The 288,358-nt window shown below is 36.5% G+C and overlaps 2 protein-coding genes across 8 annotated transcripts in view; one reads left to right on the plus strand and one right to left on the minus strand.

Annotated features, from left to right (window-relative positions):
* Positions 1 to 21,109: 21,109 nt before the first annotated feature.
* Positions 21,110 to 150,805, minus strand: LOC109104275 (1,4-alpha-glucan-branching enzyme-like). The gene is made up of 16 exons (XM_042770918.1): positions 150,422 to 150,805; positions 131,514 to 131,683; positions 129,885 to 130,000; positions 120,127 to 120,252; positions 118,925 to 119,060; positions 114,003 to 114,093; positions 107,863 to 108,072; positions 94,036 to 94,151; positions 93,373 to 93,500; positions 91,360 to 91,458; positions 80,464 to 80,574; positions 79,477 to 79,648; positions 66,478 to 66,662; positions 56,702 to 56,832; positions 43,478 to 43,595; positions 21,110 to 22,549 (listed from the first exon to the last, which is right to left on the minus strand). Exons 1-16 carry the CDS (start codon positions 150,517 to 150,519, stop codon positions 22,487 to 22,489), a joined length of 2,070 nt encoding a protein of 689 aa, XP_042626852.1. The 5' UTR covers positions 150,520 to 150,805; the 3' UTR covers positions 21,110 to 22,486.
* Positions 150,806 to 224,732: 73,927 nt separating this feature from the next.
* LOC109099162 (cell adhesion molecule 2-like) overlaps positions 224,733 to 288,358 on the plus strand; it is a 219,000-nt gene continuing 155,374 nt past the window's right edge. Inside the window, exon 1 of one of the 7 annotated variants that reach the window (XM_042770925.1) lies at positions 224,733 to 225,127. In XM_042770925.1, coding sequence (XP_042626859.1) covers positions 225,067 to 225,127 — 61 coding nt within the window. In that variant the 5' untranslated portion in view covers positions 224,733 to 225,066. The remainder of the gene's footprint in view (positions 225,128 to 288,358) is intronic. The other 6 variants (XM_042770924.1, XM_042770920.1, XM_042770919.1 and 3 more) reach the window with 6 other exon arrangements.

Genomic DNA, 288,358 nt, shown 5'->3' on the forward strand with positions numbered 1-288,358 from the left:
ACTATTTCACTTACACTTAATATTTACATAAAGAAATGTCAGAGTAATAATGATGTTTTGAATGTGTAGGTTTTATAAATTTAAACCGTTTTAGACAGTCTTGTTTAAAGGACTTGAAATCCATTAAATTCAATACTGCTAATATTCAAATGCAGTTTCTGAAATATTGATCAAAAACGCGTAACACTGGTTTTTGCTGTAGTTCTTGTACAAAATTACAGCAAAAACCAAAAAAAAGAGTTTTTAAATTAAGAATGTCTCAATTTTTTAATTAATAAAAAGCTGCTAAATGTTGTGATAACATTTATTAAAATTATTTTGTAAATCTCTTTTTATTGTAACTCCCATTGAATTTGCACTTTCCCGGCACTGAGACTGATAGCCTAATTAGCACTGCTTCTCCATAGGTTAATGCGCTAGACTTTGGGATTGGGTTCCCGCGGGACGCAAATCTCCGGTTAGGGTAAAACCCCCGCTACCGCAAGATTTGCCTATTTAAATACCCCGCATATTAATAACGGCTAACTGATGTGCGAAAATTATATGCCATATACGGGAGCAGGACACACATTGCAGGAACGCGGGAGGTAGGCTACAATGGGGCTAAAGGCACACCTTAAGAAAAACTGTGCTATTCACTGCGCCTAAAATATGTTATATTTCAAAATAATACATACAAAATAATAAATACAAAAATATGTTTGTATTGACTATTAACGGAGCAACTGATTTTGTGTGAAAATAAACAATTCAAGTTATTTGTTTTGTTTAAAAATCCTATAAATGTATGAGGTGGCAAGAGGGGCCTTTTACCCAGACGGGGTAAAAGGCCCACAGAGGACCATAGATACAATACCTTAAGCTAAAATATATATTTTGTTTGTTTGTTTTTTTTTTTTTTATAATGTTTAAGTTAATACTTGTTCAAAGCATTCACTTTAGCAGAGTTTGCACTATTTTCTGCACATTTTGAAAAATATAAATTATTTTTGTTCAGTCTGCATATAGGCGTTTTGTGGCATATCGCCGAAAATAACTTAAATTACACTTTCAGTTTTTGATCGTACAGGTAAGAGCAATACATCAATAGAATCTGTAAAAGGGTCTACTTTTATTTGTATACACACATAATAAGAAAACTTTGGGCATTTATAAAATAAAGAAAACAAACAGAGTGCGCTGTCTGCAGCCTTTGTCTGCGTGATCTTCATTCAGAAATACGTTATTAAAATGAACTGAAACTTAACAAATACTCTACAAAGAGATATTTCTATAGAAATCTTGATATGTCTACTTTTAAACTAAGCAAGTTTTATCGACAACAAATATTAAGTAATAAAGTAATCCATATGAAACCAACGCGATGTCCAGTCTTTTACGTCTCCCTTCACTAACTCTATGCAAGCACGCCCAATACTGATGCGCGGGTCGGGGTTTTTTTCCAACCCGCGGGTCCCGCTTTTATGAAATTATTTGGCCCGCCCCAACCCATCCCCGCAAATAAAGTAAAATTTCCTTACCCGCCCCCAACCCGACCCGCAGGTTATGAGGCAGCCTATTATGATTCAGCTATCAAACTGCTCAGCTATTTCACTTCAGCACCGCATTTCTCACACACACGCGCGAGGATTAGCGCATGTAGCCGGTGAAGTCTCTATCCACAAAAAGACGTCGTACATCGTCTGCAGATATAAGGTTTTTCATTGCACTTTAACAAGTAATCTGAACGGCCTATATATGTGTAATATTTTAAACGAGCCCTCACTAACTGAGTTTAATGCCACAGTTAGAATGCCGTGTTAGAATGGATCTCATTCTTGTTTCTGTGGCGGTGCGTCGAGCTCGTCATGAGGCACGCGGTCCGGAGCGTTGTATGACTGATGCAATCAGTTTCAATTCAACACTACCTTCAAATATATGAACTTACCTGTTTTGAATAGCCTACTTTATATTTAACGTGTTTGTTTATGTCCAATATAAGTGTTAAACTGTTGGACTGCAAATGAAATCTACTATTGATTTTCACCGTTGACTGACTTTGCAGAACATTTAGACTGATAACTTCCGTTCGCAGATGCGGCAAATTTGTCACAGGACGCGCGATATGACAGTTGCGTCCGACTTCATATGAACTAGCCGTTTTAAATACAGTATTTTTATATTTAACGTTAGTTTATCAGTATGTTTGAAAGTATATATATATATATATATATATGTATATATATATATATATATATATATATATATATATATTTATTTATTTATTTTTTTGATTATTGTTGATTCCGTCTCTCTCTCGGGCACCTGCGCGGTTTAAAACAGTTTAAAATAGTTATGCTATGACAAGAACAAAGAGTCTCTCTCTTGCTCCACCCGTGCACGATAATATCGTTTATCGTCGATCTGATCTGATTTGAAAAATTACCATATCGCCCAACACTACAATATGTTTTTTGTTGTTATTGTTTTGTTTTTAATGACCCGCCCCAACACGCCCCACAAATAAAGTTACAATTTCTTTACCCGCCCCAACCCGACCCGCGGGTAACCCGCGCATCACTACGCCCAAGCGCTATAGATATATAAACATCCATGTGAAGCGCGCGGCGCTTAAACATTATTAATATCATGTTTTTAAATATGATGGTTTCATTCTAAACATGGTGATTATCTCCAAGAAGGACACCCAACATAATATGGTATTTAGCATCTGAATCTAACCATATCATGTCAACAAATGGAAAAGTCAGCAGTCTATTAATTATCATGTTAATCACGCTACAGCGGGGGGCGCTTTTTACCCCAAAATACCATACATTTACATATTCTTTCATTTAAAAAGCGTTGCTTTAATTATCATAATCAAAAATCATAAAGAAGACCTTTGTCTCAAAACTATTCTCATTTAATCAACAACATTTAAAATATATATATATATATATATAGGCCTATATATATATTAGATCAAGCAATCACAGAATCAACTTTGCGCTGCTGCGCGCGATCGTGTCAGATATCAAACAGATAACCCCCCGTGTTTTGTTCTGTTTTTGACAGAAGCACATATCGGACAATTTTAAAAATATCAGCGTAAACAAAACTGATTTCAAATTTAATTTAAGCACTTTCAAGGACCTATGTTAGTTTTCAAGTACTTTCCAGGCCTTGAATCCATATGTCTGAAATTCAAGTACTTTCAAGTACTTTCAAGAAGCGTAGCTTCTTATACATATTTAAAGAGAATAAGAAACACATGTAATAAATATACTGTACACAAATAAACAGATGATCGTGTGCTTCCAGTTTACAGTGACAGGACACCTTATTTCATCAGCTCCTAACAGGGAGATGAAAAGATTCTGATATTTGGGTCATTCTAGGTCTAATTTCTATGCTAAATAGGCTATGTATTTTATACTCAACATTTTAATGGTCATAAAAACAATGTATTTTTTTTTTAAAGGTGAAATATGACATTAACATGTTCTTGACCTGCATTACATTTATTCTACTGTTAATACATCATGGCTAAAACAGAAAACTACTTCACAATATTTCATTTATGTTTGACTACACAAAGGAAAGACATCAGAAGATAGCCTAATTTAGTTTGAAATACCCATATTGAGTCTCCCACAAGGCCACCGAGAAACCCTTAAAGCACATAAAATAAATTAGTTCCATTGCATCATTTAGTGAGAAAAACCAATAACGGTTTTCATGGGAAACTCAAAAAAAAAAAAAAAATACAGCAAGGCATCAAATCCACAGAGGCTGCTAAACCTGAAGTTTCAGATCTCTTTCTTACCAACTCAAAATATCAAAGCGAGGAAATCCTCAAAAAACAGATAAAGTCCGGCGATTCTTTTCCCTGAGCTCTGGCTTCGCTTCAGCACCTCCTCCAGGTAGCAAACACAATGAGGATTTGTAAAGTAAATCCTTTGATGATGCCTTTTCTCTCTCAGCTCGTAATAAATACAAGCAAGGGGAGGGGATCAAACCTGTGTCTGCCTGCAGCACGAGTCAAATGCCTTTGTGCAACGAACTCATTCAAAGCTCAGGCCACAAATAGCACACGGTGAGGTCATGTGAAGACCAGCAGCTGCCGTGTTCACAGACATCCTACAGTCACTCCATCAGATTCTGGTTTCTGCCTTCCCCTCACAAAGCACCTCAGACGCTTAGGGCTAGATAACATAAAAGTTGTTCTAAATGATATTTCATATATATGCCTTGAAATAACACTGTGCAAATTGTCGTTTCAAACGCACATGACTTTTCTCTACAGCATACAAAAAGATGATGTTTAGAAGAATGTTCATGCTGCTCTCTGCCACACAATAGCAGTTCATAATGGCCATGCCTTCAAGTTCCAATAAGTAATTGCCTTTGCTTGTAAAAGCATTGAAATATACTTATTTCTCCCACTTCAATTATTTCCATCGCCATTTTGTGTTCACTTACAACGTTTCTCAGTAGAAGAATTTCACAATTCCGTCCACATTTTCAGCATCTCACAGGTGTTCCATAAAAGCAATCACTTAAAAAAGTGACTTTCAAAATATGTCAATTATATATATTTTGAAACCTAGAACATAAGGAAATTTGAGAAAAACATTTTGAGCAAAAAGCAGAGAAAAATCTATTTTTAATCAAATACTACATCTGGATCATATTCAGTAGGATGATCAAAGCAAACATGCAGTAGATCGCTTCCTTTAACACCCCCAAAGCTCCACAGTCCTTTACCACTTCCTGGATCGCAATTTCACTCTATAACATTAGGCAGTTTTAATTTCTATGCTGTTTATTGTTGAATTTCGCATTGTTTTTCATTTGTATATGCATCGAGATCGCTCATTTCTGCGTCTTCCTCACATGTGTTTTTGATCATCACATTCTAGACTCATTCAGGAGATGCATAATACTGCCCCAGAGCATATAATAACAGTTACAGGAACACTTAAAATTCTGTGTTTGGCGGATAAACGTTGGCTCATGAAACCCGGAAAATTCTGTGTTTGCTGGGGATAGAGTTAATGGTATGCAAGTTGCTCAAAATACCTTCTTTCGTGTTCAACTGATGAAAGCAAGTCATATGGTTTTGGAACAACATGACTAGTGGTCGTTTTGTCTTATTTTGAACTCAAGTCATCTTGAGGCCCCTTTGAAAGTTTGCTGAGGCCTGGTTGAGAACCACTGGTCTAAACTAAGCAAAACAACTACTTACTAGGAAGCTCTTCTGAACACATTCTCAGTGGATGCCTGTCGACGTTAACATTTATGTTCTGGGGGCTGTTTACAATGGAACAAAGCATGCGTATTATACAGCCTAGCTCTGCTGTGTGGCAACACGTGATTGCGCAAGGAATACTGGAACATCTGCCACTCACAGCCTTGAAGACTAATAAGCACATCCATATCTAATTTAACTTCCATAGCAACACACGCACGGAAACTCGTGCTTCCGTTACCTGTTAATCCAGTCAGTGGGCTGGGAGAGGGCCTTGCCCCATTTTCCACCAATCACAGAGCACCGGCAGAAACCTGAGGCATCTGAACACATCAGCCGGTCACATTGTGTTCACTCAAACACACACCTCTTCCGTCAGGTCATGATGGCCAGGTCAACTTACTCTGACTTTTTGTTGAGACAAATGTCAACATCTGATTAGATCAAAGTTGCACTGAGGAATTTTGAGGCACGTGGATGTACATCTACACAACTACTAAACAATGGTTGTGAGAAACAAATTTACAGTGTGTAAAAACAGAAAATAACAAATGGGCAAGATTTTTATACTACAGTTCAAGAGTTTGGGGTCTGCAAGTTTTTATTTTTCTGTTTGTTTGTTTTTAATTTTCATTTTCTTTTAAAGTTTCTCATGCTTGCCAAGGCTGTATTTATTTGATCAAAAATACAGTGTTTGTCCGTTTATTAATTTTTTAACACCATGTTAGCATCAGGGCTATTTATATGGCAAACACAAGGTCACCATCATAATCCATAAAATTACTATTTTGAAAAATATTTTACTCCCAAACATTTGAATGGTAGTGTATATTTTAATAGCTCTCAAACTGCAGGAGCCTGAAAAAAAAAATATATTCATTCAAAAAGTAGCAAAATTTGTTATTTGATTCTTTTTCCATGTATTGGTGGAATTATTTATCTATCTTTAAAAAAAAGGTCAAAATACTAATTCAGTGATTTCTAGCAACATCTCTTAAAAAAATATATAGAAATGGCAAAGTATAAAAATATTTTGGTCAAAATCTAGGTACTTTTGGTTGTTTGTTACACGTTGGTGTTGCACTTATGTGAAAATTAAAAAATATATAATAAAATATATATATATATATATATATATATATATAATATATATATATATATATATATATATATATATATATATAATTCTTGTTTATAAACATTATTTTAACTAGATTTCATGTATTTTTATACATTTTGAACCAAAATGAACTTTCAGAGCCTATATACACATACATGCAGGCAAAGAATCACCTGACCTGAAACAAAAAAAGCTTGACGCACACCTAACTAGGGCTGGTCCGAAGACCATTTTTTGAGCTTCGAAGCTTCGGTAGTAATCAACACCGAATATTCGAAGCTTTGGAGGGAGGGGGCTGAACATATTCTTCTCTCTAATACCGTCTAACACCAAATTATTATCAGGCTGGGCTATTGTACATTTTCTTTTTTTTTTTCTTTTTTTATGACTGCCGTATTCACAAGTATTTCCCAAGGAAATTAAGTTCACGTTTTTATCATGTGTAAAATTACCGAATAACATGCCGGATAAAAGCAGTTAATTTTTTTCTTTTTTCTTACACCAACAATATACTATAGGCGTACTACTAACAGAACTCGGGTGATTTTTCAGACTTGATGTGCTGTTTCGGTAGGCCAGTTTGAAATTGCATATTTGGCAATTTAAAGTGCTCCCACACAGCTGAGGTCTTGGCATTTGTCTTCTCTTCCAGATGAAATGAATCATGACGTTCACTCATGGGCGATTCATATTCAAGGGCGAATGAGAACCGTTTCGCAGGAGATGCCCGTTGTTCAAAATAAAAAAAGAAGAATATTCGAATCTCAAAATTTAAAGTTAATGCCAACCCACCGAACGAATATTTGAATAAACAAATATTCTGGTCCAGCCCTACACCTAACCATTGATTATCTCACTTACACCATAATCACTTGCCAGCATTGAGAAATAATGTTTGCAGCACAATATTGAACTGGACGGACAAAAATCAGACATTAATTTTCATTAGTTACTTAATCTAGAAGTCATTAGAATGAGAATTCTGAAGGAAAATAAAGTACAGGTGATTAACTGTCCAAAAAAACAAACAAACAAAAAAAACATTTTAACTCGACGTGCCCTTGAAAAGCAAACAGTCCACCGCCCTTCACAGAAACAATTAGAATTATTTCAGCTCTACATAATCCACACAGGCATTTAAAGGCATTGTGTGGATTTCTGCAGAATTTGTTCATAAACTAATACAAAGGATTTCTGCAGAATTTGTTCATGCCCTAATATTAAAAAGCTTCATTTTACAGCTCAATACAGCTTGTACCATCCTAAAACATAATATTCAACCACTGTGTGATAAACTAGGGCACAGTCACCCTGACCATTATATCTGCAGTTGTTCATAGCTGTTTTAAGATAAAACTGTCAAACAACTATTTTCTCTAAATCAGTTCAAATGGAGTTTTTAACCCATTTAAACTCTGATTCGTTGCATCATCGCTCAAAAATGTTTACATCACCTCTTTCATTTTGCCTTTGTTTTACTATACATTATATTGGTGCTGAATATACAATAATGATTCAATATAATTCTTGTTTAGAAACGTGCATTATTTTAACTAGAGCGTTACTCTATTTTTATATCTTGAATCTAATTTAGATTTTGAATCAAACACAGGCATAAAAACCAAAAGGATTTAACCTTCTGACGATTTAATGTATAACGATTCCTTAGTAAAATAAAATTCAGGGAAATTGGAAATGTAAAATAGGCCTAACGTTAATTGCATAAGCTATATTTCACAAAGAGCCTGATGCATGATAACCAATGTAAATAAAACAAAGAACTAGGCTTACAATCTTTCTGTTAAAGATAGAAGGATACTTGTAAACAGACCCAGTATCTTTGTACTCCGAATGGAATAACTTTAAACAGTAAATCATTATTAAACGTTATATAATGCACACCACAGAAAAGCTGTTCTAGATTTAAATATGATGCTTAAAACTGTAAATAAAGTTGTTGTTGTTTTTAGTGTACACTAAACGATGTCATAATAAGCATTAAAAAATGTAACATTTGCTATTGTTATTAAAGGCAGTGCTAACGTCACGCTGTCGTTTGCATGGGAAATTGGCATAATGTTGTTCTATACGGTATGGTAAATTATATTCTTACGTAACTGTATACCTGGACATCTTTACGTGAATATGAGTAACGTTAACGTTATAACATGTGAATACTGGCTGTGGTGGGATCAGATCATCTCTATGGTTCGCTACTGAGTGAACTAATCCATCTTCGTTTTCATTTTTATGTATGAAACAAAACGTAAACAAACGTTTAACTCTACCACGGCTCGTTTTCTTCGCATCTGCACGATTCAAATGAATGGACAATTCCTTCTTCTGGACGGCAAATGTTGTTTAAAGACGACGAATTTACAGATACACGAAGCAGCAGATATATGAAGTAGCAAACAAATTTCCCGCATTTTTTAACGTCGTAACAAAGCGAAGTCACGCGATACGCCCAAACTGACTGTATGCCGCGTGGAGTTACTGAATCGATTCGTTCAGACGGTTCACTTCAATGAACTATATAAATCAACAAACAAATATATAAAAAAAAATACATTATAAACAACAATATATCTGCTTATTAAATGTACTTTTACCAAGCAAACATAAATAAAAAAATATATAAATAAATATATATATACTTATTAAATGTACTTTTACTTAGGTAATATAAAATTTTAAAATAGTTGATGATTAACGATATATCTGCTTATTAAATGTACTTTTACTTAGGTAGCATCGGATTTATTATTATTATCTGGGTTTGTTTCTTTAAAATTTTAGTTTCAAACAGTTTATAATGTCGAGGTTTCGAGAAAGGGTTCACGCGAATCGGTTCTTCTGAATCAAAAAGAATCACTTCAAAATAATGCTTTGTTCGCGAATATGAAAGCCTTGAACTAGATTCGGTGAAAACACCAAAAACTGCACCAACCAGTTTAATGCCTAGTTCTAAATGCCTAAAGTTGTCTTTGTGGTCTTGCGTTTCTTGGATTATGTTTGAGGTTTGTTTGGCCATTCAATTGCATTGCTTGCATTCGGCTACAGAATAATGAATTACAGCGCGCGCGACTGTACAAGGACATGCGCGCTGCCCGCACACGCGCTAACTATTCCTAATTCCTCCCTAATTCTGGAACAAACCTTTAATAATCACAACAGATGTGCTCAAACAACGCGAATCGATTCCCACAACAATAATACGGCAGGCAGATAAACTTCTAAATGAATTCACACGACATCTCGTCATCCTTCAAAGGGAAGCGTTGCATCAGCCCTTAAACGGAGAGGAGCCTACACCATGTGCATCGCAGACATGAGACTGGGCAGGAAGAAGGCCAGCAAAAAAATCGTTCGAAGTGTCAAAAAGTTAACGTAGAAGAGGATTAATGCACAATATTAAATTGTTCAAACGCACGTGCCTCATTCTTACCTGGTAAGGATCCCCAAATTAATTTCTCCAACACGCGACCTCAGAACTGACACCTTCGAGCACGACGAAATATACAGAAAGAAAAAAACGCTGTACAGCTGGAACTTCACCTTCTATTCATACCAGTAACGTTACTACTTTACAATAAAATACTACGCCTTAAACCGAGAAGGGTGTTCTTAAAGAAGGGTGTTCTTAAACCTCGAGGAGATCCCGCCCATGAGGTATCGTTCATTGGCGGACATCCTTCCGTGTGCCACTGCCAACACCCAAACGCGAGAGCACGGACCCGTGTCAACGTTCCTGATTTGCATAGTACGTTTATTGATATTAAATCGAGAGCTACCTTTTCTTGTCCTTCTGTTCACGTCGTTTCTGCTCGTGCAAGTTAAACTGTTAACAACCCTTTGATAATGCAATTCTCTAAGCCCTCTCTAAATGATCACCATGATCCAAACTTTGCTGGAAAAACCTGTTTTACACAATCTACCTCATGCTTTCTGTCGTCTGTTTGATAGTTCATGTTCTGAGGTTCTGAACTAAATTTGATTATCCATGCATCGTTTTTAAATCATGTTAAAATGTGTCAAATATGATAGGTTACATGAGGCTTCTGAGGAATGTCTATTATTCTCTCAATCATGATTGTATTGCATTGCATTATATAAAAACTACAGAGCATTGATCAAAACTAAGCATTCAAATATCATCTTTCGAATACATATTATTGGGGGATACAGAGTGACATCTGATATTTATATGCATTTTATGCATAGTCTGCTATACTGTTTTCTTACTGATTCACATCTCAAGCTAACAGAATTTCATCTTTGACCAAATAAATATCAGCAACTGCACCAAATTGGATATTTTGCTCGTTTAGGCCTCTGATTAAAATCAAGGTTTTTTTTCCTCTCAAATGTAAGCTCCATATTTTTTCGAATCATACTTAATGAGCCATAAAAGCCTGATACATAAAATATAATACTCAACAAAAGCACATGCAAAAAACAAACAAACAAACAAACAAAAAAACCCCACACATGTTAAGTGTAGTTATAAAACAAGTTATGAAAGCTTGTGTTGTACAGATGCACTATATGAAGAAACCCATACAGTATAGAAACACATACTGTACAGTACTGGCGAGCAAGAGAAACAATGTTTACAGATTTATCAAAATACACTTTGTACAATTTTAAAGTTAATATTTGAAAAATTCTGTCATCATTTTACTTATGTTCATGTTGTCCTAAACCTGTAGCTTTTTCTTCATTGGAACATAAAGGAAATACTTTTTTTGGAATATCTTGAAAAACAACCCTTCTTTTCCACAACTGCATCTGACTTCTAGCAAGCAACTGGTTGTATAATTAAAATCTTGGCTGAATTTATTTATTATTTATTTATTTCTGCCGGTCAAAAAGATTTTCCCACTCAGATTTCTCAAAGGGTGTGGCTGTGTTAAAATTTTGTTAATGTGACCGAACCTTTAGATGCATGTGTATTTTTTATTGTAAGCATCTTTGTGAAGGACATAAATGCTTTAAAACTGTTTTAGTGCAAATGCAGTAGTTTTCAGAATAAAGGCATGAAGTAAACTAGCATCAAAATATCCCTATTCACAGAGAATATGTTGAGTAAAGCAAGTCAGTTAGAGCTGTATATATATTTTTCCACGGCTGCAATCATCTTGCTGCTCCCTTATTCTAGCAAATTTGTTCAAAGAAACCTTTGATAGTTTGATTTACACAGAGTCTGATGATGGAAAAAGGTTCCTCAAAACATGCACCTTATCCAAACTCAAAAACATCTGTAGGCTGACTCACCAATAACACAGGGTTCCTTTGTTGTAAGCAACTAAGGACTTTTCCAGAAGTCTGTTCTGAGAGAGATTCTAAACAACTTTCGAAAAAAACAGAACATCTTAAAACAGAACTGAGCTACACATAGTGAAATAACACTTTTGTGGTGGGGACTTTTTCTTCCAGCTACATTGATATGTGGCAAAAGTGACTGTCTTTATAAGTGAATCACTTCAAACTTTCACAAAACTAATTCATTAACACTGGACCTGTCCCGAAGACCACTTACAGTCTTCACTATTTGTCTCCTATAGCCTGAGGGTGAGTAAATGCTCATTTTTGGGTGAACAATTTCTTAAATTAAAAGCATCACAGTTACTAAATTGTGTCATCTGTTTCATGCGGACTGAACAGACCTTTAAGTTTATCTGTAAATAAAGCTCTGTTAAAAAGATACTTGCATATTTACAACACTATGTTTTAGTTGTGTTAACCTCATCAGGTTAATGAAATATTAAGCACACACTTGCTGTCTTCACGCCCACGCTTTGCCCAAATACAGGTTAGTGAAAGTAATGTGACGTGTAAGCCAAGTATGGTAACCCCTTTAGAATGTGTGCTCTGCATTTAACCAATCCAAGTGCAGTGTATTTAACACACACCCGGAGCTGTGGGCAGCCATATTTGCTGTGGTGCCTGGGGAGCAACTGAGGGTTATAGGTGCCTTGCACAAGGGCACCTCAGTCGTGGATACTGAAGGTGAAAGAGAGTGCTGTAAGTAAACAAGTGGTTAAGTGCAAAAAGTGCAAATGTGTGTATTGGGGCAGGTCCGCTGATTCATTCAAGCACACACTTTAGCTCTGTTTTGAATGTGCAGCTCCTGAATAGAATTTCAAACATCAAAAGTTGTGCAATAGTATACCAGTTTCAGGTCAGAAAACTTTTTGGCATCAAGTGTCATATTAAAAGTGTCAATAATCATTTTAATTTAATTTAAATGGAATTTTCTTGCCATCTGATACTCAGTGCATTGATCACACCTTTTGATAAGACACTGGATGGATATTACATATCAGTTTAGGTATCTAATAGCCTTCACTAAAGTACTCTTTTTGGTAACATTTTATTTTAAGAATCAAAAATTAGGCAGCTATTAAAAACTAATAACCGCTCTTGTAATTGACTAGTTAGGGACTGTACAATACAATTTTAGGGTATTGATAAGGCCTTTATTAGTGACTTTCTTATGTTTAGTCCTTTTACTTGTATTTTTGTCCCAACAAAATCCCAAACACTAAATTCCTTAGGTAAGGTTATTTTTTTTAAGGGACGCACAATATTGGATTTTATAGTTTTCAACGCATTTTCAATTCAGTCATACCGATACATGCATTTTTCTGTCACATATTTATAAATTTATTTCACATTGTTGCATCTATCACAAGATAACCACCAAATATGGAATCTTGAGACTCAGACCTTTCCGACGGTATGCATTTTTTCAGGATTATAAAACGTTTTGATTATAAAATATTGCAATACATTCTGTATGACACTTGACACCACCCACCAAGGGGGAGGAGACCGCTAAAAGATTTGAAAGTAACATTTCCATGGTAACACAATGTCTGATTTCAAAATGGTTTTTAGAGGATGAATTTTTAGGATAAGTTTTTAAACTTTCAAATGATTTATAATTTATGATCATTCCTAAAATATGTGATAGGGAAAAGAAAAACAAACAAACAAACAAACAAACAAAAAAGCGGCAAGCATCCCGCCAACGTGATGGTGACAGTTAAGCCATTATCATCTGATTCTGATAATGTTCCGATAATGTCGTACATCCCTAGTAATTTTGTCTTTTAATGCATTAATATGTGTCAAATATTTTTGTGACACGGTAACATATTCCTTAGGGATATAAATAGGAATATATCCTAAATGGATATATTCCTTAAGTTAAAAATAATTTGTTGAAATAACTGTATGCATTTTCTGATCATGTGAAGGCTTGCTTTGAAATTCCTATTCTGTATTTATTTTGCATTCATAAGTTGCACATTTACACAGTCTACTGAATCTACAAAGGATGTTTTTAAAACTGGACCAAAACAATGAAAAATTGTAGACATGAATTGATTAAAAATCACCACAAGAGGTCAGAATAATTATCCATAGCTCGTTCACACACACACACACACACACACACACACACACACACACACACACACACACACACACACACACACTAAGTATGTGATATTACATAGGCCTGCACTGCTTTGTCATTCAATAAGTGTTTATCTATACGTTCAATAAGTGCATTTTGCACATAGAGTGTTTTATTGTCTTATTGCTATTCTGATTAAAAGTGTCTTCACATCCTGATAGCAAATAGTAATTAAAGTTGTCTAAAACTGTGGAAGGCCCAGGATTATAAAATGTTCGTCCAATCACTGCATTCGGTCCGAAAGCCGAATGTCCTATCTGCCTGTCAACCTATGTATTTGCAGACCTCCTCACAGCCAGTAGCGAGAGTTTGGGGCGTGGCTGCTGTAACAGGCTGAGCCAGTCAGAGGGTGTTTAACTTCCCCAAGTAGGGATAACTGCAGGCTGGAGCAATGGGCGTGGCGAAAGCTACGGGTGTGGAGAAAGTTCTTCATGATTGGTCAACAAAGCTGTCAGTCAGGGTGTGGGGGTAGGGTTAGGGCTAGGTTACATTTACATTTACAATTAGTCATTTAGCAGATGCTTTTATCCAAAGCGACTTACAAATGAGGACAATGGAAGCAATCAAAATCAACAAAAGAGCAATGATATTCAAGTGCTATAACAAGTCTCAGTTAGCTTAACGTAGTACACATAGCAAGGGCTTTTAAATAATAAAACAAATTGTATAATAAATGAAAAGAAAACAGATAGAATACAAAAAGATTAGAAAGCTAGTTAGATTTTGCTTTTGTTAATTGTATAATAAATGAAAAGAAAACAGATAGAATACAAAAAGATTAGAAAGCTAGTTAGATATATATATTTATTACACAGCTCTGTGGAATACTTGATTCTGACTGGTCAGTCGCGACATTCAGAGGTATGTTATCCCTGGATAACAAGCTGTAAAAGCTAATAACACAGGCTCATCCGGGTAACAGCAGTCGGCACTGTACTCTTGCTTGAATTATTTTTGTTCTTGGTGGAAGTTTTGTGTTTTTTTAGCTAATATAATATTAAAACTCAATTCAAAATGGTGTACAATTGTTTAATTAATGAATTAATTAATTAATGTCATCCTGGTATTGCAGACTCGCTCTCGTTTCATACAAACCCAGCTGCTGCCATTTTGCTACGACTGTTTTGTACACTGTAATGGATTATAAGAGAACTAACAAACTGGTAAGGTTTTAAAACATTCGTCTTAATTATTTTATTGCCTTAATTATTTTGTGGTGAAATGTTGTGTAATACATGGTTTGACTGCACCGTTTCCCTTAAATGTCCGTTTAGTTTGAATTCGCAAGTGCTGTCTTCACGGAAGCTTTGCGTTCAAATATTTAAACTCAAATCAATATTTCGCGTCTAATTATTTACTTATGTGGCAAGTAGCCGTGTAATAAGCGGGAAAATGTACATCCAGCCGGTTGTTCTGGCAGAATAAACCCCGACAGGGTGATCAGGACCCCAACGCGAAGCGGAGGAACAACGGAGGAACACTAAAGAACAACCGGCTGGATGTACATTATCCCTTACATATATATATAGAGCCAGTGGTGGTTTTGTAGGCAAACATCTGCCTTGAATGCCTTGAATTTTATGCAAGCAGCTAGCCAGTGCAAATTTATAAACAGAGGTGTGACGTGCATTCTTTTTGGATCATTAAAAATTAATCTTGCTGCCGTGTTCTGGATTAATTGTAAAGGTATGATAGAACTGGTTGGAAGACCTGCCAAGAGAGCATTGCAATAGTCCAGCCTGGACAGAACAAGAGCTTGAACAAAGAGTTGTGCAGCATGTTCCGAAAGAAAGGGCCTGATCTTCTTGATGTTGAATAAAGCAAATCTGCAGGACCGGACAGTTTTAGCAATGTGGTCTGAGAAAGCCAGCTGATCATCAATCATAACTCCAAGGTTTCTGACTGTTTTTGAAGGAGTTATGGTAGATGTGCCTAACTGGATGGTGAAATTGTGCTGAAACGATGGGTTTGCTGGAACCACAAGCGGTTCTGTCTTGGCAAGGTTGAGTTGAAGGTGATGGTCCTTCATCCAGCAAGAAATGTCTATTAGACAAGCTGAGATGCGAGCAGCTACCGTTGGATCATCAGGATCGAATGAGAGGTAGAGTTGAGTGTCATCAGCATAGAAGTGGTATGAAAAGCCATGTTTCTGAATGACAGAACCTAATGATGCCATGTAGACAGAAGAGAAGTGGTCCAGGAAGTGGGTTAGGGGTAGTTACTAGTTTCTGTTGTACTGATTCACCTTTCGGCATGCCTCCTTTCAGCACACCCATTGCTCCAGGCTGCAGCTACCGCTCAGCAAGTGTGGAAAAAGAAATTCAGATTTCGTTACAGAAGTGCAAGCAAAATTAGAAAAAAAGACTTTCCAAAAGACACAGAGACAGACAACAGGGTAAAACAAGGGTAATCATTGGCAGTTTTGTACAAGATGGAGGGATTTGTTTGAATGTTTGGGCTTCAATTGATACAACGAACTTGTGGAGTTTCTTCTCCACAGGTAAGATAAGCGTCAGGTATTTCTAATATTAAAAAAAATATAAATAAAGCAATCAAAATTTACCTTTTCATACACAAAAACAAAATAACAAAACTATAATTTAAAATTTCTGTTTCATGCTCTATATCACTTGATACTACACTATATGGCTGGGGTTCTCAACTCTGGCCCTTAAGTACCGTTTATCCACTGAGGCTGCGTGGCGGTGCTGGAGCCGGTGCTTGGCCAAAAGTGACATTCTTTCAGAACCCGTTTATGTTTCCACTGGCAGGAAGCAGAATCATCTATGTCAGGGGTCACCAAACTCGGTCCTGGAGGGTCCTGGAGAGTTCAGCTCCAACCCTAATCAAACACACCTGAACCAGCTAATCAAGGTCTTACAAGGTACACTTGAAACATCCAGGCAGGTGTGTTGAGGCAAGTTGGTGGGCTCTCCAGGAACTAATCTGCCGACCACTACTGAAGTTTGGTGACCCCGGCTCTACGGCATTGCTTGTCATATATTGCGGAAGGAGAGCACTGGTCTCATGTGCCGACCACTGCTGAATTGACATATTTAATTGTTGTTATTAATGTTGTTAATTTACCTGAACTCGGAGGGTTTTTAAAAAAGGGTGTCAGTAGTGGAAGCTCTGCCTACTGACATCATAGGCTCCCTTGTTTGAGACCAGCAAGGTTTCAGGACCGGTTCAGAACCAGGATCTGAGCACCGGCCCAGAAATTTTTTGCAGTGGAAAGCACAGCCCGGTTAAAAGCGGTAGAGGTCCACTTTCCTGCATAGTTTGTCCGTTAATGTGTCGGTTAGAAATGAGTCTTGCTCTGATGTCCCGCTGGTGTACACTAAAAATCTTGACAATAGCATGATGCTGATGACGCAACTTCATGCTCATTGGTTTAAACCATGATGTTGCATTCTCTTCTAAAATTATTGTTTTTTTTATATCATATATAATGTTATTATGTGTTTAAATTATGTTTTGTATGTTCCCAAACACTATGTAGTGACCTCTGTGTGGGATCGATTGTTGTCATATTTCGAAATATATATAAATCATGTGTCTTTATCACACAAATAATGGATAGGAACACATTGTTAGGAGAAATTAAGTAAATTAAGTGTGTGTTCACTGCTGTGTGTGTGCACTTTGGATGGGTTAAATGCAGAGCACGAATTCCGAGTATGGGTCACCATACTTGGCTGTATGTCACGTCACTTTAACTTACATTCAATTTCTTAGCAATAAAGTACATAAGCATGAATCACGCAATATCTGCCTTTGATCTCGTAGTGTCTGATCTGCCACGAGAAGTCAGAACTGTCAGTCTTGACTGCACTTACTTCCCTCCCTGCAGCTGTCTACTCTCGGCTACTTTCAAGGCGAGGCACAACTCAAATGAGCCTGTTGCCACAGGGTTTATAAAATGAAGCACCTAGCCATGCAGTCAGCATATACAAACATCTGTGAAAAAAAAATAAAATAAATAAAAATAAAAAACAATATAATAGTTCATTCTGAACTCAGGCCTTGTCCACACTAATACATTTTCATTTAAAAATGCTTCTTTTTTTCCCTCAGCGTTTTGGCATTCTGTCCACACTGAGATGACACACAAAAATATGTGACATATATTGCACTGATATATATTAATGATGTCTGAAAATTGAATACTTCCTGCCAGGAAAACAGTATGACAACTTTATTATGTCTGTTCCATCTGTATCACCTTACTGAACTTTTATCTGTTTTTACGCATGTGCTATTATTTAGTGTTTTCTGACATTTCAGTGTGGATGTGGCACTTTTGGAAATGCTTGGAAAAAGTTTTTTTTAAACCAAAAACGCCATTTTCAAATGTATCTAAATTAACGTAGATGTAGCCTCAGTGAATTCAAGCATGGTACTGTGATAGGATCCCACCTTTGCAGTCCTTCCTTGAAATTTCATCCCTATAGATATTCCACAGTCAACTGTAAGTGCTAATGTTGGAAAGTGGAAGTGTTTAGGAACAGTAGCAACTCAGTAATGAAGCACAATAGCACGTAAAGTCACAGAGCGGGGTCACTGAGTACCGAGGTCGCCAATGCTATGCTAGTTCCATAGCTTCCAGTGGATATAATATTAACATATATATGATGAGGTTTTTTTCCATCTAAATAATATATGCGAGAATATTTATTACAAAGATTTCTGGACCTACTTTATATTAAGTGTTTTAACTAGCTGTTGAAGACACCCCAAGATTTCAAAGAAGACTTCTAAAATATAATCTAATAACAGTAGACACAGTGCGCCGAGATACTCCTTCCACTAGATGGAAGCATTAATCCACAAACTCTGAGTATAACACCAGTGAACAGTGACAGAACTGTGCATTATTCCCTGTTACCTTCAAGAACATGAGGACAAACCACAGCCAGTGTCCCTCATGGAACCCTTGGAACATCTGAACAACACTTGATCCCTTTGCATCCAATGGGGAACAGGAGCTCTGACAAAACCCAAGTGAAAGTTCATTATACTGCCATTTGCTGACTCATCAGTGAGATAATGCAAGTTTATCCGACCCATGAGGTTAACGCAAGATAGATGCAGCGCACATTCTTCAGTACTACATTAAAGGGAAAACATCTATCACAAAAGTGTCAGTGAATGAGGATGTTTTACATGGTGCATCAGTAACTTGAGACGGAGGAGCAGCTGAAAGAGAGCAAAAAAAGGAGGAAGAATAATAAGCATAAAAAGAAGCCATTGTCCACATATCCACGACCTTGCGGGGGAGTCTGATGTCACGGCTTCCTTCAGTTGCTCTTGATTTCCACACAGTCACAGAGGTGATTAATGACGAACAGCAGACTTGATTAGCTAAAAAGACGGGCGAAACAAAGCGCCCCCCGTTTAGATTAACACAGTCAATTCAAGAACTCTAATGAAAAAGCCATTGGTCAGGATGAAAGGTACGATTAAGCACAACGTCCTCCTTCAAATTCACAATGGTCCTTGTGGAAGAGGCAGATATTTATGCGAAGTGGCCCTCTCAAAGCTTTTAGCATTTCAGCAAATGATTCTAAGCCCTTTTGGTGTTACATAAAGGTAAATGAGGTGTTCAGAACTTGTGTTGGACTGATGGGTTATGTTTAACAAAATATAAAACTGACCATATGGTTGAGCAGTTAATAAAAAAGGCATTTTGCAACAGAAAGTGATCAAACAGCTTTACTGCTGGTATTATTCACTGATTACAATGGAAACCCATTCGCGCCTCTAAGTTATAAAAAAAGTTATTAACTGTATACATCAGTTTGTTTCTTGTAGTTGACTTTATATTTCTCAGTAAGACTTTGATTTAAAATGTTACTTTGTTTCTGACATTTGCATTTTTTTTTTATTTCACATTATGACTTTGTTTCTCATAACTGAGACTTTTTTTTTATCTCAGTGTGACTTTATATCTTAATGCAACTTTATATTTTAAAATTGTGACTCTAATTTTCAAAATTTTATATATGACACAATTGAGACTTTGTTTCTCATAGTTGATTTTTTTTATCTCATGTTGTGGCTCTATATCTCTAAATGTGACTATATTTCATAATTTAGACTTCATATATATATATATATATATATATATATATATATATATATATATATATAATATATATATATATATATATATATATATACTGTATATAGTGTGACTTTACATAGTGACTTTATTTCTTAGAATTGCAGAAATATCAAATTTTTCATATTTGCTATATTATATCTTTGCAACATCGTTTCTTGCAATTGAGAACTTTTGTCACTCAACGTGACTATGTATTCCACAACTGTGACTTGTTTCTCATAATAGCAGTTTTAGATTTCATAATTAAGACTTTTTAATCTCACAGTGTGGCTTTATATCTCTTAGTGTGACTATATATTTCAGAATTTACATTTTATATATAGTGTAACTTTACATTTCTCAATTGTGAATGTTTCTCATATTTGTGACTTCATATCGCTCAACTGCAACTTTTTCTCACAATTCCTTTTCACTCGAGGCAGAAACAGGTTTCTATAGATTACCACAAGAAATATTATTCAAAATAAACCTGCACTGGTGAGTTACATAACACTTTAAGAGAGTAAGCTATCAAGGGCCTTGAGTAAGTATATCAATGTGTGAGGATGTGGTTTGTTGTCTGTTTTCGAGCACTTTTAAGACTTGATCTATTAATCTCAGTGATAAAGATGTCACTGTCACCGACAAAGCCTTTTCAAACATCTCTATATACAATCACTGAATTAAGCCTGACAAGCTCTCAGTGCAAATATGCCTGAGATCAATGGCTGTGAAAGCACACACATCCGGACTAACAGGAAAATATCCACCCTAGAAGCACTACAAGTTGCATACATCTCATAATCAAAGGGATAGTTCTGGTTCTGGCTTTTTCAACTGCGATGAGATACACTTCATCATATCACTGCATGGCACCTGTGGAGTATTATGTTTGTTCAGCTCAGTGTCACAGGAAAAGGTGTGGTGATTTTAGATGAATTCATAAGATGTGAATTGTACGAAAACTTATGATTTTTAGTATGAATATATATATAACTGTCACTAGGGTGTAAGCAGATTGTATGAATTCATACGGATTAGCCACCAATTTTTCAAAAAGTCAAATAGTTGCAAATTTCCATGAGATTGTGTTGGTTTGTTCGATATCAACACTGTTAAATCAGGGACTGTATCTTCCGGTGAAAGCAAAGAACAAGCAAAGTCTTGCTTTCAGAAGCAGTTTATTTCATTTTAGTATGGGTTCTACACACAAATGGCACAGTGTTTAACTTTGCACACAAATATTTGTTGACCATCACAAGGACCTTCCAAACTTATAATTCTGACTGTTTTAAAGGTTTTTGTTTCAGTAAAATAAAACCTTCTCATTAGCTGCGATATTTTCAGAATAACAAAAATAAGCAGCGATAATGAACCTTCATTCAAGATGGTTTCTGGAAAGCCGTTTCTCAGTATGACAGATTAAGCTACCAAATACTGTATTTCTATGTGAGCATCAAATTCATTGAGGGCAAATTAATATTTATTTGAACCACAAAACAAGAAGACAGGAGAAAATGAGCAACAAGTGTGTCCAATGATGTCTTGAGGAGGTAATAATAATAATGTTGATATATATTTTCACACACAGTCTTTGGATCTCAATCAGGGCTACAAAAATATGTTATTGTTGAAGAGAAAGAAGAAAATATATTATAAAAGATGTTTCAAAAGTAAAATGCTGGACAGTGAAATAGCACAACTGTCTTTAACTGAAAATTAATATTTAGTATTAGCACAAGCTATATTATCTCAGCTTTAATATTATTAATGAATCAAAATAATTTCTTATTTAGTCAAATTAAAATTCATCAAAACCTGGTTTTGATTGAAATTTTGAAAGGCACTGAAAACCAGCCTGTCAGGAAAAAATATATAATTTAGATTTTATGACTTTACACAGAGTTCATGCATTAAAAATACATAATTCAACTTTGTTGACGAGCTCAGCAGTGAACTGACATGTAATCAATACATCGTTCTCAAATGATTTTTCCTTGGACAAATTAATACATGGTGCACATATTTATACAGAAGTTAAATCACTGACACAGAACGTCAAAAAATGCTTGGGTCAATTTAAATATAAGAAAGATCAAACTTACGTAAAGTAATTATATTTACTTTTCACAATTACAGTATCATAAATACAGTGCTGAATAGTATTGCTTATAATACTAACCATAGTCAAAGTGATTATTTACCTCAAAATTATTCACTGTTAAATAGCAATTTCAGTAGTAATTAAGATGTATTCTTCATCAGGCAAAATAAAATCTGGCAATGATCTAACCATTTCAAACAAGTTGGGCAGTGGGATATTGGGAAACTAATTCTTGATATTCAATAATGTGTGAACAATGACTTGTAGAGAAATGGGGTAGAAGGTATTCATAACATCTTGTACTCAATTCATTTTGGTGGCGGTTCACGGGAAAATGTGGGCTTTCTAAAGGATGATGGCAAACACGCTGTGAATGGAGGTATGTTGAGTCACAAGTGTGCTGGGTTTCCATCTCGCGGTGAATCGCTGATTGTGTTTCAGTAGCAGTAATCGATTTCCTCGTTGACCAGAACAATAGCGGTTCTGCAGGGAATGTAAACCTGAGAGAGTGGAACAGCCAAAGACAGAATGAGATCAAAGGGACTCAGCATTTGTTTGAGGCAGTGTAGCACATTGTGAAACAATGCATAACATAAAAAAGTGTAAATGTCTAAAGTACTGTGGAATGGGAAAAAAGTTTAATGCGAAAGTTAGACCACAGTTATTTTCACATTCATGGATTTACAGAGATGTGAAGAGTGGCTGTAAATTAGGAAAAAACAAAAGGCTAAATTTTTTATAAATGTACCTGGAGATCCAATGTGCAATTTCTGTGATTGAATTCATTGTCATTAATTCAATAAAAATAAACAATATATCAATAAAAAATAAAGCAGAAAGAACAAAATGGGAAAGATAAAACACTATTCCATGTAAACTTAAAGGGATAGCTCACCTAAAAATGAAAATTATGTCATTAATTCCTCACCTTCATGTTGTTTCAAACCTGTAAGACCTTCATCTTCAGAACACAAATTAAGATATTTTTGATGAAATCCGAGAGCTTTCTGACCCTGCATAGACAGCAATGCAACTACCATGTTCAAGGCCCAGAAAGGTAGCAAGGACATCATAAAAATAGTCCATGTGACCATCAGTGGTTCAGCCATAATGAAGTTGAAGCTACGAGAATACGTGTTCAAAGAAAAAAAAAAAGATGACTTTATTCATCGATTTCTTCTCTTCCGTGTCAGTCTTTGAAGCGCGTTCATGTCAGTACCACAATGCATATGTGTGAAGCTGCTGATGCAGGAGCCGGCGTTCTGATGTAGAACTTATGGCGCTTTTCCACTGCATGGTACGGCACGGTACGGCTTGGTAGGGTTCACTTTTGGGGGTTTTTCCACTGGGTACTGTACATGGTACTTTTTTGAATACCACCTCGGTTGAGGTTCCAAGTGAACCGTACCCTTACCAAAACATGACGTGTAAATTCTGCTGATCATGGATTGGCTGGAGAGAATCATCACTACCTGTGTCACTGACCTTGTGACACAAAGACAAAAGAACCGCTAGATTTAAATCAGCACAGCCAGCGAAGGATTGAACGCAACTGTTTTGAACGAGCACACCTTTTTTTTTAAACCCCAAAAAGTGTCTGTTACCTTGTCTGTTGAGGAAGTACAGACGTTCCTCTCGCTGATAGCAGAGGAGTGAATCCAGCGAGAGCTTGATGGGGCGACACAGAATTAAAAGTTTTTCAGGAGTAGCGGCAGCAGTAGAGGCGGCACAACTATAACGACGTGAAAAATCCCGCCCACTCTAAAGCAATAATAAACGCAAACCGAGCCGAGGTGAGCTGTGCCGTACTGAGTCGTACCACGCAGTGAAAAAGCGTCATTAGTTAATTGTCTGCAAATTCGATAAAGAGTTCGAATAAGTAAGGCTGGGCAAAAAATTGCAAGTCTTCCACTCTGATGAAATGTTCAGACATGTTTACGAAGACTGTTTCATGTACAGCATGCATCTTCCTCTGCTCATAAACAAGGTGCAGCACATCGGGTTCTACTACAGAACGCCGGCTCCTGAGTCAGCAGCACCACAACCATGCATTGTAGTAATCTCCTGAAAGTACGGATGAGAAGAAATTGTTGCAAAAAGTCATTATTTTTGTTTTCTTTGCACTCAAAAAGTCATGTTTTGGTAACGGTACGGTTAACTTGGAACCTCAACCAAGGTGGTACTCAAGTGGAAAACCCCCCAAAAGTGAACCGTACCAAGCCGTACCATGCAGTGGAAAAGCGCCATAAGAGAGATGAACGTTCTACATCATAATGCCGGCTCCTGCGTCAGCAGATTCACACATATGCGTTGTTGTGCTGTCGTGAACGCGCGTCAAAGACTGACACCGAAGAGAAGAAATTGTTGCAAAAAGTCAATATTTTTAAACATCTTGACACAGTCATAATGGTCTCCAGTGGTCCTCTCTATGACATTGTTTCCTTTTTTTTTAATCCCCTGCATGTTTTTGCATACTGGCTGCACATAACTTCGATTTAGAGAACATACATTTCAAAAATTATTAATATTATTTGAAATATTTGAATAACAACAACAATTGCTTATCTGCCTGTCTTAAAAAAATAACAACAATACTTGTTTATTCTTTTCAAAAATGTCAATCATTATAAAATCAGGTTGTATCACATAGACACTTTTGACTTTATGCCTCACAAAATATCCAATTACACACGTTCATCATAGAATTGCCACTATTTGCATAAATTGCATTGTAAATGTATTCTCAAATAATGAGATCCTGATAAAAATACAAAATTTGTAAGAAAACATTATCAGAAAAAAATAAGAAAATGAATAAATAAAATAAATACACACAAATTTTTAAAGTATACTATTAGTATATTCTTGTAAAAGATATTCCATTAATCTTTGTTTCATTTACAACTTTGAAAACCTTTATTTTATTTTATATTCTCAACATTGTTATTGGGCCCAACACATGATCTAACCTTTCCAACCCCATACATTCTATTTCACAGAACCATGTTTCTCCTGCAGCAAACCTCTACAGGAATGGAGGATATGTATGTTCACACTGCAGCTGTGGATCCCTGCCCCATGTCTGCTGCTCCTCTGTAAGGAAGCTTCCCTCAGGATTCACATCTCTATATCTCCTCCCTCGCCCAATGAGAATACCTCAGAACGTGTTTGTTCACTATGAATTCCTGCGCCGGTGCAGCGGCACAGAGGCCCAGCGACTCACTGCCGCAACACTGACAACCGACATCGGTGACTAATTAAAGAGACTCGGCGGGGAGAGCGGAGAGCCAGAGCCAGAGTTAATCACCTCACCTGCCTAGACAAAAACTACCGTTGTGCTGTGTATCAACATTTACTTTCCAGAGCTGTGTAAAACAATGTGCGTTTACATGCAAGTTCTAAAGCCGACTATGCTTATCAAGCCGAAAATGCACGTGGTCATGCAAACGCAGTAACCCCGTTTTCTTTTATCGGAGTAAGCTCATAAACGGCGTAAGCATAAACCGGTCGACACAGGTAGTTTTTTACCTCTTACCCCGATTTTGCACGGCATGTAAATGCAATAACCCGCTTTCTTTTGGCTTATTGAAATGCGCATGTGTGATACGTGACAGAAACGCATCATAGTGCAGATTTTAGCACATCTAGACAGAGCAAAATTTTCGCAGAAAAGAAAGAAGGAAACATCACAAAAGCAGACTCTTTCATGACTCCGAAAATAATAAAAGTGTTCTCATCCTGTGCAGCAGAAGTACAAGTGTTTCAGTCAAAACACTGCTATATAACTGCATGAGAGGATAATATTTCATGCTGACATGTTGCAAGCTATATTTAACATCACAACTGACAAACATACGGAATAATCGGAGTCAGATACGCAAATGATTATATTTTGACGTCACTAAAGTGAAATAACCTGATTTATTAATAAAGTCAAGTTTTAATAAGCTGATATTTGTGAGTTATCAGCTTACTGGTGTGCGTGTAAATGTGCTAAATGATGAAAAATAGCAGATTAACAAAGAACAGCAGAGGTCTCTGATGTCATTATTATGGCATGCCACACACATGCTGATTATTGCAACCAGTGCAATATGAAGCTCATTAATAAAATATGATCATTTCAAATTAGATTCTGGCTTTAAAATAGAAATGTGTTTGATTAAACGTGCAGTCGAGATTATGCAATGAGGATCAAAGATTTGGACTCAAACTTAATTGAGATACAATTGATATTAATTGCACTTGGATTAAAACTAGGATGCATACTGCTGGGTCAGTGACATGATGCATAAGTATTCATTTATTCAACAATACATTAAAATGCAATTCATACAGCATTTGAATATTCTGTTTCATGACTCATTTTGATATTTTTTTTTTTTGAAGGCATAAACAGAAAAATGTTAAGGTGATGCAATGGATATTATAATGAAGTGGAAAAAAGTCTAATTATTTAAATGATTAAGTATTATAAATTATATTTATTATTTAAATTATGTAGAAGTATTTTAGGCAACACTTTGCCACTTGTTAACATTAGTTAACTACATTAGTTAAACTAAAAATGAAAATTACTTCTAAAGTTGTATCTATTAATGTTATATAATGGACCTGAATTAACATGAACTAACAATGAACAGTTGTATTTTTATTAACTAATGTTACAAAGATTAAATACTTTAACAAACATATTACTCATTATTTAATGCATTAAATATAGTTAACAAATGGAACCTTATTGCAAAGTGTTACCAAACCGATTGCTACACCATTGACCTGCAGCCCTGTGAAACTCCTCTTTGAGGGGGTTTCTGCCAAGGAAACAACACAAAAAATCGCATAGAGAGCGTGAGAGCGAGGCACACTTTCCTTACAGAAATGGGCTTGACTTTCTCGGGTTTGACATACCTTCCATTCTGAAACGGAAAACCCAGAGTTTCCATCATTTCAGGGTTAACATACTCTAAACATACTTTCTGAAACGTGCCTCTAAACGTGCTAAAACGGCACTACACTGTATTTAAATTGTCTTTTTTTTTTCAGCACTAAAGTGTCTCCTTTCTATGCAAATTAGGCTCATTATAGATGTGCTTTATTTGTAAAATTCAGTCCATTTGCCTGATGCAATTAACAATGTACAACTGCTTTCCATGAAAAGCAGAGTTAAAGGAAATTTTGATGGGGAAATCGGTGCAAAGCGTAGGCGTTTTTCTTGAATCATTTCTTTAGGACACCCTTACCAAAAAGTAGTATACTTCAAGTTTATTTTCTTAAGTATACTTAAGTAAAGTTCAAGTATATTTTTAAGTATACTTTATGTAGCAAGTATACAAATATCAGTGTTCTAGTAGTATACTTGCAAGTGTAATATTTCAATACTCCTTGGGACTAAATTGGCCCACTTTCTAGTATATAAAAGTATACTTTTAAGAATACTTTAAGTATAACAGTAGCAAACTTTGAGTACACAACTAGTTTACCTCTATGTTTGTAGTTTGTACTGCAGTTATACTAAAAGTGAACTTATAGTTATACTGATTTATACTGGTTTATTAATTAAATACTTTGTACACTTTGAAGTATAGTCTCAGTAAACTGCTAATTTAGTAGTTTTATACTGCACATATACTCATAAGTTTTCTTTAAGTGAACTTTACATCATACTTTAAATATACTACTATTTACCTTTTTAGGTATTCATTTGTATATAGTTTGTTATATGAATATCTGAACATCCAAAACATCCAAAGAAAGAACAGGGTATCTGCTTGTAAACAAAAACATTTTATTCTAGCTTCATGCATTCTTTTTTTCAAACACTTTAATGTTGGTAAGTTTCATAAAAAATAAAGAAATAACATTTTAAACAAAAAACTGAAAAAAGACTATGAATTGGATTCAGAATGATAATCAAAAGATAGATGGAGTCGATCAACACCCAAAAGCTTGACTGTAATTATTACCTCTTCATCAGTCAACATTTTATTTCATAGCGTTTTGATGCCGTTTCATTACAGATGATCATGTTAGATTACATGTGTTCGTATCTGTTGTTTCTTTTTCTTCTTCACTTGTGTTTTTTTTTGGACAGAAGATGTGTACTAGCGCCCCCTACCATATAACAATTAAAACACGGATTCTAGGAGCACAAGTATAGCTCAAGTATAGCTCAAATATATTTAGACTTTTTGTAAGTCAAGTATACTTAAATGTGATTGTATATCTCTGAGGAGTACATAAAGCCCATTTCTGAGAAGTACATAAAAAGTAAAGTAAAAGCATACTTTCCTATTTTTTTAGTTTAAAAGTAATATACTAATAGCACACTTGAATAAACTTCTTTTTCGTAAGGGCACTGTGGTTGCGAAACACTGAATCGTTCTTATAATGTGATGAACTACATTTGTGGTTACTTTGTGAGGCTCTGATGCCTCAAATTGATATTTTGTTACATAATGTGATGACATTTCAGTGTCAAAACACAATTCAGCACCACTTTATTCCAAACGGACTTTAAAATATTCAAAAACCACTTTTTGAAAATGACAACATTTCAAGGCTTGTTGTAAGAGCTGTGGAAAGGCTGGCAGTAGCCATATAGCAGGTGTTTGAAGGCCTTGATGGTACATGTGGTTTATAGTTCTTATTGTGCCGAGCCGCTTTCTGCTTCAAGGGCAGCAAATCATTAGAACTTCTCTTTGTGATCAGCATGAAAGAGAATTTGGAAAGTGAACGAAAGGTAGGGGGCCACTAAACAAACTGAAGATGTACGAGAAATAAGTCTTAAAGAGGAATTCTGCCTTGAACAGTATCTTGTGGAATGGTGAATTGTTTCCCCACAGTGGGTTTGTGAGGTCCGGAGTTTCAAGGAAGAATCAGAAGAGCTTTTGGGCAAGACACTCCACAGCAGGTTGACGGATCAGTGCACATCATGCGCAAAACAAGCTCGGTTCACAAGCCTCAGGGAGATGTCGCAGCCTTATGATGACCTACTGAAGACGGGCATACTGTGTAGCCTTAAAACAAGAACACTCCAAAACAATCCACTGCCTCTTTCTCCCCCTAAAATCCATGTTCACAGGTCTCTGGTGAATACACTCACCGACTAAACTCTCTCACACACCTGTCTCTTATCTCGTCCCTGCTTTTCAAGTGATTCTTGACTGAAGCAGAGCAAGAAACTTCAGCTGGATACTGATTTATGGAGCGTGGACACAGAGATTGAGGGCAAAAACTAAAAATGATACACTTACACATCTAGCAGAATGTAATTAAATCCATCAATTTGAGAAGAAAAAGGCAACTAGTAAGCGAATGTTTGGAAGGTAATGAAATGTGTCTTTTTTAAATGACTGTGAAAAGAATTTAGTGTGAGATGCTGGTAAAAGATTGACATGCAGGTGATGCTGAACTCTTAATGAATGTTCATCAAAGTATGAATAGTGGAAACAAAAAAAATATATGTGAAGATGAATCGCCTTCGGTAATGAACGTGATATTGCGTAGCTTGTCAGTGATCTACGGCTCTGTATATTAAATGCCACTCCATCTGAAAGCAGGTGATGGCGATTTAGCGGTAAACAGGGAACTGGCTTTACTGACGAAATGCGCGTGACAATCGCATGCGGTATATCGCCCAGCCCTACTTTCATGAAACATAAGAAGAGACATTTATAGCTGAATGTCCAAACTGCTCAATTTCATACAAGGAAAATGAATCATAACTGTCATTTTCAAGGCACGATTTCCAAAGAAAAATGACTTAAATTCAGTGTATATTAACACACAAGTTATATGGACTATTTTATGATGTTTTATGCTGCGTTTTTTTCTTTTTTGGAGACAGCCACTTTCATTGTGTAGAAAAGAGCAGCTTGGAGATTCTACTAAACTTCTTTTGTTCTCTTTGAAAAAAACATGATTTGGAATAACATGATATAGTAAATGCTAGTCAACAATCCTAGAAATAGGACCCTGAGCTATATTTGGGGACCTGGACCATCATTCACATTTTCTTCAGAAAATGTAAAATGTAGTTCACTTTTAAAATCTAATTTCAAAATAATTCTGTCTGGAGATTGTGGGAGTTTTCTTCAAAGACAAACTCTAAGTGCTAAAAACTTTTTAGGGTTGATTAAAAAGAATAAATAACACAAAACTGCAATTTATACAATCTATTACATGCTTAGAGATGTGTTGAACAACTAGAAAGTTCACTTCCAGACATTATTCGCATTCTAATTTACTGAATTTCATGTTTCTGAAGGGGGAGAGCTAAGCAGTCTAGTTAGCTCCGGAAAAACCTCAAAAGGGGCGATTCGCAGGAATTTTGTAATTAGTGTCTCATGAATATCATTGGAATTCAAACAATCCATTTCATATGCAAAACTTTAGGAAACAGACATAAAAGAGCAGACAAAGTTCGCACCAAATTGATGCTGGGGGCAAGAAATTAATATTTGTTCATCACTGCAAAGTGAAAGGGTAGTATTTTCACTCGCTCTTCGCCTCTGCAGTCAGACTCCGTATGCCTGATTCTGCCGAATGCGCCACGTGTCAGCATGTGCAACGCCTTCAGACAGCAAATGAGAGTTTATTGCTGATGGACCCATTAAAGAGAAGAAACAGGAAAGAGGGAGGAAAAGTTTACGTGCACCCGCGCTGACTTTGAAGCTGCGGCCCTTAAATAAATCATGGAGAAAAATTGCACAGAAAGGGACCTTACTGTGGCACCTGCCAACGATCACAATGATTAATTTCTATCTTATGCAGGTGTGTCTCTGAGCTGCGGAAAAGACAAATATCAGAGCGAAATCATCGCCAAATACCACTCTGTTGTCTGTGCAAGACTTGTTTTATTCCCTGCTGGGAATGCTACTGGTCGCACACTTGTTAAAATAAACTTTGCGTTTGGCAGAATGTGGGTGGGAAGCGATATATTGCTTTCTGCATTAATAAAGTGCTGCAAAGAAAGAAAAAAGAGAATGTGTAATTTTGGGGGTTTAATTGATGAAGGCTGTCTTAATACAGCTGGGGCTTCCAGAGGAGATAAAAGAGGAATTTTTGCACAGGGAGCAAAAGTCTTTTGCAGAACCCAATGTACTTTAGATGAGGGTGAAAGTACAGTTAAAAATATAAGCCAGGGATGTGCTGCAAACTACATACTTTAAAAATGAACAACTCTGAGCAATACCAATCAGATGCCCTGTGTCATTAGGATCCACAAGACCCAAAGGTTCGTGCACTTAAAGGGATAGTTCACCCAAAAATGAAAATTATGTCATTAATGACTCACCCTCATGTCGTTCCAAACCCGTGAGACCTCCGTTCATCTTCGGAACACAGTATAAGATATTTTAGATTTAGTCCGAGAGCTTTCTGTTCCTCCATTGAGAATGTATGTACGGTATACTGTCCACGTCCAGAAAGGTAATAAATACATCTTCAAAGTAGTTCATGTGACATCAGAGGGTCCGTTAGAATTTTTTGAAGCATCGAAAATACTTTTTGGTCCAAAAATATCAAAAACTACGACTTTATTCAGCATTGACTTCACTACCGCGTCCACAACAATCCAGTAACAACACAACAGTTTAGTGATATCCGGTTCGCGAACGAATCACTCGATGTAACCGGATCTTCTTGAACCAGTTCACCAAATCGAACTGAATCGTTTGAAACGGTTTTCGCGTCAACAATAAGCATTAATCCACAAATGACTTAAGCTGTTAACTTTTTTAACATGGCTGACACTCCCTCTGAGTTCAAATAAACCAATATCCCGGAGTAATACATTTACTCAAACAGTACACTGACTGAACTGCTGTGAAGAGAGAATTGAAGATGAACACCGAGCCGAGCCAAATAACGAACGAAACATTGACTCGTTCTCGAGTCAAGAACCGGTTGCATCGGTTTTCGGATCACCGGTAGTGATGGGAAGTTTCTGTTCTTTTCCGCGAACCGGTTCTTTCGGACAGTTTGATTCAATAAACCGGTTGCCGAAAACGGTTCACCAGTTCTTTTGCGCTCGACGTAATGACTTCATTGGCGATGATTGCCCTTGATTCAAGCCTTCGGTTTACCCTGCGCTCATAACATTAGCACAGAATCAGTTCAGAATCAATCATCCAAAAGAACCAGTTCAGTTCAGACGCGCTGTGTGTCAGTCTGCTTCACGCATGCGCAGTATCATCAGCTCCTCGGTTCTCGAACCGGACGCGTCCGACAGAAACGGTTCTTGACTCGAGAACGAGTCAATGTTTCGTTCGTTATTTGGCTCGGCTCGGTGTTCATCTTCAATTCTCTCTTCACAGCAGTTCAGTCAGTGTACTGTTTGAGTAAATGAATTACTCCGCGATATTGGTTTATTTGAACTCAGAGGGAGTGTCAGCCATGTTAAAAAAGCTAACAGCTTAAGTCATTTGTGGATTAATGCTTATTGTAGACGCGAACAGTTTCAAACGATTCAGTTTGTTTTGGTGAACTGGTTCAAGAAGATCCGGTTACATCGAGTGATTCGTTCGCGAACCGGATATCACTAAACTGCAGTGTTGTGAACGCGCTCATAACAGACCCGGAAAGAGAAGACAAGGCTGAATAAAGTCGTAGTTTTTGATATTTTTGGACCAAAATGTATTTACTATGCTTCAAAAAATTCTAACGGACCCTCTGATGTCACATGAACTACTTTGAAGTTGTTTTTATTAACTTTTCTGGACGTGGACAGTATACCGTACATACATTCTCAATGGAGGAACAGAAAGCTCTCGGACTAAATCTAAAATATCTTATACTGTGTTCCGAAGATGAACGGAGGTCTCACGGGTTTGGAACGACATGAGGGTGAGTCATTAATGACATAATTTTCATTTTTGGGTGAACTATCCCTTTAAGACGCAGTGGTGTGCTTGGAAATAGCTATGGCATGCAACTGAATGGAACTGAACACATTTTTTTTTTTTTAAGTATATATTATTGAAGGTGGTAAATTTGTCCAAACACTGGTTTGATAACTGTAGCAGCTGCACATTTTTATTTTCAGTTTCATTTGAATTTTTAGTTTAAGTTTTAGTAATTTTGTTATAGGCATTTGTCTTTTTTTATATTTCGATTTAGCTTTAATTTATTTTTATTTAAGTTTTTGTAAATTCAGTACTTCAAGTCAAACTAAATTTCAGTTAGTTGCAGGACAACATTTCTATTTTCATCCAAGTATATTCAGTTTATGTATGCATTTCATCTATTATTTTATTTTATAATTTTATTTTATTTTATAATTAAATTTATTTTAAATAGTAATTTTGGTAAAAATAACAACACTGGTAAGCATTTTTAAAATGTGGAAAATAAACAAACAAAGTAACTAACTAACTCTAGTCTCTAGTAACTAACTCTAACTATAGTCAACCTTACTAAATTATTTGGTTGTTAGATGTCCTAAATTTAACCAAAGGAAGCATGTACAGTATATCGAATATGTAAGTAGTTAGCAGTAATGCATTCATATTCATATGCAATGAGAAGACTAAATCTCAATCCAGTACTTTAACACAACTACATTTTCTGCATGAAGCAAGCAGCACTAATAAGTAAATCTCCAGCACTTACTGTATCCTTAACACTCTATAAAAAAGTTAAATCATCACAAAGTCAGTTTTTCTGAATTATGTATTTAGCTTAGAGTTTCGATCCTCTTTTCTGTCAAAGGCCTGGAGATCTCTTCCGCCCCAAGTCTTCCAGAGTAAGTGTAATAGTATGAAAATAATCAGTTCATAAATAATGCAGCTTTAATAGATGCCTGTTACAGTATCAGAGCACCTGCTACTATATCAGATAAAACATTACGACTGCTAGCATAAGTAATTTAAGAAGCAATCACTGGTTAGATCTATTTAATGACCCCACCCTTTCACTCAATGAGTCAGTGTTTTAAAATTGAATAAGAATTTGAGCGGCACTGAATAAGACATGCTGTTTTCGAATGTGTACAGTGTTTAAACATTTTTAGTAGATCAAGACAATTAATTATGAGCCTAGATTCAGTGAACTCCGTTATTAAAACATTAGAGTAAATGATTCAATGAATCACAACCAGTGTTATTTTAGTGTCCTTGAAATTACATTATAGTTTTTATAAAAATTAATTAGGTTTTATTTTTATCTTTTTCATTTTCAAGTTAGGAGTTATTATAATTATTTATATATACATTTTTTTTTAAGTTTTAGTAAAGTTTTGTGATTTTGTCTGTTTTTATTTTTTATGTTTCTGTAGATAACTAATTTTATTTCAGTTTTAATTGTAGGTATTTTAATATATCAAGTTAAACTAAATGAAAATGAAAAATGTTGCCTTGGCAACTAGCTTATAATATATTATAATTATAATATTTAAGCTTATATATATATACAGGTCCTTCTCAAAAAAATTAGCATATTGTGATAAAAGTTCATTATTTTCCATAATGTAATGATAAAAATTAAACTTTCATATATTTTAGATTCATTGCACACCAACTGAAATATTTCAGGTCTTTTATTGTTTTAATACTGATGATTTTGCATACAGCTCATGAAAAACCCAAAATTCCTATCTAAAAAAATTAGCATATTTCATTCGACCAAATAAAAGAAAAGTGTTTTAATACAAAAAAAGTCAACCTTCAAATAATTATGTTCAGTTATGCACTCAATACTTGGTCGGGAATCCTTTTGCAGAAATGACTGCTTCAATGCGGCGTGGCATGGAGGCAATCAGCCTGTGGCACTGCTGAGGTGTTATGGAGGCCCAGGATGCTTCGATAGCGGCCTTAAGCTCATCCAGAGTGTTGGGTCTTGCATCTCTCAACTTTCTCTTCACAATATCCCACAGATTCTCTATGGGGTTCAGGTCAGGAGAGTTGGCAGGCCAATTGAGCACAGTAATACCATGGTCAGTAAACCCATTTACCAGTGGTTTTGGCGCTGTGAGCAGGTGCCAGGTCGTGCTGAAAAATCAAATCTTCATCTCCATAAAGCTTTTCAGCAGATGGAAGCATGAAGTGCTTCAAAATCTCCTGATAGCTAGCTGCATTGACCCTTGCCCTTGATAAAACACAGTGGACCAACACCAGCAGCTGACATGGCACCCCAGACCATCACTGACTGTGGGTACTTGACACTGGACTTCAGGCATTTTGGCATTTCCTTCTCCCCCAGTCTTCCTCCAGACTCTGGCACCTTGATTTCCCTAATGACATGCAAAATTTGCTTTCATCCGAAAAAAAAACAGTACTTTGGACCACTGAGCAACAGTCCAGTGCTGCTTCTCTGTAGCCCAGGTCAGGCGCTTCTGCCGCTGTTTCTGGTTCAAAAGCACAACACCTGTGCACGGTGGCTCTGGATGTTTCTACTCACAGACTCAGTCCACTGCTTCCGCAGGTCCCCCAAGGTCTGGAATCGGTCCTTCTCCACAATCTTCCTCAGGGTCCGGTCACCTCTTCTCGTTGTGCAGCGTTTTTTGCCACACTTTTTTCCTTTCCCACAGACTTCCCACTGAGGTGCCTTGATACAGCACTCTGGGAACAGCCTATTCGTTCAGAAATTTCTTTCTGTGTCTTACCCTCTCGCTTGAGGGTGTCAATGATGGCCTTCTGGACAGCAGTCAGGTCGGCAGTCTTACCCATGATTGCGGTTTTGAGTAATGAACCAGGCTGGGAGTTTTTAAAAGCCTCAGGAATCTTTTGCAGGTGTTTAGAGTTAATTAGTTGATTCAGATGATAAGGTTAATAGCTCGTTTAGAGAACCTTTTCATGATATGCTAATTTTTTGAGATAGGAATTTGGGTTTTTCATGAGCTGTATGCCAAAATCATCAGTATTAAAAACAATAAAAGACCTGAAATATTTCAGTTGGTGTGCAATGAATCTAAAATATATGAAAGTTAAATTTTTATCATTACATTATGGAAAATAATGAACTTTTATCACAATATGCTAATTTTTTGAGAAAGACCTGTATTATTTGGATAATTTGGTCCCAAGCTGTCACACAACTTAAACAAACCTAAGCAAACAAACAACAGTTCTGCACATCTTTATTTCATGCACCTTTTACCTACAAACTCGAGATCCACACACTCTGGTTAACAATCACTAATTTATGTTGACAACAGGACAAGTCAGGAAAATGGAAAGTTTGCTTTTGAATTTTTATGGATCTTATTAAATTGTCAGCAGCCCCTCAGGTAAGGATATGAGGGGGATGACAAAGAAATTCTAGAAAAATGGGGGAGTGCTCAGAAAGCGAGGGAGGAATGAAGACTTGCATCACGAGCTGCGGCCTGAAACGGGGATTTAAAATTTCAAGCTATGCATTTAATTTCAATAAGGCCTCTGGAAAGAGAATACAAAATATGAAAATTGGAAACCCAAGAGATAGAAGAACTGATGGAGACACGTGACTCGCTAGATTAACTGAATTATGACTACTATAGATAGTGTTGCACTTGTAATATTTATTACTGCTCTGATAAAGAGCCTAATACTTAAAAGGAGCCTAAAGAGCAGAAACAATATATAGGGACTTCATGATTTAAAATGTGTGCATGCATTATTCTAGTAATGCTTTAAAAGGCTTAAAATGTTGTACATTGCTCCTTGAGCTTCAATGAAAACTCTTTAATTTTTCAAACACAGAAGGTGTTTTGTCTCCAGAAAAAGATCAACAGATGAGGACATCAGCTTGTGAGTGTTTTGTTTCTTTTCTCATTTGATTTTAGCGCTGCTGTGGTTGCTAGGAAACATTTTTTTGCTTACTGTGTTTACCGTGGTAAACCCGTGCTGGAGTCGCGCTTGTTCTTATGTGTAGTCTATAGCGTGTTTTTGCAGTTTCATTTTGCTAAGTAGTAATGCGTGGCTTACTGAATTCAATAATGAGGTATCAGGTAAGTATATAATTGGATAGTTTACCGTAGCTGCCCTCGTGGGAAGACCAATGAGTAAAGACCAGCGACTACCACGCAACTACACCAAGCATGGGCGGTGCTAGGAAGGGGCAAGCAGGTGCTTCAGTACCCCCAAGAAAGACCAAAGCACCCCCATAGCACCCCCACACATTTTTTCCTGAAAGCAAAACTTAATATATTATATTTAATAAATAAGTTTAACTAAGTTTAAACAAAAAATTAAATATAAACATTTGACTCATGACACACGCATAACAATGCAGTGCAATAATGTGACGTGATTTGTAGCTATTGTCGCACTGTTCCTAATGTCATAGCATTTTAAAAATGGAGCCGTTTCTTGTGCCAAGTAATTAGGCCTCGCCACCGCCGCAGTATAATGGATTATTTGAATTGGTTCGTTTAATAGTTGACATTTCAAGCTTTCTATAGATTTATTTCTTATGTCTGTGAGGCAAGTAACCTATTCCTGTAATGCGTCAGTTCACGGAGACCGGGGCAGCAGAAAGCGCATCCTGTTTATTTTCTCTATTTTACAACAGCATAACATTTTAGTATTATTGTGAGTGTACTGTGTACACAAATAAAAGTGAAATAAAAGCAAATGATGTAGCCTATTAGTCTTATCTGTATGACCAAAAATAACAGAGTATTTTAAGCTCTTTCTGCACGAAAAAAAATGCAAGATATTGCGCACATAACCACACTACAAAATCACACTATAACATCCAAACTCAGCTTAAACACTCCGTTTAAACAAAATACGTGAAATACTTGTTCACTGAATGTCTAGGGTTATGCAAACAATCTTTGGGAACTGACTGATCTATGTAATTTTATACAATGAAAAATTGTAATTAAAGGGGTCATATGATGAGATTTAAATTTTTCCTTTCTCTTTGGAGTGTTACAAGCTCTTGGTGCATAAAGAAGATCTGCAAAGTTGCAAAGACTAAAGTCTCAAATCCAAAGAGATATTCTTTATAAAAGTTTAGACTTGTCCACGCCTTCCTAAAATGGCTTGTTCTAACACGCCCCCACATCTCTATGTCACTATGTAGGAAGATTTGCATAACGCCACCCAGATGTTCACGCATAGAAAGAAGGCGTACCTTTTAATTCTCGTTGTAGTATTGTTGTTGCCGCCGCTGTCATGTCATATAGATGCTTCGTGTTTCACTGTGAAAGCAAAACTACTTTGTTTGGCCTTCCAAAAGAGCACGATATCCGCTTCGTCATGCCTGGAGCTGATCTGTGCTGGTTGCTGAGAAAATACATCAACTTTGCACTGTGGATCTCCGGATCGACTTTCACCATGGACAAAGCGGAGTCCAGGCCGGGGTCGTCACATGTGGTTGCCGCAAGCCCAATGGACGCTCCTTCGTAGAATCCACCAGCCACCCCGTTCTCAAGCCCACCCGCCTTTGCTCACTCAAGCTGGCTTCCGCTCACTCTAAGCTGTGGCTCACTCTAGGCCTCCGGCCTCCGCTCACTTAAGGCCGCGGTGTGTGACGCTGTTTCATTGAGAAAGCGAAACTACTTTGTTTGGCCTTCCAAAAGAGGACACAACTAGAAATCATGTTTATATCATGTTTATAATGGGTTTTATGTTTATGTCTCATCGCTCCGGCCAGACAGGGCATCACAATATGTTAAGAGGTGTAACATTTCCATCACACGCTTGAGGTATTAGGCCAATCAAAACGGACTGGATAGCTGGCCAATCACATCACACTTCGTTTTTCAGACTGATGAGCCTTGTAAAAATCTATGTGTTTCAGAAGGCGGGGCATAGATGAGAAACAATAATGTACAGTATGTGGAAAATAATGTGTTTTTTAACCTTAAACTGCATAAAAACATTTCATTACAACAAATACACAAAATAATGTTCGTTTTAGCATCATCATATGATCCCTTTAAATTGTAATTAGTCAAATAATCATGTAATAAAATTTTAAAAATCGAGTGGGCAAGTTTTTATTTTATTATTCATATAACAAATAAATAACCTATTTTGTTGTACCTACTAGGCTATTATTAGTAATTGCCCAGCTCCCCTGTCATCAAAGATCTAGCGCTTCTTCAGCACCTGCGTTCAAAATTCTCTGGTGCCGCCCCTTGACACCGTGCAAGAACAAGGCATTTGAATATTGCTTTTTTCCACTTTCTTTACTTTTGTACAGCCTGTTCTCATCTCCTTGATTAATCAATTGTACTCAATATGTGCTTTCAAATCTCTACTATTACTACTAAAACTGGTAAATCGTGCTCTGTAAGTTGGAGGCAGTGCAGTCCTAACAATCTGATTACTGTCCATGTCCTCTACTACTTTACTCTCTATTCCAATTGGTCTTTGGAACTGCCAGTCTCCTGTAAGCAAAGCAGACTTTATTTCATTTATTGCTATTCATGTCTAAACCTCATGGCCCTAACTGAGACCTTGATCAAACCCGAGGACACTGCCACTCCTGCAGCCCTCTCCACTAATTTCACTTTCCCACACACCTCGCCCGATTGGGAGGGGTGGAGGCACTGGTCTGCTTATCTCGAATGAATGGAAATTTGATCATTTACCATCTCTAACTAGCATTAGTTCATTTGAATCAAACGCAATTACTATTACCCACCCAGTTAAAATCAACTTTGTAGTTGTTTATCGTCCCCCAGGTCAACTAGGACATTTCTTGGAGGAGTTGGATGTTACTCTCAATCTTCCCTGAGGACAGTATTCCTCTGGTACTACTCTGTGACTTTAACATCCACCTAGAAAACCCCAGGCTACTGACTTCAACACTCTGCTTGCCTCATTCGACCTCAAGCGAGTGTCTACTACAGCTACTCACAATGCAGGTAACCAATTGGACCTTATCTACACACGCTATTGTGATACTGACAGCACTTCAGTTACTCTGTTGCACACCTCAGACCATTTCCACATCACTTTTACTTTTAACCTCAAACTGACTCCTGACACAACACACACTCCTCTGCAGGTCACATTTCGGGTAACCTATGCTCACTCTCTCCCTCTCACCTATCCTCTATGGTTTCATCCTCACTTCTTCCACCCTCTCAGTTTTCAGCACCGGACATTAACACTGCTACTGACAATCTTTGCTCCACTCTATGATCTTGCTTAGACAACTTTCACCCCTTTCATCCAGACCAGCACGCACCTGCCCCCTGGCTACCCGACGTTCTCCGTGAACATCGCTCTAGGCTCAGGGCTGCAAAGAGGAAGTGGCACAAAAAAAAAAAAAAAAAAAAAAACTACTGACCTTAGTTTGTACCAATGACTGCTCACTTCTGTCTCTGCAAATGTCTCCACCGCAAAAACGACATACTACCACAACAAAATTAACAACTGTTCTGACTCTCCCACACTTTTTAAAATTTTCTCTTCTCAGTCCTCCATCAACTCTTACAGCTGACAAATTTGCAATATTTTTCATAAATAAAACAACAATCATCAGCACACAATTCTCCTAACCACAAACTGACAAACATCTCATAACTACAAATACACACTCTCTCTCATTCTTCTCTTCACTTTTGGAGGCAGACATTTCCAAACTTATCCTTTCCAATCATCCTACTACCAGTTCACTTGATCCTATCCCCACTCGCCTCCTTCAGGCCATTACTTCTTCAGTTATACCTGCGATCACTCACATTATCAACACCTCTCTTCACGGTGGTACTTTTCCCACAGCATTTAAGCAGGATCGGATAACCCCACTGCTTAAGAAACTCCCTCTAAATCCAGCACTTTTAGAAAACTACAGACTGGTATCACTTCTTCCATTCATTGCTAAGACACTTGAGCGAGTTGTGTTCAACCAACTGTCAATGTTTCTCACACAGAACAACCTCCTGGACAACAGCCAATCTGGCTTCAAAATTGGCCATTCAACTAGACTGCCCAGCTCTCAGTTACTGAAGCCCTGAGACTGGCAAGAGCAGCTTCCAAATCCTCAGTACTAACCTTGGTGGATCTGTCTGCTGCTTTTAACATGTTTAACCACCAGATCCCTCCTGTCCACCCTCATGAAAATGGGCATCTCAGGAATCGCACTTCAGTGGTTCAAGTCTTACCTCTCAGGTAGGTCCTTCAGGCTGTCTTAGAGAGGTAAGGTTTCTAAGCCACAACTTCTTGCTACTGGGATTCCCCAGGGCTCAGTGCTTGGACCACTATTTTTCTCCATCAACATGTCATCATTAGGATCTGTGATTCAGAAACATGGCTTTTCCTATCACTGCTATACTGATGACACTCAGCTCTACTTCTCATTCCAACCAGATGATCTGATGGTAGCTGTTTGCATTGCAGCCTGTCTAAAAGACATTTCTGGCTGGATGAATGACCATCACCTTCAACTCAGCCTTGCTAAGACAGAACTGCTCTTGGTCTCAGCCAACCCAGCATTTCATCACTACTTCTCTATACAGCTATGTTTGTCAACCATAACTCCTTCCAGGACACCCAGAAACCTTGGAGTTGTGATTGATGATCAGCTAAGCTTTACAGACCAGAACGGCCTGGTCCTGCAGATTTGCCTAATACAGCATTAGGAAGATTAGAGCCTTCCTATCAAATATGAGTTATCAAATATGCAATACAACTGCTTGTCCAAGCTCTTGGTCTCTCCAGACTGGACTATTGTATCGGTCTCTTGGCAGGCCTTCCGGCATGTAATATCAAGCCTCTGCAACTGATCCAGAATGCAGTAGCGAGAGTGGTCTTCAAGGAGCTAAAGAAAGCCCACGTCACACCTCTCTTCATCAGTTTGCACTGGCTGCCAATAGCTGCTTGCATCAAATTCAGGGTACTGATGTTTGCCTACAAGTCAACCACTAGCTCTGCACCAATATACCTAAACTGGCTAGTTCAGACATATGTGCCCTCCAGAAGCTTGCATTCTGCAAGAAAATGGCGCCTCGTGGTGCCATCCCAAAGAGGTACAAAATCACATTCTCAGGTTTTCCTGGACTGTTCCTAGCTAGTGGAACGAATGGCCCATTTCAATTCAAGCTGCCGAGTCTTTAGCCATTTAAAAAAAACAAAAAAAAAAACATCTAAAGACATCTTTTTTTGTCAGCACCTGACAATTAATACTAGCACTTACCCATACTTACCCATTCTATTCTATTTTATTCTATTCTATTCTATTCTATTCCATTCATTTTTTTTTATCTTTTTTTATTTATCTATTTATATATATATATATAGTATATATATATATATATATATATATATATATATATATATATATAAAACTGAGAATTGTCACGGCAGCTCTATACTGTTGCCCTCTTGTTCATCTGATTGCTTCTATTGTTCTCCTCATTTGAAAGTCGCTTTGGATAAAAGTGTCTACTAAATGATTAAATGTAAATGTAAATGTATGCTAATGCAGCAAAATAAAACAATAAAAAAAGAAGAAAAAAAAATCTCAAGATGCATTGTGGTACAAAGCTTTTCAGGTTTAGAAATAATATTTAAAGGAATAATTGACCCAAAAATGTAAATTTGCTGAAATGTATGCACCCTTAGACCATCCAAGATGTAGATGAGTTTGCTTCTTTATCGCAACATATTTGGAAAAAATTACAGATTCTCTGTAGTGAATGAGTGCCGTCAGAATGAGAGTCTGAACAATTTTTATGTGTTTTGGCTTATTTTAATATAAATAATAATAAATAAAAGTCATCTTGAGGCTCTCTTAGAACTTAGTGGGCCGCAGGCCTCAGGTTAAGAACAGCTGATGTAAAGGTCTATTATGTCATTTAAATTAATCAAATAACTGTTTTAAGAAGAAGAAAAATAAACTGTACGTGTTTTAATTACAGACATGCCTTTATTCAAACTCCAACAACACTGGAGTGGTATTCATTTATTTTATCTAATAATCAATAGTGAAGACTATGCCAACTCTTTAAGTAGGGTTGTTTAATTAATTTCATTTCAGTGAATGTTTACTTGAATACCTGATACGGTACTGCTGTTAGATAACTGAACACCACTGTTTACTTCATTTGCATCTTTGTTTTTGTTGTTTTAATTTGATCAAGTTCTTGTAATGTGATTCTTTAATCTTTATTTGATTACTGAACGTCTACTTGAGTAATTAAATGAGAATTTGTTTACTCGTTTTTAATTACTTGGGCAATGTTTACTAAATGAGAAATGGTTAAAGGCTACATTCCATTATTTTAATTTAATTTGTATATTTGTATTAATATAATTAAAGGGTGGGTTTAATACCATAACAGTATTTGCTGTGGTATTAAAATTGATATTGAGACATTTTACTGGAATTGTTTTTAATGTGCACTTGTAGCACTCTGTGCTCCATTTAACAAATATCTTCACATATTTTCCACCATAATCAGCAAAGACAAAGAAAAACAGACTGTTGGCATATGTACGTTGAATGTTACTATATGTTTATGGTAACAAAAAGTATAGTTTGCTTACCAACATAGAGTTGGGCAGATTTTTGAATTCCATTGGCTCAGTGAAGAACTCTGTGTTGTGGTCCAGTCTGCCATGGCCTCCATATTGGATTCCATCGGAGTCCAGTTTGATCTTATATCTGGAGCAGAGTGTGGTTAAGGAACCCAAAAAGATACTGGAGACAAAACTAATCAGAAGGAGAAGATAAATCATTCATATTACGGTAAACTGTACTCTTTTCTTTGTTTATATGATTTTGATGGACAAAGTATCAATTGAGGGATCAAATAAACACATGGATCCATCTATCCACCAAAATACTTAGATATGATGGTCTTAAAGATATAATTCAGCCAAAAATGAACCTTCTGTTATTACTTAAATCTTCATGGTGTCCACTAGATGTGGACTGGTAGTCCACTTTCTAGAGACGTTCTTCAGCTCGTCAGAATGCAGAGCTGCACAGCAAGTCAACACCACTGATTGCTTTGAGCTCCTTCAAGACAATGACACACATTTGCTTCATATAAACACGCACACCAAAACCGATGAGCCACCACATCAACAATTCCAGGCAGAATTATTTATCCATTTCAAAATATTAATAATGTATTCCATCAAAAAATGTTTCAAACAACACCAAATGTGCACCCACACAATTTCACTAAGTCTGTGCTACACTGACTAAATTAAATATTAAAAAAGTAATTGCCTAGACTCATGACCGGAATAAGAAATATCTTTGACAGAGAGCATAAAAGAATAATGAAGACACATTTACCGAAAACTGGAAATCTTATTTCATGCTTTTATGTTTTAAGTTTTAAGTTACACCCCAACAAAAATGGGGACAGATGCCTTGAAAATTCAAAGTGCTGAACATCCGGACTGCCTCATAGATTTCCATTATAAGTGCATTAATTTTGAAGTTATTGCATGTCACATGTCACAGATGCTGTTGATAGAGCTAAAGTTGAACTGAACAATTATTTAAAGACAACATAAAACAATTGCACTTCCCATAAAGTGACATTTTTTTTAAGTGAAACAACATTAAATGGAAAATAATATAGGATAAAACTGGTTAATATTACTTCCCTTTACCAATGTGTAAAAGGCTACACCATCACAGAAGAAAGGCATAAAGGCAGAGAAAGTTATTGAGGAAAAAAAAAAAAAACCTTATGTTTTACATTACATTTTCATTATGTATCACATGGGTTTCACACATTTACACCTAAAATATTATGTAAAATGTTTTATTTTTCTTTGGATGATAGCAAGAAAAATACATTATTTTAATAATAATAATAATTATTATTATAATAATTGTATTTTCTAAATATAAAATATGGACAAAATAACAATACTACTAATAATAAACAAAATAAAATCTAAACATCTAGCAAACCTAAAAAAATCTAATAATAAAAAATCTAACTAAAAATGATTTTGATGGTTATGAGGTTGATCATTATTTTTATTAGTATTATTATTATTGTCAATATTTGAGTGTTAGTAAATTTCTTTTATACTTTTGGTACTGTATTGAATCGCAACAAAATCAGGATCCTGAAGAAAAAACAGTTCAGAACCACTGCTACCTATTGAACCATGGTTTACAAATCTACAGAAAGCAAAATACTAAACATTTTAGTTATGTGACATGCAAAAAAGAGCTGTGACTTTTGTCATTAAATTGCCATGTAAATATACAGTTTTCACCCTCAAAGTATAAGTAAACAACTGTATTACTGTGGCACAGCGAATGAAAAAATCCCCAGTCTCTCCACTCCTGCTCCCCCTCTCTCTCTCTCTGCGTGTGTGTGTTAACCTTGGCCTCTCAGGGGTTTAAACAGTTGTGAGTTGTAACAAACGTGCAGACAGACGTCTAATTGGCTGCTTGAATAATCACCTCCTATCCCCATGGGCTAGCCGTGGGTTTTCGTTTTATCCTCAAATGCTCTCTTACTCTGCCCTGGAGCTGAAGCACACTTGGCTTTTTCTGCCAGCATGCCAGCTTTGATAGCAATGATTAAAAAGAAGTGTTGCTTGGCGTATTGTTCCTGCTGAGGAGTACGACAGATGCCCCCCCTCCCGACCCTACTCCCCCATAGTCATATTTGCATTGAATTCTCTCACTGATAGAACAAACTTCCTTTGTTATGGATATTTCGGAGATGTTATTGGGAAGAGAGTGAGAAAAACAAAATGATCTGATGCCCTCTTTTTTCTCAGAGAGAATGAATGGGGGCTTTATATAAGTTACTTACTGTCAGGATTTATATAAGAAGTAAAGCATTCAAGTTCTCCTAAAATGCAAAACACACCAAACATTTATTAGCACAACCAATTTTGCTAATTTACAATTCAAACATGCTAACAATAAATACAGGTTACATATCTTACACATTGGAAATGTGCCTCTAGCTACAGTACATTTCTGCAAAACTCCAAAAATGTAAGTATACATACAATTCACTGCAGTTTCAAGTTGAAATCAAAGGGGTCATAGGACATTGCTAAAATGCACATTATTTTGTGTATTTGGTGTAATGCAATGTGTTTATGCGGTATAAGGTTAAAAAAACACATTATTTTCCATATAATGTACATTATTCTTTCTCCTCTATGACCCGCCTTTCTGAAACGGATCGAATTTTACAAAGCTCATCATTCTGAAAAAGCGAGGTGTGCTCTGACTGGCCAGCTATCCAGTGTATTGTGATTGGCTGAATGCCTCAAGCATGTGACAGAAATGTTACGCCCCTTAACATACTGCGATGCCGTCTCCAAGCAGCACGAGACTCAGTCCAGCTGCTCTGCTTGTGCACATCTCATCATCGGTTCTCTTTTAGCATTTCAGTCAATGTACTGTTAGGAGTAACTGAATAACTCGGGATATTGGTTTATTTCGCGTCAGAGGGAGTGTCAGGCACGTTTATAAAATGAATAACTTAAGTAATTTGTGGATTAGTGCGTACTGGAGATGTGAACCGCTTCAAACGATTCAGTTCGATTTGGTGAACTCGTTCGACCCGTTCACTAAGAAGATCCAGTTAAATAGAATTATTCGTTCGCGATCCGGACATCACTAGACGAGACAAAACCAATAAAATCCATTACAAACGAGGCATTCGTTGTATCCAGTAAATACTGATTATAATGACTTATACTGTCTTTTTATGCGTTGCATTGTGTATCACACTGCATGAACATAAAACCACGTCTACATTTGTGATCGGAGAAACAACAAACAACAAGTGCTACCCTACACTGCTCAAAACTAATTTCAATATGAAAACGTACTTACAGGCTGTATCCTTGTAAAGTTGGAACTGCCCAACTTTATAGAAAAGGCTTTGTGCCACAGACGCATTGTAGGCTAATGGTTCAGGAAACAGTCCTCATCCTCCATAAAATGCGCTGCACACATGTGAATATTTGGGTTGAACTGTTCTGGAACAGTGTTGTAAATACAGCTTAACCACTGATTCTAATTGTGTCCTCTTTTGGAAGGCCAAACAAAGTAGTTTCGCTTTCACAACGAAACACAGCGACTCCACAACATGGCGGCGGCGGCAACAGCAAGAATAAAAGTTACGCCTTCTTTCTTTGCATAACCATTTGGGTGGCTTTATGCAAATCTTCCCACATCGTGACGTAGACACGTGGGGGCGTGTTAGAACAAGCCGTTTTAGGGGGGTGTTGTTGACTCTTAACTTCTATAAATAATATCTCTTTGGATTTGAGACTTTAGTCTTTGCAACTTTACAGATCTTCTGTATGCACCAAGAGCTTGTAACACTCCAAAGAGAAAGGAAAAATGGAAATCACATCATATGACCCCTTTAACATCAGTGGCAGTAAAATGGCAACAACATTTGTTCATTTTCACAGATTATGATTACAGGGGCAGATTATCATTAAAGACTTATTCCATGTACAATATCGTTATGATCTCACAACACTTTTACCATAGTGCATGATTTGTAAACTTAAACATTTTGACATTTGCATCACTTTAACCAGATCCATATGTGTGGGTTATCTGAAGTAAATTTGCTTGGTAGCTCACCCAGTACAGCACTGCACTCGTGATAACAAGCTCTCAGGAATGAGTTTCGTGAAACGTGTTATAACAGAGAAGCTCAAAGACTTGCAGAAGCAAGATAAAATCACGTGTTTTCATCTCATGTTTGTTTTTGCTCACACTGTCAGGTTAGGGTTTGGCGCCACTCATGGGACATTTAATTTCTGAACTGCCGCGTAACGTACAACAACTACCGTAATAAAACTTTGCCAAATTCACGTCTATTTTGGATATAACTGAATGCACTTTTAGGGCCACTCACTGGAAATTTTACTTTAAAAGTGTGACGAAACGTGCAATAATCATAGTATCATTTTGTAGAAGTGTCACCACAGGCATGTTTTCCTAATGAGCTTTAGTTGGATTTTTAACATGTAGGCTGGAACACTGAATGAAATAAAACAACTGAACATTTTTTCTTTTTACTTCTATGACTGAAATATAGTTATATTTTGTAAAGAGATAATCATTAGCTTTACATTCTAACATGATGATTTAGCATTTGTCTTCATCTATGGTATAAAATAACACAAATAAGAACATATAACAAATCTATCAGTGTTTTAATGATTTTTTTGTGTGCAGAGCACAAACTAGAGACTCTAAACCCTAATGGTGACCCAAACAAACACTACTGTTAGCAAGAATGTTAAATATTCACTTCAAACCCTAAGATTTGGCTTATTGATTAAAACTGTAGCTAATGTTAAATCTAAATTAAACGTTGCAAAAAAAAAAAAAAAAAAAAAAAAAATCATGAAAAAAAAGTAATATTTAAAACTAGTCTTCACTTCTTCAGTTCAAATGCAAAGTGCAGCATCAAGTTGCAGATCAAGCGCTGTTACGCACTGTTCAAACAGCTTCAACTTTGACCCTGTTTGCATGCTGTCATTTCGAAGAACAGCCACTGATTAGTGGACAATTTTCATGATGTATCATTATCATTAGCAGAAAAGCTGACAGATGGAAGGTTTCAAAGGCATACTGTGACAATCTCCCTGCTGAAATGAACCACTTAAACCAGCCTACTCTCTAAAAAATAAAGGTTATAAAAGAGGGTTTTCACAGGGATGCCTTAGAAGAACCATTTTGGGTTCCCGAAGAGCCTTTCAGTGAGCAATTCTTAAAATAACCATTTTATTCTTAGTTTGAAAAACATTTTAAGAATCTAAAGAACCTTTTGTAATGGAAATGTTCCATGGATGTTAAATGTTTTTCATGGAACCATCGATGGTTAATGGTTTAAGAGTCAGACTTGTAACCCAAAGGTTGCGGAAATCGAGTCTCGGTACCCGCAGGGATTGTAGGTGGGGGAGTGAATGAAGCAACTCTTTCTTCCACCCTCGATACCACAACTGAGTTGAGACCCTTGAGCAAGGCACTGAACCCTCAACTGCTTTCCAGGCGCCGCAGCAAAAATGGCTGCCCACTGCTCCAGGTGTGTGTTCCCTACTCACCGCTGCGTGTGTGCCCTCAGATGGGTTAAATGCAGAGCATTTACATCATTTTATTTTTTTAAGAGTATAGGGCCTCCTAGCCAGGTCTAGATAGGTGACATAGTCACCACTGAAAAGCTACTACTAAATATATTGTAGAAACTTAATTTTCTGTATAGCTGCTTTGCAATAATTTGTATCATGAAAAGTGCTATACAAATAAACTTGAATTGAAATGGTTTGATGGTTTTTGAGGGGTTTGTGGCATTTCAGGACAGCTTGGCCAGGCAGGAAGTCTTTAGGCTGATCTTTTAAGACTGCTTACCACTGGAAATGTATTTCCGAGCTGTTCTGAAACCAATAACGCTATTATCGATGCCAACAATTGATGTTGTGGCTCTAGAGGAATAGCACCAGAAGCAAGATGCAAGCAAGAAGTGCTGCGTTGCAGAATATCAGTTCCGCCCCATGTGGATTCACACAGACGGCAGACGGGGAGACGGAGAGAGAAAGAGCATAAATAAGGCTCAGGGATCCTTTATAAAGAGGAAGTCTACCTTAAGCATTCATGCATTGATCAGTACTACCCATTCCCATTAGACAAGCATGACTGTCACCCAGGACCAAAGCATCCGTGACAGGCAGCACAGAAAACAGCACGCACAAACATGCTGGAAGAATACTAAAAGTATGTGTGTGTGTGTGTGTGTGTAGATGAGCTCGAAAACGAATACACAAGACCCAGAATGGCTAATTCAATGTTCCCTGGCAAGCGTGCCAGTGTAACAGCAGTGGCTCTCCAGCTGAAATTGGCAGTTGGAGGCTTTTAGCAATTATGTTTTTGTTAGCGCTTACAGATGCTTGTCTCGGAGGCCAGGCAGCACCGGCGGTGAAGCACTGTAATCAACCAAGCCTTGCTGAACAAAGAGGAGGGCCTGAGATCAAAGTCAATTTGCTCACAGGAGGAAAAATAGCAGATGATAGGGTGGCAGGTCTAAGGACTGTTGGACTCTGAAGCGCTGATGACCTGAAGAAAACGTGTGCATGATCATGATTGGGAAGAGAATATCACACCTCTCTCGTGTTAGCGGCAGCAGTAATGGCAGCCTGTCCTTTGAGGGGCAAACGGGTCTTGTCACTGGGAAGCATTCTGCGACCAAATTTCGAAATGTCATTGCAATTTGAATAATCTGAGCTGTATTTTGTATCCTTTTCTTGTATCAAACATAGGACAAATTCTATTGGCATGTTGAAAATAGGGCTGAAATAGGGCCTGAACCTTTTCTGAGGGGCTTTCATAACTTCATAAAATTCTGAGCATCAAGAGGTTTTAAGAACTGTTTTGCAACCCGGCTGCAGAAACATGGGACTTTATATATGGTTTAAAATATGTGATTTGTGTGATTTTGTACATTTATACCAATACACATTAAACATTAAATTAAACAGAAAAAGAAAAAGGGTTGCAAATGTAGCACAAATGAAGCTGTCACTCAGGTGAGGTTAGTTTGGCAAGTGTTGAGATAAATTGGTAAATTACTGATAAATTGATCTTTTCCCCCCCTACAATATCTTGGGTACAGGGTTGAAATGTTAAGTTTGACAAATGCAGTCAGTACTACAATATGTGTAAAACCTGAGAAAATCCCTTAAATAAAGTTTAATTAGTTAAAAAAAAAAAATATAATAATTTAATAATTAAGAATAATTCTGTGATATATCAATGCAATCAACCTCAACAGCAGTCTAGAAAATCAATAACTTTACATAGTTTAACAATAGTTAAAACATTAGGTATAATGATCTAACAATGAACAATAATTGTTATATCAACAATAACTTTTATTAGGTTTGTTAATGATAATTTCTAAATATCCACTGTTACCAGTGCCATGGGCGGATGGGGTGTGATCTAAAATGTGTTTATTTCCTGGATGTCAGATTTTCAAATATGTTGGTCTATGCGATTTTGTTTTATGTAACATAATTCAAAACTAAGTAGCTTGTAGTAGGGGCATTCACTTAGAACACTTTTTGTTTTTTTTATTCCAGTGCAGTGCTTTTCCATTATTTTTAAATGTAAACGTGCTATGGACGTCTTTGAATGCTGCGCTCTTGTCTCAGTTCTTTATAGCAGCTTCTCGAGCATGATACATTATTCTAAAACACGGTGCTCAAGTTCAAAGAAGTTCAGCTTTTGAAAACACGTCTCTAGACCTTCCTTTTTTTTTATTCCACTGACCAGTGTCTAGCGTTTTTAACAACCAAAACACTATCTGTGTGAACCCAGTGTTCTAATAGTTGTAGTAGTAGTGGGCAGGTTTGTTTCCGGTCTGACAAATATGTGAATGGGCCGTGAATTTTTTAGTTGGGACACTTTGTGCCCTGTCAATGCTCCCTTTTGTAACTTCAGCCGCCCCATCATCAGTGTTGCACTGGCACCTGCTCTGACTGTAACTATTACACACTCTACCATTTCAAAGGTTTGGGTTCAGTAAGATTTTTATTATTATTATTTTTTTTTTAATAAACACTTTTGTACATTATGTCACAATCTCTAGCATTCCAGACTCTTGCCACTTTACCCTGAACTCTATTTCCCATAATCCTTTGGCCGGATTCATCAGCAATCACCAATTGCAGTCACCTGTCTCTCATCACCTCATCAGTCACACACAAGAACGGCACACACACTCCTCACGTCACATCATGATTGTAAGCCTGTAATGTTTTCCCAGTTTCTGTGTTTGTTTCCTTGCCTTAGTGTTTTTTGATCTTGGACTGTTTCCGTGTTTTGTTTGTTTGCTGCCTGCCCTGACCTTGTGCCTGCTTGTTGGATTACTCTCTTGGATTATTCTTGGATGTTACTGTTTGCTGGTGATTTACCCTGCCTGTTTGTCCATGCACTTTTAAAAAAACTAGCATCTGGATCCACAACTCCAGTGTCATGACTCCTACAAAACACATTATAGGAATAGTTCACCCAACAATGAAAATTCTGTCATTAAATGCACCATGTCATTTCAAAACTGTATAAGTGTTTCTTCTGAACACAAAATAAGATATTTTGAAGAAAGTTTGCAACCAAACAGTTGATGATGAATATCTTCTTTTGTGTTCAGCAGAAGAAGAAAAAAAAAACCTCATACAGGTTTGGAACAACATGAGCATGAGTAAATAATAATAAGTGATGATTTTTGAACACTCCCTTTAAATTAATATTTGTATTTAGCAAGAATGCATTGATTTTAATGACAGTGAAGACTTTTGTAATATTGGCATTTTATAAATAAATGCTATTCAGTTGAACTTTCTATTCATCAAATAATCCTGAATAAATGTATCACAGTTTCTACAAAAAATATTACATGGCAAAACTGTTTTCAACATTGATAATAATAAGAAATGTGTCTTGAGCAGCAAATCAGCATATTAAAATGATTTCTAAAGGACCATGTCACAGTGAAAACTGAAGTTATGATGCTGAAAATCAGTTTTGTCATCGCAAAAAAAACAAACAAAAAAACAAAAAAAAAAAAAATAATAATAATAAATAAATAAAAGAAAATATTAAAATAGAAAACAGTTACTTTAAATTGTAATAATAATAGTAACTGTAATTTACTAACCCCAAACTTCTAAATGGTAGCCTGTACAGTATATAAATAATAAATAAATGAATAGAGCAAATCTTAAATTTTTAATGGTTCTGGTTTCCACCTTCTACAATGATTTCAATGAGATCAGGAGAGAAACACTGGTCAATGTAAATAGGCAGGTAGTATGATTTGCTCTTCAAGAAACTAGATCTAATCAACCATAATATGCATGCATAACAAACTGACCCTCCTTACAACACTTTCATTCCAACAGCAAAAACCATTCTCATTAGATCACTCGTGTTCGGCTTCATACATATCAATATGCATTTTCCTCCTTTCCATCCTTTATCACATTCATTACTTTATTATTTGTATAAAGTCATCAAGCATCTTTGAGTTGTAAAGCGTGCTGCAGTTTTGCCCAAGGACAAGCCTGTTCCAGATTCAGTGAGGATGCTGATACGGTTGAATTATTAAGAATGGCGTTCAGGTAAATGCCCCTGACAGATAATAGGAGAATGATGACCTGACACAATCTCAGACGCCTGTTGGCACGCAGCGTATCAAAGACACATCAGGCCCGACAGGGTGTGCTTTCATGATGATACCCAACTGGGATTTACAATCCTCCATCCTTCTGAATGGAGAGAAGCACCTGAAGAATGCTCCCATAGAGAGCAGAGAACCAAAGATTGAGAAGAAGAAGAAGAAGGAGGGAAAAAAAATGCTTCAAAGGTTTGAGCTCCTGTCAAACGCTGATGTCTACAGAATTTTTATGGCTGATGTTTGTGGTGGAGTGCTTAACTCAAGGGAAACTTTGTCTTCTGTTTTTGAAAAAAGAGAAGTCTGAGGAACAAAACTGCTGCTCGTCCTGCTGAAAGGACATGGGAGGGACTTTTTAAGGTGTTGAAGTGCTTTGTCTCTCTCTAGAATCCAAATTCATGACCACGTCCTCCTCCCTGAAGCTTTTTGGTTTTTACCTTTATAATAAAGATTAAGTTTGTAACTCCACTTGTATACAACAATATGGCTTTTGCAGCTGTCAACTGATGAGGCAGGAGCTCATGCCAAAGTGTATTTTAATGTGTAAACAGAAAGAGAGAAAAAAATGGCCCATTTCACACATGGTATTGAATTTAAGCATAAACAGGCTCCAAAATGTTTTGTGCTCCAATGTTTCAGGGACACATTTGGCCTCATCTGAGCTGTAAACACAAACACATGTGTTCCAGACCAAAAAAATCAAAAATCACAAAAATAATAATAATAATAATAAAAATAATAATAAAATAGATAGATAGATTATTCCATTCGAAATAGGAAATGAAATGATCAAAACATAAACTGATCCAATATAGTGGTGTATAATGGGATACTGGCGGCCTAAATTAAAAATGTAAACTTAAATAAATGAACAGAACTAGATACAAAAATCAGAGGGGCAATCACAAGAAGACCCATCTGAGATGCAGGACAGTCATATGGAATTATGGGTAAGGACCAGGGTATTTTTCAATGTCACATTACTACTCAGCACTATCAAGTGTAAAACAGTCCACTGAAGCCCCCTAGTCACTCTGAACACAACAAAAACACACAAGCCCCTTTGACACACACATCTAAAGATACTGTGTATTGTCCACCCTCATGAAGATGGGCATCTAAGGAACCGCACTCCAATGGTTCAAGTCTTACCTCCCAGGTAGGTCTTTCAGGATGTCTTGGAGGGGTGAGGTTTCTAAGTCACGACTTCTTGCTACTGGGGTTCCTCAAGGCTCAGTGCTTGGACCTCTTCTCTTCTCCATCTACATGTCACCATTAGGATCTGTCATTCAGAAGCATGTCTTTTCTTATTACTGCTATGCTAATGACACTCAACTCTACTTCATATTCCAACCAGATGATCCGACAGTAGCTGGTCGCATTGCAGCCTGTCTGATAGACATTTCTAGCTAGATGAAGGACCATCACTTTCAACTCAACCTTGCTAAGACAGAACTGCTAGTGGTCTCAGCCAAACCAGCACTTCATCACAACTTATCTATACAGCTGGGTTCGTCAACCATAACTGCTTCCAGGACAGCCAGGAACCTTGGAGTTGTGATCGATGATCAGTTAAGCTTCACAGACCATAATGCTACAAAGGCCTGGTCCTGCAGGTTTGCCTTATACAACATTAGGAAGATTAGTCCATTCCTATCAGAGTGAGCTGCACAACTCCTTGTCCAAGCTCTTGTTCTCTCCAGACTGGACTATTGTAATGCTCTCTTGGTGGGCCTTCCCACATCTACTATCAAGCCTCTGCAACTGATCCAGAATGCAGCAGCTAGAGTGGTCTTTAATGAGTTGAAAAAAAAAAACTCATGTAACACATCTACTCATCAGGTTACACTGGCTTCCGGTAGCTACTCGCATCAAATTCAAGGTACTGATGTTTGCTTACAAGACAACAGCCGGTGCTGCACCAATATACCTAAACACACTAGTTAAAACTTATGTGCCCTCCAGAAGCTTATGTTCTGCAAGTGAACGATGCCTTGTGGTGCCATCCCAAAGAGGTGCAAAATCACTATCACGATCCTTTTCCTGGACAGTGCCCAGCTGGTGGAATGAGTCTTTGGCCTTTTTTAAAAAACATCTAAAGACATATATTTTTCTCACCAGCACCTGATGAACTAATACTAGCATTTACCTAATCTATTCCATTCTATTTAAAAAAAGAAAAAAAAACCTAGCTATGTGTGCTGTACTAGACTAACTGGGACTTGTCACAGCACTTGCATTCTGTTGCTCTCCCGTTTCTTCTGATTGCTTCTATTGTTCTCCTAATTTGTAAGTCGCTTTGGATAAAAGCATCTGCTAAATGATTAAATGTAAATGTTATTATGACTTTACCTGACTCTAAAACCGTCTAACAGACGACGGTGAGAAAACACTGAAATATGGGTGTGTATACACATAGATATGTGTGTGAGAGATGGTAGGGGTTTAATGAAAAAGCACTCTGGACTCGTTGGGTCAGACTTGTTTACCTCTTCTGACACAGAGTGGCACTTTCATCTGTCCTCTGCTCTAATTGGACGCTCTGCTTCGACTCATCTTTCGAACACGGTTACCTTACCGACACACAAACACGCAGGCACATACACTGTAACTCCAGGCAAATTCGCCCACGTGTTTACCTCTCACGCTCATAATGACAGCTATTTCTGTGGCTACACAGCTGTTTGCATCTGAAAGCTGGGTTCTCCTTCACTTCCCTGCTGAAAACATTCCCTGTAGCTTTCCACCGACATGGATGCGGCTAAACCTGTTGTACACAATCAAACTCTTCAATGAATATTCTGTCATCATTTACTCACCCTCATGCAGTTGCAACCTTAAATTTCAGCCGTTTGTTACACAAAAGCTATCATATGACTTCAGAAGACATTTTTTACGGACTACAATGGGGTTTTTGAGACCAGTATAATTTTCAAAATTGAATTCCACTGAACTTCATATATTTGGAACGACACGAGGGTGAGTTATAGACTATATTGGTATTAGCTGCAATATGTGTATTGCTGGCCCAAATCTGCTTATTTTTGTAACAGTAAAATGCCCAATAAAAAAATATTATACAATAACCAAATATTTTGCTTTGCCTTCTTTGCATGCAATCACAAAGATCATGTGATCATGTGAATTTTATACTTTTGATCAACAAGTGAATCACTCAGTCAGAAATAAAGGTATTTACAACTAGTGTTTTGTTATTTGTTATAAATTCTATTATAGTATTTAATTCGTATTTTTATTTTTATTTTTTATATTTACAGTTTAAATGTTTTATTTTAGTATACATTTTAGAAATTTGGTTAAGTACTTTGTCAATTTTATGATTTTTTCTTATATTTCTACTTAACTTTGATATTTATTTTTATTTCAGTTTTCATTTTAGTAATTTTAGAACTTTATAATTTTTTTTAAACCTATTTCAGCTTAATTTCAATGATCACAAACATGTTTTAATGGTTTTAGATTTTGTAGTAGTTAAAAGCAACATTGATTTTCTCTGAGATAGATATCAAATACTGAAATCAGACGGAGTGTCTACAGAGGTGAAGGATACTTCCCCGGCGGCCCCACTGCCACTCTGTAGCTGCTGTAGCTGTTGGTTGGGTGGAAGTTGAAGATGAAGATGACGTTAGCTCTCTCGAAGACGATCACCTTGTCTCCCTGGTGTTTGACGCTGATGTTAGCCTATAGAGAGACAGAGATCAAAGATTGAGCCCAGTGGGACTGCATGAGATTTGTGTGCTTTTAATGACACATGTTCTGTATCTCAGCCTCTGCATGTTTGATCTTTAGAAGAATGTTGCGGTTCCCATCTGTACAGATATTGTTGAAAATCCCACAATTTTTTAAACCCTGTGCATGAACTCATTCCTAATCATCCCAACGTTATTCAACCACTTTTAAATGAAACCACTGGACTAAATGAAAAATACAATACAAATAAAATGAGGATCAATGAATAATAATAAAATGTACTCCACAAAAAAATATTTTGATAAATATAAAATGCAATAAAAATTTTAATAAATAAATAATGCTTTTTAGCTAATTAGAGCAAAATAAATACTTATGAGAAAAAAGAGAGAAATAATTAATACATTCTTAAAAGTAATGGTAAAAAGAACACATTCTTATGTGTAAAATAAATAGAAATAAATAAACAACCTTAAGGTATTTTTCCATTGGGATCTACTATTTTAAACAATATTTATTTAATTTCTAAATAAATAATATTTATTTATAAACAAAAGGCTTAAAGGAAGTCTCTCCCTGCAATGAAGTTTTATAGTATGCAAGAAATCCCACATGGCTAAATAAGAATAAATTAAATAAAATATAAAAGACAATTAAGGAAGAGACAACAGCAACTGAGAAATAACAAATAAAATGTATTCTAATTTATTTATCAATTTAGTACATACTGAAAACAAAAATAAATAATTACACTTATAAAAATATTTATGATTTATGTACATGTATATCTTATACATAATCTTAAATAATTAAATAAATAACTGTATATCTCATATATAATCTTAAACATAAATAAAAACATTATTCTTATCTAACACATTTATTATGTGAAAATAAAAGGAAATAATAAATTATCTTTCCTTTGTGATAGATTATTATTTTTTTTTTTATAAATTATTATTATTTTTTTGTTTTTGTTTTTTGTCTAAATTTTAGATGCAGTATATTGGAGAATTGACAGCCCAGATCAGCTTATTTTCGGAACCGTCAAATTTCAAATAAAATAAATATCGAGAAGCAAGAAGAATATTTTCAAAGGATCCATCCCCTGAAGATCTTTCTCTCTACAAAACACAGACCCTTCAAACTACTCAAACTCCAAAGTTTTGAAGTGCGGGACTTTTTTTTTTTTTTTTTTACCCAACTGAAATCCAGAGATGACACTCTTGGGGCAAAACTGGAGCTGACTGTCAGCAGCAGAGGACTGCCAATGATTTAGCTGGTTTCCAGCAGAAAGACGAGTCTGTAACGTGCCTTTACCAGAGATTATCAATGTCACTCTGCCCCACTATTTTTAGTGGTCCAGACCCTCCGCCAATTTGGGAACTGAATATGAAAGACAGATAAGAAGCGCTCGTATTGAACAGAGAAGACATCCAGATGAAGGAGCCAGAATTCAGCATTCTTTTCTGTAGCTTTCATATTTAGCATGGTCAGAAATTAACTTTACTTTTCCATAGTTTTTCTATGTAAACACATACTAGAATTGTCTTAAGGGCATGCTATATATAAAAAATAAAAATAATAATAATTAAAAATGTTATGTTACTAGCTATGATGGAAACAGACCTCAGTATTCAAGCACCCTTCAAATGTCTGTCTTTATCTATGCCAGTATCTTCATTTGCTTTTAAAATGTGCAGTAAGCAACAACTACAACTGTGCTTTAATCCAGCGTCATATTTTTATCCCCTCATTAATCAAAACACTCATAAGTACTGGTCAGTCCTAAAAACAACCCTTTCATTTTTCATAACAGTTTAATCAGTGTGGGTTTAAGCACATAAATCTAGCCCAAAATATTTTTCTAGCATTTTTCTTCACTGCACATGCAAATATTTTTAAGAAAGCAAATTCACTTTTAGTCTTTTGTAAAGTACAAGGATCGAAGGAAGGAATGCATCTGATTCCAGTAGCTGTTCATCTTTATGTGTAACCGTAACATGAGTCTTGCAGTTTGGAGGAATTTACTGTAAATAGTGTAGATCTGAGGGGTTACATTTTCATCGGCATGACTGGCACAAAAGCAGATCCTCTGAAGCGAAGTGAGGTGGTGAGGCAATGCTCTTCACTGTCATGATATACTGGCGCCAAACTGCTGCACGGGAGATAATGTGTGTTATGGAGTGCTGGAACCAAATCCATTAGTGCATACACAAACAACTTTAGTGTTTTAATAGAGTTTCCCATCATGCCTGGTTTCATTTCATACCTAAAAGTATGCTTAGGAATGAGGTGATCTCAATGGAGGGACATGAGTGTCTGAAAAAAGCTAATGAATCACAGGTTTGGAAGTTTGCAGATTCTGTGAAAATGTTTGGGAAAGGTCTATATATGTTTTATACATTTTAACAATCCATTATCAACTATTATCCTTGCTAAGGATCTGGAAAAAACACAAACAGCAGTGAGGAAAGAAAGAAACTTTGTTGCCATATATTCACTATATTTAAGTAATTAATCATCTGTTTAGACTCTCATTCAGACGGCACCCATTCACTGCAGAGGATCCATTGGTGAGCAAGTGATGCAATGCTACATTTCTCCAAATCTGTACTTATGAAGAAACAAACTCATCTCCATCTTGGAATGGCCTGCGGGTAAGTCAATTTTCAGCAAATTTTCATTTTGGGTGAACTATTCCTTGAAATGAATACTTTATGGGAAGCATCCTTATCTTTAAGTCTAGTAAACTGGGTCAATGCTGAATTCACATCGACTCTAAAGTGCAAAAACTGATTTTCTGAAAATCTGTGAAACTAGAGCATTTGATCTGCTCGTGTCTAGACATATTGTATATGACCTGCTGTGTGCAGTAGTGGACAGACTGTAAATAATATATAACTGGCCCTCAGCGCAGAAAGCACAGAAAGACAGGAAGAGAGAAAAAGGGAAACAGACATGGGAGCAGCGATGAGTTACTGAACTGCGGTCCTGTTTGCAGCACAGCGGGTGCTCTGTAAGATTGTAGCAACACGTAAACAGCGCTCAGCTAAAATCACAGCTTTAGTTTTTAGAAGCCTGCTGAGAAACTGTTTCAAATTAGCGGGCGGCCCATGCAACTGGCTTTTCAAGTGAAGTCCCTTGCAGGGCTGGAGGATATATTGAAAAGTGATGATATAGTCGATGTGATTTTTTCTTCTTCTTGAAACCCTCCCAAACAACATGTGGTGATGTAGGTGCTGTTTGACCTTTTTTAAGGCTTTCTGATCCCAAGATTCAACTAATTTCTCGTTGGAGAGACTTTATCCACTCAGACTCTCCTCCTCACCGTGCATTAGGACGATATAGACACACGTCCTCTTCCAGGAAGATTTGTAACATCTTTAGTTGATTGGAAATTATTCATTATTGCCCTGATGGTGGAAATGGGAATTGTCAATGCTCTAACTCTTTTCTTAAAGCCACTTTGTAATTTGAGAAGCTTAACAATCTGTTGCTGCACATCAGAACTGTATTTTCATTGTGATGGATGATTAAGGGAATTTGGCCTTTGTTTTCTCTCATATGTATATTCCTGTGAAACAAGAAGCAATGGCTGGATAATTTCATGTTCATAATCACCATGACGTGCTAAAAATTGTAAATATGAATGGGATATTTTGCTCATAAGAATTTCTAAGGGTACCAATAATTATGGCCATTGTGTATTGGAGAAAATTATTTATTTCACAATGTGAATATTTTACTAATAAATATTGTGATATTGATGTATATGAATAAAAATGAATGCATATTCTCCTTTGCGTACATTTAGTGAAAAAAAAATATTTCGAAGAAAACAATTATTTTGAATATAATTTGCTGTAATAATTCCCATTGCAAAAGAAAAGTAATTTGGGCCAATTAAAATAAAGAAAGAGAGATAAACTGAACATTGTTAAAAGACGCGATAAGAGCTTAGCTCAAATATTATTATAGTTATTGTTTCTATAGTCTAAATGATATTTTAGTAAACATTATTTTAGTAAATCAAGTTGAAGCGCATGAAAATAAACGGAAATAAAATATATACTGCAAAAAGGAGCAGCATAGCTCGGTGGGGACTGCAAAGCTGAATTTAAGACACAGAGGAGGGAATCAAGAATTCAGTTCACGCACACAAGCGCTCTTCTCGCCGGAGCGGTACTTTGTTAGCACTCTGTCAGAGCTGTGGAGAGAGAGTTTGGTGTCTGAGTGGGTGCCAAGGTTTTTACTGTCGACTACCCTGGGAAAAGACAAGGATGATACACAGCAATTACAAATGTTCAGACGCCCAAAACGTGCTCAAAGCTCAGCTCATCTTTTCTAAAGGCCTCTCATTAGGCGTCGGAGCTCGTTTGCTCTCCCAAACTAAAGGAAATACAGGTTACAGGTGAACATTTCTAAACAGAACTGAGATCATGTTATCAATATGATGAACAGCATTAAAATCTGAACAAACTTCTCTCTCTCTCTCTCTCTCTCTCTAGTATTATAAAGGGGTATTATAGTTAACTAAAATTATAAAAAAACGATTAAATAGAAATATTCTTACACAAATCTATATATAATTCTACACATATCCAGTGTTTCTCAAAGCATGTGGAGGTATTATAACAGGTTCAGTTCCTTAAATTTCATTTGCATCCTCACATTCAGATCTGCTACATACACGTAAGAACCAATGAGGTTTGTGTGCAATTTCTTCTCTTTCCTTCTCGTGTGGTCTTGAGGCCCAAGATGTTCTCAGATGTCATTAAAGCACCAGATCTGGGTGGAATGGGGATTTTTATTGAACTACAGACTTAAACATCTTATGACTTCAGAAGATTTTAAAAAATGTAACTATGCCCAAGTTTTATACCAATTACTGCTATGATACTTTTATGTGACTTGACAGTTATAAGCATCCTCTCATCCCTCTTTCTTGTGTGCGACTGATGAAACCAAAATTATATGGTTTTCATGAGGGTGAGAACATAGTGACTATTTCCTATTAATTCAGCACATAGTTTAGCATAGCTTTTTATTAATGAGTTTATTTTTTGGATATTTTAAAAGATATCATTTAAATGTTTTATGTATTTATGCACAATAGAAAGTCAAATCTGATTTGAGCTTCAAAAAACAGACATTTCTTGCTTATTCTTTTAAACATGATCTCAGTTCTCATCTATAAAACAATGTGGCAAGGTCAAAGTGAGACGCAGATAAGGTAAGGCAGGTGTAAAATGGGCTGCGGATCACAGGAGGAAGTGAATCATCTTCAGTGAATCATTTACACTGTCTGCCATCTAATCCCTGACAATTCCCTTCATTTGCATGATTGCATGCCTTGCTGCCGATCAGACTGACACAAGCACACCTTAAAAAAACAGACGATGGAACCTTAAGGGGAAGGACACCAGTGCTATCGTTAACTAAAACTAAGACTATTAGACATAATTTTGTTAATTAAATAATTAGGGATGTCCCGATCAGTTTTTTGGTGCCTCTGATCCGATCCGAGCCACTGAATATTGAGTATCTGCCGATACTGAGTCCCGACACAATACTTGTGTATTCCTTGTGTTTGGTGCACAATTCAAGTATATCAAAGTTATTAAAATCAATGCAATTTATACAGAGTTCTGCAGAGAGTAAACGTTGTTTACAGACATTGGTAGATGTAAATGTTACAATGGTAGACATTGTAAACAGACTGTGTGGTTACAATTATGAATACAGGACTATTGATATAAACTTTTTATTTTATATATATATAATAAGCAAAATAATTGTAACATAAGGGGAAAAAAGTGGACATATGGTTAGAAAGCATGAAGCATGCGGTGTCAGTTTTTTAGTCTATTAGTCAAATCCAAAGCAAGACCAACATGGCTTTAGGGTTGAGATTATATTGCCACCTGTTGGCTTGGCATGCTCTTGACAGTGCTTCATAGCATTCTTCTGTGTTTTCATGTGGGCAGTGATCATTTTAAAAACGGAAGAAGGAAAAACTCTGTTTATAAAAATACTTGTGTACATTTGGACATGGCCTCAGTTTTCCTTGGAAACAGAAAAAAGGGAAAAGATTCTCCTACCAGTTCGATGATGATTTGAATGAATCAGTCTCAGCAGATGCAAAAAGTTTGGTTTGTTTCTCCATTACACAATTTGAACTTTGTTTGAGAATTATTTTCCACAGAGTTTCTCCAACAGAAACACAAAGACAGAAATAGCAAAGGAAATAACCCAGCCTTGCAAACACAAGTGCTTTAAGGCATTTAAGCACATATTTAAAAAGACATTACATATTAGCCTGTAAACATCCAAATCAATAACTAAACAAAACATTTTTTGCAAATCCAGGTAATTTACCATAGAAAAATAATAATATTTAATGTTTATGACTGTTATAGCGCCACCTATCATCGGATTTCCATAAAACCTTGCATGCTTGTTTATAATCATCTGTTGCATATGCTCACCTAATTTCATGAAGTTATGAGCTTTCGCTCAGTATTTATAGGCTTTTTAGTATGAACCTGTTATAGCCTTTCAAAGGGAAAAGTTCAACATTTTCCCTTATAGTGCCACCAAGTGGCCAAGCTCCACGATTTTTTTTTTCATGTGACCTCAGACTGAGCTCTTACATAAGTGTTCTGACTTTGGCGAAGATTTGTTGAAATCTGTTGACAAGTTATAGCCATTTTTGTAAAAGTGTCCCTGCCCCTTTTGCACATATTGGCATACGCCACAGGATTCTCAGGTTTCTTCTCCTTCAGCGACGACTCTACGCTCTACGCTGATCCTGGAGCCTGCTTGGCATTGACACACCTTCACAACTGGATTGAGACATCTCTGGTCGGCTGATCCGCTCTCTTCGCGCCTCAGCATCACAGCAGTTCCGATCCTGTTCCCCTGCAGCCATCCGGCGATTCTGAAAGAGCTTATTTCTAGCAGGTAAGCCCTAACAAAGCTAAATTCTAGTTACAATGTTGCAAATATCGCACTGCGAGTGTGGCTCATGCAGGGAATCTTGCACAATGCAGAAGGGCAGTGAGTGTGTCACCTCCCTGGGCAGCCCCCACGCAGAGACTGCTTGCTCACTGAGAGCATGAGTCTCGCTCTTCTCCACTCGTGGACCACCTTCATTGAAGGCATTGAGAGCATTATGAGAGCATTAAGTCTCGCTATGAGCGCATTAAGTCTAGCAAAGCATTTTTTGAAAGCAGTTTCAGGGAGAGCAAATTTCCTTTTCTGAGTGTGGGGTCCCCATACAGCGACCAGCCACTCAATTTAATCCAACCCCTTGTCACACGGGCTGAGGTCTGGTAGGCTATCCCCTTAGTGCCAGACTGAGTTTTGGAGATATTAAAACGAGGTTATTCACTGCTATTCACTCGAATGCCCCGTGATTCAGCTGCGTGGTTCCCACCTTAGTTTATAGCAAAGACACACACGTCCTGCGCTCAGAGGTGATGAACTTGCTGATGATATGATCCTTAGAAATGGTTTCCCCAGCTCAGAGTGAGTCAGGCTGTGGATGGTGGCCTCTGGCCCATTCTTGATCTCAGACACCTGAATCACGCCATCATGAAAAGGTCATTCAGGATGACTATGCTGAAACAGATCCTTGCACAAATTCGCTCACGAGACTGGTTCTTATTCTGGACCTGAAGGATGCATACCTTCACATCCAGATCAGCCTAGAGTGCCTGGGACTCAGGGTCAATTTTGGCAAGAGCACGTTCCTGAAAGCGGTGCATATACCGGGCAAATTGAATCAAGGAGCGGACATGTTATCAAGGAGCAATTTCCCCTCAGAGGAGTGGACACTCCATCATCAGACGGTTCAGAGGATCTGGGAAATCTTCAGAAGACAACTCTCACTGCCGAATTTATTACTCAAAGACCAAGAACGCATTGCCCCATGACTGGCCCAAACTCCTTCTAATGCATTTCCCCCGATCACCCTGATCCCACAGGTAATCAGGCGAATCAGGGAACAAAAACACAAGGTTTTCCTGGTGGCCCCTCTCTGGATAAACCTGTTGTGACTATCAGAGCTGACTCAGCTGTTGGCAGCCCCACCATGTTGAGACGGGATCTCCTCTCTCAAGTGAACAGGACAATATGGCCCTAAATGGCCCTCTTTTTGAGCTGCTACTGTATTCCAACATTTGGTGACTGTCGCTGAAGACTGCTCTGCTTCTGGCTCTAGCATTGCAGGCCAGGATCCTCTCTCTCTGCTTGAAGAGAGTTACTAGCATCTCTTGCACATTCCACAACAGTGTCCACATCCCCCTCCCCCTACACACACAAAATATTACAAAACCTAAAACCCCCCCCCGCCAAAGACAGAAAACAGAACTGACAGAGAGCCCTTTACCATAGCGCTCAAGCTCTCTGGCATTAGTTCACCTGTCAGCTCTCAACCCCTGGGTGCCGAAGATGCAGGAGTACTCTGGACCAATTAACCAGGCCGGGTGTGAACTCAAGAAGCTCAGCCCATCTTAGCCTTGGGTTGCTGTTATCTTCTCTATGGGCATTGTTTGCTTATGGAAGTTATGATACTTATAGTCGTTCCTCTACCATAGCACGGCGTGATTGTACTGTGTTCCCATAGCGTCTTAGCAGTCGCAGTTCAAGTGAAGTATTGACAGGGAACGTACTCGGTTACTAACAACCTCAGTTCCCTGAGATACGGGAAAGAGTACTGCGTTGCTAGCCGTGCTATGTAGCTGCACGTCTCAGTCATCACTTCAGTCGAAGTAACCTGAGAATCCTGCAGCGAATGCCCACTTATATAGCCAGATGCCCCGCCCATAGTATATAAATAAATGAAATAACTGCAGGACACAGGAATGGTTTCGAAACTACAGCCATGTCATGACCACTTGAAATCGCATTGAATTCATCCATCAAAAGGACTTCAAAAGGACAATTTGTAATTTAAATCTAAAATAACAACCATTTTGCACAGAAGACTTTAAAAAAAAATTAATACAATTCAAGCTTCACATTTCTGTTAAATCCCCTGGAATGCCTTTTCCAACAAGTGCATTACTGTAAAAAAGTTTTGGTTTGCTTTTTTCTGAGCTAAGAAATTATCCCGACAAAAGAGTTTGTTGTATTTACCCAGAACATTCTTTAAGACAAGCTGCCACTGCCTTCTATTTTTCACTCCTTCACGGCTGACGGCAGTAAATCAGTCCATTCATAACTTCATGCTTCTGCAGAAGCTGGGATCACATCTACAAGCTGGATTACTTGCCTCAGCTAATAATTCATATTTGAATCTTCCATTTAGTGGAGTGGACATTTTTTAAAAAGCAACTGAGTAATGAGATTGCAGGGCTGGTTAGGGACTGATAGTTATTTCAGTGAAACTGCAGATATTTTGGTGATGGGAAAAAAAAATGCTATTATGCTGCACATAAACGGAGTTAGTTAGAATGAGAAAGAGTCGGTGGATTGAGAACATGGAAGATAAAAAAGAAAGCCAAACTGTGGTGATACGCACAGAGTTTGACTGATAAAGGAAGAACAAAAAGCAATATTTAATGGAACTGAGAAGAAAGACAAGGTACAGTAGGAGAGGGAAAATGTACGGGGTGATTTTTCTCTCACCGGGGGAGCAGCCAGCCAGCCGTATTTGTCCTCCGTGCGGTTCATGTCTCGGTCAAAAGCGTACAGCTGCCAATAACGCAGGCGATCCGTGTCCACGAGGTTGAACTGCCGGCGGGCGTAATGATAACTCTCATTGTTTCCGACACGGGGAAAATCCAGCCATTCTGGATGGCCGAACTCATTGCCTGCAATTAAACACAATAGAGAAGTTTCTTAGACTGAAGAAAAATGCTTCAAAAGCTTGTTAGTGTTAACTCAGTTGGTTTGAATGTCTGATAGAAGAACAGTATTTTGACTTTCTTTGTGGCCACAGCCACTTTGGACATACGCCAATGCGTCAAAAATAATATTTTTATTTTGAATAAATGCTGTTTTTTTTTTACTTTATATTAATCAAAAATTCCTGAGAAAGAATGTTTTGAAAAATATCAAGCAGCATGACCATTTTCAACATTGATAATAATAAGAAATTGTGCTGCTTAACATTTTTGAAAAAAAAAAATTTCTCAGGATTCTATGGATTTTCAGGATTTCTGCAGGATCATGTGACACTCAAGACTAAAGTAATGATGCTGGAAATTCAGCTTTGCATTGCGAGAATACATTACATTTTAAAGGATACGTACATTTTAAAATCTATTAAAATAGAATACAGTTCTTTTACATTGTAATAATATTCACACAATATTAGTATTTTTGCTGTATTTTTAAAAATAAATGTTAAAATGTTTCGGTGAGAAAAAGAGACTTGCGCACACACAAACACATTTTTTATGGGGACATTCCACAGACGTAATGGTTTTTATACTGTCCAAACTGTATTTTCTATCGCCTAACCCTAACCTTAACCATCACACAAAATTACTGGCATTTTTAGATTGTCAAAAAACTTCATTCTGTATGATTTTTAAGCTTGTTTCCTCATGGGGACCAACAAATTTCCCCAGAAGGGCAACGATTTTGGATATTGCCATCTTTGTGATGACATTGTGTCGCCAAATGTAGCATATGCCTGAACCACACACACACACACACACACACACACTCATAACAGTATTATGTACAAGTAGTGACTTTCCAATCCAGAAACAAAAACAACTCCAAAAGCTCTTGTTAGTTTGATGGTGTTAAGATTGCAATGTCCTTTTCATCCTGAAATCAGCATTCAAAATTTAATTGAAGATTCAGATGTTTCAAAAGGTCACCTCTGAATCGGAGTTTTAAAATCCTCTCTGAACGATGACTGTGAGGAAAGAAGAATCCAGTAACCTGACCTCACCCTGAACGAACCTTTCCCTCTAAAAGCACCTCCTGCAGCGAATGTTCACTTCAAACCCGCTGCAATTATCAAACCAATCAAACCAAGACTAGAGAAGTGCACAGCTTCAAGATCTATTCCCAGAGCTTGCTTTTTTTTTCTTTTCGTTTATTTTCTTACAAACAAATGAATGCTAAATGAATCCACAGACCCTTTATTTATAACATTTCTGAAAGAACAGAGAGAAACACCACAAACACACAAGCATAATGAACCAGGAGACGAAAAGATAGGACTGAATAATGCATTATGAAACACAAAATGACCTTGTTTGAGGGTTAAGTAACAGGAATAGAAAGGATTGCCTTTTGATGTACTATTTTTTTATGTCTCTCAAAACACTGTACAAATATGAGAAATTGTCAAGATTTTCCACCAGCTTCAAGTAAAGGCCTCTGTTATATCTTACATAACTATCTCTACTGTCCAAAATGAACTTTTAGTCAACTGTCAACGACAAGAAATAAATCTGTTATATAACATATAATATATTAAAAATATATTATTTAATAATACATAATTTTATATTTTGATTACATTTTTGTTTATATATTTTAACCCATATTCTTCACTCCTTGGTGAAACCACGTTGTCATAAAAAAATGTTAAGATTTTACTCCTTTTATTTTTCTAATTGGTGGTTTAATGCTAGGAATATTCAATTTATTTCACTTATAAATGCTATAAACAATGTATATACATATATTTAATATTTGTTATAAACAATAAAAACACAAATTGTAGCAAAAATTAGAAATGTAAAAAAAAAAAACATTAAACAATTTATAAAAAAGATTAAGATTACTATCTGAAAAAAAAAAAACAATTTATAATAAAATAAAAATTGCTAAAGGCAATTTACAAAAAAAACCACAACAACTAAACATTTAACAAATTATGTATGTATACAGTATAAATGAAAAAATAAAATACTTTTAAGCATATTTGTTAATTAATTTTTAATACTAAATATTTAATATATTTTTATATTTTTATATATAATAAAAATTATACAGCAAAACTGAACCTGGGGGAAGCAAAAAATAACCTAAACCAAGGTGTGTGTGATCAGAGCTGAATTAACAATACAAACACAACTGATTACTGTATCCTGCTACAGTGCACACAAATATTTAGTCATATCAGATTTTTACTGGCCTTTACTGCTATATAAGGCAGTATATGGTGCTATATAAAATAAACATTAATATTATTATTTATTATTTCTGCAAAAAAAGTCTTTGACAGGATCACAACGGCTGGGTTTCAGTGTTTTCCAGCAGTCTGAGGGCACGATGAGCTCAGCCACGGAGCAGATGGCAGTGCAGATCACAGAGAGGACTGGAGACGACAGCGAAGGAATACATTTGCAAGCTGAGTGTGAGCAGTGGAATAAAAGGCAAAGAGAGCGTTGTGACGGTCTTGTCAAGCGGAGTGATGAGATAATGAATCCGTCATCAGCTGACAAGACAACATCATAAAACAACAGTTGGGTAATTGAATTCCGAGGAGGCACTTTGACAAGCAAGAGAACAGAGGCACAACAATGCTGATGAGGTAAGTTGTTTATTCAGAGCAAGAATGAAGGAGACAAGAAGATGGAAATAAAAATGGATGCCTGGCTGAGGTGGAACAGACGAGGAATGACAGGGCTTTCTAATGAAATAAATTACGTAGCTGTAAAAGAAGTGTCAAAGCATAAGCAAACAGGGAGGAAGAACATGTACTGTGACGATGAGGATGGCCTGAGGTCAGTATTAGAGATGTTCAGGCATCAGACGGAACGTCTCCAGACCACACACACAGTTTGTTCACTAATTGAATTATGTATATGTTCACAAAACTTTAAACCAAACTCTTAAGCCAATACGCATGTGTCACAGTCCAGTTTAAAAATATGAGCCGTTGCTCATCTCTAAAGACTTTGGACAGTTCATAGGAGGAACCCCACCAAATATCCCAGAGCTGAAGAGGTTCTGCACTGAGGAATAGGCTAACATTCCTTCAAATCGTTAGGCAGGACTGATCAGCAGTTACAAGAAATGTTTAACTGAAGTTATTGCTGCAAAATGGGGTCAGATCTGATACTGAAAGCAAAGATATGGATACTTTTGCCACTCACAGATATGGATCACTGGATCATTTTTAATAAATGTCATATTATATATTTTTTTGTCTCATTTGTTTGATTAGGTTCTCTTTCTCAACTTTTAGAAGAAAATCTGTTTTGGGGCATATTTATACAGAAATATAGAAAATTTTAATGGCTTCAAACTTTCAAGCAGCACTGTATATTTAAATATTTCAAGTGCTAGAATATTAATATTCTAAACATAACATATAACATAACGTAACATAACGCAACGTAATACATTTGACAATTTTAGGGTTGTAAAAACGTTGCCAAGACCAGCAGCAGCAGCATTATTTTATTATTAATTATATACTATTATAGTATTTATTATAAGTTCAGAATGAGCTTTATTTTTTATATTCTGTTTTAATTTTAATTTTACTTCAGTATTTTTATGTGATTTTGTCATTTTTATTAGTTTTTAAGAGTAGTTATATTCATCTTTATTTTTATTGCAGTTTTAGTAATTTTGGTGCTTAAATTTAAGTTGTACTAAACTAATTAAGTTCATTGCCATGGCGCAATTTTGTTTAAGATGAAGTTTTATAAGCTTAAGTTTGAATATAATATACATATTGTATTCAAACTTCGTTTCAATTACCAAAAGTAAAAAAAAAAAAAAAAAAGCTTCCTCATTGTCTAACCGTGTGTAGAGTAGTGCTACTGATGATCACAAATGTTGTCTAATCCCAGGATACAGCCATGACTCAAAATCTGAAAATATGGAAATTGGAAAATAACCAGGGAATTAGAACAATAACAGTCACAGCAGGTAAAATATTCTCCCAGTTTCCCCAAAGAAACACATGATGACGGCAGTCTGCAAACTTCCACAAACTCAACTTCATCTGAAGAATTCAGTCTGTTTGCTGCATGGCTTTACCGGAGGATTTGGATGAGTTTTTCTCATGGATGTAAAACTGGAGTTTATTCAGTACATACATTGACTCCTATCAGCACAACAGGAATCATACAGCAGATGTGTAGAGGTGTTCTCCACACACTTCATTATGAAGCCAGATGTTCCTTCTCTTAACGATGGCTAAATCTCACTAAAACTGTCAAGAATATGTCCAGATCATATTTCATCAACAATTCTAAATAATGTATTATTTTAAATGCCATTAAGCTTTTTGGTGTTGTCACATATGACAGTTAAGCACATTTAAACCCTCTTCCCAACTGTCAGCAGCCTGCTAAAATGCAAATGAGAGAGAGAGAGAGAGAGAGAGAGAGAGAGAGAGAGAGAGAGAGAGAGAGAGAGAGAGAGAGAGAGAGAGAGAGAGAGAGAAATCATTACTGTTATAAAAGGGGGAAAACACACACACTGACATTTAAATAAAAATTTCAACATGATTTTAAGTAAACTAAATAATTTTTAAAAATGTACAAAATTATACAAATTGTTTTTTTTCTGTTGTTGTACAGAATGATTTTCTTTACTGTACTGAATTAATAAGGAAACTTTTTTCTTGTATTACAGTTAATTAATGTTTATATATTACAGTAATGACAATTTTGGCAGAAAATGTGCTTAAAATAATATCACTATATATATATATATATATATATATATATATATATATATATATATATATATATATATATATATACACTAGTAGAATATTAATACTCTCTATATAATATATTTATAATAATATATAATCTAAAAGTATATAGAATACATGTATAAAAAAAAGGAAAAAAGAAAAAAAGAAATCTATATAGGCTTTAAAATTTCTAAATTACTATTATTATTTTTTTATTATTATTTTCTTATTTTGCTCCAAACTTATTTTCCATGTCAGAGTAAAAAAAGCACATGCATTAAATTGTGACTTTATTTATCAAACTTTATTTAGACTTCAAATCTCACAATGTAGACTAACCTTGGGGTTTGATTAAATTTATAATATCATTTTATATTATTATTATAAAAAATAACTGTTATCTATTTGAATATATTTTAAAATGTAATGTATTCCTGTGATGATGCTCAATGCTGAATTTTCAGCATCACTACATCACTTCTTACTATTTATATTTTACAGGATTCTTGATGATTACAAATTTCAAAAGAACAGCATGGTTTGAAATATAAACAGTTTGCATGTCTTTACTGTCAATTCTGATCAATTTAATGCACGCTTGCTGAATAAAAGTATTAATTTCTTTAAAAAAATAATAAAATAAACAAGTAAACAAAGTCATGACTTGCTCATTTCCTGTAAGCAACCTGTTATACACTTTTGCAGCCTTACAGTAAGAAAAACAAATCTTGAGCCATATAGACACGACGGTGGAATATGAAACCACCATTAGCTCATTTAAAGGTGGTCAGACTTGAACAGCGGCCCTTCAAAGCCTCTGATATCTTGCAACAGCAAAGCCGTGGGAGCCGCGGAGCTGTATTGTGGCACAGACCTCACGCTGGCAGCTGAGATTCCCAATTGACGCACACAGAGAAATTCAATGCCAGGGAAAAGAGTGTGTAATACAGTTAGAAGTGAAGCAGAAGGTGTAGTCAAAGCTTAGTGTTTGCTTCGTCATGGTGAAGTGCTTCAAAGTCAGCATTTGATTAAAAGTTGGATATAGAGCTAAAAAAAACAAAAAAAAAACACCCTATGGTGCAAAGTTATGCAGCCGTTCAATTCAGAGCTGATTTAATAGAAACAGATGGAAAAGTGTGTGTATAACTATACTAAATTCAGCCACAGTAAATCAAATTATGAACATAAGTCTATCTTACAAGTTCAAAGTGACACCTTATGTTTGTGAGCTTGCTTGGTGTTATAAGCTCTTACAATTAGTTCAAATAATGTATATATGTGACACCCTTATGTTTAACCTAAATGTTTGTTTACAAATCACTTTAATATAGTAATGCACCAACTGATGGTTTATCACATAGGTTACATATGATAATAAATTCAAATAAATCAATATCGAATTGAATCTAATAGAGACCAAAATAGTATCAAATCACAAGCTTGTAAATTGAAATCAAATCGTGAAACTTGTCTCAATACTATCCAGCCTACATCTGTGGACATGATACTTTCACATTATCTAGGCAAAATACTGCTTTTCATGTGTTTTTATCGACTGGTATTGCTAACAATAGAGCGTGTCCATCTTAGCTTTCCGACTTCAACATCCAGCTTTCAAGGTAAATGGAATCCAAAATAAAAGATCATGTTTATCAAAATGAATATAGATTAAAACAGAGAAAATAACATTGACAACTGAAGCTTTTTCCATTGGAGAAGCGCTAATTAAGCGTCACTAATTTAGTCAGTGATTTCAGTCATCCAAAACAGTTTTATGTATTTCCGGTTTCCAAAGTTTCATCATCACTAATTACTAAGCACTTCATATTCACGTTTACTTGGGGTTGCATTTAAGCACAGAATACAAAGTTATAACTTAAGAATCATTTTAGTGAACCTGACATCTTATTACGAAGAGGAGACAAAATCTTCCTTTTCAAATGAAAACAGTCTTTCAGGTCTTTTCAACTAGCCATAGTCGAGAGCTGCCCTTGAAACAAGGTTGTCTGGAGAACGCGAGCTGCCATTAGCATACGCAAACACTGAGCTAGATGAGATGATCCTTTTAAAATGTGATTCAGGATCAATCCTGATGACCTATAGCTGAATCTCATACAACCCTGTTTTTAGAGAGCAATCAGTTTAGTAGTTTATCCTCCCCTTCATCTTACACAAACACAACACACATTTAGAGCTGAAAGCAAGTCCACTCTTAACGTTAAATAAACCTATAATGAAAATGCATTTACTTGGGCCTTTATCATGACAAATATCAAAACAGACCAACAGTTATTTGTTTAGGAAATGACTTCAGACTTCATGACTACCTCAATTACGCTCATTTACTCTATCCCACACTCAGTTTTTCAGGTTTGAACACTCTTTGCTTGTCTCTTTTATTTATTCTCATCTGTTCCAGCTTGGTCTTGGAGAAGTTATGTGTTAAGATGTGTTCACATTAGCAAGCTTTTAGGTAAATTTTCATAAAATTTCAGTTTATTCAGCATATGTCAGTACAATAATGACAAAAAATTACATAAAAATTAAACCAAAATTATCTGGAATTTTGTCGATAATGATAATTAGACAATATTTTGCTGGGCGTGTTATTGTGCTGGTACTTTGGCAGGTTTAGGACTGCATGACATCTGAATCCCAAAGCTTTTGAATTGATTTTTATGGTTTTTGGGCATTGCTAACATACCTTTATAAGGCCAATTCTTACATGTAATCAGTAAATTAAATCTGAATAGTGATACACTATAGGGCTATTACCAATCAAATGAAATCAGAATCAACTAAATTTGTCTTTACAGAAGCAGCATCTGAAGCTGCATTTACTGTTTAATGCAGGACATAAATGCATTTAACCTGCAGTTACAAATCTATAAATAATGTTTGGATGTTTTAAAAACAAATTAAAATCTCCAGTAGGTGGCGCCAAGTCAATGCATGAGTGAGTCTTTGAGTCATTCATTCACCCGATTTGTTCAAACAGTGGAGTCATTTAGTAACGCCGGGTATACATTGTGCGATTTCAGCAACGTTTTTATTAAATACCAACTTTCACTGTACGAGTTAATTGCATGCGTTGTCAAAGTCAAAGCTCAGGATTTATGTGCTCACACTATACAGTCTGTCAAGATGCAACTTGTATGCTCACACTCTGCATGCGAAATAAACACGTGGGGCCCCCGAACCCGGGACTGTGTAGCCTCCATCGCTTCCGTCCAAACCAAAGACCATGTTGCCATTTAACTGATTCACATTTAACGAAAAAAAACACAAAGAAAAAAATAGTTGGTTCGTAGTTCTGCTTCAACCGTGCGAATACTAAACCGTGCTATACCCTAACGAATGGCCACCACAATTTCTGACATATCAGAAATCCATCCAACTATCCGATTGCCGCTCTGGAGAGGCTAATCGCTTCTCGTTACTCTCTGTACACTGCACGAAAAAAGCCGAAATAGGGGCTGACTCATTGAAAGAGTCGCACGAGTCAGAATTCGGCTCAAAATCAGTAATTGCACAGCGTATGCCCAGCCTAAGGAAACATCATTGTGTGTTGGTCAGAGATGCAAAACAGGTCTGTTGTGAATTTGTTTGGAACAATTTTTGGTGGTGAGCAAAAACAAGAACTGTTATGTCTAAAATGTAAGTCACTTAATATTAACTTCTTGTTTGTTTAACTTTTGTATAAAATCGTGCTGATATTTGAATAAAATAATGGCACTCTTCCTATACTGTATGTTGAATTTCTGGGGAATTCTAAATGTATTTTAATAAACTAAATCACACAATGGAAGTGTGAATTCTAAATGCACACGCATAGTAGTCTAACCTACATTACACAGTGCATGTGTGCACTCTGTTTTTGTTTGGACTTATAAAAAACTAGATAAAACAAAATCACAAAACACCAAAACAAAAAAAGAAATATAAAAACATCCTAAATACACAAAAATATATATATATATATATATATATATATATATATATATATATATATATATATATATATATATTAGGGCTGTCAAATGATTAATCACGATTAATCACATCCAAAATAAAAGTTTTGTTTACATAATATATGTGTGTATACTGTGTATATTTATTATGTATATATAAATACACACACATGCATGTATATATTTAAGAAGAATATGTTATGTTTATATATTAAATATATTTATATATAATATAAAATATAAGAATATAAATATATAAATGTATATACATGTAAATATTTTCTAAATATATAATTTATGTGTGTGTATTTATATATACATAATAAATATACCCTGTACACATACATATATTATGTAAACAAAACTTTTATTTTGGATGTGATTAATCGTGATTAATCATTTGACAGCCCTAATATATATATATATATATATATATATATATATATATATATATATATATATATATATATATATATATATATATATATACACTCACCTAAAGGATTATCAGGAACACCATACTAATACTGTGTTTGACCCCCTTTCGCCTTCAGGCAGGTGCTGAAAGCATGTGGCATTGATTCAACAAGGTGCTGGAAGCATTCTTTAGAAATATTGGCCCATATTGATAGGATAGCATCTTGCAGTTGATGGAGATTTGTGGGATGCACATCCAGGGCACGAAGCTCCCGTTCCACCACATCCCAAAGATGCTCTATTGGGTTTGAGATCTGGTGACTGTGGGGGCCATTTGAGTACAGTGAACTCATTGTCATGTTCAAGAAACCAATTTGAAATGATTCGAGCTTTGTGACATGGTGCATTATCCTGCTGGAAGTGGCCATCAGAGGATGGGTACATGGTGGTCATAAAGGGATGGACATGGTCAGAACCAATGCCCAGGTAGGCCGTGGCATTTAAACGATGCCCAATTGGCACTAAGGGGCCTAAAGTTTGCCAAGAAAACATCCCCCACACCATTACACCACCACCACCAGCCTGCACAGTGGTAACAAGGCATGATGGATCCATGTTCTCATTCTGTTTACGCCAAATTCTGACTCTACCATCTGAATGTCTCAACAGAAATCGAGACTCATCAGACCAGGCAACATTTTTCCAGTCTTCAAATGTCCAATTTTGGTTAGCTCTTGCAAATTGTAGCCTCATTTTCCTATTTGTAGTGGAGATGAGTGGTACCCGGTGTGGTCTTCTGCTGTTGTAGCCCATCCGCCTCAAGGTTGTGCATGTTGTGGCTTCACAAATGCTTTGCTGCATACCTCGGTTGTAACGAGTGGTTATTTCAGTCAAAGTTGCTCTTCTATCAGCTTGAATCAGTCGGCCCATTCTCCTCTGACCTCTAGCATCAACAAGGCATTTTCGCCCACAGGACTGCGGCATACTGGATGTTTTTCCCTTTTCACACCATTCTTTGTAAACCCTAGAAATGGTTGTGCGTGAAAATCCCAGTAACTGAGCAGATTGTGAAATACTCAGACCGGCCCGTCTGGCACCAACAACCATGCCACGCTCAAACTTGCTTAAATCACCTTTCTTTCCCATTCTGACATTCAGTTTGGAGTTCAGGAGACTATGTTAATTAAGCTATTCATTCTCAACTAATAGATTCTGAAATTTATCCATAACTTTATCTTAATTTAGCCAAATTCTGCAGCAGTTGTGACTGATCAAAAGCACGGTTTGAATACAGTCAGTCGTCGCTCTGTGCTTCTGAAGGTGATCCAGAAGTTTTTCTCCGTCTCTGAAAGTCAAGCATACATTCATCTCACTCTCCACCTGCTGATTTAATGATGAAACCACTGAGCCGTTTCATTGCCGCCTCGCGAGTGTGTTATAATGTCGAGTCTCTGCCTCACAGCACTCATCTTCTTTCTGCATTGCAAACATGGCCGTCATCTCTTTGTGGCCTTTTAGTTTGCAAGCATCTTTCTGCCACTAGAGAATAAACAGATGGGCTTAGTCGAGTTGAGTGTAACTCAAATTGATTTGCTAGCTCAAACAATTTGTTCTTGCTTTGCACCGGCTAAATGACTTCACAGCCATTGATCCATTGACATGACACGTCGTCATGTATTTACCATTTTTTTGTCTTCTCGCTTTGCCTTGCTGGTTACCTTCATTTTATAAAGAGCATGAAAAGGCAAATTTAACAGATTTTTTTTTTTTTCTGTAACTTAAAAAAAAAAAAAAAAAATCTATGATTAATTTGGACCTTTTGAATAAGCAATAAGAGACAAAAACCTAAAATTCCCATTCTATGATTAATTTGGACCTTTTAATTATATTTAATTATTCTGAGAGACGTTTTATGTCATTTATTTCAGGAATAAACAAGTGAGAAACTTGGAAATAAAAATAAAATAATTTTGTCATGTTTTCTGACATCTGACTAAAAATAAATAACATAAAAATAAAATATTTTTTTTCATGTTTTTGACATCAAATATTACAAATATAACAAACAAACAAATGAGTAAATAAATAAAATAACAAATATAATAAAAAAAAAAAAAAAAAAAAAAAAGAGGCTTAACCGACTGAATTTTGGCATCTGTCAGTAAGATCTCTTAGAGAACTGAACCAAGTATGCTTTCTTGTGAGCAGACATACCTGCTGTCTCTTTACATTTCACATTCTTCTAGCCTTTGCCTTTCAGAGGCTTAACCGACTGAAAATATATATACTCAGCTGTGTCACAGCACCATTAGAAGAGTAATCTCAGTCAACAGAGAAAGGCTTTTTACAGATATACTGCAAGTGAAGAGTAGAAAGTGTCTACATCAGGCAGTCCACATCTGTAGCCGTCATTACTGTTAGTGCTATTGGCAGAACAAGAGAAGCAGTAAACAATAACAGCAATCCTGTGTGCATCATGGATGAGTCTGCCCATGTGCTCACAAACACAAGGTAATCTGCTGGGCTTGGGTCGTGTGTGTGTAATGAATATAGCCTTGGCTGGGGAAAAGACTGTCTCTTTTAAACTGAACCGATGAGTTCATTTATGTAAGGTGGTAGTACAGCATCAGCACCTGGTCAGCAGGTGGGGCTAGTACACTGTTTGGGCTGATTATTGACCAAGCTGACGGTCAACAACTTTCAGTAATAATAAGCACTTCATAAATATTACAAACACCTTTAAATGCTTAAATAGTTAACATTACCTGATACCCCATTCAGCCTGAGCTACATCAAGCACCTTGCAATGCTTATATAGTGCAATGTACCATGTAAACATTATGAAGGTTTCAGAATTAAAGGCTTGTGTTTACAAGAAAGAAAACACAAAAGAACACAATAAATAAATAAATAAATAAATAAATAAATAAATAAATAAATAAATAAATAAGTAAATAAAATAAGTAAGTAAGTAAGTAAGTAAGTAAGTAAATAAAATAAAATAAAATAAAATAAAATAAAATAAAATAAATTATGAAATAAAAACATTTAAAGGCTTAAAATAAAATAAAATAAAAACAAAAAAATAAAATAAAAATAAAATAAATAAATAAAATAAAATTAAAATAAAATAAAATAAAATAATTAAAATAAATAAAATAAAATAAAATAAAATAAAATAAAATAAAAAAAAATAAAAAAAAAAAAAAAAAAACACAAGCTGCAAAAATGGCAGGGCTAGGTCTAGCAAGTTGGGAACAAAATATATTTTGTAGTTATTCTTAACTATGAAAAACAATAACATTTCAGTTATTATTATATCAAATTATGTTGTACTATTTTAATTATTGGATAAAATCAAGAAAGTCAAGACTGATGTGGGACAGTTTACATGGTAGTTTTATGGTAGATAATAGCTTATCTAACATATCTAATACTTTTAACAACAAAAAACCTTGGAACCTTGACTAATAATATCAAAATACATTTTTGGTTGTTTTCTTATGACTACTTTTTTCTTTATCGGTACATTGTTGCAAAGATAACATACCAACATCCTGCACGTCCAAATGTGGACTACATTTTTTGTGTGTGAATGCAAAGACTCACCCATGAAGTTTAAGTAACCCTCTCCTCCCAGGCTGTGGGTAAGCAGTCGGATCATCTTATGGAGCTGGATGCCTCGATCAATAACAGAGTTCATGGGAATCAAAGCGCTCATGCTGGTGTACATCTCCTTGTCCATCAGCCAGAAGGCCAGAGTTTTGTCTCCCACCAGGGCCTGACAGAACAGGCAGATCAATAATACAAGCGTGAACACCACATTAGGTGAAATGTTTGCTGCTTGATGAATAGATTTTGATTGGTTACATTTGTTATTGGGCAAAAACGGGGAACAAATACCATTTGTCCGGTACTACACAAAAACATCATGGGACAATAAGTACAAGACTGAATACTGGCCTAATTTTAATGATGCAAAACTGCACGTAAACTACTGAAGGTGTAACTGTAAAGTAAACAGTAAAAAGTTGATTCACAAAGAATAAGCAATAGTATTCAGTATTCACTATTATAAACTTTCCTATAAAAAAAAATAACTACAAAAGCACCACAGCTTAATATGTTGCAACCGCTAAGCCAAGGTCCCGACGTTCATTAATATTTTAAAACATCCTATGCAGTTTCACATAGGATCTGCGATTCTGATGGAAACTTTATTGCAATGCTAAACAGGTGGTCTATTGATGAAGTGTCAAAGTAAAGTTTTACTAGTTTTAGCACGTTTCAACTCAGACTCACTCAAGTGTCTCATATTGAGTAGCACAAATCATTATTCCCAGACCTTGGAAACACTACACAGAGGAAAAAAAAAACAAAGAGAAGAAAGAAAGACAGGAAAAACAACAACAAAAACACTGCTCTAGCCGTGGTGTTAGAATGTGTACAAACAGGATGGATGTGTTAATTTCTCATTTCCCCCTCGTCCCTAGAGGACCACAACCTGATGTGACACCAGTTTCCATTCCCAATGACATATTGATTACTTTTCCTTCACTCCACACTGGAGGAATGGAGGTTTCTGGACAGCAGTACCTGGTCGTGGCTTTCAGCGTAAGCGATGCATTTCTCGCCGTATCGCCTGTTGGTCATCGTGTGAACAATGTTTCCCATGTCCCAGTCTTCGTCCTTGAACTCCTTAAGGATCTGAGAATGGAAGAGAATGAGTAAATATATAAAAGGGAACGAGGAGAAACAATTCTCACAGTACTTCATGAACAAGTCTTCCATTCTTTCTTGTTTTTTTGTCATTTGTTCGCTATTTTGACATAAACATCCACTGGTGTGTGTCTGGTTAGTTCTAGCCGAAAGCCAGATTTCATTTTCTTTCTACAAGCTTGGGCGCCAGTTTTACAGTATATGAATCCATCATACTGCAATACTGTACTCTACAGTGAGATTTTGAAAGAGATTAGGGCTGTAATGAAAGCTCTTGTTTATTTTATTTTAGTACTATTGATTTTTCCCCATCTCAGTTTTTTGAGGATGCACTGCCTCCCTCGCCATTTCACAGAAAATGTCCCTAACTAACTAAAAGCAGCAGCGCTGCTAACTACACTTTTCAGTTGCCTGACACCAGCTCAGTTGCTTTCAAAACATTTTATTATTTTTTTTTCAGTTACTACTTTATGCAATGTGTAGCGTAAACAAAACACTACTCTGAGACTAAGGATAGACATGAAAGTTAAGTCACTGAAAATCTTTTCTCATAGCTCTCAAAGCTCATTCTCTATGCAAGTTCAAAATGCACAAGTTTCGTGTTCAATTATATTCAAATTACATCCTACTAAATATTTGAGTGTTTAAACATTTAACTTATTATGTGAATAATGTTTATTTGAGTTATGAATTATGTTTGTATGAGTTGTTAGCACACTTTATTTTTAAAACAGTTCCTGAATATTATAAAATAAATTAGCAAAAAAGTAAATATTATCAAATTTCTTAAGTACAATTCATAAATATGTATATCAAGAATGCTTACACATGATTAAATATTAAACATTTTAATAAATGGATTTCCTGAATATTATTTACATATTTCAATAAACTAACTCAGTATAAATGATTAAATAATGAAAATATTTAATGATATATTTGCAGAATATAAATATTATACATTTTCCTACACTTATTTTTGTTTTCAATATTATTTAATCTAGAAATGTACACATTTCATCTACAAATTCTTAATAAAGTATTACCTGAAATAAACATATAAATATTAAACAAAAAATTCTAAATTTCTTAAAATGAATTTCTTGAATCTTATTTACACATTCCAACTGACCAATTCTTTATATTAAATCATTTAAACAGACAATAAATTTGCAAAACATATAAATGTTACACATTTACTTGCATTTCTCGGATATTATTTAAATATTCCAATATTTCAATTATTTATGAAAGTACTAAATCACTTCAACAAATTATACATTTGAAAAAAAAATATATATTAATACACATTTTTCATAAATGCATTTCTTGAATATTATTTACATAGTTCAATATACATATTTTCAATAACGTTCTAAATAATAAATTAAACACATCTGCTAAAAAGTCAATAATTTTTTTTTTTTTCAAAAAATTTCCTGAATATAATTTACATATTTCAATATACTAATTCTTAACAAAGAATTAAAAAAAAAATGTGTGTAAATATAGTTGTTATAAATTTATAAGTATTATAATAATACATGTATATTATTAAAATATATATATCAAATGTAAAAATTTGTGTTTCATTATGTACCATATTTCAATATTACCATTAACAGTTGAAGCTAAATAAGTTTAATAACTGAAATAGGTTAAATTGTTAGTGATGATCTATCAAACACTACTTGTGTATACACAAAATAATGCTTTTAAAACACAAGACAAAATTAAATCAATTCAAGCATATGTCACAAAACTACTACAAAATAATGATCATCAAACAAAAAGTACAAAAACTAGTACTTATTAAGTACCTAGGCATGAGCTTACAAACAGCTGGTGCAGCCTTACCAAGAAGAATCGTATGGACTATGTTTACTATGGAATGTCATGAGGGTGAATTAAATAACGAATCTTATAATATAATTACTGTCCATTCCAATAAACATGTCACCATGTGATAAACATTCAATCAACTCACTGCTGCTGCTGCGCACACCATCTTTCTTGCATATACCATCACATGGTGAGATAACAGGAAAGCTGTATGCTAATGTAAAGAATGCTGTGAGGAAGTCTGTGTCACGTCTCTGGCACAGAATGACTGGAAAGAGTCAACCGTCCTTAGTTAAGAGTCAACATCCTCCGCTCCAAAACCTGAGACTTCTCTCACCACAATTCATCATCCAACTCTCACTCAAATGCCTTCTAACTCTACTTCTCACCCTTAGCCCTGTGACGGTACGCACATCTCATCCTCTTTCAGTGAGAAGATTTCAGAACAGAGATGTTCAGCTTGTGGGAAGACAGAAAACTCAGGGACAGTGTGTCCAACACGAATCTGAAGACCTGTCATGAATGCAGCTCAGTTTATTTCCCCAAAATGAGATGGGATTCAAACATCCACCTTCTGGAGTGCAAAAACAAATGTCTACCGTTATATAAAAAAGAAGAAGTGGACTTAATTGTACTGAATGTGCACTTGTAGTGTAATTCATATATTTCATATATATTGCTGATAATATAATACTAATGAATTAAAAGGAATAATTAACCCTCAGGCGATCCAAAATGTATATTTCTTCATCAGAGGAGATTTGGAGAAATGTAGCATTAAATCACTTTTTCACCAAAGGATCCTCTGCAGTGAATGGGTGCCGTCAGAATGAGAGTCCAAACAGCGGATAAAAACATCACAATAATCCACAAGTAATCCACAGTCCATCAATTAATGTCTTGTGAAGTGAAAATCTGCATGTTTGTAAGAAATAAATCCATCAAGACATTTTTAACTTCAAACTATTCCTAAAATGCGAGTCCTCTATCCATAATATTGTTTTCTCCAGTGGAAAAAGTCCTCTTGTCTGAATCAGGAGAGAAATAAACACAAATCAAGCACCGTTTGCAAGTGAAACACTCCTAAACAAAAGTGGATTTTGATGTGAGAGGACAACAGAGGGTGGAATTTTTCACTGGAGGAAGCGCTATTATGGATTATGGACTGATATTTTGGCCAGAAGTGATTGTTTAACATTGGAATGGCTTAATGATGGATTTGTTTCTTACAAACATGCAGTTTTTCACTTCAAGACATTAATTGATGGACTGGAGTGGTGTGGATAATTTGTGGATTATTGTGATGTTTTTATCAGCTGTTTGTACTCTCATTCTGACGGCACCCATTCACTTCAGCGGTTCCATTGGTGAGCAAGGGATGCTGTATACATTTCTCTAAATCTGTTCGATGAATAAACAAACTAACCTACTGAACATCACAGGATGGGTCAAAAATGGACATCTTTTAGCTAATTGCATTTAATATACATTTAAAATATAATACATATTTAATTTCAATTGTGTCAACACTTAAAAACTGTGTTCAGTTTGCACGTAAGTAGACTGCTGTTCAAAAGTTTGGGATCAGTAAGATTTTAAATGTTTATATATATATAATATATATATATTATATATATAATAAGGCTGTATTTATTTGATCAAAAATACAGAAAAAAAAGTTAGAAATCTTTTCCAACAATAGTAATAGTTTTTGCTGTAACTTTTTTTATTAACATTTTAACACACCCTTACTAAATAAAATTATTAATTCCTTTCAAAAAATTAAGAGAAAAAAATGCATTGAACCCAAGCTTTTGAGCAGTAGTGTGTATTGTAAAATATTTGTGTTTTGAATAAATTCTGTTCTTTTTAACTTTTTATTCATCAAAGAATCCTGAAAAAATGGATCACATGTTCCAAAAACTGTTTGCAAAGACTGATAATAAATCAGCATATTAGAATGATTTTTGAAGGATCATGTGACACTGAAGACTGGAGTAATGATGCTGAAAATTCAACTTTCATCACATTAATAAATTACATTTTAAAGTATATTAAATTAGATTTTTTTTATTTAAAATTTCAATAATATTTCAAATATTCTCGGTATTTTTGATCAAATGGACTAATATTTAATAATAAATTCATCATCAAATGAAATAAATGCAGCCTTAATTTTTCATATTTTTTCATTATTACTTCTGTAATAAGTAATACTACTGAAGGGTACTTCATTTTTTCACAAGAGGAACAATGCCAAACAATAAAAGTTCAAGACAAAAATCTGGACCTGACAGAGAAAACTCCTTTACAGTAAAAACACACTGTTGTCTGTAGTTTTACTAACAAAAAACATCTCAAGTTACACATCAGCAACTTTCCAGCGGCAAACAAGGAGTGAGGAAAGACGTTTTTGAATTCCATACATCACTCATGGTGATCTGTTCGTGTTGTGTGTCTTCACCACACACACACACACAAACACCCACCCCTCGGGCCCCCTATGCAGCACACTGACTGACAGCAGTGAGGGAAGCCCATGAGAATGACAGGCAGCCATGTGCTGAGTGAGATTGCGCCTGACAGGTGACTGACACGAAGGAAAACCTTTATATTAGCCCACAGCCAAACAATCAATGGAGAGACAAAAAAGGCAGGGGTGTTGTAACCGTCACTACTGCTGCAATGAAGAGTGTGCTGAAACGAGAACTGAAAGCCATCTCTTCATTTACCGCTCAGGGTTTGTTCTGAGGGGAAATGTCTGTTAGGGAAACCTCTGAATCACACATTCAAAACATCTTATATTTAAACAAGCCTGTTGTAGGCTGGTGTATAACTGCTTTTATGTCAATTTCAGGTTAAAGAACAAGAATAATGGCCAAACAGAACAACACAATGGGACAAACAACAACGTATAAGAAGCACAATATAAGAATTTTACTTAAATAGTAAGGCTGACAAGAGATCAAAATTATTCATTAGGATTAATCACATGATTTATGTATGTTTGTTAAAGTTTGTTTGTTAATGAATTTGTAAATACTTTAATCTCACGAGGACCACAATGTTGTTGTTGTTTATTGTTGTTTAGCGGAATCCAAATCTTCAATACTTATCTTGCTTGATCTGTCCGCTGCTTTTGACACGGTTAACCACCAGATCCTCCTGTCAACCCTACTGACAAAGGGCATCTCAGGAACCGCACTCCAGTGGTTTGAGTCTTACCAATCAGATAGGTCCTTCAAAGTATCTTGAAGAGGTGAGGTGTCCAAGTCGCAACATCTAACTACTGGGGTGCCTCAGGGCTCAGTTCTTGGACCACTTCTCTTCTCTGTCTACACGACATCATTAGGTTCTGTCATTCAGAAACATGGCTTTTCATACCACTGCTATGCTGATGACACTCAACTCTACCTCTCAATCCATCCTGATGATCCGACGGTAACTGCTCGCATCTCAGCTTGTCTAACAGACATTTCTTGCTGGATGAAGGACCATCACCTTCAACTCAACCTTGCCAAGACAGAACCGCTTGTGGTTCCAGCAAACCCATCGTTCCATCACAATTTCACCATCCAGTTAGGCACATCAACCATAACTCCTTCAAAAACAGTCAGAAACCTTGGAGTTATGATTGATGATAAGCTGACTTTCTCAGACCACTTTGCTAAAACTGTCCGGTCCTGCAGATTTGCTTTAAGAAGAAGATCAGGCCCTTTCTTTCAGAACATGCATCACAACTCCTTGTTCAAGCTCTTGTTCTGTCCAGGCTGGACTAATTGCAATGCTCTCTTGGCAGGTCTTCCAGCCAATTCTATCAAACCTTTACAAATAATCCAGAACACGGCAGCAAGATTAATTTTTAATGAGCCGAAAAGAATGCACGTCACACCTCTGTTTATCAATTTGCACTGGCTACCAATAGCTGCTCGCATAAAATTCAAGGCATTGATGTTTGCACTCACTATTCTAATTCTATTCTTAAAAAAAAAAAAAAAAAAAAAAAAAATCTAACTAGCTTTCTAATCTGTTTTCTTTTCATTTATTATACAGTTAACAAAAGCAAAAGAAGACCTTTAACACTAGCTCGCTCTATTCTTTTTCTATTCTATCTTTTTTCTTTTTATTTATTATATTATCTAAAAGCCCTTGCTACGTGTACTGCATTAAGCTAACTGAGACTTGTTATAGCACTTGCATATCATTGCTGTTTTGTTGATTTTGATTGCTTCCATTGTCCTCATTTGTAAGTCGCTTTGGATAAAACCGTCTGTTAAATGACTAAATGTAAATGTTTATTTGGATTGCACTTCAAACTTGTGAATAAGATTAAAACAAAAAAAATCTGTGTGATTATTCTAGTATGTTCTTGATTTGGGTCACAAATATAAAATGTGAGTATAGTGAGTCTTATTCCCCCTATAATTACACCCACAACTCCCTCGTACGAAATTATTACATTTTCTGTACTTTTTATTGCCAGTGTCAGTAACAAAATAAATAAATAAAATCGTGAAATTCTCGTGATGTGTTTTAATATACATACTGAATTTTTTGGCAATTTATCACATCCTATTTTTTTTTTAGTGCCATGACATTCACATTTAGGGCTTTACATAAACCCAAAATACAGATTTGTAATCGACCAATATGGGTTTTTCACATGTTAATTCCAACACTATTACATATTCTCCTTCCAATGGTGAATATGTGACTAAATGGGGACACAAAGGTGTCAGATGGAAGGAATATACCTTATTATGAATCTTCTGGTTCAGGAGGCATGGTTAATTTTGTTATTTTTTGATATTTCAATACTTTGAATGCAATTAATAGCAGTCCTAAAAATACAGTCTGCTTTAGACCCTTAAGTCAATGGAGTGCCATTAACCAAATGAGAGAGGACGAGTCCCAAAATGGAGCATGCTGGGAAATGCAACCCCTAATGAGTGTGAGGTGCAGAGGGCCAGATGGGAAATGCTGCTTCTCTGTTTATCTCCTGGCATTACATACCACACAGCTTCCCCTCAATTATCATCTGACAGTTTAATTTCTGTCTGATTCTAGATTCTATCAGTCTCTCCTCTGAGTGAGAACTCTCTCATGACCCCGTCTTATTGAAACAGAGAGAAAGAAATGATTTGATGTAATGCACAACTGCAAAGCAACATAAAACCCAGTGACTGGTGTGAACATATGAGTCACGGCATTGTGAGGGATGCAAATCTGGGTTACATCTGCATAAAGGCATCGCAATGACTTCTGTGATGGGTTTTCAAATCCACAAAGAATGCCATTAAAGGGATAGTTCACCCAAAAATGCACTGGTCGCTCTTTTCCACAATATTACAGCGGAGCTTCGGTTTCTTTTAAAAAGCTTGAAAGCTCCAGTCATGTTCTTATTTAAGAAGTATTTAAGAAAAATAACAATAACTTTTTATTTTGCATAACAATTGTAAAATTACAATATTATTTATTGCTGTCTAAATTTCTTCTAAGTGCATTATACGTATATTCATGCTTCACTGTGAAACATGCAGTTCATATATTTATTTAATCACAACCTTTGTAATTTGATAATTGCAAGCTGTATCACAATTTGGTTTTATTTGAATAATCGTGCAGCCTATCAGATTCAGTACAAGTTAAACTTAATCAACAGCATTTGTGGCATAATGTTGATTAGCACAAAATTGAATTACCACTTCTACAACCTTTTTATTTTTTTTCTTAAAAAAAGAGCTTACAATGGAAAATAATGTGGCAAAATTGTAAGCATTAATACATTCTCTGTTTTAATAGTACAACCACAAGACATAAACAACTAATTTTAACATGATTTTAGTACGACAAATTTACGTTCTAACCTTTTCTGTATCAAGTTATACACAAACTCTCGCCATGACAACACAATGTCTTAAAACCTAAAAGCTCTAAAACAGATGATTTTAAACCACTTTACTGCTCAAATAATACAGTACAGTTAATGCAAGTCCTTTTTTTTTTAAATTTAGAAGCTTGACATTTTTGCTTAGAAATCCTCCAAAAATTGGCTCCATTCATTTCCAAGGTCCTCACGTTATTCTTGATTTCGGTCTTTTTGTCTAAGTGTGTTTCATGGAATGACCCAAGGGTGTGTAAATATTGATGAATAATTTAGAATTTGAATTTTTGGGTGAACTCTCTCTTTAATGGACTATTATATTAATGCAAATCACTTTAAACGGAGAGCTCCACAGACAGAGGTGACTTCAGACCAATCCAAAGTTAATTTGTATGTTAAGCTGGGAAACAGGGCATAGGTTCGGTCTCTTGCTGATCTCAGCAGCATGTGAGGCATTCTTCACTAGCTCTAATTGTTTCCATTATACTTCAATTTGTTGGACTCGGACAGAAGGGCACTGGCTAAATTAGGGGGCTTTTGTTATACTATCCACTGGAAGCGACAGCGTTTTGGAGTGCTAATCAGATACAATCAGGCAAACTTGTGCTGCAAGCCTTATCTGCTTCTCTTATTAGGACATCTTAATTTCTCAGAGGCTCTCGGATGTAGTCAGGTTGCCATTGCGGCCTCAGAGGTTGGATTAATCAGACAGGTTGGGTGACGTTAAAAGCAGGGCTGGAATACGTGTGGCTATGAGAGAGTTTCTGCAGGCAGCACCGCCCCACTGGAATACCAACTATCAGCTCCTTCTCCTTTAAGGTGATAACTATCAGAAACATAACTACAGTATTATTATTATGATTATTTATTCATGCATTTTTATTGCGGCACAGTATGGACCATGCCTTTGTGAGATTTAGTGTGTCTAAAATATTTGCTGTTGTTTTTGACCTCTGAGCAGGGGAGCATCTCAAACTTTCTTATCAAATATATATTGGCTCACATACATAGATATGAGTCGCACACTCTTCTGCGCACATCTCTATGCACTCTTTTTCTTTCTTCACATCTCTATGCGAGAGCCCTCGATGTCTTTTTCTTTAGCTTCACCCATAAATACTCTGGGCAACTATAAAAAGCAAATAAAAAAAAAAAAGCAGCATGTCATAGCCACTGGGGCTGAAGAGACACCTTTGCAGAGAGTGCAGCACTGAATCAGCCCGCTGGAGCGGAGCCGCAGAGGGTCATATGGGGCAAAGAGAAGCACGCGGCCCAAGGCTGCTGGTCTGGTAAAAAGCCCTGTGTTCTGGTTTGCCTTGTTTAGCAATGCACAGCGATTCTCCATGGAGGCTGTGCGCTCAGCACCAACAGTCACCCCTGCAGTGTACAGGGCACACACTTCTTTTTTGCTTTTATTGTACAAGACTGGCAAGGTAGACAGGAAAGCGGATGGGAAAGTTACAAAATACATGAGAAAAAAAGATCCTTGTAAGAACCACAAGTAAAAAAAAAAAAAAAAAAAATCCTTAAATGATCTTACATGGATCAAAGTAATTCATAACTTAAAGCGTTAGTTCACCCAAAAATGAAAATTATGTCATTAATGACTCACCCTCATGTCATTCCAAACCCGTAAGACCCCCGTTCATCTTCGGAACACAGTCTAAGATATTTTAGATGTAGTCCGAGAGCTTTCTGACCCTCCACTGAAAATGTATGTTCGGTATACTGTCCACGTCCAGAAAGGTAATAAAAACATCATCAAAGTAGTCCATGTGACATCAAAAGTTCCGTTAGAATTTATTGAAGTATCGAAAATACATTTTGGTCCAAAAATAACAAAAATGCATACATTTTCAATGGATGGTCAGAAAGCTCTCGGACTAAATCTAAAATATCTTAAACTGTGTTCTGAAGATGAACGGAGGTCTTACGGGTCTGGAACGACATGAGGGTGAGTCATTAATGACATAATTTTCATTTTTGGCTGAACTAACCCTTTAATGTGATCTTTAGATGCATCTAATAAAAAACTACACATTTTCTGAATCATGTATAGCACTGTTTTGATTTCAAATGCATTAACTGTTACTGTTTCACAAAAAAAAAAAAAAAAAAAAAAACTTTTTTTCGGGGGTCAGGAAGATTAATTTTTAATTTTTATTTGTTTAAATAAATACCCTTATTAAGTAAGGACACATTAAATTGATCAAAAGTGACAGTCAAGACATTTATTACTACAAAAAAGGTTTGTATTTAAAACAAAGGCTGTTCTTTTTAAAGAATCCTGGGGGGGGTAGTTCTGATAGTTCAGTCAGATAGATGTGCTCTGCCTTGTGATGCTACCAAGAAAAGAATCTCCATATATATATATATATATATATATATATATATATATATATATATATATATATATATATATATATATATATATATATATATATATATATATATATATATAATGAGAAGACTTTCATTAATATGCATACCCACAGAAACAGTGCAGAACAAAGGAATGCTTTAGATGAACACAGAAGAAACCCTAATTAAGAAAAATGATTGAAGAATCGCCCATAATTATACTTTTAATTATGCACACTCACAAAAAAAAAAAAAAGACAGAAAAACATTAGAGAAAGTATAGAACGCGTCCTAGACACTATTAATACATATCTGCCTAGAAAAATTGAGATGCGCCCTATTTATCTGATCTGCTGGTTGTCAGTCTAAATTTTGGAACAGGTTCTGGATACTCTATCTTCAAATCTCATTCCCCCGAGAAAAAGACAGAAACACGTTTCGCTTCGGAATTACAAGCAGGACAAGTGCATGATGAATGAGACACTTGATATGGCTTGAGCATGATGTGGCTTAAACAAACTGGCACCATCCAGAGGGAATGTATTGAAATGCGAGTAAAGTGCAGTAAGTTACACTTACAGTAGTTTGGTCCGTGATAAAAGGCTGCATGTTGAATATAATTGAGCTAACGGGACATTCACTTTCATTCATATACATTCATCACTTGATGTTAGAAAAACACTCACTTGAATCCATTTGTCTGGAATGGCCATGGCCAGGCGATAGTCGAAACCCAGACCTCCTTCTGGGACTGGACAGCAAAGGTTGGGCATACCGGACACTTCTTAAAAAAGAATGAATTTCTTAAAAACACAACAATATAGAGAGGTTAGATTTACTGTTAAAGGAATAGTTCACCAAAAAAATAAAATGTGCAATATATATGAGTGTGTGTGTTTAATATAATGAAATTTAAAACTGATATTCCTATCATTTCGATCATTTATTTATATATAAGGAGTGACACTTAAAAAAAAAAAAAAAAAGAAAAAAAAAGAAAAACATTTAATACATTAAAAAGATGTGTAATGTAACGAAAATCAAAATGTAATGATGACTTCAGTCATATCTGGACTAATAAGAGTTAATTTGTTTATATTCACAGAGTGGGTCGCCTCAAGAGGGCCTACATGTTGGGATCACATGACCAGCCAAATGTGTTATTGCTGACAAAATCCAAAAACTCATCAATTTTTGCCACTAATTTTGTTGACTAGATTAACAATGGTCTCCAGCGATTCTAGTCTTTTCTGCTGGGTATCACATAATATGCAGCGCTGTGCGAAATTGAATTAACCGCAGAATACAAAAAGTAGCTGTGATCCTAGTTTCTGTTATATTTGTAGTCTGTTTTATGCTATTTAATTGTTTCCTGCAATGTAAGCAAACTTTAGCAATTCACAGTCCAGCTCTATCAATGGAGCTCATAAAAGAGAATTAGATGATATCTCTGGTGGGCGCTGTCCACTAATTACAAAACACTGAACAAAGTAAGTAAAAAGTAAGTGGTCTCATTAATCATGGCTTTAGACAGAGCCACTAAGTGCTAATTTAATGCACTGTGTCCCGTTGACTCTGAAGGTTAATTCTGTCTTTGTGGAGACGGGATACAGTGTCGCTGTTGACAAGATTAAGGTTATAGAGCCATGACTAAAGGTATTATGGTCATTTCGGATGGTCCTGCTGCATATTCTGAAGAGAGTAGCCAGTACAGAAAAAGAGACACCTTTTTACTTTAGGAAAAGTTCACCCAAAAATGTACACTCCACAATTTAAACTGTTATTTACTGATAATCTTCAGATCTCATTTGTGTTTTTGCATATTTAAATTTGCACGTCACACTAGCATTGTTGACACTTAATATTCCAAAACTGAATATTCGCATACATTATTTCTGGTAGTTAACAGCCACTTTTTATTATCAAATAAATTTCCTATAGTCCTGCACATTTTTTTTTTTTTTTTTTTTTTTTTTTATTATTATTGAATATTAAAACCGTCAATTATGTCAGATTATGGAAGTAAAATGGGGGGAGGATGGGAATTTTCGCAAAGCCAAAATTCACAATGGTTTTAAATTGTAATTAATTTATATTTGCATAAGTTGTTGCCTCTAATTTAAGCTTTTAATACTGTATAAAAATACAATTAAATAATTTATACATGGACTACTCCTTTTTTTTTTTAAGACAATAATTTTATTTAGCAAGGATGCAACTAAACAAAAGTGAAAGTAAAAAATGTATCATGTTACAAAACTTCATTTATTTCAAATAAATGCTGCTCTTTTTTACTTCAAATTCAGATGTGATTCAGATTCTATTCAGATGTAAATGTATCAAAGTTTCCACAAAAATATTAAGCAGTTTTCAACTGATGATAATAATAATGGTTTCTTGACATAATATAATATAATATAATATAATATAATATAATATAATATAATATAATATAATATAATATAATATAATATAATATAATATAATAATGAAAATCTTACGGGGAGTATGTGGGAAACCTGTTTGAAAACAGTCATACTGTTGCAGTATAAGCCATGGCTGTTGGGAACTATGACAATAATGTTGTATTACCGTCATCTCAAAGCCCCAGAAAAAGAACAGGAGCAATTCAGTTCAAGAACTGCTGAGCTCACATTTCATAAATATGTGCTGTTGTCAGAAAACGACATGCGGCTTACCTCTGCAATAGTGATGCAGTCTTCATAGAGGGTGTGCAAAATATGGTTTGCCAACATGAGGTAGACAAGAGCATCCTCGTCTACCTGGAGACCAAAGTATTCAGCATAATCCCCAGAAAATCCTGATCCTGGGAATCAGGGAACATGAAGATAAAATCAGATTCCACAACTGATGGTTACATTTTAATAATAATTAATTAGCAATTACGCAACTCATTTTAAAAAGAGCTATGAAGAAACCAACTCGCAACAACCCCTTTTTTTGTGTGTGAATCTAAAGTCATGTTTGGTTAAAATGATGTAGCATTTAGTCAAAGCGATCTTTGAAAACCTACTGAAAATCATTAGGAGCATCACTGTCACAAAATTAAAAAGAAAAGCGAAAAACGCCAGGATAACATTTGCCACACTACTTGTGTAATTAATTTCTTGCTTGAAAGAACTTGTATCACATGCTTTCCCTGCTTAATTCTGTTCATTTATGAGAGTTTACATTACATGCTTGCAAGTCTACTGAAACTGCCCTTGAAACGGCTGCTCTTCCAATACGCTTTTCTACCTGTTCTACAATAAGGGCCTGTGTCATTTAAAAGGGAAGAAGGTTCTTAATGTCCAGCAATTATAAGTAAAGAACATTACATGCTTAATTTTCCATGGACATACCGATCCCGTGATGATGGTAGAGCATGGATGTCACTCCATCAAACCTAAATCCATCAAATCTGTACTCCTCCAACCACCAGCGCAGGTTCGACAGGAGAAATCGCAACACCTCCCAGCTACACACACACACACACACACACACAAACATGAACAGTTATTATTCTCTTCTGACAGGATTATACTGTATTTATAATCACATTGCTCATCTCATCATTACACAGGGAAACACCATTGAGAAAATTTTTCATAATCTAGAAAGCCGATAAATCTGCTTACAGTATATAACTTATATCAGATTATTAGTTATTCACATATTTTAATCATATATTTTAATATGAACTTGTGTGATCTGTTAACCATGTTTGCTTATGACTCCTGAATAAACATTATTTTAAAGCAGGGTTCTTCAGCAGGGGTCCGCCAATTATTATTGTTTGATGTAATGTAAATACGCATTAAACCAAAGTACAATATTATATTAACCTCAGTAAAAAGCTTAAAACTCAGCTAAATGTTTCACTGTACCTCCTGCAATGCATTTAGTCAAATTTAAATATCACATAGTTTATGACTCTAAACATCAATAAGGGTTATTTGAAAGGCTTTGCAATGCAGCACCATAAAGTACTGCATATAAATATATTAATATGCAAATTATTGCATGTTATTATAAGCCAGGCTTAAAATGCTATAATCAGATTTATGCAACATGTTCTGCTCCATCTCTCTGCTCACCAAGGGGTCCCCCAGTTTTAAATGGTTACTCCTGAAATATCACAAACTTTTATAATAAGACCAGCATTCAATTTAGCATAATGAAAGGAGCAGTTTCAGCTAGACAGTGCGGTTTTGTACCAAACTTTCAGGAAGACTTGAGTTGTGGTTCAGGTTCTTAGGCACCAGGCAATATAATTAATCTAGCTGACATCATCACATTCTGGGATGTGTTGCTTCCCAGACGGCGAGAACTCGGCACTGCCTGGAAGTGCAGTAGTATTGCGTTCACAGAGTTAGGATTTCACATGATACAGCGTGAAAGATACCTGAAGCAGCACACATACTATTTTAGCTCTAGAATGTGACTCTGGGAAACATTTTCCTTCTCTTTGTTTCCCCTAGGAATGAGGTTCTCAAATTTGGAGGCGCTGACAGAATATTAAAATATTATGTGAAAGGTGAACTCAGTGTTACGATCCACAAAATGCAGAAACGTACCATTAAGTGAGTGACTATAATTGCTGAAACTGTCTGTTTGCACTCTTGTTTGCAGACTCATTTGGCAGGAATAGTTTCTTTCAAAAAGTTCAAAAAAAGTTTTTTGATGGAAGTTTTTGAGGAACCCCTTCAGCTCATAAAACCTTAATTCATAAGCTAAGTAGAATTTGCATAATTGTAATACATATATATATATTTCGCAACTGAAGTTTTTATTATTCATTTTTATGTACATTTCTGCTATTTTTTTTTTATAATGGCCAATTTGGCTATTCATTTACACATTCATTTTTTTTTTTTTTTTTTTTTTTTTTATAATGGCCATTTTTAACATCCTTAAAAACCCAAACCTTTGAAAACAGGTTTCAAGTACCAGTTTTTGAAAAGGATGTGTAAACTACAGAAACATAAATGTCATGGGCATGTGCATTACGTGTTCAGTGTAAAGGAAAGCGCATAGTGTTTCTTTACAAAGTGACATCGCCAGCTACTGGCCTGGCATGCATAATACAGCTTTTTAAGTTGTCCTCGCGGATCTGTGTGAATGGGGATTGTTTTGATAGCACTGTCGTCTATGCATGTAACTTTTCAAAAATGTTTTTAGCACATTGTTGTCAAGTAAACGTACCCTCATTCAAGATGGTCACCCAGATTTGTCACGTTTTCCAATATAAAGCTGCTTGGTTTGAAAGTGATTCATTCATTGGTACACTACTGACAAATTATGTCCACATTTTTGCTGAAAATTTACTAATATGACCACACCTATGTTATGTTTTAAGAACAGACAGTAGATAAGTGATGCCAGTGGTGGTATGTAGTGTCCCAAGAATTCAGGGAACTCCTGCCTTTAATGGTATTTTAATCTATGCAAATGTTTTGAAACCCCCTCGTATATTTTTGACAAGCTGTACCTGCAAGTGCGACTCCCTCCATCCATGTTTGAAACCAAAAAAAATAATACCAATGCGCTCTATCTCCTCATCAGGCAACCCAATCAGCTTCCTGTGGCATGTGGCTATGAGCATAAATTAACTGTCAGGATGAGAAATTGGAATCAACTCATCCCTAAAGTATGTCTGTATCCTGGCGTTTGGATGATATGTGTAGGCACTTGTGACCAGCCCCCTCCAGCTGAGCATCCTCAACAACTTGGAGTAATGGCCACGTTGCCATAGTAACTTTATTAAAATGCAAGCACAGGGGTCCTCTTGCATTGTGCGAAGCACACATGGAACAATTTAAAGCACCTCAACCATGTGAAGCCAAATTAAAGTGCGCGAAAGAACACCATCATCTCGCCTGAGAGTTTTATAAATGCCAAGCGTTCGATTCACACTACGGCATCCTTGATGTTATTGTCAGAAGAAGGACAATATGACACTTACGATGCAGCCGGTTCTGGCCAGTGGCCCCAACGGAGATGGGCTTGCGCTAACCCTACATCCTAAACTCTCTTTAACCTCGATTCTTCTCTTCTTAACTTCTACAACAATGATAAGAGGCCCAGGTAGCAGAAATTAAGAAAATATGGAAATGAACCATCTTTTGACACTCACACTGGAACTTGAAGCTATTCAGAATAACGTATGAACCTCCTCACACAAGCAAGTCTGCAGAACTGTGAAGATGTCTGATAACATTAGCACGGTATAAGGAGCTACAGCCTTCATTTGGAGTCATTCTGTGCTTCGGCTTAATACATTCAGCACCGTGCTGATCTAGGCAGCAACATTCATGTATGCTAAATCAAATATATGGATACAAGTCCCTGTCAGTCAGGTGCAAATCCCCCAGAGGTTCTTCCAGGACTGAGCAGTTTGCAATTGGTTCTGCATGAGGAGTGAATCAGCGCCAGGGTAGATTGTAGTTTTCCAAGCCATGGGGGAAAATACTTATGTAGATATCCATGGTGCAGTTTCATAAAGTTGCAAATGGTGAGTTTACAACTCTGGGTTTGCCCTCTCAATACTAGGGAGCTGTTGTAATCTGATAAGTGTGCGGCATGGGTGGTCACGCAGAGCTGAGGGTGATAAATAGATTATACTGTGATCAACACACGATGCAGAGGCCAAACACACAATGTGTTATCGTGGGACTGAGGTAAAGCCATGACAAAGCCACACCTGCACATTAAAGCCATAGGAATGACTGCTATTCCTTGTGGGTAAGTCTTGTCAGGAAGGTTATCCAACAGGGAGTGCAGTGGGCAAAAAGCTTCTGTCAGGTGAGATGTGAAGGTAAAGCAAGGCTACTCAGCTTTGGAAAGCTCAGGGGCCACAGGTTCCCTTTAGCCTCAGGGCCCGCACTTAATTTAAGTATTTATTTTATATTAAAGAAGCAATCAGATTGTGTGGTTAGCACATGGTATGATCAAAATGTAATAATTAGTAACACTTTTATTAATCTTGGTTAATAATTTCTATGTATAATATTACATTTGAACATTTTAAAGGGGTCATATTATGCGATTTCAAGTTTTCCTTCCTCTTTGGAGTGTTACAAGCTGTTCGTGCATAGATAAGATCCCTAAAGTTGCAAAGACTAAAGTCTCAAACCCAAAGAGATATTCTTTATAAAATGCTGTGTTTCGGTGTGAAAGTGAAACTACTTTGTTTGGCCTTCCAAAAGAGGACACAACTAGAAATCAGTGGTTAAGTTGTATTTAGAACACTGTTCCAGAACAGTTCAACCCAAATATTCAGATGTGTGCAGCACATTTTACGGAGGACTGTTTCCTGAACGTGGGAGAGTAGCCAACAAAGCCGTCTGTGAACAAAGGGTGTTTCTATAAAGTGGGGCAGTTCCAACTTTGCAAGTAGAGTTTGGCGCTTCTGACTCACAGCCTGTAAGTACGTTTTCATATTAAAATGATTTGCCACTGACGATTCAAACACGAGTTTTGGGCAGTGTAGAGTAGTGCTTGTTGTTTGTCATTTCTCCAATCATGCAACGCAACATGTAAAAAGACAGTATAAGTCATCATAATCAGTAATTATGTCCCCACTGGATGCAACAAATGCCTCGTTTGTAATGGGTTTTATTGTTTTTGTCTCGTCTCGGGAGACGGCGTCACAGTATGATAAGGGGCGTAACATTTCCATCACACGTTTGAGGTATTCGGCCAATCATAACGCACTGGATAGCTGGCCAATCAGCATACACCTCGCTTTTCATGAACGATGAGCTTTTTTCAAATTAATGTGTTTCAGAAAGGTGGGGCATAGAGGAGAAACAATAATGTACATTACGTGGGAAAACAATGTGTTTTTTGAATCTTAAACCGCATAAACACACAACACATTTGCATTACACCAAATACACAAAATAATGTTCTTTTTAAGAACGTCATATGAACCCTTTAAGTTGTATAATTGAATATTACTTACCGTAATGTTTCACGAATGAGCATGAATTAACAGGAAACTATTGTACATAAATTTATATTAACGTAGATTAACCCTGTAAAACCTGAAATGTAATAGTCTACGTTTTTTAAAAAAGTGTTTTGTCTGTTGAACATTTAGACAAAATCATTAAAATAATAATAAAATATGCATAGTAGTATAGTAAATATGAGAAAAAATATATAATTATATTGAAGTAAATAATTAGTAATTGAATAAAAAAAAATTATATGTATATGGGTATTTAGATGGGGAACTGTTATTTATGTGCATATCATAATAAAATTTGATGATTTCATTAAATTATTTGGCGATAAACGTATTAAGGTGAACAAATCACAACGCTAAGTTAAAATGATAACAAAATCAATACCTCAAATACTTGCTGTTTTATGTTTGATGCATTTTCATCATGATTGTTCTACAGATAATGAATGAAATATTAATCAAGTATAAGCTGCTTAAATGTAGTACATTTTGAAAAAGCAATGACAATAAAAAAGCAATGGCACTAAAAAAAAAAGTTGCGTAAATTAGCAAAACTTTCTTAGCAAAAAATGTGCATTGTGATTTGGAGGTGAATATTTCAGGAATTATTATTATTAAAAGTCTATTATTATTACATTAATAATTATTAAAAGTCCTTCAACTTTATGAAAAGCATGGATAATCCACTAGGGGGCAGAAGACATGTAATAGAGCACATACTATGTACACTTTCTTGGGAAAGTATGTCTCATGTTGATGACATCACTGATGCCATACAACACCATGTATTAAATACGATACATACAACTAACATGGTGAGAACACCACACTGTAAACTGCAGTTGCCACATCATTGACATCACACAGGACACAAAAAGCTACTTGAGACCAGCATGTTGAGTAACACTAGCCGCGTTTCCACTGTAGGGCCAAAAGCGGGCGTGCTAGTGCGTGCCAGAGCCAGTCGCATTTCCACTGTCACTACCGGTGCTTGATCGTGCCTCGGTGGTGCTTCCTCGGGGCCAACGGCCTGGGTTTTTTGGCCCGACGAAAACCTTGGGCCAAAGCGGGCCAGCTGGGGCTAGAGGAGTGATTATGAACAAAGGCGGAGTTTCTCCACGCCTGGAGAGCATCAGCGCCGCGGATCATTTCAGAAAGCTAACAGCTATAACACCAGCATTAAAAACTTTTTAAAATAAGTTGAGCTCAAAACTCACTTTCAGTCAGCAGTGAGTGTTTGAAATAACTTGATCCGATGTGGATTATAATCACCATACAAGGTCAGAAATATTTATAAGCGATGCAAAACAATATGCACGCTAGGCAGTAATGTCACCATAGTAAACATGGTAAATACGACCACTTGAAGAAATCACACGTCAGCTTCTTATCACAATCGTGTATTTATTTAGTAACATATTTTATCTGTCATAAGTCTCATCTCAAATTTAGAGTTTTCTGATAACTTTTTTTTTGTTGGTGAAATGATAGGGATGCGTGACGTTGTTCCTGAGAGGCATGTAAAGGGCGGGTTTTAGTAAAGCGCAGCAGAGCTTCTGGCCTAACGGTGGAAAGGCAGCACAATTTTGGCCTCGGTGCTACAGGCCCGAGGCTATTAACCACGCCTGGCCCGTTTAAAGCAATGGCTCGCACTGGCCCGACAGTGGAAAAGTGGCTACTGAGGTTAAGGAGTGACTTACCGACAACACTATGGCTACAAATTGCCAAACGGGCCAGTTTTCGCCTTAACCAGATTACACACGACTTCAAGGGTGTCTGGAAGGACGGTAAAATGCTGTTTTATTTGATTATGAGTCTCCCTTTATGATTTCCCCACATCGCTACCATTTACCATGAGTGCTCAATGACAACATATACAATGAATATCAATGACATGGCTTGCATTGGTAGTCAAGCCCTTTAACGCAAGAAAAAAAAAGCCATGTGACATTTCCTCAGAGCCAAATAGCTGATAATCTGTCTCAACACCACATTCATCCTTGGAGAAAGAATGACAGGAAAAAGACAAGTGTGATGATAAACATAAAATGACCTTGCTACACAGTTTGCCAAATCTGTCATAAGCACTAGTTCCCAGACAGTTACGAATTAACATTACAAGAATACTCTAAAACCGAGGATAATCTCTCAACGGGGATACGCTGACCTTATTTGCATTTCTTCTACCTGATATTGCTACCCAGTCTCAGGATGTAAGGAAGATCGCAGGTAGAGGAAACGTATAAATCCCTGTATCCTCAACATTACAGTCAACCTGCATGAGAACAAATAAATTTACAACCTTGACAGGTCATTTCACACAAGGCGCAGCGGTGAAACGATGACATCTGACAGTCTGAGAGATGGCGAACAGCCGGGCCTTGTGGGAAACGACGGTTGAGGCACCTCATTTCACGCATCTCACATGCTGTGCCTGTCCTATTGGTAAAACGGCTTCTTCACTCATTCAATAAGAGACAAGCAGAGCAGATTAATGTTTATTGGGGAAGAGATGGATAACACCTGGATAAAGTGATGTGACAAGTGCCACCGTCGCATCATTTTTTGTTGCTCTGGAATTCGTCCAGAACTGTCAGAATTAGCATTCTCCATCAACATCCAGCTGTGCCTCTGGTGAATTCAGGCATTTGTCTCAATAGAAAGTTTATTAAGTCTCATTGAGAGGTGACGGGAGAACATGCAATGCAAGGAATGAATATCCAAGGAGGGGGAACCGCTTTATGGGCACGGGACCTTATCCACCATTGTCATTGGAAATCTTTCACAAAGGCAGAGTATAATTTGACGTTATTTGCACAGCATACCAAGTGTGCCCCACAAAGTCATTAAACCTGTGCATTCCTCTTAGTCAGGATTAAAATAAAAAAGAGCAATAAGCCTTGGTGAATGTAATGCGCGATCGAAATGTGGCTAGCCTCGGGTCGGGCTCCGTTTGATGTGCAGAGGGATTCCGGTGATGACTGATGAAAAATGGATGCAAATGAGCCAATACAGCAGGAGACTGAAAGAAGGGATGGATAAGCGTGGAAAGAGCCTTCTGAAGTCACACATCTGAGACCTCTCGAGCGCCAGAGAGAGGGCACACAGCGGCGATGGCCGAGAGGAAGTGCGCCTGCCCTTCAGGAGACGGGTGGAGAGGAGCGTTGTGGCGGCACAGAGGATTAATTTCCTCGCCTTCACAAGGTGTCCTTGCTGCTCTTTGAAACAGCCTATTAGAGGATCCACAGGAAGCCATGAAGTGCGGCCCAGCGGATGTCTCTGGGCTAGTTAGATCTCCACTACAAGGGCTAAGACCTCAAACACTGGCTGTTCGCATTTCCCAGTAGATGCCACAGAAACACGGTGCATAACAGCTAAACAGAGTATGCACCAGATGTTTCCATAAAATCGCCTTGTGTTCATGACTTCTGCATGTCAAAACAGTGACTTCCACACGTTGAAGACAACTAAACAGGGAAAGTGGATACAATTGAATCTGTCAGTCGTCATGCATTTCAATAGACTGTTTTGATAGACCAAGAAACATAAATGAAAATTACAATGAAGGGACGGCGTTCAGCAGTAGGGGATAGCTTGCTTCTATGTGAAACTGATGGAAGCAACTTAGTTTGGGGTCAACTGTGAAGGACTATTCCCAACCTGACACACTGCCCCACTTTTCAAGGAGGCATTTTGACTGGGACAAGTTAAGTTTGTCGTCAAGATTGTCTTAAAGTTGTGTAAATTGTTATGTGAAGTCATGTGAAAGTTAGGTTGTGATGGACTAAGAAACTGAAATCACAATGCAGGGATTTTGTCTATGCAACCAACAGTGATCAGCAGTAGTGGCTTGCTTGCTTGTATATGTGAAACTGATGGAAGAAACTTAGTTTGCGGTTGATTGGCAAGGACTATTTTCCATCTGACACACCGTCCCACTTCTCAAGGGAGATTTTTGTCTGGAACTTGGAGGCTGCAGATCAAGATCACCGTCAAACATCTCAAATTTATTCAACTTGTTTTCTTCCAACCAACCATTTGTTCTCGATAGTTCCTGCACCAAGAAAGTCCTTTATTTCCATTTCATTTTGAATCAAGGGACCACACTGATTGTTTGATTCTGCTAAAAAGAGTCCCTTCCTTTCAAGAAACACCACATGTACCTTCCACTGATGTCAATGGCGCATCTGTTGTGACATTCGCCAATGCCTGTTTCAAAGTTGCTTGTTTAAACAATGCTGTGCAATTGCAGTTGCTACCAGGAACGGCCCTTAGACAATTCTTCTTCTCAAAAGCAGGAATTAATAGAGAGCCCGACACTGAGATGCATCCAAACAAACGGCAATGAGAAAAACAGAAAAATGAACCGGTGATGACACGGGGGCGTTCCTTCGGGCTTTTACAAATGACTCTTCAGATGGCTGCGGGCTGTGGCATATGTCTGCGGCCCATCTAATGAGTCCCTCTGAAAACGGCACAAGCTCAATAAGTAATGAAACTGCAGCTTGGCTCTTATTACCGAATCTCTGCGCCGTCTGACATTAACACTGGATAATGTATTGGCGGCAGCAGCTTTTGGCATGCGCTTATTAAATGTGGGTTCAAAAAGGCATTGATAGACTCCACGGAGGCGGCCGGTCTGTCTCTTAATGTGTGATGAGATGAGCTTACAGCCGTGGAAGGAGAAGAAGAGAAACTTAATTATCACGCGCTGCAAGAGCTCCAATCAATAGGTTCAGGTTTACCGTAAGGGCCATTAGGGTCAGAGCCAGCTAGCGGCTATAGTGTCGTACGCTTTTGTAGAGCTTACCACTGGATGACAGTAATGATTTGGAGAACAGAGCGTCGGGTGGCATCCGTGCAGCCGCATACATTTTGCGTGTGAATGGAAGCCAGAACTGTTCAGAGCAAAGGATTGTAAACACGTCTCTCATACTGTGACACACAAGGGCACTTTGAGCTACTACAAATTTAAAACCCATTTACATCAATTGTTGTTCTTTAGTTCATTTACACACATGATGTTTTGCAGTTAGAGATTCTCATTTTGATATGCTGAGTCTTTCATTATTGAAGCTCTCATGGGGCATGTCTGAGACGTGTTAAGCTTAAATGAGAACACACACTCTTAGATGTAGACTGTCATACATGGGCTTTGTTCATTTTGTTTTAAATGTATGTGTACTTGATCAGGGATTTGCATGTTTCTGAGCTTGAAAAAAACCCCAAAAAGGATTATGTCGTTACTTTCTAGGGAATTAACTTTATGTGCTTAACAGAATTTCTGTGCTGATGCCAAAAACAAGCTCACAGCTGTTACTGATTGATCATCATAGCAGACTGTGATAAAAGACGATGCAAATGCCATGGGCATTAAATAAAGACTTATAGGCTACATAAAAGTTTATTCATTTTTATTGTTATTAGTAGAATTTGGTCTGCTTATAAATCTATTTATTTCTTTGTATTTATAAAGACTTCAACACTATTCAAGTGGGATTACTTTTTATATAAGCTTGATAATTCTTATTGATTTCATTTTCTTTTGTGCACTTAAATTTGATGCTTTTTTGGTGATATTTTCATCAGAACACTGGCAAAAATGGCTCCACAATAAAATCTAGGCAGTGCAATGAGAAATTTATTTGACGAAGGTTAAAATGAATGAAGCGTTGAATTAAATGGACCACTTTATTATTGCTGAACCCCTTTTTCCTGTCCAATATGTTTTTTTAACTGCCCCATTCCTACAATGTTGGCCTCTCTGAATAGCCTCCATCACAAAATAAAAGCAAAAAACTGAAACAATTTTCAGAAACTTAGTTGTTTCACACTAACTTTCTTTTAGTGATTAATGAGCAAACACACTCTGCTTTTTAACTGTCATCTTAAAAAGACAAGTTTTTTTTTATTATTATTTTCTTTTTATTTTCAATCTTTTTTTTTTTTAATCAGCTCCGTAAATGGAGGCTTTGTCTTCCAATTATTCACTTTGTCAACTGTAAACAGTATTCACACATAATATGCTTGATGTCAAAATTGTGAGATTTGTTTAAAAAAGCCTAGTTAAGTGTCAACTGTTTTGACAGCAAACCAACATTCTTTTTTTTTTGTACAATTTGTAAAGTTGATTTTTTGAGAACAAAAACCCCTGAAGTTCTTTTCCATCAGAAAGAAAACGTGCTCTTAATGAAACCTGTCAGAAACAAACCCAAAATGAACTTTCCACTCATCCATATGTCAAGTGCATCTCTTGAGATCAATTTCACCTTCGTAAGAACTTTTGCTTTTTGATAAATAAGTGAAAATTTCATTGTTAAGTGATCTAGATGATGATTCTGTATGCACATGGAAATAAATATGAGGTCACACTGCACCATAAAACCATAAAAAGTATGTGATATTTGTATATCAAAAAGAAAATCACTCATAACTTACAAATCAAACAAGTTCGACATACAAAGGCCTGCATGATTCAGAATGAGGTAAAACAATTCCCAAAACATATTTACAGCTCCGCAATCTAATTAGACGAATCATTTCATTATTTTCATGAAACAAACAGTTGCTTCCTTTCTACTCTATATTTCTGCTACACTACTTACTGTCTAATATATTCCAAAAGATAACTCTTAAAATAGCAGATATGTGCACATATGGGTTTAATTGTATATTAATGCAAGAAATTATGTTACTTGGTAACAGAAGGCTTCAGTTAGGTTATAGAACCATATAACGAGGCAGAATAATTGCTTATTGTGATTATTAACAAGTCAAACAAGTCAAAATGATTCAAAACAGTTCACAAACAAGAATACTGTGAGAAAAATATCTGATCAGTTTTTAAATGGGCCATATTTCTTATTCTAAGCACATCATTTGAAATAGAAGCATGGAACAATTATTGCATTTTGAAAGTGATTATTTGAATTTTGGATAGCATATTTAACAGGCAAGACTAGAGAGACAAAGGTAGTGAGCAATGAGGAAGGACATATTGATGGGGAATTCACACTGCGCTCTGGCAGAGAGGCTTCATATACAACATTGAAGTAATTGCTGTCAGCCCAAGACGGTGCAATGGGAATTCTGCCAGAGGCAAATAGAGTACAGTAGGTGTTCCAATTTAAAGACTTGCCCAGTATGGGTTCGAGAGAGGAAAAAAAAAGAGGAAATTAACATATGAGCTGGCATGTGCTTTTGATGAAAACCTAATGGCTATAGAAATACAGTGCAGTTTTAGCTATAATGCTGAAAAAACTGACCAGGTCAAATATAAGATCCAGCTACTTGCCTTAAATAGAATCAACAATAATGAAACAACTGACATGCTCTTGGTATTTAAAGAGACAGTTCACCCTAAAATGTAAAGTTATCAATTACTTACTTTTATGTCATTCCAAACCATTTTAAGAAGCATAAGATCTCCTTTTGTGTTCGATGGAAGAAAGTCAAACGAGTTTGGAGAGACATGAGGGTGAGTAAATACTGGCAGAACTGTTCCTTCAACTTGGCCTAATGTGAGTTCCACGTTTCTAAGCCTCTTAGGGCTTTTGCATTGTCTCTTTGTTTTCAGAGATGAATGAGTCTAAATAAGCAAATACTGCAATGATTATTCATAAACATAAAGCATATTTAAACGCTTTAAGAATTTTACATGAATATTCCATTGCGTGAGATAAGGACATTAATGCGTGATTATGGGCAACAAAAGTGCTGATGAGGTGAACTAATTATGGAAGCATAATTCCATGCCACATTATTAATTACAGAGATATGACCTCCGAGCAAAACTCAAGAATACACACAGAGATACTCAGCATAGTTCCAGAACAGTAAACTTCAGTGGTTAAAATTAGACATAACCAAAAAAAAAAAAGAACCTTTTAAGGATATGCAAAATATTCAAAATAACTAGGCATGTTAGTTTAATGTCTTAATTTAGAACTTATTATATCTGTAATTTTGATATATATATATATAAAAAAAAGTGCTTTAAAAATCATAACCGGAGCGGACAGGATGCAGGAATCCCAAGAACGATTTTTGAAGTTGGACTTCTTTTTACATGACAAATCGTCTGGCACTCAAGGCATAAAATGCTAAAGAAAACAGTGAGATTCAATGACAAATTATTTCTTCCTCAATGTGTTCAAATACTGGCAATTAAAGGGACAGTTCACCCAAAAATGGAAAAAATAATTCTGTCATACTCAAGTTGTTCCAAACAGTTGATGGTAGCTATTGACTGCCATAGTATGGAAAAATTACAGTGAATTTCAATGGCTACTGTTAAATGTTTGGTTACCAACATTCTACAAAATATATTTTTTTTGCTCAACAGAAGAAAGAAACTCAAACAGGTTTGGAACAAGTGGAGTGACAGAAATGTCATTTTTGGGTGAACTATCCCTTTAAACACTTATTCAGTGATTTATACAATAATACTTCATTAAACTGCCTTAGTTTCTTGGCCTTTCTAAGAAAATATTCAGATATTAATTTGCTAAATGAGTTAATCTGCATAATGTAATTAAACATTTGAATTCATTGTCAGCCTTTGAAATAACTAAAGATCCAAATTCTACAGAAGCCACAGGTCTGTTGCAAACAAATACTAAAAACTGGGCTTTTTTCATTTTGAACAAATTATACAAATATATATATATATTGAATTTGTTCCGCATTGTCCACCAACTATTATCTATTTTTCATTAAGCTTGTCACTCTTCAGATACTATTAATTTTTGAAGTGTTTATAACAAAGCATTGACCACCAAGTATTATCTGTTTTATTCTCAGTGCAGCATTGCATGCTTTAGAATTGACGTATTTATTTCATTTATTTATTTGTTTGCTTGCTTGTACAGAAACATTATTTACAACAATTGCATTTACAATACTTGTTAAGTATTAGTAAAGCTAAATTTCAACTGTAGTTTCTAAGGAAGATCTTCAGCCCAGGAGAACAACTTGGCAAAAAACAAGGTATCTTCGAAGGCAGCATAATTACTCAAACAGCCTTCCCCTCGAAAGCGCATCTATGCTGCTTCTGTAGGCAGCTCACTAAGTTTTGGAAAGGAGCCTGGATTTTAGAAGAGTGCTTGTGCTATGTTACACAACACTGTGTTACAAAAGGTGTTGTATGATGAGAGAGCCGTGTAACTTATGTGAAGCGTAGGGTGTCTGAAATGTGAAAAAGAATCTTGAGTCTCACCTAGAGTAGTTGAAGAGTTTGCTGTCCCAGAGGCTGTGTTCTCCACGGGGCCCGCTGTGGAAGAAACAGGAGTCAGAGCCGTCAAATTGGTTCAGCCCGTCCTCTGTGTTCTTGGATGCGTGGCTGTGCACCGCATCGAGCAGGACGATGATGCCCAGAGAGTGAGCCACGTCAATCAGCTCCTTGAGTTCCTCTGGGGTGCCGAAACGACTGGAGAGAAGAACAGATGAAGGCAAGATATCAGAGCAGTCTGGGCAGAGGTTGTCTGTCAAGCTGCATGCTCTTCGTCTTGGGTTAAGTTTGAAACCAGCAGTAGTCTGTCTGTTAAGACCAATTCTTTCAAAAGTATAGAGATATCTTTCTGGGAGATTTGCAAAACACAGGATGCACTGGTAAGTTTAAGAGCAATTCTTTCAAAAGTATAGAGATATCTTTCTGAGTTTATCCCAAAACCTAAGATGCACTGGTAGGACTTCAGAGAACAGTATATCTGCTTGCTGCAAGATGTGTTAAAAAAAACATAAGTGTGAAACATTGCTGGAGCTGGCTTTACAGTTAAAGCTATAATGATGGCTGATGATTGCAAATTGGGACTAACAATTTGTCTGTTGTGTTCGTGTCACTTACAGTATAAGCTAAATACACAAACAACTTAAGAAGCCATTTGTTAGATTAAGAATATAAAATAGATAATAAAAGAGGCATCTATTTTTTGGGCCATTGCCTTGTGGGCTGCGCTCCAACATTATGGTGCAACAGTGCCCCGGGCAACCCAAGTATGAATCCTGGCTCATTTCCAATCTCACTTCCATCTCTCCTATACAATTGTTTAATGTCTTTCTTGTTCTATTTGAATAAAGACAAAAAGGCAAATAAATTAATTAATCAATTAATCAATTAATCAATTAATCAATTAAAAATAATAATAATTTTAAAATATAAGCCTATACGATTTATTTTATAGAACAAAAAACTAAAAAACATAAATAATAATATTTAAAAATATGTAAATTAATTTAAAACATTTATATTTATAAGCTTTGGTCTTTAGCCCACTCAATATAATACTATTATAATAACTCAATATAATAAAATTCTAATATAATATAATATATAATATAATATAATATATAACATATAAATATAATATAATATATAATATAATATAATATATAATATAATATAATATAATATAATATAATATAATATAAATCACAGTCCCAATGAAAACCTATTGAGAAGTTTTTCATTAACAAATAAAAAAGTAGCTAAATTAAAATTCATTTTCATGATTACAAACTGAATAAAATGAATTAATTAATAAGCAAATAATTTATTACATACACAGAGAAATAATTTTAGTTTTTTTTCCAAATACCTGTGATGATTTTAGATTAATTTAAACATGCCCTGAGAAATACAATGCTGTTAACACACAAATAAAAACAACTAAAATAAAAAAAAACTACGAAAAAAAAATGTTATAAAAAGTTAGAGTAAAAACTAACAAAAACGAATAAACTGAAAGGACAAACAGAAAATAAAATGGAAATCAAGAAGAACAGGTATGATTTTTATTTGTATTTTTTCCCAAACAAGATCTGTGCAATCTTCCATTACTCTGCCGAACAGATACACCTAATGACTAATCCAAAAAAACACATGAACACCAACCCAAAACAGAAAAATTATGTATGTTTGCATGTGTTTAGCTCCGAAAAATAGTTCACCTCTTCTGGATCACCTACTTCTGAATACCATCCCAAATGGGATAAATAAAAATCAATCTCATAAAAAACAAACAATCATGGCAACAAATAAAAATCAATCCCAATTGTGTGTAAAAAACAAACAAGTATGGCAGTAAATAAAAATCAATCTCAGATCGTTTACACCTTCATGGGCACTGAGCAGAGGTCAGAGCCTCCATACTGCTCCTTGTGGTACAAAGGGCAAGAGCAGCGCATTTCCATCATTATTTCCTCACGTATCTCCTCTGTGTAATTGCAGCACGAAGCTTCATCTGTCCTCTAGCTATCATCATATCGCTTTCCCCCAGCAAACGTGATGCAGGGTGATGACACCAATACCCCTCCCCTCGGCCTCCGCCCCCTTCCCAGCATCCAGACCTTGCACTTTTTAAACGGCTCAGGGAGATCAATCATGGGTGAAATTACTCTGTATACATTATACTCGCACTATAGACTGTCTTCAGCACTAGCCGGTAAGGGCGAGCGACGGAATAAAGCACGTAAATAAAGAATTCCTGCCTGTCTTCCTTTATCTGAGGTCCCTACCTCTCCACAGGATTAACTGCAAATGTGTTTACAGGGAGATTATCGGCCCCATCAGAGGAGCCTCTCTGTGATTTGGGACCACAGATGTGGGACAGAGTCTTCATGGTGTGTGTGCATTTTCACTGAGGGGTGTTACCTTTACCTCATTTTGAACGTTAAGAAAATAAAAATGAGTGAATTGTGTCATGTTATAGGCCTCAGGACAGCATCCTTTTCATTGAGGGTCAACAAGTGTGCCCCAGAGTTGATTTTCAGGGTCATTTTTAACTTTAGCTCACAGAGTTCCTGCCTAGTGTTCCAGATTAGTCACTTATTAAGTTACTTGATGGCTAGTAAAGCTGTCTTCAGGGTGATTCACAAAGAATGTGTTTTTGTGTTAAAAAATGTGAGATGCAGGGGAGATGAATAGAAAAAAAAGGGTTGTTAAGTGATTCAAATTAATTATATGATGTGCTGATTAATTAAATTAATTAATCATAAATTAATCGCACATTAATTTGGGCTGAGATATCACCCTCCAAAAGATCATTTAAAGTTGTTATTGTGTTAGGTAGGCAGGGTGAGCGATTTCTGAGAGGCTAGCAATAGCAAGGTAGCTCTGAAAGCGTAAGATCTCACCCTCCCTGCAAATCACTCTCCAAAGCCACGCCTCCTCCAAAACACATAAACGCGCACAGCAGACCAGAGGCTAACCAGAAACATGATGAGAGATGGAGTTGGTGGAGGGTTGAATGCAATGCTGTAAGATTACCTCAAATCTCATTCACCAGGGAAAAAACATTACAATACAAAATGCATAATATTACAATAATTATGTCTTCAATTCTCGCTCCGTCTGCAATAGCGTTATGGAACACGTTATCATGACTGTCCGAAAAGGGTGAGCAGAGGTATGCACATACACTGACTGACAGGCAGGTTGGAGAGCCTATCGTAGCCCTCAGACCAAGGGATATGACTGGACAAACATTGTATGGTCCTACGCCTTCCACAGACAATATAAATACATTTAGACCACTTACTGTAACTTTAATGATTGTTATCAGGATGTGAAGATACTTTCAATCAGCATAACAAACAATGTTTTTGAACCAAATCACCTAGACTTTAAATGAGAAATGTTAAGTGAGATTGTTTTAAAATTTTGAATAATGATATATGACATTAAAGGTGCCATGTGTAAAAATTGAGGTAAAAATATCCAAAAAATGACCTACACGCATCAAAAGAATGAGAAGAAATAAGGGCGATGATGTCATTAAAAAAATGTCAAGTTATAGTGCTGCAGAGATATCAACCTTAATAAGCATTAGCATTACTAGCCACGGCCCGACAGGTGTCGTAATACCAGTTTCGGCCATGGGAGGCGGTATGCGGGCAACATAACCACCAGCCAACCTGCAATACACGAATAACTCGCACGGCTTGTGGGCGTACTTGAACCTGATGTCAATCGTGTGGAAAGTACAGCCCACTACTTCATTTCAGTTCAGGGAAGAGAGCGAAAGGATGGCTGAAGCCCTTGGCAAGAGACACCTACCACCACCACCCGCTACAGGGAAACAACCACGCTCGGAATCACAAATCAAATCCGATAAGAAAAGGAGCCGAACCAAAGTAAACATCGGCACTGCTTTCCATCGCTGGAGACAACTGATGGACTTGAAAGAAATGAGGTTCGAACTTGCAACATTTCTTTTGGATTGGTAAGTAAGATGCTGTTAGTATTTCGCTAGAAGTTTGTTTTATATGTTTGCGTATTTTTTTCGGGAAGTTATAACATAGCAATGCATCGAAGGCTGTTCGATAAACGTGCTAATGTTAGCGATGGCTAACCGTAGCTGCGTTTGATAATTAGCTAGCTATAACTTACCCACAGATCCGATCCGGTTTTCACCTGTTATCTACCAAAGCCCGTCTCTACCAAGCTGATGCTAAAATGTAACATTACCTAAGAAGCTTGAAATGTCTTTGATGATAATGAACCCGAGAGAGAGAGAGAGAGAGAGAGAGAGAGAGAGAGAGAGAGAGAGAGAGAGCGCCCCGGCAGCGCGCGCACTCACTCACTATATTCAGAGCGGTCAAGTTTTTGCTAATGAAAATCAAACTTGATATATGCTGCTAAATTAGCATCAGGCGGGCAGCATGTCCGCGGGCAGTCTCCGTGTCCTCTTTGTTTCGTGGTTTTTCTGTGCGTGAGAAAATTGATGTGTGGCGTGAAAGCATGTGAAAAGAGTCAATTGCGTGTGTCTCACGGTGAATGCTTGAGAGTTGGCAGCTCTGGTTACGTTGGTTGGCGCTAGCTTGGTCAACATCAGCTGTCTGATGTTGACCAATGATGTTGACAGAATGCTGTCTGACAAATTAATTTAATTGAAATAATGTGTATATACAACTCAAAATGTAATATGAACAAAACGAATATGAACATATTCACTGGTAAAGGTGAAGGGGAGTAGCTTGAAGATGTCATGTTTCAAAATCACTTGACATCACCCAACGTTCCTCTGGAGGCAAAACGTCCTCTTAGGCTTCGGCTATGGCTCTAGGGTTGTGGTGAAGGTAGGGGCGGAGCATAGAGACTATGCTGTTTCTCATTTGTTACTCTAGAGTAGACCAATTCACTTTATTGAGACATACTGCCCCCATCTGGTATGGAATGTGGAGTATGACTTGATTTTTTTTGCCAAAAATCAAAAATTGAAACTAAAAAAAAAAAAAATTGATACTCTAAATTTGAAACTAAAACCACCAGTAGGTGGCGGCAAGTCATTGAATGAGCATGTCATTCATTCAACTGATTGATTCAAATGGCTGATTTATTCAGAAACAAATTTGTCTATGAAAGGGCCATGAATCATTTGCTCACTTGCTTTGCTCCAAAAAATGTGTTGCTCACAAAGTTATAACAGTTCTGGTGTGGTTGTGTTTTGTATTTACAAACAATTTTTGCTGCTTAAATTGAACGAAAACAGACAATATTGACAATAGTGTGGCTAAAATGTAACACTATTAACTTCTTGATTATTGAACTGTTGTATAAAATCAATAACACATTTGCAATCATGCAGATATTCTAGATGACAGAACTGTTTTAATGTATTATTTTTTCCATAATTAATCACAAAAAATGAATGTGTTGAATCGACAGCCCTAACAAAATGCAAGGTATCCTGTTTATTTTGCAATGTGGAATTAACTATTTTCTTTGAATGTGTGAGACTTCATTAGCCACTGTAGGATAAAAATGTTCATATAAAACTGTATGCGCTACAAACCAGTTTGCTTATTATTAAAACACTATATTAACATAAATTTACAATATCAAGCAGCATAATGGACTGTTTTTGTACAGCTAACTGGATGTGAATACACCAGAAGCAAGTCAAAAAAAAAAAAAAAAAAGTATAGAGATGTTTTGTTTTGTTTTATAAGTTTTTAAGTATGGTCAAACACAGTCAAACACAGCAGAATGCAAAAACAAGTTCTGTGTGAACTGCCTCTAGACAGTAGACAAAATTCAAGATTTTCATCCGTCACATACAAAGTTATATACAGAATACCACCTGGGGAGAAATGTCTGCTCCACAGACAGTGCATATATTTTATTAGGGAAATGCATATACATAGATATAATAATGAAAGACAAAAGTAAACCTGAAGCAATGCAAACACTGTCTACAACAGAACTGAAACACAATAAATATTCAAATGTACAAGGAATGTGCAAAAATGGAGCAAAAATGGCTGCAAGGCAGTTCACTAGGTTTGCAACCTGGTTAGTCAGAAAACAATGTTAACATGAAATGGACTGGAAAATTTTCCAGCCTCAGATGTATTTACCTTGATGCTGCGAAGAAACTCGTGACCTGGTAACCGAAGCTAGCGTAGTAGGCATGCTCCATGATCGCCATCAGCTGAATACAGTTATAACCTGTGTGTATGACAGTTAAGAGAGCAGTGCTTATTAGCAGATCTTGGCCAAAAACAAATATTCTGTCATCATTTACTCAAGCCACTCCAAACCCATAGAACTTACTTTCTTTAGTGGAAAATGTGATATTTTGAAGAATGTTTATGCAGATATTTTCAAGAAAAGCAACAGGTTATAGAGTTGAACTGAAGAATCAAATAAATCAGTTTTTTTTTTTTTTTTTTTTTTTTTTTTTTTTTTTTTGCGCTGTTCTTGTTTGTAGGGTTGCACAATTTGGCCAAACGTTTTGTGATATTATTATTATTTTATTATAATAATTATTATTATTTATTATTTTATGTTATTGTTGTTACTTTTATTAATAATACATACAATATTATTAAAAATAATCAAATCTAGTATTTAATAAAAGTAATAAGAATGATTTAAATTTGCAGTAAAATTTAGAGTACCATTTCTATATAATTAATAATAATAGTATGATTAATAATTGTAAATTAATAAAATAATTTGAAGTAAAATATAAAAATATGAAATAATACTACTGTAACATTTCACTGTAAAATGTGAAAATGTGTTATTTAATAATAATAATTATATATGATAATGATAATTATGATTATTATTCTAACTTTAGAGTAAAAATTAAATTACATTACAAATTGTTATTTTAATTAATTTTCAAATTAATTCATTAAAATAGCCAGCACATAAAATAACAGCATTTTTATTTATGGATGAATTATACTTTTGAAGCTTCAAATCTAATCTTTTAAGATGCCAAATGTATTTTTAGCTACAGCAAACTTTCAGTTGTAGTTATACAACCTTCCTGCAAAATAAACATGTTTGAGCGAAAAAGTACAGATTCTGCTGCTCTGCTGATTTTGTGTCGTCCCCACGGCAGTGTGTACCAAATACCCACGCAGAGAACTACAGCTTCACATAATTTCAAAACATCTGTTTTCATTAACAAGAGGACATTATACAACAGTCAAAAAAAATAATAAATTGTGAAGGCCACAAAACCTCGGCATGAAAACACTACTCAGGTTTGTCCCAAGGAATACCACGGTACACAGACAACCATCAAACCCAACCACACATCTTCCTTCTTCCCCCTTCAGCTATGACCATTAAGTGTCCACTACAGAAGCTGGTCTTTTATGTGAACACAAAGTGGCCACCCAGACTCCCTGTCTGAATGACTCATAGGGTCATAAACAAGTCTTAACTGTCCTAACCAGCATTTCGGTTGCCCATGAAGACTGTAGCACAGACACGACTTTGAATCTGAATAGGAAGGACCCAAGGGGGAGATCCAGGCTTATCTCACACACATTTTTTTTTTTTGAGCAGATTGGTTTATTTATTTATCTATCTATATCTAGCTATCTTCCTCGCCCTGCTTCAGAGAAAGTTTGGGAATTTTTGATGAGGTGTGACAGCGCCAGGGACTCGTCTCACCGAATACGCGTGAGCGCACACACACACGCAGCGCACTTTTCAATGCTTTATAGATGCTAGAACCACAACTGTCTAGGGAAATGCAAACCGGTTACCACGAAACAATGAGAACTCAAGGGAGAGACAGACACACTGCAACAACATATCAGTTTGGTGCATGGACATATGCATGAATTATTCTCTCATAATATTTGTTACTGCGAATGGCTTCGCAGGACTTTATGTGGGAAGATGGTCATTTTCAATCTAAACATGCAGGCACAAATATTTCTGTTTTGCCTACAAGCAATAAAAAAATAAATAATATTTTTTCGAGAAAAACTTTAGCGGTGCTACTTACAGGCACAATGTTGGAGTTGGTGTGAATGTTTTCCCATGTTTCCAAAATGCTAAAATAACCCATCACAAGAATATTTCAATATAATTAATGTGCCTAAATGTAGATAGGGCCCTCAGGGGCCTCTGTGGCCCAATACGAGGTATGTGTACATTGTCCAAAAGAGCCCATTCCATGATTCTATGATTGTCTACTTTTAAAAGTGATGTTCTAAAGTTAAAATTTTGATTTAAGAAGGCCATCCCCAATTCATCCTGAAAAAATAATTAAGTTAAAATAAACAAATAGATAGATTGGTGTAGGTGTGCGGTGAGAAGTGATGAACATGGAAGCACAGAGGAGAAAGCAAAACAAAACAGAATTAAATTTTGTTTGATTTGTCGCAGGTTTTCAATATAAGCCAAGAGGAGACAGGTTTTCCTTTACTAAACAAAGGAAACTTTGCTTCCTTTGCTGCTGTAAACAAATCTTGGGCCTTTATTAACCCCCTGGAGCCATGTGGAGCACATTTATGCTGGATGGACGCACTTTATTAGACTTCTATTGGACTACTGAACAGCCATTTACTGCCATTTATAAAGTTTGAAAATGCCAGGATATGTTTAATATGACTCTGATTGTGTTTGTCTGAAAGAAGAACGTGATATACATCTAGGATGGCTTGAGGGTGAGTAAATCAAGGGGTAATTTTCATTTTTGGATGAACTATCCCTTTAACAATAAACCAAACAAAAAATAAATAAATAAATAAATAAATAAATAAATAAATAAATAAATAAATAAATAAATAAAAACCAAACAAAACAAAAAACAAACAAAAAGTGATCTTTTCCAGTTCTAAAAGTGAAATTCTAGTTCATGAGAAATTTTGATTTAATAAGCCCACAATCTACTCATGCTGAAATGAAGAAAAGTACCATCTAATTCAAACACCAAAAAGCACACTCCTTTTATAAGCACATCAACAGATTCAGACTCTCTGACTGAGATAAATGTCTGGAACTTCTGTTGTAAAAAAAAAATCTGCACCGCAGGCATCTCTTGACAAATTTTCCTGTCAACATTAAATGTTTCAAAACAGAGTCCAGGATCCAGAAAGCAAAAGATAATGGTTGTTATTAAAGGGATCGTTTACCCAAAAAACGATTATAATTACAATTAATTATACATAATTACATGCAAGTAACCCTAAGCCAAACCCTAACCATAGTAAGTACGTTTAGTTAATTAATATTACTCAGTACTTAAATGTATAATTACACTGTAACAAGGACACCTTAAAATAAAGTGTAACCATATTATGTTATCAAATGCTGGTTGCTCTTTTCCATGCATTTAGAAGAACATCCTGAAATCAAGTCATTATTCACTGATGTTTGTCTCTTTCAGTGAGATGTTAAATGCTGTGACTCAAGAACTCGAGAACCAGATCAGTCAGGTTTAGAGTGGTTTTGTCAACTCCAACTCGGTCACTCCAAGTCTCATCTTCTGTGCCAGTTAAACACTTGAAAATACCCCCTGCATCTCCAAAACACATCGGTACACTCAAACACACCTCTCTCCAGCCCTCATCCACGACAGCACTAATGAACATTTCAAACATACAGCTAAAGCCTGTAAACTGGGTGTTGACCTGCAGAAAAGGACCTGCAATGTCCCCAGAACATCGGCGCCAGGGCCAGTGGCTCAATGCGGCAGGTCCGTCAGGTTAAGCACCACTAAAGCTCAGATACTTTGTGATGAAGGAGGAACGTTGGCATAACCTCTCTCTGGGCTAAAAAATAATGCTTGTGTCCTTACAAAAAAGTACTGTGATGGTACCAGCATACAGTGATGAAATACCATGGTACTCTGATATATACTTTTGTACAAAATGCTTTAGATATCCATTCAGCATGATACCTTATTAGTCATGCAAGGTATTTTAAAGAATATCATGGTATTGTCATGGTATACCTCCAAAAAACATGGTAATAATCTACTACCATAGTACTTAAGTACTTCTCTGAGATGCATCAAAAAGAATAAAGTGCTTCACAGACCTGGTACTGATGAAGCCCGTTGTTTTTTGTTAGCAGAGAAAAATGAAAGTGTCTCTCTAAAAGCAAAACATTATGTAGTAATTATCTTCCCTGTCTGAAATGTCTTTTCATATGAAAAGTTTAGCTAACACAATGATTTGAAGGAAGAAAGAGTATTAAAACAAGTGCAAAATTCTAAGTAAAAAAAATAAAATAAAAAATCATTGTTTAAACATTCTGTCTCAAAAGGTCAGAGAAAAATATAAACGTTGAATTTCACATGTTACAAGAAATGTTTAAAGCATTCATAAAAGAACTGTCAAAGATGAAAACACACACACACACACACACACAGACACACACACAATAAATAAAAAAAAACACAAACAAAAAAAAACACACACACACACACACACACACACACACACACACACACACACACACAATAAATAAAAGAAAACAGAACCAACATAAAGCCAAGGCAAACAAAATGAGAAAAAAATAACAATAAAAAAAACATCCATGAATGGATGAAGTAATTTTATTTGAATAAAATGTTGCTGACAAAGACAATAATTACTGTAAGGCAATACAAAAAAATCATAACACAAAGAAATAATAAAATAAAATAAAATAAAATAAAATAAAATAAAATAAAATCCATGTGTGGATAAAGAAATTTGATTCAATGAAATGTAACTAATACACTAATTAATCTAAGGCAACAAATCAAAACAAACATTAAAAACCAATGCAAACAAAACAAAACAAAACCCAAAATCAAACAAAACAATAAAATAAGGCTATATATATATATCTATATATATAAGCAATATATATATATATATATATATATTAATATATATATATAGATAGATAGATATAGATATAGATATATATATAGATTATATATAACTACTCATGATAAAGTCACTTTGAACCAAAGTCTATTAGGCATAAACCCTCATTATCTCAACAGTTTTGTGTTAACGACGCAGTCACTTACCAAGATCTTTGATTCTAGGCAGCACGTTGTGTGTAAAGTTGCTGTAAGATGCCACTTTGCCCTCCGGAGATGCAATGCCAACATGGGACTCGTATATCCGCAAGCTCCTGGGCTTCTGTGGACGAGGGTGCTTGTGCTGGCGCAGAAAGAGCAGGGAAATATCTCTGGAATAATTCTTCATCCAAATTTAACATCACAGTACATACAACTGAAGATAAGATGGAGCCGCTGAACAGAGCTGACAGTAGCTAATTTGGGGAATCTCACCAAATCATGACTGGAGAACATTAATGGGCATATATAATTCATAGTCTGAGGAGATGATGTTCACAGTCTTGACTTGACATTAAAGTAAAATTACTCTAAGTAGAAAGCAATGAAATGGCTCATGTTGTATTTATAAAGCAGTTACATCCTTCTGTTTCCAGAAACAGTTTGCTTCGCTTGGTACAGTACGCACACATGCCCTAACTAGAGTACTGTTTTATGAAAGAAGATTTCCGCCATGGGATAAACAACTTTTTCCTCGCAATTTCCCATTATGCAGAATTCTGCATGTGCATGTGGTCAGGTGTCAAAAAAAATAAAAAATAAATCAGAATTGTGAGATGTAAATTTAGAAAAGGTTAGAATTTTGGGATGCATACTCAGAATTCTGAGAAAAAAATCCACCTAAATTGCAAAATATTAGAATTCTGCTAAAAAAAAACATTAGACTTCCAGGATGTAAACTTAGAATACCAAGAAAATTTTCCAAATTGCAAGATTTAAACTTAAAATTCTGATAAAAAAAAAGTTAGAATTGTAAGATGAAAATTCAAAATTACAAGAAAAATGCCAGATTTGTGAGATGTAAAGTTACAATTCAAATAAAAAAAAGTTATAATTCTGTGATGTAAACTCAGAATTACAAAAAAAAAAAAAAAAAAAAATTGTGTGATGTGTAAACAAAATTCTGAGAAAAAAGACTTGAACTTGCAATTCTTTGGAGAAAAAAAGTGAGATAAAAAGTTACAATTACCTTTTTTATATTTTATAATAAACTTCCAAATTATTCTCACATACCTGGTCATTAAAATTAAAAATGCATTACATGACACAGTTATACTTAAATACAAGGGTTGAAAATTGAGGACCCATTACGGTTCACTAAAAAATAAAAGGTTGTAGCACACCAGTGCTGGGGGGAAATAATCACTTACAATGTAAGGTTGAGGAGGGTCCCAATGTACCCAATCATAGATGACGGACTTCTCATGCCTGGTCACATACTTTGCCCAAGGTGAGATTCGGTACAGCCGCTCACCTGCTCTGGTGTGAACAACCACCTGGGAAGAGAGACAAATGAGGGATGTTACGGCAAGGGCACAGAGAGAGGGTCGGGACGTGGGCACAAGCAAAGGGCACTGGGTAATGCAGGCAAGAGAAAATGTGTTTACAGCTGCCAGAGAGCAGGGATAAAGGGCCAATCTCATGCAGAAAGGTCACACTGTACAAGCAAAGAGGACGTTTAAGCTCAGTCTGACCGCTGGAGGTGAAAGAGGTTTTATACTGAAAAAAAAAATATGACTTTTGAATTTATTGCATCGGGTTTCTAGAAAAACTATTTGTGGCAACAGGCAGCTTCTGAATGGTTTATGAGTGCATTTTTTAAAAGAGAAAACTGCCTGGTTATCAATTTTATAACCATTTTGATGTAAGCACCAAGTGTGGCAATAAACGTGCAGCGATTCCGGGAAAAAAATGTGTTTACGTATATGTTTAGCTTGGTACTTGCTTTACAGGCATATGCATCCAAACCTATATGACTTTCCAGAAAACACAAAATGAGACGTTTAGCAGAATGTCTAGGCTGCTCTTTTCCATATAATGAAAGTGAATGGGGACAAGGGCTGTTAAGATCCAAAAATGACAAAAAGCACCATACAAATATCATAATATATTTTTGAGATGCTTTTTGAGCTGTGGTCAATGTATGTTTTAATACATGGAAATGAGAAGCTTAGACATTCAGTTAAATAAATGTACTTCTGTTTCACAGAAGAAAAACAGTGACATGGGTTTATACATATATAAATAATGACAGATGTTTTTTATTTGCTTGTTTGTTTGTTTAGTTACTTAAGTGATTTGTAACTATGTCCAAAAAATTGGATTAAGCTACACAATGTGAGATATATACCTGCAACAACCAGAAAAAAATGGAGTCACAATTGAGAAATCAGGATTCTGATTAAAAATAAATAAAATCCCAATTTTGAGATAGACTTTATGAGATAAACTTGCATTTGTGAGATAACGTGATTCTGAGAAAAGAGGGTCAGAATTATGAGAGGTAAACTTGCAATTTTGAGAAAAGAAAATTCTGAGGAATGTACAGGTATGTTTTAATGTATAGAAATAAGCAGCTTGGACACTATAAATAAATAAATAAATAAAAATAGTGATACTGGTTTGGAATGACATGAGAATGAGTGAATAATGACAGAATTTGTATTTTTTGATGATGTGATTTGTAACCATGTCAAGAAAAGTTTATTACGGCACACTGTTTTTTCCTCATGAAGAAGATGATTTCTAGAGCGGTCTAAAATAAAGCTATTAGCCAGAACAAAAGCATTGATCAGAAACGGAAAGGGTCATTTAATCCTTTGTGTACTATCGGCATTGTTATTTATAGCTGAAGCAAAACTATACACTCGCAGATATTAAAAACTCATCATGTGTCTCTAATTAGACTACAGAAGCTATGCTTTCTAAAGGGCATTTGAAGGCAATGTGTGAATTTAATGTTAGAGTGTGTTTTTTTCATTGATCTGTACAGCAACAGGATCTATAGATGCCAGAACTGAAAAACTATTGTAATTTCCAACATAACATAACAACACAACCCAACACATAACATAACAATTTCACAACTCTAAAAATTGTAGTAATACTAGATAGCCCTGAGAAAGTTTAATTCCATTATTCTACATATTATACACTCACCACCCACTTTATTAGGTACACCTATTCAATTGCTTGGTAACATAAATTGCTAATCATCCAATCACATGGCAGCAACTCTATGCATTTAGGCATCTAGAAGTGGTGAAGACGACTTGCTGAAGTTCAAACCGATCATCAGAATGGTGAAGAAAAGGGGATTAAAATGTCTTTGAACGTGGAATGGTTGTTGGTGTCAGACGAACTGGTATGAGTATTTTAAAAACTGCTGATCTACTGGGATTTTCACACACAACCTTCTCTAGGGTTTACAGAGAATGGTCCGAAAAAGAGAAAATATCCAGTGAGCGGCAGTTGTGTGGACGAAAATGCCTTGTTGATGTCAGAGGAAAGTGGGCAGACTGGTTAGAGATAATAGAAAGGCAACAGTAACTAAAATATCCACTCGTATGCAGAATACTATCTCTGAACACACAACACGTCGAACCCTGAAGCAGATGGGCTACAGCAGCAGAAGACCACACCGGGTCCCGCTCCTGTCAGCTAAGAACAGGAAACGGAGGCTACAATTCGCACAGGCTCACCAAAATTGGACAATAGATGATTGGAAAAAAAATGATGCCTGGTCTGATGAGTCTTGATTTCTGTTGCGAAATTCAGATGGTAGGGTCAGAATTTGGTGTAAAGAACATGAAAGCATGGATCCATCCTGCCTTGTCTCAATGGTTCAGGCGGGTGGTGGTGGTGTAATGTTGTGGGGGATTTTTTCTTGGCACACTTTGGGCCCCTTAGTACCAATTGAGCATCATTTAAACACCACAGCCTACCTGAGTATTGTTGACCATGTCCATCCCTTTATGACTAGAGTGTACCCATCTTCTGATGACTACTTCCAGCAAGATAATGCACCATGCCACAAAGCTCAAATCATCTCAGAGTGGTTTCTTCAACATGACAATGAGTTCACTTTACTCAAATGGCCTCCACAGTCACCAGATCTCAATCCAATAGAGCAGCTTTAGGAGTTGGTGGAACCGGAGATTTGCATCATGGATGTGCAGCCAACAAATCTGCAGCAACTGCGTGATGCTATCATGCCATTATGGACCAAAATCTCTGAGGAATGTTTCCAACACCTTGTTGAATCTATGCTACAAAGAATTAAGGCAGTTCTGAAGGTGTACCTAATAAAGTGGCCAGTGAGTGTATATACCCTGTAGAGAGAATAAAATTTAGCATTAAAACAATTTTAAGAGTTATCCAATCTGATTATACTAAACTAAACTAAACTAAAATATTGGTAATATTACATGACCCTAATGCTATAATTTTTAATTCCATTATTCTTCATATATATCAAAATATTTAATATTAATATTAGCACAACTTTTAGAATTATTTTATTGACAATTCAATGTAATACAACATACGATCTCATAACTCTAAAAACTGTGATAATACTAGATGGCCCTGAGAAATTTAAATTTTATTATTCTACAGTCGTGGCCAAAAGTTTTGGCAGTGACATAAATTTTGTGTTTTGCAAAGTTTGCTGCTTAAGCTGTTGTGGTGTTCATTCACATTGCTTTTATTATTTTGTGTATATTTCACTAGATTATTGTGTAGAGTGATCAGATGCATTTTATTTTAAATAATTGCTAAAAGCTTCATAGGCCAAAAAAATGAACTTTTCACCAAAAAATTAAAAAATAAAAAATTCACTGTTTTTTGATCCTGACACAGAATGGCCAGCTAACATTAACTGACTAATCATATCAGCAGCACATGTGAAAGTGTGAATGTGTACTAGTCAGGTCAAATCACTATCATAATAATTAGACTGTAAGAGCAGACTGATTGCTATAAAAGGAGGGAAGAAGCGCTTCCAATCATTGTGTTCTTGTAAGCAATGGTTACCTCCAAAGAAACACGTGCAGCCATCATTGCTTTGAATCAAAATGGCCTCACATGAAAGGAAATTGCTACAAAGAAGAGAGGTTCGACTGCAGTGAAGAAGTCTTCAGGACTTCCCAGAGTGTCCAGCAAGTGTCAGGATGTCTCCTCCTGAAGAGTCAGCTAAAGAATTGTGTCGAACTTGCTCAGGAATGGCAGCAGGTTGGTGTGAAGCATCTACACGCACAGTGAGCCCAAGACTTTTGGACAACGGCCTGGTGTCAAGAAGGGCAGCAAAGAAGCCAATTCTCTTCAAGAAAAACGTCAAGGTCAGACTGAAATTCTGCAGGAAATAGAAGGATTGGACCGCAGAAGACTGGTACAAAGTTATTTTCTCTGATGAAGCTCCCTTCCGACTGTTTGGGACATCTGGAAAATCGATTGTTTTGGGAAGAAAAGGTGAATGCTACCATGAGTGTGAGGTTGCTTTTCAACCAAGGGAGTATAATTCTGCCCAAAAACACTGCCATGAATAAAGAATGGTATCAAAACATCCTGCAAGTGTGACTTCTTCCATGATCCATGAGCAATTTGGTGATGATCCGTGCATTTTCCAGCATGATGGAGCTCCATGTCACAAAGCAAGAGTGATACAGAAGTGGCTTGAAGATCATTACATTGAAATATTGGATCCGTGGCCAGGCAACTCCCTGGATCTCAATCCCATAGAGAACCTGTGGTCTGTCCTCATAAAGCAAGTGGACAAGCAGAAGCCCACAAATTGTGATCAACTCTGAGAACTAATAAGGCAAGAATGGATCGCCATCAGTCAGGATTTGGCCCAGAATCTAATATCCAGCATGACAGAGCGAACGGTTATGAAGAACAAGGGTCAACACTGTAAATATTGACTCATCATATTTTATTTATTTATTTTTGCCAATAAAAGCCTTTAAAACTTATGATATGCTTATCGTTGTTTTTCAGTATACCATAGAAACACAGAAAAAAATATATATAATACCGAAGCAACAAACTTTGCAAAACACAAAATTTATGTCACTGCCAAAACTTTTGGCCATGACTGTATACACATACAAATAAATGTTTATGAGGACATCAATGTGTATAATGATATAGGTATCACAATGTGAACACTGTTTACGAAGACACTTCCTGTGTCATTGGAAACCAAATGGTTTAAAAAGAAAAAAAAAAAACATACTAAATGGTATGATTATTCAAAAATAATAAAAAAACAGCATTTTCTCCACTACAACATACAACAAAAAATCACACCTCCACGCTGCCGCGCACAGTCACAAGATTGTCAGTATAGGAGAGCGGATCGATAACGGAGCGTCTCTCACCGTGTGAATGCACCCGCGGGAGCGCTCCATCCCGAGTCTCCTTATCTCTCTCTTCCAAAAACCAAAAAGCAAATGGATCATTTGATGGTCCCCTCCGTAAGCTGCCAGCGAGAGGTAATGACAGAGCCATTGGCACCTGCCGGTGACCTACAGAGCAGCGTCCCAGTGGGACTCAATCATTAGCAGCTTTTCACCTGAGGACATGCGGGAGCGCCAAACCACCACACCACGGGTTTGCCAGTTTATATAATTACCCAGAAAAGAGTGCGAGAATGAACAGATGCTGAGCCTGACCGACCGATGGAGAGAAAACAGCAGAAAATATCAGACACATGGTGTCAATGAAAGCATGGTGAAGTGGAGGATAAATGGATGATGACAAAATTCTTACTGAGTTCATTTAATGTCTGTGACTTTGCTGTACTGTCATTTTAGGGTCATGTCGCAGCTTTATTGAAAACATTTACTGGCAATGAATATTTCTTACCTCCCCATGCTTTTAATGCTTTTAATGCGTTAATTTAAATTTTAATTTAATTTAATTTAATTTAATTTAATTTAATTTAATTTAATTCATAAAAAAATAACAATACAAATGAAATATAACATAATCCAAACCAATTTAATTTAATTTAATTTTACACCTCCATTTAATGACTAACTAAAGTTAGTTTTGCTAACATGTAAAATTATATATTATGGATATTTTCTCTTACCCATATTATATTACCTTACTTATATTACCACAAATGTCTTGAATTTAGTCAACAGGCACATAAAACACCTTTTGTAACTACACAAGGTCTCTCCATGATGATATGAGTCCACTTCCTGCATAATTAAACTCTGGCCGGACCACTTTTCATTGGGAACATAATCCAGTCGACACTCAAATCATCCGAGTCCAGTCTGAGGGCCTGAACTGGGACAGGGCCAGAGTCTGCATCTGGTTCTTATCCTCCAGATCCTGACCCAGGAAGACAGCAGGAACAAAGCAACCAGAATAGCAGCCTGTGCCCAGTGAGTGGCATCTACCTGCCATCAATCAAGCCTCTGCCAGCGTGTCACACCACATACTGGACAGCATTGAGCGGAAGAGACTGGACTAAATACAGAGATACAGTACCAGCTTTGTAAGCAGTTAGATTAGAAATTAATCTCAGCAACTGGGTCAATGACATGATGCTATTTTTTGGTCAATTAATTTAAACAAAAAATAATAATAATAATAAGATCAGACATTCACTGACTTTTATAAATATATTTTTTACATTTCAATTTAATTTAATCAAGTAAAATAAATATGATGGGTAACGTACCACAGGGTAAGATTAAATTAATTTACATTTAACCAGTTTAATATGGAGAGGCAAAGAAATGTAGACCTTGTTTATGTGTTTTTCTCTTACACTGTACATGACGTGAGAACAGTTAGCATAGACTCATTAACTTTAACGTTAGCTAGTTTTAGCCAGAGACACCTTGCTGAAGCACCTTGCTTGAGCAGATGAAAATTGTAACTTAATGAGAGTATAACAACCAGAAAATGAACGTTTTCGTCTTTATTGGGTTTGGGGTTGAATGCTTAGGGACTTTTTGCTCTGTCTTGTTTGGGTTTAGGAAATGGAATAAAATAAATTCCATTGCCCATCCTCTCAGGATACCTGGAATCAGTGTTATATAGTGGTGGAACGGTTCTCGATAAAAACAACTGAACCGTGCGGTTCTCCACCCACGGTTCGGCAAGCACTTGCACAGCGCCCCAAAAGATCGACTTCAACTACAACTCAAAACTAAAAAGAATATTGAGTTCGTTTTCAAGTCATGCTTGAAAGGACAAATTCACACAAAAAATATTTCAAAATGCCTGTCTTGGTGAGTATCCTAGCAAACATAGCTGGTTGAATGTACAGTATCAGTGTACTGGATCCGTGTCTTAAAGTAACAGCAGTTTCTTAATGTTAATCAATGTTGACTGAATAGTTTTGTAACTTTAATAAGGATTCATCTTGAATTTATACAGTCAAATGTGTAATGTTTTTTTACATTTGATTACTTTATTCAACTTTTGTACCTAAAAACTGTTAGGCCTACCTAAAAAACCTGAAAAGCACTGTTTATTTTATTTGTATCTTTGCTCGGTTGTATTTATTTGTTCTGTTGCTTTTAATTAGATTATTTGTTCTTATTTTCTTTACTTTATTTGACAATATATTCCTTTTTTTCTCTAAACATAACACATACCAAACCATACCGAAACTGTGACTCTGAAACCATAATACAAACCGAACCATGAGTAACTTGAACCGTTCCACCCCTAGTGTTATAAGTACCCCAGGCACATTGTTTTGCCATTTTTGTAGCATAAACACCATCAAACCAATGAAAGCTTCGGATCTTCCAATGTTTCTCTATGGCGCTGAAACCTAAAGATGTCCGAGTTCTGATCCCTGCTATTGGCTCATCTGAGTTTGATGGGAGGGGCTTACCGACAGGTCAATTAAACAAATTAAATTCTTGAAATATCAGATAATTTGACATTTTTATAAGGAAAAACTAGTTTAGGCTGTAAAATGTTGTGGTGCAGCTTAATGATATATTTGAATGAATAATTCACAATGTTTCCAAAAAAAAAAAAAGAAAAATTTGATAAAATAAATCAAAGTTAGCTTGAAAATTATATTTAAAATCATTTTTGAAAATTATTATGATGTACACTCAATTGTATTCAAAGGTGTAAGGAACATTTTTTTTTTCTTGATGGTTACACCATATGACATGTTTACAGTCATTAAATGTAAACTGTTCTTGAAAACTGTTTAAATGTATTTTATTTTTTTTTTTTTCAAAATCATATGAAAACCACAAAGAGTTAATTTTAAACCATATTTTTAAAGATATTTTTGATAACCAAACAGTAGGAAGTCAATGGCTACCGTCAGTGAGGCGCTGTCACGCAACAAATTTTGTACCACGAAGCCGTGTAACTTTGTATTTGTTTCTTTAACTGTATTTTATTTTGATAATGAACAGGCTTCAATATAGCAAAATTATGTTGTGTGTGCGCGTAAGGCGTCGGTGCGATGGTCATACCAACGCTGGTTGGTTATACAGAAACAAGACATTATTCAAAGCTGTCAAGCTTTTGCAAATAATTAAAACTGTAAAGCTTTTGCAAAATAAAGAAAAATACACTCTGCTGTTTCGTTTTCCTTTCTGAAAACTTTGAAACGTGTCACAATGAACCGTAATTTAACGCTTTTTTTTTTTCTTGTTTCGTTAATCTGTCAATATGATTTAAGTGAAATATATTTAGTGTATATGCCTTTATTCCTTTTTTATGTAAGCCTAGTTTTTCTGTTTTTTTTTTTCCATTCACAGAAGCATTGCAGGTGCGTGTGATCTGTTGAATTCATCTTACACTATCCTCAGATAAACTCTAAGGGCTGTGCATTGCTATTGTGACTTACCAATGATGAGTTCACAGCTGAGTGGACCTTTCACTCGTTGGCGACAGCGCCACATTTGCATAGGCCGTACTACTGGAATTCATGATTGGTTGACAGCAAATTTCAAATATTAAACGGAACGATAAAATAACATTATTATTTTCGATAATTTTCGATTCTGTTCGGAATTATAAAATTTGATTTTGTTTCTGTTCCTGTCAAAATTTAATTTGTTTCCGGTTTTCGTTTTTGTTCCTTGAACCGGTTCAGAGCCCTGCTGGCAACTAAAACTTATAAGATCCAAAATGTGTTTGTTATTTATGTTTACCAGCATGCCAGCTTCTGTGGCTATTTTCATGGCGAGAAAAATGTATTATATCAGGTTTTTACTATTTATTTTTGCTAAAAACTCTAAAACTGTATTTGGCTTAACCATGCTAAAAATCTCTTCAAAAGAGTTTCCAAAATGCCTATAAAGGCATCACAAAATGAATCAACATTAATTGGTTTAATGCAAGTCTTGAGAAGAAATGCAATATGATGAACAGATTTAATTTGGTTACCTAGACTTTCAGTGGAGGGACAGAAACTCATTACACATTTCTGTGTCTCAAAGTTTAACCACATTCTTATAATTTGGAACGACAACATTCATTCTTTGATGAACTACCCCTTTATCAAGAGCTAACAATGAAAAATAAATCTAAAGTATTAATGCATCTTAATATTACAGTAATTTTAACATTTACTAATACGTTATTGTATTAAGTTATTAAGTTGTATCCGTTTTCTTCATTTTGGACAGTTTTGTATGTAATTGACTCGTTGCCAGTGTGGCCTATAGTTGAGGGAAAATTAGCTGAGCAAGTTATTACATTTTGATGCAAGATTACTTTTAACATGCACGGATGAATCGTTCACAATTATATCAAGAATGTGTGTTAAAGTAAATAAAGTCCATTCAGCTTGTTGACTTTAATTGAATGTACAATCTCGAACTAAGTGAAGAGTCCAACTGATCCCGCAGGACTGCGCTTCAATTTGTTTAAAATTAATGCTCTGTGTTTTAAACCTCATGGGTGTGAAACTCCAAACTGGAGCTGTGTTATTAAAAACATGCTGCTGAAGACCATCAAATGGCTTGAAAGTCACAGCTGTTGCTGTATCTTTAACATTGACACGCCATCCATAAAATGGCTGAATATTAAAGCCATCTTGACAGCACATAAAGGCTTCATAATACCTCAGTGCCTCATTCAGGCTAAAGAAGTAAACAAACCAGCTAATGCGTCTGCTCACCTTCAGCTTGGAGTTATGAGTGACAGCAGGTGTCTTGTCCTCTTTTGGGGGTATGTGCAGCTCCCATTTCCCAAACTCCTTTTTAGTGTAGGGATGGGAAAAATTATCCCAGCCATCTATTCAAAGAAAGGAACTGCAGTTAAAAACTTTCCCCATTTGATACTTAATGTCATTGACACTAGGGCTGCACGATTATGACAAAAATCACAATTATTCTTTTGAAATTGTAATTGCGATTATTAATTACGATTAAATGAATGATGTTCATACCTTTGTTTGAATCAACAGCATGGCATATTTTTATATGAAAATAAACAAGCTGAAAACACTAACTGATAAACTTGTATTGCTTTTCTACAGTAATAAGCATCAAATGCCAACTATACATTGGATTAGCTTCTTCTTTAAATAAAAAGGTAAAAATATGCATGGTATTATAATGTTATACTAAAACTAAAATGAAAACAATGGAAAAAAAAAAACATCTTAAGCACGCAGAATAACATAAGTGGGCTTTGAACGATTAATTGCTGCTTTGAACGATTGCGTAATTGTGGCATCCGTAATTGTAATTGTGATTAGAAATTCGATTAATTGTGCAGCCCTAATTGACACATTTTCTGAAGAAAAAGTGAGTGGTTCTTGTCTGCACAAAACTTGCAAGGATGGTGCAATGTGTTTGGTAAGATCACATTGTATGCCAATTTGGTATTTCAAGTTTAATATATTAACATTATATAATTTTCTATGTTAATATACATGTACCAGTATGTTGGTGAATTTTTGACCACAGCTGCCAGTTTTGTACTGCAAATTCATCAGGAGTTGAACACTTCAACAATCTGCATGATCTGAATTATAATCTATGTTTTTCGCACACTTTATGCTGAATTTTAATAATTAGTGTTAGGAGTTTGTTCAAATACTGAGAAACAGTAATAGTGATGCTTATCTATCTGTTGCCAAATTTGCATTCACTTTGATAAAATTACTAACAACCATTTGTTTATTCAAATGCAATGCAAGTTCTACCATGCGATCAAAGACTACAGAATTTGGCCTGCAGTCTGTAAAGTCTGGCTCATTACTTCAAGAAAAAAACTTGCACTTCCTAATGACTAGAAAAGACAAGTAAATGCCTTCAAATCTTGCATTCATGCACATTCTTGATGAGAAGTCAGGGAGTGAGTGAGTGAGTGAGTGAGTGAGTGAGTGAGTGAGTGAGTGAGTGAGTGAGTGAGTGAGTGAGTGAGTGCATTTGGTCTTGTAGGCAATTCAGATAGCCTTGAAGGCATCCTTATTTTTATTTTTTTTTTTGTCTTAACCTAAACACACACACACAGAGGTCTGTCAAAGTGAACAAACAAAATGTAAACTAAAAATTGACATAAGAAATAGATGAATAGACAGATTAACTCTTGTATGATTTATGAATTCTGCAAAGGAACAATACAGTATCAACAAGACAAGACATTTAGCTGAACTTTAGATTCTTAACTTAAGTTTTGGCTGAAGTTAACTTAATATTGTATTTTTGCTTAACGCCTAATCGCTGCAGTACTACCCGATAGGAAGACGGCAAGCGCCTAGGGCTTTAGGGGAAAAGCCTTAGAATGAGAAAAGACATACTGAAGTCTCCAGTTAGGAACAGAGCCTCGGCGGCCGGGGCCCACTCCTTAAAGACAAGGCTGTTGTCTGGCATCCGCTGTACTCCGTAACTCTTATAGCTGCGTGTGAACTGATCAAAGCCTCCTTCGGCCTCCTCGAGGAGTGTGAGCTGCTTCTTAAACAGCCCATACTCAAAAACAAAGCAAAGGAAAACTTCTTAGCAACCATGGACAGAATAGATGCTGTATCTCACACATTAAAGCAAGTTCCACAGCTGAAAATCCTACAAAAACATGAATATGCGTAATGTCTCTGAGCATCAGCCATAATAAATATATAATATCATAAAGATGCTATGGGCAAAATACAAAACAAGTATATCCCAATACACAAGAAAACAAACAAAGAGAAATCTGAATGGCTGTTAACCAATTTATTTGACATTCAAAAGCCTCATCTGAATTATTTAATAAGTTAATATTTTATACTATTATAAATGCCTCCTATTGAGCAACCCTTGGCAGAACAACCACATTTACCCTCAGGATCGTCTTTGAAATCTCAAAGTTGAGTTCGCATTTGAAAACAGCCACCCACTCATGTATATTGATGGAGGTTGACATTAACCTGGCATCATCGACACATTGCACATTATATCATCTGGAGACATTAAACATCTAGTTATTTTGTCCTGTTCTTTGACTTCACTTCTGTTTTCAATATCATCCACCTTCTAAAACAGTAATATGGGCACTGAGCCAGCCAAGTGCTGCCGGCAGCGCGCTTTTCTACAATGGAGATGAAGTTTACCTCCCACCTTCTGGCCTTCAACAAAGGTGTGCCACAAGGCTCTGTACTCCCCCTACTTCATTTTTTCTTGTTCACAAAACTGGCTGAGTGATGGTATAGCAATATATACAATATGATAGTCAAAATGTGTCAGCCAATTTTACTATTTATAGCCAAAACTATTTATACTATGGTACATATTTGAGACGGTTTTTGGTTTTTAGCTCAGGTGGGGTTTTTGTTTTGCGCTTATGCTAAACGTAATAGTTTATAATAAATATTTTGGTTTGCATCTGCAAAGTAATGATATAATAATCAATAATATTTACATAAAATAAACTTCATTTGTAATTTAATTGCATTTAATTGAGCTTGCTGAAAAATAGACATTACCACTATTTAATGTATAATCCACATTTTCTTCAATTTAAATCAAAAACAACAATTTTGTACATATATACTGTATACACACTGCTGTTCAAAAGTGTGGAGTCAGTAGGTTCTATTTTCTTTCATTCTTTTTTCTTTCTTTAAAAGAAATTAAACTCTTATTTAGCAAGGATGCATTAAATTGGTCAAAAGTGTCAGTAAAGTCATTTATAATGTTACAAAATTTCCACAGAAATATTAAAACGCACAACTGTTTTCAATAATGATAATAAGTAGTGTTTAGTGACCACCAAAACAGCATATTATTAACATTTCTGAAAGCTCACGTGACACTAAAGACTGAATTAATGTAAGAAATACATTTCAAAGCAAATTTAAAAAAATTTTAATTGCAATAATCTTTCACAATATAACTGTTTTTTTACTGTATTTTTGATCAAATAAATTCAGTCTTGGTGAATTGGTGATGTTTCTTTATTATGTATTGACCACAAACTTTGGACCATATTGCATAAATGGATAATGTGATATGAATTACTCATGCTGTGATATAAGATTTCAGTCATATACAACTCTACAGCACAGTTCCTGAAAATAAAATACAATATCAGATAGAAATGGATAAAGCAATCATCTGATGTGCTAACAATAAGCTATGAAAAACACCTTTTAGATCACACTATACTCCCCCCACACACACACACCAAAAACCCCCCCCCTACAAAAACCCAAAAAAAATCCACAAAACAATTCTAATTCAAAGGCAACTATACCTAAAATGGCACTTTAACACTTTTATAGCACTTTTATGGCACTTTTATATCTCAGAATTCTAAGTTTAATTTGACAATTCAGAGAAAAAATAAATAAAAATAAATTCAGAGAAAAAAAAAAAGTCTGAATTGAGAGATAAAGGGCCATATTTTAACGATCTAAGCCAATAGGCGGCCAGCGGGCCGGAGAGAAAAATGTTTGGCCCTCGCTATTTCAAATAACGTGGCATGAAAATTCAAATGCATCATCAGAAAGCGACTTTAACTTACACTGTGTCAACACCGGACGCGAGCGGCGCAGCGCAACGCAACAAATTACAATAGAACTTATTATAATCAGTGATGCTATCTACACTGGATGCGACACAGCAACAAAATCCCTGACAGAAAACTGCTGACTCTTTCTATTTATGACGTGCTGACACAAAGTTCAAATGATTTGCAATGAGTGTAGATATACGATGTGACAGCAAAAACTGGGGGGGGGGATGGGAAATCTGAATATTTATCATGTGACCATCTTTTGCTCATTTAAACAAAATGCCAACAATGCACCTAAACATACCTTGTTTCAGACCGGCAGGATGGGCACAAATGCATTTGCTGTTTAAACAACATGGCGCAGGATGTGAAAATGATAACAGTGTCAGGCCAGATCTAGCAAAATACACTTGTGCTTGGTGCCGCATTGTGCCGGGTGTATAATAGGGCCCAAAAAGTCTCAATTAGGTTTATTATTATTTATTTGTTTTAATCGCATGGCGAAAACAACCTTCTATAATTGTCACAATTAAAAAAAAAAAAAAAAAGGAAGCCGTCAAAGTTTTTTTTTTTTTATTAAAATTTTTTCCTTCTTCTTCTGTGGTGAAAAGTACTTACATACTTACCTACTTTTTTCTTTCTTTTGGAGATTCACCTGTCCAGTCTATATTTTGCACATAGAATCTCTTGTCTGGTGTGCGTGTTTGTATAAAATTCTTTTTTTTTTTTTTTGGTCCTGTTCCATATATGTATTGTGCATTTAGGTCCTGTACTTACAATGTAATTATACTGTAATGTTACGTTACTGTTATGTGTTATATAGAAAAGCTCTACTAAAACCATTTAAACCCACCCTCAGGTGTCATTAAAGATGCCATTCTATTATATGCTATTCTGTAGAAGGTTTCTGCAAATGGCAGTGACATTTAACATCGCAAAAGCAAACGTCTGGCTTAATAAACATCATTTACGGTACTTCAGAGCTAACAAAGAAACAAGCTCTTGAGTTTTATTTGTTTATTTCTGAACAACCAATACTTCTGTTCTAAATCTCTACATTAACAGTGACTTAACATCTGCTTTTGAAACGCAAGTGCACACAACACACTAGAGAACACCTTATGGCTAATTCTCATTCTTCAAAACAATCAATAGCATTTAAGATCCCCTTTGCCACCTGCTGCTTATCAGATTCCCTGGTTGGATGCCGTCGCTACAAGAATTAAATGCCGACTCTAAACAGCTAAGCTCTCAGCGGTCTATCAAATGCCTACAGCATTCACACAGAGGCCAATTTTCTGCGATAAAGCAACTGGAACTCATTCGTTTTCAATAAGAGTTGGTGGTTTCCGGCAGCATGAGCAATAATGTTGCGATGAAGCTGAGCTCAGCTTTCTTCAAATGACCGGCAAATACCAACAAATCTAAAAATGGCAAGTAGAATCCAACAATATAGAGACTTATAAGCCAGAATGCCCCTTAAGTTCCACTGCTTGAGATGTTTGATGGGATGAAGAGGAGGCCAAAGCTCTTGGATGGTGCCCAAAAATGAAAAGGGCAAGCTGTTCCATTCTGACTAGCCAAAATATGTCAGCATTCTCAATGTGAACTTTAAGTCTGAAGAGCTGACAGGCCTGCCATGGTCAAGCAGAACCCTTGGGGCTTGTCCATTTAGGTTCCAGACACCTTCAAAACAAATGTCCCATAACGTGTTCTGATTTTCTGAACTCTTTTGAATAAATTTTGATGCTGTTTAAACGTGCTCTGGGTGGCTGTATGGACCCCAGGCTCGCTCGCGGTTGATTTTACCCTAAGGGATGCGGTAAACACATAGAGTGGTGTTTGCTTGAGGCAGATTGTTAGTGGGAGCCATTTCATAAGAGATGTGGTCGAGTGCTTTTTTGACATTTTAAAAATGTGACGATACTATCATTTCTCCCTAGCATTTTGAGCACTGTTGAGCGGATTCTTAAACACCTCTGATTAGCCATTGTGTTCATGTCCTCAACAGATATGTCTGCAATTGGCTACAATGATCATTGCTACAAATACTTGTTGTAAATACACATGTAAATTCAAATGTAATTTAGTGTGTTATCACAGTAAAAATTTGGTAACACTTTATTTTAAGGGGTACTTGTTACAGTGTAATTATGCATTTAAAGGAAAATGCCACCATTCTTCCAAATTCCACTATGTTCTTCCCTCAACTTAGAAGAGTTGATACGTACTTCTTCCGTCTCAGTATGTGCACTCAATCGCTGTAGCGTGCGGCGCCACTATGCTAGCGTTTAGCTTAGCACCATTCATTCCTTAGGATCCAAACAGGGATGAATTTAGAAGCCACCAAACACTTCCATGTTTTCCCTATTTAAAGATGGTTACATGAGTAGTTATCAGTGGTGTAATGTGATGAAGTAATAAAATGTGGCGATTGTCTAAGCGGATAAAAAAATGATAACTATAATGTATGGTGGAAGGTCGTAAGGTCGAAGTGCTCTTCCTCCATACATTATAGTTATCATTTTTTATCCGCTCAGAAAATCGCCACATTTTATTTTGTGTGCAGTTTTACTGTATTGGACAGATTTGTGAACAATATTTGAGAGGAATAGGCCATTTGTCTACATAGAAAAAGTCTTAGATCTTTGAGTTCAGCTCATGAAAAATGGAGGCAAAAACAAAAGTGTTGCGTTTATAATTTTGTTCAGTATATGATCCGAGAACGTTCCCAGAAAGTTCTCTGAAGGTTCCCAGAACGTTCTCCTAACATCTTTACTCTGATACCGCTGCTGTACGTCAATAATCATCCAGCTCTCCTACGTCTGGTAGAGTAAGCGGCATGGAAGACAATAATCAGTACTAAACCATGTCTTGTTTTAAACTATTGTTTAATCATTAAGGATAATCAGAGCACATTTAACCATCATAAGGAGCTTTAAATGAGATTGAATTACCCGTTATTTATTATGCGTTTTTAACTACCATGTACCATATAATAACCCAGATTTTACACTTCTTAAGCACCAAATAACAATGACTTCAACAAAATATCTGCTTATAAAGGATGACTTCATGCGTCACCGCTTCCGTATCCAAGCGCTCTATCAGATACCATGAGAAAACAACAAAAGGTGTTAATATACACTCACAATGAGATATAATACTACAAAAAAAATTATAATCCTAACCTTTAACTCCATACCGAAATCCCAGATAGCCGACAATGAAAATATAAATATAAATAAATAAATATAACAATTATATGTGTTTGGGACACTGTGAGCATGAAGACTGTAGTGTACACCATAAGTTTGAAAACGTTTAGCTTAAATGTTTAATATGAATAAACAGTGCTCATAAACGGCTGATTTGGTAGTATTCTCAAGTGAAGCCAGTTGAGGCTTGGAGCCGGAAAAAAATAACCTACAGGGAACGTTCCTAGAATGTTCTTATTTGGTTCCCAAAAAAATAACCAAATGGGATCCCAATGGGAATGTTAGGGGAACGTTCTGTGTTTGTTGGGATAAAAGTATTAATTTCTTAAAAAACGTATTGACCTCAAACTTTTGAACAGTAGTGTATATGTGGATGCTAAGCACTCATCAAGAGGGTAACAGGGGGCTTTTTTTTTTTCGCATATAAACAGACTAAATGACTGAAACCAAAAAAATTTACACAGTCCTTTCAAAATCACTGACCTACAGATTATCCATAATAACAGTTACATTGCTCACAGAAGGCAATTTGAAATCTAACAGTAAGTGTCTCAAAATGTTCTGTGTAAGTTTGTGGATTAGTTACATAAGGCAAAGCTTTGATAACTGGAAGGCTGAAAGGGAGGAATTTACAGACACAATGGACCACGAGAGGGTTTCACTGTGCTGTCAGTCTAGTGGTTACTGTTAGTACACTATAGCAGAGCATGCTGTCAGCATGCTAAAGGCCTTTCTCAAAACTCTGTTTATCCCTGTAGATCTCCACAACCATTGGAAATCACACAATGAACAAAAGTAGAACAAAATGAATCTCAAACTAAATTTATACGAAATGTTGTATTAGAACAAAATAATTGCAGATTAGTCAAATCTTAAGAAAAATTCAAAAGCAACATCTTGCATCCTTCAAAGAAATGAATGTGTGCTTTAACCACAGCCAAACAGCAGCACAGTGGAATAAAATCTGATTGATTCACCATGAAGTGACAAGAAATGATGCATGATGATTCATCATTTGATAAATTCATGGTCATGTGAAATCACAATGAGGCAGTTTAACCTCTGGCATCTGGTTTTAAAGTTTTAAGCCTTTCAACATTTATCCATTGGACCAGTTTAACAAGCATAGAAATATTATGATATGAATACAAATGTGCTCATATTCGGTCAGTGTCAAGCACACATTTTTTTTGGAGAGAGAAGACCCATTTTTCTTTTCCAACATTAAAAGAAATTAACATAAATCAATGCACAGACGGACAGCACCGAAACAGTGTCATATTTAAAAAGGTTACTGGCCTGCTAATCCATCCTCCGTCCTTGACTGCTCTCGTTATGAATGAGAATGAATGATTTTACACTAAAATGCAGCACAGACCATGTTAAAAGTGAGCAGGAGATGAAAGTGGGAAAAGAATACATGCAAATGTATACTTAAATATTACAATAACTTTACAGTAAGCATTACAACATTTAAATCATACTGCACATTACATTTTGGACCCCAAAGCAATTTCTATTGGCTGAAAGAACTTTTCTTTTAAATCAATTTGATGTCTGATTAACAATCTTATCATGATTGATTAATGTCATCATAACAATATGACAATGTTTTTTTTTTTTAAATGATACATATGTTAAACACCTTAATATACTGTATAATATACTGTATAGAATGGTGAAATTACACTTGGATTAGCCTACTATCTTTGCTAGTCAAATACTATGCTATGTTAGCATATCACAAATAATTTAGCCTTCACTCTCAGAAAAAATAAAAAAGGTACAAAAGCTGTCACTGGCACGGTTTCAGTTGGTCCTAAATATCTAGTACATTTTGAAATAATTTTAGATTTGGTTGTGAATAATTTCTTTTCACAGATTTTACTCACAAATTTGTGTGTACATAAAGATATGAGACTCATTGTGATACTTTCGTAAGCAGGTATTACACATTGTAGCATACTGATCATTAGCATAGACTTGCTGCATGTCTCATAAAACGTTCAAAAAGGTCAATGCCTGGAAGAAAGTGAAGAGCAGACATACGGATACTTTAGAAAAAATTGTGATAACGCCAATGAGAACTCACTCCGGTCTGGATTTCTGTGCGCACACACCTGAAGCGTCCACATAGAAAGCACATCTTAAACAGTGTACGAGTACTGAATAGAGGTCTGTTACGTGTCTTATCATGCTTGAACAGACAAATATACACTAATTATGTCAAAATGTCACTTTTGTCTGAGTATTCATGTAAACACAGGTGTTTAGGTCTTGAGTAAATTATCGGATGTAGTCGGTTTATTGAATCTGTGCATTAGGTCTTAAAGTGACAGCAGCTTAATATACCTGCTACTGCCTATATAAAGTTAATCAAACAACGAAAGAAAAAGAGGAAATCACTCACTAATAATTGCACAAATTATTAGTATTTATACCAACATGGGAACTTTACGTATAAATTTGTTCTTAAAAGGTCATGATGTGATTTCTACATATTCACTTGCGCCTAAATTTTATTTTTTTTTTTTCATAAAATTAAAATTTTAGTATAAATCATGATTTGTTTGTGAAAACTCTTACACAGATTTCACAGACAAATTAGTTTGCACTCAAATTTAAGTTTAAGTAGAATTGGTGGTAACACTTTATTTTAAGATGTTATTGTTACACGTTACATGTACTTACAATTATAATAACAATTAATTGTGGATAATTACATGCAAGTAACCCTAAGCCAAACCCTAATCATAACCCTAGCCATACAGTAAGTACATGTAGTTAATTAACATTACCCAGTACTTAAATGTATAATAACACTCTTACAAGGACACCTTAAAATAAAGTGTAACCAAACAGGTTTCTGGAGGGCTATTGAATCTTGTACGACACCGACCTGAGCTGAGCCAATGAGAACAAACGCCTTACACTGCCCCTAAAAAGTGTTTTTCCCTGAATCAGTAACCCTATTAAAGACATCTACAGCATAACAGATTCCAGGACTCCAAAAGGCAAACACTAAAGCAAACACCTGATAGCTATTTGCAAGGAAATTTATCTGAATCCTCCCAGTCCATGCCGACTGTCAAACTTCAGCTGCTCTGTGATTATGAGAGTCACTGACATTATAAGAAATCAGTGTTTGAGGAGTGGAGGGGGGGTTTGGCCTACTGTCGCACCATAAGGCAGTGATATTCTTCGCATGTCCGCAGGCTTGTGTCCCAGATGATTAGAGTCTAGAGGAGACATCAGAAACTGCATCTCAATCAGAGAGTCAAGGTGACTTCATAGAAAGCTGATTTCCAACATGGTCATTACCGAAACCTGAACATCAGTGAAATCAGAACTTCAGCAAACCTGCTTATTAGTAATAATGAGTGCAAATTACTAGACTATAGATGTCCTTTCTAAAGCTGAATGTCTGCTGTTTAATTTTTTTTCTTCTGTTCTTTAAGTTTGTTGTTTGCCGCATTGTACAGCACAAGTCTAGTGAGGTTAAAGCCGAGGCAGACTGACAGCGCTGACTGGACAATCAATTGTGTCACATTTTAATATCTAAAACTGAAATGGTACTACACAAGCCTAAACAAGCCCTTGAAGTGACATGAAGGTTTTTCCTGGCACAGAAAACAAAAGTTTGGAGACAGTTGGCCGGACAGAACAGAGTTTGTTGAGATGGCCGTAGCAGGGCAGCCACGTTTTAGGGCTGCGACCCAAAATATCTGACACTGTCAGAAGTTCGTCAGAGGCTACGAGGCTACAATGGCAATTATTTGGCAGTCAGTGAGCATGTCATGCTAAGAAATCAAAGTGTGCCTTACAATGAAAGAAATCTGTTATGATTCCCGAAATTTGTCTTAGATGACAAAATCATGTTTAGAACTTTTGTGCCTGACTTTAGAAAATTCATAGCGGACATCATCCGCTCTAAATAAATATGCAGACATGGAGTGAATAATGCAAAGATCTGTTCAGTTTAAAAGAAAACTAGTGCCGGAATAGCTTTTACTATAAAAATAAATAAATAAATAAATAATAATAATAAAAAAAATAGTTAGATAATTTTGTTGGAATTTCATTGAAATCATACCTACGAGTTTCTGATTTGCTAAAAATTGCAAGTCCGACTTAAGCATCAAAGGGTCATATATACAATAGAACCAAAATGGCAGCAAACTTAGTTAAAGATAGTAGGGCACCTTGACACATATGTCTAAGTATGATTGGCTCTGTCTCTCTCTCCTCTCCACCTGTAGCTGGTGTGTGGTGAGCGCACTGGCGCCGTTGTCCTGTGGCTGCCGTCGCATCATCCAAGTGGATGCTGCACACTGGTGGTGGAAAACTATAAACCCAAAAACCAACACGGCTGACAGTAACAGGTTTGATCATTTCGAAGTAATTTGCTAATTGAAAGCTAACATTCAATTTAAAAAAACACATTCATTCATTCATTCATAAGTATATTTTATTATTAGTCAAGGACACCTCGACCCAAATTTACAAAGCATTCTTCTGAAGCTATTCTCATCTTTTGTATTTCCTTAAAATACTTCTTAAGAATGCACTTAGCCTATTTATTTATTTATTTATTTTTTTACTTACTTTTTTAGTGAGCAGGCAGAATACAGTTTTTTTTATTATTATTATTATTAAATTCTGCAAATTGACATTTTAAGCTGTTATTTTAAGAAAATATAATTTCAGAAAAAAAAAATATTCTTTAGAAAATGTTTGACAAGGATCTGTCAAGAAATGCACATCTTATTGAACTGATGGTGACCGTATAACCGACTTCATATTGCTTCCAAATGCAATTTTTAACTACCATATTCCTATTCATTTTGGTAGCATGTGAAGGCAGCATTAGTGAAAACAGGCAGAGACAATGGTAGAATTTGCAAGAATAGCCTTACAAAGAGCCAAGAAGCTATTTTGGAAAACAAAATATGACACGTGATGCTTACTTTGTCTGGAGTCTGGACGTTTGCGCACAAAGCATTGGTATTGATCCCTCTTTCAGAAGCAATCTTTGCACAACTCCAGCCCTGAACTGACTCTCGTTTGCGAGGCAGTCCAGAGTAAAATAATTAGCACAAACATATAGGACTTTTCTGGTTTTTTTTTTTGTTTTTTTCTGGGACATTTCCTTCAAAAATTCAATTTAACCTCAGTGGTCTATGGAGACTCCTATGTTCATTGGTGCATCCCAACACACGACACTTGTAATGCATCTTTGGCACTGACATTGTATATCTCCAGCAGCTACAGAGAGAAAACAGTAATGGCGGACTGCTGCTACTCACTCAGGGCTTTGTCTATGCTAATAAGGCAGAGAACTTCACAAATGTGCGGGACTTTCCGTATGGCTTCATAAAAGAGAGAAATCTGGAACCACTGGTTTGGAGAGACTGTTTATGGTATTTTTATTGGGATTATAAAAATAAAAAAATGAGTGGGTGGATTTTTACCATTATAGGCTGGTTGTTTTAACACACTGCGGCCACACAACTGTGTTCAAACACTTCATAAAAGTAATTTGTGCATTCTATGGCACCTTTAAAACTGCAGTGTACTGTACCAAAGACAGTCTGAAAAATGTGGTTTGAAACCACACATTTCCTACCATCACAAACATGTAACCAATGAATCCCGTCAACTGGATGGAGCTTTTCATCTTTAGCAAAGCAGTTTCTACCTAAGATTGTTGATTTTATAAGGTAGCTCTCTGAGATGGTGAACAGGAACATGGTTTATGTAACATTAGCAACACATTATTAGCTGTTTGATAAAGTAAAGTCTAGCTAATAAAAATTAATGTCCATTATATCTCTGCGTTTGTAGAGAGTGATACATAAAATGCATTTCCATTATTAAACATGGACTTGTAGACCCTGTATCATTCACTCTTCCTCTTCTTCTTTGGAATCAGCTTCTGGTTCAAACATATATGGCTGAATTAATCCAATATTGCCACTTGTCTTAGAGGATCGTTTACGAGCTGGTGACTGAGTGGAGGCGGGGACAAATTAGCATATTCATTTGCATATTTTCTCAGTCCAAAATACAATCAATAGCGTTTTTAAAAGTAATAAAGTGACTTTTTTCTATCTAGTAATGATCCTCAGATAAAACGTACCCACCACATTTTCTACACCGCTATAGTTCCAAACGGCACTTCCACATGTCTCATTGACTACAGGTAAAAACGCATGCTCCAAATTTCAATTTTGTGCTACCCAATTATTATAATCACTGTTATTCTGGTTATTATTAAAGTAATAAATGTATATATATATATACTTTAATAAATAGTCAATTTTAGCAGACAACTTGCTTCATATATTTGGTTCAACAACAGAGGATAAACATTATCATTCGACTCAAATGAACACATGCACATATTTATTAAACAGCCAACAATTACTTTTAAATACTAACACTCAGTGTATAGAAAGAAAGCTTCTTAGTATGTTTACTTATAATCCAATTAAGTTATATGATATGCTGATTAGTTAATAAAAGAGATGAAATTATCGTAAATTACTGTTTCTTTAAAGCATTTGTTTAGAAAGTGAACTGTATCGACATAAGCCCCATGTTGCAGCAATCACTTCTGGATTAAGTGCCTTGTTCAAGGGCATAACCCACGATTAGGCCAATATCCCACAGTTCCTAGATTTGGATTCAAACCAAATTCATTCTGGTTAACCACCTTGGAGCTGTGACACATTGTGCCAACATCATGCAGAATGGAAGCTGTGTGACCCATTGACCTTCCCACTTTCCCTTCCGTTTGTTCTTTTAGTTATAAGAGCTTGTTCTTGCAAAAGTACAGTTGGCTGAGTAACTGTCAGAGAAAGACTGCTGGGAAATATCAATCCCAGATGGAGACAAAATCAGACTGCATTTCATGCTATTTCAGAATCAGCTGAGAGAATGCAATGAGACACAGTCTAGAGAACAGAATGCTGCGTTTTCCCAGCAGTCTTTATGAAACTGTGTCAAAAGAAAGTTTGAGGTTACATGGAAGTATTTTTAGAGAAATTATGAAACGGCTGACAAAATATACAAGAGAAGATCACAGGAATATCTCAACTCTAAGTCTAACCAGATCTGCTACCATTTTAAAACTGACTGAATGTCATATACCGCCCATAAACAAACAGAAAATAATAATCAGAAATTGTATTTTGCATAAAGAAAATGAACATTATTTTATTGATAAAATAACACACTACTGTTCAAAAGTTTGGGGTGTCTTATGCTCACCAAAGCTGCATGAATTGGTTTAAAAAATAATAATAATTGGATTATTGTTAAATATTAGATATGTGTGCCTGTGCTCTAACATCACCATTCTCTACACTCACACTCCAAGCTGGACAAACTCACTGATATTATTATTATTATTTTGGGCACAACAACGGGGTAATAAGGTTGCTATTTATATTTAGGGACATTTGAGACCTTACTGTGGGCCTGTCCCAAATGCCACCCTAAGCCTTTGTGGTCGACCGTTGAGTTCACACTTTGGTGTTGTTGCATAGACTGCTGGGTAGCCACACACACAAAATGCTTTTTCTCTCAGAAATATAAAATGTAAAAATCAAAAAGCCACATAAAAGGGTCCAAGACAAAAATCTGGCCTACACAAGACAAATGAAGCATTGCAAAAAAAAAAAAAAAAATCTCTCACTTCAAGGCATAAAAGGAGGTTGTTGTTCTAATTTGTGCACCAACAGATCACAATCTGTTGATCAGAGCAACACATATCATACAAGTGATCAGAGCAACACATACTGTATCAATCCCAGTTTGAAGTTTCCCGAGTCTGTTTAGTCATCTGAATTCCTGACACTTCATTCTCTCTGCTGATGCACAGCGTGATTCAGAGCTGCACACAAGACCTTGTTGATTTTGACGCTTGCACTCTTAAGAAACACTCCTGTTGCTCAGGGGACTCTGATGCTGGGATTGATCAAGAGGCGAGCAGCTATTGCGCTGGCACCTGCCTTTGTACAATTATTAATGGGGAGGAAAGAGGCGTTCAGGGGCCAGACATGCGTGTGAGGCTCACCCCGGGCTCCCTGGAGTCCACAAAAGCCACGAATGGGCCGTGACACACAGATATGTGTTCAGCGTGACCCACTCACCCCATAAACACACCGAAAAACCACTTATTTAACAAAAACACCAGACTACTGAGTGAAGCAAAATATGTTCTTAGAGTAAGAGCCATGTACGCAAGTAACAAAGTGTCTGAGAATGGAATATTACTAAGAAAGGAAAGCATGATACGCTTGCTCTGTTCACACTGATTATAAGTGATTATCAGTGCAATGACTGTCTGAACATATTATAAATGCATTATATTACACTTATATATTATCATTCAAAGTACATATTACACAAAGAGTATGCACTATTGTAAATCACAGTAAAATTAATATTCTAAAAAATAAAATCTAATTGAAAAATATTACTACTATAATAATATAAATGGTACTGAAATGACTGCTGTTTTTATGTCACAGTTGACTATCGTATTATTCAACTTATAATCACTTTTTGTTACTTTTTTGGCTTTTTACTTTGATCACCATTTGACTTTTTGTCAGAAATGCTTTAAAATAATTTTGTCAATTTCAGCTTTTCAACTCATAATTTTGAATTTTTATCTCATAACTTAAACGTATGTCATAATTCTGAAACTAATTAAGGGGAACAAAAGGACTATGTCATAATTCTGAAACTAATTAAGGGGAACAAAAGGTTGTCTTTATAATATTTATTTAGAAATTGCTTCCCTGAATTGCGTTCAGATTGAAAGCTTAGAACAGTCTGTCAGCCTGCTGTGAGCTTGAGAAGTCAAGGTGGTACATTAAAATCAAGCTCGCCATCTATTTTTTCTCATTCAAAATTCATTTTCACCCAGAAATACGTCACAATACTGAAGTCAAATCAATCACAACCTGAGGTTTTTGCTGACTTGAGATAGTGTAGACATGTAGGTAGCGTATCGCAAGTGAAACCATCAAGTGTGTAACTTTTGTGTTGTTTCTGGACAAAATCTCTGTGTTTGAAAAAAACAATAAAACAAAGTTCATCTTACTTCCAAAACACTCCTCTCCACCTAATGTCCGTTCAACTCCCACAAGAGAATGCACTGCTTACATACAGCAGGTCAGGAGGCCTAGTGCACTTTCATCATTTAGTAACTCTCAGATGTTGGAGCTGTAGCATAACAATTGTGGTGCACATGAGGGTGATGCAAGATCGAGTCTGGCTTGCAACATTTAAAAAAACTATTAAACTTTTTTAATAAAAAAATCTGTTTCAGATGTTTCTCCTAAGAAAACTAGAAGAAAAAAAAACAGAAACATATTCATATTTAAAATTACAATTAATTATCTTTTTATGTAAATGACATTTTTTGTAAAAACTTTTCATGTCCTAATTTTTACAATAATTATCATAACAAACAAAAAAAACAAAAAAAGTCAAAAGAACTCAAAAAACTCAAATAAGAATTCAAATTAAGAAAAAAAAGTCAAATTTTTTGACATAATTATGATTTTTATCTCACAATTTTGACTGTCCATTTCAAATTTTTGAAAAATGTTCTTAAATTTTAACTATGTATTCATTTCGATTTTGTACCATATAATTTTTACTTTATTTAATAATTATAACTTTTCATCATATCAATTATCCTGTTTGTCTGATAAATTTGACTTTTTCATGCTCTGAGTTTGACTATCTAATTTTTCGACTTTATCTAATAATTATGACTTTTCATCTTACAATTTTGACATATTATTCTTGTCCTATTTTACTCATAATCTCGTAATTTAGATTTTTACATCCTAATTTTGACTTTATCTCATTATGTCATTTTAATGTCCTAATATCAACTTTTTCTAGCAACTGACTTTTTATCTCATATTATCTTTTTAAATTTAGCTCATAATTATGAATTTTCATCTCATTATTATACCACTTTCATGTCTAACTTTCGAAATGTTTACATTTCGTCTTAATTTTGACATATCTCGTAATTTAGATTTGTATCATACTTGTCAACACTTTTTATATCACAATTTTAATGGTTTGCATCATAATTGATTAACCACAGCATGATTTTTTTTCTTATGTGAAAAAAAAAAAAAATCAGAAATTGTCTTGTAAGCAAAAGGCTTAAAATAAATTCTCAATTTGCTCTCTATAATTATCACTGCAATCGAGGAGAAACAATTGAGTTATTAAAGAGATCTCATTTGCAATTTCCAGATCCTATGGGCTCTCTCACCCAGAGCAAATGAAAGTAGCCCAGAAATCTGAAATGTTATTAACCTTGATTTTTTGAGTTTTACGGAACATGCTAAGAAGAGTATAGTCTTCCTTAATAATCAGAGTTTCTTCCATCCCGTGTGGTTTTACTCGGTCAGTCCGTGACACACATTTCACACAACATTATTCCACTTTCCAAACCAGTTCCACAGAGAGGGGAAAAAATAGAAACCATGTACCATGTTTTCAGATACCTCGATGGCTACCCCTCAAGACTTTGGTGTTAATTAAACCGATAATGAAGAACTCCATTTCACTTGTCAGTGGTCTCTGTGGCACTAATGAATGGAGAATGTCGAGTCATAAATATGCAGACTGTGTCACGCACACTTAATGCATGCAATAGTGCAATTAGTCATTGTTATCATTATAATCAAATGTAAAGACGGTGCCACAGGACCCTGAATATCATGCAATAAAGTGACGAGTGGTGAGTGAACGACTGCTCTGCTGACAGTGCCACTCACTGGATTGCAATTAAGTGGCATCTAATTGGTACAGAGCACTTGAAGTCTCCAGGCATAAGCAATCAGAGCTGAAGTACCAATTGTGCGTCACTGTTTATATACTCAAATATAGCTCTGTTAAACTGTAACTATAATTATGAGTGACATTATAATTAGATATTCAAGGTGGTCACCCCAAGTCATCAATCACTTTCCTGTAGGTCTTTATGTATTAATAAGTGTGGCCTTATAATATTTCTCTCACCATTTATTTTAAGCATGCTTGTATGGCTATGAATGTAATAGTAATGTACTGCAGTGCATACTAAGCAGTACGGAGTACTGCTGAAGTAAAAATAAATAACTAAAGTTATGTGAAACTTATGCAATTAAAAACAGTATGTTAGATTATTGTGTTGTCACATGGTTTTATTAAAGTGCCAATGTCTGGAACACTGACCTGGTCTGTGTAACAATAGATGACAATATTAAATGCTATCAGTTGCCATTTGAATTCTTCCCACCATCCACATACATAGGATTGTAAGATATCCAAAAAAAGAAAGATACACAGAGCTCAACAGTTGCGAGCATTTCACTCGCATTTGCATTCTAAAATATATGTATATAGGAGCATGTATGCTAACAAAAAAAAGTCCTAATCTAATCTAAGAGGTCTTAAATTTGGGCATGGAAAAAATGGAATCGTGATTCAGCCGTGATTATTAAACTGCAAAAGTATGTGTTTTCATTAAATAAATAAGCACTACACATTCCAGTTATAATGCAGCGTTCTACAAACTCACGGTTTTAGAGCAGATAGCAATCAATTAATATCACACATTTATACTCATAGATATCTTATGACCTGCTGCTCATCTGTTCATATATATATATATATATATATATATATATATATATATGACAATGTGAAAGCCAGTGTTCAGTGTTGTGCCCAATTGTTACTTCCCTAGTATTGGTAGGAGGAGGTGTGGGGGAGGGGTTGGGCTTAGGCACTCAGGTAGTGACCTGAAGGGGGGGTGGGGGGTGGGGTTAGGTGGTGTAATCATTTGGCAAGGGGTCAAAGTTGGGTACAACACCAGCAATAATAAAGTATAGGCATTTTAAAATAAGAGTCCCAGTGAATTGAGTTTATTATTAAAGGGGTCCTATTATGCTCTTTTACAAAGTCTTGATTTTGTTTTGGGGTGTACTAGAACAGACTTTCATACTAGGTTGTTTGAAAAACACATTATTTTGCACATATTTTACATTATTACAACACCTCTCTCCCCAGTCTGGCATGAACGGCTGGAATAGTTCCTGTATCAAATGAAGGCCCTCCTTTTGAATTATGAAATGCACTGTGATTGGTTAGCTGGGCCAGTTTGTGTTGTGATTGGCAGCACTCGGCGCCTGGTCGGGAAATGTCATGCTCCTTACCATAGCTGCCTGCTGCAAGCAAAAATTGAAACAAAACCAAATAAACAAAACAACAATTTAAACCCAGATGATTGTAATCACTCAAACACACTAAGCTCGTCTGCCTTGGGAAAGCTAGCATGTCTCCAAAATAGTGATAACACTCGTTGCCTTCTCTAGTGCAGCTCAACCAGGTCTCGTCCCATTTGTCAATATTTGTGATATCACAAATCCCGGAAAATATGCATTATAGTCCAAACAAGTTGTTCGTTGTAGTTTCTGTTAATCACTATATATAAGTGATTTCTGTTAAATAAAATATCTTCTTTTTGAATTGGACTTTGAGCTTTGTGACATTGCAGATCTTTTTTATGCTCAAACAGCAACTTTACAGACTAAGTTGAAAAAGTTAAAAAGCATAATAGCACCTCTTTAAACATATGTAGATATACTTATATGTATGTGTGTGTGTATATATATATATATATATATGTATGTGTGTGTGTGTGTGTAAATACAGAATGTTAAAAAATAAAATGCATTTTAGGAATTACTTTAAATGTAAATAAAAACAACTCTTATGCAATTTTATCACAACACAGATTGCATCAAAAAAGTTTTTTTTTCTTTTTTTTTATTTGTTCCATCAACAAATGTCATCTTTTTTTATTATTTAGCAGAATATTCATAACAAATTCTTTACATTTAATTTTATTAGTATTTTAAAACATATATTTTGCTTAGGTTCGTTTAAAAGATTGCAAGTTAATGACAAAATATTGTGATATTTATCCGAGAAAAACAAACAAACAAACAAACAAACAAACAAAAAAAACAGTTATGTGCTCATGTAGCTGTTATGTGACAAGTACAAGGGGAGGAGGAGGTCAAAAGGAGGACTTCAAAATGTTGCCTTGAGGGCATATAGTGTTGTTGTTACTCTACGAAGCACGACAAAACGCCAAATAACTGCTGTCCTCCACTGTCTTAAAGCTGCGTTTTCTTTTATTTGTGCTGAAGTTGACCGTGTTGATTTCAGAGAAGTGTTGTGTCATCGCCATCAAGCTCCCACAGAAACCATCAGATGTCCATATTTACATATTGATCAGGACACACGCAGCACTAACAAACAGAGGCGGGCGGAGAGCATCCAGCAATGGGCACTGCAGTAAAACAACAAAACACCTCCGAAGTGCGTGTGTCATTGTGCGTTTGGGAAGGGCACAGGACCATTACGCAGCCACAAGATGCAAATAACGCTTAAAAGCACGTTTTACCTCCTCTGGACGTCGTTTTCAAAGGGTTTGAGGTAAGGATCCATTTGTAGAAGGGAGTTCATGTGAGGAACGGAAACGTTATACTCCGATTCTGCCATCTTCGCGTCAGACCAGAGCAATCGAGCATCGACTCCCTCGATCACTGCGTGAGAATGCTGCTTTCACCGGGGAGCAGTGAGCAGGTTTGTGTTGGGTGTCATTTGACACGCAGGGTCATGTTTTTTTTCGCCCTGCACAGAACAACAGGATGTGTCTTCATGAGCTCACTTCTCATGTTAGTTCATGGCAGCGTGATGCTTTAAGATGACAGCGCAAGCTTTCGGATGAGGGGTGGAGGATTTGGGGAAAGGTGGAGAGTCGAATCATTGAACGTTTTGCCCTTGACAAAGTTCAACCCTCTTCATTTTTGATAAGGACAGCCCCTCTACTCTCTGTCAACGTCACAAATGTCAAATATAAAGCAATCGAATATAAATAATTTTACATTATAGATATAAAAATAAAAAGTTATGAATAGTGTACATGGATATCCAAGCAGTGTCATGTACTAAGACCTGCTATGCTCCATTTAAAGCTATTTGAAATATAGTTTTAATAAAATCAACATTGTTAGTAGTAATGTTATGTTACATTATATTACATTACATTGTATTATTGTATCATATGATATTGTTATCTCTCTCTCTCTCTCTCTCTCTCTCTCTCTCTCTCTCTCTCTATAGTGTTATATATGTATAGAGTAGTGCATAAGGCCTTTATGAAGTAATGAAGTTGTGTGTGTGTGTGTATGTGTATATATATATATATATATATATATACATATATAATCACAAAAACATAAAAATACAAATATATCTATATAAACATAAGAAAATACAGATATACAGATAGATAGATATATTATAATTTTTATTATTATTTTTTAAGTATTATACATTATAGCAATATATTAGTATTCATAATATAATATTTTGAAATTATTGTATTATATATTATTATTATACAACATTTTATAATTATGTATCCGGATATATAGATTAGATTAGATTAGATTAGATTAGATTAATTTGATTGACCAATTAATAATAATAATAAATATATATATATATATATATATATATATATATATATATATATATATATATATATATATAAAAATTTCTTTGCCACAGTCACTGACATTATTTTGACAGTTCTACAGCCACAAATGTGCATATTTGCATTTGGTTCACATATCGTTCTTTGAACCTGATTGTGCTCATAAACACTTAGATCACATGGATCAGATCAGAGGTTTCTGGAAAGCACATAAATGAATATGTGTATCACTGTGTAAGCATTTAAAAAGAGAGAGAGAAAGAAAAACAGAAATAAGAATTACAGAATAGCTGAAATGTTTGTTCACAATGAACAAGAAAAAACTGACTTCAGTTTACTCAAGCCATCTTGTTTCATATCCTGTATTTAGTCTTAGTTTGGTCTTTGTTTACTTACTGTTGAGAAATAAGTGTTAAGAGGAAGGATGCATGGAAGTGAATCACATCTCTTTTTGCAGCTGATGTCATATCTGCAGATATTTGATAACGCTTTTCAAAGCATGGACCCTCAGCAGTCCTCTTTTAACTCTAGCTGCATCACATTTGATTTTAAAACATACCAGTATGATCAATTGTAGGATTATAAGTAAAGTTTGATGTGGAGTTAAAACATTATTGGACTAGCGGCGTGACTAACATCACAGCAGATTTATCTTCTTTTCATTTGGATTAAATCATGTATCTTATGTTTAACCATAACTCCTTCCAGGACAGCCAGAAACCTAGGAGTTGTGATGGATCATCAGTTAAGCTTCACAGACCCTATTTCTACAACGACCCGGTCCTGCAGATTTGCCCTATACAACATTAGGAAGATAAGACCATTCCTATCAGAGCAAGCTGCACAACTTCTTGTCCAAGCTCTTGTTCTCTCCAGACTGGACTATTGTAATGCTCTCCTGGTGGGCCTTCCTGCATGTACTATCAAGCCTCTACAACTGATCCAGAATGCAGCAGCGAGGGTTGTCTTCAATGAGCCAAAAAAAGCTCACGTTACTCCTCTCCTCATCAGTTTACACTGGCTACCAGTAGCTGCTCGCATCAAATTCAAGGTACTGATGCTTGCCTACAAGACGACCACTGGCACGGCACTGATATACCTAAACTCACTAGTTCAAACTTATGCACCCTCCAGAAGTTTGCGTTCTGCAAGTGAACGGCGCCGTGGTGCCATCCCAAAGAGGTTCAAAATCACTCTCATGGACTTTTTCCTGGACTGCGCCCGGCTGGTGGAATGACCTCCCAATCTCAATTTGATCATCCGAGTCTTTACTCATTTTCAAAAACATCTAAAGACTCATCTTTTTCGCCAGCACTTGACCAACTAATACTAGCACTTACCTTTTCTTTTCTTGTCTATACTATTCTTGGGAAGGAAAAAAAAAAAAACCTTGCTATTAGTTCTGTGCTAGACTAACTGAGACTTGTCATGGCACTTGTATACTGTTGTTGTTCTCTCGTTGGTCTGATTGCTTCTATTGTTCTCATTTGTAAGTCGCTTTGGATAAAAGCGTCTGCTAATTGATTCAATGTAAATGTAAATGTTTAATTGTATTACATAATTAAATATGCACAACTTTGTCTTTGAAACACATTATCCGGGCCCCTTGTGTTGTGCTAAAAAATTCAAAATTTAGTGTTCCTGGGCAAAGATGACCGGCCTTGTAAAATGCTTATAAATCTAAAATATTATATTACCTTTTTGTCAACTTGTTTTCTTTGGGTTAGCAGAGGATTTGTATTTCTTTTTGGAGCCGATTGGCTGTAGGCCTCATTGATCTGAGCTTATGCACTTCAGTTTTTGAGTAAAAAAAAAAAAAGAACATTATTGGTGGATCATTTTGGTGATATTCACTTAAAAACTAAGGTGCATAAGCTGAGGCTCATATCAATGAGGCCTATGATGAGTTCCAAAAAAAAAAACAATCAGTTGCAAAGAGAAATACAAAATCTGTGCAAACTGAAAGAAAACAACTTGATGATAAAATATTGAATCCAGTATATGGTAATGGTAATAATGTAGCATAATTAAGACATTTTTGTTGGCCAGTCATTTTTGATCAAGAACACCACAAGCGTAACAAAGTGAGAAAGATATGTGATAACATTAAATTAAAGGGATACTTCTTGCAAAAATAATAATTCTGTCATTATTTACTCACCCTAAAGTTGTTCCAAACTCTTACGAATTTCTTTCTTCTGCATAACACAAGTAAAGATATTCTGTAGAATGTTTCTGTTAGTTTCTGGTCCCCACTGACTTCCATAGTATTTTTTTATTTTATTTTATTTTTCCATTCTATGGGTATCAATGTGGATCTGCAGCTGTTTGATTACCAACATTCTTCAAAATATCTTATTTTATTATTGACAGAGGAAAGAAACTCATACAGGTTTTGAACACCTTAAAGGGATACCCCACCCCAAAATGAAAATTTTGTCATTAATCACTTACCCCCATGTCTTCCAAACCCGTAAAAGCTTTGTTCGTCTTCAGAACACAGTTTAAGATATTTTGGATGAAAACAGGGAGGCTTGTGACTGTCCCATAGACTGCCAAGTGAAATACTGATGTGGGGAGAAACACAGAGGAGATGACTTGTTGAAAGAAGTCATTATTTTTGTTTTGTTCTTGTACAAAAAGTATTCTCGTCACTTCATAACGTTATGGTTGAACCACAGACGACAATGCTTTTCATACTTTTCTGGACCTTGACAGTGTAACTTACTTGGCAGTCTATGGGACAGTCACAAGCCTCCTGGTTTTCATCCAAAATCTTAAATTGTGCTCTGAAGACGAACAAAGCTTTTACGGGTTTGGAAGACATGGGGGTAAGTGATTAATGACAAAATTTTCATTTTGGGGTGGAGTATCCCTTTAAGGCTGAGTAAATGATGATAGAAATTTCATTTCACTGAAATGACATTCAAAATGCAGTTTATTCTGTATATCCATAATGAAAATGTCATATATTCTAATAATACTTCAATATTATTGCCATCAGAGGTCATTAAACTCTATAAGAGTGTATGCACGTAGATAACACAATTATAATATTCATGAAATGGAAAATGAAAGTCAAGGTTGATATTATGAAAAAACAATATGGTTCTGTGAGTCAATGAGTCAGAATTGATGAGAAGAAAGACTCTTTGAGCATGTTCACTGAAGGTTTAGATGAAAGTCAAGGCTGCAGAATCTGTTAGAAATTTAGGCTGGATGCCAAAAAAAAAAAAAAACAACAACAAAAAAAAGGTTAATGTTTTGATTAATGAGAATTAGTTTACTATTTACCAATTACTCAAGTCTGAGCCGGAGGTGAACCCAGAAGAATGTGCGCATTTCATAAACACTGTGATTCATCAGATGTTTAACTACCTGCTCATAATCTTTGAGGAAACTGGCACCGTAGGAATATTAAAAATGCACTAAGTAATTTTCACAATGAATATCATTACTATCATGTCTGTAATTCCATTAATTTAGAGATATCATCCCCCTTTAGCTTATATCAGAATTTGATTGACACAGCGGACCTGAACGAAAGTAACCTCATAATCTTTCTGTGCACCTCGGTAATTAATGTGTTTATGCATTAAGATCTCTGATTTAATTCAACTCAATTGGTTGAACTTTCTGAAACTCTTCCTGACATTAATTTGTATTGACATGCAGAAATGAAAAGATAATGTGAGAATTCTTTGGTTCTCTGGAGGAAGCTTTTTGCTTCCGGTGCATTAGAAACACAGCCAGCGAAAAGATATAAATTTGTAGTTGATGATGAGAGGAGGGGTGGGACTGTCTGTGTAAATACTGTCTTATTGCTCAGGGCCAGTGGGAAGAGCAGTCAGCTTTCCATCATCTACATTCTAGCAGAGTGCAGGAGTGAGAGTCTTGAGAAAAAAAGAGGAGCTAGTAACAGGCAAGTTGCTTGTCCATGCAAAACCAGGCGTCGCAATGCTACGGTGTTGTGGGGTTGCCAGATTTTTTTTTCCTAATGTATTGTTCACCAAGCGAAAACTGTAAAAACAGACATGCTTGTTTTATCATGACCACTAATAACAATGTCCCCATGTTGAACTCAGGGCTTTGACTGGGAAAAATACTTTCAGGTTTTTTTTTTTTTCATCACTCCATTCCATTTCTGGGCTCCAGTCCAGTTTTTGTTTGATCAGTTCCATAATTTTAGCAAGGGTAATCACATCAAAACACCTTTAAAGTTTCTCAAATTAAGCCTTATGATTCTTTCACCTGGAGTGACACTGTTTTAAAGCATCACATGCGCCTTCTTTTGACACGCACACATCTCTGTTCAAGCGAAATCACATAATAATATGGAACCAAATGCCCACGTTTCTAATATACGTACTGTACTTTATATGCAAGGGCAATTTGTTTAGTTAAAAATTGCATACACACACAGGTTTCATGTCCAAAGCTAGAATCATACACTATGTTTGTCAATATATTCGTATATACTGTACAGCATATTTCATTAACAACAACAAAAATTCACATGGTAAAGTAAGTAGGTTTGTTCCAGGCCTGAAATGCCCTCAAAACTGAATGAGTATGTTTGAGGAGACCATAGTGGTGCACTGTTCTCAAAAACGGTTTTCGGTGAAAAGGCTTTGACCTCTGCATGAAGTCTGTCTGATTGCCACGTGAACCTGTAGTGACCATGTTTTTCCCTTCACAGAGTTCATGGACAGGCCTCGGTAGAGCCCTCTGTCGGTTGTTTCTGGAACTAATCTTCCAAAATTAGATCCCCATCACCTTCAAAAGACTTTCATCTGCATTTCAACCTGCATTTAAATTTAGTTCAGTATTTTGTTTGTATCTAGAATTTTAAAAGCTAGTCCACAAAATGAAGCTCATTAAGGTTAACCTAAGTCTAATTTTTTTGTTAAAGTATGAATCCTAGCTTACAATGCAAAGATAACTACAACATTTGTAGGTTCATTACCTTAAAAAAAAAAGTATAAACAGTGTATATGTGAGGCTATCAAAAGGTTTCTCTGTTTGTTTAAACATCCAACCTGCCTGACACAGCAACAACGTCTCAGCCAATGGCGTGAGTTTGGGGCGGGGCTATGTGTTTGTCTGACCAATGGCTGATGGGCAGAGTGTTTGCTAAACATGTATGAAAACAATTCTTCTCAGTGCTGCTAGCAACTCAGAAACTTTAAAAGACACCCTTTTTCAATATTAAAAACATTAAAGCCTATAAATCCACTTCGTGGTTGAACACACTTGAGGCCTGACCGCATTCAGGTCCAGTGTCACAGTCAAGACTCCTTCAGGAGTCTGGTCCTCTGTCCTTGAAATGTAGCCCGTGTACCCTCGCTGCATGACAATCATGACACCTTATAAGCTATGCAGAGCCATGGAGTCAGGGCCAGTGGTTGGAAAGTCACTGTGTCGATTTATGCCAGCATTTGGTGGCTGACTGAGTCTGACGCCTCCTGGTTCTCAGAGAGGGAGGAAAGACACCAGACAGCTGCTGACAATACCACCAGAGATACCACTGCATGCCATGTTACCCATGAGTCCCTAAAGCGTGAAACTCTGGCTGGACGATAAGGATGGACTGCTTGATTCTTGCTGACATGGGGCTAAAGCGAGTCACTCAAGCTCAGTATGGCCTGTCGGTTCCTTTTGGCCGATGAGATGAAGATGAATCGTTAGTTAACTTGAGTGGTCAGGAGGAGCATCTGAAAGAAATGCTGGACTGCTTAGAACTTGTCATGGATCAACAACTCCATCATATAATCACGTACTGCCATCGTAGAAGGTGCTAGATCACATTTACGAAGTACTGTTCATGCACCAACAAATCTGGTGACTGCCAAGAAGGACGTCCAGTAGGATACCTTTTGTTGGAACAACATTCAATCAAACAAACAGTTTCAACCCAATACCTTATTGTTCCGGGACCAAAAAGGGTGTAAATGCAGGAATTTCCTCCTTGATGACATCATGTTAAAGGAATAGTTCACCCAACATAATAGTTCTGTCTTGATTTAGTTATTCCAAACTTATGACTTTCTTCTGTGAAACACAAATGAAGATCTTTAATATACAATAAAAGTCAATGGAGTCAACACTTTCATGTTGCGCAAAAGAAAGTAGGTCATATAAGTTTGGGATGGCATGAGGGTGAGTACATGATGACAGAATCACTGCTACATGACTTGGAAAATGGCTGTGGCAAAAAAGCTTGGAAAACTTCAGCCTCCACTGGACATGGTTCAGTTTGACTGTCCATGAACTGGAATACAAAATGCGGAAGAAAGATATGGAGTTTTCACAAAAGACCAGGAACTCGACAGACTTACTGACAAACAAACCGGGATATTTTGGTGCAGATAACATGGAAAATTGAGAAAGAGTACATATTGTTTGTTTACATACTACCAACATTATAACAATACAAAGCTGGTTGAAAAAAATTGAATTGAAAAAAGTGGCCCTAGATATGATGGCCTAGTAAATGATGATGACCAATTTTAAATTTTTAGGTAAAATATCCCTTACCATTGTGGTCTGTTCATCACAGCTTTCTTTAAAGCTTTCATGTGGATTCAGAAATGAAAAATTGCACAAGTTGTATGGACCTTTTTTTTAATATAATACTCTATTCACCTTCACAATTCTAGTTCTCACTAAATTACATTTTACTGAGAAAAAAACAAACAAAAACCTATAGTAGTTGTTGGTCTTCAAAAATTCACTTTTGTGCTTCACAGTAGAAAGCAAGTCCTCCTGGCTTGGCACAACATGAGGGTGAGTAAATGATGACAAAATTTTTTGGTGGACTATCGCTTTAGGCAGAATATTCATTCGCTTCTTCAACAGCCCAACAACTTTGAAGACCAAATAGATACTTGGATAGTAGGTGGACCATTACATATTTGCGAACATCCTGAGGCACAAATACACTTATGACTCAACTAACTGGAGGTGTTTTTTAGATGATTACAGCAGCTTCTCTTTGGACGGGCGAGTACATTGAGTCACTCTCCTGAATCGGTAGAATTCAGTGTTCTTTTTGGACCAACAGCCTCCTGTTTGTTGTTTGCCATATCCCAGCCATCAATCACCATCCCCACGCATATGGGAGTGGGCTTATTGCTGAACGTGGCTGAATGAAGCTGAGGCTGCTCTGTATTTTCACTGACGGGAAGAATAGATAAAACACATGGTGCGGTGCATGGCTCTTAATTGTACATGTATATGCAATACGTCCTGACAACCTATTATTTCCTTTTTCTTTTTTTTTCAAAATATAAATTACTTTTTATTTAAAAACACACAAAATATAAATTAAATACATAAAAATACAAATTCAGTCATTCATCAACAAATCTTTATTAGGGCTGTCAGTCATTTACAACTTAAAAACAAAATTAATGATAAACCAATTAATTCTTTGCATATTTGGTAAGAAATGGAAGCCCGTTTTCAACTCAGAGCACAGTTAGAAAGTTAATTATGAGATTGAGTTTAAATAATAAGTTTAAAATAGGGATTCAATTCACAATGTGAGGAAAAAGTCACTTTATGAGATAAAAACACTATTATGAGAAATCAAGACATTTTGAGAAGTCATATTTGTGAGATAAAATTTGACTGTCACACTACTGTGCCGAGGACGAGATTGCAAAACTAAAGATTGGCATCGTGAAACAATCGTAGTGATTTCTGTGATCATGGCTCCTAATTGGTGGTCCTATGTCTTACAGTGAGAGACGTTCAAAGATGGCCATTGTCACAGTCTTGCGACCAAAGATAGCCTATGAAAATTTTCTGGCAGTCTCAGAAATTCAGCATGATCATCGCACAGTGTGTTTGCAGTTACGATCCACGTTTACTGACCAACCAGTAGAAACACAACATGGCATTAAAACTACCGCTACCACTTTTTTTCAGCACACATAAAAACTACAACTGTCAAAGTGGGATTCATTATGCTCTTTTTGTTTACCACTAGCGCATCCTAATGATGTTTTATTCTTCTATAGAAATGTGTGTCGTAGCCTATGAGTCAATAGGTGTCATCATCGTAGAGTCTACATGCATGCCATACCCAAGTTTATTAGATCCATGTCGCACAGTGTGACCAGCAATGAGCTCATAGGATCGCTAAAATCGTGCAGTGTGTAGAAGGCTTAACAGGAACTGTGACAGTCACACTGTGAGTTAAAAAAAGTCATAGTTGTGAGATTGAAAGCCAGGGCCCTTATTCACAGAACATCTAAAGGTTAAAAGTCTTAAAAATTTAGCCAATTAAGAAAAAAACCTTAAAAATAATGGGGGTGTCCGTCCTAAATTTAGGACTCCTAAATTTTTGTTCTAAGAGTATTTCACAAAGTGTTTTAGCGCTAAAATTAGCTCCTAAATCTGTGAAACGTTAGGAGTAGTGAAGAGGACTCCTAAGTCACAAAGACCAAATCTGAACTATCCTAAAATGGCTGTTGTCAGCAATCTACCTCGGAATATAAACATTTTAGATAATGAGCTTTTAAAAAGTATCGGCTTTGGTTGGAGGTTATCCCAACTCCAAATCCCAACTATTAAATCCTTTAATAAAATCCTGAATATATAGCTGTTCTCACGTCCAGTTTGGTTTTCTTTTATGTTTGCATGTCTTACTATCAGCCATGATTGTTTTACTCTGCTATTTAAAAGGCTGTTTATATGCATATTAGCTAAATTTTATTAGTCACTTAGTCGCAGAAAAAAAAAAAAATCCACAGGAAAGTGGCGAAATCACACAGTTTGTGATGGACAAATCGTTAATGGCTGGTTTATGGTAATATAGTAGATTGGACAGGACATCTATATGATCACCTAACGTTCATCGACCTCAAATATGGCTTATCATTTGAGATATGTATGTAGTAGCAACTTTACATGGCAGCTCAATCTAATGTTAGCCTAGAAAAAAGTGCACAGTTCACGTGTTTGTGCGGAATGTGGAAGATGAACAGTAGCGCGCTTGGGCTACTGCACGACAGATGGAGGCGCCGGTGCGATCATTTGCTCTTAAAATACTTTGTCATTTTTGGTCATACAGATAAGAGTAATGCATCTTTCGTATTAGTAAAGATTCTACATTTACTTGTGTGCACTCAGAATAACAACGAAAAAACTTCGCTCTTATAAAAAATAAAAAAAAAAAACATGATCCTCCTTCCATCACATAATAATAATTAACAATACATAACAACCATAAATAAAACCTTTATTTGAATATGGCAACATAATATTGTACTCTAAAATATTTCTATGATAAATCTCTGACAGAGATCAGCCAATCACTGTGTGCATAGTTAATAAGTATGCTGACATCTTCCATAGCAACGAGGTCAACCCCGCCCTTACTCTTAGCTTAAGACTTCTGCCTAATCCTTAGTAAAAGTTTGTCTCAGCAGCTTTGTGAATAGGTTTTAAGAAAAAACTCTTAGCTAAAAACTTTAACTGCTATTTAGGAGAACTCCTAGTGGTAAGATAAAATGTTTTGTGAATACGGGCCCAGGTTTGTGAAAAATAGTCACAAAATATATTTTATATATTATTCACAACATATTTCTCATACTTGTGTCCTCACAATTAAGTTGAAAGTCAGAGTTGTGAGAAATGGTCACAATTTTAACTCACAAATAGAAAAAGATCTCAATTGTGAGATAAAGTAATTTATATTTTAAAAATATAATTTCCAGTTTATTCTCATAATTGTGACCTTGCAGGTGTGAGACTGAAAGTCAGAGTTGTGAGAAATAGTCAAAATGTTATGTTGCAAATAGAAAAATCATAATTGTGACAAGTTATAATTATGAGAAATAGTCATTTAATTTTACAATATGACTGTGACTTTATTCTCATAACTGTTACCTTAAAATTGTTATAAAGTCAAGAGTTATGAGAAATAGTCTCATTTTAAGTTGTAAAAAGAAAAATCTCAATTGTGCGAGATACAGTCAAAAAACAGTCAACAGCAAAACAGTCATTTATTTCACAATATAATTGTGAGTTTATTTTCAGAATTATGAGATCAGTTGTGACAAAGTCACAGTTGTGAGGCTGAATGTCAGCTGCACGTAAAAATCTAAATTTTAAGTCCTAAATTGAAAAAGACCTCAATTATGAGACTGTAAAGCCAAAATAACAAGAAATAAAGTCATTTATCCCTCACAATATAATTGTGACTTTAATTGACTTTAACTGACCTCACAATTGTGAATTATTTCTTGTTATACAGGCGAACTGCCTGTAGTTAGTTGACTGCAGTAACAACTGATTGCACATTTTTTTTTTTTTTTTTTGCATTATAATAAGCACACTCAATTTAAACAGACAGGCCCAATCTTTGTCTTCACGTCTGCTTGAACAAAGGAGTTTTCTGTTCCACCTCACAGATTTAGCAATATGATTGTGAGACTCCCTATGACTCAGTACAAACCATACCCACCAATGCACACTCAAGCATGTATTTAAATTTCAGTTATCTGACTCAAGACACTGAAAATATTCATGGTATCACTGTGAAGGAGGCTGCACACTTATTTCAAGCTGCGTTTGTGTGGCTAAATCTATTGTCGAAGCATTATAACAGCACACGGATCATTTACCAGATCCCCACACATGCACACTTCCTCTTCTGTACCGTTTGGTTGAGAGAAGGGCTCTTACTGCTCATCCTAAGTCTGCTCACACTTCCAGAGCCCTGCCCACAAATCCCATCACATCCACATAATCAAAGGCATTTTTCTATAGCCTATAGGGACATGCTCTCTGCAGGAGCAAGGTGATGACGTTGAGGCCAGTGTTCTGCTGCAGATAGAATATTTATCATGAGGATCACTACGTGTTATTTGGAGCAGCTGGAATACCTCTGGGTGTTGTTTTGGATTATAGAGCCCTTAATTTTCACAGTTTGTGGAGAAATATATATTATTGGAATAATTCAAAGTTTTAAAAAATGACAATTCTGATTTATGTGCCCAATTTCAGTGAATCTTTATGTAATAGGTTCGGGGAAAATTCACAAGTGAAGAACTTAAAAGAAGAATTTCTATGCATGAGCGTTGATTTGAATTGAATCTACGAATGACAGCATGAGGAATCTTCTGAATTGTGATTCAAAGAAATACAGCAAAAATAATGCATTCTGGGAAATTATGTGATCTTCCACCCTGTCAAGTCAAGATGGGCAGAGGATCACCAATTCCCCCAATGCTGCGGCGAAAAATAGTGGAGCAATATCAGAAAGGAGTTTCTCAGAGAAAAATTGCAAAGACTTTGAAGTTATCGTCAGCTACAGTGCATAATATCATCCAAAGATTCAGATAATCTGGAACAATCTCTGTGCGTAAGGGTCAAGGCCGGAAAACCATTTTTGATGCCCATGATCTCCGGGCCCTTAGACGGCACTGCATCACATACAGGAATGCTACTGTAAATGGAAATCACAACATGGGCTCAGGAATACTTCCAGAAAACATTGTTGGTGAACACAATCCCGTGCCGCCGTTGCCGGCTAAAACTCTATAGGTCAAAAAGGAAGCCATATCTAAACATGATCCAGAAGCGCAGGCATTTTCTCCGGGCCAAGGCTCATTTAAAATGGACTGTGGCAAAGTGGAAAACTGTTCTGTGGTTAGACAAATCAAAATTTGAAGCTCTTTTTGGGAAAACTGGGACGCCATGTCATCTTGACTAAAGAGGACAAGGACAACCCAAGTTGTTATCAGCGATCAGTTCAGAAGCCTGCATCTCTGATGGTATGGGGTTGCATGAGTGCGTGTGGCATGGACAGCTTACACATCTGGAAAGGCACCATCAACGCTGAAAGGTATATCCAAGTTCTAGAACAACATATGCTCCCATCCAGACGTCGTCTCTTTCAGGGAAGACCTTGCATTTTCCAACATGACCACATACTGCATCAATTACAACATCATGGCTGCGTAGAAGAAGGATCCGGGTACTGAAATGGCCAGCCTGCAGTCCAGATCTTTCACCCAAGACAAGAATGGGACAACATTCCCATTCCCAAACTTGAGCAACTTGTCTCCTCAGTCTCCACACGTTTGCAGACTTTTATAAAAAGAAGAGGGGATGCCACACAGTGTTAAACATGGCCTTGTCCCAACTTTTTTGAGATGTGTTGATGCCATAAATTTAAAATCAACTTATTTTTCCCTTAAAATGATAATTTTTCTCAGTTTAAACATTTGATATGTCATCTATGTTGTATTCTGAATAAAATATTGAAATTTGAAACTTCCACATCATTGCCTTCTGTTTTTATTCACAATTTGTACAGTGTCCCAACTTTTTTGGAATCAGGTTTGTATCTATCATTAACAACTTTTAAAACTTTTGATAACACTTTTCGGTAATGTCTCATTTGTTAACATTAGTTAACTATTTAACCAACATTAACTAACACTAAGCAATGTATTTTTTACATTTATCTTTGTTAATGTTAACAAACAATTAAAATGTATTAGTAAATGTTTAAATTAACCTTAATCAAGATTAATAAATGCTTTATAAGTATTGTTGTTATGCTGACGATACTCAGCTCTATATTTCTTCGTGGCCTGGCAAAACATACCAATTTGAAAAACTAACGGAATGCATAGTCAATATAAAAAACAGTTTGACGAGTAATTTCTTGCTGCTAAATTCAGAAAAAAAACAGAGGTGTTAATTATCAGACCTAAAACCTCTGCATGTAATGACCTAGAACAATGTGTAAGACTCGATGGCTGCTCTGTCAGTTCTTAATCATCAGTTAGAAACCTAGGTGTGCTATTTGATAGCAATCTTTTCTTTGAAAGTCATGTTTCTAGCATTTGTAAAACTGCTTTTTTCCATCCTAAAAATGTATCTAAATTAAGACCTATGCTCTCAATGTGAAATGCAGAAACGTTAATTCATGCGTTCATGACATCAAGATTATATTATTGTAATGCTTTATTGGGTGGTTGTTCTGCATGCTTAATAAACAAACTCCAGCTAGTCCAAAATGCAGCAGCTAGGGTTCTTACTACCAGGAAGTATGATCATATTAGCCTGGTTCTGTTAACACTGCATTGGCTCCCTATTAAACATTGTATAGATTTTAAAATCTTGTTCATTACTTATAAAGCCCTGAGTGCTTTAGCACCTCAGTATCTGAACAAGCTTCTATTGCATTATTGTCCTCCACATCCGCTGCATTCTCAAAACTCTGGCAATTTGATAATGCCCAGAATATCAAAATCAACTGTGGGTGGCAGATCCTTTTCCTATTTAGCACCAAAACTCTGGAATAACCTACCTAACATTGTTCAGGAGGCAGACACACTCTGTCAGTTTAAATCTAGATTAAAGACCCATCTCTTTAACCTGGCTTACACAGAACACACTAATTTTTAGGCTGCATTTATTAGGACAACCGGAAGTGGGAATACTTCCCATAACACCCGATGTACTTGTTACATCATTAGAAGAATGGCATCTATGCTAATATTAGTTTATTTCTTATTCCGAGGTCACTGTACCCACCACATCCAGTCTGTATCCAGATCAGATGGTCACTGCAGTCACCCGGATCCAGTATGTATCCAGACCAGATGGTGGATCAGCACCTTGAGAGGACCTCTACGGCCATGAATGTCAGCGGAGACCAGGACAACTAGATGAGCCCCAGAGACAGATCCCCAGTGAAGACTTTGTCTCCTAGGCGGCCACCTGGACAAGACCACAGGAACCAGTTGACTCCTCTGCACAATGTGACTTTGCTGCAGCCTGGAATTGAACTGCTGGTTTCGTCTGGTCAGAGGAGAACTGGCCCCTGACTGAACCTGGTTTCTCACAAGGTTTTTCCTCCATTCTGTCACCGATGGAGTTTTGGTTCCTTGCAGCTGTCGCCTCTGGCTTGCTTAGTTGGGGACACTTCATTTCCAGCGATATTGTCAACTTGATTGCACAGATACTATTTAATCTGAACTAAGCTGGACGATGACATCACTAAATTCAATGATGTACTGCCTTTAACTGAAAATTAAGTGTTTACTATTGCCATTTTAGCATTATTGATACACTATTTTCCTATTTAATACTGTAAAATTGCTTTAACACAATCTGTATTGTTAAAAGCACTATATAAATAAAGCTGACTAATGTAATTAACTAATAAAAAATTAAACCTTATTGTAAAATGTTAGCAACCCTTCAAATAAAGCTTTGTCAAGCCAATTAGTTAAAAATTACAGATAGAATATACATAAAATTACAAATACATAATTATGAATTATAAATAGAACTGATTTGAATTTTAGTTAATTTTCCTTACAAACATTCTTCCAAACATTCAAAATTGGGTTCTGTTAGGTTTTAAGTCATTTGTGCAAACATATAATAGACTAACTAACTAGGGTGTGTTTTCTATATGACAAGCAACTTGCTAATTAACTACTACAGAGAAATCTAACCAACTAGTCACGAAAGTTTCCCAAAACTATAGTAACATGGTGCCACCACTCAGTTTCAGTAAACACCATAATGTTGAACTATGTTGTTAACGACAGAACTTTCAACCATAGTTGGCTAATGATGCTTTTCACTGATGATATTATGAACCAACAATGGCCTAAACTGAATTTACATGTAATTTTTATAAAGCAATTTTAAGCTTTGTCAGTTTTAGGTTATACAAGAAAGTATTTTCTTTTAGAGTCCAGATTTCTCTGCATTTCTCTGCCTGTTGTAGCAAATACATTTCCTATATTCTGTCACACCAGAGGCAGATGTTTTTTATTAAGACATCTGTCACACAAGCAATTACATTTAAACGTGTAAGCCCGCCTTTCTCATTAAAATTACAGCTTAACAGAGATCACCTGATTCATCTGGCACATAGGAGCGTTGTAAAGCCAAGATAATGGAAAAACTAAATGTCTGGCATGTTTCACCAAACACTGGATTGGGCCACAGTGCATGAGCACAATTGGATACGGAAGTGTCACCTGATAAACTACATCCACTGGGGACAAAATTAGAAGTCAGGGATCGACTTTCATGAAACAAGTCTGGCCGACCATAATTCCCCCAAAAGCGGGAATGGCACTTTGCCTTGATGTGAGGAGGTTAACGTTAAACAATAAAAGGGGCTGAGAAGAATGGGAATGAAGCTAATGAGAGGTGATAAAATTCATTCCAGACCTCAATTTCAAGGATGGAGGAGCAAGTGGTCTGGGAGAGTACTGTGAGACTCCCACGAGGAGTTGAGGCCCTAATGAAAGATATTAGCCTTTGAGGAAAAGAGTGATATCCCTGGATCTCACAAAGGTGAGAAGCAATCTCGAAATTTTCTAGCAACGAAAAGAATAGTTCACCCCAAAAATGAAAGTGTGGCCATCATTCCTTTTCCCAAATCTGCATGACTCTTTTTTTTTTATCTATGGAAGGAAACATTCAGAAAAAAATTAACTAAAATCACGCTTATGATGACTATGTCTGTCGAGCTCCAAAAGGACCAAATACAGCAAAATACATTGCTATATTCCAGGTTTTTGTCTAAAGAAGTTGAGCTTGTCTAAATTTTGTGTGATGAACAGACCAAAATCAAAATTGCTTTTTCGCTAAAAAATATCTGCAGCAGGTTCTCATGTTTCCTAACTAAACTTCATTAATGTCAAAGTCATAATTAAGAGATATACTAGAGAGCAAGGCTTCATCACAAAAATCTTCCATGCAGTAGGTTTGAAGATCAACATACAAAACTCAAATTTTATCCTTATATCATAACCATTTGTTCCATGTGTCTTAATTCATTGTGGTTTTCACTGAAAATATCTGAGAAATGTGACTCTCAAATCAAATATAGTGCAGTTTGGATGTCAAAGTCAATTAAATCCAAAAAACAACTCATTAACCGTAACTAAACTTTATTAACGTCAAAAACAAAGTCATATTTGTTTTGAGAGTTATACCAGAGAGCAAGGCTTTCAGTGAAAATTGCACATCATTGTGGTTCTCACTGAAAATATCTGAGAAATGTTGCTCTCAAATCAAAAAGAAAAAAGTTTAAATTAAATGTTTAGAATAAACTCATTAAATTACGAGTAAAGTTGATGTGTTTCGAGAAAAAAAATTAAATAAAATACAGAGAAGAAACAAACTACCATAATCCCAACCTAACATTTTCAATAATCGCCTTTATTCCTTTTACCAGACACATAACACACCAAATAAGTGTAAAACAATTGCCGGACTCGCTTTTCTTCCTTTTTTCCGTCACATATCACTTCAAATAAGGGGAAATCAATTACCTAACGAGTGTTTAATAATGATGTATTAATTGGGTAGGTTATTTGTAAGTCGCTTTGGATAAAAGCGTCTGCTAAATGATTAAATGTAAATGTAAATGTAAATGTAGGCTTTAGGGAGGGCTTTGTTCTAATAAGGCAGCATCTATTTAATAATTTTAATAGATGAAATCATTTAAACTTTGTTATTATTGTATCCTGTTAATGTACAAGAATACTGAGGTGCAAATAGTATCTGTCACTATTTATAAGTATAAATAGCATCTAATTACTATTTACACTTATTGCAAAGATCTTAATTTAAACATACTGTAGCATAAATAAAATCGCTATTTTCACTTAGTGTAAATAGCACATCGCTAAATATGCTGCTGCTGTCACTTAGTATAAATAGAATAGTTCACCATTTTATCTTATTGTAAATAGCATCCAATGTGATATGTGATGAAAAAGGAAGAGGAGCGAGTTCGGCAGAAGGCGAATTCGAACTCTGGTCACCCGCATCAGCTTCATCCAAGAGCTTTGCTCATGACACAAGTGTTTGTTCTCAGCATTTTATTTCTACTTTATTCTTGTAATTTATTGAGTTTATTCTCAACATTCTATTTTGATTTTTTACTCTAAATCAAAAAACATTACTTTACAAAAAAAATTTAATGACTTAATTCAAAAAATTTAAATTCAAATTTTTTTGTTTAGAGGTTTTTTCTCGAAATTTAACATTTTTTTTTCTCAACATCCCTAATCCTCTTCTGTAAATTTAAGGAGTTTAATATCGCATTATAATTACTTTAATCTCGAGATGTTTTTTTTTATTATTATTATTATTATTATTGCTTGGCCCTAATCCTCTTCCGCGACAGGAGGTAAGTGCACAAGACTGTCCAGATCTTAAAAACGCCAAAGCGCAGTGCCCTTAACTCACACAAAATCCACACTATCTCGAATACCGCTCCAGAGCAGTATTCAAGGCTTAGTGTATCCCATCATGCATCACGTTGTGGAAATAAATCGAGAGACTTTTTGCCAAGATCGCGAGAGGTCATGGAAAACTTTCCAATGTAAGTTAAATATTAATAATAATTAGATATTACATATAATTTGGTAGTAAAACAAAGTGCAACACGTTTTATTGGTGCGAAGGTGAGTAGCCTATATTTATTTTGTACATCATTTGCAACTGCTTTTTATCACTTGATTAGAAGCACCCGAAATTAAAGTGTTTCCCATCAGGTAATGTAAAGTCCACATAGACTAATCTATTTACGTATATGAATATAATGTGTATTTCATAATGATTTTATAACATAATATAACATAACTGTGAAATAAACATATCTGCTTGAAATGAATGGGGCTATCAAATGTGTGTAAATCAAATATTTGCTCATAATAGGCAGGAGGGCCAATATTATTAGTCTAAAACTGTAAAGTGGCTGAGTGTAACAGGGCAGAGGAATGTTAATTTACAAGATTCAAACCGCTTCCTGAACCAGTCTGGCCAAGCGAGGCTTCAGACGTCATCAGTGCTCTAAGGTGATACAAGCCTCGATACGCGCTTCACTGAAGGCTGCTGGGATTTCTCGACACACGCTCCGAAGCCTTGGCACAGAACATAACATCACTAGTATTGTGCTCCATGCCCTCATGTCTCTGCTGGTTTGCTGCATGTCTTTGCTGGTTTGCATGCCTTCTGAGCCTTGTTTGTGATTTTAGTTTGTATAGCTTTACTGGGCTTACTAAGCCTATCTGTGTTATATTTTTTGTTGGTCTGGCCAGATTAGTTTTGTATTTATTCTCTTTGACTTTTCTAGTTTATATTTTTTACTCTAGTCAGGTTTAGCTTTTGTTCTAGATTCCCGAAACTTATTTGGGGGTTCTGGATTTGGCTTTTTGTTTGTAATTCCAAATTCATATTTATTTTGTCTTTTCTTGTTGGTCTTTTGTTGTCTTGTGTTTGTCTTTGTCCTGCATCCTGTTCCTCACTGGCCACTGTTCTAAGGAGTGGGCAGTCAGACTAGTGCAGCTTCAGTTGCAGCTCTTACGGTACGTTTCCACTGCAGCATCGAATCTGCGCTCAGTGCCGATGGCAACACTACAACACCACTGCTTTGGGTCGTGTCAAATTTAGGGAAGATCAGGCCTCTGAAAACAATGTTTATACCCTGTTTGCATTTCAGCTTCTTTTACCGGAAGTTCGCAATCTTAAAACTTTATTGGCGCCATCTAGGTACAACCTAAAACTCAAAATGATGAACCGCAGCCTATAGAGACAGCCCTAGATAAAACACACAAGAATAAAACAAACATAAATAAAAGGCATCACAATCATAAATGAAATAAATAAACATAGGCACCTACATGGTTTCGCAGTAGGGGAAAATTGTATTACAATAGGTTTGTGTAAACTTAAAGCATATAAATATACATTTATAAAATAAATAAAACACACACAATGACCATTTAATACAGTTTGGCTCACCCATCCATAGCATATAATGAAAGCATGCAAAGTGCATTTACTTTTGCATATAACTTTTTCAAAGACAAGTTATTTTAGCTCAGTAAACCACCAGTTCAGCAAACACCCGGAAACATCTTGCTCTGCCTACTTTTCACAGTGATTGGTTGTCGCATGGCGTTTTTTGCTCTATTTGCATAAAGTCGAGAAATGCCCAACATTTTTGATGCTCTCGGCTGTTCTCAACACTTTCTCTGTGCCGCTTTCAATCTCAGCTTCCATAGGAATTAATTGGAAATGCTCGCTCTGATGCGCTTGCTATGTGCCAGTGGATGCACCGTTACTATCAAGCCTCTGGTTCTTCAATCTTCAACCTGATCCCTGATCCCCTGTTTTCTCTTTCTCTTGCTGCTCCACCACCTCCTCTCCACTACAGCCTAACCTTGCCTGGGCCTGATCTCAGCTGTTGTCTTGTTCTCCTGTTGTTTGCCCTGTCCTACTGTTTTGATTATCATGTCAATCCCTTGGTCATTCTGCATCTGGGTCCTACTTCCGTAACAAAACCCTGACAACAATGGACAAATCAATTGGATAAAGACTGTTAACTAAGTCTAGTTTACTAAAATCAAAAAGTGCACTTTTGTGTTCCATAGAAACAGCAAAAGCATATAACATATTGTTTGGAAAGACATGAGGGTGAGTCAAAAAAAAATGATTAAATATTGATTTCTGGAGGCATTGAGCAAACCTGCAGCATGCATTTACAGACAATACAATATGTGGCTGACCATATGAAACCATCAATTTTAATTTTGAATTATGAAGGCCGTCTTTTTATCAGTGCAGCTAAGAATGTAAAGTGAGTAGAGTTTTGTCAAGTCACCTTTGTTTATATAGTGCTTTATGCAATACAGACTGTTAAAGCAGCTTTACAGAGTTAAACAGGTAAAACGTGTGCTGATAATGCAAGAGGACAATAGAAAACAGAAAATAGAAAAGTGGCGAGGAACCAAAACTCCATGTGAGTATGAGCATACGTAAGATTCACAAAAAGGTAATCAGACCCTAAACTCATACGTGAGTTTGAGCAGAAGACATGTCTGGTTTTCGTGGTCTTATGCTGATTGCTGATGAGGTCTTCACAGGGGATCTGTCTCTAGACGGTCACAGTTTTGTATGCAGAGCTGTACTTTTTTTTTTGCACAAAATTGATGCTATAGGCGTGACTCTCATTATTGACACAAGAATTTCAATAAAGTCTGCATGAAAAGGGGCCTAGTTAAATACAACGTAGTTTATCTCAACGGCAGGAAAACTTGTGAATGGCAGCAGAAGCTTCCACGTCAGGTTTTGCGTAGTGTTCCTGCAGGAACAGTATTTGACCCCTATGAATGAAATTACCTGTATTATGAAAGCATGTACTGAGGGCAATTTAAACAGAAGTGGATTTGTGGGAGTCCACACTTTGCAGCAAACCTGGCGGCTTTCTGGCATTTGGACTGACCCCTATGATGAAATTACCTGTATTATGAAAGCATGTACTGATTGCACGCCACTATTAGAGGCATTTGGACAAACCTGTGACATTTTATCATTGTTTTGAGGCTACATTTTCACTTCGCCACTATTAGAATGTGTGGTCGAGGCAGCTAGCGCAAGGCTACGGGGATGAGGTAGGATTTTCACAAAACACAATTACAAATTTGAGCTTGCTAAAGCTACGGCAGCAAAATGGAATTGTTAACACTTGACCTGATGATGAAGTGGCAAAATTGGTTTCTAGGGAAGGACTTTAGCTTGGAGTAAAAACTGAAAGAGAGAGCACAGGAACACTGTCGAGGCTTTTATGTGAGTCAGCATGGGGAAATCAAATGCCGGCGATGTAATTTTACATGTGACAGGAAGGAAATCATTCAAGTTAATGTTATATTTCCTCTGTGAGACCTTTTTTTTTTTTTTTTTAACCAGTTTTCATCATTTCTTGCCCCTTCTGAAGTTTCCATCATACAAGATGTTTTCAGAAGTGAGGTGTCAATTATTTAAAAAGCTCACTGTGTTGCTCTTCATTGGCAGCTGAAGCTAGTAGAGAAGCTTTCGTGGACCGTGCACCTGTAACTGTTTAAAACACATTTGCAATTCACAACAAAATGTTAACGGCCCAACAAAGCATGAACAAAATTTCCATTAGAATCATTAAACAATTTCACTGCAAGTGGCATCAAGGTGTCTAATGAAGTCTTCAATTAGTGCTAAAATAGCTTGAGCACGTTAAAAAGGACCTTGTCCAATTGAGCTCCAAAAAGTCTCATAATCATGGAATATTTCAATTAAAGCCCACTTCATTAGCTATCCATCACCCAATCAACCATTACTAATTAGGAACATTCCAAACATTTGGGCACCCATTTCCTCTCTATGTCCTGCAGTTTTAATATAATACCTCCATTAAGCCGATTTGCATACTCAAATAGCTAAATACTCAAGCAAATCACTTTCAATTGAACATCTATTTGTTTTTTGTTTTTTTATATATATATTTTATTTTTTTAAATCAGTTAGACCAGGGATGTAATAATTATTTAATTTTCTGTGTTAAAAAGAGCCTCTTATTTCAAAATTGGTTGAGTGTCTTTTTTGATGGTCAGGTAAATGCTGTACGTGGGTTAAATATTTATTTGATTAAAAATACAGTAAAATAGTAACATTGTGAAATGTTATAATTTAAAACAACTATTTTATTATTATTATTAGTAGTAGTATTTTTAAACTTTCTGACCCCAAACTTGGCAGCAGGGCCTAAAAGTAACATTTTGCCACGTTTGCCAATGGCTGGTGACTTATTAATATTATTTAATCAAATTATAAAAATAAACCAACAAAGAAATGTTTATCAAATGATTGAACTATAACGAGTTTCATAAAAATAATAATTTTAATTTATATAATAATAATAATAATAACACTTGTTTGCAAACAACTGCAAAATTACAATACTAATATTTATGTTAGTTTTTTCTTCGCTTTCAAATGTTAAATCATAGAGCTTATTTTGGCAGAAAACCACAGGCAAAGTTCACTTTTGAAATACTTTTCTTTTGTTGACAAATAATTTATAAATGAGATCGGCACAAAGTGACGTGACGCAACAAAATCCAATAGAACCCATGTAAGAAAAGATGTACTCCAAGTATTTTGTACAAAAGACAAATGGGTTTTGTTGCATCCTGTGTGGACAGCTTAGCTGTGACAGTGGTTGCATCGCATGTAGACACAGTGTCAAACTCATAGCACATGCAGAGATGGAGTTCATACGCTGCGACATTTACTGGGATTACGGGGTTTGACTGACACATGAATGCAGCACGGACCAACGTCATCTAAACAAACCAAAAACAGGATGTGATGTCACAAGATGCAACCCTAAAAAGGAGAGTTTTGACTAATAAATCAGCTGGTAAAAAAAAAAAAAAAAAAATCACCATATGTACATACAATGAGCTCATTTACACACAGCAGTTTTGGACGTCCAGTAAGTTCGCAAAATATATGGGATAAAAGCTGTCCAGTCAGTTTTTTATGGTGGCACATTGCTGCCACATACATTATTATTTTTTTCACTCAATTATGTCATAAAAACAAAATGTTATGTCATTTAAACAACATATGTTCTCATAAATATGTCCTAAAAACGATGTCATAGATATTTAACAACATTATGTGAGCGAGGTTGGTGGTTGTACTGGAAACAAACCAAGACTAAATGTGTTTTCCTTTTTTGGTCTGTACTAAAAGAACAGAAAATACAAGTTTTAAACTCCCCAAAACTATTTAAATAAAGACAATATTTCTGTGTAAAAAAGCTAAACGAAAGCAACCTTGTTTAAGCATTTCATCAGGGTTTCTTCAGAGAAACTCTCTCATGAAGACAATAGTCGTTTTGGTGTTTGCAAACATGGCAAGTGCACATGATGACACTTATCACGGCCTGTTGTAACCTCTCAGAGAGGTGAATACAAAACCCTGAAGTGCTCAGAATAAACTCACAGTGCCGGCCCTCCTTGTTTATTCTAGTCGCATCGTGCTGACAAGCCAATTAATAAAACTGGCATTATTGTTTTTGAAGATAGGGTGAAGGCAGGTCATTACCCAGTTTTGGACAATGCTGTCTATGTCTCTCTCTTTTTCTTTTTTCCCACTGTTTTGGCCCTTTGTGTAGACTTGTTTTTTAGAATATTAGCACAGATGGTGAAGAGCCAGTGTTCTCCCTCTGGACTTCTATGCTTTATAATCGACATGATTATATTAGGTCTGTTATATCTGGGAAGATGCATTTGAGTCAGTAGGTGTGCTATGCGGTGCTTCGTGGTGGGGTTTTTTAATTATTGCAGACAAGAGCAAACACGCAAAAAGAATTCATTTTCAAAAATTTAATTTCGGCCTGATTAAAAGATAGCGGATGGTGTTGATGTTGTATCATCCGAGCAGGTACAGAATGCACTGAGTCTATCAGATGATTACATCTGCTGATGAAGAGCACATTAATTTCAAATCAGCTAACTCCAAAACAAACAAGATTCACTAATGCTTTGAAAGAATAAAAGACACAAATAGAATGGTGATTCATTTAGTCACATTATATTTTTGAAATGAATATACTGAATGTAATGAATTTCATTTTAATGTATTCACATTAAATACATACATTAAAATAGCAATTTAATACATACAATGACCAGAATTGTTTACACCTCTTGAAGACATAATAGACTATATATATATATATACAGGTCCTTCTCAAAAAATTAGCATATATATATCTATATATATGTGTATATATATATATATATATACAGGTCCTTCTCAAAAAATTAGCATATTGTGAAAAAGTTAATTATTTTCCATAATGTAATGATAAAAAATTAAACTTTCATATATTTTAGATTCATTGCAAACCAACTGAAATATTTCAGTTCTTTTATTGTTTTATTGTTTTAATACTGATGATTTTGGCATACAGCTCATGAAAAACCAAAAATTCCTATCTCAAAAAATGAGCATATCATGAAAAGGTTCTCTAAACGAGCTATTAACCTATCATCTGAATCAACTAATTAACTCTAAACACCTGCAAAAGATTCCTGAGGCTTTTAAAAACTCCCAGCCTGGTTCATTACTCAAAACCGCAATCATGGGTAAGACTGCCGACCTGACTGCTGTCCAAAAGCCCATCATTGACACCCTCAAGCGAGAGGGTAAGACACAGAAAGAAATTTCTGAACGAATAGGCTGTTCCCAGAGTGCTGTATCAAGCCACCTCAGTGGGAAGTCTGTGGGAAGGAAAAAGTGTGTGGCAAAAAACGCTGCACAACGAGAAGAGGTGACCGGACCCTGAGGAAGATTGTGGAGAAGGACCGATTCCAGACCTTGGGGGACCTGCGGAAGCAGTGGACTGAGTCTGGAGTAGAAACATCCAGAGCCACCGTGCACAGGCGTGTGCTTTTGAACCAGAAACAGCGGCAGAAGCGCCTGACCTGGGCTACAGAGAAGCAGCAGCACTGGACTGTTGCTCAGTGGTCCAAAGTACTTTTTTCGGATGAAAGCAAATTTTGCATGTCATTCGGAAATCAAGGTGCCAGAGTCTGGAGGAAGACTGGGGAGAAGGAAATGCCAAAATGCCTGAAGTCCAGTGTCAAGTACCAACAGTCAGTGATGGTCTGAGGTGCCATGTCAGCTGCTGGTGTTGGTCCACTGTGTTTTATCAAGGGCAGGGTCAATGCAGCTAGCTATCAGGAGATTTTGGAGCACTTCATGCTTCCATCTGATGAAAAGCTTTATGGAGATGAAGATTTCGTTTTTCAGCACGACCTGGCACCTGCTCACAGTGCCAAAACCACTGGTAAATGGTTTACTGACAATGGTATTACTGTGCTCAATTGGACTGCCAACTTTCCTGACCTGAACCCCATAGAGAATCTGTGGGATATTGTGAAGAGAAAGTTGAGAGACGCAAGACCCAACACTCTGGATGAGCTTAAGGCCGCTATCGAAGCATCCTGGGCCTCCATAACACCTCAGCAGTGCCACAGGCTGATTGCCTCCATGCCACGCCGCAATTGAAGCAGTCATTTCTGCAAAAGGATTCCCCACCAAGTATTGAGTGCATAACTGAACATAATTCTTTGAAGGTTGACTTTTTTTGTATTAAAAACACTTTTCTTTTATTGGTCGGATGAAATATGCTAATTTTTTGAGATAGGAATTTTGGGTTTTCATGAGCTGTATGCCAAAATCATCAGTATTAAAACAATAAAAGACCTGAAATATTTCAGTTGGTGTGCAATGAATCTAAAATATATGAAAGTTTAATTTTTATCATTACATTATGGAAAATAATGAACTTTTTCACAATATGCTAATTTTTTGAGAAGGACCTGTATATATATATTTGATATTTTTGAATCATAAAATCTAACATTTTAGGGTGATAAAACTGTCCTGCCCTAACCTGTTGGTGGAAAATAAATAAATAAATAATAATAATAATAATTGAGGGGGGGGGTACTAAATTGTTTTGCATAATTTGTATTATTTGTTAGGAAAAAATGGAATATAAAAAATGTCTGTCTCTCTCTCTATATATATATATGTATGTATGTGTTTGTGTGTGTGTGTGTGTTTGTGTTTTTTTTTATTTACTTGATGGTTACACCACATTACATTTTTAGATTCAGTTCATTTAAAGGTTTGTTGATGGTATAAACATTTTCAATAGAACATTTTACATGATTTTAAAAAGATTTGTCATTTTCTGTATCTTAGACACTAAATGTGCAAAGGTGAAGTCTTTAAAATTCTATGACACAAAATAGATTAGCAAATAAATAAATAATAAAAAAAAATTGACTGTTTACAAACAGGTTTCCCAAAAACTCCCCCTATTTGTCATTGGTCGACCAAACAGATTTTGGCAGTGTTAATTGAACTAGGCTTAAAGCTGTTAACTAGAAAGTTGCTGGTTCATTCCCAGCAAAGAGCAAGCCATGACTTATCACCAATGTGCCCTTGAGCAAGACACATAACTCCAGGTAAATGTAAGTCCATAGGGCCTTTCGCACCGATCTAAATGTACAGTGCTTAAGTACTGGCATGATTCTGCGTAAACTATTTCCCAGTGTGTGTACTAGGAATTGAGGAATAAACAGGAGCAACAGGAGTATGGAGGATGCTGTGATTGGAGCTGTGCTTTTGTTGTGTCTCGTGGGTTTCACAATAATGGACATGGAATGTTGATGTATATGTAAAGCGATTGAAAGAACGGAAAGGAGGACTAAGATACAACAATTGGCAGTGCTACATTTGCTATAAGTGACTGCACTTCAGCGTCCGTTAATCTATCGCTGTTCTCCATACTTGCGAAATAAGTTGACACAATGTTTACAGTATGTTTACACGCCTTTTTAAATCATGGCAGGTGAGGGCGTTTTCGTACACATTTGGCCAATCAGTGTATACTTACATCACGGGTAGTACCAGTTGTGCTGGTAAGACCCTGCTTCGGAGTAGGAGCTAATTTGGTTCTCGAAAAAGACAGTCCAGTACTAAAATCGTACCCAGTTCCGGTGGTGCAAAAATGCCAAAAAGTGGGTAGTTCCACAATTAGTTCTGGTACTATGAAAAGGTTCCTGCGGTGCAAAAGGCCCTCATGGTACAGCTCCATGCTGCCATTGCATGAACATCAAAGAAACATACTCCGACTCTATAACAGAAGTCAAATCAAGTCACCTTTATTTGTATATCTCTTTATACAATACTGATTGTGTTAAAGCAGCATTACAGTGTCAAACAGGAAAACACTTTGTCAAAAATGCAAGAGGAAAATAACATTAGTCATATAGTCAATAGTCATTTTCCCATCTTAAGTTCAGTTCATTGAAGTAATTTGTCAAATACCACCTTCAAATTTCAACACTGCATGTTTATATATTAAAAGTCTGGTCCTATAAAAGGCTTGAGGAGAACAAAGCCATCAAAAATGACCTTCTGACATTTTATCTGCTGGTATCAATCACCCAGCTGACACAAAGAAAACACCTAGGTTTTTGACAATAGACATGAATCACTGGCTTCTGGGGCATTTACTGAATGTCATGGCTTAGCATGTGTTATGCTAGGCTAAAGGTCCTGAGCTCAACAACAAAACCTTCCAATAGAGCTGTTAACATCAGTTTCTCTTCTATCTGCTCAAAACAGGTAAAAGTCAGCATGAAACAGCATTCAAAACCCATATAATATCCGTAATGCTGGCATCCCACTAGCTGGTTTTCATTCATAAGCTTCATTTACATATGGAGAATCAGAAGGGGTCACATTTAAACATATTTATTATGGCATTTGTTAACCATGATGTAAATTATCATCATTTACTTGCCCCCATGTCAGTCTAAATTATTTTCTTGCCCCTATGTCAGTCTAAATAATTTTCTCTTCTGTGAAACACATAGGAAGAAATTTTGAAGAATGTTTAAGCTGTTCCATTGTTCAAACAATAAAAGCCAATGGGGTCCAAAGTTTCAAGCTTCAGAAGACTAAGACTAATAGTGTGTTTTGAGCAATATTTGATAAATTTTGACTTCATGTTGACTTTACTCTCATTTAATGGGGTGGGGTGAATGAGAATAAAAATTCATTTCTTTTCTCAAATCATCATTCTGAAACCAATGAGTCATATTTTTGCCCTGTTTTAATACAGATGCTATACCATCAAGGGTTTGGGTTTAGCTTTGCAAAGATGTTTTGAATCACAAATTTCCCCTAATAAATCATTTGGGTCCGAGGGAGAAAATTAATGGGATTTCTGGGGGAACAACGCATCAGTCCTCCCCCTGACCTTGTGTTACCTCTGTGAGCAAATACTTAAAATAACTCTCAGGCAGACAGTACTTCTATCACGTGGGAGACTTTAAAACATGCTTATTCACCTTTTTTGACCTTGGACAAATGAGAAAGTAGAAAATGGGCCGAAAATCACTGGGTTCAAGCTCATTTTTCTGGATCTGGACTAAAGCATATATCGGAAAGGGTGCAGGGTTGTCTTTGTAATGATTAATGTGAGGTGGTAAAGTTATCCCTACTGCTAATTAAGTTGCGGATGCATTAATTGGGAAATTGTCACAGTTTACTCCACTGAATGACCAAGTTACTTGGGGAGCTACTTTGAAACTAAAGTTTGCTATTAGGATACAAGCTTATTAAATAAATTACTTAAACTAAAGTCAAACAAGCCTTTTGTACAAGAAGTTACATTAAAAAAAAAAAAACTTTGAATTTTGAAACCTAAATACAATCACCACAGCAGAAAGCTAAACAGTGAGGAAAAAGTTAAGGGCACTCGGTTCGTAGTTCCGTTTTAGCTGTGCGATACCCTCATGATGGGCGACCAAAATTTCTGACATGTCAAAGATCCCCCCCCCCCTCTAAATTTCCCAAATTTCACTAATGTCACCGCGCATTTACTGTTTGTTGTGTTTGGATCTATCCATGATATTACTGAACTGTTAAGTTAATCATGAACTCTTTTTGACAGGTGACTGCATTATTCAATTGACAAACAGTTGCTGGTAGCCATTTGTAACATGGGAGGCGTGACAATGGAGTTGAGGATCCAAGTGCAGGCTTTATTACAAGAGTGGTCAAAACAGACAGGGTCAGTCAGCTGCAAACAGGTATAATCCATGGCAGACAAAAGAGTAATCCAATAAACAAGTAAAAGGTCAGGGCAGGCAGCAAACAATTAGAAAACAAGAAACAGTCCAGGGTCAAAGGCAAGGCAAGGCAACAAAGAACACAGAAACAAGGATAACACAGGAACTATGGCTAAACAATATTGAGCCATGTAAAAGAGAGAAACCAGGCTTTAAATAGGGTGAAACAGATGAGGTAACAAGACACAGGTGAATGCAATCAGTGATGATAAGTCCAGGCAAAGGATTATAGGGAATGAAATCTGGGGTAAAATGGCAAGAGTCTGTAATGAAGTATTCTCTAGCGATGCTCACAGGCACTCCAGCTAGAGATCGCGGCACCATTTTCTTCCACAGTATTTTTTTTTCTTTCTTTTTTTTTCATACTGCAGAAGTCAAAAGCAACTGTTTGAATGTTTGTCACCAACATTCTTTAAAATATGTTCTTTGTTCAACAGAAAGAAACAGAAGAAAGAAATTCACATTGGCTTGGAACAACTTGAGAGTGAGTAAATGATGATCCCTTAAACTACTGTTATCCTACTAAAACATAAAGTAGCATGATTAGTTGCTAATTGTAATTAGTTTTTCCTTGAAACTGCACAGTGATTGCCACAGATCTAGATAACTAGCTTCTAGCCAGTGTTGGTGAGTAACTGTTTTATGTAACTACAGTATGTTACGTAATTTAATTACAAAATTAATGTAACTGTAATCCGTTAGGAAGTGTAATTAGAGTTATGCATGAAAATGTTAACAATTACAAAGGGGGTTACATCTGAATATTTTCTGTAAAAGCTAGGATATGTTAAATACTATTAATTTGTTGCTATGCCTGTTTTTGATGTGCATAATGCCTAGATTTGCATTCAGAAGACTGGGGAAAAGCTCAGCCAACTGAATTTGACAGCCTTTGCAAATTCATTTTTAAAGGATTTAAAGGGGAGTGTTGCAGTAACACGTGTAAAAACATGTCAGAGCATCAGACCTATTGGGTCTAAAAACAGAGCTGTGTCCAAGCCCTTGGCATTTGTCCAGCTGCAGTCAGTGCTGGACAGCAGATGTAAGGGAGCTGGCGGCGGGCCACTGCTCTTGTGTGGAACGGCTCTTGAGAACAGGCAGTTTTGTTGTGTCCGAACAGGACATGTCGAGACGTTTGCCTTACAGCAAAGGTGTAAGCGCCTCAGGATGAGTTCATCACTACAGCTGTTCTGCTAGCACACTGTGCCAAGGTGTGAGGGGAAAAAAAAAAACCTGTGAGAATGCAATTCACTGTGAAACAGATAGGATATTATCTGAAAAAGTTAGTCTTTTTGTTACATTTGTGTATCACACTAAAACTTTATGAATGTAGATATACATTTTATGAAAGCAGACAGCAAATTAATTAGTGAATGCCATGTTGTTGTGCATTGCTAAGCAGTTGCTAAGGTGTTCTGGGTAGTTGTTAGCCTGCTGCTAAGCTGTTGCTAGGATATTCTCAGTTGTTGTTAGGTCCTTGCTTGCCCAAGTCTCTTCTTCATGTAAAATTTAACAAGGTTTTTTTTTTTTTTTTTTTTTTTTAAGATTGGGGCTGGACAATTTTTCATAACATAACTGAAATCTTCATATCCCTTCAAGTGCCAAAGCAGCCAAGTTATAGCGGAAAAAAATAAAACCAACATTTTCAAAAAGAGAGCAAATTTCCTTTTCCATTTCTCATGAGTATTCTGCCCCCATGCAGCCAGTCATTCGAGTTAAAGGGATAGTTCACCCAAAAATTACAATTTGATGTTTATCTGCTTATCCTACTTAGGTGACTTTGTTTCTTCAGTAGAACACAAACAGAGGTTTTAAACTCAAACCCAGACAGTCTGTCAGTCATATAATGGAAGTGAATGGGAATCATGACTTTGAAAGTAAAAAAAAAAATATACACAAACAAAACCAAATAAAACTCTATGGCTCATACAGTGATGTGTAAAGACACAAAACAATCGGCCTGTGCAAGAAACTGAACAGTATTTATATAGTTTTTTACCTCTAATTCATCGCAATGTTTGAACGGTCCTGAACGCGTCCTGAGTGAGTGTTCTACTGAAGAAACAAAGTCACCTACATCTTGGATGGCCTGGGGGTAAGCAGATAAAAAACAATATTCCATTCAAAACACCATAACGCAAGACCACAACCAAAAAAACGAAATAACTTTAACCCATTAAATTTGACATATCATGAAAATCTGACTTCTCCAGGTTAGAGCTATAATCAGGTCCCCGGTGCATCTACCAACCAAGGAAATGTGAAAAACTTTAACCCAGTAACTTTGTGAAAAACTTTAACCCAGTAACCTTTTTTCTGCAAGCGTCTGAGAAAACAAGCGTGTCTGATTTTGCTCTCTTGGTGACGTGGCAAAGGGGTCTCATTATAATATTACCGCCCCTTAATCTGTAAGTTTACACCGGTTTACACCTATGGCGGTGTCATTTTGATTTCGCAAGCAACAGCGGTGTACCAGTTCTAATGCCATTGGGAAAGTTTAAGCAAAACATGCTAACTATTCTGCCTTTGGCTGCACAGACGAGCACAGAACAATATTTAGAGTCCCAGCCTCAGAGAAGACAAGAGAGCAGTGGATTTATTGACTTATTTACTGTATATTGCTGCTGCCACACAAACAAATAAATATACGATTTATTTCCCAACTGTTTACCTTTACAGACATAACCGACTGTTTTTGTAACTCGTGTGTGTTTTAAAAATAAACTTGTGTGTGAATGAGAACTTAGTTTAGTACTCACATGCTTCACATTTGGATGTGTGTACTCAAAAAACCGTATATCAAACTTAAAAACTCATATTTTAAAAAACATCATTATATCATCATAAAAAACATAATAAAAAAAAAAAAAAAAGATTTTTATAGCAGGTCCGAGCTTAATTGACACAACTCTATTCTGGAAAAGAGGGTGGGGAGCAGCAGCTCATTTGCATTTAAAGAAACAGGCACAAAAAACAGCATATTTATGCTTCCACTCAAAATAGGCATTTTCAAAATGTTATAATAAATGTTCTGTGGAGTATTTTGAGCTGAAACTTCAGACACATTCTGGGGACACCAGATACTTATATTATGCCCCTTTTAACAATTTGCAATATGTCTCCTTTAAGTTGTCTATTTTCTCATCACTTCCCACCCACCCCTATTTCTCCCCTACTGTCTCATATTACCAACAGGACCAGGAAGACGCTTGGGGGGGGGGGGATGTGATGAGATGATCGGTCACAGCTGCAGCTCATCAGGCGGTGGCTACATAGGCCACGCAAGCCCTGCCACCTGGGAGACACTTCTCCATGAGACTGAGCATTAACTTGCCCTCTCGTTTCTCCCACAGACAGCAGAATGTGACCGACCAGCCCCACAGAAGCACAACATGGACCCACTGCACTGGGAAGAAGGAAGAGAGCACTCACGGCACCGGAGCACCCACCTGGACCTTTCCCTTTTTCACTCCCTTTTTATAAATAAATCCACCCATCGGGGCATTAATTGAGCAATCCTTGTCTAATTAATCAAAACCACAAGACTATATATACTATATATATATATGTATTTATGTATAGCTAAATTGATATACCAAAAAGTGCAGTATTCAACTGTATTTCTGTCACAAATCCAGTCTATGAACTTCCGTTTACTTAGCACCAGAGGTCTCCGGCTCACTACATGGACTCTCACACTACACAGACTGTTACACTATACCCTGGACTACATCTCCCATCATCCATTGCACTGATTGCATACAGGTGTCACCTATCTCCTGCTCACCTGTAAGCGATTAAACCCACTATATAACACACACTCAGATCCTGCTCAAGTTGCTGAGTATTGTCTGCGTTTAGGATTATATAGCCAGATCACCCTGCCATTCTGGCGGGCTTTGTCGCCATAGGCTCTGCCATTGTTTTGGTTTTTTTTTTTTTTTTTTTATACACTGCACGAACCAATGGCTGTGCAGTTTCACTGCGTGATTGAAAAAGTCTTCAGTTCAGGAGAAAAAAGGCCTTTTCCCTTAGCGTCTTTAGCAGACGCAGTACTTGTTCCCGTATCTCAGGGAACCACAGTTATATTAGTAACAGAGTATGTTATGATTTATTGATTAAAATTATTAATTAAAAAATTTCCTTCACAACCACTTAATAGTTTTTATTGTCATTATTGCAATTTTCATTTTTGTGCACAACTAATAAAACAGGGAACAGATTGTCACAATAATGGCCAACAGTAAAGTTTATGGTGGCTGCTTCTGTGAGCTCAACACCTGAATTCTGTGCTTTTGTTCACTCCAAATAACCAGATTCCACTGAAGAACTTGTTTACCAGCAGTATTTTGAAGTTTTAAAACTAAATCTTTAGTTGGACCAAAGGAAAACTGTGTTGCATTCTGTACGTCACTGATAAGAACGAGACACACACACACACACACACACACTTTGGAAGTGCAATATCCATTATGTTCACAAATACAACGACTCCTACAACTTTTGTGCACCTTTATTTTCTAAATTTACCCCTGTTTCTCTCAGCAAGGAGAAGGGAGAGGTTTCCAGTTGTATTTACAAATAAATAAATAGAAAATAAACAAGTTTATTTTATTAATAAACTAATAAGTTAATAAACTAATTATTATTTGTTATAATTATCATCACATACAGTAATATTGTTAAAAAATGTAAAAAAAAAATTCTAATCGCATCTTGTATTTTACTTTTAATGAACTATTAAATATGAGCAAGAGTCAAAGTTGGCTGCTTTAGTGATCACAGCTTATAACTAAAATGCTGACTGAATGAGTACCATTACACTGGCTGCAGTTCAGCCTTCATCTAGGCTTTTTTGTGAACTCAAACGAAGCTTTTAAGATGGGAATCCTGGAACAAACAACGCTTGACTTTGAGAATAACAGCCAGTGCTGAGAGCTGATTCAGCTGTTTGCGTAGATCAAGCCCAAGGTGATTTTGAAAAAGTAGCTTCAAAAGAAGCAGTAGGCACCGGAGATGCTCGCATACATACTAATATGTAAGTAAATATCTTCTACCAGCAACAGAGCCAGCACTTTCGTAGAGATACGGTGAAATTATCATGCAGACTTAAAAATCCTTTAGTCTATACAACTCCTGATGCAATTTGCACCATTTAAAGATTAATATTCCATAAAATTACCCTCCGCCTTCAAAGCATCATTAGGCTGAATGGCTGTTTCTGTGTCATTATTATTTATTCAAATGATTTTATTTCACTTTGATGAGAGCAAACCTCATAACTGCATGTACCTCACACCACCATGTTTCCCTGATAATAATTTCTATAAATAATACATTTAATCCTGAATAATGCAAGAATCAAAGAGAGTATATCTACCTCCAAAAAAGCAGATATTTTATAAAGTACATTTTGTTCCATGCCATTAAAATCAGATTTGCGCTTGATGTTTCAAAGCCGAGCTAAAACACTGATGGTGTCTAACAAATTGTATGTATTTTCCAGGGATAAGCTCATCTAGAAAATTATGTCATCATTAACTTATTCATCATTAACTTGTATTATATAAAAAAAAAGTTCCAATGACTTTTTTGTAGAATCTTCTGTATGTCAGTATGCTGCCATTTTTAAATCTGGTCACCATTTACATTTACTGTATAGAAAGGAGCAACCTGAACATTAACATAAATCTAAAATTTTAATAAAAAAAAAAAAATAACAATTAACATTTACTAACATTACAACAATAAAATGATAAAATGATGGTAGAATTTTAAAATTTTTACTCAAATGTCCTTAAATTTATATTTGAGAGATATGACAAATATCATAGCAATAAGCTGTCTGTTATTACATGAACAATTTAAATGGAAATTAAATCAACACTAATGGTGTCTTACAAATTTAATGTATTTTCAAGGGATAGTTCACCTAAATATGAAAATTGTGTCTCTTTTACTTATTCCTATGTTGTTCCAATTGCTCTCTTTCTTCTGTAGAATGCAAAGGGAGATGTTTAGCAGAATGTAGAAATTCTTTGCAGTATGTGCAAATCTTTGAAAATATTTATTTTTCTTTGTTTTTCTAACACTTTTCATCACAAAACCACAAATGTTGGTCTCTTTTCTGCAGTCTTTTTTGCGGGTCTAAATCTTTGCTTGTGGGTTGAAAATTTTGCTCGCGAGTTGCTGTATGTACATTTTTGACTCTACTAAAGCATAAAAATACCATAATATGTTTGCAAATATTTAAGGAACATGCTAATTTAACATACTTGTTTATCTGAAAAACTGCTACAGTCAGTTATTCTCCTTTGAAAATGTGCGTTCCGGGCCGGAATGTCTGTCTTTGTTTTGGTTTGTGAAACCCGCCCACTGGCAGTTTACACAATTGCATTTTGGCACCCTGGGTTGCCAGTTGGTGGAAAACACAGCATATTTTATTTCATTCATCGTCAAGTGCGCTCGTTCCTGTTGGTGTCGTCAATCTGGCAACCTGTGTGTGCGTCAAGTCTGAGGAGGAGGGGCCAGGTGAAAAAAAAATATATATATATATTTTGAATTTGGACTGCAATACCTAGTTCAACCACTCAGTGTCAATCCTACATACAGCACCTTTAAGCTGTATCTCAGTGGGTGGTGTCTACCCACCAGGATGAAAGGCCTTTTTCTATTGGTCACTCTCGATTGAAGGGACTGGTTGACCATGCCTACTACGCTTTCCCGCCACTGCCACGGCCAGTCTGACAGAAGACAGAAGTAAGCGAGGTTGTAGCAATGGCGATCCACAGGTCGTTTACTGGCTAAGATAACAAATTTAACATCTTAAACTCAGGGAGAAGTGAACTTAGTTATTCTCTCTTCTTATGCTCTCCCATCTAAATATGTAGCGTTAGCTAAGCCTGTCTGTAGTTGGTGATATCGGCATCTCCAGCAGCTAGGGACTGCCATTTTAAAAAGTACATTTTAACAAAATAAATAACATTATATACCACAGCACAGGACTGTCATTTGTAAGCATTTATCATAAGTTTTGTTAATAAAGTTCTGACAGCGCAGTAAAGTTGGGTTTAGGTTTAATATTCGCTGCATATTCGCCTAGATTGCTTTAGGGACCATCTACAAATTTACCTCAGTACAAAACAATGTCCAATAATTCATTCAAATTAATGTTTACAGGGATATAGTAAATGCCTGGTGGGCAAATTTATTTAGCCAATATCTCACCTTAGACAATACTTCCAATATCTCCCTTACTTACAGTACACAAATATTTTCATGAAAAAGTTATGGCAGTTGACAAATATGGCAAATATTAAGGCTGCCTATTAAAATAAAGAAATTTTTAATAGAAATTATATCAACACTGATTTCTTCCAAATGTGATGTATTTAACAGGAAAAGTTCACATAAATATGAAAATGATCCCATCATTCACCCCCATGCCTTCCTTTCTTCTGTAGAACACAAAACGAAAAGTTTAGCAGAATGTCCAAGCTGCTCTTTTCCATACAATGAATGTAAAGAACGCCATAGTAAAGAACTCCATAATGAACTCCATATGACATCAGTTTTCTGAAACTTTGTTAGAGAAAAAGGTGACATTTAAGTCATTATTCACAGATAATCTTCTCCTCTGCCACAGCTCTCGAAATCGACAGTAACATGAAAAATTTGAAAGCCAGTATTACTGATTTGGAACAACATGTGGGAGAGTAAATGATGACAGAATAAAAATTTTTGGCTCAACTGTCCCTTTAAATGCATGTTTGATAGATATGGAGGCATCAAGCGGTCTGTTATTATATGGAAAATTCAAATGGAAATGAAATCAACAATAACAAGCTTTCAAAGCCAGAGACCTTGAATAGCATCGTTTTGATGTAAACCGCATATTGTGATGTTGTTTGAGTCACTGGCACAATCACAAGAGCATGCCATTTCATGACAGAAAATGCCAGAGTTCTCTTCAGCTTTATTCAGGAAGATTTATTTCAGTGTGGAGCCGCTTCAGTCAGTTCAGGGATGTGACTGTCATATACTAACAAAGGAACACCTGGAGGTGATCCACAAGCAAACTCAGCCAGTCAAGAAAAGATCAGTCGACTATTACGAGGGCATCGATGATTTCTGGTCTGTTCTTCACACAAGGTTCTCATTTAAAGTATCGAACATTAATCATATAGGGGCCAATGGAGTGGTGCTAATTGTTTGTCCAGTCTATTAATTTATTCAAAAATACATTAAAATTTATACATGCAATGAATATACTTCCTCCATCATATGAGTGTTTTTAATTGCTCATTTAATTTAATTCTTTTAATTAAAAGATTACCTAAAATAATTACAAATACAAAAAAAACAATCATATTAACAATATATCATAATATTTCAAAATAATTCAAATTTATTAACATTATATAAACATTATATATATATATATGTATACTTGCATATGTGTTTAAACTAGATTCCACTTTCCTTTTAAATGGTTTGTCCTTTTCTTTATGATACGTTCTTATATGTCATTGACCCTTGGACTAGTTGATACCTTTATAATACTATAACTTAGCTCCTGTCTACTTTTCAAAATCATTTTTGTTAACTGAAGTGAAGTTGAAATCACATAAAACAATTGATGAAAACTTAGAAAACATTGCTTTGGCAACTAACTGAAATAAATAGGTTCAAGAACTAAAATGACTAAACCTTAAATAAAAACAAATTAAAGATTTAATATTAAGTAAAAAACTAAATCAAATAAAAAAGCATTTAAAATGACTAACACCTAAATTGACCTAAAATTAAACATAAAACCAAAATAATTTAAAATAAAAGCTAATTCAAAATAGTAAAAAAATACTATAATAGTACAAAAATAATACTAAAAAATACTGGATAGTAAAAGTGAAGCTTGCCCACTATTTACAGTCATGCATTAATTAACTCCTTAAAGCTACTGTACGTTAGACACTGACCTTGTGAGAATCAGGTGAACGCACATTAGCACTAGTGTATTTGAGACACTTAGCAGGACATCCTCTAATCGTGCCTCTCAGAGTGAAAGCCAAAAATAGGGATTACCTCTGATGTTACAATGGGTTGCATCCTCTCAGCTGCAGTCTGTGAGAGAACGGAGGATCAAGGAAGCAGGATCTGGCAACCACCAAAGATTGGCAGCATGGAACAGATGGTCTGGAGGAGAGGAATGATGTGGACATGCGAGGAAGAAATGCAGCCTTGAACAGATAAGAGACGAGGCTACTGATGAGACCACTGCTGTATAATCAGCAATGGAGTGATCCACCTTCAGCCCACACTCAAAGACAATATACTCTTTAAGCTCCCAGAATGGCTTTTACAGCTAAACAAGAACCTTTTTTTTCTTTTCTTTTCTAACATCATTTACTGACCCTTGTCATTGCAAACCAAATGACTTTCTTTCTTTGGAACAACACAAAAGAAGATACTGCGAATAATGTAATAGCCGCTCTTTTCCATGCAATTACAATGGGGACCGGAATTGTCAAGCCTAAGTAAGCATTATAAAAGCATAATAAAATTGGTCCATGCAATTTATAAAGTGCTATATATCAATTGGCTTTTATAGCCAATGGAGAATCTTTTTTTTTAAACTTTTTTTCTATCATCATTTCTATCATCATCATCTATCATCGTTGTTGCTTCACCACAAAAAAATGTTACTTGCTGCTCTTTTCCATGCAATTACAAAGAATGGGGATTGGAGTTTTCAGGCTTGAAATAGGATGCAAAAGCACAGTGAAAGCATCATAATAGCGGTCCATACAACTTATGAAGATCTGTATGTCTTCTGTATTCATATTATAGTTTGGCTTTTACAGTCAAAGTAGAACCTTTTTGTTTTTTTTCTGTCAATTTACTCATGCATGTTGTTGCGCAAAACATCAAAATCACCATAATTCTGAACAAACCAAAAGGAGGAATTCTGAATAATGTACTAGCCGCTCTTTTCCATGCAATTACAATGAAAGAGGATTAGAGCTTTCAAGCTTGAAAAAACTGCAAAAGCACCATAAAAGCATAATAAAAGTGATCTATACAACTCCATGTCTTCTGTATTTCCTATCATGATATACTCACCCTTGTTGTTGCCAGCCATATGACTTTCTTTCTTCTGCAGAACACAAAAGGAGAAAATGTGAATAATGTACTTGCTGCTCTTTTCCATGCAATTACAATGAACAAGGATTTGAGTTTTCATGCTTGGAATTGAAGCAAAAGCACCATGAAAGTATCATAAAAGTGGTCCATACCATTTTTTTTTTTTTTTTTATGATGACCTTTTCAATTTATTTTATTTATTTATTTATTTTATTTTTTTGAAGAACCATCTACTATTGTTGATTCAAAAACATGGCTCTTGGTAATTTATTGTTGAATGTAAAGTGCTGCAAATAACCGTTAAATAACTTATTTATAAGTGTAATACAAACCCGATTCCAAAAAAGTTGGGACACTGTACAAATTGTGAGTAAAAAAGGAATGGAATAATTTACAAATCTCATAAACTTATATTTTATTCACAATAGAATATAGATAACATCAAATGCTGAAAGTGAGACATTTTGAAATGTCACGTCAAATATTGGCTCATTTTGGATTTCATGAGAGATACACATTCCAAAAAAGTTGGAACAGGTAGCAATAAGAGGCCAGAAAAGTTAAATGTACATATAAGGAACAGCTGGAGGACCAATTTGCAACTTATTAGGTCAATTGGCAACATGATTGGGTATAAAAAGAGCCTCTCAGAGTGGCAGTGTCTCTTAGAAGTCAAGATGGGCAGAGGATCACCAATTCCCCCAATGCTGCGGCGAAAAATAGTGGAGCAATATCAGAAAGAGTTTCTCAGAACTTATGCAAGTTATCATCATCTACAGTGCATAATATCATCCAAAGATTCAGAGAATTTGGAACAATCTCTGTGCGTAATGGTCAAGGCTGGAAAACCATACTGGATGCCCGTGATCTTCGGGCCCTTAGATGTCACTGCATCACATACAGGAATGCTACTGTAATGGAAATCACAACATGGGTTCAGGAATACTTCCAGAAAACATTGTCGGTGAACACAATCCACCGTGCCATTCGCCATTGCCAGCTAAAACAATATAGGTCAAAAAAGAAGCCATATCTAAACATGATCCAGAAGCGCATGCGTTTTTGCCAAGGCTCATTTTAAATGGACTGTGGCAAAGTGGAAAACTGTTCTGTGGTCAGACAAATCAAAATTTGAAGTTCTTTTTGGAAAACTGGGACGCCATGTCATCCACACTAAAGAGGACAAGGACAAACCAAGTTATTATCAGCGCTCAGTTCAGAAGCCTGCATCTCTGATGGTATGGGGTTGCATGAGTGTGTGTGGCATGGGCAGCTTACACATCTGGATTAATGCTGAAAGGTATATCCAAGTTCTAGAACAACATATGATCCCATCCAGATGTTGTCTCTTTCAGGGAAGACCTTGCATTTTCCAAAATTACAATGCCAGACCACATACTGCATCAATTACAACATCATGGTTGCGTAGAAGAAGGATCCGGGTACTGAAATGGCCAGCCTGCAGTCCAGATCTTTCACCCATAGAAAACATTTGGTGCATCATAAAGAGGAAGATGCGACAAAGAAGACCTAAGACAGTTGAGCAAACTAGAAGCCTGTATTATACACGAATGGGACAACACTCCTATTCCTAAACTTGAGCAACTTGTCTCATCAGTCCCCAGACGTTTGCATATAAAAAGAAGAGGGGATGCCACACAGTGTTAAACATGGCCTTGTCCCAACTTTTTTGAGATGTGTTGATGCCATGAAATTTAAAATCAACTTGTTTTTTCCTTAAAATGATACATTTTACATTAAACATTTGATATGTCATCTATGTTGTATTTTGAATAAAATATTGAAATTTGAAACTTCCACATCATTGCCTTCTGTTTTTATTTACAATTATTGTCCCAACTTTTTTGGAATCGGGTTTGTATATGTTTACTACCTGAAGGACAATTCATTTTTCATGCCACTGCAGGAAAACAAATGCATTTAAGGTGATGTTGTACTTTATGGAATAGAACAAGATCTACTTTGAGAAGTTTTCCAGCCTGTCAGGTTTTTCCTGCATAATCATCAAGGTCAAGGTCAGAATGCTCTACATTTATGACAGATTGTTCTTAGACTTCATAAGAAGCTTGGAATTCTTGTCAAATCCTCGCAGGTATCTGCTAGAGACAGAGATAGGTTTCACTTACATTGACACTACAGAGGCTGGAATCAAGGTATTTTGTTTACTTCATAGGCACAGATGGGGAAGATAAGAAGAATCCAACCAATGCAATACTTCAATACAAAGAAAGACGTTTTAGTCATTCTTTAGAAACATTCATTAGCTTATTAGATTCCAAAGTTTATTAGATTTTTGCCCACCGTCCTTTAAACTTTTCATACAGTTCATTTGCTGGCTCTGAATGATTCCGGTTTCATTAACTATCATTTTAGTTCTTATGAAGAATAAATATTTGAGAAAAATAAATGAAATTCTACTTCTCATTATGATACAATCAATTCGTCTATCCACACCAGATGTGGCCAGGCTACAAGTCAAAACAAAATCTATGAAAAATCTGAGTGTGGGCACGTGCTCTAATTGTCTAATTCATAAATAATAAGCCATTTTTACATGCTTAAAAATACATAATGAGTTCCTCATACAATCTTTGTCATGGAATATACTTGTTGGTTCACACTGAGTTCACATAATCCATTGTCGCTTTCAGGTTACAAAGGTCACGCAAGATGATTTTCAAACACACATTTGACCCGTTAACATTAAATAAAGCACATAATCAGTACCTGAGATCATCATTATAGTGTGTATGTTGTTGTTCCAGCCAGCTGGTTAAACTCAGAATAACGTGTTGCAGAGTCTGGTTAGGCCATGGCTTTATATTCAAAAATTCACTGAAAAGAATCTACTCAACAAATCCATAAACTAAAGATATTGCTCTACACATAATAAAAAATAAGAGAAACATATTAAGAATGGTTTTGCTGTCTGTTTCATAATGTACAAGCGAAATAAGCGAAAACAGTCCAAAACAGTTCTAAATAAATCTCTTGGTTTATTTCTATGTGAGAGGACAACAGAGGAGGAACTTTTTCATTGGAGGAAGCATTTTTATGGATTATGGACTTCATTTGTTTGCAGATGACACTTGGTTTGATATTTTATTTCTAATGCAAAGGCATTCATACAAATGTACAGCTACATTTTGGTGCTATAGAGCTCACTTTGAAAAATCCATGCATTGCAAGGTTTTGTCTGAGATCTTCTTCCAAACATTCTTGTTTTTTTTGTTATTTCTGTTATGCTTTGCAGGGGTGTTGTTGAAGGTGATTGTTGAAGGCGAGTGTGGCCTGTGTGACGTATAATGGTGGGAAGCATTTTTGGTGGCACATTTCGCTCACTCATGTGTGAGGGTTCCTCTGCAGAAAACAGTCCAGATGGTAACACGACTAATCACCAAACAAAACAGGTTGCATCATTTCCCAATTAATGCTGTCAGTTTAGCAACAGCAGTGTGTGGAGTGAATAACACCTCAGAATGTGTCCACAGGGCACTGAGGGTGAGATTTGAAATGAAAAGACATTGAAATGAAATATTCTACAAATAAATTACTGAATAATAACAACAGGACAAAGGAAAATGTATCACTGCTGCACACCTAATGAACGAATGGAAGAGTGGGATAAGCTGGGCCACTTTTTGCTGAGGTTTTCCTTGAGGCAAAGATAAATAAGATATCAGCTGAGGTAAAACTAATATGTCTAATTATATTTCAGGACACATTCTGTCAGCTGAAATTGTGTGCTGTCAAGTTTCTATGTCATAAAGTCATTAAAACATACACACACATATATATATATATACACACAAACACAATATATATATATGTACACAGTACCGTCGCAAGGGCTGTGCCAAGTGTGTGACCGCACAGGGCCTTGCGCCTCTAGAGGGCCTCGCTCCTGGCCTGCATTTTTATTACTGTTTTTCCACCCATTTTGTCCTTTGAAAGACTAAAATAGTCATAGCTGATAGACAGTATAAGACTCTGTGTATAAGAATCAGTAAAGCTGTTTGTTGTTAGGATGACAAAAAGTTTTAAAAGTTAAACTTTTAGGCTGGTCTAGAGCCCTGCATTTTACCCCGACTTTTTTACTCCCCTCTGGCCGGGCTTCAGGCCAATTTTCACGTCATACTGTAGTTCAGACGCCGGCTCGGCCTCGGGCCTGGTTTAGGCTTCTACTTATTTTTATATTTTAGACATCCATCAATTAGTGATGAAAAAATTGCCGCGCTGGTGGAAACAACACAAGACCGTGCTAGTGCTACTGTCAAGAGTGGCTCTATGGTGTTTAGTGTCCCGCAGCAGTGGGGGCTAAAGAGATCTGCATTCAAATGCACGCAATAGGCTTAAGCTAGCCTCAAAGCATTGGCAAAAGTAATTATCATAAATGTGTCATAAATGTGTAATAATAGGAAGGAGATATTTGAATTATTTACTAATAAATAGTGTTTTGAGTCGGTGTCGCAAGGATGAAGTTGCCGATCCTGACTCGCCTCCTCATTAAACACGCCTTTGGAGAGAAGTGCGTCTTTACGGATTATGATTATAATGAAAGATTTTTTGTTTTTGATTTGTTTTTGACGGGTCAGAGGCGTGCGGATCCATTTGTAGCTTTAATAAAATAAGATCAGAATCAAACAGACAGCGTCAGGGACAACAGAGATAATCCAGTAGAGTAAACGAAGGCAGAGCATGGGTCGAGGCTGGCAGCAGACAGGGCACAGAATAAACAATCCAACAAACTAATCACAAGGGCAGGTGGCAGAGAATCAGAATCAGTAGAACAGTCCAGGATAATACACGAGAGGTAGTCAGCAGGGTAGAACGCTTAGAAATGTTAGCCGGGGCAAAACAAGACATCGCAATGACTAAGAGTTTGGTTACTGCTTAAATAGCAAGTTGATAGCAAACACCTGTGCCAGCAATCAGTCCCAAGCATGAGGTAGATGGGAAATGGAGTCCGAGGAAAGTTAGTACTCAGGAGAGGGTGCCCTCCGGTGGTGATCGGAGCGAGTCACAGAAGCCTGATTTGTGACAGAGCCCCCTCCCGGTGAGTGGCTCCTGAAGCGAGGGAGAACACAACGCCGCGGCCTTCCACAAGGATGAGGGGCTGGTTTGTTGGGATGAGCTCTATGGAATTCTGCAGTAAGCAAGGGATCCAGAATATCCAGAATATCCTGAGCATTAACCCAAGACCTTTCCTCAGGGCCATAGCCCTCCCAGTCGATAAGATACTGAAGTAACCTGCCCCGGCGTTGAGAATCCAGGACCTCCCCAACCTGGTAAACCTCCTCGCCCTCCATGATGATGGGAGGGGTGCTCTCGTTCACGGCCTCCTCCTGGTCCCTCTATCCTCTCAGACCGCCGGCGGCCTTGAGCAAGGAAACATGAAAGGTGGGTGAGATACGATAATTTGAGGAAAGAGCCAAACGGTAAGATACAGGTGTGATTTGTCTCAGAATCTTGAAAGGACCCACGTACCTGGGACTCAATTTCCTGCATGGGAGCTGAAGGCGGACATCTCTTGTAGAAAGCCAAACCTATTGTCCCGGGGTCTAGGCGGGGCCTGGTCATCGGTGGCAGTTGGCTTGATGTTTGACTCTGCGGATGGCATGTAGAATGTGTACATGAGCAGAATTCCAGGTCTCCTCGCTTCGTTGCTGCCAGTCGTTAATGGCAGGGAGTTCTGAGGGTCCTCCGGACCATGGAAATAGGGGTGGTTAAGGCTTTAGGCCAGGACCTCTCTTGCGGAGAGAATTCTGGGCATACTCTGACCACAGGAGATAGCTACTCCAGTCGTTTTGATTTTGATGGCAATATGAACTTAGGAAGCAAGTGAGCTCTTGGTTTAATCTTTCTACCTTGTCATTCGACTGGGGGTGGTATCCGGAGGTGAGACTGACGTTAATGTTTAGGTGTTGGCAGAAGGTGGACCACACTCGAGAAGTGAACTGAGGGCCACGGTCTGAGCCAATGTCCTCAGGGAGTCCATAGAAATGGAAGACCTGTTCCAGGAGAGCTTCGGCAGTCTCAAAGGCTGTGGGGAGCTTGTTTAAGTGTATCAAACCTGCTGGGCACTGGTGGGAAGATTTTGAGACGTTACATGTGGAGCACTAATGAACCAAATTAATAGAGATAATCCAGTAGAGTAAACGAAGACAGAGCGTGGGTCAGGGCTGGCAGCAGACAGGGCACAGAATAAACAATCCATCAAACTAATCACAAGGGCAGGTGGCAGAGAATCAGAATCAGTAGAACAGTCCAGGATAATACACGAGAGGTAGTCAGCAGGGTAGACCGCTTAGAAATGTTAGCCATGGCAAAACAAGACTTTGCAACGACTGAGACTTTGGTGACTGCTTAAATAGGGAGTTGATAGCAAACAACTGTGCCAGCAATCAGTCTCAAGCATGGGGTAGAATGGAAATGGAGTCAGCGGAAAGTTAGTATTCAGGAGAGGGTGCCCTCCGGTGGTGATGGGAGAGAGCCAAAGAAGCCTGATTTGTGACAGTTTTATTTCGTTAAGTAGTCATTTAAAGCTTTTTATAGGTATATTTATAATTTCTGTGTGCCATGTATTCGCTGAGTTTCGGTTCATTTTTGTGAAGCACTCCTGTTCAAGACATCAAAAGTGCATCATGTTTGTTTTATTTATTTTAACGTTTTGTTGATTTTTTTGAGAGCACACAAATAAAAGTAGACCCTTTACAGTTACGAGTGATGCATTGCTCTTACCTTTATGATTAAAAACGACGGCACATAAAAATATGCAAGTGATTATACTGGCAACTCCATGTCCTGCAAAGCGGCTTTAGCTTCCACTCTATGCACAGACTATTGGATATAGCACACATTTATCTAGTTAACATTTAAACATGCTTGAACTGTTTTATATGCATAACAATTTATTATGCATGATTACATGCAATTACATGCATAATTACATACATGTGTCTCTCTATGTGTCTGTATATATTTACCCACTATATATACCCACTGACACATCTTACCCCACACTGATTATAACATGGCTTATTTTTGAGTGAGGAGTGTTTACTGTCTTTCTAAAGAATACAAAACATCTTTTTTAGACATAATTAGGGCTCCCTAATTGTGGCAAATATTAACTATAACTTATAAATAATCAAAATAAAATAAACATTTTAAACAATGTATTTCCTTGAACTTTAAATATAATTCAGCTAAAAAAAGAAATGTTAGATAAATGAGCTAAATAAAATGAACTGAATGACAGGGAAGCTGAATACAGCACAATAATTTATCCCAAAATTACATAATTTTTGTCTTTTATTTTGTTTTAATCGTTTTATCTTGATAATTTTGTTTTCATAATCATTGGAAGGCAAGATTGTAATTGAAAATAAAATTAAATTTAATCATTTAGCCCAGGGTTATTATAATTAACTAAAACTAAAAACATGAAAGCAGTTAACTTAATTAAAAATAAATAAACAAACAAAATAAAATAGTTATTTTATTCCAAGCTGACACTTTGTATTTTGTTTAACTTGTGCTAAAATAACAAAACTTAAAACTGAACTAAAATGTAGAAAAAAACAATATAGAAATTTTAAAATAATTAAACAAATTAAAATTTTAAATATAAATCGAAAAAAACAAAAAATAAAACATTAAAAATAGGAATAAACTATTATTGTATTGCAATGATTCTAAATCACTGGCCCATGCCTGAAAAAAAAAAAAAAAAAAAAAGGGAGAAGAAAAAAAAGCATATTATATCTTGGAAGTCAACTCAATAATTTGTTTGTAACAAAGGAACTGTCTAAAGCAAACTGATCATCTGAGACCTTTATTCACACAGCAAATAATTAGACATAAGGTCTTGCCACCAGCGTCTTATCTTAATGTCTAACTTGCTATATAATAGCATGACAGCAAAATATTGATAAAGAGAAATGCAAATACAGAAATTACAAGCTTTGGAAATATTGCGGAGTATGGTGCACACATTTTCATTTAAATAAAGTGCAAAGAGATCACAGGAAGTTTTTGAAATGCAAAAGGGAATGATATCAAGCAACAACAACAGCTGCAGCGGAGATCCGAGCTGTCATTGGTCCAAATGCACATATTCAGCTATGCTAATGAATCATCCATTGTCATTGGATTAAAATAAACACGAACGCACGGACTGAGCCAAAGAATGGGGCGGAAGGCCATGGTCTTGTCATTTGTCTTGTCCTGTTTTTGAAATAAATGTTTTCTGGCTGCTAAGAGGATAGGAGCAGAGAGAGAAGGGGTAAAATCCATCGTGGGTAATTAAATCTGAAAATTGGTCCATTTTCCATGCAGTGGTCTGTGAGAATGCCAGCTGCCATGGGCCATTGTTAATGTACACCGGCAAACGCAAAGCAATCAGCACGACGTATCTGCGGTGGCAGTAGCTCCTTCCACATCCCGCTTCCCGGGCTCAGTGGGGACGACAGACTGACTGTCGGGCAATCTGGAAGATTCTGTCTCGGATAATGCAGGTGTGGAGATCAGAACACAGACAGACAACACAGACAGGCAATTAGTAGAGGATCTGTTTTGAATTCTGCGGAAACCTGCTGGGTTCAGGATGGGTCCCCAGCTCTTTCATGCATTTTGTGCGCATGTCAGGAGAAGCTACTTCCAAACTGTAAAAAATAAAATAAAATAGAAATAAGGTAACTGGCTGCAAAGCATTTTTGAGTTTATTCAACTTCAGTGGATGAACTACCAGCCAAACTTTAAATAAATGGTTTGGCACAACTCATGCATTCCTGAAGTCGAGAAAACTCAAAATAATAAAGCAACTGTTTGCAAAGCTTTTTTTTTTAAACTGTTTCAACCCCCCCCCCTCCCAAATTAAATTTATAACTCAAAATCTTACATCCAGATTCTCAGCCATTCATCCATTCATTCAATCCAAATTCATGGAGTAGCAAACTATACTGTAAATGGAACACAACACAGACAAGATTTTGTCATCATTACCGAAAGTATTTATTGGCATTCTGTAAAATAGCACATTCAAAAGGATCACAATTTGGTCTGCTTCTCAGGTTAGGAGATACTCGACATTTAAGCTACAGTCCAAAAGTTTGGAAAAGTAGTTTAACAAGTTACTAACAAAACGTCTCTAGGTTACGTATGTTACCCTAGTTCCTTGAGGGAACGAGACGCTGCGTCGAAATGCTTTGGGGAATGCGCTTAGCGCGAGCGACTCTGAATATCGTGTGTAATCTGTCTCATGGAAGAGTGTGACGTCACGGGCGGGGTGACGTAAGCGACCAGGAAGCTATAAAGGCACATGCTGCGCAGCTGGCATCAGTATGGCTCCGAGACGCAGCGTCTCGTTCCCTCGAGGAACTAGGGTTACATATGTAACCTAGAGACGTTCCACTTCAGGAACTCGAGCTGCGTCGAAACGCTTTGGGGAACGAGTACCAACGCTGCCAGACTACCAAACCCCTGCCTAGTGTGTATCCGAAGAGCACAGCTTAGGACGAGAGGACAGAAGGCCTTGGAGGCCGCCATACCCCATGTGGAGTGAGCTTTGGCTCCCAACAGCGGGGGAGGACCAGAGGACTCATAGGATACATTGATAGCCTCGACTATCCAACGACTAAGAGTCTGCTTAGATGCAGGAAAGCCCCTTTTGGGGGGACCGTGGCACACCAGCAGTTGGTCCATCTTTCTCCACAGGGCAGCTCTGTGGACGTATGTGTCCAGCGCTCGAGCTGGATACATAAAATTAGTTTCTTCTGGTCTGACTCCCGGAAGGGAGGAGGGCAGAAGGCCTGCAGTACTATCGGTTGTGGTGTATCAGTAGGGGGTGTCTTCCCACTGATTGTCCACCGAGAGGGACATGGTAGGCCGCAATGACCGCCATGTAAACCTTTAAGGTGGAGTGGGTCAACCCTGCAGAGAACCTGGCTTGTAGAAACTCCAGAACTGTACCAACTGGGCAGTTAGCTGGGTCAAGCTGGCATGCTCTGCACCATGAGGTGAAGAGTTTTCACACTCAGGGCGTACAGTTTCCTCTTTGAGGGAGCTCTGGATTGGAGGAGGGTCTCAACAACCTCGGTTGAGAGACTGGATGCTATGAGCTGTACCCCTCAGGGGCCACACCCACACTTTCCACAACTCTGGGCGAGGGAGAATTATCATGCCCTGCGCCTGTGAGAGTAGGTCTGTCCTGATCGGTATCTCCCGTAGAGAGCCATCGAGGAGCGAGACCAGATCTGAGAACCATACTCGGCCCGGCCAGAATGGGGCTACTAATAACAGCCGAACCCCATCCCAGCATACTCTCGCCAGAACTCAGAAGCAGAGCGATAGGGGAAAGGCGTACAGACGAAGCCTCGGCCAGGTCTGTACCATAGCGTCCAGTCCAAGAGGAGCTGGATGAACTAGAGAGAACCAGAGGGGACATTGCGATTTCTCTTGAGTCGCAAAGAGATCCAAAAACTCTCCATATCTGCTTCACCACCTCAGGGTGAAGGCCCCATTCCCCGGGCCTCGGCCCCTGTCTTGACAGTATGTCTGCTCCAACATTCAACCTCCCAGGAAAATATACTGCTCTGAGCTAGAGGAGTTTATCCTGGGACAACAGAAGGACCTGGTGTGCCAGCTTGTACAAGGGGCACAAACGCAGACCTCCCTGCTGGTTGATATAAGAGACCACCGCTGTGTTGTCGGTGCGCACCAACACATGGTGACCACTCAGGTCTGGGATGAATATTTTAATGTTTGATACACAGCTAGCATCTCTAGACAACTGATATGCCATGTCGGATGGCGACCGCTCCACAGACTGATTCAAGAACCAAGGTTTCTTCCACATGTCTAAGGCACGGAGGCAGCGCCACGTGACCTTGATAGTTCGAAGTGTCGGGGAGAATCCCTTGGTCTTGAGCCACCACTGTAGGGGTCTCATGTATAGCAGGCCAAGAGGTATCACGTTGGACGCAGCTGCCATCAGACCCAACAATCTCTGAAATTGAGTGACTGGTTTGACAATGAGTGACTGGCCTTCTTTGACTCTCTCGACTGAGATGAGGATCGACTCGATACGAGCAGGGGACAATCGTGCCTGCATCGCGGTCGAATCCCATACTACGCCTAGATAGGTGGTTCTCTGAACCTGGAGAAAGTACACTCTTCTTGGCGTTCAGTCTCAAACCCAGCTCCCCCATGTGGGCGAGAACGACATCTCGATGTCGAACCGCCATCTGCTCTGATTGAGCTAAAATCAACCAATCGTTGATATAATTTAGTATGGGGATGCCCCGCAAGTCGCAGTGGAGCCATTTGAGCAGCATCCACGCACTTCGTAAACGTGCTGGGTGAGAGTACAAGGCTGGACGGAAGTACTCAATATTGGTACACTTCGCCCCCGATACCAAACCTCAGAAACTTCCTGTGTTGTGGAAGGATGGAGACATGGAAGTATGCGTCTATGAGATCTGTCGTAACAAACCAGTCCTCAGACCTGATTTGTGGTACAACATGCTTTAGAATAAGCAGTTTGAACTTCAGTCTCATAACTGAGCGATTTAACTGACGTAGATCTATGATCGGACGCAACACCCTCATCCTTCCTTGGAACTTGTGAAATACCGGCTGTAAAACCCCGGATTCCCTGTCTTGAGGAGAGACCACCTCAATGGCCTCCTTCTCTAATAGGGTATTCACTTTTTGTTCCGTAACCAGAGCCTGCTCGGGTCCGACCAATGTCGGAATAACCCTGTTGAATTTCGTTGGTAAGAGCCGAACTGAATGCAATAGCCTTATTGCCATATGCAGGACCCATTGAGATACATTTGGCAGTCATTCAAATGCTGCTAAATGATCTACTAAGGGAATCAGTCTCTCGAGACGGACCTCTGGTGTAACTGAGGCAGCTAAATCGGCGCCTGAAGTAGAACACCATTCCCAGCAGCCGATCTAACTATTTTAGAAACCCCCGAAGGGGTTGCGAGCCTCTCAGCACCGCTATACTCGCGGGTGGAAGAAACTGAGAGCAGAGCTCGCTGGAAACCGCTGCGCCCTGGAGCTCTGGCAGGGTTGGCAGATCGACTTCCCGAGGGCACTGAGGAGAGACGGGCACCATGTAATGCGTGTAAACACCACTCCACCCCAGTAGGGGCCGCCCTCTGCAGTCGTGACCGATGTGTCAGGACTTCTTAGCCGAGGACCTCCCAGCCTGAAGCACGGCCCTCAGATCCGGCTTAGGCTGGGAAACCCTGGCCCAGAGTGTTGCTTCAGCCACCGTTCCCGACGCGGGGGAGCGCAGGCGGCAACACTCTGATTCTGCGCCTCCCTACATGAGGAGACGGTACACCGAGAGGGCTGCTCCCGCCCAGCAGCCCCTCCAGTATATATATCTTCTCAAAGTGAGATAAATGTCATTATATTCCTCAGAATTTAATGCAATCACACAATCAGACAAGTATACACGGTCTGGATTGTGATACAATTCATATCGAAAGTGATATATCGGACTTCCCATAGTTAGGTAAACACTGAATTTAATTCCTCAGAATTAAATGCAGCTAAACAACCAGACAAGTATACATGGTCTGGCGTGGTAAGATTCAGATCAAGAATAAAATATATATATATATATATAACTTCTCTCAGTCAGATAAATGCCTCATTTAATTCCTCAATATTAAATGGAGCCAAACAAGCAGACAAGTAAACACGGTCTGGCTTGTGATACAATTCATATCTAACTTCTCATAGTCAGATAAATACTGCATTTAATTCCTCAGAATTAAATGCAGCTTACCAATCAGACTAGTAAACACGGTCTGGTTTGGTAAGATTCACATCAAAACTGAAAATGATGTCATACACGCGTTGCCTCGGCAGCGCACGAGCCACTTAGTCACACAAACAATATTAATGTCCTCGGAGATAAATAGCTGCAGCTGCGAGTTCACGGTCAGAGGAGGAAGGAACCGCAGCGCGGGCTTCCGAGCCTCGAGAACGAACTTTAGATCTAGGAAACATGGGTGAGATAGGAAAAGCCATCTCCAGCCCGTCCCCAGATATGTCAGAAGCACAGTCAGCCCCCTTATTTTTCCTGCGAGCTAACTGCGCGAGCTGCGCTCCTCATTAATGCTGCTCGTTATAATTTTAGGCATAATATGCTTGTGAAACTGATCTGATTGTGTGCAACTGATGCAGCTGATGTGTAACCTGCGAGCTCATCGATGCCCTCCATGTCAATCTCCTCTGAGAAAGAAAGGCGGGCCGTTACTCGGGGGGAAGGACCGCAGCTCGGGCTTCCGAACCCAGAGATCAGGCAGATCTGGCGGGTGAGGTAGGAGAAAGGGAAGCGCCCATCTCCATTCCCTCCAGCAGATCTATCTGCGAACCCAGCGAATGCAGGCACCGCTCCGCCTCGGCGGAAGCGGGACCAACACCGCGAGGAACGCTGGCGAAGACTCCCTCTCGAGGAAAGCCCTCCGGGATCGAAGCGTCCGCACTGGCCGTACACAGTGCGGGCAGTCGGCTCCCTCAAGAGCTGAATCAGCATGCTTCGATCCCAGGCAGACCGCGCACAGACTGTGTGTATCCCCACTCATGATGTAGCGAGGGCAGGGAGGAACACACAATCTGAAACGCTGATCTGGATTCGCCTTTTCAGATGTCTCATCTTAGCTTTGCTCTTTGACTATTGCTTACTCTTTGAGGAGCTAATAGTGACAAACAACAATAAATAAGACTGACAAGACAGAATGACATGCACACACAGAGCGCTTGCTGAAAGACGCGAAGCTGATGCCAGCTGCGCGGCATGTGCCTTTATAGCTTCCTGGTCGCTTACGTCACCCCGCCCGTGACGTCACACTCTTCCATGAGACAGATTACACACGATATTCAGAGTCGCTCACGCTAAGCGCGTACACCAACTACCAATCTACGCACCACCATCCAATTAAAAATAACCACACTACACTTCATTTACACTACTTCACCTAAAAATGAACATTGCTAAAAATGTACTTAAAATTGACTTACCTTCCAAGATATAGATGCTTTTTTTTTTTTCTACTTTGGATTTGAACAAATTTAGCATTCCATCTCTTGCTCAAATGGATCCTCTGCAGTGAATGGGTGCCATCAGAATGAGAGTCCAAACAGCTGATAAAAACATCACAATAATCCACACGACTCCATTTTAAAAGCTGCATTTTTGCTTAAAAACTTTAAGACAGTTGCTTCCAAAAATATGAGTCCTCTATCAATAATATTGCTTTCTCCAGATGTCAGCATCACCTTCGTTCATTTGATTAAAACCCAATAGGATTTTTCCATTGGTTTTGGATTATTGCAGTTCTATGAACAACAAAAGTTTATGATTATAACATGATTAATCATGATTATCTTCGCACGTGAACACAACTTTATTAGAATTATGAATCATGAATTATGAAGTCTAAAAACAATTGCCAGAAGTAAAAAGTTAAACATAGCCTGTAAATGAACTACAAGAACCACGGTCGCATTATTTCAGTGTTGCCATCAAGCTTCAATCAAATGGATTTGCCTGAGCACTGTCCAGCCCCATCTGACAAACACACTACTCCATAAAGCACCCCCTTCAGCTCGCCTGATTACGTTTGTCAGGATGGTACGACTTTCCACCACAAAAGAACTGCTGAGATTACTTGTGCTCTTGTATGCAGGTCTTTCTCTCTCTGTCTGAACTGCAGTGATTGTCTGACTGATTTGATTCATGAAGCCTGACTCTAAAAACAATCTTTCATATGCAGTAGCAAAGACTCCTTTAAAGTTATTGGTAAAAGGATCTACCTGAAATATAAAATTTGTTTATTTATTAAAAAAACAAACAAACAAACAAAAAAAAAAAAACGATACATTGCATTTAAAACATAAAAAAAATATATATTAGTTTTTGGTTGGCTGTAATGCACACTGTGGAGGGAATTCACTAAAAATGAATTACGGCCCCTACAGATTCACTAAAGGAATTATGCAAATCAAGTAGCAAAAACACACCCACAAAATTGGTACTGAAGTTGATTTGCACGACACGGTTCACTATTTGTGGGGGATGCAGAACATTTTCTATATCTGGCATACTTTAATTTTGACATATTTTATGGTCATCGCCTGCTTTCAGTTGGCAATAATAGTGCAGTATTAAAGTCACGATGCAGCAGAAATAGCGACAGAACATTTCTTCTGTGTTGTTATTATGTACAATGAAAAAAATGTAGAGAGGGGACTTGATTCTATATATGAGATTGCAGTTGATTGTAAGAAAGGGGAGATGTTTAAAGGACCATTCACACTTAGAAGTATAACTATAACGATAAGTATATCAGCATCTGCCGCTTTAAATATTCACACTCTTTAAACTGATTCTGATTGGCTGTCAATGATTCTAGATGATCTAGAAAAAAAGATCTGAAAGTGATTCAAACTATATCGTTCCTCCATGTTTCTGTTGTTATAGTTGTGGTGTGGACTATCTATTTACAATGATTATTTAAACTTAATTCTTATATTATCGTCTTTGGTGCAAACGGACGTAAAGTGGACAAAATAACTGGAGATGTCTGGTATTTTGATTAAGAATTATGACGGTGAAAATTATGCAAAAAAAAAAAAATAATAATAATAAAATATATATATATATATATATATATATATATATATATATATATATATATATATATATATATATATATATATATATATATAATAGGTAGAATTTTCACTGAACTGCAGCAGGCAAAAACCACAAAGTTTAGCGAACTTCATGAAAAAATAAAAAAAATATATACCAAGCCTAATTTTCTATAGGTTTGCGCTAAAAAACAACAATGACTTAATTTATATACAGTGCAGAAAAACTTCAATGGATCTAGCATCAATGGTTAGTGAATAAGATGGAGGTTTTGCATTGAAATACTGCACAATTGATTAGTGAACTAACCCCTGAGAATCACTCAGGAAGTGTTGCAGTGTCACAACATCAAGTCTCATCGACTTCTGCGGAAGTTAATTAATCTCAAAGGTAATATGACTGAAAGCCTCATTTAAAAGCATCCTCTGTCTACCTCTATTCAGCAGTAAGATGCCTGTAAAAACATCCAGTGTAATGTATCTGTCTCTAATCATCATTACTATCGCAACTACTTCTGGAGAAAGACAGGAATAATAATTTGTACTCTTTATGTGGTATTTTAATGATTTTTTTTATTTTATTTTTATTTTATTTATTTATTTATTTTTGGTGTTTATCTCTTACTTTTACTGTTTCTTTGAATATTGATGAGACATTATACAAGTATCATCAAGATGCACTTTGATAAACACAATCACAATCACAGGAAGAAAAAAATATATATAATTATGTGCATTGTAGATTGAACTATGGGACTGTATGTCATGTTAAGTGTCTGGTGAAAGTTTTTTTTTAGGGCCGCTCAAGATGCTCTTAAACCTTATAAAGTTTCCTCTGATTGGTTAACTGTGTGTTTGCTTCATTGTCTTAGTGAAGAGTGCAAAAACAATGGCCAATAAATGGATGGAGGCTGTTAGGTCTGAGAATTCTGTGTTCACTGCAGTACAAAGGGTTAAATTAATTTCACCAAAAGATTGTGATCAAGCAAACATGCGTTGTAGTGACAGTGGTTCCAATGCAACAGTCAAAGCTCTTTATACACACTCTCCTAGCTTTCCAGCAGAATACATACACTCCATATAAGAAAAATATGTTTTTTCAAAAAACCAATTTGCAGTCGCTTGACTCTCGGGGTTACAATGACATGTGCACTGCGGGCATATTTGCTAGAGCGTTTCATGGATTCAATTAGCTCATCAGTGAGGCACAAGAACCGTTTCTCTCCAGGCAACTATTTTGATTGAATATTTATAGATTTGCAATGCAATGAGATCCGTAGAATGCTGACATACATTTCCTCTGAATGCAACATGAAACTTAGTATGAGATACAGCTATGGTGACTGTTCAATAAAGTGAGGCTAAACCCATCTTTCTTCCTGGTTTAACTCTGAGAGAGCTTGTTCAAATGGGTACAATGTAAAATGCCTTTTAAGGTAACCTAGAAACTGCTTTGCATGATAATATTGAAATTAAATAAAACATTCATACCCAGTCTGCAACCCATCTGCAATGTAATGCATTTGGTGATGTTCCAGGTCCCTTCAGTCTGACCATGGGTTTGTACTGTTGTTTAAGAGCATACAACTTGTTCAGCTGACAAGCCATCTTTCCAGAAGACTTTCAACAGACAAAAACTCCATAAATTTTGCAAATTAAATGTCATATAGAAGTTTTACAACACATGCTATTGTATAGATTGTAAGTCTATTTTGAACATGCTGTTAACTCTGACTAAAGAAATTGTTCACCCAAAAATGAAAATTTGCTGAACATTTACTCACTCTCAGGCCATCCAAGATGTATAAGAGTTTATTTCTTCATCTTCCTCTGCAGGGAATGGGTGCCATCAGAATTTATATCCAATTCCATAATCCATTTAAATTTATTGATTTGGCAGACACTTTTATCCAAAGCGAGGAATACAGTTGAGGAATACAACAAGCGATTTATCAGAAGATGGCAATAAACATGAGAAGTGCCCGTTAACAATGTTCCCTTTCAGTTGGTCACTCTTGGGGTCACTTCGGTGACCGACCAATTGGGATCTCGCTTGGATAGAACAATCTACTTTGAGTGTAACTAAACAAGCCAATGCACAATGGCATGCAATTATTGCATCCAGCTGACGCTGCTCACAACGTGAGCATAAAAAGGCAGCAGGTGCAATGCACACCAGCTTTTCGCTTCGGAGCTGAGCGATCACATTGTTTTGCTCCTGACTACTCTACTAAGAGAAGAAGACTGAACGAGTTCAGCGCTCTTTAAGAGCTCTTTTTGTTGGCAGTACGGCACTTCAGCGGTGGTGGTTTCCCGTGTTGAGTGGGTTGCACACATCAGGCTGGACAATGTGGCTCTTGCTATAGACAACGTATCACCCTGGCATTTCTGGATGCGGTCATTATCTGGCTCTGTCATGATCGCTGCCTCACCTGCCTGGGCATTTAGCACGCTGAGGTGGTGTTTGTGGATGAGTCATGTTCTCATTGCGGGAAGATGATTATCTGTCGTGGGCCAAGCTCCGTTTCCTCGAAGGTACGGAGCTCCGTTGCCTCTGCCTTGATCTAGTTCTCGTCATGGCGGCAGTCAGATGGCAAACCCTCCAGGGAACCAACCCTCGGTGTACCATCGCTCCTCTTGCATTCCTCAACCAGTTAAGCCGCTAAAGGAATGTGACAGTGGTGCAGGTAGGGGGTATACATGTGATGCAGTTTGTGTCCCAATACCACCGTCCACCTCATAGGGGGTATACAGGGATCCCCCAAGTGGAGCGGTCAGTCTAAGGGCCGCGATGCTTATTTGAACTGTGGAGAAGTCCACTATGGTGGTCCAGGAGTGCCAAAACTGGCTGTGTCTGGTTGACATGAGGGACGCAAAGTTTAGTTCCTTAATGCCCCTGTGTCCCAGACCGGACACTGTGGCGAAAAAAGTCACGGAGGGGGCTCTTGTTCCCCTTAGAGATCAGGGTGTTAGCATCCTCGATGGCATCTCGATGACTGGCTTATATTAGCACAGTCTCAAGGTCAGTTGTGCGAGGACAGGGACCTGGTGCTTCAGCACCTCAGCCTGTTTAGTCTTTGGGTCAACTGGGAAAAGAGCAAACTCTCCCCGATGCAGAGGATCTCTTTTCTCAGTATGGAGTTGGATTCGGTCGAACAGATGGCACGTCTCACAGAGGAATGTGCACAGTCTGTGCTGACCTTCTTGTTCATTCAAGGGCAGGACTTCAGTCCCACTGAAGCTATTTCAGAGGCTCCTGGGGCATATGGCAGCTGTAGCAGCACTTACACTGCTATGGCTATTGCATATGAAATTGCTTCAGCACTGGCTTCATGGCCGAGTCCCGAGGTGGGCTTGTTGCAGTGCGGCAACTTCACCCCGTGGTCAGATCTAACATTCCTCCGGGCATTCCCCCTAGAACAGGTCTCCAGGCATGCCGAGGTTTCCCGAGGCATGCCTGATGTCTCCACCACCGGCTGGGGGGCTACGTACAAAGGGCACGGTTTGGATGGGCCCCTATCTGCACTGGCACATCAATTGGTAAGTAAAAGTTGTAAACAGTGCACCTTGCCTTGAACCGTCTCAAAGAGCGCTTACAAGGCAAGCACATGCTGGTCTGAACAGACAACACAGCTCACTGGCGGATTCAGATGAGGAAGGATCTACTGACTCAGAGATGGGGCACCATGTGGCACCTCCGTCCAGACCTCTGGAAACTTCATGTCTGGTCCCTGGATGGGACGCACACTAAAACGCGAACACCATCACTTCGGTTAGAGCAGAAAAGGTTCCCACTACACCCTTCAGGGATCAGGTGGTGATCCTGCAAGCGCTGCCCCCGGAGGAGGCAGACCCAGCCCTAGCTTTGCTCTGTCCCGTCCGGGCCTTGACATGCTACGTAGACCAGACACAAAGCTTTAGGAACTCAGACCAGCTCTTTGTCTGTTACAGAGGCCAGCAGAAGAGGAAGGCCAACTCTAAGCAGAGGACGGCCCACTGGATTGTGGATGCCTTTGCCTTGGCTTATCAGGCACAGGGTAGGCCCTGCCCACGCAGTTTGCGAGCTCACTCTACTAGAAGTGCTCCTGTAGCTCAAGTGGTAGAGCATTGCGTTAACAAGCGCAAGGTTGGGGGTTCGATTCCCCAGGAACACATGATAGGTAAAAATTGATAGCCTGAATGCACTGTAAGTCGCTTTGGATAAAAGCGTCTGCTAAATGCATAAATTTTAATTTTAATTTTAATTTTAATTTTAATTTAAGTGTTGCATCCTCCTGGGCGCTGGCTTTTGGTGCTGGCTCGTGGCGCTGACAGATATTTGTAGAGCTGTGGGCTGGGCAACTCCCAACACATTTGCTAGATTCTATAGCAAACCGGTGTGGAGCCGGTATCCTCCTGTGTTCTCACTTCAAACGGGTAGCCTGGTTAGTTTCGGCTTGCTAAAGCTACTCCAGCTGCTGTACCACTGCTGAGTGGCCAGGTCACTGGCTCGGCTCCTCAGCAAAAACCTGGTATGCATTGCACCTGCTGCCTTTTTATGCTCACGCAGGGATCAGCGTCAGCTGGATACAATAATTGCATGCCAATGTTCACTGAATGATTTAGTTACACTTGAAGTTAATTGTTCTCTCGAAGTGAGATCCCAGTTTGTTGGTCACCGATGTGAAATCTCCGTTCCCTCCTTCAGGGAATGAGGGTTACGTACGTAACCGAGACATAAGTTACATATGTTCAAAATTGAAAAAGCTAGGACAGGAGGATAATAAGAGAACAGAAAAAGTGAAGGAATTACATTTATTATTATTTTGTTATTATTATTATTATGAGGAGGAAGGAGCCAGTTATCCATGAGTAATCCAAAAGTATCTACAAGTAATCCACAAGTAATAAAGATGATACCAGTTCATCAATTAATGTCTTGTGAAGTGAAAAGTTGATTGTTTGTAATAAACAAATACATCATTAAGGCATACTGTACATCATAGTTATTTTAAACGATCTCTTTAATTTCCTCTATCCATACTGTAGTATTGCTTTCTCCAGTGAAAAAAAAATAATCTCATTTGAATCAGAATGAAAATATGCACAAAAGTACTGTTTGCAAGTGAAAACAGTCCAAAACAGTTCTAAACAAATATGTTGGTGGATTTTGATGTGAGAGAACAAAAAGGGATGGACTTTTTCACTGGAGGAAATAATAAATGATTTAAAGTTAAAAATGCTTTAACCATAGGCATTTATTTAAAGTTAAAAATGCTTTAATGATGGATTTGTTTCTTAAAATCATGCATCATTTAACTTCACAAGACATTAATTGATGGACTGGAGTTGTGTGGATTAGTTATGAATTATTGGGATTTTTTTTATCAGCTGTTTGGACTCTCATTGGCGACACTCATTCACTGCACAGGATCCATTAGAGAGCAAGTGATGTAATGCTAAATTTCTCTAAATCAGGTCTGATGAAGAAACTAACTCATCTACATCTTGGATGGCCTGTAGTTAAATTTTCAGCAAATTTTCATTTTTATGTGGACTGCTCCTTTAAGGTGTATTGTCTCTCATATGGTGAAAAATACCCAGATGATCTACTACTGAGATTCTGGAGTACACATGGACGATTTATGATGGACACTTTACTATCCCATAAAGCCACGGGACAGAGACAGATCGCATGATAACATGGCAACATGGTGGATGTAGTATGTCCAGATTACATTCATTCCAAACACAAACATACTATATAGAACATACTTTTTTATGGTCACAAAGTAAGTTTCAAACCAAATGTAGCTCTTACAAGAAAATATAATTCTGGGCAAGTTTTGATGAAGGGAAGAATTAACATTATGCCATCTTTATTTTATAAATAGATATACATTGTAACTAGGGCTGTCAATCGATTAAAATTTTTAATTTAGATTAATCGCACACTTTTTCTGTGATTAACTGCGATTAATCACACACTTAATAAAATTAAGCATAGACCATTTATCTTGTTCCAGATGTTTATTTTGTATCATTTGCTATATCCAGCAAAGTAAACCAAAAGTTTAAAGGTGATTCTCAAAATTTGTATTTTCTGCAAGCTTTTTTCAATATAAATTTAGATGTCTTTCCAAAAAAGGACACTTACAAACTCCAAAGGACACCAAAGGAGCCCATATAAGCGCATATGCAAGAGAGAGAAATAAAAAAAAAAAAAATCAGAATTTTATAGTATGTATACAGTGCAACAGCAAAGAGCCTTTTTACATTTTAGAAAAGCCAAGTTGCGATACCGAACAGGACCACATGGAGATGCCAAAAAACAAACAAACAAACAAACAAACAAACAAACAAACACAAAAAACTAAACCAAATGCCTACTGACTGCATATATTTACTACTCTAGACAAATCCATTCATTATCATGAATGTGTGTGAAAACAATTTGAATGTACAGAAATGTCTGTGCTGTGCATAAATACAATGTGCGATCAGTGTGTCAAGAGCACTCATACACACATTATTATAACGGACTCACGCATGCTTACTGTACGACTCCTGTACGCCACTGCAATCACCTTTACCTTGACTGCAGTCTTCATCCATCAAAACTGTACTAGCGAGACTGGTTATCCAGTCGAGAAACCGTAGTTTGCATCTCATCTGACCATACAGTTGTGGGATGTGTTGACAATCTGTTCAGTCTGTACATCACACAGCGCATGAGACGTGTGAGTACTCGCGCTCTTCAGAGACAATCACAGAATATGACAGAGCTCTGCAATCTCTGATGTAATCAGCCTGGTTTCCTTTATATTAGTGCTGTTTTGGATGGATTGTTTGAATGCATTCACTTCCTGGATCATTGGACTGAAAACTTTCCCGCAGTTTAGCAGCTTAAAATGATCTGATCACAAGCAGAGAAGCAAAATTGGGTTAAAGGGTTAGAATAGAAATAGCGCTTCAGTAATTCTGTGTTAACTGCGTTAAATTATTTTTACGTGTTAAGGATTGTAAAAATAATCGCATGAATTAACTCGTTAATGATGACAGCCCTAATTGTAATGTTAGGAGGCATAACAACACAGTAGTGGATCCAAGTGCAGGCTTTATTTAAAAGAGTGGTCAAACAGGCAGGGTCACACGTCATCAAACAGGTATAATCCAGGCAGCAAACAATCAAAAATGAAGTAAACACAAAAAACACAAGAAAAAGGGAATGCTACAGGCTAACAATACTGAGCCATGAATAAGTGAAGGGAACTAGGAAACACAAAAGACATAGGAAAAAGGGAATGCTACAGGCTAACAATACTGAGCCATGAATAAGTGAAACACCAGGCTTTTAATAGGATGAGGCTGATGGCGATAACAAGACAGAGGTGAATGCAATCAGTACTGAGTCCAGGCAAAGGATTATGGGAAATGGAGTCCGGGGTGAATGGAAAAGGTACAGGATGGAGTGCCCTCAAGTGGAGCTTGTGGTCACTCCAGCTGGCAATCATTACACAGCCCTTGAGTGCCAGATTGATGTAAAACTCCAGAGTCCAGTGAGGATCATGCACAGGCATGAGTGAGCTGAGAGGCTCAGATAGCCCACCATGAAAAAATATCATCAGGCATACCTGGTCAAAAAGTGTTAAATGAGCCAGTCCAATAAATTTCAAAGTAAATGAAGCTTTGTTGCCGTTCACAAGTGTTTAGACTGACAGGTGGCAAAATACAAATCTCACAATGTAACAAATGTGACACATTGTGGCTTGATTTATTTTATTAATGTTCACTTCTTATGTCCAAAATAACCTATATATTATTCACGACGAGGAGCTTAAAGTTTACAAAACCAAGCTCATGTAGTTTTCAGACACTTTAAAAACTCAACTCATCATAAAAAAAAAAAAATAAAAAAAAAATACAACTATAAAAATAATGTAATTGGTCTTACAAAGATTCGTAAACAGTCAACACATATCAACACACACAACCCACCACTGTCACAGGTCGGAGCTGACCACAGATGTTGTGAGTCACGCCCCTTCCTAATTTCCACCTCGAGGAGGTCCCAAGAACACCCCAATGACCAGACACACGAGAGCCGGTAGGTAAATATTTTTAAAAGAGACTTTATTAAATTACTAAAAAAAAAAAGGGTATGGGGAAGGGAGGCTAAAATCCAACCCTCCCTTTGGAGAGTAACAGTCTCGAGTCTCTTAGACTCCGTCACGGGAGATCTCAGGTGAGTCCTTCACTCCTCTTTCCTTCTGGCTATGTGACGACAATCAGCTTATTCACAAAGTGCCCCTTTGTTCTGGCTTGCAGGACGACTGTCCAGGGCCCTCTCCTTTCCTGGACGTAACAGATACAAGTGGTAAGTATTGAGAGTTTGGATGCACAATGGATACCCTGCTGCTACTTTTGACGAACTCCGAGGCGGCCCAGCGGGTTCTACTCCCGGTCGTCCAGATGCTGGGGGAACTGCCCAAGGGCTGCCGGGATCCAACTAAAACCGTACTGGTAAGTGTACGGGAGGGGGTTTCCACAGTCTCTGTATCCTGAGTGACGAGTCGACATGCAGGTAGACGCTTCAAAGGGACCCGCTAGATCTGCACAAGAGCATAAAGGTAAGTGTAACAGGACTGGACACGGATAGTGGACAGAGGGGCCGCTGGCTCTTCACTCGGGGGCACAAGTAAGTCCGTAGGAAAGGCAACTGGGGTTTCACTTGAGCATACAGGCGAGTGTACAACACAATATGTTGGCTTTAGCTTTGGACATAAAGGTAAGTACATCCAATACAACTGGGACTTCACTCTGGGCAGACAGGCGAGTGTACAACACAATATACTGGCTTTAGCTTTGGGCATAAGGTAAGTACATCCAATACAACTGGGACTTCACTCTGGGCAGACAGGCGAGTGTACAACACAATATGCTGGCTTTAACTTTGGGCATAAGGTAAGTACATCCAATACAACTGGGACATTCACTCTGGGCAGAAAGGTAAGTACAGGCGAGTATAACAACACACATATGGGCAGACAGGCGAGTGTAACACAATTCTGGGCTTTAGCTTTGGGCATAAGGTAAGTACATCCAATATAACTGGGACTTCACTCTGGGCAGACAGGTAATACACGCACAGCTGATTTCCTCCTACAGCAGCCAACTCCTCACCATTGATACTTCCCAATAGATCCACACTGTTCTTACTTGAAATGGTTTCCCACCACCGTCACGTGGGAAGAAGGGTCAGGATGTCATTTGACGGCATATAATTGGAGATGTTTTCTTCGCCCGCCTCGGTACTCGCTTCCTTCACAGGATTTCGTCGGGCCTGAAAGGTGGTTGTTGACGACACAACACAACAATTTCCAAGTGTATACACTCACAGCAAAGGACAAAGACTCACCCACTGCACTCCACACACTCTTGGTGAATTTAGGGTCAAAACCCCGTCTGACCAAAGACTCGTCCTGGAAGTCGTGAAGACACTGATGCCACGAATATTCAGATTTAAACGTTGCCGCCACAACAACCCAACATCCTCTCTCGCTCACTGGTCCCGGCTCACCCACAATCCTCCTCCCCAGTGGGGCCGGCCCGCTCACATACTATGCCACAACTCACAAAACACTCACAGATGGTTCACTCCAGATGATTATACTGCTGTACGATGGTTTAGGGTACTCACACCGTTACTAACACGAGGTCTCTTTTCCCTCTTCTTTCCAGCTCCTGGATACTTCTCCTGCTGCCACGTGCCCTGTCGAAAAGGGCCTCCTTCGGCGATACTTCCGGTGAGTCTTCCTGTTTTCAACCACTCCGAATTTGTTACACATATCCATGGAGCATTTCACAGTTAAGTAGACATCCCAATATACTCAGCCCGGTTTTCTGTTTCTGCCAAACCCTTGTCTCCGTCTTTGCCCAGCCAACAATATCCTCTGCCTTCTTTCCACTGTACTCCCCCGAACCCTCCAACTCACGCAGGGTCCGGGTCGCCGTATCGGCTCACATAAAACAAAGAACTCCCCTCCTCCTCTGCAGTTTCTGAGGCCCTCTTTATACTCCTCCTTCTCTTCATACTGCCCAATCCACGATCGCCCCGTTCATCTATCCACCTGCGATCAATAAAACCCTGATTTCCCTTCCCGGAGTTCCCGGTGTTTGAGAATTATGGTCCGGGCGGAACCAATCTCCGTCATTTTTTTAGTTCCGCCCTTACAAAGTCACTCCGTGACATCCTCCCCCGCCAATCCGTTCTAGTCCCTAGAACGTCTCTCTGCCCACTCACCGTAACATGTAGGGGGGCGTCCTCGGTTCCCCATGAACACAGGCATAACTCGGGGCGGGGCCTCGGGCAACTCGTCATCGGCCATTGGGGGACCTTGGTCGCTCAACTCGAGGTGGAATCCTGCCGACTACGCCAAATCTGTCACAGGTCGGAGCTGACCACAGATGTTGTGAGTCACGCCCCTTCCTAATTTCCACCTCGAGGAGGTCCCAAGAACACCCCAATGACCAGACACACGAGAGCCGGTAGGTAAATATTTAAAAAGAGACTTTAATTAATTACTAAAAAAAAAGGGTATGGGGAAGGGAGGCTAAAATCCAACCCTCCTTTTGGAGAGTAACAGTCTCGAGTCTCTTAGACTCCGTCACGGGAGATCTCAGGTGAGTCCTTCACTCCTCTTTCCTTCTGGCTATGTGACGACAATCAGCTTATTCACAAGTGCCCCTTTGTTCTGGCTTGCAGGACGACTGTCCAGGGCCCTCTCCTTTCCTGGACGTAACAGATACAAGTGGTAAGTATTGAGAGTTTGGATGCACAATGGATACCTGCTGCTACTTTTGACGAACTCCGAGGCGGCCCAGCGGGTTCTACTCCCGGTCGTCCAGATGCTGGGGGAACTGCCCAAGGGCTGCCGGGATCCAACTAAAACCGTACTGGTAAGTGTACGGGAGGGGGTTTTCCACAGTCTCTGTATCCTGAGTGACGAGTCGACATGCAGGTAGACGCTTCAAAGGGACCCGCTAGATCTGCACAAGAGCATAAAGGTAAGTGTAACAGGACTGGACACGGATAGTGGACAGAGGGGCCGCTGGCTCTTCACTCGGGGGCACAAGTCCGTAGGAAAGGCAACTGGGGCTTCACTTGAGCATACAGGCGAGTGTACAACACAATATGTTGGCTTTAGCTTTGGGCATAAGGTAAGTACATCCAATACAACTGGGACTTCACTCTGGGCAGACAGGCGAGTGTACAACACACAATATGCTGGCTTTAGCTTTGGGCATAAGGTAAGTACATCCAATACAACTGGGACTTTCACTCTGGGCAGACAGGCGAGTGTACAACACAATATGCTGGCTTTAGCTTTGGGCATAAGGTAAGTACATCCAATACAACTGGGACTTCACTCTGGGCAGACAGGCGAGTATACAACACAATATGCTGGCTTTAGCTTTGGGCATAAGGTAAGTACATCCAATACAACTGGGACTTCACTCTGGGCAGACAGGTAATACACGCACAGCTGATTTCCTCCTACAGCAGCCAACTCCTCACCATTGATACTTCCCAATAGATCCACACTGTTCTTACTTGAAATGGTTTCCCACCACCGTCACGTGGGAAGAAGGGTCAGGATGTCATTTGACGGCAAATAATTGGAGATGTTTTCTTCCCCCCGCCTCGGTACTCGCTTCCTTCACAGGATTTCGTCGGGCCTGAAAGGTGGTTGTTGACGACACAACACAGCAATTTCCAAGTGTATACACTCACAGCAAAGGACAAAGACTCACCCACTGCACTCCACATACTCTTGGTGAATTTAGGGGTCAAAACCCCGTCTGACCAAAGACTCGTCCTGGAAGTCGTGAAGACACTGATGCCACGAATATTCAGATTTAAACGTTGCCGCCACAACAACCCAACATCCTCTCTCGCTCACTGGTCCCGGCTCACCCACAATCCTCCTCCCCAGTGGGGCCGCTCACATACTATGCCACAACTCACAAAACACTCACAGATGGTTCACTCCAGATGATTATACTGCTGTACGATGGTTTAGGGTACTCACACCGTTACTAACACGAGGTCTCTTTTCCCTCTTCTTTCCAGCTCCTGGATACTTCTCCTGCTGCCACGTACCCTGTCGAAAAGGCCTCCTTCGGCGATACTTCCGGTGAGTCTTCCTGTTTTCAACCACTCCGAAATTTGTTACACATATCCATGGAGCATTTCACAGTTAAGTAGACATCCCAATATACTCAGCCCAGTTTCTGTTTCTGCCAAACCCTTGTCTCCGTCTTTGCCCAGCCAACAATATCCTCTGCCTTCTTTCCACTGTACTCCCCCCGAACCCTCCAACTCACGCAGGGTCCGGGTCGCCGTATCGGCTCACATAAAACAAAGACTCCCCTCCTCCTCTGCAGTTTCTGAGGCCCTCTTTATACTCCTCCTTCTCTTCATACTGCCCCAATCCACGATCGCCCCGTTCATCTATCCACCTGCGATCAATAAAACCCTGATTTCCCTTCCCGGAGTTCCCGGTGTTTGAGAATTATGGTCCGGGCGGAAGCAACACATGCAAACAACCACCTAAATATTTTAAACACTTGACAGCATTCTTCACAATTCGTAAATCGTCAAGGCAGAGCAACACATGCAAGTGACCACTGTCAGAGTGGACACAGGTGTCTAAATGTTTTGAAGCCTTGACAGCATTCGGCACATTTGCTTCAATACACTAAGGACAGCTAGCAAACAATCAAAAATGAGGTAAACAGTAGTGATGTTCAGTTCTTGAACGAATTGTTCTTTTGAGACGGTTCTCAGGAAGTAAGTGGTCAAGCTGTTTCACAAATCGAACTGAATCGAACTTTAGTTCCGGTTTGATGATGCAGGACACACAGCTGAAGTAGCACATCCAACTAAAAAAGAACAGAATGAGCCGGTTCAACCAACCGTCGAAGTTTGCCGAGGAATCAACAAGAACCGAATGAGCCGTGGCAAAGTTTGTCGAGGATTACTGAAGATACTGATGAGTGAGTTGACGATACTGTGCAAGCCTGAGGCGCGTACTCGGAATGTGCCTATTAAGACTGTTATTAATTTACATTTTATTAAAACCTGCAGAAACCTTTCTGTCGAGTGATGTAAATAAATTGTGCATGCATATTATATTTAAAGATGCTTAAGCAAAATTAAGGAGTTTATAAGACTGGTTTATTCATTCTTTATACTGTAGACATGTAGAGCATATCCACGTTTATGCATCAATGACTGTAATGTGTACTGTAGATTTTAATGTGTGATGTACTTTTAGGAATCTTATCCAAGTTGTAGGCTAGTCAGTATTGGTCAGTCAGTCGTATCTGACATGAAGGATCCGTGAATTAAACTGTGACCACAAACACCATTAACTTAATAGAATTATATGGTAATAATCAGCAAGATCCTTTCACACAAATAACTTTATTTTTTAAATGTTTTAATACGTGTTGACACAAATTACTTATTTGAATTTTTCATTGATATGGCATTGCATTGCTGAATTGTTAGAAAAGAAATGCGTAGAGACGTTATTGCTTGATGACATCAGGAACCGATGAATCTGCTTTTTGAACCAGTTCAATGAGCCGATCTGTCCGAAAAGAACCGGTTCGCAGAAATGAATCGGACTTTGCATCACTAGTAAACAGTCCAAGGTCAAGAGACAAGGCAAGAAAAGAAGGAGCTAGGAAACACAGAAAAAACACAGGAACTAGGGAACGCTACAGGCCAACAATACTGAGCTGTGAGTGAAAAGTATTGTGAAAAGTATGAGTGAAAACCAGGCTTAAAGGCTACGTCCACACGAAGCCAGAGCTTTCCCTATCCAATCTTTTTTTTTTTTTTCTCGTCTCAAGAAATATCTGCGTCCACATAAAACCACAAATCCGAAACAAAATATGATGTAGTATACATGCCAGACCAGCATGTGGCGCTGTAATTCTGCCACTAAAAACGGAGAAGACTTGGACTATGCACATAAACCTTGCATGCGGTATACAAACGAACAAGGAACAATACATTTATTAATCTGTGTTAATGTTAGTTATTACATGGCTCTGTGGAATACTTGATTCTGATTGGTCAGTCGTGACATTCCGAGGTATGTTATCCCTGGATAACAACCTGTAAAAGCTAATAACAGAGGCTCATCCGGGTAACAGCAGTCGGCGCTGTACTCTTGCTTTAACTATTTTTGTTCTTGGTGGAATCTTTGCGTTTGTTTAGCTAATAAAATATTAAAACTTGATTCAAAATGGTGTACAGTTGTTTAATAATGTCATCCTGGTATCGCGGACTCGCTCTCGTTTCATACAAACCCAGCTGCTGCCATTTTGCTACGATTGTTTTGTATGCTGTAATGGATTATAAGAGAACTTACAAACTGGTAAAGTTTTAAAACATTTTCATCTTAATTCTTTTATTGCCTTAATTATTTTGTGGTGAAATGTTGTGTAATAAGTGGTTTGACTGCACCGTTTCCCTTAAATGTCCGTTTAGCTTGAATTTGCCGCTTGTTTGCAACTGCTGTCTTTAAGGAAGCATTTTTGCGTTCAAATATTTCAACTCAAATCAATATTTTCCATCTTATTATTTACTTATGTGGCAAGTAGCCATGTAATAAGTGGGATAATGTACATCCAGCCGGTTGTTCTCACAGAATAAACCCCTTCAGGCTGATGCAAGACCCCTCCGCTTCCTGATCACCCTGTCGGGGTTTATTCTGCGAGAACAATCGGCTAGATGCACATTATCCCTTACTTAATAAAAGACAATCGTTCAGTGTTTGTTTATGTTTTTGTTGCTGTTATGTGATGTAGCGGTGTCTGACTAGGGGCGAGACGTGGGCTGATGACATCATTGTTTCAGAAAATATATGGATTTGCTGTGCAGACAAAAACGGTAGGGCAGCATTTTCAAACTTATCCACTCTAAACCCAGTTTTTTTAAAAAAATTCACTCTCCCAAAACGCCAGATGCGTGTGGACGAAATGCCTATACGATACAAAATTTATCCGTATACAGTGAAATGCATCTCCATGTGGACAGGGCCTAAATAGGATGTAACTGATGTAGGTAACAAGACACAGGTGAAAGCAATCAGTGTTGAGTCTGGGCAAAGGATTATGGGAAATGAAGTCTGGGGTGAATGGCAAAGGTACAGGATGGAGTTTCCTCTATTTGAGCTTGTGGCCACTCCAGCTTGCAATCATAATAGGATGTATAACAAAGATTCCCTTTCTGCTTTCAACTTCATTAATTTTGCTGCCTCTTGCCGTCACATTTAGCTATTTTAATATCTGTTATTAACCCATTTCGAAACACATTTAAGCTACAAATTAAAAAACGTTTCCATGCTTGACAAAAATGTAACATAACACACCAAAAGAAAACTTGTATTTCATATTATTTCATTGCCTGTTGTCATAATTATAAACACACTGGTTTGTAGCTCAAATAATTTTATTATTTAGTTATTCTTCTAGTGAATTCCTCCAAACTTGTAACATTGTTCAGCATTCAAACACCAAAAATACTACATTACAGTAATTCTAAGATAACATTTTATTGCATATGAGTCTGTCAATCATCATTATAGTTCAACCCTCTGGTTGAATTAAGCAAGGCACGAGACCTCCACTAAACGTGCTTCTGCATTCAGCAATTAGAATGTTAAACTTACAAGTGGTTAATCATAATTATATATTAATTATATTACTTATAGCTTAAGGTAGTGCTACAACCCAGAATCTGCCCCATCTAAATTTATGGTCAGGAAACTGCTTTTTGGTGAGCCAATTCAGTACAATTCAGGTCACTGACATGAATCAGATCCCCAACTCTAACTAACATATTTCCACATAAAACAGTACATTCAAAGTAAGACTGGGCTTGATTTTATTCACGAATGTGAGTTTGCCAAAATAATGGCTAAATGTGGTTATTGTAACCCAATAACCCGCATGTGATGTCACTGAAAAAAAAGATTAAAGATTACAAAGTCAAAAAATCTGTACATTTTTCCTTTTAATGGATGTCAATGTCAAAAGCATTAAAGTGAAGAGCAAAATGAGAGTCTGAGGACCATTCTAGTCTATTTTCCCATGTAGATGGATTTGCAATACACATTTTTCACAAATACAAAATACCTTGCTGACCTGAGCATATTTTATAAGAAAAGCAGTGTTGAATGTAGACTGGTTTTCAAATTGTGATTAAGTAATAGTGCAGACAGACTCTATAACTTCTTTCTATGCATGTATACGTCTCATAGAAATGAAAGCCTTTACCTGTTTTTGTCTTAAAATGCCACTCTGCTATTCAGAGGTTATGCTCTATTAACTTTAATATTTTGCAAAGCCCTTGAGTGAAATTCCTTTTCTATGGCTCAATGAAATGATGAAGGATATAACCATTTGCCATCAACCTTAAAGCTTCCTTGTGCTATATATCCTGTGCCCCAATTCTTATATAGCTTGAGTTTAAGTTGCTCAGAACTTGAGCCAATTGGCCTCAGCTATGTTTTTGTAAAACTGGCTTTACTGAGCCTCATATGAGTGATTCAGCAGAGCCAAAATTTTAACCACGGCCAGACTCCAGACAGGCAAGTCAGGTCTTTGTGTAAAATTGGAAGAAATTTGGCAAGCAGCATGTGAAATCAGGTGTAAAATCCTTTCGATGGGTTTGGAGAGAGAGCCCGGACTAGAAGCATGGTTTTAACCCTGTGTTTTCAGCCATGGATGGACACCAGCCCAATTCGGCACACCAGTCCTAGAACATGTGGAAGGAAGACTAATATCCAGCTGCTTGGAAGGCCGTCTGGCTCTGTTGCGCTTGACTCTTCATTCTCGATTTCCTTCTGTAGCTGTGCCAACAGAACACAATCTTTTTTCATCTTGTTCAGTTGCAAAGTGATCTATTTTATTAGCAGATATTAGTATGTAAAGTGTGGTTCTGGAACACATACATTTATTATAAATTAGAGTAATTATTATTAAATATTATATTTGCAGTATAATGGATTTTTATTATATATATATATATATATATATATATATATACCCTGAAATAACCATCTAATGAATGGGAAATAATTAAAAGGCACATAAATGCGGTAAAAAACTACATTAATCAGTATTGTATTTTTTTTTTTTGCTGTTTATGCTAAACATTTAATGCCACTTCATGTCTCTCTAAAGAAACTGATACTTCAAATATGAGAAATAAAGTGATAATGTGAGAATGGCACTGTCTCGTTGCTGATAGAATGCCTGGAGACCCAATTAAAGCTGCTAACAACTAGAATAAACAATATTCCTTTTTCCACTTGAGATGTCAAAATTATTACAATGCAAAACAACAACAATAAAAATCCTTCTAGTCCACACAGACATGCAAAAGTGGTTCTCAGATGGATGTTTGTGTTACTTTTTAAAATTGAATCTAATATAATCTGCCAATATTTTATATTCCAAAGAAAAAAGTCCTCTCACATCTTTTGACATGTCAAAATAAACTTCCAGCTAGCTATATTACAACTAAAAAATATTTATGAGGCCCATTTCAGCCAGATGTAACACGTATAGGCACTGTATTGTACGTAGACCAGTTTTGATTTATATAAATATGTATTTTTTTAATAACAGTATAATATAATATAATATAATATAAATACTATTAATGGTTCTTTTTATCAGCAATGTTGAAAACATTTGAAAACATTTTTTTTTGGGGGGGGGGGGGGGGGCTGTAATACACTTTTTTCAGGGTTCTTTGATAAATAGAAAGTTTAAATTAACAGTCTTTATTTGAAATACATTTTTTTTTCATAATATTATAAATGTTACTATTTTCAACATTGATAATAAGAAATATTTTGAGCACCAAATCTGCATATTAGAATAATCTCTGAAGGATCATGTGACACTGAAGAGTGGCGTAATGGTGCTGTTTATGGTTACATCACAGCAATAAATTAAATTTATATAATATATTCGGACAGAATAAAAGTTATTTTAAGATGTAATCATATTACAGTATTTGATCAAATAAATACAGCTTTGGTGAGCATAAGAAACTTCTTTCAAAAACATAAAATAAATCAATAAAAATGTCCTTAATTATTCCAAACTTTTAGCCACCAGTATATTAAATATTCATTAAAAATAAAATGTGGTATGCGAGAGCTTCCTGTTATAACCCATTGTGAGTTAATAACTCTCATGATTATGACAAATCTAGGTCTACACTGTCCCAATTTGTACAATCTTTGCACATCCCTCCACATCAATACATATCATCTACATGTTATATATATATATATATATCAAAAAATGCTGATTCAGATTCAGTTCTTTCCTATAAAACACATATATATATATATATATATATAAAACATGTAGATGTTTGTGTGGATGTTACAAATCAAAAAAAAAAATAAAAAAAATGCTGATTCAGATTCAGTTCTGTCCTTTAAAACCCATTAGCATGATCACAAATCAAATTATATAACCATGACAATTATACTTGTATACTACAGTCTGATTTCACACCTGTAGCTTATTCCTAACTGGTAAAATCGATGCTGTAACAACTCACTCTGTGTTCCAACATCTCTGATGTCCTGTACTGATGAACAACATGCACGGTATTTTCAATTAAACAGGCATATTACTGTGATTAGAGGAGCCTAATTAATACGAGACAGTAAAATGTAACATGAACACTGTTGTCAAAAGTGTAACCAAATAGCCCAACCGACAGAAAGTTATCAATTAGCGTGATCAACTGCGCGCATCGGTAAGGCGTCTCCATGTGTCAATCTGAAGTGGGCGGAACCCGCGTCTGCTGCGGCGCTCTGGAGAGGCAGAGACTCAGGCAGGGGCTGAAGTGCCACTTTCTCAGGATTGTCAGTGCGGGCAGCATCTTCTCCCAGCCCGGGTACAGTAACTGCTGCACGCGACATATCCTTCGGATCAGGACAGGAGATTCGGGTTTGCTCCATCCATGCTATCCGAGCCCGAGTGAGAGCGCACCATCCACCTGGATAAGCGGCATCAGCATCAGCATCAGTGCAGGGAGAACACGGACGCAAGCATCGCCACGAGAATATGATGCTCCAACAGCACTTGCTTTTTGTGCTCTACAGCTTCTGTGGGATTGTCATTAAAGGTAAGAACCCTGGGATGTGCGGCCACAGTGTGATGCCCTCTGGGTGTGGTGGGAGTTGGCAGAGGGAACGGAAATGCCAGTCTGATTTAAGCACACATTATCATAAACCCCGTGCTCAGTTACATCGGGGGTAATATGTCATAAGTAGCTCGCGCTTTTGGACAGGTCATATACAGTACGTGTGTTTAGTGGCATGATGATGACAGTGCAGATTTGATTTCAGCTCACATTCTTTCACATGTGCGTGGGAAGTTGTTTGTAGTTAATTTCAATGATGTTCGCGCACCCATCATCTATCAAATTAGTAACTTTAGACGCAGAACCATTTAGTGAGCATGTGCTCGTTCCAAAGTGATTCATAAGGTTCGCGTACGCAACACAATTACGCGGAGTGTTCAGTGTGATTTGATGCGTCTTATGGGTTGTTTTTATTAAATTGTCAACTTTGGGAACACTGATTCAGTAACGACCTTCTTATTCCAAATTAATTCAAGTGGTTCATGTGTTCGGATATCTGCAATGCAATCGCAGTTACGCGCAGTTTTGTTCAGTATGTTCATGGTGTGATTTGACCGTGCAAAACAAGTTGAACTTGACCCATTATGGGTGATGGATGCTTAATGCAAGCTCTCTTTTTTTTTTTTGAGTATTAGTTGGACAGCCCTGGTTTAAGTCGGACATGCGCACGTTTAAAGCGCTTCGCGCTCTGGTATTTGCAAGATTCTACATCTTGGGGTCGTCGTAGCATAAGATTTTCTCTTCGAGACGCACAGTGTGCAAGTAAAGGCTGGAGATACAGACTATGCATTTATTTACAGTACCGATAACAGTTTTTAGACTGTGTAATTTATAGATAGCAGGAATATTTCAGGACGGGCAGACGTGCATGGAGCTCCGGCGGTCAGACTGCAGACTGTCTCTGAATCCCGCAGGCGGATCGCGCGCGCCGCCTCGCCCCATGTACGGGTCACAGATCTCACAGTTCTCTCTCAACACTTACACACCTTTATATATTGCCTAAAAATTTTTTTCCTATAAGTTCCGCACGAGTTGCAAAAGGATGTGTGCGTAAATAAAAGAAATAATAACCACTGACGAAGTACAGTATAGTGCCACTGTAAAAACATGACTCAATGCTGCTGGACTTTTATTGCCTAGAGAGCTACAGCTGGTTACTAGCTAAAGAGTCAATATTATGTTACAGTACTAATATTGATTATTGGTGTGGTGTATGTCTCAGTAGATACAGCATATATTTTGTGTAATGAACACCATGTAGAGGAGACTGGCGGAGTGTTGTAACACATGTTGTTTTGTTGTTGTTGTTTTTGCAATAAATGTCTCAGATACTGATATAACATTTTCATATTTGTCTGTTTTGTAATCAACTGCTTATTTCTAAACTATGTACAGTAATGTCATAATATAAAGTGCTGATGTTACAAACTACTCCACTATCTTTGGTGATTGTAAGTTGTAACAGCAGGAGGGGTGAGTTGAAACACCAATTGAAAACCTGAACATACACATTTGTGTTAATTGCTAGCAATCACATTGACATTCATTGTGATTCTCAATGTTAACATAACACTTTGACAGCAGATAGAAACATATGTACACTAAAAATTTTACATTTATTTAAGCTTTAATCATGACAAATGTATTGCTGATGTATATACAAGGACTCTGTTAAATGTTATGTTATACAAGTAACTTTTGAAAGAGAGATTTGCTTCTATACTCTTAAAAGCTCTCACACCCACTGTTCGGAGATGGATTGTGGGTATGTAGATGTCGGCATATGTTAGGTTTGGCAGTGTCTGTGCTGACTACAGATCTCTATAATTATTCCTGGAACTTGGTGTGGATCAAAACCAATGATTGTTTTTTTTTTTTTTTTTTTTGATATTGGTTCTCAGGTGTTTTTAAATTCTTTGCGGTTGCATTCCCTCGCTGATGGTCATAAATATGTCGCCTGTAAGGAAAATGTAATGTGATATGATATTTCCATAGTTTTATCAGCGAAGGACATTGCAGGCCACATATGAAAATTACATTTTATGAGCAGTGATATAAGTAATATAGAGTCCAAAAAATCAATAATTACTATTTTATGTTTTAATTTTTTTTTTATTTTATTTTTGTTTTATTTAGAGAAGAGAGCTGGTTGTATTTCTTAGTCTCATGGGGTTTATGTAAGATAGTTAAGTAGCTCTTTCTTGCTTATGTTATTTATATGCAGTCGACTTGCTGCTTGCTTGACTCGGAGTTAAATCCTTTACCAGGACCTTTCCAGTTTAATGTGTCACATTCAAAATGGTGACTCTGAAAAGTATTTTAATAATTTATATCCCAAGGATCCCTGCCATAAGCATTTTTTTTTCTTTTTTTCAGCTGCTTGATTTTTATGTTTTCTTAAATCATGAACCAATGACTGTGCTGTAGCTGAGGCTCACAGTCTGAGTGCCTCTAGTGAAGAACAGACAGTGTTTAGATGAATATAGAGTTACTTGCTCAGCTGATTTATCAAATTGATGTAAAGATTTCCTTATAAGACTTGATAAGAAGTGATAGATAATCTGTGGCTGAAGGGTCACATTCATGCAGGGATGCTTCAAGACAGTGTTCTCTGATGATTTAAATCTCTCTCTCTCTCTCTCTATATATATATATATATGTCTGCTCTCTTGCTATAAAACAATAAAATCAAGACCATCACTAGAGGTTAGTAAGAGAAATCATTACTGCTGATTATCAAGGAATGTATCTGTATTGTGTTGATCTCCAAATGGAAATTCATGAAAGTTTTGAATGGCAGAACAACAATATGCATATTATTGTGCCATACGGCAGATGTTTTTGACATTCTTGACCCCATAGCCCCCACTGTCCAAAACATCATGTCCATAATGATGACTTAAGTAATTTTTTTTATCTCATAGTTATGTTTTCATATCTCATAATTTTGAGTCGTTGTCATAATGATCTTATCTAATATATATATATTATATATATATATATATATATATATATATATATATATATATATATATATATATATATAATTAGGTAAGATCATTGAAATTGTGAACTGTATGTAAAAGGACAAAATTACCTTTTATATCATAACTATGGCTTTTTTGTCATAAGTAATTGTCATAATCATATTCTTAAGTGGTATAAATGGCCTTCCACAGAATACAGACGTTTCAAGGATTACTTGAAAAGGATTTTATTTATTTATTTATTTTAAACTTTTTTTTCTTTCTTTTTTTTCTTCTTCTCCTTCTTCTTTTTCTTCTTCTTCTTCTTCTTCTTCTTCTTCTTCTTCTTCTTCTTCTTCTTCTTTATGTATCCACTTTTAATGGTTCTCCAAATCTTAAATAAATATGACAGCTGTTGAGGAGGACAAATAAAAGAAAGAATGAGGTCAGTTTACATCTTGATTTTTTTTCTCTTTTTTATTTATTGATTATTGACAACCCTTATTGACAACCATTCCCATTAAGGGAAGATATTTTTCAGCATTACAAGAATTATTACTCATAAAGGGTCATCTTTTTATTGATTGATTATTGATGTGTGAAAGAATCATTGAGACTTAAGGGTCAGAATCAATCCTGCATCTCCCTCATGAGCACCATGAGCACCATGTACTACCACACCACATGCCGACAGGTCAGCGCTTTCTTCAAAGCTCAAACGTCTCCTACATTTAACCCAAAGCATTAAAGTGCACTTGATATTTGTAGTCCTCTATATGTCCACATGAATGTCGCACATCACAGATCAAAACAATATCGCATGTTGTCTTAATAGCTATATAAAACTCAAGGTCTCCAATTACATCTGTGACCACACATTTAGGTCAGAGCTTCACAGCACCTCTACAGTCATATTCCCATTAGAGCAGCTTCTTTCCCACCTTAGTTAACAATTCACACACACAAAAAAAATACATTTGTAGCTGACTTTCTGTGAATGTGCCATACAAATTGGGCCTGAGGGACTAAAAAGCCCCCAAAACATCTTGCGGCGCAGTCGCCCGAGGGCCCAGCTAAACGTGCAGATAGATCCTGTGTCAGCTGAGCGTTTAAGGTAGTGTGTCGGCAGCTGAAGTGCAGCATTAGCGCATCACAGCGTTTTGACGTGAGGTGTGACGGGCAGAATGCTTTATGCTCTCTCTTAAAGATGCTCTCTCCTCACCATGGAGGGTTAGCTTATCCTAGCAGAATGGGCTCTAAGCCGCTGAGTGCCGGCCATGGAGCTACACTGTGTACCACCGCGTATCAGTAATCCAGTAAAGGAGAGCAGGCTGTGTGCAGAGAGAAGCCAAGCCTCTCTGCTTTGTGCTGGCTGACAGATCTACATCTGTACAGATGAGTCACAGACGCGCTATCAGAAAAAAAAAAAAAAAATGATATGAAAGAGACATTGAATAACAGCTGAGAAGAGGCCTGGATGACGGCTAGTGCTAGTATTTTTGTCTTTTTTGTTGTATTTTTAGGTACATCATCAGCTCTTGTAGGATGTTTTTATGCATTCAAAAAAATAAATAAACTCTTATAAATGAGGTTTCATAACAACGTACGCCATCATTTGTGATATTTATATTTTATCTTTATTTCAATACCTGTTTCTAATAGTTTTGTTTGTTTTTATATTTCTATATAGCTTTAAATTGTTTTTTATTTCAGTTTTAGTAATTTTAGTACTTTTTAAAATCTGTTTTGTTTATATTTTTTCATCTAATATTTATATTTTATTTTAATTTTAGCTGTATTTTAATACCAATTTTTAATAGTTTTAGTTTTAGTTAACAATAGCAACATATATATTTTTGTATATTTCCATATATTTAAAAAAAAATATTTCAGTTATAGCATTTGTATTGCTTAAGCTATTATTATTATTTATTATTATTATTATTATTTAAATTAACTAATTAATTTATTTTTATATAGAGTTTAATAGCCTGTTGCTTCAGGGGAATGTTGCATCAGTTACTCAAATAAAATAGACTATAGAGAATATACTGCATCAATGAAATGTAATGCTATATAGCCTATTATATATATATATATATATATATATATATATATAGATATAGAATAGCTATAGATAGATAGATAGATAGATAGATAGATAGATAGATAAAATAATAATTCAGTGACAAAAGATATAGCATTCCCATTATATTGTGTGCACAAATCTTTTCTTTTAGCTTCATCCCTGAATATTAGGTTACTTTCATTAACTGTGGATTGAACCTGTAGCTCCCTACAAGAATGAAATGCTGGTTTTAGTCAAATGATTAAACTGACATTGGCCGTTGCCCAGAGCACCGTCTCGTAGGCTGTTGTAAAGCCTTCAGGGCAGGTGAATTACTTCATTAGGTTTATGTAATTGCACATGTCCGGCTCCAAATGTGTGGGATGTAGATTCCATGTGAGTTCATGCTTATTGGCTCAATGCTGCTGATTAATCTAGATTGTGGAGTAATTCGGTTTGTCTAGTCCTAACTGCGACCATTATAGCTCGACATGACAGATGTCGTAATGACATGTTTGTTCCTGTAGGCTGTAATGAGGTTGCTCTGAGCAGATTCAGATGTAAGTGCAATTAAAGTACCGTGCCTATGAACGACTTCTGTAATGAAAGGACAGAGATTCCTCGCTTGAGAAGACCATAATAACTCTACTGATAAATGATGCTGTGACATGCACAATTAATAAGATCACCTACCTTTAGGCAAACAGATGTGATAATTAGCTTCTGTTGGCGACCCATTGGCCACAGATCAGACAGAAGCTAAGATAAAGATTATATTTGAAGTTTGGACATTTAATATTACTACTATTCTCTATGTGGAGATAAAGGGAACATTTCTGAAAGAGGCTCAATATTACTAACTCCTCCGCTCACTAGAAATGTGTCCTTTCCGACTTCTTTTATTTACTCTACTATTTGATTTATTAAGTACCATCTCATATGTATCAACTGATTAACTAAAAAGTGAGGGTTCTTAAAAGGGAAGTAACTTAAAAGCGGGTGCTGCTAAAGGAATCACGGCATGAAAACAGAATGTACACAAAATGTAGACTACTTAATTGGCTGTTTACCGAAAACGCCACATGCTAAAATGACCTGATTGTCACCCCTGCATGTCTGTTAGTACTACAAGAAAATGATCAGCAAACTCTCATTGACATTGCCATTTCTTATATTCAGAGGACAATTGGCAAAGGCTAATTAATTCATAGAAGAGACAATCAACAGTTTATATGCTCTGAACTAGAAATACCTTTTCAGGATTCATTGCTTATTTTAGTTTTCTAAGTTCACTGATTGTTTGATAATTGGGAGAAGTGTTGTTAAAGTACCAATGTCGGTACCAGTGGGTGGTGAAATTTTAGCATTTCGTGCTAGAACACCTCTGATTGGCCATTGTGTTCACGTGCTCAACAGATATGTCTGTGATTGGCTACAGTGATCATCGCTTCACGCTGTTCTCCGAACGCTTACACAGATACACACAAGAGTATTTGAAAACCAAGTCTATCAGCCAATAGACCAATTTGTGTTTGCCAACAGTGATGATGTTTTTGTGGGCGGAGCCCATCTGGTGGCAGAAAATGACAGTTTTAAAGTAGCAGTCTATGGAAGCCATGGAATAAACAAATAATAAAAAAAATAGTTTTGAGTTTATATTTCAGAATTCTGAGATTATATCTCACAGTTCTGATAAAATATTTTTTTTTACCCCCCTTGGCTCAGAATCATGAGTTTAAAGTATTTTTAAATGTAATATAATGTATTTACAAGTGTTTATTTATTTATTTGTAATCTGATTACATATAATTCAGATTTTATATAATCAGTTACTGACTGAACTGTACTTAGAGTTTACTTACTGTACCTGAGAAAGTACTATAAGTATAGTAATACAAACTACATGGATTTATGGGTAGGTTCAGGGTCAGTATCTAGTTTTTACCCAGTTATTGTAATTATTATAATAAGTACAGTACATAGCATGTACATGCAGAAAATAACTAGGTTACACTTTATTTTAAGGTGTCCTTGTACCCGGTGTTATTATACATATAAGTACTGAGTAATAATAATTAACTAATGAAACTGAAGTGCTATCCAGTTAATACCCAGTTTTAACTGAAATAGTTAAAACTGCATTGTATAATTTGTAGAGGTTATATGGAAGCTCAAAAATTGTGAAAACATTTTAATATGAAATAAAGCCACACTGCAAGATATACATAATATGACTTTGGGATTGTTTTGGAGTCTTTTGGCTCTTCTGCTGAATCTAATATTTGGGTGAAAATGAAGCAGAGTCTTCATCTCATCAGCTGTCTGACCTTTAAACAGAGTCCCTCACCCTCTCTACTCTTAGAAGAATGTCCTCACACTGCCTGCGGATGAGAACCACACAATGAATTTCATTTACTCTGCAACACCGAGCTGCTCTGCTTTTTCTTTCTGTGGCCTCGCCATGAAGTGAAGAAATAGCCATCCATGCTGTTTTTACCCATCTGACCAGCTATATATCAGCAATTCACTTGCTATTGTCCAGCAAAGTGAAACTAGGCCTGCAACAAACTATTTGATTACTTTTTCCTTTATTGAAGAAATGTAAGGCACTATGACTTTTTTCATTAATTATATTGCAGATGCTCTTCTTATTAAGTGGTGTCACTTGCATTATGGGACTTCAGTTAAGTATCATTAATGTATTAGTTTTATTAATCAGTTTTGGGCAAAATGATTGCATCCCTTTCCCTGTCGTACTACATAAGATTGATAGGCATAAGCAAGAACTCCATTTGAAGTTTGACATTGACATTTAACCATTATTTTAATATTAATATTTTAATTATTGTTGTGACAACACAAATGAATGAAGAAGAATCTATGTGAAATGGTAATGTCCAACCAAATCAATTGATCCAATTTTAACTTAAACCGGTTAAGTTAAGTGAACATGTTTTGGTTTATTACAAACTGGCCAAATGTGTTTCACTCTATCAACATAAGGAGGTTTGTTTTGAACAGCTCATTTAAATTATGGACAGTGGTTCCATCCAATTAGTTCTAGTTACTTTAACTAAATGATTTCTATTTAAAGTTACAGTTGAAACAACATTACAAAATTACACAAAATAGCAGAAATATCAAACTACTGTGATTTTCTAATTGTCATTTAAAGGTAACCAATCAAACCTTATTCCAGGAACAGGAACCGGCTCCAGAAATCAATTCTGCAGTACTTCATATGTACCTGAGTTCAGGAGGGTTGATCTAGTTCAGTCCATATATCAGCCCCAGCAACATGGTTTTGCATAGTGTATACTGCTAATGTCCTGAAGAACTTTATCTTCCAACACTCCAGCATCTGCTGGGCTGTCTTCAATGACTGCACCTTCAAATCTTATGACATAGATTCATAGAGTCTTCATAGAGTCTTCTGGATCACCTCCTGATTGTTGGCAACGTCTGTATCCTAGAGATAGGACTGTCGCAGTGAAGGAATTTCCCTTGCGGTAATTTTGTGTGTGTGTGTGTGTGTGTGTGTGTGTGTGTGTGTGTGTGTGTGTGTGTTACGATATAATGAGGTCATATACAGAAACCAATGAAACTGAACCCAAATCCAAATGCATTCGAACGGGAATGTGAACCAAATAGCCATTGACAATACGGGAAGCCTGAAACAGAAGAAAAATTCGACAAAATAACCGATCCACATAAAGGCATGTAAATCAATCCCACACCACAAGTCGTTAGGCTATTGTTAGCAATTTCAATATATTGTCCTAATTTGGGGCAGTAATCGAAGAGATGGCGCGCATTCTAGACCCTCGAATCTGACTGGACAAGAGACTTTCTACTCACATTCCAAACTGCGCTAACACTAAACGTCTAAATGGCTATCCAGTTAACTCCATTCTTTAAAATGTTTTAATTTTCAATCGTAATGTCTTTTTAAACAAGGCTGGATCATATTCAAATCATTTCTTGCTTGAACTTAGATTTGCAAATGCCACGTTAAAAGGAATCAAATTATGACCTGCAGCAAAATGTGTTGATAAGATAACTAAGAATGGGTGGGACAGACCTCAACACCCTGGACATGGCAACAACATTTGAGGTATTTACTCAGGACACCAAAATTTTGCTTTTATATGAGCTTGCAAGTAATGCCGCAGCCTGCTTTTAGTCATGCTTTGTCATCACTTTTAGCGTTCTTCGAGCGCCGTTCCAGCGTGCTTCGGCCTGCACGCCTGCTGCTACTTAGCCACGATGAGAAGAAACACCACCTAGTCTCCGTCAAACTTTACTCGCTTTTCCGTTTGAGAGTTTCGTGTTTCTGAGTTAAGTTTGTAACGCCGTGTCTCCGAACCTCGTCCAAAGCCACAACTCCGCATCTACAGACTTGCACTACTGAACTTAACAAGTACACATTAGCGTTATCATAACCTCCACTACATCTTATTTAATATTCAGTGACAACAGTGCAAGAATTAAGTGATTAAATGGTAAAACGAGAAGGGCATATCCTCTTAAACCACTATGCAAAAAAGAATTATGCAGAATCTAATAAAGGCTCAAAAGAGAAGTGGTTTTGCTGCGCCGATCCTTGTTCTTGCATTCCTCTAATGTTTGCTCGTCAATTGCGGTTATTGCGAAAGCCCTACCTAGAGAGGATATTTAAAAGGATGGAGTACTCAAATTCTTGTGTATTAACCTTATCACAGAACAGAAACAGAAAACATCACAAAAATCCACTAACTCACAGACATACATATCAAATACAAATACTAATAATAAGAGACTATAAAGAGATAGTATCTATTTCATCAAAACAGCAATCAAAGGACAGCTACACGATGAGAGAAATCAAAAGCGTGTGGCACTACATCTCAATGATGCCGGTGAGGCAACATAATGGTTTGCAGATGGAGATAACAGCAACTCAAATTGAAAGCGTAATCAAAGATTAAACAGGCAAAGGCGAGGGCTATTTAATAAGTGGGTGTTGCTGTGCAAAGATACAGGCGTGAAGATGTGCAATAATTGATTTCTGTCATTAATTCATTTGAGGAGACAATTTAGTCTAATCAATTTAATCTATGTACAAATAATGCCTATGGCAGAGTACATCTGCTTGGCGGGCTTCATAACAGAGAAACATGCGAGGGTTATCAGAAATGAAAAGATAGTGTTTAAAGATGGTTTTATGTTCACATTTCTTTTCAGTCAATTATATATGTAAGCCATTTATAGGTTGAAACATTGTATCTTGGTGGTGATTTCAAAACAATGAAAAAAAAATTGTTATAGAATTCGCCCCAGCCCAAAAGGGCAAGAGTGACTCAACCAGTGGTGTGAGTTTGAGGCGTGGCTATATATTTATTAGACCATTAGCATACAGAGAGGTGTTGTTCAGGAAACCTGTTTGAGAAAAAAAGCATGTGGCACAATATGACTTTACTTTTAACAGGATGATTAAGGAGAGAGATGTCAATATCTGCAACAAAATGCTAAAACTCATTTGACCGTCACACCATACGTCATTCAAATACCTTTGCTTCACTCATAAGTGAGATGTTACGATTGCGAACCCAACTTTCGACAAAGTGTGGGAGAGCAAAGCACGAACTTTAGTTGATGCATGTTTATGTCCTGAAATCAGTTTGATCTTTAAAAAGGTTCCCACAGGTGTGTGAGGAAAGAGAAGCAAGGCTGAATACAGAAAGATTTGCAACTGAAAGTGGTGTGGAGGTTGGCGGGGGAAGCGAAGAGGGATGCTGAGTTTGTGTGTGGGGGGGCGGGATAAAAGCGCATCAACTCCATGACCTCGCAAAGGAGGATCAACGCTTGGAACGAGAACTGCATGCCAATAGCAAGGTGGGTGAAGGCCTGAGCAACCGACAAAGAAATAACCATAAAATAAACAAAAAAAAAAAAAAAAAAAAATAAAAAATACAGCAAGAAAGGAGATGTTGTGCATGGTGTCGTTGGCAGGCTGGCAATGGGGGCAAAAAGTGAAGGGCAAAATAAAGTGATGAAAAAGATTTGCAGCAGTGTGGGAATGGCAATACAATGTGACACACATTAATTTGACAGACACCTTTTTCCTTGTTCCTCCATAAATGTACTGAACTCTAGTAATAGTAAAACACCAACAAATTCTATTCCTTTTCAAACTAATTATAATTACGGGGGGCAGATTTTCAATTAATAAAAGACATATTTTCATGCAACTCCTTCCACAGTACTACATTTTGACCTAGAAAATTTTTTACCATAGACCATGATTTGTAAACGAATACATTTTGACATTTGCATGGCATAATGAGCTCTATATCTGTTGCCTTTCTGACATAGTAATCTTGCTCTGTAGACCACCTGGTACAGTGTTGCACTTGCAATGCGCAGCACTTGGGTACAAGTCCCCTAAACACAAATCACACAAAAACAGTTATAGAGGCATGGTTGCTTCAACAATTGCGTTTTTATCTCAAGTTTGTTTTTGTTAACATTATCAGTTACACTGTAAAAAGAAATCTGTGACATTTACGGTAAAATACCAGCAGCTGTGATTGCCAGAACTTCACCATAAAAAATATGGTACCAACATTTTAGGTTTTACAGACTTAACATAAATTCACAATAAAATACCGTATTTAATGAACTGATGTAATTTTAATAAACCAACATATTGAAGTACTAATACCTGTTTTGAACCATTGTAATGCACTGATAACGACCAAAAACTGGTGGTGATGAGAAAGTCACACAATGAAACAAAGCTCATAACAAACTGCTTTTCTACAACCTGAGGAGGGTAATATATTTATATATAGAAGGTGCACAGTGTCATTCACACAAACACTAAACACCATCATGGTGACACACAATACTGAAATAATGCAAAAGCATTAATTTAGCAACATTAGATGTAAGATACAACCTTAATGTACACAACTGATATGAAAAAAAAAAGAAGAAGAAGAAAGTTTTTCAACAACAACAACAACAAAAAAATCTAATATGAAGTGTCATGCAAAGAATTCTGGGAGGGTCAATTTACATTTTTTCACTGTAAATTATACAATGACTTTTCTTTTTCACTTCCAAAAACCATATTTTTAACAGTATTTTACTGTAAAATTAAATTAAAAGTACTAAAATTTATTCACCGTATATAGTATGGAAACTTACTGTTAACCAATTAACAGGTTTTTACTGTAGCATTTTTATGGTCTTTTACTGTTAAAATCACAATCATTTTTTACAGTATAGGTTTAGAGTTTAATGATGGTGGTACGTAATTTTCAAACGTGACAGAGCATTAACTTTTTAGTGCCACTCACCGGACATTTAATTTCTGAACTGCTGTGATACCTATAACAACCAACGTCATAATATGTTGCCGCATTTACATATTGAAACATCTGTTTCAGGGAAGGGAAGATTAAACACGCTTTTAGTGTAAGTCACTGAAAATATTGGACCACATGCGGCGGAAAGAAACAAATGAAATATGGCAATGTTTACATGACCAATTACAACAGGGAGTTGTATGGAGATGGAAGGTGTCTGTGAAACAGTAGGAAAGATGAAAATTAGGGCAAGGAGGTGTGAGCGAGAAACAAGGGTTTGAGGATGACAACCTGTTCCTTCACCAAATGAAAAGTAATTGGTAAGAAGATGCCTGGAGCATTTTCAGTGACAGATGGGCAGATAATCCTAAAAATAGCAGTATATTTAGAGATGAGCAGATATCAGTCTGCAGTTAAAACCATCAACAGCAAAGGCTCTGAGAATGATATAACCAGAAGTTTCTTATGAAGTTTGCTGTTGCCTCAAACTTTCATTCCTCCCACTCAGTGCCATAAGTAACACATTTGTTTAATTTGGTCTTTAGTTATCTTTGAGGTGTATGTTTATACAAAACTCTGACATTCCAAGTAACATAACTGCGTTAACAGTAGGTGTTTAATTATATATTTAATCTGTGCTTTAACTCATTATATGTGGCCTTGATGTAAAGCTTTAAACTCTCTTCATATACTGTAATTAATCTCTTGTCATATATATGTATGCACGTTCTTGCACATAACTTGCACATGTTCAAGTTCAATCATTAATTTATTTATAAATCAAACTCAGATGGGACGCATAACAAAGGTCAGTTGCATTCTTTGTATGGTGAAATTTAATTACGATTGAAGCTCAACAACTGAAATATCACCCATGATTGAATTCATAGAAAATGTTTATGCAGAGAACTGTATCTTTGCATATGTAAGATGATGTCCATAAAGTTTGGGGAAAGTTGTTTAAGTTTGCATTAAACCTTAAATTTGCATTGCGTTTATGTTTTAATAAAGTTACTGAACAGAATATTAAGGCTAAAGTTATTTCTCATATGTCTAAGAAATATACTAACAATAATAATAATAATAATAATAATAATAATAATAATAATAATATGTATATGTATATAATTGAGATTAAAATTTGATTATTTGAAAGTTTATACATTTTAGTTATATAATTTTTTATAATAGATTATAATATGTTTAATAACTTATTAATTAAAAAATAATAAGCATTAACCTTTTAGCACCACTAACCAGACATTTATTTTCTGAGCTGCTGTGATACCTATAGCAACAAACGTAATAATACATTGGCACATTCACTGTTATCTGTTTCAGGGGAAAATAAACATGCTTTTAGAGCAAGTCACTGAAAATATTGGACCACATGCAGTGGAAATAAACATATTAAATATAATTATGGCAATGTTTACATGACCAATTACAACAGGAAGGAGAATGGAGATGGTGTTTAATTATACATTTCATTGTGCGTTATCTCATTATCTGTGGCCTTGATGTAAAGCTTTAGACTCACCTTTGTCTCTTTATATAATTAATCTGTAGTCAGAATGCAGGTGTGTGTATATATATATATATCTGTGTCATCCAAAAGATTTTTGAGAACTCAATGGCTTTTGTTAAAACAATGACTGAACTTGCCAATGTTTGTATTCCCTCCCACGGACAATCGACCCGACAGATAGCCAGCACCAAAATCAAAAGTGCATTATGGGTGTTGAAGTGTTGGCAAAAAGGAACACCACAGCTTGTATAGTCATATACAGTAACATTATTATTATTATTATTACTACAAGTTTCTACTGCATAGATAGCCAAGTTTTATTAAAAGCCCATTGCATTCATAATTTGATTACATATTTATAAGTAATTTCATAATTACTTCTATGGAAATATATGTATAATTCATTAAAATATAGTTAAAGTGTCCTGCCAAATGTACCAACAAGCATTTATGGTAAACAAAAATTTAAATTTATTTAAATAAATTTCTATTACTTTAAAAATAAAAAAAAAAAATTTTAAAACACTAAAAATAAAAATTAACTAGTAAAATGAAATAATAAAAACAAGTATTATATATAATTATTTTAGCTTTAGTAGTTTAATCAACACATCAAAACAAGTGTACGACATAACAAATGATTAAAATGAATTAATATTAATATAAATTATGTTTTTTTTTTTTTTTCTTCTTCTTTTTGCATGTTCCACAGAGGATTAATTTTGGTCTTAAAGGCATCATTTTAGAATTTATTTTTCTTTCTGCACACTGCAGACAAGCAACCACTTAAATATAATGATTATTGCCCAAAAAGGTGGGTTAGATGAACTTAGAAATCTCTAAAAGTTAGTTGAACGTATGATTAAAATTAATATGCCATATTGATCAAGTCTTTGTGAGAAAGCTGCAAATTTCCACCTCGCTACAAACTGTGTAGGGGATTTATTAGACAGAATATGTTTCGACTCATTTATATGTATCAGTAAACATGACGTTTAAGGATACAAGCACACATATGCACACACAAGACACATTTCAGTGGAGGAAGTGGAAACTCTGCCAACTCTGAGATAAACTGAAATGAAATATGGTCATGACAGAGAGCAGCAGTTCAGCTGTCGCACATAATCATTGTGACTTCGCATTAAATGCATGTCTGTGCATGTGTGAGTGTCACAGTGAGTGAGCGAGTGTAGAAACCAATGGTTTAGCCCCTCTCGGCAGTCAGGTCTCTGGTCCTCTTGCTTTAACCTTTCCTGTGCTTGTTGAATGTGATATACAGGGCTGAGATGTGGCACAGTAATGTCAGATAATGGTGCAAGCACTCTGTGCACCTGCTGGTTAATGACTCTCCATCTATGTGCTAGCCAACACTCCAGTGATTACAGATTTAATCTCATGCAGCCACTGTGTATGTATTAGGCCATGGAGTCTTTGCGCTAAATTACCTGAACTATCTCAACCGCTGGTTCTCCTAGATAATGATGAGGTGTTTTTCTCACTGTCGGTCTTTCTGTTCCCAATTTATATCAACCCATTTTCACCTCAGAGTTAACAAAAATAGTAATTACATCTTTATTTCTCATAATATGACTTGAAATATATGTATCATGTTATATAATACGACATTGCATTTCATCAGACTTTATGAGGTCCTGCAGTTGTTACTCTATTTCTCACAACTGCAGATATAGAATTTGTCAGTATAACTTTGTTTCTTATTTTACGCTTTACTTCACCTTTATTATTACACTTTTTATTATGCAGATTATGTTTTTATTTGTGTTTTTACTATGGATGGCAAAGATAACACATTAATAGCATGTAATTACACATGTATACATGTTTAATTTCAATAATTTGATGAGTAATTCAATTTGTTCATATTCATTCAGGAATGTAAATGGCTCTGTTTATGAATGGGCCACTGAATCAGTGGTTCACCCGTTTCATTCAAAACACGGATTCATTCAGAAATGAAACATAGATGTGTTGAGATGCACTAGAGTTCTGTTGTGGCTTTATAAGTAACATTTTCATCAGCAAAATTGAACAAAAACAGGCAATATTGTGTTAAAAAATATATAATACAACATTAACATTTTAGTGAACGGTTGTGTAACATCATTGTCACATTTGCACTCATGCTATTCGGGACAAAAACAACACTTGTTGCTTATGTAATATTGCTTAACTATATCATATGATTTAAATATATAGACAAAATCTCATACGGGGCATTTTTGCCCCAATATCTTAATTTTAATGGCATTTAACTGCATTATATAGGCTACATCACGTATCAAGTTGTTGCCTTGCATCACAACTATTTATCACAATTATTTTTCTCATGACATTGTCTCTATTATTTATTATACTTTTTTTTTCTTTATTATTATTATTATTATTATTATTATTATTATTGCAGTTTTATACAAAAGTTTGGGCACCCCCTGAGGCTGCATAATAATTAGCGCTTTCTTTATAAGAAAATATTATAGTGATATGCCATTTAGTTTCTAGATAAAGCTGCATAATGTGATGTTTTTTTCAGACAGAAATTCTTAGTACTGTGTTGTATGAAATAAAGTCAAATGTGAAGAATAGGCTGTGCAAAAGTTTGGGCGCCCTTTCAATTGTGTTTATTTTAATACCTGTAGTCTCTTATTACTGATTAAACACAATATTGATTTGACTGGCAAAGTGAACCTTAACACTGCAAACTAAGGTGCAACCCATCATGGAAAATGATATTTAAGGTAGCTAATTGCTAGTTGTGCGTCTCCTTGATTCTCTACTGGAAAGTAGCAACATGGGAACCTCAAAAGAACTCCCTAATGAACTAAAAACTAGGATAATTTGTCAATATGAATTAGGAGATGGATACAAAAATTTTCAAGGTCTCTGTCTCCACAGTCAGAAATATAGTTAGAAAATGGAAGGCCACAGGAACAGCCCTTGTCAAAGAAAGATGTGGTTGGCTGAAAAAAAAAATATCTGAAAGGCAACAGTGAAGAATGGTTAGAATGGTCCCAGACAAACCACAGACCACCTCCAAAGAGTTCCAGGAACATCTCGCAGCTGATGATGTCATCGTACATCATTCAACAATGCAGCGAACTTTGCACAAGGAACAGCTCAATGGAAGGGTGATGCAGAGCCTTTTCCGTGTACTGCCAACCAGCAGAGTCGTTTGAGGTATGCAAAGTCTCATCTGGACAAGCCTGAATTATTTTGGAATAATGTTCTGTGGACAGATTAAACTAGGTTACCACCAGAAGCACTTTGCATAGTGGAAAAGAAGAACCTGATCCCAACTGTTAAATTTGGTGTAGGGTTCATCTTGCTATGGGGCTGTGTGGCAGGCACAGGTACTAGAAACCTTATCAGAGTTGAGAGTTGGATTCCACCCAGTATCAGCAGATTCTTAAGAACAATGTTCAAGAATCAGTCAAGAGGTTGAAGTTATACCGGGGTTGGTTGTTTCAGCAGGACAATGACCTAAAGCATTGCTCCAAATCTACCAAGGATTTAATGCACAGGCACAGATACAATGTTCTAGAATGGCCATCGCAGTCCCCAGACTCGAATATCATCAAACATCTATAGATTGACTTGAAGCAGGCTGTCCGCACTCGGCAGCCTTCAAACCGGCAGACATTTTGCACGGAAGAATAGTCAAAATACCTGCAGTCAGAATTCAGGGACTTATCAGTGGCTATAACTGCTGGTCCGCCCACTCTCAAGCCATGCTACAGTCGGCTCTTGATGACGTAGACTGGGATGTTTCGGGCAAGTTCATCTGATGTCAGCGAGTTCACCGATGTAGCATTAAGCTTTGTAAACACACTAACCGAGCAAGTAACCGAAACCGTAACTATAAGTACCTTCTCTAATCAGAAACCATGGGTGGACAGAACAATCCGTGCAGCAGTAAACAAACACACTGCTGCTTACGACGCCGGTCTTTTGTTGGGAACAAAGCATTGTGCTATGCTCTCCGACGCGCAGTAAGAGCCACCAAACTCCGATACAGGGAACGAATAGAGTCTCATTTTCAGCTAAATGACTCCCGACGCATGTGGCAGGGACTAAGGATCATCTGTGCCATTGGAAACAAATCCTCAGCAGAGGTGAGAGCAGATCCAGTACTTTGGACCCTCTTCAGTTTGCTTATCGCCCCAATAGATCCACTGATGATGCCATCTCTCACATCCTGCACTCTTCTCTCACGCACACTGACAGCAACAACGGGAACTATGTAAGGCTGCAATTTATCAACTATAGTTCAGCTTTAAATACTATGGTCCCCATAAAGCTAGCTTCTAAACTCATAGACCTCGGTTCACTCTATGAGTAAAGACAGCGAACAGTCAGGTTCACTCTGCAACTGGATTCAAGACTCCCTCGCTGGCAGACCTCAAGTGGTGAAAGTAGGCCAGTTCATCTCCAGCTCCATCACCCTGAACGTGGGTGCTCCACAGGGCTTAAATATTAAGATTCACATTCCTGTGAATCTTAATATTTAAGACTACAGTATACTTCCATGCACATTATTTTTTATTCTGTATTTAATTATACAGTATACATCTTTTTAAAATATATTTTATTCTTATATTTTTATTGTTTACTTTTATTTCATTCTTTCATTCCAATATTTATGCATATTTTCATCTGTGTTGTATTCTTTAATAACTGCACTGTCCATGGAGCGGACCTGACTTACATTTCACTGCTGGTTATATACAGTATGCTCTATATAATCGTGTATGTGACGAATAAAAATCTGGAATAAGAAGCGTCCACAGGCTGTTATTTCAGCAAAAGGTGGCTCTACTAAATACTGATGTGATTATTCCATTGGGGTGCCCAAATTTTTGCACCTGTCTTTTTGTTCACATTACATTGGTTTTGTTGATTCAGTTAATGCTATTTCAGAATTGAAATGTTAATGTATCCATAAGGTATAAATTATATCCAAATGAAGTTTCAGCTTCGAAAGCCTAGCAGATTATAAATTGAAATTATGATAATTACCAGGGGTGCCCAAACTTTTGCATAAAACTGTATTCATAATTATTGTTATTGATTATTATTACTTCCTAAAGTTCAGTTAGATGGAACCAGATGAGATGCAATGAAACTCAAGTGAACAAGGGAGATTGTAACTAACTCTCTACTAACTAACTGACTTTCTATGATCCAAATATACAACAATCACAGAAAATACTGAGATGCAACACTGTGTAATGAATTGTGACATATGCTTTCTGGTGTGTATTGTAGCACTGGGTAGTTTGATTTATATAAACTATACACCCCACAAGTCCCTAATTGAGCACCCGTTTATCTGTGAATGGAGAAAGACCATACTTTAATTTACATAAACATTAATTTATTTATAAATAAAAATCAGACGGGACACTTAACAAAAGTAATTTGCATTCTTTGTATGGTGAAATTTAATTACCACTGAAGCCCAACAACTGCAATATCACCCATGAGTGAATTCTTGGAAATGCTAATGCAGAGAACTGTATTTCTGTCAGGACCACTATCGTCAAAGATGATTGACAATTAGCATACAGTTTGGACTGGCGGTACAACTATGCTCTGGGCAATGACTTACTGTGCATCCATGCAGACTAGCATGGATAAGAGCAGGGAGAGCAGTGATAACCCCCATAGGGTAAACAGAGCAGAACCAACATAAATGCATTGCAGATATCATTAATGTTCAATAATTTAATGTACACTATTTTAGAAATTAGTCTGATTCAAATGGGAATCAGAAGGCTGAATCCTGACTGGACGAGAGGAGGAGCTGGGGATGGAGGAGGATAATATGCTATTGAACCAACACGAAGCTACTGATAATATTGATGGAGCTTAAATATGGAATGCTGTGATAGGTGTTGTATTTCTGCTGGTAGATGTGGATCAGCTGAGAATCAGCTGATGCGAGCTTGACTAACATGACCTGCCATAACTAACGCTTCACTTGATCTTTGAATATGTAAGATTATATCCATAAAGTGTGAGGAAAGTTGTTTTAGTTTGCATGAAACTATTAATTTGCATTGCGTTTATGTTTTAATAAAGTTACTGAACAGAATATAATTAGTATTATTATTATTATCATTATTATTATTATTATTATTGTCTTTACATTTATTTAAAAAAAAAAACATTTATTTAAATGTATTGTGAATTAAAGTGTAAAAAAAAATGTTGTGTGTATTTGTGTGTAAGACTTCAAATGCCAAAATATATTACAAAACTAGTGCTGTAGCACAATCTTATGTTGTATACACATATATTCAGCTAGTCCACAATCACAAAATTTGAACCTAAGAATTAACAATATTATTTATTTATTTTTTTAAAAAAAGGATTAGTCGCAGTTAAATACTTGAATTATTTGACGGCCCCAATTATAGCTGCATAGCTTCCACACACATGAACACAGCACAGAGACAGATGTTCTTCACACATGCGCTCCAGTTGTGTCAGTGTGTTTTATGTAATGGTGGCTGGTTTTAGCCCTGAAAACAGTGAGCAATGAAAATACATTCTTGACCTTAATTAAGAATATGTGGAGTGACTTATCTATAGTGAGAATGAGCTGAAACCATGGAAACGGAAGAAGAGCAGGGCTCTAAGGATGGAAAAGTCTAGAACATTATAGCTGCTCCGTATCTCATATGATACGTCTGTTAGCGGCATGGTCAAAGTTCACAGCTGGAATGAAGGCGAGCAGAACCAAATACAAGCCCATTTCTGTTTGGCCGTCTTAACGGGGATGAAAAGTATTTGGTAATTAGTATCTATCTCAGGAGAAAGGATTGTCTGGGTTCCTGTGAAAAAGTTGGGTTGAGTGCGGGAAGAGAGGTGGAGAGGGAAGGAAAATGAGAATCTCAGAGCTGGATTGCCACAGACTTCTCTGTGCCGCTTCCACCGAATTTCTGTGGAGGCATTGGTTTAAAGGCTTACGATTCCACCTTTCACTGGAACAGTTCAGGGAAGTGTCAACAAAGACACACACAACACACACAATCCAAGGGAAAGAAAAGGGATGAAAATATTTGGAGACAAATATTACTCACTCACATGTAGTTCCAAACCCGAATGGCTTTCTTTCTCATGCTGCATTGAACATTTCAACTGTATTGGTCAACTGGACCAGCAGTTCCTGATGGTTAATGTCCTGTTTTACATTTTTCTCATTGAAGATCCTGTTTAATTTGGAAATGAGTTGCAAAAGAAAAACTGCAATCATATAACATTTTGTGTAAATTAATGAAGCATAAAAAGCCAAAATGCAACCCAGGCTCATTGGAAAAACATGCCTTTGCCAACATTTCTGCAAAAATGATATTTCACTCATTCCCAAGCATTCTGTATCACAATTGCAGTACTGTACCGGGTGAGCTATCGACCATGTTTACTATGTCAGAAAAGCCATACGTATGGAGCTGCTTATGTGATGTAAATGACAGATTGTATTGTGCAAGGAACCACAAAGAGAGAGAGAGAAAGATAGAGAGAGAGAAAGAGGGAAAGAGAGAGAGTTTTACAGAAATATAGGTAGAGGCACATGTTTTCAGTGAGCCTATGTTGCTTAAATCAGTTTTTTTAAATGCTACAAATTGATAAAAGCATCACATTATAATGTACAGTATGTAAAATAGATATTCATTTTGAGATTTGATAAAGATTACATTTAACAGTGCCATAGATGCAATCTGTAGACATGAGAGATGAAAATAACCCTGAAATTCTTACAAGTTACAATTGTAAGCAGTATATCATTACCCAGCATGCTTTTTACACCTCCTGTCAGAGTCTTAATAATTACACCCAGTTTACCATTTCCATAATTCTGCTTCTCAGTGTCAAACTATAGTACTCAAACAATCCTTATGTTCAATTCAATCTTACATGCAATTACATACAGTATATGCACACTTCTACCGATAAAATAAAGTATTAAGGTTTGTTCAAAAATAACTGTCAATGTACATTCATTTAAAATGATTTAGAAGAATCTGTAATTGTTAGGATTGGAATTTTAAATAGCACCGCTCTTGCTCAAACATACGCACTCATTTCTTGCTTTGCATTAATACAACAAAAAGCAGCCGGTAAATTATACTGTCACATATGCTGCCAAAGCAGACTCAGCTAACGGTATTCTGACAGATTACTTCACAAACCGCCATTATGTGTATGTTTATGTTCACAAATGAGGTCAATTGTTAAGTCTTCAGATAGATGACATATGAATAGATCAAATTGTCATTTTTTCAAAACATCCAAAATAATGCTTAAGCTACAGCAGGATGAGTAGGCTACAGGATTTTTTAAAACAATTTTTTATTATTATTATTATCATTATTTATAAGCATAAGCATAATCATAATCATAATCAACAAACAACAAAGCGTTCCATATGAAAACTACTCGGAATGCCATTTTGTCCCATATTTGCAGACATACGCCATATGACCACCTAGACCATATTATGTTTCACCGTCCGCATTTTGATTTTGTTAAATCAGTTTTGCCGAATGCAAACAAGGTGATTATTGATCAAAAGCACAACATCCAGCTAGGCAAGAAAACATGCAATTTACCTGAGGGAAGATGTCTTCCACTCTCATAAGTTAAAGTTGTCAAATAGAGAAGAAAATAAAGAAAAAAGAACTAAATTTTTTACAATTTTAACTTCCAGCATATTCTTAAACTGAGACCTTAATATTAAAGCACAAATTCCAAGCACTAAAAGCAGCATGTATATATATATATATATATATATATATATATATATATATATATATATATATATATATATATATATATATATATAATATTCATTTTTATTAAGTCAGGCTCTACATGGTTGCAATGACATTTTAATTAAAATTTTAAGTAAGTAAAAAAAAAAAGACTTGACTGACATTTCATAGACATTTAGTTGTTATGCTTTCAAATTCTTTGCCATATATGTGTGTGTGTGTGTGTGTGTGTGTGTGTGTGTGTGTGTGTGTGTGTGTGTGTGTGGGGCTGTCTTTGAACTGTGTGTGTGTGTGTGTGTGTGTGTGTGTGTGTGTGTGTGTATATGCATGTAATTTCACAGTATATCCACCTCTTAAATTACTACTCCACTTGTGCAGTCACAATCAGTGGTAAAAATTACTCAGGCCAATGGTTTGTGTGTAACGAGTGTGACAATTTCTCTATGACATTAAACTTCTTTTTAAAAATAATTGGACATAAATACTGTAGGTTGAGCAAAACAGCTTTTATAAACATACTTAACTGCAGACACATGGAAATGACATACACTGTGGTACAGTACAAAATTTTGAGTTTCATTTATTATCATATAAAAAATCGCAGTTTTCCCTTATTTTCCTTTTCTTAAGTTGGCAACCCTATTTAGCCTACTAGCTCTGGGCTTTAGCCTACTAGCTTAGCATAGCAAACTGTATAACTGATTAACATAAACTCTAGGATGAAGGGGAACAGAATCCTTTAGGAGGTTAGGATCTTTCACAAAAATGTAAAACGTGTGCCAAAAGTAGCGAAAAATGCTTGCAAACTTCTTTTTGTTCACAGAAAACAAAACTGAGTTTCTAGTTACTCTAGTGCCTCAAAGAAAACCCTGAATATGTTGTAATGTTTTGCAGCCACAGACCTGGCAAATTCAGTGGTTATTTCATCCCCAAAAGCACTCACAATATCATCCTGATACCTTATAAACAATTTTGTATCCCTTCGGACTGATAAAACCCTGAGCACCCTGACTCCTGCAAGCTGCAGCCGGATTTTATCAAACTTTAATGTGTTTCCAACATATTCAGCTTTCCTTGTTTTAGCCCACAGGTTTCTGACCTGTTGTGACTAACTGTTGTGATGAGCATAGTTTTGCTGGAATGTCTTCTTTTCTTGTACCTTACTTTTAGCCTCGAAGCAATCTTTTGGAATGTGTGAGTAATGTGAGTAATTCTGGAGATGGTCTTTTGTGATATTTTGATGTAATTTTAATCTCCTCAGAGTGCAGATGTGCACAAACAAAACTCTGTTGAATAAGACAGTCCTCGAGGAGAGGGGGGTGAGAGGGCTTGGAGAATTTGCTGCAGAGAAAAGCCCCCCCCCCACCTCTCTCTTCATGACAGGATGGCAGCAACAAAAAAGATGTGTCAGGCTGCAGAGCTCCCATAATCTGCATGAACGCCTTTGCTGCATTTCCGCAGAGTCTCAGCAAACTCTTGGCCAAGCCTCACATCGCTGCTCAGGTCTGAATGCCTGAGGTTCCCTCTGTAGAGCCCAAATCTTCTGTGTTATCTCTTTCTTTTTGTTGCCTTTGTTATTAGTTGTCTAGAAAAACTGATGGAAGGTAAGGGAATAGCTCAGCTGGTTATTTACTCACTCACACGTTGTTCCAAACCTGTATGACTTCCTTAAAAAAGTTTTTTTTTTTTTTTTTTTTTTTTTTTAGAAATTCTCAACTGCTCTTTTTAGTATAATGTAAAGCCTAAAAATGACACTGAAAGTATCATAAAAGCTGTCCATCTTATGTATACACTATATCCAAAGTCTGACAATGGCTTTATGTGGGAAACAGATTGAAACTTATCTTCTAGTCTGTTGATAACTGCTGTAACCGGATCATTGAGTCAGTGAGTTGAACTCTGATGTTCAGACTGAGTGATTCATTTACAAATCAGATACTATTCTTATCAGATTTGTAAACAAATCACTCAGTCTGAACATTAGAAAAGATTTGACTTAAAGCTACGAACGAGAGCTGATATAGACATTAAGATTTTGTGAATGATGACTTAAATTTCAGTCATTTTTTTTTTTCTTTCACAATGCTATCATACTTGATGGATTTGAAACAGAGTGCATAAATCATATGGACCAACTTTATGATACGTTTTATTCTTTTAGTTGTTTTTTTATTTATTTTCTAGAAAAACTGAAGGAGGTTGAGGGGAATTATTCAGCCAGTTATTTGCTCACTTTTATGTTGTTCCAAACTTGTATTTTGTTGCACAAGAAAAGACATTTTTTTTCATATCCATATATATATATATATACATACGTATATATATATATATTATATATACATATGTATATATGTTTATATATATATACCTATATACATATATATATATATATATATATATATATATATATATATATATATATATATAGATATATATATATATATATATATATATATATATATATATATATATATATATATATGTATATATACGTATATATATATATATATAATATATATATATATATATATATATATATATATATATATATATATATATTATATATATATATATATATATGGACCGTCATGTATAAAAATATACAATAAAAATATAATAAAAGAGGTCCATATGATTTAAAATAAAATAAATAAAAGTTTGAGTTTATGCAATATTTGTGTGTGTGTACTTATGTATATATAAAAACACACACATGCATGTATATAAACATTTACTTGAGCTAAACTTATAAGGAAAATATTCAAATTTATTTTATATATATATTTATTAATATATATATGTGTGTGTGTTATATATATATTTATTAATATATATATGTGTGTGTGTGTGTGTGTGTGTGTGTGTGTGTGAGTGTATGTATATATATATATATATATATATATATATATACATATATATATATATATATATATATATATATATATATATATATGTGCGTATTTATACATAATAAATATACACAGTACACATATATTGCATAAACACAAACATTTATTTTGGATGCAATTAATCATGATGAATCGTTCGACATCCCTAATTTATATGCTATATTTCTTAGATATTTTTACTCATAAATGTTTTTACTCAGAAATTGCTTGTAAATTTCACAAAGAAATGACAAGTAAAGGCCCTTTCACATCAAAAATGATAAAGATAACTATAACAATAACTATTTTTTGTCAGTTTTGTTGTCTGCCGCTCAAGCTCTTGATGTTCAGGTGGAATTTTAAAAATGATTCCAAAAATATAATTCCTCTTCGTTATTCTTTTAAATTTAATGATTTTTTAAAAACTATAACTTTACTGATACCATTATAGTTATTGTCCTTGGTGTGAACAGGCTCTTGAATTAAACTAGACATTTTGAAGTAGAAAGACTGAAATAGTATTTTCTTGTAAAACTTGCTCTAGTCATCTTTGTTTTATTCATAACTTTGCTAAATCATTCCTTACGGTCTGTTGGTAATTGCTGTGACCAAATCATTGAGTTGGGGAGTTAAACTCCAGAACTGAGTTAGTCTCATTAAATGAATCACACTATCTGAACTGGATCAAAACAAAAGATTCAATTTCAATTCAATTCAAGTTTATTTGTATAGCGCTTTTTACTATACAAATAATTGCAAAGCAACTTTACAGAAAATTAAGTTTTTACAATATTTAGTAGTAACTTATCAGTGATGACTGTGAGTTTATGTGCATACGGCAGAAATGTTCAGAAAAATCAATAAAAGACGTAAACAAACAGACGATTAACACTATTAACAGCAATTATGCCATCAAACTTATAGCAAAATGTGGTTCATATTAAAAGATTCATTCAATAACAACATATGTAGAAGTCATGATTTTGTGAATTAAATTTCAGATTTAAATTTCAGATTTAAATTTCAGTATGTCTCTCATAAAAAACTATTGTACGAACTATAAATACAAATTATAAAAAATATGGATAAATCTTATTTTAATTTTCAAAGAAAGAAAACTTCATTTTAAATTTAATCAACGTATTGAATTAATCATTTTTAGGGTTAACTCTCTCTTTAATAAACTAACAAAGGTCAGTTGATTTCACATTCATTTAAAGTGTTCGATCATTTCAGATGATTTTCAGTAGTGCATTGTCCTACATTGAGCAACATACTGCAGTGTCACTCTTAAGAGACATTAAAGTGCTTCCATATATCTCATTGTTCTAAATTTGCACATAAATAATAATGACTTCAGGCAAAGATGATTAAAAAAAGATTTTAGAGAGTCTGTTAGGGTGTTATCCACATCCCTCTGGGAATCATTATGTGTCTTTTTATAACCTTTCCTTTTTAAGTTGTTGTAGAAGAACTAGAAAATGTATCGGTATCGACTGATTTGTTAGATGCACCAATCTCCATGCAGAATAATATCATCAAGCCATTAATGAAAAGAAAATTAAAAGCTTTTCTTGGCCACTTGTTTTTCATTCCCCATTGCTCAGGGCAAAATGATTCCTATGGAGTGCTTTAGTGAGGAGCCTGTAAGCAGGCTCAAGATGGCAATGCCAGCGGAGAACAGATGGAAGGAGAACTCCTAAAGAGAAAACCCCTAAAGCATCTGTTAACCAACTTTGATCAGCCATCCAGTTTTTAATGGCTAAGGGGAAAGATCTCAATTTGATGGATCGATCGCTTGATTGTTTCTAATCAGTGGTTAGTAGGTGTTTTTTTTTTTTTTTAGTAAGATTAGCAACTGTGTAAAATAGTCAATGACATTTAATGATTCATTTAATAACTCGTTAAATTTAATCTCAATCATTATTTTTAAAACATTTTACCATATTTATCAAGGAAAAAAGTTATTTGTTTGTTTGTTTGTTTGAAAATATGAAATATTTGGAAATGTTGCACCACATATGGTTTCATATGTTTTTTTTTTTTTTTTTTTTTTTTTAAACTACAACACCATTTCAAGAATAGCTGAATGATTCATTTGGTGTAAGTGAAAAACAGTACAATTATTTTTCTTACAACTTTATTACATGTGACTGTGCACAACTAGATCATTATTTTCAAAAAATATTCATATTAATAGGGGCCAAGCACCGAAGGTGCTTAGGCACCTATTGTCTCCGTTAGCATGATTTTCTTCTTCTTCTTCTTCTGCCGTAAGTCTATGGCAGCCTATAGAACCGCTTGCGGGAAAGTTGTGAAATTTGGCATACTGATAGAGGACACTGAGAAAAGTCACCATAGCAAATTTGGACTCTCTAACTCAAACTCTCTAGCACCACCACTTGTCCAAATTTGCACTCATGTTTATGCTAATAACTTTTAAACCTTAAGCCAGGTGAATGCCCCTATTTTTTCCCCCTGTGAATCCCCTGAATGCCCCTAGTTGAAAGAACTCCAAAATTCAAAATTTTTTAATTGTTAGTAATACCTACTTTTTCGAAGTCGTCCTAGGCCATTGCACCGATTGCCACAAAAATTGAACCAGATTATCTTCAGACCATGCTGGCAAAAAGTTATGGAATTCAAGTCGATTCGTCCAAACCGTTCTTGAACAACATGAGAAAGAATTATACGAAAAGCACGCAAAAATGCATGTGAGGCTTTATCTCTGCAATGGTTAGCCATATTGAGACCAACCTTGGTGTTTGTTATAATAAGCATGACCTGAGACTACCTGCAGTGTTCCAGCACTGTGCCACCTAGTGGTCAGGAGATATTAAAAAAATGCATATTTTTGCTTATAACTTCTGAATGGTTGGGCCAAAAATTGCAAAACTGGTCTCTTTAGATTCGATGCATCATGCCAAGTTGAATGATTTTCCCATGTCAGCCATTTTGGGTGTCGGCCATTTTTGAATTTTGTTAGAAATTGCTATAATTTATGAACACATTAGAGGTAACATTACGAAACTAAGTAAGCATCTTTAACACCATGCGATGATGGTACTCAAAAAGTTTGGGTTATTAGGAAATTTATAAAAATGCTAATAACTTTTGCTTACATTAGCTTATTGTAATGGGACTGATGTTGATTCCTTGGATCATGCCAAGAACATCGATACCAATTTTTGCCATAATTGACTGAACTTCCTGTCCACCATTTTGATTTAAATTGAAAATCTACTTTTTCGGAAACTCCTCCTAGACCATCAGTCCAATTTTCAATAAATTTGACTCAGATCATCTTCAGACCAAACTGGCAAAAAGTTATGGAATTTGTGTCGATATAAGAAATGGTACTCGTTTAACACGTCAACGAATTTGCTGGAAAAATGCCAAACTGCATCTGAGGGCTGTATCTCTGCAATGCTTTGAAATATTTACATCAAACTATATATGTGCCATTGTCACCTCAAACTGATCACGCCAAATCAATTTTGTAACAGCGCCACCTATTGGTCAAGAGTAATAAACCATTCAATAACTGTTAATTATTAAATTTCCAAAAATGCTAATAATTTTTGATTGATCGTGATTTGATTTGATTCCTATCGTAATGAAACTTGTGTCAAAATATTCATTGGGTCATGCCTACAACATAGATACCCATTTTCACTTAGGCATTCCAAACTTCCTGTCCGCCATTTTGATGTATGTTGAAATTGTACGTTTTCGAACTCCTCTTCGACCGTTAGACCAATATTCACCAAAATCAAGACAGATGATTTTCCGACTGTGATGACAAAACGTTATGGATATCGTGTCAATAAGAAAATCCATTTTTGTACAGCGCTGCTACAAATTTTAGGCACAGTGCCAAACTGCATCTGAGGCTGTATCTCTGTAACTATTCAACATATTGATACCAAACTTTGTATTTGCCATTATCACCTCACCCTGACCAGCCATGCCACATTCATTTAGTAATAGCGCCACCTATTGGTTAAGCGTGTATAAACCATGTCATGAACCGATAATTATTACATTTCCAAAAATGCTTATAACTTTTGATTGCATTAGACTATTGTAAGAAACTGGTTTTATGAACATAATTCAATGGTATGTTGACTGAACCATAACTACCAATTTTTGCATTATTCCAACATGCACTTTTGTTTTTTAGTTTTTACTGTAAAATGGCAAATACAAAGTCTTCATGAACAACTCCAAAAAAAGCTTTATAATGTGGTCCTTATTATTTATACAGTATTTATAAGCAACTTCACTTAACTTTAACACAGACAAATACTACTTATAAATAATAATAATAATACACACATTGCATTATATATATATATATATATATATATATATATATATATATATATATATATATATATATATATATATATATATATATATATATTAATTTTGAAAGTATTATAACTGATCTTAAACTAGCTAACAGCAAAATTATCATTACCCTGACAGGAAACACTCAAAAAAAAACATTGAACCACTCACAAGATGTAGTAAGATACTGTGAAAATCTTAAATATTAAGTGGATTTAATATGATATTAATTGTGTGTTATAAATAGTCATACTCTTAAAATGTATAACCACAAATGTGTAAGTATTACAATGCATTATGTCTGTTGTTATGATTATTTATGATGATACAAGTTATATGTATGAATTGCATTTTTAATGCATTTTCAATAAATTAATAGTTTTGGGATAAAAATGAGTATCACGCCATTAACTGAAAGACTTTGTAGTGGTTCAGCCACAGTATAATTGGTTTAGGTATTTCCATAACACCCTAATAGCTGTGAAATCTTCTTTGGAATGCGTTCTCTGTGTTCAGGAGGTATGTATCATCGGATTTGCATGCAAACTGCCACAGGAGCATTTTGTTTATGCCACATCTGCCACTATAATTCCACAGACAGTTTGGAAGGCAAAGATTTCTACACTGAACAAAAGTTCTCTTTGTGTGAGCTTTTTACGTGTTAACCTTATGTACGTGTTGGCTTATGCATAGCAGGGTACAGGGAGCAACATGGTCAGTGTTTTCCTTATGACAGGTGGAGACCTCAATGCTTATTTACTCATAAGAAGCCAAAAAGAACTGTTGAAAACAGAGTTTGTTTGAAATATGTATGTGAAAATGCATTGCAAGTCTAATACAGAAAGTGTATTATCTACAGTGCATCATCTTCTCGCTGAATAGAAGCTTATAGACAGCAGATACACTGTACTCTGCATCACCAGGAAGAATGAAATGTCAAACTCAATATTTATCAATGTAAAGCCAAGACCTCAGTGCTAAGTGAGAAGGAGTGCTTCAAATATTCAAGTAAATCCAGAATTTCTTCCTTGAAGTAACTCATTTTTATCTGCTCCCAAAGGAATTGGATATGCAGATATCTGTTTCTCAGAGCAGAACAACTTACGACTCATAAATTAATTAATAAATCTCAGGTTGGTCAGAGCTGATAATACCTGCAGGAAGAATAATATATATATATATATATATATATATATATATATATATATATATATATATATATATATATATATATTGTGTTCCACCACGTGCAAACTATGTGGGAGAAGTCAGGATTGTCAGAAGTCAGGATTTATCCAAATTAATTTTTCTGTGAGACTTAACATTTTGAAGTTTGGAGTCAATAACATTTTTTAAAAATAAATTAATACTTATCTTCAGCAAGGATGTATTAAATTGATCAAAAGTGACAGTAAAGACATTTATAAGGTAAAAAAAAAAAAAATGTTCCATAGTTTCTACACAAAAAATATTAAGCAGCACAATTGTTTTCAATATTGATAATAACAAGAAATGAGCAGCAAATCAGCATATTTGGCTGATTTCTGAGCGATCATGTGACACTGAAAACTACCAAATCTTTTTGTTTTTGATATCAAATAAAATGTTGACATTGTTGCCCAATCAGACTCTAATATGATTAATGCTAACAAAATATTTAGCCAATTGTTATTGTTAAACTGGGTCCTAACAATAAGCAGAACTACGTTTTTTCTGTTTCTGCAGCATTACGTTGAGTAGCCCTGCCCACACAGAATTTTTTTTTGCACTGAAAGTTCCTCATGTATATTAACCATGGTTGAAGGATAAACTAACTTGCTATCAAAGGACTAAATACTAACATTAAGTTAAAGCAATAGTTTGCACAAACAAAAACAATAGCTGAAAATGTACTCACCCTCAGGCCATCCAAGATGTAGATGATGTTTGTTTCTTCATCAGTACAGATTTGGAGAAATTTAGCATTACATCACTATAATAACATCACAATAATCCACAGGTAATCCACACATCAATGGTAAACTCCAGTTCATCAATGAACATCTTGTAAAAGTGAAAAGATGCGTGTTTGCAAGAAAGAAAAAAAATGCAACATTGAGGCATATTAACTTTAAACCGTCACTTCTGATCAGTAATCCAAGTCAAGTCAAGTCAAGTCAAGTCAAGTCTGCTTTATTGTCAATTCTTCCACATGTACAGTACATACATACAGAGAATTGAAATTGCTCTCTCGAACCCATGGTGCATACACCTAACACTAACAATAGAGCCTAAAATCCAGATAGATACAGATCAAATATAAAAATACAACTATACAAATAAGGGCATGTAAAAAATAAATAAAAATAAAAAATAAAGGTAGAGGTTTGTAGAATGACATCAGTTCTATGCTCAATGAGGTAGTGAGAGCAGACCAATGCTGCACAAAGTGACTGGTGCATGTCATGTATGTTAGTGGGAGGGGGGGGTGAAGGACCTGGGGATGTTGGATCTGGAGGGGGTTCATAGTTCAGTGGGACCTGGGGCAGAAGAGGGAAGGGGGGGGGGGGGGAAGTTCGGAGGCGAGGTTCAGCTTCAGACAGCCCTGATTACATGACAGTCTGCTGGTCATGGCCTGAAGCTGTCTCCTCCCCTGATGGCACAGACTGAAGAAGCTGTGTGTCGGGTGGTTAGGATCATCTGTAAATGCAGAGGGCTTTCTGAGTAGTGAGATGGGTTCTGTAAATGTCCTGGAGGAGGGGAGAGAGACACCAATGATTTTCTCAGCTGCTCTCACTATGCGTTGAAGGGTCTTCCTGGCAGGACGCATTGCAGGTGCCATACCACACAGTGATGCTCGTTAGAATGCTCTCAATGGTGCCTCTGGCAGAAGGTGCTCATGATGGAGGGCGGGGCTCTAGCTCTTCTCAGTTGGCGGAGGAAGTAGAGCTGGCTGCTGTGCGTACATGGCACATTGCTGCGGTGTTGTCAGGGTCCAGGAGAGGTCCTCTTTGGCGTGACACCATGAACTTGCAGCTGCTCAATCTCTCCACAGTCACACCGTTGATGGTCAGAGGAGCATGCTGAGTGTGCACTCTCCTGAAGTCACCAACAATCTCCTTCATCTTCTCCACGTTCAGAGAGAGCGTGTTGTCACTGCACCACCACGGCCAGGCGACTCACACTCGCTCCACCAGTAGGATTGTATCATCTCATCTGTTGCTAATGAGACCCACCACAGACAGCCTGTCATCCACAAACTTAATAAAAGGCTGGGGTTGTGTGATGGTAGTGCAGTCTGGGTCAGCAGAGTGAAGAGCTGAGAGGCCTCAGGCACATATCCTTTGGGGGGGCCCACAGTGTTCAGTGTGATGGTGCTGGATGTGTGCTGCCGACCCGGTACTGCCTGAGGTCTTTCAGTCAGAAAGTCCAACAGCCAGTTTCAAAGCTGAAATGATGAGTCCCAGCCAGGACCAGTTTTGTAAATTAGCTGTTGGGTATGATTGTGTTGAATGCTGAACTGGAAGTCTATGAACAGCATTCTGACGTATGAGTCCGGTGTTAGATGGTGAGTGCGGTTGGACGATATATCGCAAACTGGAAGGGGCGTCAGGGGGGGGGGGGGGGGGGGTTTGGGGGGGAGCAGATTTGATGTGGTATGACTAGCCGTTCAAAGCACTTCATGAGAATAGGAATGCGAAGTGCGCAACTGGATGGTAGAGATTGAAGCCAGGATGGAGACAGCTTCTTCGGGATTGGAATGATGGTGGTAGCTTGAAGCATGTGGAACAACAGCCTGACTAAGTGAGATGTTGAAAATGTCTGTGAAGACATCAATGGTTCTGCTGACACAGTCTACTGTCAGTATACGCCCAGGGTGTTGTCAGGACCCGGAGCTTTGCGTGCATTGATCATGCTGAAGGTCTCCTCACCTGTTGGCGTCAGCGTCATCACCTGGTCAACGGGGAGGAGGTGGCGTAGTAGTGCCGTGGTGCTGTTGTTCCTCAAAATCAAATTCCAAGAAGGCGTTCAGCTCATTCAGGAGGGAGATGTTGCTGTCACAGGATATCCATAATCCATAATAATCCATAATCTCCTGTAGTACTCTCACATCAAATTCCACCTACATATTTGTTTAAAACTGTTTGGGACTGTTTTCGCTTGTAAATGGTGCTTGATCTGTGCATATTTCTCTCCTGATTCAGATGAGATGACTTTTTCACTGGGGAAAGCAATATTAGCAATTATGGACATGCAGCTTTTTTGCTTCTCAAGATGTTAATTGATGAAGTGGAGTAGTGTGGATTACTTGTGGGTTATTGTGGGTTATTGTGGTGTTTTTATCAGCTGTTTGGGCTCTCATTCTGACAGCATCCATTTACTGCAGAGGATCCATTGGTGAGCAAGTGATGTACTGCAATGCTAAATTTATCCAAATCTGTTCTGAGGAAGAAACAAACTCATCTACATCTTGGATGGCCTGAGGGTGAGTACATTTTCAGCAAATTCTCATTTTAGGGTGAATATTTCGATGTGATGATATCCTACTTACCACACTCTCCATCTGTATTTGTCTAAGCATCTCATGGCCACTTCCCAGTTTGGTGGCTGTAATTCAGTTTGTTAATTCTCTCATGAAGGTGTTCAGATTCACAGCTTGTTATGGGCTCTAACTTTTCCTGCCAACTCTGCCTTAATCTCCAGTCTGGCCAGGGCTCTTGGGGTTTGTCTTTCATGACTTGAATTTATTTTTTCCCATAAATAATTCAGTGTTTTGCATCGACTAAGTGCCATATGCTTAATACGCAGGACCTAAGACAACGGTGCTTCCTGCATGTTAATACTGGACCGACTTTCACTTGTTAGGGGTCCACTTAAATGGGCAGCACTGGAAACAGTGTTTACAGTGCATCTTCAGCCTTCTCTGTGTTCAGCTATCTGATAAAATGGCAAGAAGTTTGGTTTCAAATTTTCAAATGAAATATATATAATACTGAATTACTGTGATTTTCACATGCTCACTATTCTGAAATTGTCCATGCCAGTGGTCATTTATTGACCAGGCAATGAATCAGCATTACCAGCAGATGCCTGAGGGCCCCAGACTTCCAGGCAGTGTTAACCTCATCAACGATTTTTTCAGCTTTGCCACAGTAACGAAAAGGATCACATCTTGATGATAATTACACGGTTTTAATTTAAACTATTGTACTGTTTAAAAATATAATAAGAAAAATAGCACTGCAATATATTAACAATGCATTACAATGTTTTTGGAGAAGAAAAATCTAGAAATAATATGATTGTTTAAAATAATCCAATCATAGTCAGTGTTGTGGACTGACCTGCGTGAGCTGAATCTGATCAGTGAATGAATACTGGTTAAAGTAAGTGCTTTGCTAGTGGGTTAATTTAACTCACCCAAACACAAAACATACACAATACAAAAAAAAATAAATAAGTAAATAATAAATACTGAGTTAAAAACATCAAAAAAAGAAGAGTTGTAACCACATTCAAAAATAAACAGAATCATAAAAATAACCCAAATAACAAGTATTTATAATTAGATTATAGTACATTTTATAATGCTCATAATCAGATTACAGTTACCTTTTATGGATTACATGATTACATATTATTCGCACAATGGCAGTAAATCATTCATAATGTATTGATTCTCCCTAATTCTTTTTTTTCCCTCTTAAAAATCCTAATGTGTGTCATACCATATAGCTTTCACTATATTCAGAATATTGAATGCTCATTTAAATGCTTTTGAATTTGGGTGAAAAAAAAAAAAAAAATTAGACCATGTGTGAAACAAATAATTATATAAGGTACTATACACTGACTACAGGTATGTATAGCTGTGAAACTCTATGTGTTCATCACATCCAGCACATCCAGTGACCTTCAGCTATTGTTGGTTCTTACATTGAACACTTTGGGAAACCCTGATCTAATGCAATGTTTAATGCATTGAGTATTAATCAAATAGATGTGTCCCTTACTGGGAGAAAAAAGAAAGAAAAAAAAAACTCACAAAGGGATAAATGTTAGATCAATATTACATGAACAGTCCAAGATCCTTCACGACAGTGACAATGCTTGGCTGTGATTTCAAATGCATAAGATGGGGAAAATGTCCATTTCATGCCTCTACCTGCAATAAAAAAAAAAAACAAAATATACTACACAAAATACAATTCACTTCACATCTCAAATGAAATTTAAATATAAAGAAAAAAAAAAACCAACACCCTTTCACACAGTGAATATGGGGCTGATTATCAAAATAACAAAGACATTTTTGCGCTGTTCCTTGCACACTATTATGTCATGATCTCAAAACACTTTTACAATAGTGCATGATTTATAAAATAAAAGCTTTAAAGTTTTGCTTCACACATCCAGCTCCATACGCACTGCTGATGTAGTAATGCTCAGTAGCTCACCTGGTGCAGTGTTGCACTCACAATGCTGAGTCCAGTTTGACAAATGAGTTCAAAGATGTGTAAAAACAAGGAAAAATGGCATAGTTACCATATTTATTTATTTATTTACAACCACATGTCTCAATTATTTTAAGCAGAAAAACACATTCTTTGTAAATGGTCCCTAATAGCCTTTGATCTGGCTCTGCATTAAATGTATTATTCCAAATAAATAAAAGTGTTCAGACTTTCCCTTAAGTTATTCATTTAAAAGTTTAAAGCAATAAAAAAGACAAAGTAACAGGCATTTTTGAATCTCTGCCCTGCAAACACAAGCTTTCTGTGTTCGCACCTGTTTCCTGCTCTTCATCCCTTTTAACATACAACACTGTTCCTCCGGTCCCCGCGGTCTTGGCCATATGAACATGTTAGCGATGGCAGCTTGTTGGACAGCACTGGAAAGAGCTTTCAGGCTCCCGGCAGGAGGCTCCTTCACTGTCAGCTTTCTGTGGTGAGCAGCGTTGCGGCTTGTCACGTCTCCTGCGTAGGGCTGATCCTCCAGCCATCTGTCCTCAGTCGTCTCCTGCATGGCCCCGTCCCCTTCCCTCTGTGACACACGCAGTAATTACAAACACCAGGCCGACAGAGGCCAGCGTGGGCCGCGGCATGGAGGCCATCTCGGTTACAGTGTCACTCAGGTTACCCACCAAGATTTAGTTGCAAGCATGGAGGCAATTTTGTGATGAATACGACCCCTAAAGCTTGAGAAACCAAGCATGATGGCCTTATGCTGGAAGTTATGTCTTAATAAACACAGCGTTTGGCCTTACTCACACCACACCTAAATCTAATGAGTTTTTTAAAGCCCAGTTTTAGGAGTGATAGTTCATACTGCCATTGTCCAAATGTGCTTATTTAGATGGTATAATCAGTATATACAATTTCTACAGACAAAAAAAAAAAATGCTTAAAATCTTACTTTTTTTTATATTATATTTTATGACAAAACCATTATATATATTTTTTATTTTTTACTTTAGATATAAAATAAACTGAAATTTCACAAATCAAATTCCAATTAAATTAATTATTCATATGGGTTGGATTTAATTTGGTCTTAAATTTTTATTTTATTTTTATTTTTTACTTTAGATTTTATTGTTTTAATGTATTTACTTACAGAAATCATTGTATTTTTTTTTTTTTAATTACAGATTTGTAATTTTAAATTAAACAGATTTGCCAGATTTTCTAAATGTCTTAAATTTCAAAGATTTCACACTGTCAGCAACCGATAATTTGCAGCACCTAACTATTTAAATTGCTGCAAATTCACCTATATTAAATGTAGTTGTGGCTGTTTTTGTCTCTATCTTGGGTAGTTTTGTTCATGCTTGTTTGAAGATGAGGGCATGTCACACAACCTGTCCATTTTGGCAATTGTCTGCTTTGGCCCGCATCTAGCAGGTGACATATGAATTTGTGCCAAAGTACCACAGGGTTTGATTGGATTGGCAAAAACCTGAAGTCTTTCCTTTTTCAAAGTTGACATTTATGCTTCTAACCAAACAATATGCAATAATGTGATTGATTTGTACATTATTTTAATTTAATATTAGAGTTGCATTTTATTCTTCACATTAAGCATTGTTTTTCCAGCTGTCTGTGGCTCATACAGGCCTGTGACCAGTTGAGAACCCGATTAGCGTGTATATAAATAGAGAAAGTCTTTGGTGCATTAAAAGTCTGCACACTAGTGAGGGAATTGGTTATGTGTATTTCATCTTCTGGCGATCTCGGACACTTGATTGAAGTCCAGTTTCTTTCTTTTGGTCCAAGTGATATGTTCTATTTGAAAGAGAAGACTAGACTAAACTTTCACACCATTACAACATGGTTACTGGTGTGTTACAGGATGTCTTAAGAGTTTTCATCCACTACTTTTTTTCTGTGGATCCTAAGTTTCACTCTATAATCTGGTGTTTTTTGCTTGACTCAGGTACATCAAAGATCAACATTTGCCTAGTTCTTTCTCTTAGCCTAGGGCAAATTACTGAATAAGGCAGCAAAACTCACTCACTTTCTGATAAACTCAGCTGTTACACATGTAAAAGAGTAATCGCCTACAAGTTATTTGAGAAACAAGGATGTAGCATGATTGTGAGAAATGGCTTTTATATAGCAGTTTGATAAACAAGAAGTTGATTAATATTGAATAACTTACATTTTGGGTGCAATACTGCTTGTTTCTTTGGTCTGATTTTTACTCCGCCAACAAAAATTATTTCAAACAAAACCAAGGCAGAACTACAACAATGAATAACATGCAGTAGTGTTTTATTTCTGGATGATTCAGCGTTTTTGAACAAATACGCTGAGTAAATGTTTCAGTAACTTTCTCATTAAGACAGTTATTTGTTCTGTTCCTAAACAAATCAGCTTTATAAATGAATTGGTTCAGTGTATGATTCAATAACTGACTCATAAAGTCAGACACTTGTTTCGTTCTTGAATAAATCATCATTTTTTAACAAATCGGTTCAGTTAATGATACAATGACTTATAAAGATGGCAAAAATGGCTACAATCAAATACTGTCTGTGTAGGTACTTCTTTTGAATAAGTTCTTTGCAATTGCTAAAAATAATCTGCATAGTATGAATGTCTCTAGTATGTTTTGTTACTGAATCAGAATTTTTTGAATTAATCTGTTTAGTGAGTGATTCAATGATTCACTCATAAAGTAATTATTTTGCAGCCTTTGAAAAAGCAAGTTCTATATAGTATGAATGTGTGTAGGTTGATTGTAATCTGTATGTACTATATTCATCATGCTGTCATTGTCATGTGACCTACAGTACCAGTGGAATAGTAGAATTCAGACATACCATCCACAAACCATCTCCCTCCTCCTCATTGAACATAATAATACAAAAAAACTGCTCTGTTCATATACTGTTTTTCACCTACCATATTGTAGGGAAGTATGCGGTTTCAGATGCAACCACAGTCACTTGTTTCATTCCTTAATGAATACGCATTTTTGAACAAATCGGTTGAATGAATGATTCAGTGATTTACTCATAGAGACAGTCATTTGTTTTGTTACTGAATTAATCATATCTTCCAACAAAAAATTTCAAAAAAAAAATCAATAAAACAAAAACAAAATGTATTACATCCACCATGTTGTTATGTTGGTCATACTTATATTTAACAAGTAATTACTTTATGACCATTAAAAAGCAGGTTCTTTATATAGTATGAATTTAATCAAGATGTACTACATTTGTCATGTTGTAATTGTCATGTGACCCACCAGTGTCAGTTGCATTGCTTCGCTGTCAATCACAAATCCTCTCCCATGGATTTATGGGATAGTGAAGTATGCAAAGTGTCCATAAAGTGTCAATCCGGACTTCAGAATCTCACACTTAAATTGTAATTCACCCTGGTACTTTTTGCCTCCTCTTTTTTGGACATATTTTGATCACATACTGTTCTTCGCCTACTATATAAGTAGGAAAGTGTGCAGTTTTGGGTGCAGCCAAAGTCACTTGTTTTGATCCTGAATTTTGAACAAATTGGTTAAGTGAACGATTCAAATGACTCACTCACTTGTCATCACCCACTGCTGTTTTTCTTTTTGACCATGAAATTCCATCTTCAGCCACACTTTAGCAATATCAAAGTGTTCATGTGATGTAAATAATTTCTCATTTCTAAATGATACTTACTTCAAGTGTTTCTGCATAATTACAGAACATGTAAATATTTTGTGGAGCTGATTATAAGTACACATCAGCATTCGTTTTACTACAGTAGTCAGTTAAAATATGTGTTTTAACACAAATAAAGTGTGGCCTGTCTCTGTCTCTCTCTTTCTCATTCAGATCACCTCACTCTCAGACTAACACTTCCACGTCCCACTAAGCTAATTCATCCCGCCTGCGGTGCTTCAACAAAGCTCTGGGATTCTTTTAAGTCACATTAATAAGATCTTTGCGGTTTTAGGTGGAAGTTGACAAAGTGTTTTTCCCCTTTATCCCATTTTGGTATTCATAGCCCACAGATGACACGTGTGAGTGGACACCGCAAAAGTTCACCCACACAAAACCTTTCAAACGAGCACTTGTGAAAACTCATCACATCGAGGAGCTAAAACTCTCATTAACATATTAAATGAAGTGTGACATATTTCGTAGGGGATGACTTCCCATCGGTAATTAGGCCCCTGAGTCAGACGTGCAGCAGCAAAGGTGAGCTGCCCATCAGGACTGACAAAATAGGAGTTGAATCGACTAATGAGAGAGAGCTTGTCTATGACTAAAACAGATGGACCTGTTATGTGCAAACACTGATATGTTACAGATAACTGCAGTCAGGGAAATACTGTAGGGGGCAAGAAAAGGGCACAAGTATCAGGAAAATTGGTTAAAAAGAAATCAGATCTCAACCTGACAATGCCGGAAATTAAAGGTAGGTGGGTGTAAATTCTCAAAAATATAAAATAAAATACTGTAATACAGTTTTGATGTGCAATGACACAATAATGCAATTGAAAAAAATAAATAAATAAAAATGTGTGAATAGGTTTAAATTGATGCCTCTGAAAACCTTTCATAGCTGAGGCTACTTCAGAAATTGAATTGAAGCAAATGGAAATAGCTATTGAGAGCTCAGATAAATGATCAAATGCAATGCACATGCTACTTTGTGAAATGTCTGAAGCACTTGCTAGCTATTCAGTGTATGCTTGAAATAAGCTTTGAATCCAAATAAAATAACTGTAAAGTATAAGTACCTTTCATGTTACATTTCAGTGCAATTATTGATCTATAGTCTCCAACACCATTGTGTTACAGATAAAGTACCTAAAGAATAAGGCTTGTGCCTAATGTGACTCACGTTTATAAAATGAGTTCGGAATTTAAATTACAAAATGTTATTTGCAGATGGAACTAGTTAGCATGTCTCCCTTCTGGTTAGCCCTTGCAGGTAGAAGTAAACTTTTTTTTTTTTTTTTAAGTTTTAAGTTTTTTATTGGCAATAGATGGTACCATGAAGAATATGTAACATCCATGGAACCTCTTCATTCTTCACAAAAGGTTCTTTATAGTGGAAAAAGGTTCTTTAGATTATTAAAAAGTTCTTCTAACTCAGAAAATGTGGTTCTTTTAAGAAATGATCAACGAAAGTTTGAGTAGGACCCAAATATATATATATAAACCTAGATATATATATATATATATATTATATATATATATATATATATATATATTTAGTTGCAAAAAATACTCAATCATAAATAAAATTAAGCATAAAAATATATATATAAAGACTTAATATTAATTAATATTTAGTTGCAAATCCTTTGCTTTCAATAACTGCATCAAGCCTGGGACCCACTGACATCACCAAACTTTTGCATTCTTCTTTTGCGATGCTTTTCCAGGCTTTCAGTGCAGCCTCTTTCAGTTGTTTTGGGGGGTTACCCCCTTCAGTCTCCTCTTTAGCAGGTAAAAGGCATGCTCTATAGGGTTTAAGTCTGGAGATTGACTTGGCCAGTCTATAACCTTCCACTTCTTGCCCCTGATGAACTTCTTTGTTGTTTTGGGTCATTATCTTGCTGCATGATGAAGGATCTCCCAATACGTTTGGTTGCATCTTTCTTTAAATTGGCAGACAAAATGTTTCTGTAGACTTCTGAGTTCATTTTGCTGCTGTCATCATGTGTTACATCATCAATGAAGATTAATGAGCCTGTCCTAGAAGAAGCCATGCAAGCTCAAGCCATGACATTACCTCCACTGTGTTTCACTGATGAGCTTGTATGTTTGGGATCATGAGAAGATCCTTTCTTTCACCAAACTTTAGCCTTTCTGTCACTTTAGTAAAGGTTAATCTTTGTCTCATCAGTCCATAAAACTTTGTCCCAGAATTTTTGAGGCTCATCTCTGTACTTTTTGGCAAATTCCAGCCTGGCCTCCCTATTCTTCTTGCTAATGAGTGGTTTGCATTTTCTGGTGTAGCTTCTGTACTTGTGATCATGAAGTCTTCTGCGAGCAGTAGATTGTGATACCTTCACCCCTGCCCTTTGGAGGTTGTTGCTGATCTCACTTACAGTTGTTTAAGGGTCTTTCCTGACAGCTCTCACAATATTTCTGTCATCAACTGCAGTTGTTTTCCTTGGTCTACCTGTTCGATGTCTGTTACATAGTACACCAGTGGCTTCTTTCTTCTTCAGGACATTCCAAATGGTTCAAATGGCTATGGCCAATGTGTGTGCAATGGCTCTCAGCTTCTCTCAGCTTCACAATTGCTTGTTTTTCACCCATAGACAGCTCTCTGGTTTTCATGTTGGTTACACCTCTTAACTATAAATGCAGTTTGAACAGGCAAAACCCAAATCTGAAACTGAGCGTTGACATTCAGTGCTAATTATTGTTTGAATAATCATTGTGATAGGACACACCTGGGCAACAAAATACACCTGTCAGTCACATGTTCCAATACTTTTGCTCACATGAAAAATGGGTGGGTTCAAACAAAAGATGATATCTTCTAAGTTGTTTGTCAGATCCAGATGTAAATACCTGCAAATAAAAACTGGCATGTAAATCTCTTTGATATTTATCTTTTGATGTCAAACCAAAATGTTTTCAGTCTTCAGCAAAAATAAAGGAATTGGCCTCACTGTCCCAATACTTTTGGAGGGGAGTGTATATATATGAATGCGCTCTATTATAAGTGCTCTAGATGGTGGTTTAAATGGCTTAATGTTTTTTTGTGTTTTTCTTGCACATTTGTATGCAGTCCCCTTAAATGGCTTAATGTTTTTTTGTGTTTTTGCATTTAAAAACATGAGGGTGTGACACATTTGTATGCAGTCCCCAAAAAGCTAAACAAACCATAATAATAATAATAAACAGATTTTAGAATGAAACAATGAATACAGTAGAATTTTAAATAGAATGCTGTCTATTTGGAGACTGTAATTTGATATTCAGTTGACTTACAAATATTGATTATTCAATCTGATGGTAGCCCTGTTCACAAACATCCTGTCATGCTCAGGTCCAAATGCTAATTGGGTTACATAGCGGTTTAATTGATTCATCATACAGGGTCATTTCACTGAGAAAATAACAGGCGAGTGTGGGGTAAGCTTTGCCATTTAAATTTATTTAATGTGTCCTCAAGGCAAGAAGAATTATGTTACAAGTAAAATATGTCTAATTATATTTATTTGGCTTAAAAATATCTGCAAAAAGAAGGCATACAGTAGTAATAGTCAAATAATTAAAATTGTTAGATGGGCAGTTACATTTTAGACCTAGAGATAAATTTGCTTTGAGACACACCTAAAATAATTTTTAGCATAAATAAATCCAATCACCCATGACACACACACACACACACACACACACATATGTATATATATGGGATCAGTTCTTGGGCCCCTCCTCTTCTCTATAAACACTGGGACCCATCATTCAGGTTCATGGTTTTTCCTACCATTGCTATGCTGATGACACGCAGCTTTACCTCGCATTTCAACCAGATGATCCAATGGTACCTGCTTGGATCTCAGACTCCCTGATGGACATCTCAGCATGGATGAAAGAACATCACCAGCAGCTCAAAGGCAAAGGCAGAGCTTCTCATCTTCCCAGACACCCCATCAGTACAGCACCAGTGTACCATCCAACTGGGCTCATCAACGATAATCCCTTCGTGTTCCGCCAGGAATCTTGGGGTGATCCTTGATGATCAGTTGACCTTTAAGAGCATATTGCAAAAACAGCACGATCATGCAGGTTTGCACTATACAACATCAGGAGGATCAGACCCTTCCTAACAGAGCATGCAACACAGCTTCTTCCATGCTCTTGTCATTTCTAGTTTGGACTATTGCAATGCTCCTCTGGCTCTCTCTCTCTCTTATGTGTGCAACCCTGCTCTAGCTAAAAAAAAAAAGAAACGTTTCCCCATAACAAAATCACCAATAATAATAAGAAATGTTTCTTGAGAACCAAATCATAATACTAGAATACTTTCTGAAGGATCATATGACACTGAAGACTGGAGTGATGATGCTGGAAATTCAGCTTTGGATCAGAGAAATAAATAGCATTTTAGAATATATTCAAATTGAAAAGTAATATTTTAATACCATTGTATTCAAACATTCACAATCATAGTGTTTTGCTGTTTTTTTAGCACATAAATGCAGCCTTGGTGAGCATAAGATACTGTACTTCATTAAATACATTTACAAAGACACATTAAACAATTTTAATGTTGTCCAAACTAATCTTACCACTCTGCCACATCTTACCCCACTCTCCCTATACATTTTCATAAGACGGCTTGTATTATGTTCCTTTGGGTTGTCTGCATATCATCTGCACGCAGTACAGAACTGCACTGATGAAAATGGAGGGTTTGTGCCGCATTCTGATTAAACCTTCCCTATTTACCCCACTTTCAATTAGGAAGGCAGGCTGTGTTAGACGCTGTGCTTTCAAAGTCAAGAAAATCTAGATTATTATATCTCGCCGCAATCATATTGTCTTTTCAGTGGCGAGCGGAACAATACAACATGTGTGTTTGCATTAATGATGCACATTTGCTTTCCGGAGGCTCCCCACCAAACACATTTCACACTTTTTGCAGTTCTAATAAGCACCAGGGATGTAATTCAGCTCTTGGACATTTTACTTTTTTTCTCTCTCTCTCTCTCTGAGTATATTAACTTGGGAAAAAAATCTATTTGGTCTTTACAGTGGTTGTTCCCATTGGGAATTATATCCTGTGACCTTGCTGCAGGATAGCTGATTTACTTGGCATCGATCTGCACTTTTTTTCCCCCCTGCATGCTTTGTTGAGCTCATCTTATACAGCTAATAGGCTATTCTTAACAATCTAATATTCAGCACATGTATATAGACATTACACAGAGTGACTACACAATTCGGACAAGTGCTTTCATAATTAATGCATCATACACTCCTGTGCATTATGGACCCTTAATAGTAGCTCTTCAGTGGAACATTTTCTACATGACTTCCCTGTGCTCAGCTGGAAATGAGTTTGCACAGATGTGTTTTTATGCCCTGTTTGACCTCAGCAGTCCATCAGGTTTCATCATAACCTTGTCAGTCTGACTGTCGACTGACACACGTTAATAAAAAAATAAAATAAATAAACATATAAAATGAAGAGGAAGGTCAGAAATGCTGTTAAACCAGCCGGTCCATCTAACAGGCCCTTGTGAGAGCAAGAATGCTGGTGTTTTATATGCTTAATCTAAACGTATAAGTGCTAAAAGTCAACATGAAATGGTTGTAAAAAATGGGTGTTATACACCAGAATGGAGTCACATGGTTTTATGGGTTAAAAGATGAGGACTTGGTGACATCATCTGGAAAAGAAAGTTGTTTAGAGGCGGAGCGATACATACTGTATTCTTTATTAATGAGACAAGGATTTATTTTTATAAAGTAAACTGATTTCAAAGTGTATTCACTGGACTTAATTAAGGTTTTATTTGGATAAATATTAATTTAAGCACTTTATTAGGGTATTCATTTAATTATATCTTATATTTTATTCTATTTAATGTATTTAAATAGGATTATATTCAGGAGTTTGCATGCTATTCCATTTATATTATATCATGCAAATGAGCAACTTGAAAGTTCCAAAAAGAAAAAGTCAAGTTTCAAATTTTTTACATACCCATGTCAGAGAAAAATTTATTTTTATTTTATTTTATTTTATTTTATTTTATTTTATTTTATTTTATTTTATTTTATTTTGTTTTGTTTTATTTTATTGTGTCTGATATAGGAATATTTGTGTTTAATTGAAAGTTACTGTAGATTACAATAAAATATACGTAGTTGTGTAGCCCAAAGCTTCAGAATTCAAATGAAAACACATTTTCAATTATTCTTATTTTAAAATGCAATTTACAGACATTTTGTGATATTTAACCTACATTTTAATCATTTCGTCTTTTAGTTTCAGGCCAGTGCATATAATATATGTTTTTTGTGGAATGAAATCACCTTATTCTCCCTCAAATTACAGACGTCTTGTCTCCTGAGATAGCAATTTTTTTTTTTTTTTTTTTTTTTTTTTTGTGAGGAGAATATTGTGTCAGTCTGGTTTTCAGGTGAACTCTCTCAGTTTAATTTCATGAAAAATGCTTACACTTCAGCCTCAAGATGCAATTAGTTTCCATTTGCATTTTGATTTAATGCATCTAAATGGGGTTATTTACAGGAGTTTCCATGCTATAACGTTTTTAATATATCATGCAAATGAGCAACTTCTAAGTTCAAAAAAGAAAAAGGCAAGTTTCTAATTTCTTTATGCCCATGTCAGAGATGCATTCATTAGAGTAAAATATTGTTGCCTGTTCACATTTTTATTTGAACGGATCCTGAGGCGACTAACTTAAATAAGCATCTCATTAAAAATGCCCTCGAATGCTGTATTGTTGGTGGCAGAAATCTTAGACAATAATTGTGCCTGTTGGTAAAAGGTTTTGATTTAAGAGCTGTAATTATCATTCAATTCAGACAACCATGAGCTTCACTGGAATAAAATCCCTGCAAGCACTCGAGACACTGTACAGTGCTGAACAAAGTGCTAAAACCAATGCATTAGCAAGAGAGGTTCAAATCCTTCAGTGAGGCCAAATGTGATATATACAAATTACTTTACAGGCAATGAAAAACAAGAGTGAAGGAATGTCCACAATAAAGTTAATAATCTTTTAAAAATGTAGTTTGCAGTAATACACATGTGCCAGTTTCTTAGAAAGATTGGTTGGTTTGTTGATGATATTATTCTATTTTATTTACTTAGTTCAAATGTGCTTTTTTCATCTCACAGTCAGGAAACTACTTAACAACATCTCCAAAAGCACATCTCCTCAGCTCTTAACCATCTCTCATGTGTGCACAAGGAGTGCCAGTCCACACGGTCACTGACAATCATTTCCATATTGTTTGTATTAGCAGGTTGATGCAAAACTGAACTTCTAATTAAATCCCCAGAATCAACACTTGAATGCAAACTGTGTGTGGTTATTTGGTCCTCTCATGCAAAACATAATCTTTGTGAAATTGATGTAATAGTTGTTTAGTGAGATGCCTGCAAATACTGATTTGTGCAAAACATGGGGTTCCTGCACAAATATCAGCCTTATTTAGACACTTTCCTGTTATTCTTAAATATCAGTGATGGAAAACTTTCTAAGAAATGCTACAAGGACAAATGCGGCCCTCTTCCATATGGTTCAGAGCAGCAGCTATTCATACAGCATCTATAATTGAAATTAATCACATAATTTGCATAAGGAATCACATTATTAATTGCTTGTTTATTAGCTCTCTGGCACACTATGTCTATTTACTGTACTTATGTAATGAATGATGAATTGGGCTTATTTGTGATCCAAATTAATGCCCAAAACAATTAGATATGAAGCATGAGTATTTTTTTTATTGAGTATACCTCATTTGAAACTTTTCCAGTTTGCAGAGAACAATAAAATAAATAATAAAATTCTATATATATAATGTTGCAGATGGTTTGATTTGCATGTGTGTGTGTAGTCACAGAGCAATTGCTTATTTATAATAGTATTCAAATGTATCTGACCTTGAGAGTCTGCTCAAACAAACTCCTCTTTGTGGCTTCACGCCTTTAATTAGCTAATTATTTCAGACGTACTTCTCTGCCTGCACTGTTCTCATACCTGTTCGGCCAGAGGTCATTATGCTCTATATTTGTAAATTTCTAATTTTCTCCATTATTTTTCCCTGAGTTGTGACAAAGGCTATGATCACAATAGCATGCTAGCATACTACTCTCAGTAGGAATACTGTGCTTAGTATCTTAATTGTATTTATTTATTTATTTATTTGTATGAAATACCAGGATGTCCTAACTACATTAGCCAAAATGAGTACATGGAATATTGGATCTCACAATGACATGTATTTAGCTTAAAGGAAATAACAGGTTTGGTACAAATTGAGCTCAATTGACAGCATTTGGGGCATAATATTGATTACCACAAGAAATTATTTCAGCCGCAGTTTTCTTAAAACAAGAAAAATAAAAAAATGCCAAGTTCTGTCATGAAACTCTAGATGGCGGCTGATGGGTCGTTAATGCAAACTGATCATATTCACAACCATGAACTACTTGGCAAAAGCTGATTGTTTCACAGCCAATGAGCTTGCTGCTTTAAATTTAAGTGGCTGGTTAGCGTTCACTAGAGCATTCCCCAGCCTTCCCCAGCTCCACCTGTATAGATCTGCTGCGGGTTATTTTATATGCTACTTGTGCAGCAGCTAATGTGTTGGCAGTAGCAGCAATAATCTACAACAACATCAATAGATAACAGCAGCAGCAGCAGATCTATTCCACCAAGACCAAATACATTAACATTGTCATATCCATCACTATGCTACAATCTTCTGAGAATTGTCATGATAGAAATACATATAAATAAAATTATTATTATTATTATTAGTTTGCTAAAACATGTATTTATTTATTTATTATTTACAGTAATTTTAGGGATTATGGTGTTATGTTCACTTACAAAAAAAGAAAAAAAAAGGAGTTTAAAGGAGTCCAGTCCATCAATGAACATTTTGTGAAGCAAAAAGCTGTGTGTTTGTAATAAACAAATCCATCATTAAGGCATTTTAACTTTAAGCCATCACTCCTGGCCAAAATAATAATAATAAAAATGCTTAAGTAAACTTAAGTAAAGTTCAAGTATATTTTCCAAATATAATTTATGTGATAAGTATACTAGTAAGTATATTTGATTTAAATATACAAAAATCAATGTACTATAAGTAGTAAACTTGTAAGTGTACTATTTCAATACTTCTTGGGACAAATTTGGCCCACTTTTTAGTTTATAAAATATACGTTTAAGTGTAAATTGTAACAACAGACAACAATGAATATAGTAAAAATTTGTATTGCATCTTTACTCTGAACTACAGTATACTAAAAGCAAAAGTATAGGTATACTGAGAGTTTACTATACTTTTTAATTTATGATAGTACACTCTGATGTACTTATACTCTCAGTAAACTACTACTTTAAGTTATTATTTACAAGTATACTTGCAGTATAGTTATTATATTGCAAGTGTACTTGTAAGTTTTAACTTAATATCATACATATGGTTAATTATTTATATATGCACTTTAATTATACTACTAGGTTCATATTTACATTTGGTACATATGCAATATCCTTCAATTGCAAAACTGAAGGAAATCGTGCAGAAAATGTTAGTAAGCAATTGTATTACAATCAAATGTTAATGTAATTAAAAGACACATTGTTAATGTTTATGATTTGACCCCACTGGGTTCCAATTTAAGTAACTTTTGGTAATTTTATAATTCCACAAAAAAAAAAAAAAAAAAAAAAGAGCTTTACCTGTACTGACCCCTGTATCTTTCCATTTCAAATCTATAGTGATGTCTCTCTCTGTTGTGTGCTTTCTTCATGAATAAACTGCATGCCTATCACGTTGTTTTGAAATAATGAGCTCGACTGTTGAAATGAGCTAATTTAGAAGAATCTACAAAAATAAATGCTCATCATATGATTTTCACACATATTTGCCATGTTCTTCTAAGAGTCTTTAGAGTCAGAAACTCTTGCTTTGACACATCGGAAACTGTGCCTGTGAGGAAGACTAAGGCAGTGCGCTTCCTTATCTACATCCTGAGATGGGATCCATCCTCAGATCACCAACCCACATTTTATTTAAGGATGTAATATGAGAGAACCTCATAAATGGAGCCTCTGAGGGGTCCAATGGGGAATGAGCATAAGATGGGTTGGTTTTAAGTCAGAAGAAGAGCACCATGATGAAAGAGGATGAAACTGAGAACTAACTCTGCGTGTGGTTGCGGCACTAGTGTTCATGAAGTAGATTACACCTGGGAAATGCACTAAAAACTCATTTTTAATCACTATTTCTGTCCTGTTTTCCTGCAAAACAAACTAACAAACAAACAACAACAACAATAAAAAACCTACATTATTCATGATGCTGTACAGAAAATTCCACCAATCAAAGTAGCAGTGAGCAAAGTTCACCAAGAGCTCTTTAGCTCCGCCCATTCATATGATGCTTCATGGATAACATAAGTTGTCTCTCTATGCTCTCAAAATACTTTAATATTTATGTGTGTAAATATATGCATACATTGCAATAAGCTTGACATATATTGTTTCCACAGATCCATTCAACACCTATAAATTAATAGTTTTATATTTCACCATTGTTTTTGATTTGATTATGTCATTCGCAATAGTTCATGGGATTGTAGTTCTTTGCCTCACTAAAGCCGTACACAGTCTTGTCTTTTTGTTCAATTTTTAAATGCTTTTTTTTGCCTCAAATAAAAGGTTATTTATTTTTTTTTTTTTTTTTAATACTGTGATTCACCTCATGGCTGGTTGTTTTGGCTCTTGGCTTATAACTCTTTAACAAAGGCTTTATCCTTATGGGTAAAATGTAAAATAAAAAATACCAACACTGCTGAAAAAGTGGAGAGGCACTAATGCACTCAGTGGCATTGAAACCACTATTTGTTAGAATACATCTAGGTCAAAAAATACTTGATTCTCATATGTCAGAACTTTAAGATGCATTTTTTCATAGTGCCACAATAATTCTAATGATATTTAATGAGATTTAGGCTATTAGGGGTGTTTACAAAACACTGTTTTCAGCTTAAAATGGAACATGTTTTATGAGTTTTGTCTGTACATTTGCACAACAACAGAGTTTTTGAAACTCTGGCATGAAAATGCAAACTTTTGAAAACGGTTTTCAAAGTGCAAGTTTTCAAGAGTGATACTCTTATCGTCACAATGTAAAGTACAAAAACGTAAACTAAAGGACAAAGAAAACTACAAATTTTGGAAAAAGGTGCCATTGTGCGTATGCGTATTACATGCTCAGTATGTGCACAGGCACATAGTGTTTCTTTACAAAGTGACATCGCCAACTACTGGCCTGGCATGCATAATACAGTTAAACAAATATTTTTCTTATAGCATTTCCATAAACAACCACAACCTTGATACAAAAACCAAACGTACCCTCAACCATCCAAAAACTTGTGTAAACGTACCCTTACTTTTGTATTCTTGACTTTGTCTCTTGATTTGCAAGTGTTTTGGAGACTCTAAACGGCTGTTCTATTGTTTCAAAAGAAGACCAATGGCAAGTCTGACAAGTGCAATCCATCACTGCAGTGATACTGTGAGTTCAGATACTAGCAGTGGTATCATAATTTCACTCTATAGGAAGTGATATGAGCAAATGACAGTCAGAAGGCTGATTTGACTGGATGTATCATTTCATTTGAAATGACATTTGAAGTTAGTCACAGCTGAACACCTCACTTTGGACTTGCGCTAATATTAATAATTACTTTGTCACTTCTATGTCCTATGGATATCGCATTTCATCACTGATAGAACACTGCCAAAAATGTGCTTAACCACCAGTTCCAAACAGAAGCCGTCTACTGCCAGAGATAATGGAGACATTTTCTCAATAGACTGAGCAAGAAAGCTACGTATGATTTGAAAGTCCATCTCTCCCACGTTATCAGTTGCACGCGTAGGCTGCCTACTATCCTATTACTTTTAAGGTGCAGTCGCCTTGAAAAAGCTTTTAGACCCACAAATGGCTTTTTGGTGTCTGACTAGGTAATAGGTTTATGCAGAATGACAAGGATATTATAGCTAATGCTTGGAAGCCAAGCAAGAAATTACCCCATGCTGAAGGTAATGTAACATACGGGAAGTAAAGGCGCACTGTGACTATTAGTAACTCCGCCGTTATTTAGGTAGGTTTGGCCAGGGGCGCAACTGCACATTTGCCGAAGGGTATGCAAGATCCATGCTGGCGCCCCCTGTATTCTAGCAGCCTCTAACGCTAACTCCCACAGAAAACTTTCTGTAAGTCAATGACAAAAAGCCCATTAACTACAGTAGCTTGTGCATGGAAGGATACAAACTCATCAGGAGTGAAAGAAGTGACAAAGGTTTGAACCCCCTTCCACCATTTTCAATACCATTGGGAAAAAAAGTGAAAAGTAAAAAAAAAAAAAGAAAGAAAGAAAAAAGTGTGTCACATAACATCCCATTTAACCACTGATGGCAGACTCCAGACAGTAGAACACTTTTTTTTTCTTTTTTTCTTTTTCAAACAGAAAAAACATTGAGCAGTGAGCAGTAATATGTTGGTATCGAGACTCAAACCCGCGACACTTTGGTTACAAATCCAGCTCTCCAACCATTATGCCACGATTGCCCCAATATTTAGGAAACATGCTACTTTGAAATGTGTGTTTCATGTTGGAATGTCTGTTTTTGTTTTGGTCTGTGTGTTTCCGCCCACTGCCAGTTTACCCAATAGGATTTCAGCACCCCGGGTTGCCAGTTGGAAGAAAACACAGTGTATTACAACCATGAAATCCAGCGGGAAAGCATTTGGGTTAAAGATCACAGATTCTACCAGACTTAAAAAGCCTCAGCATCAGTCTAAAAAGCTCTATTTGTCATATTTGTAGATTCCTTGTGTTTGTCTTTGGACTTTTATTGTGAAAAGTGTTCTTTGTCCTTATTGTTTCATGTGTTTCTGTGTTTAGTACCTGTGTGCCTAGTGCCTTGTTTGTTGTCACGGTTACCTTTATTAGTTGTCATGGCGATTAATCAGTCTCACCTGTTGCTTGTTAGCCTTTTGTTCTCATGTGTATAAATAGCCCTTGTGTTTCCCTTTGCCTTGGTTAGGTGTTGTACATAATGGTTGTTTGGTTTGCGCTGTGTGTGTGTGTGTGTGTGTGTGTGTGTGTGTGTGTGTGTGGGTGTGTGTGTGTGTGTGTGTGTGTGTGTGTGTGTGTGTGTGTGTGTGTGCGTGTGTGTGTGAGTGGCTGTGTGTGTGTGTGTGTGTGTGTGTGTGTGTGTGTGTGGGTGTGTGTGTGTGTGTGTGTGTGTTGTGTGTGTGGTGTGTGTGTGGTGTTGTGTGTGTGTGTGGTGTGTGTGTGTGTGTGTGTGTGTTCAGTGTGTGTGTGTGTATGTATGTGTGTGTGTGTGTTCTGTGTGTGTGTGTTCAGAGTGTGTGTTCAGTGTGTGTGTGTGGGTGTGGTTGTTTGTTTGTTTGTTTGTTTGTTTGTTTTTTTGTTTGTTTGTTTGTTTGTTTTTGGTTTGTTTGTTTGTTTGTTTGTTTGTTTGTTTGTTTGTTTGTTTGTTTGTTTGTTTGTTTGTTTGTTTGTTTGTTTGTTTGTTTGTTTGTTTGTTTGGTATGGGGGGACGCTATTAAAACGTATAAGTTTATTTTGCTACTTCCAGCAACATTACGCTATTAAAACGGATAAATCCACTCATCGTTGTTCTAAAAACAAAACCTCAGGAGAGACAATTCTCTCCAATATTTCTCTTCAATATTTTGAAATAATTTAACAACTAGCTGTCAATATAACATACTGCACCTTTAAAACAGAAAATATAAAAAAACAGAAAAATAAGAAGACTTGAATTTTAACCAAACTAAAGCATGAAGCGCGGCTTGCTTTGACCATTTTCTGGTTAATTTTACTCTATTGTATTGTTAGAAAACCATAACAATATTTTACAGAGCAGTGGCAAAAGTGGCAGCACTGGTTTGTTGTTACAATATTGGCACGTCAACAAAACAGAAGATTCAGGTCATGGTGAGTTCATGCTTACACCCTCAGGGGTGTTCTGAATTCTGTCTGGAGGTTATCCTCTTCTGCCAGAGGGCCAACACTTCACATTCATGGGCGGCTGTTTTACTACAGGGCAAATACTTTCTTCAGGTCTATTTTGCCAGCTCAAGTCCTAACACTGGTTCAAAACAACAGCGCTCGGCTTGACCTGTCACAGCAGGTAGTACTTTAATTCTAAATGGTTGGAGATCTGAGGAGGCAGGCGAGCTGCAGTACCAAAAATTACAAAGATTCAATAACCACTGTGCCGGGAAATGAACAGTTTGGCTTTTAAACTGACCTCTTAGGTAAAATTAAACTTCTCCATACAGCAGCATCAGTTCGGGACGGTACACGCCACGTGTCGACACATTAGAAGTTCCCCTTTGTAACTCGCCTTGTTCTGAAAGGTAGGGTACGGGGGAGGGCAGTGGAGTGTGGCTGCCCTGAACCCTGTCACTTTGATAGAGTGAATACATTGTGAGAGATAATGGAAACTTTCTATTCAGTGAGGAGCAGAATAAAGAAAGCCTTTCCTCTCATTCATCACCATTGATTACCGAAGGCACCATATTCCGCAATTGAAGAGGGAAAGATGGGCGGCACAAGGCACAGAGCTTCAGATGAACCCAGGAACGGACTGAAACTAACAATCAGCCCTGGTCCAGTGCTGTCCCATCACAACCCTGACTACATGTATCACATATGCATGGTTTCAGTCTATTGCCTATAGTCTGCTTTCTAGATAGATAGATCGAAAAGTTGCTTCTTGAATAGTAAATGACTGAAATCCAATATTACTCTAAAATACAGATATATTTATTTATATAATTATAAATTTTTATTTATTAATTAAATTTTATATATTAAAAAAAAAAATAAATATAAATAAAAATTTTTAAAATGATTCTTAAACTAATCTTAATATAATATTATATTATTAGTATTTTTATTTTATATTTTACTTAATAATTGATGAGTTTCCTTTCACAAGTTGAGAAATCATGCTTATGACATGCTTATGTTTGCAAATGATTTTTTTCCATGTAAAATGGACTCACTGGATTGATTGATTGAATATTTAAATATTTTTATATTAAGTTATATTGTTAGTATTTTATTTTAGATTTTATTTAATAATTTAGTTCTTATACAAGTTCAAAAGTCATTATTATGACATTTTTTGTAATGAGTGTAAAATGGGCCCAGTGGATAATTTTTGATTGGATTTTTATTAATTTAAAAATAAATTAAATTAAATTATTTAACCCTCTGAAGTCGATTAACGCGTATACGCGTTTTGGGGTATTTTCTCCTGATAACCCCGAAAAGAACTTAAATTACACTTTCAGTTTTGATCGTACAGATAAGAGCAATACATCAATCGAATCTGTAAAGGGTCTACTTTTTTTGTATACAGACATAATAACAACAAAACTTTGTGCACTTATAAAATAAAGATAACAAACAAGGAGGGATGTCTGCAGCCTTTGTCTGCGCTGATCTTCAGTTACAAACGCGTCATTAAAATGAACTGTAACTCAGTGAATACTCAACACAGAGACATGAGAGAGATATCTCTAGAAAGCCTGACATGTCTACTTTTAAACCAAACAAGTGCTGCCGGAAAACAAATATTCTGTGATAAAGTAATCCATATGAAAACAACGCGATGTGCGTTTTTCACGTCTCCCTTCATTATCTTCTAATGCGACCACGCCCCGGGCGCCGAGCGCGCTTTGAGATTCTAATGTTTTCACTGAAGCGCGCGGCTTTTGAATACGCCCACACAACAGAAGACAACGCAGCGAGTCTGTTTCTTCAAGTTTTTATTATTTTACTGTTTGCTTCGCGATGAGAGGAATAAGACATAAATAGCACTTCACCCCAAAAAGATGTGATGTGGTTGAGGATTTGAGATTTGGATTTCCTCAGAAAAAAATAATGAAGCACTTTATTCAACGCTCAGCAGAGATCATAAACATGAGTAAGTCTCTTTTTATTTTATTTATATACTTGTACTAGTTTTCACATAAACGTGTAAACATTTTACTAGTTAGACTTTTTCCAAACTATAATTCCTGACTAAATGTATAATCAAGTGAAATATTATGACGTTTCAATAACAATATACACTACTATACCATTCAAAAGCTTGATGTAAATAATATAAATGTAACAATAAACAGTGTAACTAAAAAATGTAACAATCAATTGCTGTTAAACTTTCAATTTATCCCCCAGTAAAAAACCTGAAAAAAAATATTCTCAGCTCGTCTTTTCAACATTAATAATAATAATAATAATAATAATAATAATAATAATGATGATGATGATAAATAAAAATAAATGTTTTTTTTGTTTTTTTTTTGTAGAAAATAAAAACAATTGTTAAAAGGATTTCTGAAGGATTACATCTGTGGACTGGAGTAAATGATGCAAAAAAAGTTCAGTTTGAAAGTCAGCTTTGATTGTTCCTAATAAAAAACGTTTAACTGCACTCACAAGTGAATATTAAGTATGGTGTGGGGGCTAATTAAATATATTCTAAATAAAAAGAAAAAGCTACAAAACAATAAAATTATATACATTTATTTTGTCCTTCAAAAACATTCTTTCTTGTAACTCATCCCTCTCAGTGACACAGCTGACCTCTGAATGGCTCATTATGCCCTGCTCATTATGCAGGCCTTTGTCCTGCTCAAAAGGTTTTTCTCAAAAAATGAGTCATGATAGTTGACTGCCTACTCGCATAGTCGAATTCCTTTACCAACAAAAAGTGTCTTGTTAAAATTTTTAAATCAATATATTGTTTTCTTTGCATAAGTGACTGTAAACAAGATGATTTTCACATCATTTAGAAAAAAAAAAAAATTCTAGGCTACAAGCTCCATTTCTCAAAAGTCCCGGGAACCAATTTTCTGTATGTGTTTTATTGCCTTATTTAAAAGTTAATTTAACATTTTTTAGTTTTTCACTAACCACGCATAACATTTTTGTTTAAATCAAAAACTTTTTTTTACATTTTGAAGTATTCACAATCATGTTTCACATACATGCTTTTTGCTCCACATATTATTATAGCCTAGTTGGTGCTGATTTTACAGTGAGATTGAGACTTTAGCCATTTTAGCACTTTATAAGAAGGATTGAAAAAATAAGCACAAATGTCAGGTTATAAGCATGACAAAACTTCTCCAGGCCCCAAAAATACCCTTAATTTACTCCAGAGGGAGTTATTTTATTCTCGCATGAATATATGTTCTGAAAGATTCCTTAATAGCTACAAACTACTTTAGGAGCCCTAAGGACTGCCAGGTGAAAACATTACTTGAAACCTGGTCTTGTGAAATTTGCTAGTATGTTGGGTCAGTGTTTTGATTGCAGAAGAGTGTAAAAAGAACAACTAATCTATTTGTCATATCACGTTATATTATGAGTATTTTAATTTTTGAATTTATATAATAATAATTTAGCAATACCTATTTAGTACGAGTCAAAATTACGATATTATTAGAGCTGAAACAACTAATCGACTCGAGCAATACCTATTTATCAACGTTAGTAATTGTGATTGTCACTATATATATATTTATATCTGTTTTTTTATTATTATTTGTAATTTGTAATTGTGATTGTCACTTTAAAGTACCGCCAAAGAGGATGACTGAAAATGTAGTTTGGCCACAAAAGCGTCTCCCCTCACAAACCAGTTTAATGAGTGATATTTTCTCATTTTTGATCTAGGCAGCAAGTTTATTATTTCCCTTGTCCACCAGAAAAGTGCTCCCCGTGGTCATAGATTGAATTAGGGGTGACACAGGTGAGCAGATGACGAGCGTAACACACTGGCCCAAGGGGAGCCACTTCAGGCTTTGCCCTTCATGGGCTCATGTTAGCGGGGATCTAGTGTCTTTATGTGTTGTTTTTATGGAAGATGTGAATATGATGTGAAGGTCACAGGGTTTTAATAAAGCACTCGGGGCTCTGTAGCACGTCCTGTCTCTTGGAGGGGACGTAATGAAATCCAGCATGTGGCTGTGGTCTCTGGACTATTAATGATGTCACTCAGGGCACACAGATGGTTATGAATCTCATGAAGGTGCTGCTGCTTTCAAGGCTTTTGCAAATACACATATCTGTATAATACTCTGTATACATACTGTACATGCACATACATGCAGTATATATATATATTAAAAAACTTATACTAAACTTATAATTGCAGCTATTTTTTTTGTCTTGTGGACTAAAATATCTTACTGGTGGTGGTTGAGGACAAAGCCCCCCCCCCACCCCAAATGATTGTAAAGCGCTTTGGGTGTACAACAATACACAATAAAGCGCTATATAAATGCATCATCCATTCATTCATAATATGGCCCGAGCTATTAGTGAATAAGTTTACTACCCTTCATGCTTACGGCCCTTCTTTAATTTCTTCGTCTCTTCTTCATACTTTAAAACACATGGACAAATTATTGAATAGTTTCTGAGGTGAAGCCACAGTTCACATTATATTTCAATGACGGTCACTGCTGAGAACAGGAACAAATTGCTCTCCATGGAAACCTGTGGTCCAATTAGATCCGCTCTCTGCTAGTGCAGCTTAGCAACTCTAGATAATGTGGAGGTTACATCCTTTCAGCTTTACACATTAGCTCCGGCAGTCATCTTGCAGTTAGCGGACACAAGGAATGTCAGCGCAGTGTTAGCTCGCTATTACAGAATGCACACGCATGTGTGTGTGTGTGTTGAACTTTAGAGTCTCAAGCATTATGTTTCATATTCTGTTCTGTTCCGAAACCTAGTGAGTTGCCTGCCTAGACAATGAAATGTTGTTTCTTTCTTTTTCTTTTTTCTTTTTTTTTTTCTTTTGGCAAGGAAACATTTATCAGAAACACTGGAAGCTCCAGTGAAAGTGACAGACATTTCTCTGGTTACAGTGACACATGATTCTCCAAGAATTTTGTCCTCTAATCCACCCCTTCAAAATTGCATTCATCTACCTTCATTTTTGAGAGCATTGCCCACATCATCATTCAATCAACAACAGATTAATAGAACCAAGCCAAGCCCATTTTCTTTTAAAAATATTGTTTACCATCGAAAGTGTTGTACTTCAGTATAAAAACAAAACACAATTATTGTAACATACATCAACCCATTATTATTATTATGCAGTAAAAGAATAACAATTACAAGTACAGAGATAAAATAAGAACAAAAGACAATGAGGGTAACAAACATTAATCCAAAGCATGCAATGTTAGCTTCACAACATATCACACCATAAAAGATTCTTAAATGAAATAGAATTATTAGAATTTCTTAAAGTTTAAATACATATCAAAATCTTTCCTGAAAATTTACACGTTAAAATAGGAGAGTATATAAAAAAAATATATATATTTTCTTTTTTTTCTTATGTTTGTCAATTACAGTGTTCCATATTCAATTTATTAGTAGACCTAATAATAAAAAAAATTAAAAAAAGGAGAAAAGTACACAAATTAAGTTAAAAGTGCAAATATTGGTGGAATACAAATCTGGGTCAAAGCAATAGTGGCCTTTTTAATCACAATATTTAGCAATGTATTTGTCTAGGTTTTGTATTTTTATGTTTATTAGAGTCTGGCATTATTCACTTAGCAACAAGTGCTAATGCCAAACTCTGCTGAAATCATCTGTGAAGAGAAACTTGTGGCTGTCTTTAAAGGCAGCTGCCTATGTAACAAGAACACAATGAGACAGCTCACTAGGATTGTGAATAGAGCTAATGATACAGACAGTCTGCCAGCCTGTTCTTTCCTTGGATCACAGAAATAAACGGGTGTCAGACGCAAACTGCTGCACCATCACCACAAGCATCCATGCGTATTTGTTTACTGCTGACTTTCTGTTTTCTCTTTTTTGTATTTTCACTTAACAAATGAAGGCAAATTGCATGCTCAATTTAGAGAGGACTTGTCTAGGCTGCAATTTCTAACAAGGCCTGCTTTGAGAAATAGTCTCACTAACATGCCATGAGAGTCCTCGGCAGGTTTGTGCTGCCACTAGGGGACTTCATCAGCTAAAATCACTACAGAAACTTTATAGATTCCATCAGATGTTGTCATGACAAGAGTTGACAGCTGTCAGCCTGACATTGTGAATTGCTCTCAAAGGAATTTTCAAGACTGGTCCAGTAAATACAACCTGTCATATCTGGTGTTAGCGGTATCTTCTCATTCTGTCATCACAAATAAACACCCATACATACATAAAAAAAAAAATAAATCATAATTAAAATAAATAAAAAAAAGTTTTTATTTATTTATTTTTATTTATTTTTTTTACAATGAAAAATTTTGGAATGCAACAATAAAAAATAATAATATGCCATCTGATTGTCTTATGAATAAGTATTGTCATTACTAAATTCATTATATTAATTTTGTATGGGAAAAAAAAGGAGTGCTGGAATAATAATTTTCTGTGCTCGAATAAAAATGTATCAGCCTCTTATATCTATTCATTATTACTCTATTAGAAAATTCAAAACAAAAAAAAAAAATGTATAAATTAAAAAAAAAAATCAGGAGAAAAATCATTTCAGGAGTGCTGGAATAATGGTTTTCTATGCTTATCAGTGTCTTATACCCACATTAATCGAATGAATGAATGAATGAATGAATGAATGAATGTATGTATGTATGTGTTTATTTTAGAAACAGCGACAAAGAGATTTTCAGTTCTGGTCCAGTAAGTACTACCTGTCATCTATGCAGGCTCTTCCTTCATGATAGCTGTCAGTAGCTAGTGGTTGTTAGCCATTGAAGCACACTCTGAATCTGAGCTGTTAGCACATGTTAGTATGCATCAATATGTTGTTTTAAATCAATGAAAAGTTTTTTTTTTTTTTTTTTTTTTTTGAAAGGTTATGTAAATGTTAGGACAAAACATTCTTAAAATGTTTTTTTTTTACATTCTTATAAAATTATTAATATTTGATATACATTCTCTTAATGTTGAAAGAAAAACATTGTTAGACCAATGTTCTCAGAACAGCTTTATGATGCTTTAAATATTTGCTGAATGTTAAAAAAAAAAAAAAAAAAAAAAAAAAATCTGAATGGTTACAAATTGATTGGTTACAAAAAAAAAATCATATTTATGAATTCATATTAGATATGCATAGAAATAGTATTTTGATCTGGATGCATGCTCGTGATTTTACAGCAACTGTTTATCCACTTTGACTTGCCAATGGATGTGCTAAAAGTCTCTGTCAGTGATGTTTTCAGATTGAAGCTCTATTAGCAATGCGCTAAAAATTCCTACTTTTTCGTGGTGTTTGACATGGTTGAGTACAAATTGTCTGCCCTTCCATCTGCTGCTTTATCACACAGGATTGCTAAACTGCATACTGCATTTCAAGATTAGTCAAAATATATTTAAAACTGCTGACAGTTGTTGTAATGCTGAAATGCCTGTAGTAACCATTGTGATGTAAAAAGATGCAGAGGAGAGTGTAACTTCTTCAGCGTATAAGTACATTACTTTATTTAACTGCTTCCATCAACAATACTAGCCAACATTACACTCATATTAAATGCATCCTATTAAGTTGTATGGTGTTAATGTTGTACTCTGTAGACTGTGATGGAAAAAAAAAAACAGGCCACCTTAAATGATAATTTTCTTATAGGTTATAGGCAGAAACTAGGATGGCAAATTGATTAAACCTTTAAAGCCTACTGTATCATGTTTGATATATGCACATTTCGAAGGCCTCTAAATAATCAACATCATCAAAAAAAAAATAGCTGAAAAACCTGTTGTGCACTATCTTCTACATGCTGTCACACAATGGTGTGTGTAGCAACTGAAAAGAACAGTCAACAAACAGAGACAAGAGGGGAGCATAAATACACAGAAGATAAAGTATTCAAACAATGACACATGCGGGGGAAACTAGGTCACAGAAGACACAGACACAACAGAACCGGAACATATCACCCCCCTCCGGGAAGGCGCATCCTCACACCGACAAAGAGTCCAGTGTGGAAGACAGGAGCAGGCGAAGGGATGGTGATCAGTAACTGGATAAAAAGAAATAGAGGATGGAGCAGGCAGGACCAGGGAGGCGACGATGGAGGGAGGAGCCAGTGACTAACCAAGAGAGGGACGAGACAGATGAAGACTGAACATGGCAGGAGGAGATGGGATGGAAAAGGCAGGTGGAACCAGGGTGGTGAAGACGGAGGGAGGAGCCAGGAGTGTGAGGAGATGAAAGAAGGACGCACACAAGAACCCACACAATACTACAGACAAAAAGAAGGAATCAAACAAGGAATAAGCCATGGAGTAACTCCTGCGATAATACCGGCACTAATGGTGACCCAAGGCGAACAAGGTGGGCCAAGGCGAACAAGATGGAAGACAAGGACTAGACAAGAAGATAGGTTCAAAAGGTTTGAGAAAATCACCAGTGGCCAGCTTCAGCTTACCCTCTGCAGTGGGGATGTGGGCATGGTCTTCCTCTATACCCTTGTATTCCACTAGAATCCCCACTTGGATGGGCATGTTGCTGGCTCACACACCTGGTCAGACTCATTATTGGGCTCTGGCTCCAGGGAGATAATCCATACTACGTCTTCTAGCACTTTGTGTGGTGGACTCAAGCGATAGCTCTCTCCCACGGTCTCGCAGTTGGAAGTCTGGCTAGGCTCTGGTTTGGGAGTGGGGCTAGTGAACTCCTCGTTGGTGTCAAAGATGGTGAGTGGTGAACCGTTGTTCACCAACACCCATTTCAGAATAGCAGCGAGGCTCTGTTTCTCCAGCAGAAGGAGAAGAACAGCTAGATTATCCATAGTGCACAGACACACAAGTTCAAACAAAATATGCAACTATACAGTACTTCAGTTTGGTCCGGTCTTCTGTCACACAATGGTGTGTGTAATAATCCAAATGCAAGGCAAGACGACGATGAAGAGTTCAATAACTTCAATAATTCAAAAGACTGGGAAAACACTAAACATACAAGCATCTGTC

This window comes from Cyprinus carpio, chromosome A15 (assembly GCF_018340385.1).
Source record: "Cyprinus carpio isolate SPL01 chromosome A15, ASM1834038v1, whole genome shotgun sequence".
Taxonomy (NCBI): Eukaryota; Metazoa; Chordata; class Actinopteri; order Cypriniformes; family Cyprinidae; genus Cyprinus; species Cyprinus carpio.

Excerpts from the sequence above, each read along its gene's own strand:
- LOC109104275 (XM_042770918.1), bottom strand. The coding sequence starts at position 150,519 with ATGGCAGAATCGGAGTATAACGTTTCCGTTCCTCACATGAACTCCCTT. Across the intron at positions 108,073-114,002 it reads AGTTTCTTCGCAGCATCAAG|TCGTTTCGGCACCCCAGAGG; the intron begins GTAAATACATCT and ends TCTTCTCTCCAG. Across the intron at positions 66,663-79,476 it reads GGGTTACTTAAACTTCATGG|GCAATGAGTTCGGCCATCCA; the intron begins GTGAGTCTTTGC and ends GTTTAATTGCAG.